This window comes from Natrix helvetica, assembly GCF_964273705.1.
Source record: "Natrix helvetica genome assembly, chromosome: Z".
Taxonomy (NCBI): Eukaryota; Metazoa; Chordata; class Lepidosauria; order Squamata; family Natricidae; genus Natrix; species Natrix helvetica.
Window position 1 is genome coordinate 58,019,541 of NC_138554.1, and position 273,649 is coordinate 58,293,189.

General features: G+C 39.6%; 7 protein-coding genes and 2 long non-coding RNA genes across 14 annotated transcripts; 6 read left to right on the forward strand and 3 right to left on the reverse strand.

The window, feature by feature from the left end:
* The first annotated feature begins 16,362 nt into the window (after positions 1-16,362).
* On the forward strand, positions 16,363-30,365 carry VPS25 (vacuolar protein sorting 25 homolog). Its single transcript, XM_081970083.1, has 6 exons — positions 16,363-16,507; positions 20,772-20,917; positions 21,964-22,017; positions 22,267-22,355; positions 23,171-23,246; positions 27,081-30,365. The coding sequence occupies exons 1-6, from the start codon at positions 16,458-16,460 to the stop codon at positions 27,191-27,193; spliced, it is 528 nt and encodes a 175-aa protein (XP_081826209.1). The 5' UTR covers positions 16,363-16,457; the 3' UTR covers positions 27,194-30,365.
* A 42,255-nt stretch (positions 30,366-72,620) lies between these two features.
* Positions 72,621-109,596, forward strand: WNK4 (WNK lysine deficient protein kinase 4). The gene is made up of 20 exons (XM_081931985.1): positions 72,621-73,208; positions 87,262-87,434; positions 88,822-89,042; positions 90,070-90,227; positions 90,574-90,662; positions 92,994-93,213; positions 93,830-94,163; positions 94,626-94,735; positions 94,850-94,908; positions 96,297-96,438; positions 99,310-99,426; positions 99,533-99,709; positions 100,122-100,179; positions 101,367-101,519; positions 102,391-102,908; positions 103,431-103,527; positions 104,595-104,913; positions 105,002-105,204; positions 105,967-106,064; positions 108,738-109,596. The coding sequence occupies exons 1-20, from the start codon at positions 72,648-72,650 to the stop codon at positions 108,738-108,740; spliced, it is 3,810 nt and encodes a 1,269-aa protein (XP_081788111.1). The 5' UTR covers positions 72,621-72,647; the 3' UTR covers positions 108,741-109,596.
* A 7,185-nt stretch (positions 109,597-116,781) lies between these two features.
* LOC309400962 lies at positions 116,782-118,578 on the reverse strand. Its single transcript, XR_014176736.1, has 2 exons — positions 118,365-118,578; positions 116,782-117,086 (listed from the first exon to the last, which is right to left on the reverse strand). It is a non-coding gene; the product is annotated as an uncharacterized lncRNA (long non-coding RNA).
* Positions 118,579-118,709: 131 nt separating this feature from the next.
* Positions 118,710-124,968, forward strand: CNTD1 (cyclin N-terminal domain containing 1). Of its 2 annotated transcripts, none has more exons than XM_081969775.1 (8): positions 118,710-118,771; positions 119,469-119,661; positions 119,764-119,839; positions 120,568-120,724; positions 121,229-121,391; positions 122,366-122,510; positions 124,593-124,689; positions 124,834-124,968. In XM_081969775.1, exons 2-8 carry the CDS (start codon positions 119,490-119,492, stop codon positions 124,939-124,941), a joined length of 918 nt encoding a protein of 305 aa, XP_081825901.1. In that variant the 5' UTR covers positions 118,710-118,771; positions 119,469-119,489; the 3' UTR covers positions 124,942-124,968. The 2 variants fall into 2 exon arrangements, with proteins under 2 accessions (XP_081825901.1, XP_081825900.1); XM_081969774.1 differs by having other exon boundaries at positions 118,764-118,874.
* An 89-nt stretch (positions 124,969-125,057) lies between these two features.
* On the reverse strand, positions 125,058-137,375 carry BECN1 (beclin 1). Of its 5 annotated transcripts, none has more exons than XM_081969770.1 (12): positions 137,227-137,375; positions 135,693-135,823; positions 135,295-135,362; positions 135,014-135,072; positions 131,245-131,335; positions 130,900-131,036; positions 129,585-129,779; positions 128,849-128,995; positions 127,996-128,145; positions 127,804-127,864; positions 126,315-126,457; positions 125,058-125,848 (listed from the first exon to the last, which is right to left on the reverse strand). In XM_081969770.1, the coding sequence occupies exons 2-12, from the start codon at positions 135,817-135,819 to the stop codon at positions 125,680-125,682; spliced, it is 1,347 nt and encodes a 448-aa protein (XP_081825896.1). In that variant the 5' UTR covers positions 135,820-135,823; positions 137,227-137,375; the 3' UTR covers positions 125,058-125,679. The 5 variants fall into 5 exon arrangements, with proteins under 5 accessions (XP_081825896.1, XP_081825895.1, XP_081825899.1 ...); XM_081969769.1 differs by having other exon boundaries at positions 137,255-137,338; XM_081969773.1 differs by lacking the exon at positions 137,227-137,375 and adding an exon at positions 136,684-137,080.
* Positions 137,376-137,406: 31 nt separating this feature from the next.
* On the forward strand, positions 137,407-153,776 carry PSME3 (proteasome activator subunit 3). Its single transcript, XM_081969778.1, has 11 exons — positions 137,407-137,652; positions 142,462-142,494; positions 142,856-142,918; positions 143,073-143,177; positions 143,379-143,427; positions 144,386-144,498; positions 146,156-146,224; positions 147,819-147,886; positions 148,001-148,055; positions 150,534-150,620; positions 153,558-153,776. The coding sequence occupies exons 1-11, from the start codon at positions 137,503-137,505 to the stop codon at positions 153,636-153,638; spliced, it is 873 nt and encodes a 290-aa protein (XP_081825904.1). The 5' UTR covers positions 137,407-137,502; the 3' UTR covers positions 153,639-153,776.
* A 2,326-nt stretch (positions 153,777-156,102) lies between these two features.
* Positions 156,103-188,627, reverse strand: LOC309400963. Its single transcript, XR_014176737.1, has 3 exons — positions 188,197-188,627; positions 157,191-161,184; positions 156,103-156,813 (listed from the first exon to the last, which is right to left on the reverse strand). It is a non-coding gene; the product is annotated as an uncharacterized lncRNA (long non-coding RNA).
* Positions 188,628-197,976: 9,349 nt separating this feature from the next.
* Positions 197,977-235,381, forward strand: LOC309401574 (uncharacterized protein). Its single transcript, XM_081970644.1, has 8 exons — positions 197,977-199,586; positions 207,451-207,736; positions 210,604-210,733; positions 216,974-217,274; positions 223,887-225,515; positions 228,421-228,706; positions 229,116-229,245; positions 231,216-235,381. The coding sequence occupies exons 1-8, from the start codon at positions 198,023-198,025 to the stop codon at positions 231,498-231,500; spliced, it is 4,611 nt and encodes a 1,536-aa protein (XP_081826770.1). The 5' UTR covers positions 197,977-198,022; the 3' UTR covers positions 231,501-235,381.
* A 21,459-nt stretch (positions 235,382-256,840) lies between these two features.
* Positions 256,841-263,970, forward strand: LOC309402084 (glucose-6-phosphatase catalytic subunit 1-like). Its single transcript, XM_081971600.1, has 5 exons — positions 256,841-257,268; positions 258,040-258,149; positions 261,322-261,427; positions 262,531-262,646; positions 262,922-263,970. Exons 1-5 carry the CDS (start codon positions 257,039-257,041, stop codon positions 263,431-263,433), a joined length of 1,074 nt encoding a protein of 357 aa, XP_081827726.1. The 5' UTR covers positions 256,841-257,038; the 3' UTR covers positions 263,434-263,970.
* The last annotated feature ends 9,679 nt before the right edge of the window (positions 263,971-273,649 follow it).

Consider the following 273,649-nt stretch of genomic DNA (forward strand, 5'->3'; position numbering starts at 1 on the left):
CACCGCCTCTTTCAAGGCGGCCGGTAGGGACCCCTCACTCAACTAAGCATTCACTAGGCCCAGGAGCCAGCCTCGTGTAACCTCCCAGGATGCCAGTACAAGCCAGGAGGGACACGGGTCCAATAAACATGTAGTGGCTCGCAGTCGCCCATGTAACCTGTCCAAATCCTCGGGGGCAACAGAGTCAAACTCCTCCCAGCGTGGTCCCTCAAGACTCGCATCTGACGTCCCCCCCGGTCCACTGAGGGGGGCCCATTCACTCCGGATCTGAGCGATTTTGTCCTGCAGATATTCCCCAAACTCCTCTGCTCTACCCTGCAAGGGGGCTTCCCGTGGCCTCTGTAATAGGAGGGAGCGGGTCACCCGAAACAGGGCGGCAGGGCGGTTGTCTGCGGATGCAATAAGAGCGGCACAATCTCGACGTTTGGCCGCTCTTAATGCCACAAGGTAGGTCCGTAAATAGGCTCTTACCTGTGTTTGGTCAGATTCGGAGCGTGAGGACATCCACCTGCTCTCTAGGCATCTCTTGTGGCGTTTCATCACCCTTAGCTCCTCGGTAAACCAAGGGGCCAGGGTGGTTCGTTGCCGCAGGAGAGGCCGCAAAGGCGCAACCTGGTCCAAGGCCCTGGCAGCCGCACTATTCCATGCGGCCACCAGGTCCTCTATCCGGGAGCGGGTCAGGGCTACAGGAAGTGGCCCAAGCTCTGTCTGGAACCTATCCGGTTCCATCAGGTGCGTGGGGCGGAACCATCTTGGACAATCTGGTTCCGCCTCCCCGCGGTGGGGGGTAGCGCCAGGGAAGTCGAGCCGGAGAGATGAGTGATCTGACCATGACAGGGGTGTAACAACCAAATCCCCTATTCCCAGATCACTCGTCCACTGTCCAGAGACAAAAACAAGGTCCAGCGTGCGGCCACCCTCCTGTGTGGGGCCCTGAATTAATTGGGTCAGGTCCATGGCTGTCATGGAAGCCATGAACTCCCGAGCCACCTCGGATGTTTCACCCGTCGATGGCAGGTTGAAATCCCCCATAACCAGAAGCTTGGGGGTCTCAACCGCCGTCTCTGCGATCAGCTCGAGGAGCTCGGGCATGGCTGCTGATGCATAGCGAGGAGCCAAGTATACAATCAGCAAGCCCAACTGCCTCCCTGGGCCCCATTTCACGCCAAGCGACTCACACCCAGATATCTGTGGTACAGTGAACTCCCTCGGTTCCAGACTCTCCCGTATAATTACCGCCACCCCACCACCCTTACCCAGGGCCCGCGGCTGATGAAATGCACGGTAGCCTGGTGGGCACATTTCCACGAGGGATAAACCACCCTCGTGGCCCAACCAGGTCTCCGTTATCCCTGCAAGGTCCAGCTCCCCCTCCGAGATCAACTCATTAATGAGGGGGGCCTTGTTGACAACGGACCTTGCATTGCATAACATCAGCCTCAGGCCCTGGCTCTGTAGGTCCTGGCCACCTAGGCTGCGGGGGTTGGTACAAGTGACCGGGCGTGTCCCACAGCCACGGTCTCCCAACTGACTACGAGATTTCCTTCCATCCTCGCACCCACCCACCCCCACGACCGTTGGTATAGGACAACCCTCTACTGGAATATCATTCTCCCTCCCCCCCCACTCCGCTCACTCCCCTCCTGACCACACCTGTTCGCCTGGCACTAATCCCCCTCCTGGCTGATTAGCCCTCCCCCACACCCTGGAACCCTCTAAAAGAGATAAAAAATATTTTGTTAAAAAACCCCTGAGTCTTCGCTTCCTCCACCTCTCTGGGTTAACAAACCCGTCATCAAGGTGGGCCCTTAAGAGGGCAGAGAGCCATACCTGCGAGAGGGGGGACTCTCGCAGCTGTAGGAGGTCTGACCTCAAATAAATAGCGATCTTATGGCTGCAACAGGGCTAAGCTCGTTAACAGGGTGCTGTTATGCTGGCATAAGTTAGCAAGTTTGCAAGTCAGGTGAAAGAGGATAAGCAGATGTCTAAAATCCACATCCTGGATGGAAAGGATGGTAAACCAGTCTGCTGGTCCATAGATGGGGGCTAGGAAGCAGGTCGTAATGGGCAATAAGGGCGGAAAGCCCAGAGTTAGAATTAATGGGTGAGCGGGGAGGCAGATTAGCAGCAAAAGGGCAGGGTAAGGATGCCAAAAAAAACCAGGCGTCGACCTTTGCCACACAAAGCCCAATGGTGCAATTACAGCACCCCCTGGTTCAACAACCAGCTTTTCAACCTGCACAGCAAGTTGTTCAAATGCATATCCCTCAGCAGGTGGTTTCTGTCACTCCTTTGACTGGTGAGTCAAAATTAAAGGAGTCAGGAGAGAATTATAAAGCCTGGGTCAGTGAAATTGAACTCTTGCTTCGCAGAGAAGGCACACACTGTATGGTTTTTAATCCTCCTGCCCAGCCATGGACTCCTGCAATGAGAGACCTAGAGACCAGAGCATGCACTACTTTGCTCATGTCCATGGAAACTGAACTGCAGGGTACCTTTCCACCTGATGCAACAGCCCAACAAATTTGGGCTATTTTGGAAGATTGCTACAGGCCCATTTCAATTGAATCTTCATGTTTGCTCATGTCTGAGTTCCATGGTTCGAAGTTGAAACCTGGTGAACGAATTGGTGGACATTTGACCAAACTGAAAAGAATGAGAAGTGAATTGAGAGAAAGTGGCCATGTAATCGATGATATCCAAATGATTAGCATCATCATTAACTCATTGAATTATGAATGGAAAGATGCCGTTGCAAAGATTAACCACGTGCCTATTGCCCAACGCACGGTTAACCACGTTTGTAGACTTTTAGTGGAGGAGGAAGCTATCAAATTAGCTATGCCACATCTGCAATGACCCCCAGCATCAAAGGCTCCAGCTAGACGTCCCTTCCGAGGAAGAGGCTACGCTCCAAGGATGCCAAAATGCTACACCTATAACCGTGTGGGACATGACACCCGGGATTGTCCCCAACGAGTTCCAGCTCCCGTCACGTACCAGCCCAGAGGAACAGACTCCAGAGGCAGAGGTAGAGGCGGAAGACAAGGTTGTCGTGGTCCAAGGAATGATCCACAAGCTCCACTTGCAACATTGGCCATAACCAACGTTCCACAACCTGATCCAAAGTACAACAGACGTCTTTTGTGGACTTTAGATAGTGGAGCAGCTGTGCACGTTACCCACAGAAAGGAACTTTTCACAGAGATGGGCGAGCCAGAGCCCGAGTATCGAGAACTGTACTCCTTCACCAACCACACTTGCACGGTCATGGGAAAAGGAACTGTTTACATTGAAGAGCTCAATACATTCATCCCTGATGTTTATTACATACCTTCAACAACCAGTAATTTGCTTAGTCAAAGTCACTTGTCTAGAGATTTAAAGTTCCAGGTTCACCACCTCGAAAAAGCAAGTTACATAGTTAAAGATGGAGATATTGTTGCTGAAACCATGCTGATTGGTGGTGTTTATTACTTAAAGCCAAAGCCTAAAAAGCAAGCACAGGCAAGTATGCAAACTCCAAAAAGGGACAGCACGGGCCCAGAGAGAGTTGGTTCAGAGAGAGAACCTGTTGCTATGCCAAAGGCTCCTAAAGCCAACAAACAGAGAAAACAGAAGCAGGTTGCTCAGAGCAAACCTGAGGTTCCTCATGAAACTGTTAATGTTGAGAATTCACTAACTGGTAAACCTTTGCATTCCAGGTGTATCCACAAGTGGCACAGAAGATTGGGGCATGCCAGTTTCCGTGTTCTTAGAAAGATGCCGGAGTTCGCAAAAGGTTTGGATCTAAAGGGGTGTAAGGTGTTTTTGGATTGTGCAGTTTGCAGGAAAGCTAAATCCAAAGCAGCTGCAATTCCCAAACACGCTACACGCCTGTCAACACGCATTTTTGATTTGGTACACACTGACATATTAGGTCCTTTCCCACCATCATTTGGTGGTAGAAAGTATTTTCTAACAATTGTAGATAACCATTCTAGATATGGATTTGTATATCCTATGAGAGAGAAATCTGAGACCTTTCAGATCTTTAAAGACTTTGCAGCTTTTGTTTCTACACAATACCAAGTTCGCATTGCCAGAATCCAGAGTGACCGTGGTGCAGAATTCATGTCTCAGCGTTTCCAGGAGTGGATGCGTAAGAATGGAATTCTTCATCAGACATCCGCTCCATATACACCGGCTCATAACGGAGTCGTAGAAAGAAGACAAGGAGTTCTACAAACCATGATGCGTTGTCTCCTAGAAGATGCCAATCTCGGTAGTATATACTGGGGTGAAGCAATCAAATATGCAAATTACATTGTCAACCGTACTTGGAGCAGTGTAATCAATCAAACTCCTTTCTACATGCTGTATGGCTACAAGCCTGATCTCAAGAACCTCCACATTTTTGGTTCATACGCTATGGTGAACACTCCCTTAAGTCAAAGAAGAAAGGGAGGTCCAGTAGCAAAGAGACTGAGATTTATGGGTATTGATAATAACTCAAAATGGTGCAAATTCATTGATCCTAAACATGTGATTGTCATTTCACAATCTGCTAATTTTGAGGAAGATATTGACTGGTCCAGGATTCATTCCAATGATCCTGGAGTTTATTTTCCTAGAGATGATATTCCAGATGCCACGCAGCCTGATGACAATTCACAGGCAGATATTCCTTCTACCAGTTCTTCACAACCTGATGTTCCGTCTTCGCAAGCCGCGGATGCTGATGCTAGCGACGAACGTGAGGACGAGGACGAAGAAGAAGAAGAAGACTGGACTGTTGTTCCGAGACGTTCCAAGAGGATCACAAAAGGAATCCCTCCACAATGATATTCGTGGCAACTGACAAAAACACCATTACCTTTGATTTTCAATGTTACTCTTCCTCCTGAGACATTCACAGAAATCAAACAGCTTCCTGATTCGGAGCAAGACAAATGGTATGATGCAATGCAGGATGAAATGGACAGTTTAAAGAAACTTAATGTATTCACACCAGCAAAACCTCCAGCAAACAAGAAAGTAATTGGCACTCGATGGGTCTACAGAATCAAGAAGAAACCAAATGGTGAGTCTTTGTACAAAGCCAGACTTGTAGCTCAGGGTTTCGCTCAACGTTATCCTGAGGACTACACAAACACTTACTCACCAACAGTCAGAACTGAAAGTGTAAAAATTGCCTTAACCACTGCAACTATTCTTGGTTTAGAAGTTTTCCAATTTGATGTGGACACAGCTTATCTACATGCAGACTTAGATGAAGAGATCTACGTGAGAAGCCCTCCAGGATTCCGAAAGCAAGAAGGGGATAACTGGTTCCTGAACAAAAGTCTTTATGGTCTGAAACAGTCAGGTTTAATGTGGTATTTATGTCTTACTGACAAACTAAATTCAATGGGCTTTATTAAGTCCGAAACTGATGAATGCGTGTTCACAAAAAGATCTAACAATGCATATGAGATAATTCTTGTTTATGTTGATGACATTGTTTACATTGGTCCAAATAAGAAAATGAGTGAGATTTTTGCCAAAAGTTTGCAGAGATACTTCACACTGAAATCTTTAGGACACATTAGCACTTATTTAGGTGTTCAGATTGAAAAGACACAGAAGGGGTTTAGTCTTTCACAAGAGGAGAAAATTGACCACATTTTGCATCATTGCAACATGAAAGATGCTAACACAACAAAGACACCCATGCAAACAGATTTTCACAACTTGACACATGAACCAAGTCCTGAGTTCGAGGACCAAACACTTTATCGTTCAGTCATTGGTTCACTATTATACATTAGTAGTTGGACCAGACCTGACATTGCACTTAGTGTTAATCTTTTATCACGACACGTAGGTAAGGCAACACAATTTCATTGGGCATGCATTAAGAAGTTGTTGAAATACCTGAAACACACTAAACACATGAAGTTATTGCTAGAACCAACACACACTGATCAACCAAAGTTAATTTGCTACGCCGATTCTGACTGGGCAAGTGATAAGAAATCACGCAAAAGCACTTCTGGTTGCATGATGTTCCTGAATGGATGTCCTGTTTACTGGCAAGTGAGAAAGCAGAGTTTTGTTTCATGTTCATCTACTGAAGCTGAATATGCTTGTGTTTCGGATGCTTGTAATTCTCTAACATGGTTTGATGCTTTGATCACAGATATCTGGACACGTCCGATTCGACCAATCACCGTGATGGAAGATAATGTATCTGTAGTTTATATTTCTGAGTCACATTTCACAGGTTCTAGGTCCAGACACATTGACATTCGTTATCAAAACACAAAGCAATTAGTTACTCAAAGTTTTGTTAAATTGCAATATGTTTCTACACATGATCAGATTGCTGATATGCTTAACAAACCACTTGCCGCAGGTCAACACGAGTATCTGCGAAAGAAGATGTGCCTTATTTGATGATTTGATGATGTCAGCCCAACTAGCAAAAGAAGGGGTGTCACTGTGTTAAATTGTTTGCTAGTCTGAACTGAATAGCTGAAATGAAAGAGTTACTGCGCAGGTCATAAGGTCTTATCTGACAATGATGTACTGCGCCTGCTCTTCACACATTCCAGAGACTTCTCTTTCCTTTTGATCTTTGTCCGTCTACCAGGAAACTGGGAGACAGAATTGCTTCTGCCAAAATGTAACAATTAGATAGATTTGTTTTATTTTCTATTTCTTATTTTTTGTATTAAAGCTTGCTTTTCATTAGAATATGTTTTCCGGGATTTTATTTCTTTTTCCGCACCTTAAAGATAATGCTGTTTGGAAAAGCCGCGGTCTAAGACCTCATCTAGTTCAGGGTGAAATATTTTCCTCTGACAGTCTGGGCCACTGTACTGTGCCATTTGGCCATTTGCCCCCCCCCCTCCTGTGATATTATGGACTGGGTCAACGGAGTGCAGCCCTGGCGATGGATGTGAGTGCAGCTGGTGTGGGCGGAGCTTAGCTGTTGGAGTCAGAGTTGGAGCAGCCGCCGATGCCGCCGCTGTCCTCGTTGCTGCCATCACTGGCCACTTCACCACCTCGCAAGCTAGCACCTGCTGCAATTTTGGACAGCTGTCCATTACCCTTACATATTGTCCCCAACACCAACTATTTTTATGATGGACATAGCTTTCTGCTAACCCCTTGAACACTGCTGGCTGCCCCCCCCCCCCATGAACATGTCATCTCCTCGTTCCATCTCCCCATGATGTCATCCCGTTTGGTTGATGCCACACTCTCCTCTGCGTTATACTGCGACAGAACTTTATTCCCTCCGGGAACTCCCCCTTTCCTGGAGATGGCCTTCTAACCTATCAAGACGCTTCCTTAATGATGGATCTTGGGATCCCGAGAGGTGGCACGCGAAAAAGAGACTTCTTAAGGGTTTTTTACAGGGGCTTTTAAACCAAATTTTAAGGGGGGAGGGGGTTGATTCGGATGGCTTAGACAGGTTTGGGGGGGGGGGAGTCTGCCAGGGCACAGGCCAGAGCTAACTAATGGGTGTGGGTCAGGAGGGCTAGGAAGGGTTGGGATTCCGGGGGAGACATTAAGCCATTCCATTGGGGGGTTCACCATCTCTACTGTTTGTGGGAGAGGCAGATATGGTGGGGGCTGAGGGCCAAATGATGTTTGGAGGATGCGGGTTTGCTGTTTAAGAGCGATCGCGCATTCTGACCCTCATCGCCCTTCTCGCACCCCCGGGTGCTCGGGATTATAGGACCCTGGTCTCCGGCTGGTGTCGCTTAACGCCAGGTCCATGGCCCATAAGGCTCCCCTCATTTACGACCTCATACAAGAGGGTAGAGTGGACCTGGCGTGCATTACGGAGACCTGGTTGGGCCATGAGGGGGGGTGCCCCTTAGCGAAATATGCCCACCAGGCTTCCGGGCGTTTCACCAGCCGAGAGCCCAGGGCAGGGGCGGGGGGGTAGCGGTGGTTATTAGGGAAAGTCTCAGACCTCAGTAGGTCACTGTGCCTCATATAGGCAGGTGTGAGTCCCTCTTTGTGAAGTGGGGCCTTGGAGCTCAGGTGGGCCTTTTTGTTACGTACCTGTCTCCCTGCTACGTTTCATCAGCCCTGCCGGAGCTGCTGGATGTGTTAGCTGGATTGGCGGTTGATTTCCCCAGGCTCATGGTCCTGGGGGATTTCAATCTGCCTTCCATTGGCGAGACATCCGAGTCAGCTCGGGAGTTCATGGCTTCCATGACAGCTATGGACCTAACTCAGTTAATTCAAGACCTCACCATAATGGGAGACACACGCTCGACCTGATTTTTGTCTCTGGGCAGTGGATGAATGATCTAGATTTAGGGGATATTTCTATTAACCCTTGTCATGGTCTGATCATTTCCTCATCAGGCTTGACTTCCATACCACTATCCCTCGCCGCAGGGAGGTGGAACCAACTAGATGGTTCTGCCCCAGGCGCCTGATGGACCCTGAAAGGTTCCTGATGGAGCTTGGGACTTTTTCTGAATCCCTTGCTCACAACTCGACTGAAGCCCTAGTGGAAGCCTGGGATAGGGCTGCTGCTGGGGCCTTGGATCGCATTGTGCCTTTGCGCCTCTGACCCGGTGTCGATCCCGGGTGTCTCCCTGGTTTACCAAGGAGCTCCGGGAGATGAAACGCCGGAAAAGATGCCTAGAGAGTGGCTGGACGGCCAGCCGGTCCAAATCTCATCGAACACTAGTAAGAATTCATATTAAATCCTACATAGTGGCGATTGAAGCAGCAAAACGGCAATATTTTTCCGCTCTTATCACGTCCGCAGATAACTGCCCAGCCAGCCTGTTTAGAGTGACCCGATCCTTACTTAACCAAGGAACTGGGGAAGACCCAATGCAGGGTAGGGCTGAAGAATTTGTTCAGTATCTGCAGGATAAAATCGCTCAGATCCGGACAGGCTTGGACTCTGACTGGGTAGATTCGGGTGAGCCGACGGGGATGAATCTTGAGGAGACAATCTGGGATGGGTTTGACCCTGTGACCCCCGAAGGCATGGACAGGATTATGGGGGGACTTAGTGCTGCCACTTGTGTGCTGGACCCATGTCCCTCTTGGTTAGTTTTGGCTTCCTGGGAGGTGACATGAGGCTGGCTCCAGGCGATTACCAACGCTTCATTGAGAGAGGGGTTCTTTCCCAATGCCTTGAAGGAGGCGGTGGTGAGGCCCCTCCTTAAGAAGCCTTCCCTGGACCCAGCTTCTTTAGCCAACTATCGTCCGGTCTCCAACCTTCGCTTTGTAGCAAAGGTTATCGAGAGTGTGGTAGCACGTCAGCTTCCCCAGTACCTGGATGAAGCTGTCTACCTGGATCCGTTTCAGTTGGGTTTCAGGCCCGGGTACAGCACAGAGACGACATTGGTCATGTTGGTCGATGATCTCTGACGGGGCCGGGACAGGGGCTGCTCCTCTGTCCTGGTCCTATTAAACCTCTCGGCGGCTTTTGATACCATCGACCATGGTATCCTACTGTGACGACTTGGGGGGTTGGGAGTGGGGGGCACCGTTTTACGGTGGTTCTCCTCCTAACTCATTTTTAAATGTATTGTCTTATAAATTAAGGGGGGTTGGATATGCATTTAATTTCTTTTTAACTTTTGGGATGTGTGTTTTTTAATGTTGTACGCTGCCCTGAGTCCTTTTGGAGAAGGGCGGCATATAAATCCAATAAAAACAAACAAACAAACAAAAACAAGATATAGAAGATAAAGATAAGATAACAGATGAACCTAATAATGGAGCACCTATGAGTGAAAGTGGAAAGGAGGGAACATGGAAAAGTGAATCTGATTATTATTATATACTTGATGATCTGGAGCTCTACCTCTCCTGTCAAGATATGGATTTGATGATGGAATTAAGAAGAGAACCAGCTTTAGAAAGACATCTGATAATCAAAGACATGTTAATTTTAATACCAGTTCAAGGGCAACAAGACTATATGAGAGATCTTTCAAGCAAAAAAGTGCGAAGAGAAGTTTTTAAAAACTTTATAAAGAAATTTATAAGAGAATTGATGCAACAACTGGCTAAAGAGATAAGACTGTTTTGTTACTGAAAAGACACAGGCTGATAATGAAGGTTGATAACTCAAAACTTAGTTAACCTTTGGTGATTAATAAGTAGGATTTCTTAGACACTTTTAGAATGTTTTCTGTAAAATGTTTATTCATTAATTAATAATTCATTATGATAATAATAATGAAATAATAATCTCAATTAGTAAAAATAATTTGGATATAAACTCTAAATTGTGACCTGGGGAAAATATTTATTAACTTCACTAATATATTTTTGTTTAGATTTTACTATAAAGGTGTAATTTCTCTTGGGCACTTATAAACTTTACTAACAAATTTTTGTTTAGATTTTATTATAAAGATGTAATTTTTCTTGGGTCGGAGGGGAGGAGATATGATATAAATGACAAAAAAAATTCTTTTTTTCTTTAGATAACTATAATAACAATAAGGAATTGTTAATGGACAATGTTTAATGATTTTTATATGTCTTGGCATTGGTAAAAGCCATTAGATATAAGCCTTAAATAGTGAGTTGGGGAAAAAAAGGGAATATGCTATTAAAGGATAATTATTGGAGGTTTATAGGAATAGCTAATGAATGCCAGTAGGTGGTTGTGTCTTTAAATACAAATGATTCTAGATAAAAGCATGTTTAAATAATTATAGCTAAACGAGAATGATGGTATATTGATGGTAAAATACATAAAGATTTTCGATTTTAAAATGTAAATTAAAAATATGAAGGATGTATAGTAACGCACGAAATTTATTTGTAACCAATCGACATGCTTTCTACAAGAAGTAATGAAGAATGTTTTTGTGTGTTTTTGTTTAATTAAAACAATAAAAAATTCTAAACAAAAGAAAAAGAAAGGAAGACTTTAATTGCTTGCACTTACTATATTAAGGATGAACCCAGCACACCCAGCAATAGAGACAGCTACTTACAGAGGAAGGATGACTGGCCATGCTGGTCTTCTACATCACTAAACCACACTTGCTCCAATGAATGGCCTGCACAAAGGAGAGACACAGAAAGGAAGACTTTAATAGCATGCACTTACACCTTACATAAGAATAACACAATGAAAGAGATACACTCAAGTACTTACTCGTGTTATTGGTTTTCTGGTTGTTGATATTTCCATATTGTTCTTAGGCTTCCAGATTCCTCAATTGCAGCTTTCTTGGTCTTTACACATGGATTATCAGCCGTGTGGTAGTGCGCTCTGAGCCACTTTTTCACTGCAGGAATTGGGTCCCATATCTCAACAGGCATGCCAAGAACACTTATCACCATTAGATTACTTACGTTTGGAACAATTAGGCGGGTTCTTTGCTCTGAACATATGAGGTTCATTTTTGAGAACCCCCTTTCCACTTCTGCTGAACTAACAGCAATTGTCCTGACAATATCTCTAGCTTTTCTGATACAGTCAGGAATTTTGTACTTGTTTGGATTTTTGAGCGCATTTTCCAAAAAATCTCTGTAGTCGTTCAAATTAATTTCATAATTAAAAATTTCAGCTACATCTTCAATGGTCCAGTAATCTGGCTCCAAATATTTGATAAAGTATAACTTGTTTGCGGCAGGCAATTGGCTACCTGTTTTTAGATGGTTGCAATCCATCAGCCTTTTCTTTAAATTGATGATGATGCTTGACATAATCTTGTCACGAGGAAGGGCAACAAATCATTGATTTGGAGCTAAATTGATGTTTATGAAGGCTTGTGTTTGTAGCATTGCTTCAAGGTTTCTTTTATAAGTGCACTTTCTCTGTCTAAGCACTTCAAAAGCTTTCATTGTTCGCAATACTAACTTTTTGGTCTTGATGATATCTGTCTCTCTCCCCTGCAGGACATTTGACAGAAGAGAAATCTCATTTAGGATATCGATCATAAGAACCAAATCCTTCAAAAAAATTAGGTTTTCCAAACGGGAAGCCACGCCTGGGAATCTTTCATTCCCCAAAAAACTGATGTAGTGCTGGATAAGCATGCCACACAGCCATGGTTGCCCTTAAACTACAGGCTGCCCATCTTGGTCCCAAAACTCTGCCAATCTTCACAATTGCAATGCCCAATTGTTCAGAGATTTGGAAAAGGTCATTCTGGCTCTTGCAGGATTTGTGGAAGGTGGTGTGTATTTTATCAAGGAAGATCTTGTTAAGAATTGTTAATATTTTCAGGATCCAAATTGTCCTCTTAGCAACCATATTTAAACTGGCTTCACTTAAGATACTAGGTCAAAATGTGATTGGCTAGTTTATGGCTCCATGTGTTGTGCCCACCCAGGAAACTGGGCTACTTCAGTAAATGAGTTCACTTCCCATGAGGCAGGGTGTTGTACCCACAAAGCTCTTAGCAAGATAGGCACCAGTAGGAAAAGCTGGTAAGAAAAGCAAACAGTGACAATATTGCTGATTCTCTGCTTGTTAGCAGCAACATTTCCGTTCTACTTTCTAGAATATGTAGTTTTATAAACACATCGTGATATCATCTTTTTATTCCTTTTATATTTACAGGAGTTCAGGAGAGGAAGTAGAAGAGGAAGACTTTTCACTATTTATTATTAAATATATTAAATATGTTATTTAACTTGTACCTTTTTAATTGTTATCCTTATCCTGAGGCTGAAAAACATTTCAGAATAGCTATTCTCCCATATGGAGCAACTGCAACTGGGTTGGGCTAAGGGTCTTATTTCTCATGGCCCTAGTGGCTAAATGATAAAATCTATAGGTTTCTTGGTGCCAGAATGATGTTTAACAAATGTGTGGCCTCAGCACCCTCTCTGTGGGCACACCAGCTGTTGTCCCAGCTCCACCGTGCATGCACAGTACCTCCAGCCAGCCAGTCATCAGGTCTCTGCCGTGCATGTGCAGGGGAGGCACTCTGGGGTGGGGGGGACATGCATATATGAGGGAGCAGGGCATGCGCAGGGGATGCACGCGCTTTTGGCACTTGGTCAGAAATGGTTAGCCATTACTGGTGTAAATAGTTCACATGACATTTGTGTAGGGGCACGATTACCCTCGTATGTACTGTATGTATTCATTTATTTATTTACTGCATCTCTACAATAATATTTTCAGGTTCCCAAATACAGAATACAGTATCAGGTCTTTTTATATTTGTAACTAAAATTATGACTATAAGCTGTAACATAAAAAAATAGCAGGAAGTAAAATAAGATACACTGTGACTGAGATTTCACATTTGCAATTATAAATAAAAATAACAAAAAAAAAGACTGGATAATAAAACAATATTCATTTGATAGCAAAATAACAAAATTAGCTGTATAAGACTGCTCTTTTTCAGTGAAAATATTCTATTTTCCTCACGTCATGTGTCAGGATCATCTGAAACTTTTAATAAAACTTTTGTAGTAAGATCATCTTCCCCCATACACATCTCATCTTCATTCCCCTCCCCAATCACAGAAAATTATCTGAAGTCGGGAAAAAAAAAAACACAGACGCCACTGATCATCGACTATTGCAGTTATTTGCTGCTTTATTATTTCCAGTGCTTCTTTGATCTTCCTTGTTTTTAAGTGATGTTTCTTGATTAAGTACTCTTTGGTCTTCTTGTTCCTCAGCTTCTTTTCTTTCATCTGTTCTAGCTTGCTTGCATCTGATCTCAACTAGCTAGTCTTATTTTCCAATGTAATCTTCCATTTTTGGGGTGCACTGTTGTTGTTTTTCTTCTTTGTTGATTTTGCATCCCAGGTATTCAGTTATAACTGCAGCTGTGTATCAGAGAGGGGGCCTGGTTTCTAAATGAAAATAATTCTATATCTCTGCTGCATTCTTCTATTGCCAAACTCCCTCCCTCCACCCCACCCCACCCCCGTTTGCCTCTACATTTTGAGTTACTTTTGGCAAGGCTCTGATTTCTTTGCCCTGGATAAACATTTGCAGTTCTTTCAGTTTTGCTTCCAATTTTGCTTCTATGAATGTTCTGTCCTCACTACACGATACTTTGTGCGTACCTTGGCCTGCAGATAAACTCACCTATCCTCCAATAAAACAAACCATGTGCATAGATCTGGATGCTTTAAAGCAGCAGTTGCCAACCAGTGTTCTGCGGCCCACTGGTGATCCGTGAGAAAATGTTGGTGGTTCACAGAAAAATCTGGACATTATTTGCATTTTTTATGTTTTATTACAGTGTTTCCCCATACTTATTTTCTTTTAGGCTTGAAAATAAGCACTAAGACTTATTTTCGAGGAGGGCTGATGTTTTTTGAGGTGTAGGAGGTGAGCACAGTCACCTCATGGCTGCTTGACTCCTTAACCATGGTGTGCGGATGTTTCTGGTGCACTCTTGCTAGCCCCAGCCCAGCTCAGGGTGCCAAGCAACCTTGCAACCAAGCTAATCTTGTGGCTCTGGAGCAGGTGGCGACCACAGTTTGTGCTTCGCCAGGCCTCGAACTCCGGTGTTGCTCAGGCTGCTGCTACAATCAGGCAGAAAACCATGCAGCAGGTTGGAATCGACTCACCCCCCGCTCTACTTGACTGCTAGTGCTTGAGAAAAAGATGGTTGTGGGAAGCATGTGCTTACAGTAGAAGTAAAGTACAGCCTGTCCTGTAAAATGTGGGTTGAGTGAAGAGGCAGGAAGCTCTGTTGAACAACAGCTCTTTATTTGGCAGACCTGTACAAGAAAGTGCAATTGCTGTCCGGCAGCTCCCTCTTTTAAAGGGAGCTGTCTGACAGCTCAGCCATTATCTCTTGAATTTCCCAATCAATTTAAACCACCCATCTTTTCTATCTGATAGGTGGACCAGAGGGAAACCTTCTCCCAGGGTTTCCTCCCTATTATCATATTCAACACTCCTCTTGGAAGCGTAGGGCATGGCTGACTCTGCTGGAACCGGAGTCTTCTCTGTTGATTTTGCATCCCAGGCAGTGGTGGGATTCATCTGGTTTGCACTGGTTTAACCGAATTGATTGTTAAATTTTTTGCACAGTTTGGCGAACCAGTTGAGCCCACGACTGGCTAGCCATTTCACACCCCTTGCTTGCTGGATCTGAATGTCACAAAGCAAAGCCCACATTTTGTAATTAACCCCCACACTTTGGCTGGCAGAGTGCTGCAGGAGGCTGAGTGCCACCCAGCCACGCCCACCCAGCTGGTCATTAGGGCAGAAAACCAATTGTTAAATTATTTGAATCCCACCACTGGATATTAATGTAGGGAAATAAAAGCTATCCAATTTCTAGAGTTACACGAAATGATAGTAGGTAAAAACGACAGTATGCTTATCGTGCTTATCATGAAAATATGTCCTAAATTCTAAATTTTCTGTTTTTCTATTTGATATGTATACTCTTGTAGCAGAGGCTAATATCTAGCAGAACAGCCAGTTAGAGAAAGCCAAATAAACAAATATAATTTACAATCCACTCTGTAAATCCAATACATCACTCTGTGGCAACCCTAGTCACTATGTATCAGAAATACTAAAATAACATACTTGAAATCTCTACATTCTATTTTGCCTGAGTATTGTACAGTACAACAAAGTGGACTTTGGCCATACCAGTAATAAAGACATCTTCGAGTAATAGGCTATACATTAATTTTAAAATGTATTATTTTTATATTTCTGGAAAGTTTGCTTATATACTGTATATATGATCTATTCCTTTCAGCATCCAGTCGCGATTTACCTGTAGGTCATGTGTAGTTTAAGCATTTAAATGTACCCCAGATATTTCTATTGCTCTTCCCAGCTTCTATTATTTCTTATTGATGTGTAGACAGTGTTTTTCTTTTCTTTTTTTAATTTTAGACTCCCGGGAAGTGGAGTCTAAAAGAGAGAGGACCAGACTGTACTTGAGGATTCTGATTGCAATAGACAGGATTAATACAGAACGCGTTCACAGACATCTCACGACAGCTTCGCCATTGGAAAAGAAGGTTCCGCATGCAAACCAACAAACAAAACAGTCTGGGACTAACGTTGCTATAGAGGTTTTTTGCAAATAAGTTTTAATGAAATCTTAATACACACTCTGCATTCAAGTCGGAGTTTGTTTGTTCGTTTGTATGTTTGTTTGTTTGAATGCAGGCAGGGCACCTCTCGCCAAATTTCAGAACAGAAAGAACACAGTATATCGAAAAAAATCATACTGCTTAGAAAACGTTCCAGCGCTCCCAGCCATTTAAATTCAACGGCCGCTTGACTGCAAGCTGACAGGCCGTGTGCGACTTGCAACTTCTCTTACAAAACAAATCGCAAACAAAAATTTCAGCCTTACACAACCCCAACCGGAAGATTCTACATTTATAGATCTATTGCCTTGTCCTGGGGTTGCAGTTTCTTGGAGCCCTTTAAAGGGGCCGCCTCCAAGCAGGAAGGGAAGCGGAATTATTTGTAGGACGGACCAGAAGTTAGTCCTCCAAGGCGGAGGTTCCGTTCGGCCTCAGCGGCGATGATGAGTTTCGAGTGGCCCTGGCAGTACAGTTTCCCGCCATTCTTTACGTGAGTCCCGGGTCTTCCCCATCCTACATGTCCCTGAGATTAGGGGGCTCGTTTTTTTCCTCTAGGCACGGTGTGGGGTGCACGCGTTAGAGGTGCCCGCTTTCCGTAGAAAGCCCCCCCTCTTTTGCCTGTTTCGAGCGGAGCGAGACGATCCACGACTGTTGCTTCTGGTCTTCTCTCGGGAAAAAGATACCAGGTTTTGCTCCGGATGGTGGTGGTGTGTGTGTGTGATCCCCGCGCCCCTCTAAAAAAAACTACTAGGAGCGTTTGAATTACAAGATTTCTGGAAGAAACTTTGTATCCCTGCATTAATTGTAATAATAATTCAGCTCACCGAGGGAACTTCCCCCACTCCCAGGGCTGATCTATAACTCAAAGTAGCATAACCAGCATGACTAGTGATGAGAGCTATAGAGAGTTGTTCAACAGCTGCAAAGTATCAGGTTTCCCATCCATGTATTTATAAATGCATAAAGACAAATACTAATTTGATTAACACGATCCACTTTTCTGTAATCTAGTTTGAAATAAAATTAGGATTATTGCATTCAAAATGGAATATATGATCTGATTTGTCTATAGTTGTTAATAGTGTCTTCAGGGTAGTGCATTTCATACAAAACCCTACCCCGCCCCCACAAAAACACTCCTTTTCCCAAGGATCTGAACTTGAAATAGTCAAGAAGAAAAACAGTGGAATGAAAAGACTAAGCATTATATAGGATATATTGGGGAAATGCAACTGTGGGTACTTAAAACATGGCTAGTGTTGGGAGTAGAAATAGATTATATCAAAGATTTTGAAGGAAACATTTAAAGAAATAGAAAGGTGTTACTAAGATTTTAAAGAGGATTTTAGGCATAGGAAATTACAAAAAATGGATGGAACTATGATAGAAGATAAGAGATTTGGAAGAGTATAGTTTGTGTAGCAAAAAAACCTGCATAAAATAAGATAGGAGGAATGCTATGGAATTTTGAATATGAAAGCAAATAATGGATTTGAATAAGAAGTCCGTTTGGGATTTTGAGGGACTGCCTCTTATCTCAATTGATGAAAGTTTGATAGCAAAACTTTTAATACAGCAGTGAAGATCGAGGTGCGCTCAGAGAGGAGAGTTTCAGAATCAGTGTGGGAGATGGAGGTGAAAACAGCAAGAAGCAAAGTTTTAGTGACAGGAAGGAGTATATATTTTCTAAGAAATACCAGTAAAACAGATTTGTCTCCTGCTAGTACTTTCTTACTGTCTTGTCTATTCCACATGGTAGATAGAATTTGAATGAAACAATGATGCAGAAATACTACCTGGAAAGAGGGCAATAAACTAAGGAGGATATTAAATAATTGTTATAGGCTATAGATTATAGGATAGTGTGATGCTGTAATTATCTGCCAAGTAGTAGAAGGGAAGAACATGAAATTGTGAGAAAGAATCAGCTACTTGGGAACATCATGGCATTACAAAGATTAAGCTACCTGAGCACTGATTAAATTAACTAGACATTTCATTGACCAGAGATAGACTGTCATAAAAGAAGAAAAATCAGAAAAAGGGAGTGATGAAGTAACAAAAAAAAAAAAAGATTTGGAAAGAAAGTTGGGGTCTTGGAGCTAAAAACAAAACTGAAAAATAAAGGAAAGGGAACTAGAGACAACAGGAAATCCAGAGAACAAGAATATTCTCAGAGCAGAAGAGATAAGAAAAACGGATGAAAATTATAAGTTTTTGGATTCAGCACCTGCCTCAAATATATGCTAAATTGGAGAAGCCTTTTGCCACCATTCTTTGGTAGCCATAAACAATCAATTAGGGAAACAGTAAAAAGCTGCCAAAAGGAAGTACATAAAATACTATTTGATCACCAAGTCCCTTATCTGAACTGATAACACCAATGGTTGCTGACACTATTTTACTTTTTTATTTTATTTGAAGGACATTTTCTAGGTGGCTTTGGTGTGCTATTTCCAGTCAGACTGTTGGATCCATGATAATATTTGGGTGATAACGGCTGCAAAAATGTCAGTATTTTAAGCAGATTAAACTGGCTAAACCACATTACCAAATTGGGATTTATACGCATCGGCAGTATCAATAACATGAGTGAAGGATTGGATAGAGCTAAAGAATAAAAGAATTTTGACTCTGGAAGGCCATGATTTGCAAGCAGGCTGGCACACATTCCTATGGGATGATAAAAATAAAACGCACAAATACTTTCAAAAACATTTAATTAGAAGAGCGTTATTGCAAAAATGGCTCAAAATTTTTAAAAAAACCCACTATGTGAAAATTCCGAATTGGCTATCACCGACAGAAAGGATGACTCATCCAAATTTTATAGATTGGAATTAAAATGCTAAGATATAGAGACTTAATTGATAGACAGGGAAACTTAAAAACAATTGAAGAATTGGCAGAACAGAACAAGAAAGTTGACTGGTTAACTTACTTTCAAATCAAAACTAAATACAATAAAGATACCAAATTATATGACATTGAAACAGAACCACACGAATTGGATAAAATCATTCAAAGCCCAGATAGAAAAATAATAGGGAGAATATATAAATTTCTCCTGAAGTATAAAATGGAAGAGGAAATTGTGAAAGAACAAATGATAAAATGGGCACAGAACTTTGGGTATAATATTGAATTAGACAAAGTGGAAAAATTTGGGGGAATAAACTTAAAAATGACACTCTCGGTTGCATACAAGGAAAACCAGTATAAAATGTTTTATAGATGGCACCTGGCACCAACAAGGTTAGCTAAAATATCATCAAATACCTCCCCAAAATGTTGGAAATGTGAATCGATACACGGAACGTATTACCATTTATGGTGGACCTGTGAGGAGGCTAAAAAGTTTTGGAAAAAGATCAAAAATTGGCTGGAGGCAATAACGGGAGTTAAAATAGAATGGAAACCGGAAATCTTCTTATTAGGAATAATGTCTGCGAAATACAAAAAAGAAATCCAGTATTTAATACTACATATAATAACGGCGGCAAGGATTGCCTATGCCCAGAAATGGAAAAACAAACTAACTCCAAGTGAAGATGAAATAATAAGAAAGGTTATGGACTGTGCTGAAATGGACAAACTAACTAAAGAAATTCAGGGAAAAGAAGAATCAGAATTCTACCAGATATGGGATAAATGGTATAGGTGGATGGAGGAAAGAAACAAGAATCAATGAAGGAATGTAACAAAACTTAAAAATAATAGTTATGGGTAAAATAAGAAAGTTAAGAATGGTGAAACCCAAATAAAACATAATTGAATGGGAAAAAAATAATAAAAATAAAAATAAAAAATTAGTTAATTCTAGGTGATAAATAAGTAGAACGTTGTAGCTGCTTATAGAATGTTTTCATTTTTAAAATGTTTATTCGTTAACAGATAACCCATCATGACAATAATAATGAAATAATAACTCTAACTGGTAAAAACAATTTGGATATAAACTATAATATGGGACCTGGGGAAAAGATTTACTAATTGTATTAATATTTTTGTTGTTGTTTAGATTTTGTTATAAAGATGTAATCTCTCCGGGGTACTTATAAATTCTAGCAATAAATTTTTGTCTAGATTTATTATAATATAAATATAAATGATTCTAGACAAAAGCACGTTTAAACAAATATAGTTAAATGAGAATGATGGTATATTGATGGTATAAAGATTTTTGATTTAAAATGTACAATTCAATATGAATGAAATATAAAGAATGATTGTAGTAGCGCACGAAATTTAATTGTAACCAATCGACATGCTTTCTAGAAGATGTAATGAAGAATGTTTTTGTGTGTGTTTTTTGTTTAATTAAAACAATAATAAAAATAAATAAAAATAAAAATAAACTGGCTAAACCAGGCATATAAAACTGAATTGGTTAAATTATTTGGCTCTGGACAAATTATTTGGCTCTGGACAATCCCACTAAAATTGCAAAGCAAATTGATAAATTATTTTATGGAAGTTTGGAAAAATCATAAAGAATGTATAGTTTTGCTGGCAATTATGGAAATGTCAACTTTGGGGGTATTTAAAATAACAGGACTAATTTGGATGATTTCTTGTTGGATGATTTCTTGTATTGTATTCAGATCTTTAGTCAATTTTAGCTGTCTTCACTGAAGTGTGAAGACTTGGGGTATGATTCTGGAAGTTCTACTCCTTGATTCTGCTTTGGCAGTTAAAATTATTGAGCTTCTGAGATTCTTTTATAGTACATCTGTTTCCTTTTTATGTTTTAGGTTGCAGCCCAATGTGGATACAAGACAAAAGCAGTTGACAGCATGGTGTTCCTTAGTGCTCTCATATTGCCGCCTCAACAAGCTCTATACTATGACTGTTCCAGAGGCTCAAGAGAGTCCACTGTTCAACAATTGGAAACTGCAGCGTATCCTTCCTCTACTATCATGAGTCTGTCTGACCAGCCTTGGTGATGTGACAAGGAATTCCTCCAACTCCTGGTGATAAAAGAGTTGACTTTTTTGTCAGTGAAAAATTCAAGTTTGAAGCAATATGAGATTGTAGCATTAACCGAGTATGCTATTGGTATGGTCCTAGATGTAGGATTACATGATTTGTGAACAGTACATAGAATAGATTTGCCTTCTAAAATAATTCTGTTTTTAGGTAAACCACTTTACCTTAAGTTAGGATAATACAAGTTTTTTTAGTTCTGCTGAGGAAAATAAGTTCTTGATTTCTAAAGATGTTTTGATTTTAAGCTGTATTTAAAAATGCCATTTTCTGCTTGAAATCACATAGAATGCCTTGATATTGATTTCCCGGAAGCTGTGTTAAAAACAAAATGCTCAGGTGATGCTTATTGTTGGCAAAATATTGGTGGCTTGGAAAAGAAAACATTACACAGAATATCTCCAATTGATGAAGAGTTTTGTAAACCATTTTTTCTATAATTTAGTTTTGGTTTAACTGACATTGTAAAACGTATCACAGCTTTACAATATTCACTAGAAAATAATTTTCCACTACAATTCTTTTAGATTTGGTTTGTAAGATACTGATTACCAAGTATTCTGATGTTCCTGTAATTTAAAAAAAACTTTTTTTCTCAATAGAAATTTTCCATAGAATTTTAGATAGTAATTTTATTCCAATCAAAATCTTATGTCATGAAGTTTAATTACAACTGCTGCCAGATTCTTACTGTGCTTATACAGTCAAAATTCTGGGCTGCATAAATACTATTTTCATTCCTTCTCATTCTATGGCCAAATACTACTCATGGTTATTAGCTGCATGGTACAATTGATGGGAGGATTAAAGTGTGTGCTTCATCAGAAGCAAGATGATTTGATTGTTTGAGGTTACATAATGCTGCATTAACATTTGCAATCCCAAATCTTGAATTCCTTTTGAGTTAAGTAGTTTATCACATTTTATCCTGTGCCTAGTGTTTTCTTAACTATGGAACAGGAAAACTCTCACTGGAATCCATCCTTGTTGTGTTAGAGGAGCTCAGGAAAAAAGGTAAGTTTGAGGGAAACATGCCTCTCTAATCGTAAATATAATTAACTGGAGGTATACTTATCTCCTTCATTTCATTAAGTTTAACATCAAAGTAGGTGTGACAAGACTGCAGCCTTAAGGGACTAGATAAGATTTATCTAGAAATAAGTCAGGCTGTGGGATAGCTAGGGCTGAATCCATTATTTCTGTAAAAATAAGTAATGTTTTTAACAGACATTAATAATAGAGATATTTTATGTTTCAATCCAGGGAACCTTGAATGGCTTGACAAGAACAAGTCTAGCTTTCTTATCCTGTGGCGATGTCCAGAGGAATGGGGCAAGTTAATTTACCAATGGGTAAGAGCACTATTTTGGGGGGTAACAATTCAAAATTAATTAAACTTGGGTATAAAATAGTTTTGTAAAGATACTTTGAAACAGTTCCTTTTTCTCTGCCCAGAATCTGAATTTCAGCAGGAGCCCACAGTTCTTTTCTATCTTCACCATCACAACACAAACACAAAGTCTTCTGCCTTTTGTCATATTTTTAAATGAAAATTTAGGTACCAGAGTGTGGAATTCCTGGAACAATTTTGTGCAGCTGTAATTATAACAACCAAATTTTATATTATTTTTCATGAATAGCTTTGAAAATCTTGAATATTATCTCATTTTTAATGTTTAAACCTAGTTGTCAAGTTGTTAATCATTTCACAGGAAACTTGTCTCTATTTCATAATGCTAAAGTTTATCTTTTAAAACAGTACATGGATAGAATACAAAAGGTAGATCAATAACTTTTGTCCTCCCAAGTCTGTCTAGATGAGGTTGATGTCTGAAATTCTTCTCCCAAAGCCATGTCTTCAGAAGTTAGACTGATGACTGATGACAAAAAGGCTTTTTATTGGTATTCCCAACTCTACAATGGTTTTCTCAGGAGGCTTCCTTGCACTTGACCATTGCTTTAATTGTTTTTCAGCTTTTTGGGGTACATTTTATTAGCAAGATATAATAATCTATTTCTTACAAATGTTTGTTATATATTTTCATGTTTTATTTATATTTAATTGTTGTGAATATCCTTAGCAGGAAAAAAAAGTTTGGAATATAAAACTCAATGATATCAAAAATCAAGTGTTGCATTTCTCCACCTGTCCCCTCCCCATTTCCAGGTTTTGAAGAATGGATCGACAAACTCGGTTTTCACACTCTATGAGTTATCCAATGGCGAGGATACAGAGGAAGAAGGTAACTTTCATTTGATACATTTCCCATTATAGTGATATATGACAGTGTCAAAAGAGAGATGCATTTTTTGTGTTTCTTTGTCTCATTTTTAATTCAGAGAACATTTCTTGCTGTTCACATTCTTCCCCTGCTGAATTTTTAAAAGTTATTTCAAGTTTCTTATATTAAACAGAAAAGAGATAAACAGTTTTCACAACAGCAGAGTATATACTTCATATTTTCTAAATGTAATTGGATTTTAATTCTTACAAACTGGATTCATGCCCTGAATATTTCTCTGATTAATTTGTTTCCATTTATCAATGAAATGTCAGGGCATAGAGGTCATTATTTTGACTGTTCCAGATCAACGAACATGCCTTTAATTTGGTTCCATTTGTGCTATGCTAAGCAATGAAAAAAGAAAGACAATGTGAGAACTATCTGAAATTTCTAAGCTTGTTTTGCAACAATCTATATATGTAATCCTAAAAAGTAGGATTACTTATGAAGCTGTGTAAAGGCTTTCCTGGCAACATGGCCTTAGAGCAGAAAATGAGAGTCCAGGAGGGCTCACCTCTTGTCTCAATTGACTTATATGGCTATCTATATCAAGTACAACACTCTGGGTAGCTCACAACTTATATTTGTATTAAATAAATAGAAAATATAGGCATATATAAAATAAAATAAAGAATAAAACTCATAGCAGCTGGAGAATCATTTAAAAAGCCCTCAACATAACCAGGAGATGGGTTCCGTCACACACAAGTCTCAGGCTTGAGCACAGAATCAGATCTTCAAAGTCTTATAATAGGATAGCAGGATTAGGGTCAGCCTAATCTCCAAGGTGGGTGATATTCTAATCTCCAGGTGGGTGATATTCCAGTGGACAAGGGTCACAACAGAAAAGGCTCTCCTCTTGGCTCAACCAGCCAACATTCTTCGCCAATGGTACAGCATACTACTGCGAGATAGATAGGATAGATAGAAACTACTGGATAGAGATAGTTCTGTAAATAGGCCAGCCCTAAGCTATGCAGGGCTTTAAAGTAAGAACCAACACCTTGAATTGCACACAGTGTAGCCAGTGCAACTTGCGGAACAGTGTCAGATGTGCTCAAAAAATCAGTATCAATTTCCTATGCCCAGTGTGCAAAAGTTCTAGCAGTAACTGTCACTTCTTGTTTGAGCAGGACCTGTGAGTTCAGGATAAAGCTGTGCCATCCCATCCAGAACTAAAAATGGAGGGGCTTGGGACTAGAAAGTCCAAAACCCCAAATCCATTAGTCTTGCTTGAGCTGAGCTTTTCCATCCAGCCCCCGTGGCCTCTAGACATTTAGACAAGAACTTCCATACCTTCACTGAGATGACCTGGAGTAGAAATAAGCACTGATATCTCAGCTAAAACTGTTTGCTTCATTCTGTGGCTTCATGCAAATGTTAAACAGGAGGAGTGAGTGCCAAACCCTGTAGCGCCTCACAGGGGGCTAGATTTTCTTTTTTCTTCAAGTTTTTTTTTATTTTCTATTTTTAAAAATATATATCAAATCAATGTGTGAACAGTGTGGCACCTGGGTGTCATACATTCTAATATAAATCAAACTAATAAAATTAATCATAATTATTACATTGAGTCAACTTACGTATTTCTAATAATACACATATTAGGCTATGGTCCATCATTATTCAATTATTCCATGTTATATCTTGTTTTTACTTTTCTTATTATAAAGTATACACTGATATTCCCTTCTCTTATTTCTATCTATTCTATTCTAGTTTTTAATCATGTCACACTTTATAAAAAAAATTCTGTCTATCCTATCTAACTTCTAATCATGTCACTACCTAGAAAATAAAGAGACAGATAGAGAAAAGGAAAAGGAAATCAACACAATAACAAAAAGAAGCACTTCTCCCACCTCTACCCACTCTGCCCAGTTTCTAAGGTTTCTATGCAGACCCATCTCCCTTTCAAACATATCTTCCAACTCTCTTAATATATTCCCCCCCTCCCAGTTTATTTCAGTAATCACTGTTATTTTCATTGTTATCTCCTCTTTGTCTTCTTCTTCCTTCGTTTCTTCTGTTGACTCCTCCCTTTCCTGGGCAGGTTGAGCTTTACTCATCATTCTTCATTTGGTATTTTCCGTTTTGTCCATAATCATCTTAAATCTTTTGTCCATGATGTCTTTTGTATTTTGAAAAAGTAACTCCATCTCCTTCGGAATTCTACTCATTTCTTTCTTATAAAGTATCTTATTTTATTTTAAAAGATTCAATTTTTGTCCAACAATCCAGAAACTATTAGTTCAATCCTTAAATTACCCTTCAGGGAGTCTACTAGTCCCAATTCTTTATATCCCGTATATAAACACTCAGTTCCATTTAAATAGTCCCGGAGGTTGTCAAAAGCCTCTTTGCATCCCTTTTTCAAGTTCAGTCTTCTAGCATAACATTCAAGTGTCCCTTTAGTTTAATAATTTCCTTGTTTTTATATTTGGGTCTCCAATAATCATGGGGTATCTAAAAATAGTCCAATAGATATTTTTAGTCTTTCATATCGGTATAGTTTCCCCTTTCGACAGCATATGGCACTCTCCACTTAAATTTCAGTATTGCTATTCAAACATTGTTTTGGTAAACAATTGTAAAACAATTATAAAAGCAGAATAAGTTTCATGGGTAAGTAATTCCAGCATTTTAAAAATGCCTTCCCAATACCATTTCCCCCCAATTTCCTATATATTTCAATATTTGTTATTTTTCATTTCCGGTTTGGTATTTACTCAAAGTGCTAGACGCCGCTTTAAAATATAGATCTGAGCCGATAGTTCTAAATTGTTCCTTGGAGTTAAATTTAAAGCAAAAGGAAAATCCTCTCCCCCGGTTCCAGAACAGTCCACCTACTTTGTTTCAACACCAGTCTTAGTTGTTCTTTGGTTGTCCCAGCTTTGCGGGAGCCATCTTTAGGCTGTCGTCTCTTCTTGCCATGGTTGAGAGGGAAAAAGACCCCTAGTCAGGCAGGGGGTCTGCAATTCCCCTTGACCTCACAGGATGCCCCTCTTTGCTTCACCAAAGCCTAATGCCACCTACCCCCAATTCCAAGGGCTGATCTAGAAGAATACATGATCAATGATATGGAATTCACTAAGAACAATGTGGATGAATGAATACATGATGGAATCTCCTATGTCTGTTTTTTTTTTTTTTAGAATACAAGTATGTTTTCATACTTTTTTTTTACTGTACATCATCCAGAATAATGTCTTATGAGATGGGTGGCCATATATATTCAAACAAATAAATGGAAATAGTACCCCTGTGCTGTTTCTGCCACAGGTCACCCAAAGCTATTCTTTTTCTGTACTTTGTGTAAAACATTCTTATGCCAAAGTAATAAGATAGCCTCAGACTGTGGTTGGAAAGTAAATTTTCAAGTGGTAAATATCTCATAATATGTGGTTGGAAAGTACATTCTTTGGCCTAAATATTAAATAACTGAATTGGCTATGCTGTCCTAAGTTCGGGTGATGAGCCTTAGGCAATAATATCTCAGCATGACTGAAGAAAACTTTTGTAAACTTTGTCTGGCATTGCTTATAGAATATCTAGCCTTTCTTGATAATGATAGATATTTAAAAAATTATTGCATTCCTTGCAAATGCAGGGAACATGATGCTCTGTATATATCATGCAAATTCAGAGCTCTAGCAAGATACCTTTTCCACATTCTCTGTATTGCTAGGTAAGTTGCCACCAATTCTGTCCCCAACCAAATTTTTGTATTATCTTGTATATAAATCATGGGTGACTTTCTCTCAACCAAGGATATTTTTTATTCTCTTCTAGAATTCCATGGTTTGGAAGAATTAGTACTTCTCCGAGCTCTGCAGGCTTTACAACAGGACCATAAGGCTGAAATATTCACTCTGAATGATGGGCGGGGCGTCAAATTCTTCTAATGCAGATTCTGCTTTGGCTGCCTAGTATGACTGTACAAAGGTGTTCTGGGTTAGAAGAGTTTCTCTCTGCTCTGGTTTCCTTGCATTGAAGGCTGAAACAGCAAATTGTATCTTGATGGCTCAGCGTTTGACTCCATTTTCTTCTCTCTGCAGCTTCTGCCTTTTTATTGTGCTATGATGATTTGAATAGATTTATGGAGGAATCAGAATGTTCTTTGTGCTCATATGACACAAAATAACTATTGGCTCTTGAGTTTGGCCTTCCAAATTGAAGCAGACAATAAGCCCTGCTGCTTGCAGCAATGATTTGGGGATAATTTGGGGGATCAAAAATGCAGTACTCTCTCCAGTTGGGCAGAAAGACACGTAGACTGTGCTATCCACAGCAGAATGGGGCGTTAAAGACTTTGGACAAATTAAAATATACTGTGTTTACAGAAAAGTCCTCTGTGTTGGCTTATCTCTGTGTGTGCTTTTCTCACACCAAGGGGGCCTTCAGTTCTTCTCTCCCTCCCCTATGTTATTGTTAGTTTCATGTCAGGGCTAAGTGGAGGTTGGCTGCCTCCTGGTGGATTTTAGCAATGTTGCTTTCCCAGAAACAAAAAGTTGTGAACTATATTTCTTCATTTTTGATATTTTTGAAGAAGAGAGGGCAATATTATCCAGAAGTAACTCTGTATTTAGTCTGATTTCATCTTTCAACACTCAGCATTTTGTCTAGAAGATGGGCATTTCCCCTAGATTTTTTTTAGCACCAATGTCCTGCAAGTTCATTATGAAATGAAATCTTTCATTTGAATCACATTTATAAAATTAAAAAAGCCAAGAAAACTATTGAAAAAGCTATCTCTTCTGCTAAGTCAAATGGGGGGAAATTATGTTCTTCAGAAATTTTTGTGCAGCTCTTAGGATCACTTACTTTGTAGTGGCTGCAACTTTTAGCAATGTATTTGATGTGTTGCTTAGATCAGGGTATGATGCAAAGGATCGATAGGATTGCAAAATTAACTTATTTTCATGAGCTTGTTTTAGATATGGCTCAAAACTGAATCAGTTGTATTTTCCCTGGGCTGCCTATTGATAACAGCATTAAGTAGCTATTATGAAAATAATTAACTGATAGACTATAGTGAAGGTAGTATTTGATAAACCTTTGGATTTGTCAAAAGATTATTATTTGAATTTCATGGACCTTTCCTTGGCTTAAAAGGTTTTCCAGTTGACAGATAGGACGTCTCACCAAATGATGAAGAATATTGATAATTAGTTAGAGAATTAATTAATCAAGCATGACTTTCCAGTAAGTAAATCAGAGCTCATGCCGATGGAAAGAGATGAATTCACAAAGCAAAGTCTTGGTCATTACCTTTAAACTCTACACGGCATGGGTCCAGGATATCTGAGGAGTCGTCGTCTTTCCCTGATGAGACAAGCCTGTTCCACTTGTGGCAGCAGAGGAGGCCTGCTACAGATCACATCTGCTGACATTGAAGCAGGTAGGATCAAGGAGAAGAGCTTTTCCTGCTGTGGTCCCATCCCTGTGGAACATCCTTCCATCAGAGAGGAGAACTGCCCTCTTTCTTGGCCTTCCAGAAGGATATGAAAACCTGGCTTTTGCCAGCTGGCCTGGGTGGGGAGGGGGGGAGGCACTCACTGTTGGAGGTGGCTGAGGAGTAAGAAGATCTCATTCTTGTCCCATTTGGCTCTTATAGATACAGTTCTTAATATTTTTATGTTGATTCATTTTAACCTTTTAATTATTTTTCACCTGTTGGATAATTCGTAAGCTGTCCAGAGTCACCATGTAGGGGGAGATGAATGGCATAGAAATTTGATGAATAAATAAATAATAAATGATAATTTACAGTGTATATTGTCACATAGATTGTGTTCAAATTACAAGTAGCAGGTGATAGAAAACTGCTCCAAGGCAAAAGGTTTCTTCCGTAGGCAACGGCCTTTTGAACCTTGGCCCTTAGCTGCCATGTTGTCCTTAGATAACATCAATGAATGTTGAGAAAGAGAATTATAAATATAGGTCTCTTATCTACCTTAGACCCTTGCCTCCTATTCACATCATAAAGGATTCATCTTTCTGGCAAATATTTAATTAGGTCTGTAACTATGGAGCTGTAGTCTGTCTCTACAAAAGCTTTGAAAGAGGGCAAAAAGAGAAAAAAAGAGTTGCCAAAACATTGCTACTTAGAGAAGAGTAATTGGCTTTCATAGCTCAAAAGAGCTATCCTGCCTATTGGGTATATTGTTGTCCCAGCTCTGCCACATTACTTTAGACCTCTCCCTTTAAACATACATTTCAGCCAATACTGTATGGTAGAGTTCCGACTCATCACATACAGATATTTTCTCTTATTTGTTGAAAACATAAATGAGAATAGGCTTTTAGGTTAAATTACCAGAGCTTTCCTAAATCTTTGTATGGTTATTGAAAATAAAAAGAGGTATGCAACAACAGGCTGTTCTCTGGACCCATTGAATGTTGAGAACATACCCATAGATTATTAGAACTAGAATAATAACTTCTTACTTACAAAACAAGTTTCTATGGTATTTTTTTACTTTAAACTAGAAGATGTTTTCATGAAAAACTATAGTACTATCCTATGACAATAGTAATTTAAATACTGACATCCTTAGATCTTTAAAAAAAAGCTTTCCTAATTTCTGCCATTTTTATGTTTTTGAAAGAAGTTTTTTAAAAAAGGAAATTAATCTTGCATCATTTATTTATAATTACCTTGTGAATTGCAACAACACACAACCGAAAGGAGCAGGAGAAACTACAAAAATACCTCAGGGAATATATAAGATGATGATAGTGGTTCTAATAAAATTAACAAATGAAGTGTTATGGTATTATATTAATCCTTTGGATGATTACTTTGGCCTGTAGGAGGACTGTGACTTTCTGTAAAAATGTCTTAAAATCAGTTGTGCATTCTTTCAAGAAATGTTTTTGCATGAAACACACAGACAAATCCTCATGCCATTCTTTCTAGCATTGTGATGTTTTAATCTTTTGAATGAATTTATGCATCTGACCCATTTATCCATTCGCTTATTTACTGAACACACAAAGTATAATTTAACCAGGACAGGCATACTTGGGTTGCAAAATTGTATTATTGTACCATTAAATGGAAATAAAAACTCAGTAGTTTTTAGATCTCTGCTTCCATCTAGTGGCTGACTGGATTTTGCAGTTCAGATATGGTAGTCCTACGTTTAATATTTATTACTGTCATATTACAGCATTATTTACTGAACATGCTTGAAAGGACTAGTAAACAGATGACTGTTTATCGACTTCCTTTCTTTTAGTCAATATTCCATTAATTTTACTGCTGGGTGAATCTATTCCTTCTCCCTGCTCTCAAAAACAATGTGAAAAACCGTTGTGGACTGATATGAAGACCATAAAAACTGACATAAGGGGAGATAATCTGTCTTCCACTCTTGAATTTCAAAGAAGAATTTCATAGGAGGAGAAAATGGAGCCAGCGAAACTGCTATCACAGCATTACAAATTAGTGGATGCTCTTTTACCTCTTTCATTTTGGAAGGAGGACTAGAAGTATTTAACCATGGCTTTTAAGTCATGCTCAATGTTAGCTATAGAACAGTTTTTTGTTAAGAAATTTAATTCCAGAGTTCTGTTTGGACATTATAAGTAGTCATAGTTTAGCCATTATAATTGGGACTAGAAACGTAATCATTAAGCAAAGCAGTCACTAAGTGAAACAAATTGTGCTTTTGATCTTAAGCTTTCCTTTACAGACCAGTGAAGATTGTAAATGTGAGGGTTGCTCAAAAGGTTACTTTTTCATATTAATGCAACTGAATGTAGTTAAACAAGAACTATTAAATTGTGATGTGACTTAGTGCATAGGTTCTCAAATTATATGTTGGAATCTTCTGGGAGAATCATGTTCAACTCAGAAAAAAGTTCCAACTTTTTAAAAATGTTGGCTCGGATGTGGTTATGAAGTCCAGAAGTTCAAAGTATTACTAACTACAATGAAATAATTAGTAATCATGGGATGTTGCCCAAATTAATTTTTTATCATAAGGAACCATAGTATTGCAAAATTGGAGAATACTGAGACTGTGTTTTATAGACAAGGTCATTAATAGCTTTTACTACTATTAACCTCAGTTATAATTTACCAAATTATCTGGCAATTTTAGTAAATTCCTGTGAAATCGTCAGCACTCCACTGGCATGTAGATTTCAAATATTATAAAGCCAGATAAAATAGATTTATTTAAACTTAAGCAATCTGAATGCTTTCATCTGGCATCAAATAGATATGATGATTTTTCAGGTTTGAAGAAGACATGCTGTTATATAATTCATTTTGGACATGGAGGAACCTCTAGTTCTAGTTTGGAAGTACAGAATAGTTTGAGGGGGGCACTAGAAGTCCATTGTTGCAGTAAGAGGATGTTTTTCTGTGATGCTATTCATGTTTTGTATCAATTGTACCTGTCTTCAAAGTCAGTGGAGGCCTCGGAGGGTATCAATACAGGTTCTGTCAGCAGTTGCAGTTTCTAGTTCTCTTAGCTAAATGTTACAGTAAAATACAATTTATTTCATAACATGTTTTTAGCACTGGCATGGTCTGTCTAAGCGCTCTTTCCAGACTTCAATACACTATATCGCAACTGGCAAGATATACAATGGTCATCCATTCTAATGTTTCCCAACCACCTCATCTGGGCTTTGATAATTGGGGACACAATGTTGATGGACCAGGTACAATCCAAGACCTTCAGATTGGATACATGCCAACAAATGCCAAGGATGGAGCAGAAAGCACATTACTCTCTGTTTCAGAGAAAAAATTCTACAGTTGTTTGATGTGCCTTGTTTAGAGTTCAAGATTCATATCCATATAGGAGAGAAGGGATAATCACAGTTCTGTAGATTTCTTTGTCCAAAGACCCATCACTCAAGATGATGCTTCCCAAATATTTGAAACTCTTTATATTTGTCAGCTGAATGTCTCCAACAGTGATTTTTGGCCCTATAGGTTTGGAATTTGGAACGGACCAATAAAGTCTGGTTCAAACTGATAGGCCAAAAAGCATAGCAACATCTGAAAAAATATTCAATATGACAGGGATCGCTGTCTTTGCATCTGAAGTGCAAAGTCATCAGCAAAGAGGATTTCCTGAATAACTATACCAGAGACTTTGTTCAAGGATCAAAGATCAGTCCAGTTGGGACCTAAAGTAGCTACTGTATCTCCTTCAGATCCTGGATAGCACATGATAACATCCAAGCAAAGAACACATTGAAGAGGACGGGCTAGTGCACAACCCTGTTTTATTCCATGAAATAGCAAATGCAACATTGTAAAAAAAAAAAAAAAACCTGTCAATTCTGTCATGAATCAATTTCATGAATTTCTTCACTCATCCATAACAGCTCAGAATGACCCAGAGAGCCTCTCTGTTTGCAGGGGCAAATGCCTTTAAAAGGTAAATGAAAACAAAGTAAAGAGATTTGTTCTACTTAATACACTTCTCCTGAATTTACCTTATGGGAAATAACATTGTGAATATCCATTCTGGCCAAAAGCCACCTACACCTCTGGGAGGTTCCGTTCTGAAAAAGTGAGTCTGTATATGCCTATGATGGACTTCAGTGAGATACGTCTGTTGTTTCTGTAGTCTGATTTGCTTCCTATTTTTGATAGCCATAGTGAGGGGCTTAGAATGCTATCCTACCCTCTTGCTTATTTAAATTCATCTATGCTTTCTTGATTTCAGTAGAGGAAGGCATGTCTAGAGCATCCAAAACTGGCAGCTGAAGAATCTGCCATAAGACAGCTTGATCAACTGGATGGCCTATTGAGTAGGTCTAAAAATATTTAACCCATTGGTTTTTCAGTTATTCCTGGTCTTAAATGCTTTCATCTGGCTTCAAATGTAATCAATAAAATAGTTGCACAACATTATAACAGTTCAGCCAATAGCTTAAGATTCACAACTGAGAAACAGTAGACAATGGTGTATCTGCTGCCTAAATAATCAAAAATATCAGTTCTTCAACTAATTATATTGCCAGTACCACCATTTGCAGCTTTCGTTGTGGTTGGGGGGGGAATGATGAAACAGGACAACCCATCTATTGGTCCTGAGGAGATGGCAACAACTGGTGACAGAAACTAATTTTGTAGAATACAGTATGTGGATAGGAGGGGCCAAAGTTTGCTAAAATGATTTAGGGGGGGGGGAAACACCTGCAGAAACAACTTGCAATGCTGCAGTCATAGGATCTTTATCCCATATCCCAATTAGTTCAGCTTTCAATAGCAATGTGGGATAGATTTGGATAATAAATGAGAAGTCTAATAATCGACAATTCATGGAGCAGGAGAAAAACCTTCCAAAGTAGGCTTTTGGTGTCAATACTGGAAAGCCAATTATAGAATAAATGTATAAGATTCCAATCAAATTCTGGTCTCTGCACTTTACATCAATGGAATATTTCAAATATCTTTGAAATACATGCCAACAGAGAAGGAACTAGATATTATTTAAATGTGTCTGGTACTGAGCAGAATGATAGATTAATGGTATGCCAAAAGGAGCTGTACACATGCTCCTGACCATTGCTTTTATTCATCACATCTGTCATCTGGTGGTGATTCCAAAACATGCGACTTCAGGCCCAAGGAAATAAAAAAAAATCAAAATACGGAGCAAGCAGGAAATCAACTTGTCTGATCATTACACTTACTGGCATTTTCAAGGTGGCATCCATATGGAAGGGGTGTTTATTTGCAAGTGTCTCCTGAATTATTTTAAATTTCCCAAAGAGCTGAGATAGGATAAGGGTGGAGCTTGTGATGCCAGCTACATTAAAGGAGATAGGTTGTGGTGCCAGATTTTTGGTTTTATTGGAAATTATTTTTGTTATTTATTGCTTGTATGATGTTTGGTTTTATACAACTGTTATGAGCCACTCCAATTGTATTTCTTAAAAATTGGCAGCCACATAAGGCTTTTATGCAGATAAATAACATTTCTCTGAATTTGACCTGAGATAGTTTCCCAATCTTGTTCCTGACAGCATTCCAGAACTGAGATGAAAGGTTTTACTGTTGCCAACTGAATTCTTTTCAATTACCATGACATGGGAATCTGTGGATGGACGGATAAATTAGCATACAAAAAATATTAAATAGGAGTTTCCTGGAGGCAAAGAAGACTTGCCAGAAAATACTGGGACTAAGCTGTTATGGATACAGCATCAAATATGTTGGTGCGCCACCAACATCAGAATTAATACATCAGAACTGAAGAAGGCATTTCATTGCAAACGATATAAGCCTAAGAAAAATTAGAATGGAACGAATAGGTATTATATTGAGACAAACAGTTACTGAAAAGAACATAAGCCAATAATATTAACATTCACTGGATCTCATTAGTTGCAGAGTGGTTATGCTGCATTCTGGTTTATTGAAGAATCAAACTATATGAAATGCAGCAAATTAAATATCCTTAATACACAATTGAGAAAGTTTTTCAAAAACCTTTTGAAAGCATCGATTTTTCATAAACTATTTAAAAATGCCAAATTCAAGCACAATGGCTGAGACTTAGGATGGAATACCTTAGGTCTCAAATCTCCTCTCCCAAAATCTCTTTGTGTTCTTCATGTTGTTTGTCAGGGCAATCTGGTTTACCCAATTATGGGGAAGAGCATACTGCTTCTGTTTTCACCTTTCAGCCCCAATCCAGGAGCCTTCACAGGCAGTTGCTTTTGCAACAAACTATTTTTGTGTTGAATTTATGTTTTACCGAAAAACAAATAAAGGGAGATTAGTAAAGATCTATTTCAGATACTTAGCTCTTATCAGCTAGTCATAGACTTCTGGGATTTGAACCCTGTGGCTTAGAGGTTAATACATCTACCTAATATACAAGTAGCCTGGGTTTGAATCCCAGAAGGGTATGGCTAACTGATGAGAAGTGACAAAAAACACTTTAAAATTTCAGTAGTGTAACTTCCCAACTACATAGTATCCTGTATTGGTATGCCTAGATGTTTAGCTTTTTCTTTCCTTGACAAGTAGATTAATTTTAGCAATGATAAACAGTTAAGTATTTAAGGAGAAAATTAGTATAAAAGCCCATATCATCTAACAGTTATATTATATAAAAATATGAAGGGTAAATTCCAAAGCTGCCCTGATGATAAAACACATAAAAGAAAGTGCCATCATTTAAACAGACCACAAGATGGTGCTGATGTGCTGCAATTTATTTATTTAAAAATTGATATGACCTACAACTCACTCTCAGTGACTCCAGGTGGTTTTCAAGGATAAACATCTAATCTGAAAGCAATAAAAAAAAGAAATAATAAGTAAAATTGTTCCCTCTTTACCCATAGGCTATTAAAAAGCAGATTGGTTAAATGTTTCAAATTAATACTACCAATTACTGAATTTGGTATCTTTATACACAGCATAATAAATGGTTAAGAGGCTGAGGTTAAACATTCCATAATGTGGAGGTGAGTAGGTTCTTTCAAATTAACAGGGCTGATCTTTAACAATCTGAGCCTAAGTACTGGATAAGTAACATAATATTGTGCAATTTATTTATGAATTATAAAAATGTATAGAAAAAATATACACAATATTAATTTCATATATTAAATATTCTGTATTGTGTCTTAAATCCATCTAAAATTATACTGATTATGAAATCAGGAGCATTTTATTTGTGTTAAATGTTAATATTAAAATTGTGGAGCCAAATTTATGAAAAAGTTATTTCTTGCAGAGTAATTCTTCTGGTATATATCAGTGGTGGGTTGCTGCCGGTTCGGCCCGATTCGGCCGAACTGATAGTAACGGTGGTGGGAGGCCAGACACATGCGCAGAAGCATTGCGCGCGCGGGGGGGAGTGAGCCCAAACCGGCAGTAAAAATATTTGCAACCCACCACTGGTATATATGATAAACATAAAGAATAAAATCATGTGTGAAAGCCAGCTGGGTGTAAAGAAGGAAGTAAACACATGTCTTTTAAAAAAAAAAAAAAACTCTGTCCCATGGTTTCTAATAAATAATTTGGAAATGACAAAGATTTTTGATGTGCATTCTTGGTAACAGAATGCTGATCTCCAGTGCTGAGATTTCACACACAGTTAAAACTTCAAAGGAAAATAAGAAAACATCAGAAACAGGCAACTGACTGTCTTGCATTCCAAATCTGATTCACAAATTACTAAGAGCCAAAGTTATTAAAAAAAATCTATAACTGTCCAAGAAATGACCAACTGGAACAAAGAATTCCGTAATTTCTTCTTACTGAGAAATTCCAGTTGCCAGTTAAGTGGTTGCATATCTGAATATTCTGTAGGTAATTAGTCCCTTCATCGAGCCCCAATAACACCTGATATAGGTGCCCCCAGTCCTATAACACCCACCTGTCTCTGCAAATATGATAATTCCTTTGCAACTAATGCAAAGAACAATGTCTCACTAATTGTCCATCAGGAAACCATAAAGACAAGATTCCCCTTGTACGCAGCACTCAGGACCCAAGATTGAGAACTTTGACACTGACGAAAGTTATTTATTCATAGAAAAAGCGTAATAGTTTCAAAAGACACTTTTGAACAACTTGGGAATTATTCATATTAGGCCTAGCCTTTAACCCAAACTTTCTCAATTCACAGAAATTGAACAGAGTGCAGAGTTTGGGAACTGCACGGTTAACAGAAACATGGAAACAGCAATACCAGGTTCAGTGTCTAAATATTACTCTGTTTCTTTTGAAAACTTAAAATATTCCTATGTGTTCGCACTGAGTATCAGAGAGCCCAGTTTGGGAATCATAGCTTTAACAAAAACCACAATCCAGCCATATAAACTGACAGCTTTAAAAGGGCATTCACATTTTACATCATATAATGACTGGATATGAGTCTACCAGAATATATCAGTGGAATTGAGGAGTTTTTCTCCATATAATTATGGATACATCTGCTATTCTATAGCAGAATACAGTATGTAAGAACATACATACATACATACATACATACATACATACATACATACATACATACAAATATGTTTGTGCATATTTGAGACGTGAAGGGATACGTTCCCGTCCTTGCACCAGCTCCTCCCGACTGAGCAGTTCAAAAGCATGCAAATTGCAAGTAGATAAATAAGTACCACCTGAGTGAAAAGGTAACTGTTCAGTGATGCTATATTGGCCACATGACAAGACGTTTCTTCAGACAGTGCTGGCTCAATGGTCTTGAAACAGAGATGAATACTGTCCCCATAGTTATCAACAACTAGCAGAGTAAAATTTGCAGAGACTCCTTTACCTTACCTTTTATAGTCATATTTATATTTAACTTTCTCTTTATTTTTATAAATAATTCAAGGCAGTGGCTATACCAGAGGTGGTATTCAGCTGGTTCTCTCCAGTTCGGGAGAACTAGTAGCGGTGGCTGCAAGAGGCTCCACCCACCTGCCCCGACGTAATGCACAAGCACTGCGCATGCGCAGAAGGTGGTGTACATGCGCAGACATGGCACATATGATCATATTTGCAAACCGGTAGGGAAGGTAAGTGACTCCTACCTCTGGACTATACCCAATATTTCTTCCTCCTATTTTCCCCACAACAACAATCCCATGAAGTATGGTGGTCTGAAAGAGTGATGACCCAAAGTCAATCAGATGGTTTTAATGCCTAAGGCAGGACTATAACTCACAGTTTCCTAGTTTCTAGACTAGTGACTTAACCACTTGGAGGTAGAAGAGTTCAATTATAGCATCAAAGACATGGCCAGGTGCTAACTATGGAACAGATCATGAATTACTCATGTGCAAGCTCCCATGGAAGCTAAAGAAGAAGGCCAATTTCCACAAAACCATCTTGAACATATGCATATCTTTTTTTCAAGGAAAACATCAGGAATCACTTTGAAGTCCTGAGCCTCACTATAAGAGAATCAGGGGAATCATGGCATGATATTATTAAGAATGAATGGGAAAAGAGACTGCCAAAAATGAAGAAAGAGAAGAAAGCAAACTGGATGTCAGAACAATCATGGAAATTTCCAAGAAGAGAAGAGGAGAGAAGCTAAAACTAAGAAGGACAAAAATCTCAAGAAAGAAATTTCAGACTAACTGTTAGAAGAGGTAAGAAACAATATTTCAACAGCATCTGTAAATGCATTAGAAACAGTCATAGAAAAATAAGGAAAGCCTTTCAAAAGAACTCCGAATTCAGAATGAGGGTCCAACTTCAAATTGATTTGCCAAAGTATGCCATTAGACAGACAATAAACGATTCAAAGGGGGTAAAAGAGTATAATTTATAAATTCTGTATTGTAGAGATATTAAAACCAAAGATAAAGGATATCCCTTATTACAAGAAACTGTAGTACTAAAAGATAAAGTTAGGCCAGCACTCTAATAATTACAAAGTCACAATCCTACAAGAAATGGTGGAATACCCACCAAAATATGGCAAGCCACAGAAAAAGAATCAATCATGCTTCTAAGTAAACTATTGTCTGTCTGCCTGCCTGAGGTCACTATGTGCTTCACTGATTATAGAAAGGTCCTTGATTGTGTTAATCACATCAAGATGTGGAATATGCTCAAAAATAAGAAATCCAGAGCATCCTTTGTCCTCATGGGAAACCTATATGCAGAACAAGAAATCAGAACATAGATAGAACATAGTAAAACAGACTGATTCCAGGGTTGACAAAGCAGTGTGGCAAATCTGCATACTATCATTATCATATCATATACTATCATGTTCAAACAACTGACTGCATATATATTAAGGGAAGCTGGATTAAAAGAAAATAAGCATGATTTTAAATATGGAAGAAATATCAATTAATATATGCTATGCTGATGACACTACTCCATAAACTGTATTAATAAAAGTCAAGGAGCACAGAAAAAAAATAGGATTAAAATGTTAAAATTAAATATAAAGATCAACTAATTACAACAGGTAGAATAACCATCCTTAGAATTAACAAAAGGAAGATATAAAAAAGATAGATACCTTTCACCTTTTAGAATCAATCAACAAGAAAGAAACGAGTAGTCAAGATGTATGCCACATTCTAACACTTGGTAGAACATCCAAGAAGGTCTTGGAAAAGATATTAAAATGTTGGAATGTGTCTATAAACTACAAAGATCAGAATAACACAAGCCATGGAAGCAAAAATTGGACTTTGAAGAAGCAAGGTAGGAAGAGTATTGATGCCTTTGAAAGTTGGTGTTGGAGAAGACTTCTGAAATACAATAGATAGCCATGAAAACAAAACAAGCCAGAGTTCTCATTTAAGGCACAAATGAATAAACAATTTAACACATTAAAAAACAAAAAATGCTACTCTGTTAAGTCTGAAAACACTTTCTCCCTGTCTGCCTTTTCATTTCAGACAACTAGGGAGGGCTAATTCTGGGGTACTTATTTAAATTATATTCCTGCTTTGGACTCAGAATGGTTTATCTAACCATTGTCTAGGCTGCAATTATTATCTCTCAAGGTTTTGCTCATAGTCCATTACACAAAATGAATAGACTATAGTAGCAATGTGTTATTGGAATACAGGTAGTCCTCGACTTACGACCACATTTGGGCCCAAAATTTCTGTTGCTAAGTGAGACTTTCGTTAAGTGAATTTTGCCCCATTTTATGACCTCTCTTGCCAAATTTATTATGTGAATAACTGCAATTGTTAAATTAATAACATGGTTAAGTGAACCTGGCTTCCACATTGACTTTGCTTGTCAGAAGGCTGCAAAAGGTAATCTCATGACCCTATCAACCATTATAAATGTGAATCAATTGTCAAGCATCTGAATTTTGATCATGAGACCATGGGGATGCCACAATGGTTGTATGAAAAACAGTCATAAGTCACTTTTTGGGTGCTGTTGCAACATTGAACTGTCACTAAATGAACTGTTTTTGGAAGTCTAGGACTACCTGTAAATAAATAATCTTTGCAGCCTCTAAATGTCTACAACAACTTGATGGCCCAAAGTAATTAATTACATTAAACATAAACATAGATACAGACACATTCAAGATAAAAATCATTATTTCAAGCCCAAAGAGGAAAGGACCATGACCCATTCTGATGTACTGTAAAAGTAGCAATAGACATTACTGACTACATGCTGTCCTCTTTCAATTATTGCATTCAGCCCATTGAAATTCTACATTGTCTTTTTAAGTACAACCTAGCTTCTAAAGCCCCAACGGCTCATCCTCAGGGGAAAGGCACCCAATTAATTACATGATGATTGTTAAAATTTCTTACAAAATTTATGTTCAGATAGCTTGGTATGTTACCAGCCAACAGTAAGGAAACAAAAAGAATAGGAGATCAGAAAGTGATGCAGTGATTTAATTATCTATATGGATAAATAATTTGAGGAAAATGGCTCTTTTCTAGCAGTTTCCAGTTTTGTTTTTAAGGCATCACCGCATGATTGAGGGACAAAGCATTGTGATTAGTACCAATTCCGTGTTTTTTATCTGAATGATTCCACTTACAAACTAGCTACTCCTTTGCATACATTGTCATAGTTTTGTGGTGAAACCATGAGAATTATATTTTATGATAAGCCATGAATCATTGCTTACAAATAACATGGCTAAGTTTAAACAACAAAGTTAAAATAAAAAAGATACTGTATATAGTATGATACTTGCCACTGGCTTTTTTTTTCTCTATGTGTAGTATGTACGTATGTATGTAGTACGATGGATGTCATACTACAATACAACTTGGAAGTTTGATGATGTTTCCTAGAGCTAAAGTATGGGGTGTAAGAGAGAGAGGCAGTTAACCCAACTATACAGATGTTCAGAAGTAGATTCTTTAAATGTTTGACTTTCTATAGCTGAAGCTTCTATAGAAATCAAATTCCTAGCCAAGTTCTTGTGACCCATAGGTTCTATTTCTTCCTCAAGTTTAGTTCCTCCCCTTATACTGTGGGAGCAGCATTGCCTTGGACAGCATTTGAAGTGGGTCTTCTTATTCTTTTTACCAAGCAAGAGCTCCCTCCTTCCATATCTTATTGACCTTGAGCAGTAAATCTTTAACATGCACTCAAGGTCCTTGCGTGTCTTTCCAACACACCCTGGTTTAGCCCTGCCTTTGGGCTTTGCATTCCTGCCAAAATCATCTTCTCCATCTGCCCTTGCTCTCTTTGACTGAAATTCTAATTCTTAATTAAACAACCTGCCTCATGAGGAAACAGCTGATAGCGGATAAGATAAAGGGGCTCACAACCATCTATTATTTAAATACTGTTTACTCCTCCTATTTTGAGAGTTCTACCAGTTTATTTTTTTCTCAGTCTTCCAATTTACTATAAATGATAGTATTCCTCTATTTTTAATCTTCCAGGTACATTTAATAAATATTTGCTAAACCTGCAGCCACTTCATATGAAATTCAACTCTACAATTGCACTGCTCCTGCCTCTTCGCTATTGAGTTCTTCCCTCACTTGCAGGCAGACTCCAAAAACTTCCCTTCTTAATCACAAGCACAATCAGGAGGTGTACAGACAGACAGATGCAGGGAGGGGGAGAGAGAACTTCTCTGCAAAAGCAGCAGTTTGCTTCCTCCTGAACACTAATACTCATGAAAATAAGAATGGTGTCATACTGGATAGCAGGCTGGAGAGATAAGTAGGCTTCTAACCTTATTTTTCATATATGACTGATAGGCTTATGTTTAGTTATTGTGCTTATTCTGTTTTTAATATATTTCAAAGTAGAGAGATGGTGAACCTTTTGTATAGAGAAAGAGATGTGAATCCAGTTACAAACCACATTTCTCCCCTAGTTGGGTGATGAAAGCTGATTTCGTTGGGGTGGGGTTTTGGCAGAGAACTTTCCTGCCCTTTGGGGTAAGGCTGTTAAAAACTCCTCTGCCAATCCACTTTCCTGAAACATCTAAAGAATTGGCCAGCAACAGGACTGCAAAACAATGAAAAAGGCCCTATTTAGCTTTAGGGGAGTCTATTTTGTGCAATGAAGTCACATCCACAGCTGTGGCTGTTGATTACACTACAAGATGAGTAAAAAGGGGGGGCTGTGGTAGAAGAGATACCATTGACAGTCTTATCAGAAAGCTGCACACCCATAAGAAAGACAGGCAACTTTATGAACCTCTTCAGCTCCTTTCAACCTCTTGATAAGTTACGGGATGATTCCAAATTAAGCCTAAAGTATTTTTCCACAAAATAATCTCTAACAAGGTAATTAATTTTTATTAAGATACACAGAGAACAAACACAAACTGGAGGAAGTAATAATGGATTTGGTTGGTAGTGAATCTGCGAAGATCTAAAACCAAATGGTCCAGTCATTTGGAGGTTTGTTCTTTCCATTTGTAAGACGCAAGGGATCCTTGTGCCAGTGCATTCAGAAAGTATTCAGACCCACTTTGTCAATTTTGTTATGCTGCAGCCTGATTCTACAGTTGTTGTAGTTCGTTTTTTTCCCCTCATTAATCTACACTCAGTACCCCATAATGACAAAATGAAAGCAGAATTTTTGAAATGTCTGTAAATTTATGTAAAAGAAAAAAACTGAAATACCACATTGGGGAAAGTATTCAGCCTCTTCACTCAGTACTTTGGCACCTTTGGCAGCAATTACAGTCTCCAGTCTTTTGGAGTATGACCCGATAAGCTTTGCACATCTGGATTGGTGGGGGGTCTGCCATTCTTCCTTAAAATCCTCTTAAGCTCGGCGGATGGTGACCGTCACTAGACAGCCTTTTTCAGGTCCCTCCAGAGATTTCAATAGGGTTCAAGTCGGGGCTCTGGCTGGGCCACTCTAGTACATTCACAGAGTTGTCCCTAAGCTACTCCTGTGTTGTCTTGACTGTGTGTTTAGGATTGTTGTCATGTTGGAAAGTGAACCTTCAGCTCAGTCTGAAGTCCTGAATGCCATAGAATATGTTTCCATTGAGAATATGCTTCATTCGGCTTTCCCTCAATCCTGACCAATCTTCCAGTCCCTACTTCTGAAAAACACCCCCACTGCATGATGCTGCCACAACCACCATGCTTCACTATTGGGATGGTGTTGGGCAGGTGATGAGCAGTGCCTGGTTTTCTTCAGACATAACATTTAGAATTGAGGCCAAACTGTTCAATCTTGATTTCATCAGACCAGAAAATCTTGTTCCTCACAGTCCCATCCTTCAGGTGGTGTTTTTTTTTTTTGCAAACTCCAAGCGGGCTTATGTGTGCTTTGCACTGAGGAGAGACTTCTGTCTAACCACTCAGATCGGTGGAGAGCTGCAGTGATGATTATCCTTCTGGAAATCTGCCCCATCTCCACACAGGATCTCTGGAGCTCAGAGTAACCATCAGGTTCTTGATCATCTAATCTTATTAAGGCCCTTCTCCCTCTCTTGCTCAGTTTGACCAGGTGACCTGTTCTTGGAAGAGTCCTGATTGTGCCAAACTTCTTCCAGTTCAGAATTATGGAGGCCACTGTGCTCTTAGGAACCTTCAGTTCAGCAGAAATAATTCTGTCTCTAAGCTCTGCAGGAAGTTCCTTTGACCTTGTAGGAAGTTACACCCACCCCTCTCCTAGAAGAATGAAATATCTATTAAAAAGACAGAATATTATATTTTGCTGGATGAGAAATGGAGAAACATGTTTTTAGGGAGGAAACTGACTCACTCTTAACAGCCCCCCCCCCACCTTTGTCAATGGGCCATTAAGGCCTGAGCCAGCCTATTCTACATAACAAAGATCTATTTTATTGCCTTTCATTGCACCACCCACCAAGTTTCAACCAAACTTAGCACACCGACAATCTAAAAACTAGCTATGAACTCTGACAGCAACTAATCAGGATCCACTTCCTGTGCCCCAGGAAGTTCAAAGCCCAGAGAGGCATAAAACCCAGGGATTCTCAACATCTCTGCCCTTTTCTGCTCAGGCACTCAAGCCATGTGATCCTGTCCACCATTAAACCATCTTTCCATGTGATCCTGTCCACCATTAAATGGAACTTCCGGTTCCGGCTGCTGATCGTGACGGGCAGGCTCTGCTCGCCCCGCGCTCTTCTGGTGGGCCCCCCACCGCTTGGGGGGCACAGGACGCCCTGTAGAGGCTCCTGCCAAAGGGGCGGCTTAGTGGGGGATCCCCTGAGTCGGCGGCAGCCGGGGGGCCCCGCATCGCCCTAGGCACCGGGAGGCATGATGGGGAGGCGCTGCGGCGTCTTCGTGAGGAGGCAGCTGGAAGAATGCGCGATTTGAAGGATGCGGTTGCTGTGTGGTGAGGTGGAAACTTCCCCCCCCCCCCGTTCCCTTGCTTGTTCGAAAGAAAAGGAAAGAAAAAACTGCCAGCTGTCTTTAAAGTCGTTTTCAACTTGGCTGGAGAGGCGTGACTGGAGGGAGGGGGATTTCCCCCCCCCCTCGGACAGGCGGCTTTAAAACCTTTTGCTCTCGGCCCTAGGGGAGGAGGAAGGGAGAGAGCCAACTAATGATTTCACGCTCATAACAAAGGCGGATTTTGGATTTTAACTTTATAAATGAGGTGATGATCTGAAAACTTTGGAAACTTTGGAAACTTTCTGTTATGCCTCTAAACCCCGAAGCTGGCAGGGCAAGATGGCACACTTCCGTTGTCTTTATAAACATTGAAAATTGACTCCACCTATAGAAGTTCAGGCTTCCTGTCTTTGTCCTCTGTGACACTCAGACAAATCTCCTGTTGAATCGCATCTCCCTGGAACAAAGGACTTTCTTACTCTACTGCCAGAAGTAATTAGAATAATTTCCCCTCTGCTTGGACTCCTAGCCTCCTGACCTCTCTCGGCGGTTTCCCTCCTTAATTTCCTCTCTGTATTGACTTTGAACTTTTACTGCTCAATATAATGCCATCTAAAAGACCACCTCCGGGGAAGCCGGGCTTTGCTGTCTCCGCCCCTACATCTACAGTATCAAGTCCGAGTGGACAACAAACGTTAACATCACTGATGCAGCCCAAACCTGCTGAGACGGATTTTCAACAGATGTTTCAACAAATTTTAAAGGGGCAGGAGGACATAAAAAGTGAACTAAAGGAGATGAGAGAGCAGCTTAAAGCGAACCAAGACCAGACGAGTAAAAACACAGAGAGACTGGATCTTTTGGAGGGAGGGACGGCTGAGATGAGGGGGGAGGTGCAAGGGGTGCAGAAGGGGAATCAGGAGATTGAAATCCACCAAATGAAAACAGAATTTGAAAGAATGTCCTTTTTCCTCAGGTTCCAAAATGTAGTGGAGGCAGATGATGAAGATTTAAGGGACATCATGACAAACATCCTTGCTGAATACATTCAGAAAGAAAAACAACAGATGGGGTGGGAACTGGATCTGGTTTATAGAGTAAACTCCGCATATGCTAGAACACATAATGTTCCCAGGGAGGTACATGTTAAATTTCTCAGAAAGACCACAAGAGATGAGATTCTGAGTGCACAAAGAGGGCAAGTGTTGAAATATCAAGATAGAGAAATAACCATTCTGAAACAGATTCCTAAGAAAGTGAGAGAGAAAAGAAAAAATTATTTGCAATTAGCGAAGAAGCTTTACCAGAAAGGGGTGTGGTTCAGATGGTTGATGCCTGAAGGTATGTTAATTTTCTGGGAGGATACTAGAGTTAGAATTAACACAACCATAGAGGCACAGGCCTTTATGGAAAAAAATAAAACACTCCTAGATAAACCTGATGATCTTACACCTGACATACAAGACACGGGAGGGGCCGGAGCCCTGCTGCCGGGGGGAGAAGGGGCAATACCAAGAAAACTCAGATCACAAAAATGAATAAGGAAATCGGCTTGATACAAATTGATTGAAACTATTATATGAATTTATATGCTGACAAATTAATATTATGTAATATTGAATTATTTGTTTAAATGAATACTATGAGTACGGGGGGCGGGGACACCTTTCACACATTGTAACTGCCAAAATTTGTAATCCATTCCAATACCCTTTTCCTTTTTATTTTTTAAAAAAACCAATAAAACTTTGTTTATAAAAAAAAAACATCTTTCCAAACAGTCTTCATGTTTCCAGTGTCTTTTCCCGCACTTGGAACAGAACCCAGAAGAATATTTCTTCCAACAACCTCATGGCTTTTGTTCTGCTACCCTCATTGTATGCATTGTCAGCTGTGAGGCCTTCTATAGAGAAGTGTGTGCCTTTCAAAATCATGTCCAATCAATGTAATTTATCACAGGTGGACTCCAACCAAGGTTTAGAAACATGTTAGCAATGGTCAAGGCACCAGAGCTAAATTTTACATATTTTTACAATGGTCTGAATACTTATGCCAATGTGATATTTCAGGTTTCTCCTTTTAATAAATTTACAAACATTTCTAAAATTCTGTTTTCTGTCATTATGTTGTACCGAGTGTAGATTAATGAGAAAAAAATATTTTCAAAACTGTAGAATCAGGCTGCAGCATAACGAAATTGACAAAAGTGAAGGGGATCTGAATACTTTCCGAATGCATTGTACGTATGTACAGGTAATCCTCACTTGTTGGAAAGAAAACAATTGCTTCATTTAGCAACCATTCAGAGTTACAATGGTGATGAAAGAGTAACTTTACAATCAATCTCACATTTATCGCCTATGCAAATTTATAAAGCAAAGGAAAGCTGAAATAAAATCATAACTACAATTGCTGTTTTACTTTGCAATTATTTGCTTAATGACCAAGTTGCCTGCCCTAATCGTGATTGCTAAATGAGGATTTCCTGTATAAGAATTCTTTCTTTTGTTTTGTAACAGAATCTCAGAATCTTCTAGCCAGAAGTAACATTAGTCCTGTTCAATGCACTGAAAAAAAATTCTTCTAGACTCCATCCTTTTATTCTGCATCTGTAAAGATGGGAAATTTCCATTTCCCATGAAGGAAATCTGTTCTTCATGTGCACAAGGATAATTCGCATGATCTAAGGCTGTTTTGTTGGAAACCAGTTCTAGAATTGAACTCAAATTAAGCCCTGAAGGTATTTATTAGCATATGTTACCACCATATTTCCTATATAATACAGTGCCAGTCCTATTTTAAAGGCAAATGGGATGGGCTCATTACCTTGAGGCTGTCTCTGCACTTCAAACAGATCGACTCCTGTTCACTTCAGAAGTCTAAGGAAAGGGATTTGGTTCTGGGGTTTTTTTGCCTGTGGTTTCTGGCATCCTCTTCAGAGGGAGTGAAAACTATGACGACATATAGCATTACAAAGTAATTTAGGCAACAGTTCTTAAAGAAATTTTCTCTACTTTTACCAGTAAATACACATGAACTAGACAAGATATTGAAACATTATAAGTAGCTTGTATCTATCATTAAACATTAACAAATCCAGATCAATCGGCCTGACATCAATATCTGGAGAAATCCTGAAAAAGGTAATCAAGCAATGCACAGAAACAATCAAGATGATTACTAGAAGTCAGCATGGGTTTGTCAAAAACAGATCATTTCAGACAAAACCTACTGCTTTCATTGAGAAAGTAACTAAATTAGTGGACATAGTTTATTTAGGTTTCAGTAAGGCATTTGACAAAGTAGAGCACAGCCTACTTCTTTGTAAGATAGAAAAATGCAGGATACACAGCATTCACCACCAGATGGGTTCAGAACTGGCTGACCAACAACATGTAGTTCTCAATGGAACTACATCTACATGGAAGAAAGAATGCCTTCTTTATGTCTTCTGACTTCTGTCTTAAGCCTAGTGCTCTTCAACATCTTCATAAATGTTCTAGATGAGAAGACAGAAGTGGAACATCAAATTTGCAGATAATATCAAGCTGGAGTAATAGCCAAAACTTTAGAAAATAGATTTAAGATTCAGAAGGATCCTGATAAACATGAACACCAGGCACTAGTCAACAAAATTCAGTGCTGAGCAAATTAAAGTGTTACACATAGGCAAGGAAAACCAAATGCATAGATATAGAATAGGTGGTGCCTAGCTCAGTAGCAGTTAACTGTGAGATGAAACTACGTATCCTAGTGGACTATCACATAAGTATGAACCAGCAGTGTGATGCAGCTGTCAAAAAAGCCAGTGCAGTCCTGGGCTGCATCCACAGAGCCATGCTTTCAAGATCACGTGAAATTATAGTACTTTATGCTGTACTGGTGAGATAGTTAGAATATTGCATCGAGTTCAGGTTGGAAGTAACAGATGGAAGATCATTCTAATCCCAAAGCTTAGAATGTCTGTGAATATGGTGGAGCTTTTTCTACCGAGTCTATCCCTTGGCTCTACCTATACACAAAGAACTCCAGGGTGGAGTTCTTAGAAGGAATATTATTTAGAGAATAAGCATATTTCTACAGATGTTGTGTACACTGTTTTCTTTTTTAAAAGTATATATGGGGAAATGAACTACAAATAAGTTGGACAAATTCTGTGATTGATACAGAGAGAAATTTAAACTTCACCTATGTACACATAAGATATTGCAGCACTTTAAAACCACAAAAACTTTTATTAAGGCATCTGCTTTTGTGGCATGGAATCTATTCAATCAAGTGCATTAAGCTTTATGCTGATTTGTGCCAAACTAAGAGTTTAGAATAAATATAAACAAGGCTCTCTATGAAGCTGCCTCTTTGGGTGTCAAACCATAGGAAGCCTTTTTTAAGAAAAGAAATGGTGACGAAACCAGACTGGTTGATGTATGGTAAAATTTTATCTCTCAACTCTGATGATCCAATACTAAAGCCGAGAGAAGAATTTGAATCAGAAGGTTATGTTCACCATTGGTTTACTTGTCAACCACTGAAAGATTTAAACTGGATAAAAAGTGCTATGGATATGACTTTGTTAAAAATGTATTGGAAATTTTATTATGTGGAAACAAACATATTATCGCTAAGACCTATAAAATGTTATTGAAATTGGATTTGCAAATGAACATGTAAAATATTGTAAGATTCAGTGAGCAAGGGATTTTGGTTATAAGATGATGCTTAAACAATGGGAAAATATATGGATGAAGAGTTTAAAATTTGCATTAAATTATAATCTAAAAGAAAATTTCTATAAAATTATGTATCATTGGTATTTAACACCAGATAAGTTATCTAAGATGTATAAAGGTATGTCAAATGAATGTTGGAAGTATAAAAATAAAGAAGGGACTTTTTATCATCTGTGATAAAGCAAAAGATTCATTTTTTAATACAGAAAATTTTGAAAATGATAAAGATGAAACTAGAACTTTTCCTTTTGGGCCTAATGGAAAAAGACCTGGGGCAAAATCTGGAACTTTGTTACTATATATTTTGACAGAAGTGAGATCACTGAATGCACAAAAGTGAAACTGCAAGAAAGTCGGAAGTCAATATTTCTTTTTTCTTCTTTTTTCTTATTCTTCCTCCCCTTCTTCCTCTCCACTGTTTTCCTATTTATTTCTGTATTTTGTATCTTACTTTATTTTATTACTCAATAAAAATGTTAAATGATTTTTAAAAAAAAGCCTTATGCTGATTTAAGAGCTGTGGTGGTGCAGTGATTAGAATGCAGTACTGCAAGCTACTTCTGCTGATTGCCAGCTGCCAGCAGATTGACAGTGTGATTCTGATTGGCTCAAGGTTGACTCAGTCTTCCATCCTTCCGGAATTGGTAAAAGGTCAGTAAAATGAGGAGCCAGATTGTTGGGGGCAGTATGCTGACTCTGTATGTCGCTTAGAGAGGGCTATAAAGCACTATGAAGGAGTATATAAGTCTAAGTGCTATTGCTATTTACAATCTTATATTTGTAACTTTTATGGAGTGTGGAATTATTAGTAATTAACTCAGATAGAAACTCAGATAGAAACTGATAAAAATTACTCAGTGAGTTGTATATAATGAACAAGTCACAGAACTGTTACCAATGATAACTGTGGCATGATTTACAACCAACACTTTATTTTTATTTTCTTCATCTTTGTATTTTTCCTTAACTGCAGAAGGCAGACTACATATAGCATTTTCATTTCTGGTATTATTCCTCCCAACAATAATCTTTGAGGTAAATTTGGCTGAAGAAAAGTTATCAATTGAAAGTCACCTGTGAGCTTTCTTAGCTGAATATGGCCTTGAATCTGGGCCTTCCCAGTAATAACAATCAAGTTCCCAAAAGATAATCTAGATAAATGATTCACATTGCCATCTGGTTCTGAAGTTCCTTTATTTTAAAAAAAAGTTTATGTTACATACTGAGAATCAGTATAGTAGTTTCCACCAAGATTCTCTGCTCCGGCGGGAGCAGTATTCAAATCTAATTGGTTGAAGGGTCTGACAGCTCCCTATAAAAGGGCTGCTGCCAGACAGAGCCTTTGTTGGATTGTACATAGTTGCTACTTAATGAAGAGTTGTTGTTGCTGAAGCCTGAGTCGGCCACATTCGTTCACCCGATTTAACACTGGTGACAAAGGTGGGATTGGAAGGCAACTAGGCACCAAAAAGAGCAAAAACAATCCAACAAATCAATCCAGCCCGGAGCGAAGCATGGCAGAGAACAGCCATCTTTTTTTTTTTTAAACAAAGTTTTATTGGTTTTGGGGTGTTTTGCAAAAGGAAAAGGTATGGGGAAGGTTACAAATTGTGGCAGCCGCAAACTGCGGTAGGTATACGCCCCCTCCAGACTCATGGTGTACATTTGCATAGCATTCAAATATTACATAATATAACATATAGTCAGTGTGATAAATTCAAAAATAATTTCAATCAATTTGTATCCTGTGGATTTTCTTACTTATTTGTGTGATCTGAGCTTTCTTGATGTCGCCCCATCTCCCCCTGTTGGCAGTGCTCCGGTCCCTCCTGTGTCTTGTATATCTACTGGGATATCTTCTGGTTTTTCTAGGAGTAGTTTATTTTTTTCCATAAAGGCCTGCGCCTCTATGGGTGTGTTAATTCTAACCCTTGTCTCCTCCCAGAATATTAACATACCTTCAGGCAGCAACCAACGAAACCACACCCCCTTCTGGTATAATTTATTCACCAATTGTGAATAATATTTTCTTTTCTCCCTCACTTTCTTGGGGATCTGTTTCAGTATGGTTATCTCCTTATCTTTGTATATCAGGGCTTGTCCCCTTTGTGTATTCAGAATTTCATCTCTTGTGCTTTTCCTAAGAAATTTAATGTGCACCTCCCTGGGGACATTGTGTGTTCTAGCATATGTGGAGTTCACTCTATAGACCAGGTCTATTTCCCACCCCATCTGTTGCTTTTCTTTCTGGGTATACTCAGCCAAGATGGTTATCATGATGTCCCTAATGTTTTCATTATCTGTCTCCATCACATTCTGAAATCTAAGATAAAAGGACATTCTCTCAAACTCTATTTTCATTTGTTGGGTATCAAGCTCTTTGTTTCCCCTTTGCATGCCCTCCACCCCCCCCCCCTCATCTCAGCTGCCCCCTGCTCCAAATGATCCAATCTCTGTGAGTTCTTATCAATTTTTTCCTGGTTTCCTCTAATTTCTTCTTTCATCTCCTTCAGCTGTTTCTTAATTTCCTCTTGTCCCTGTAGAATTTGTTGGAACATTTGGTGAAACTCCAAGTCCGTAGTTTTAACTTGTTTAAAAGCTGTCAGTGTTGATTGCGTGCTCGGACTTGAGGTTGCAGATGTCGGGGCAGAGGCAGCAAAGCCGGACTTTCCAGGAGGTGGTCTTTTAGATGTCATTGTTAGTAATAAAGAGTCCAGTCAGTATAGAGAAGAATCAGTCAGAGTGGTAGAGCAGCCAAGGGAGTTCGGGGGGGGGGGGTAGAGAGACCAGGCAAAAGGGAACTCTCTATCACCCTGGCAGGGAACAGATGTTTTTCGCTCCAGAAAGTTCAAAAGCAAACAATCCACAAGAGGAGTATCCAAATAACACAGAGACAAAGACCGGAAGCCTGAAGTTGAAAGGTGGAGTCAAGTTCAGCTTTCATGAAGACAACAGAAGTGTGCCATCTTGCCCTGCCAACTTCGAGAACTGAGGCAACAAATAAAGTTTTCAGGATTCAAAGTTCCCAAAGATCACATTTTCTTGAAAGGGTTAAGTCTGAAGATCCATTTAGTTGGAGTGTGACCTCATTGGTTTGGCTCTCCCCCTCCTTCTTCCCTGGGGCTACAAGCACTTTTGTTTCTAGCCGCTTGTCCAAGGGGGGGGGGAAATCCCCCTCCCCTCCAGCCGCACTTCTCCAAGTTAAACAAAAGTTCCAATTAACACCACTGACAAGTTTTAGAATTGGTAATAGGTATGAAGGGAGTCTACGCCTCACCGCACCGCCGCTGCATCCTTCAAGTAGCTTTTTTTTCTTCCGGACAGCCTCACAGCGAAGACGCTTCAGCGCGCCTCCCCTTCATGCTCCTCGGTGCCTGGAGCGAAGCGGGAGCCCCCCGACGGCCGCTGCCGATGCAGGGGTCCTCCCGCCGTGCCGCTCCTCCGGCAGAACGCTTCTCCGGGGCGTCCTGTGCCCCCCAAGGGGTGGGGAGCCCACCAGGGATGCGCGGGGCGAGCAGTCTCTGCCCGTCGCCGTCAGCCGCCGGAACCGGAAGTCCGAGAACAGCCATCTTAAATCGGCTAATTCAAATCTGCTTGCCAAGACAAGATGACTCCTCACGCCCCACCAGCTCCATACGACCCAGCCACCGAGCACTGGGAATCCTACATGATGAGATTCGAATGCTTCCTCGAAGCAAATGACCTCCTGGGCCTGTCCAAAGGCCAGAAAAAAATCAATGTTCCTGAGCTTCTGTGGACCAGAGGTATTCGAGATGGCTAAAGATTTGTCCGAACCAATGCGACTTCCATTCGGTCGCTTGGATGGTTCTACAACAGCCGCTGTGGACACACTACGCTCCCAGATCATCTAAATATGTGTGGTGACATGAATTCAACCTCCGTAACCAGAAGGAAGGCGAAACAATCAACCAATATGCTGCCGCACTTCGAAAGGCTGCAGCCTATTGCGAGTTCAGAGATTTAGACGAAGTCCTGCTAGATTGCATTATTTGTGGTGTTTGGGACATTAGTTTACAGAGAAGGTTGCTTGCCAAAACCAACCTCACTCTACAGATCACCCTGGACGAAGCCAGGGCTACCATCTTCGACCAAGTTGACGGAAACCCTATAGAGACAAAGCAGTCCAAAGAGCGTGCGCAAAACTACAGGAGTGCATCGCGAGACTACAAAGGCAGAAGCTTCAGACAGCAATGACTACATCTATCACATGCGTGCTGACCGCAAAGAATCGGCACGGAAATTTGAATCGCGTTTCCTGCCTTGCACCGGAGGAGGAAACCACCAGAGATCATTTTGACGTTTCCTGGATGCCATCTGCCAGCGCTGCAAAGGAAAGGAGCACACCGCCAGAGTCTGCAGAAGCGAATTCCCCGCAGCACCCAGACAACCAAGGAGCCAACCTGTACACCCGAAACTGCAGAGAAAAGGGGGATAGCAACCGCAACCAAAGCAGCAAGGGGCAACATTCCAGACCACCATTGGTCAAGCCTGCACGACATGGGCTAAAAAGCTCAAAGTCACAATCCTCCTAGAGGGGTCTCCATGCTCCATGGAGATTGACACAGGGTCATCACTGACCATTATGTCTTGAGCTACGCTAAAAAGAGCTGTCCCCAATTTAAGAAGGCACAAGCTGAGGGTTCCAGACATACGCCTGAGCGACTACCAGGGGAACCGAATCCTGGTTCTTGGACGAGGCACTTTCCAAGTGGAATTCAAGTCTTTCAATGGACTGCTTCCTGTGACAGTAGTCGGCGGAGCCCTGCATAGCCTCCTAGGCTTGGACTGGTTTGAATCCCTGGATTTGGAGTGACAGGAATCAACGCCATTCACGACAAAAGCACTGAGGAACTCCTTAAGGAGTTCGAGGGCGTCTTCGGCACCAGTCTACGTAAGTATGTGGGGACCCCAATTTCTTTTAATTTGGACCCCAACATAGCCCCTATTAGGCTAAAGCCCAGGAGAGTCCCTTTCGCTCTCCGCTCCGAAATCGATCTTGAATTGGGCAAATTGATTGGCCAGGGAATCCTAGAGCCCGTAGATCATGCATGCTGGGAGACCCCTATAGTGACCCCGGTCAAGCCGGACAGGTCAGTCCACCTCTGCATGGACTATAAGTGCACAATAAATGAAGCTTTACAACAAAGCACTTTCCTGTGCCCATTGTATAGCATTTACTACATTCGTTAGGCCATGGAAAAGTTTTCGCAAAATTAGACATGGCGCAGGCATACCAACAGTTGCCTGTAGATGGCGCCACAGCGGAGGCCCAAACCCTTTAAATGCACCCGGCTACAATTCGGCATTAATATTGCTGTTCCAAAGTGTCATGAAATGGCTTTTGAAGGGGATACCAGGAGTCGTCCTCTATTTTGACGACATTTTGGTATCGGCTGCAAATAAGGAGCAATTATTCAAAAGACTTAGGACTGCTTTGATCAGAATTAGTGAAAAAGGCCTTCACCTCAAAAAAGGAAAAGGCCAAATTAATGTGCCAAGGGTTGAATTCCTAGGGTACCTCATCGACGGCTCACCCCACAAACAAAAACTTAAGGCAATCCAGGACGCCCCTCTACCTCACAATCAGACCGAGCTCCAGGCATTCCTCGGACTCCTTAACTTCTAACTATATGGACCCTGAGGCTCTTAAACAGAAAGCCATGGTTGCTGAGCCTTTGCATTGGCTCCTCAGCAAAAAGGCCAAGTGGACCTGGGGTAGAACTGAAGCGGCCGCATTTGCCATGGTGAAAAGACTGCTGTCAGCAGACACGTTCCTAGTCCAGTACAACCAGACTCTGCCACTTGTGCTGACTTGTGACACTTCCCCATTTGGTGTCGGGCTGTCCTCAGCCACCACATGCCCAAAGGAACCGAGGCGCCCATTGCCTACTTCTCAAGGACCCTGTCAGCTGCCAAGTGGAGCTACAGCCAACTGGACCGTGAGGCTCTGGCTGCAGTAGGTGGAGTAAAACGGTTCCATGAGTATTTGTATGGCCATGACTTCGAGATCATCACAGACCATAAGCCACTTTTGGGCTTCCTGGCTGGGGACTGGTCTACCCCTGCTTCGCTGTTGCTGCGGATGACTCGTTGGACTATTTTCCTCGCAGCCTACAGCTACCGCCTCATTCACGATCTGGCACTACTTTGGGGCACGCTGATGCCATCAGCCGATGCCCTCTACCAGAACTGCTTGCCAATCCGACCCCGAGACACCAGTCCTGCTCATAGACTGCCTTGAGGCTGGTTCTGTCTCCTCCAGTTTGTTTGTTTGTTTGTTTATTGGATTTATATGCCGCCCTTCTCCCAAAGGACTCAGGGCGGCGTACAACATTAAAAAAAAACATGTTACAAAAGTTAAAATGGAAATTAGATAGAGTATCCAAAAACAAACCCAATTAATATTAACAATAACATTTTAAAAATTAGATTAAATTAACAATTAAATCAATCATTTATTTTATTTTATTCAGGCCAGGCCGGCTTGCTGGAAAAGCCAATTTTTTAGGGCACATCGGAAGGCATGCCCTGGTAGTTCCATTCCATCTGGCCAGTAATGGACAGGTGGAGAGAATGGTGTGATCCACTAAGGAAGCCGTATCTAGGATGGGGCCAGGAGATTGGCAAACACGGGTTGATCAATTCCTCATCATTCAGCACATCATTCCAAGTGCTACCACCGGGAGAGGCCCCTCTGAACTTCTAATGGGTCGCCAGCTAAGATTGGATTTAGACCGGCTACACCCAAACTACTCTGCACAACACCCCAATTCGACTAGCAAACTTAGACACTTTAGCATAGGGGATCAAGTTTACGCCCACAATGATCACTTCTGGTTTCCGAAGGCAACAGACGTTGGTCCGCTGTTCGCTTCTCCGGTGGGCTCCTTTTAGGAGCACAGGCGGTCTTGGAGGGACCGCCGTAGGGTGGCTTGCTGGAACCCCCCAGATAGGCGGCAGCCATGGGGGGGTCTCCAGTTTCGCCTTAGGAGCCGGGGAGCATAGGGGGTGCATAACAGCACCTTCACTGAATGGATTCCGGAAGGAAAGAGTTTACATGCAGTGGCTGAAGTGCTGGAGGTGAGAAATTCGCTCCAATCTCCTTAATTGCTTTTAACTGACGAGTAGCTGCTTTTTTACAAGTTGTGGATTCAATCTGTTTGAAGTAGGAAGATTGGAGGGGGGTTTCTTTTTTTTCTTCTACCCCTCTCAGGCAAAGTGACATTTGGACTGTCTCTCAATCTCGGAATGGAGATAGAGAGCAAAAAATTGAACTAGCCACTTGAACTAACTATATGAAAAGATTTATATCATAACTGCAAGAGCTGATTGCTGAGTTGTTTTGAAAGCTTTATGGAAGTTTTTAATGTTCTGCTCCTGATCCCGAGGAGGAGCCGAGATGGCCTGCTTCCTTCTTCTTCGCACTTATAAATGAAGTCTGCCTTTTGAAATTACCTTTGAAGAAAGTCTGGCTTTATATTATCCCCCCTGAAGGACTCTTGGAGCCTCTCCTGTTACGTGGTCTTTCTGGATTTGGACTATTTAATTATTATTTTTTGAGTGACTTCTTGGCTTGGAACTGTGACAGAGGGTTAATTTTCACTTTTGGATTTGCCTGTCTTCTCGGACTCGCTCGGCTGCGCACTTCACAGTCGCCATTTCTTTTGCAAAAGATTTGTACTCTTTCTGAACTTAGACAATGGGGCCCAAAAAACCACCTACAGGCAAAGCAGCCTCAGCACCAACTTCTACTGCATCCAGTCTAACGATTCAACAGATAAAATTTTCATCATTTTACAAGAAAAGACTGGAGAGAGTTCAAAAGATTTATCTGTTACTCAAATGTTTCAAGCTATTATGCAGGGACAAAATGAGTTGAAAAAGGAGGTAGCAGATTTTAGAGATGAGCTTAAAAGTGTGCAGCAACAAATAACAGAAAATAAACAGAGAATTGGTGTCTGGAGGAGGGCGCGGCTGGGCTGGGGGAGGAGGTTAAGGCAGTCCAGAAAGGGAATATAGAATTGGAAAATTTTATGGCAAAGATAGAACTTGAAATAATGTCCTTCTTTCTCAGATTCCAGAACCTACCGGAGACAGAAGATGAAGATGTTAAGGATATTATGAGTACAATTTTAGCAGAATATATTAAAAGAGATAAAGAACAGTTGTGATGAGATATGGATCTGGTTTATAGGATTAATTCAGCATATGCCAGAACACATAATGTTCCAAGGGAAGTACATGTTAAATTTCTTAGGAAGACCACGAGGGATGAGATTCTAGGGGCTCGGAGGGGAGGACCACTAAAATATAAAGATAAAGAAATTGCCATTCTTCAGCAAATTCCAAAAAAATAAGAGATAAGAGGAGGAAGTATTCCTCCTTATCAAAGAAATTATATAATAAGGGAATTTGGTTTAGATGGTTATTGCCAGAAGGAATGCTGATCTTCTGGGAGGGAAACAGAATTAGAATTAACACAGTTGTGGAGGCAGAGGCCTTCATTAAAAAGGACGGAAATATAAGAAGTAGTGAAAAAGGTGACAACACACAAGACATGAAGGGGGGAGGGGTTGCGGCTCCGCCTGGGGACGGGGGAGGGAACAATAATGGAAAGACTCAGGTCACAAAAATAAATACATTCTAATTGTTGATATATTAGAAAGTGGCAAAAGAGATGATTGAACATATGGTTGATACAATGTATAATAAGATGCTGTTTCTGCTTATCTTTTATCTTTTGTTTTTTTTTCTGTAAAAAGTTGTGAGAATTGGAGAGATTCCTACCTCTAGCACGATGGAGCTTCCCCCCAAAAAAAATTTGTATACCCTTTCCCCCAAAAAAGTTTAAAAACCAATAAAATTCTTTTTTAAAAAAGTTTACGACCACAACTATGCTGGGGGGGGGGCTCTGGATTCCTGCCACGGTTACAGGCATTCTCACTCGTATCAATTGGAGCTCGAGGATGGTCAAACCTGGAGATGGCACATTGACCAACTCCATGGCCATCTCCCAATCCAATCTTAGGAAGCCAGAGGTAACTCCTGCATGAATTAGCCAAAGCCCTACCCAAAAGGAGCACGAATTCACTCCTTCCACAGAAGTCTCAAGCCTGAAGATACAGGGTTCTGGGCCGCAGCAAGTTCTGAGCGAACCGATTCCAGAAACTCCAGTCACACCCTGTGGAAAGTTCCAGGAGCTTCCACCAGGTGAAGCCAGGGAGATAATAGGTCCATCCGACCTGACCGAAGATCCAGCGCCGACTGAACTGTGCAGGTCTGGATGAGTCACCAGAAAGTCCGCCTACCTGTGTGACTACGTCACAAGCTGGACAAACCCAACTAAGAGGGGAGGGGTGTTACATACTGAGAATCAGTATAGTAGTTTATGTTAGAGATGTAACCCTAGTCTTGGGTTGGCAATATATATAAAAGCCATGATTGAAATAATGTATCTGCCACTTTAAATGCTCAAGTGAGATGTGATTGGATGCTGTTGCTTTAATCAGCCATAAGAGGGAGTAGGAACTACTACTAGTTGTTCCTGACTGCCCCTGTATGTTCTCCGTGCTTGTTATTGGGGTTGAATGCTGTGTATTGGATGGTGGCTACTCTGTATGTTAGTTACTTGTCTACATGGTGAATCGTGAGTTGAGCATCTGTAAACTAACGTGTTGTATCATAGACTGTGTAAATAATTCAAGACTACTTATTGCTTGTTTTGGAGAATGTTTATCCTACTTTATTTCTGTTAATGCAAGTAAAGTTATCCTTGTTTTAACTTCGGCGGATGTGATCGATAGCATGTCTATTCAGCAGCACATTCCTTGCTACCTTCTGCAATTCAACTCTAGTCTCCAAAAGGAGATATACTTAACAGTTTCCACCAAGGTCCTCTGTCCTGGCAGGAACAGTATTCAAATCTGATTGGTTGAAGGGTCTGACAGCTCCCTATCAAAGGGCTGCTGCCAGACAGAGTCTTTGCTGGATTGTACATAGTTGCTACTTAATAAAGAGCTGCTGTTGCTGAAGTCTGAGTCTGCCTCATCCATTCACCTGATCTAACAGTTTATATACTAATTAATGGATAAACTATATTTTTCAGGAAGCCTTTCTAAATTAATGATTTATGAACAAATGCTATGTCTATATACTAGAGCAGTGATGGCGAATCTATGGCACACGTAGCACGTGGAGCCATTTGTCAGGGCACGTGAATGACTTCCGGTTTGCTCAGAAGGTTGTTTTAAGCGCTCCAAAGGCTTCAGGGAAGCCTCCGGACAGTCCCTGAAGCCTCCGGAGGGCCTCCGGGGGGTGGGGGAGGCTCTTTTCGCCCCCCCCCCAGGCTCCTATAAAGCCTCTGGAGCCTAGGGAGGGCAAAGAAAGCATATAAAAATGGGGGAAGCGCCTTTTGTGCGTGCATGCGCACTGGGGGGGTTGTGCATTGCATTATGGGTGCAGCACTCATGCACACGACCCTCCTGCGCTCCCCCCACTTGTGGCACGTGAGCCAAAAAAGGTTCGCCATCGCTGTACTAGAGATATATTCAACAAATTACAAATACCTTGCCTAGACTATTTTCATTAACTGGTTTCAGACATCCTTTTTGATTTTATTTTATTTGCATTCTGTTAGATACCCATTATATCTGGATTAACATGCCCAATAAATAATTCTTGGTAAATGTTATTAAATCTTCACTAAGAATTAGCTACTAATATTTTTTTCTGGAAAGTCTCTTGTGGATTATTTCTATTGAAAGTATTAATTCCATCAAAGAGGTACCCAAATTGGATTATTTGAATGAATTACCTAATTAATTCACTTTATTGATTATGTGAGTCATTATCAATATAATTTTCTAAGTGACAATCTATCCATAACATGTTTTTCCAGGTCTCCTAATGGTGCCCCCATCACCACAATAACTAAATCTAATCACCGTGCTGTCAATCTTTACCAGGGAGCTGGGGTTTTGCATAATGTACCCAAAATAGGATAATTTAACTTTGGTCATTTGTACCTTGAATGAGAATTCTGAGTTGATTTGTTCAATGATCCATTGGTCATTGGTTTGGAGTTTTTTTTCTCCACTGTCCACAGTATTCTCAGGAGTTTTCTCCAACACCAACTAAATAAATAAATATATTCAATATAGGTTAATAAAATTGTAGCTCAACCTAGTTGAAATAAAATGGAGAAGCTTTGTCAACTGTCAGGTCAAATAGCTTTGAATAAGTTTTGTAAAGTAGTTTATAGTCATCATAATGAGTATGCAGCAGAATAATTTAGGAGGGATTTCTGTTCTGTAACTCAGTAATTACATTGACAAGAGAGTTCTTCTAGAAGACCTTAGTAAGTAAACAATTAGGATGATACATATTTTCTTCTGAAAACATTAAGCCCCTGGAGCAACATTTTATAGTGGCTTTGGAAATTCACTGGATTCCAGTACAGCTGTTTTACTAAAGTCAGGTTATCTTTCTAAAACTACCTTTCGCTAATAGTTTATTTACAATATTCCGGATAGCTAAAAATTCTAAAAGTTGTTCAAAGGCAATGCTCTGCTGTGCAATATCCAACTGACAAGTAATGGAGCAGTGGATTTTCTAGGAACACCCAGGCTTGAGGCCTATACATTATTCTTGTCTGTTATGGTATCCTACCTACATTCTTCTCTATTGTTTAATTTATTAAACATCAGCCAGGAGTGGAGAATAGAACTATTGTTTCTTAGTGATTAGCCATAGGAAAACAATCACCTTGATCCTCATTACCTTGTCCCATCTTGCTTTTTCCTTGCCCCAACTATTACAAGTTCTGCCCTTCCATATAACCTCCAGGGTTTTACTACCATGAATATAATCTTTTATTCACCAATGATATAGACGTTAATATAGATGTGATATAGAATGAAGAATATTGACCTTGACATGCTTCCCAACGTGCTCTCTATTAATGAGAGTACATTTGGCAATACCTCCTTTAGCACCTTTCAGGCCTCCTGCCCAACTAGATCTTTTGGGTTTTTAGAGTCTCCAATAGAAGAGAATATCTGTAGCTCTAGGTGGAACTGTGGGATTATTGGTATGCTCTGGGTGTTGTTTGCTTTTAGAGTCTTTTGATTTTTTTTTAATGAATAGCTAGCATCTGCAAATGAAAGAAACAACCTCAGGAGCAATCTGTATTTCCACAAATGCCTGTAGGCTCAACATACATTGTGAAAGCATTCTTAGAAAATAAATGTGAGTGGTTGCAGCCCAGTTTTATTTGGAAGTACACCAATGTGCAAAAAAAAAAAAAAGAAGGTAAGTAGTAGAGAGAATCTAAGAAATATTTTAAAAATGGGTAGAGGTAACTCTTGCCAGTTGGTTTTCTCATAAATGGATTGATAGACAAACATTTTGTGTGCATGCTGTTAACAAAGAACAAATATTCTAGGTGCATCTACTGGACCAAAAGAATAATGATCGAAGTTGTATAAAGGAATCCCTTCAAATTACTGTCTAGAGTTAACTTACTAAAGAGTAGTAGGAATCATGGGGGGGGTGGGGAGAATCTCCCTGAATCTTATACTAAAGCAGGTTGTCAAGATGTTATAACTATTGATAGCATCAAAGCTGCTGAAAAATCTAGAATAACCAATAGGGGCATAATTCTATCATTATTTATTATTTGTGCTAGATTGACTGGTAAGATCAGTAGTTGTTAATTAAATCTAATATGGGTGCGTTAATCATGGCATCCAAGCTGAAACAATTGTGAACAAGATTTTTTTCATTTTCATGCTCTTGAAGCTACTTAACACTGAAAAATGTAATAGTAAAAACTTATTCCATTGAATTTTCTCCTGATATATGATCAAAGATGGGGGTAGCTTGACATAATGTATGTACAGTTTTAATTTTTATGTCCTGAAAAGCCACAACTCAGTCTCATTAATCTAAAACTCATAGAATTTATAAAGGATATACACTTAAGCAAATCCGAACCCCAAAAGAATAGATGTCTCAAAAGTACTTTTTCCTTCAAAAGCAACTGGACTCCATCCCACTTTGAGGTAGAAGAAAACATTTCACTTCTCATCCAAGAGGCATTAGAGATGAATGAGAATGAGATGGATGAGAAGCAAAACATTTTCTTCTTTTTCACGGAAAAAACAGTCCAATTGCCTTTGGGGAGGGGGAAGCACCTTTGAGGCAACTATTATCTAATGACTAAGACTTTCCACAGACAAAAGAATAGAAATTATCCTCTTAAATCAATTGGTAGTTTCTCATCAATCTATGTTCTGCTCTATCAAGATGACTCCGTAGTTTTGAAGATCATTTATTATGCCAAATGGAAGATCCAACAGGTTCCTAACAAACCTAGCAGACAACTTTGTTTCCCAAAAAGTAGAGAAGGGAGCAATGGGATCAGCCATATTGGACCTAATTCTCACTAACAGAGATGAAATGATAGAAGGTGGTGAAGCTACAGGAACCTTGGGGGGTGAGTGATCATGCAATATTGGAATTCAACATTATGAAAGCACAAGCAGTAGAACAAAGTCAAGTTAGAATCTTCGACTTTAAGAGAGCTAATTTCAATAAACTTAGTGCTTGGGAAGGATTCCATGGATGAGAATCCTCAAGGGGAAAACAACTCAAGAATCTTAGGAAATTTTGAAAAGTGAGATTATAAAAGCCCAGTCTAGCATAATACCAATGAAGAAGAAAAATAACAGCTCTCAAAAGAAACCAGCATGGCTGCATAAAGAACTTTCTGACAAATTGAAAAACAAAAAAGACAAGTATAAAAAGTGGAAAGAGAGGCACATTACTAAGGCAGAATATCAGCAAATAGCCTGAGCTATTTGCTGCAAAGATGAGGAAAGGTAAGGCTCACAACAAACAAAGGCTTGTGACAAAAGTAAAAAATAACAAAAAAGTTTCTTTCAACATGTTAAAAACAAGAAAAAAGTCAAGAAAACAATTGGTCCTCTGCTGGGAGAAAGTGGCAAGAAGGTGACAAGCAACAGGGAGAAAGCAGAACTACTTAACTCATTTTTTTGCATCTGTCTTTACACAAAGAGATAAAACAGTCCAACCTATCAAAAACAGCATCACAAAAAACAGATTAGGAACACAAATTAAAATAGGGAAGAAAATGATAAGTGAGCACCTGTCTACCTTAGACGAGTTCAAATCACCAGGACCAGATGGATTACACCCCAGGGTTCTGAAGGAACTGGCAGATGAGATCTCAGAATCACTGAACTGTATCTTTCAAAGATCCTGGAGAATTGGAGAACTGCCAGAGGATTGGAAAAGAGCTGATGTAGTTCCTATCTTCAAAAAAGGAAATAAAATAGATCCAGGAAACTACAGACCTATTAGCCTGACCTCAATACCAAGGAAGATTCTGGAAAAGATAATAAATCAACAAATCAGTGAACACCTAGAAGCAAACAAAGCAATAACCAAAACCCAACATAGGCTTGTCAAAAGCAGATCATGCCAGACTAATCTTATTGCGTTCTTTGACAAAGTGACAAAATTAGTGGACCTGAGGAATGCTGTTGATATAGTTTACTTGGACTTCAGTAAGGCTTTTGATAAGGTAGACCATAACCTACTACTAGATAAAGTAGAAAAATGTGGATTAGACAGCATCACCACCAGATGGATTCATAACTGGCTGACCAACTGCACTCAAAGTGTAGTCCTCAATGGAACTGCATCTGAGTGGAGGAAAGTATGCAGTGGGGTATCCCAAGGTTCTGTTTTAGGCCCAGGACTCTTCAACATCTTCATCAATGATTTGGAGGTGGGGATAGATGGGGAACTCATCAAATTTACAGATGACACAAAGCTGGCAGGAATAGCCAACACTCAGGAAGACAGGCTTAAGACAAAGAAGGATTTTGACAGACTTGAACATTGGGTGCTATCTAATAAAATGAAATTCAATGGTGAAAAGAGTAAGGTTCTACATTTAGGCAAGAAAAGCAAAATGCACAGGTACAGTATAGGTGATACCTCACTCAATAGTAGTAACTGTGAGAGGAATCTTGGAGTCCTAGTGGACAACCATTTAAATATGAGCCAGCAGTGTGCAGCAGCTGCCAAAAAAACCAATACGGTTCTAGGCTACATAAACAGAGGGACAGAATCAAGATCATGCGACGTGTTAATACCACTTTATAACACCTTGGTAAGGCCACACTTGGAATACTGCATCCAGTTTTGGCCGCCACAATGTAGAAAAGATGTGGAGACTCTAGAAAGAGTGCAGAGAAGAGCAACAAAAATGATTAGGGGACTGGAAGCTAAAACATATGAAAAAGGGTTACAGGAATTGGGTATGTCTAGTTTAATTAAAAGAAGGACCAGGGGTGACATGATAGTAGTGTTCCAATATCTCAGGGGCTGCCACAAAGAAAAGGGAGTCAAGCTCCAAAGCACCCGAGGGCAGGACAAGAAGCAATGGGTGGAAACTAATCAAGGAGAGAAACAATCTAGAAGTAAGGAGAAATTTCCTTAACAGTTAGAACAATTAATCATTAAACTTGCCTCCAGAAACTGTGAATATTCGCTCCAACAATGGAAATTTTAAAGAAGATATTGGATAACCATTTGTCTGAAGTGGTGTAAGGTTTCCTGCCTAGGCAGGGGGGTAGACTAGAATACCTCCAAGGTCCCTTCCAACTCTATATTTCAATGAACCTGGAAAAAATTCCTTTATCTGTCATAGCTGTGATCAAATAAACACCAACATTCTTATGATAGAAAAATGCTTGTCAGATTACCTCTAACACAGGACACCTTGAGAAAAATGAGCCAAACTCTCCCTGCATCTCTGCAATTTTAACTTGTAGCATTGTTTTCAGGCTGGCAGGTTTGGTCTTGGAAAGATTTGTTCTTTTGCCTCACACACTCATTTTTCTTTTAAATATAAAATTTCATACTCCTGCTTTTTAAAGGTAGGATTAATAAACCACATATATCTGATTTGTTTCTGTCACAAAGCTTCAAAGAGAGGAATGAAGTTTTTTAAAGGAAGTATTATTTGATTGAGGAAAAGATTCAGAATCAATAAGTAAGCATCTTATAAAAAGGTTCTTTGTTCAGGTTAAACATTTCTTCTATAAGCTGTTCAGAGACACCTAACATGCATTTTAAAAGCTTGACTTTTGCAAGGGAGTTAAATAAATGTCCACGTGTTACAAGGGAACTGCTGATTTTCCATTACCCACTTTAAAATTTGGCCACTCTGACTGGCAAGGAACACAGGGTACAAAGTTCTTCCTTCACAGGACCCTTGCCTGTTTGAGTTGCAGATTTACCATCTAAGATATCCAGATAACTAGCTTTGTTGGAAAACTAATTGCAGCAGAAAAGGAAGAAGCAACAAATCATGTTTGAACTCTGGTCTCATTGACAAGGTGTAGAAGGGGAATATCTTTTGCCTGTGAAACATGCTAGAACAGATCAAACTTTGGATCTGTAAGTACAAAGAGCTGTGCAGAGATGGAGAATTATGATCTTGGTCAGGGGGAAAGCGGAGGTGCTGATACAATACTTACAGAACCATAGGCTCTGTTCCTTTATACACAGGATATTCACAAATAATGTCGAGAATGGCTGCTTATCTAGACTGATATTTCTCAATCTTGACAATTTTAAGGTATATGGACTTCAGTTCCCAGTATTCCCAAATACACTGGCTGGGGAATTCTGGGAACTGAAGTCTACACATCTTAAAGTTGCCAAAGTTGGCACACATTAATCTAGACTTGAAATGTGGAAGCATAGTTAACATGGGACAGAGCTTTAAAATCAGGCAAAAAAGATTTTAGTGTGCACAAGGAACTGTGAATCTGAATATTAGATTGCACAAAAACTAATATAGACATCACTTATGAAAATGATTGCAATATGTGATGAGAAGCATGTCACCAAGGGTGGAAGCTGAGTCAAATGGAGGAAGCTATGATGAAAAATGAATCAGCTGACCTACAGCTGATACTACTGGCAGTAGGTGGAAGTGAGCAATGAGCAGTATATATATTTTTAATAGTATATAGTAATTTTTGGAAAAATAGTAATTATTTTGACTCAACAATCTTTAACATTTTTTTCAAAGTCATCTAGGAAATTGATTGAACTGAGTGAAAATGGAGACATGCTTCCCAAAACATAATAAAATTAAGTGTTGCCTTAATACATTGATAAGACCCAAGTCCTTATAATATTTAAAGTATTTTTTTTTATATTTCAGGTTGGAATTTTGCAACATTTCCAACTTTGCACTTTTGTAGGAAATTTACTAAAGAATTTGGAATAAAAAAGCTACAAATAATAGGCTGCAAGTCCTCCCACTGCAAAAAGAACAGGTAGGGGTTGTATGATATGTCATAAGAGTCCACCATATGCTGGATCGTGGATTTATATTCAATGGCTTGCTTTCCCAAGGCCAATCTTTGCATAGCTTAGTGTTTTCTTTTCTTGATCAAAAAGATTGTTACACATTTTTAGTAAGAGAAAGTGAAAGGGAGTGTTAACGGTGTTAAATGGCAATTCATTCCATTTCACTGTCCATTATGCTGTAACAATAAGCATTATAATGTAATAAAACTACCAGTAATTAAATTTATTTCTGTTAGCAGATAAAGGTATATTTATTTTGGGCAATCTACTGAAGCAAGTCCAGAATGTTTTGGAAAGCCCAACACTAACACAAAAGTTTTGAATCACATCAGATTTGTTTTTAGAGGGTGAAAACAGCCATTTTTAATACTGCCTGTTCAAGAAAAGTCCCATTTGTTCTGTAAAATTCACACAGTTGTTATTACTTCAGATAAAATTTTCTATGGCTGAAGTTAGAACTGAGAGCAAATAAAAACAGACAAGGGTTTGATTTATTATCAGATAACTTGCTGTCACCCTTTTAAAAGTCATTGTGATTTCTTCTGAATTTAATCAGGCAAAGCTTTTCTTCAATACAAAGATTTAGTCCACAAACGTGATCATAAAGATTAATTCCCCTGAGCATATGCAGAACAATTTTTTTTATGCTAAACAAGAGTCGGCCTCATAAGATTAGGAAACAGGTTTCCACAGTTGTAACTTTCCTGCAGATTTGGGTGCTGGGCAAATGCTTTTTTTGTTGTTGTTGTCATCAGTTTTGTTCTGTATGTTTCAGGGCCCATTACCAAAGTGCCATGAACTATGTCTCTTCTCTTTAGCAGGGAATATTTGGTGAATTAGAACAGAGCAGGCCATTCAGCTCCATTCCTCCCTACTTCTTCCTTCCTCTTATCGTGGAAGGGTAACAATTTGACCTTAGGGAATTGAAAATTAATCCCAGGCACAGTTGCTATTTTGAGTAAATACAGTTTGGTGAATTAAACAAACCAACAAGGGTTTTCATGATAAAGTCTCCTGTTGTCGTCCCTCATGCCAAGATTTATTCTTCAGATCAGCCACTCTTAGGGATTAGCTCAGGCTACTTGTCTGCTAGCTGAAAGCCAGTAATAACCATAGATCATAAGTGAAACTGGCCAACACCTGGAACTGGATGCTTTGGGACATAAACAGCACCTGTCCTCACAGCCATTCGAGGCTCTTAAGCCTCCAATTATGAGTGAACTGGGCACCTTTGTATACCTTTGAATATATACGTGCATCATTCCTTTCCATAGAGTTTGATTCAAGTAAGTTAATATAACATTGGATAACAGAGGTTGATATAATTTGGTATGTTTGCCTCAGTCTCAGGAAGCCCAATGACTGGCTGCTGCAGCTAAGGATTAACTGCAAACCAGGATGTGAAGCCATAATTGGAAATGGATTTGGAAATCATGGCTTGGATTAATCTTGGTAAGTCCAGGACTAAGTGAAATTTGCTCTAAGAAAGTAACGACTAAATAAATCAATGAAAATAAAATTATTTTGCTTGTTTTCACTGTCACTCCTCTTCATTGTGGGAAGTAGTTTGGATAATTTACCCATCCCTTTAAGGAATGGAAGTTTGGGGAAGCTAAACTACTTCAGCTTCAACCACAATAATACATGAGCAAACAATAGATACAAACTCAAAGTAAATTGCTCCAAACTCGATTGCAGAAAATACAACTTCAGCAACAGAGTGGTCAATGCCTGAAATGCACTACCTAACTCTGTTGTTACATCCCCAAACCACCATAACTTTAACCTAAGACTGTCTACTGTTGACCTCACTCCATTCCTAAGAGCTCTGTAAGGCATGCTTGTGCATAAGTGCACAAGCATGCCTAATGTCCCTGTCCTATTGTCTCCAAGTTTGGAGAATCCAAAGAAACTTCATCATTGTACACTTACTTTCTCCCTCTAGCTAGAAAAAGGAGAACATTCTCCAGACAGGAGGTGGTTAAGAATAATTGTTCCTGCTTTCTCCTGCAAGAAAAGGGGGACTTCATTCAGGGAGAAGGAGCAACAGGGAGGACAGGTGAAGGGGCCTCCATAATTTTGTTATATTTCAGCTTTATGAATTAAATTACTTAGATGAAGTAAATCCAAAGGGACACAAATTAAATTCCTGCTCAGTCATAAATATTATTTGGTGACCCAGGCCAGCTTCTTGACTTTATCTAGCCTTATGCTTGTAAAAAAAACAGAGAAAGAAGAATATACAGTATCTGAAGAAAGTAGCTAAATGAAATGAATGAATTGGGCATTTCTCAATGGTGTTGCAAAGGGTTTGCCTCATAAGTTTCAAATATTGATATTAAGTATACCTGGAAGCTGCATTCCAAGTTCTTGTTCTTCTACCAGATATTGGTAGCTAAGCCTTGCTTTCCTTCAGACTTTTTCCCTCCTCTTTATTTTTTCATACTTTCTGTGAAGTTTGACTCTGAAAAGAACTCTAATGTTATCCGAACTGGAGTCAGTTTATTCCAGTAAAACATAATTCAAAACAGGATTTGAATAAGACACAATAGCTGGCTTTACATATTATGCTAACCTATAAATGTTGGTTTATAGGCCACAATAGTTACATTCACACACTGTCCTGTACAAACTACATTATGGTTTAGAGGAACATGTGAAATCATGACTAATACAACAAGCAAGTATCTCCATAGTCTGCAACTAAGGAAAGCCTAATAAGATCAGGCAGATAACAGAGCAGAAAAGCTCTCATTTGTAATCCATAAGCAAAGATGATCACATTCTCCAAGAATATCATTAAGATAAACTTGCTTGTTCGCCATTTCCTCACCTTTGAAATCTAAAATAAAAGATAATCCATTATATCTCATGAAAAACAACAGCATAATTAATTTGCATTACCAGTCCAACAACCCAGTATTTATATTAGCAGTTCACTCCATGAACAATTAGTAGTGGTGACAGTAAGAAAAAATTTTTAATTAAAAGGACAAAGAGTTTACCATCCAAGCAGAAAAAGACTCCCCCACTGGTTAGCTTTAGCATTTTTGTTCTTATTTTGCTTCATAAAGATTCTCCTGGTCTGCTGCTTCACTGAATGTTTTTGGTTTGCTTTTTCTCACATTTTTTTTCCTTTGCTATGCAGTCATACTTATATCTCTGTTCTCACTTGTTAACCTATTTCACTTTTTTTCTGTGTGTTCTACTCTCCTGACAAATCTCCAAAGCATCTCTCTGCCTTCGCAAAGCCTGGCCTGTTCCCAGAACAAAGTAGGCCGTTACATGATCATGTCTTCTTATGCTTATAATTTCATCAAGGTCAGGTGCGGTCACATAGTTAAGCACGAAATGAAGGCTGAGCATACAGCTATGTTAAAAGTGACCCTTCACACAGTTGAGGGTTCTCTGAATGACTGTACTTACTTTTAAAGTAAATCATCGCTTCAGGCCAGGGGGTGGTGGAGGGGGGGTGGAATTTGTTCCCAATCCAGGCTGATGACAATTCTCATTTGCATCAATGGTATGGTTCCTGTTATTACAAATAGCAGGTGTTGTTTAATATCTCTTTGCCTCTATGCTAGTCTGAAAGCATTTTTTTAAGTTGCTAATATTTTTTTTAAATATTCAGTTTTCAGCCTTCTTAAGTTAATCAAGGAAGTAAATGTCAGAATGCAGTGTGCCCCAAAGAGAAAGAAGTGTTCTGCAGATAAGCAGATAAGGCTACGGGTGGAGGAGGAAAATACACCTGCAAGGACAAGGTGATCCTCCTACAAAAAAATAATAATTGTGAGTTGCAGCCAGTATACTACAAAAGCAACTTGAATGTAAAAATAAGGATTACTAAAACAGTCAGATATAACTAAGCGAATACTAATTATAAATTATAATATACCCATCGTAAATCATTTACTGAACAGTATCCATTGAGCATCACACTACTAAAAATCCCCACATTTTCAAATGCTTTGAAGGATTAACGAGGCAAAGCATTTCTTTGAAAAATATATGATCAGTTACAGCAATCTCAGGAAGAAGGAACGACTTATGCGTTCTTTGGTCTTCTGCCTTCAGTTCTCTCTCATTTTTGCATTAAGCTACAGCACAAATGCATATAGTCAAGGCTATGGTTTTCCCAGCTGCAATGTATGGCTGTGAAAGTTGGACCATAAGGAAGGCTGAGCGCCAAAGAATTTAAGGCCTTTGAACTATGGTGCTGGAGAAGACTCCTGCGAGTTCCTTGGACTGCAAGGCAATCAAACAGGTCAGTCCTAGAGGACACCTGACTGCTCTTGGGCCAGATCCTGAAGATGAAACTCAAATACTTTGGCCACCTAATGAGAAGGACTCATTGGAGAACAGCCTAATGCTGGGAATACACAAATACACTTTTGCAAAAGAAGAAGGGGACAGCAGAGAATGAGGTAGCTGGATGGAGTCACTGAAGCAGTAGGCATGGGCTTAAATGGACTCCGGGGGATGGTAGAGGACAGGAAGGCCTGGAGGAACGTTGTCCATGGGGTCGTGATGGGTTGGACATGACTTTGCAACTAACAACAGCACAAATACTTTGAGCAAGCTGAACCAGGTACCACTAAAATTGGTTAAAAAGAAATCACTGTGGAAATTGAGAAAAAAGTCCTTTATAATCCAATTGGTCTGATGCCACATAGGCAATTAATGGAATTAGTTCAGCTAAGTGTAATGTAGGATATATTGCTACAGTAGACTCTTCATCATTAAGAGATTCAGTGGGGACTACCTTAACTGGGGATTTCCATGACATTGTAGACCAGAAAGAAATACAACAATCTCTCTTTATACACTTTTTGCATCCTGCATCCCCATTCATATATGACAGGATAAAGCTTCTGGGATGGCTTTTGAAGCAGGAAAAGTAAGCCACAAAAGAATTACATACAAAAAATGCATTAACAGTCAAGTTTCAATTTGGAGTTAAGGAATCTATTATCTCAGTTCTACTATAGAAAAGATTTCTATCTGAAGACATTATGCCAGCATTTCATTAAAACAGAAAACTTTTGGTACAATCTTGAACAAACTGTTACAATTCAGCTTCATCTTTCATTTGTTGAGGAATAGTATCTAACTCACATTCATGGATGAAAAATAACAGTGCATATCACTAAACTGCAAAAAGGTGAAGCTTGTTGGTAGTCGTTCCTAAGAAGCAGCTTTGGCTTGGGGGGGGGGGGGACGACAACAGGGATTGCAGGTGCATTTGCATATATTTTTAGGTTTGAAATCAGCTGCAATGAAAATAGATTGGTAAACTCCAATCCTGTTTTTAAAAAGCAAACATTTTGAGTCATTCAAGTTTATGTCGTCTCATCAAAAAGTCAAGGCATAGCAAAGAATACAGAAATTTGCTCTGCCCACAAACTTTTACCTTCTGAACTGCCATAAAACTAGGAAAATATGAAGGCAATGACGATCACAATGCAGTTGGCCCCATTGACGCACTTGGGATTTTAAGAGCCTTTTTCATTGAAAGGCGTTTTCCCAAAGCAAAAGTAGCACATTTTGCATTTCTATTACCCATTAAAAAAACAGCAGGAATGGCGGCGGTGGCGGCGGCGGCAGCAGCAGTAGCACGATATCCCGTTGCTAACCTCTTGCTACCCTCGAACACACGAGTTACTGAGCTTAAAGAAGGTTCTTGGAAGGGTACGCGCTTCCAGCCCTCTGGGGTGGGCGTGTCGTGTCGGTATAGTGCACTGTGGCTCCCTTGGGGAAAAAAGAGGTAGGCGGCGAGCAGAACATAACAGGTTAGTTAAAAAAGGGGGAGGAGAAAGCAGCGCCTGGAGGGGGGTGGTGCCGCCGCCGAGCGCACTTCGCGGCTGTTTGGCCACTGGCTTAGTAGGCAAGCAATTGCGCTCCGATATAGCGCGTTTTCTTGACTGGCCGTCCGATGTTAATGCTGCGGGCTTCGCACTCGGGCCCGGGTGCCGGAGCGCTGACACCCCAGACTGATAGGATGGACCAGACTAGCTGCGGCATGGATGAAGATGCTGGCCAGGCTGAGGGTCCCCGGACCCTCGGAGTCTCTGGTCGCCGTGCATCAGCCTACAAAATCAGCCGTCGAAGTTCGACCGAGCTTGGATTAAGAAGCTTCGACGGCGAAGATGATGCCCCCGCTGTAGCCGCAGGTCCCGACCCCATGGATTTGGAGGTGATGGAGCCGCTAGCTACAGCTTTAGAGAGTTCTAGGTCTCGAGGTCTCCTCGAGGGATCCGCAAGCAGCGAGAGTTCTCCTGAAGTTGCTTCGTTACTCCCTCTGCTCTGTCTCGCGGAGAGCCGCCAAGATCGCGAACAAGAGGAGAACGAAGAGGCTGAGACCCGGGCCGTGGCCACGTCCCCGGACGGTCGCTTTCTCAAGTTTGACATCGAGATTGGCCGCGGCTCCTTCAAGACTGTTTACAAAGGGCTAGACACGGAGACCACTGTGGAAGTGGCTTGGTGCGAGCTGCAGGTTGGTAAAGTGGGCGTCCCACGTTTCCTAGCAAGCAGGGCTCTGGAGGACCTGGAAGAGATGAAAGACAAAGCTCAAAGTGCGGCTGGCTGAGTCCCCTAGAAATATATTTGGTTGGGGATATGATAGTTTGGACACCTCGAAAATATTTCTGGTTAGGAGGATAGTGAAGAGAGAGGAAGGGAGTGCCTTTTGAATTTGGGGAGTGTTTGAAATGGGAGAAGGGTTATGCCAAATCCTTTTTTCTTGGTAAAGATAGATATATCATAGCTCCATTGTGCAAACAACAATTCAAATAGCAATCATTTTACTGGATTGTGGTTTAGTCAAAGTTTGAAGCATTTACATCCTTGTTTTCTCCATAAAGTATTTGCACATGGTGTATTTGAGTATTACACCTAACACATACATTTTCCTGCCACTTCTAAAATCTTGTGTTTCTGGTTCTTCAATTTATATTGTTACTAGGCTTTTCACCAGTTTGGAGGCAGATTCATTCAATATTTCTCCCATTTTCAAGGGAAAAGAATATTGAAAATATAGTTGTGCTTAGAAGTAGTGTAAAATGAATCTTTAGGCCAGTCTAGAAAACTTTAAACCAAGCTTGAGTCAAAATGAAATACTTTTATTAGAAAGTTACCAATGCTGCCTCTGACAAATTATCTTCTAGAGGAATGTTTGGAGAATTAGAGAAGATGAGTAGATGATTCATGTAGGAAGCAAAGGAAATGTTCTGAAACCAAAATGGGATAATAAATGAGAGCTAGTTACAACCAAGCCAAGTCTAGTTACGAGCCAAGAAGAGGCAGGGACGAGTGCCTGTGGCATTATCTTGAAGACAATTAATAGATGGGCCTCCTTTTGCTTAGTAAGGAAAGAAGACCCTACTTCACATCTCAAAGTTATTGGTTGAACTTCCTTATGTATCTTTGAAAAACATCAGAGAGCATCCTCCTGCATTACTATGGTCTAGTTGTCTCAGCCACTATTGCTAGTTTGTATATGTTTCAAAATAATCTAAGACTATTCTGGAAGTCTTATTGTATATCATTATTACTTTTATTTGTTCAATTATTCATTTTTATAAAAGTGTTTCTCCCAAAGCAATCCAGTAGTGCAATTAAAAAAACAGTACAATTGCCAATCTTAAATGTTAGCTAGGATATACAAACTAAAATTTCTTCCCCCCCCCCTTCTTTTTACAAAAACTTACTGGAAAAATTGTTATCCTGAAAGTGTTCATGCATAAAAATAAAGAGATATAGTAATTGTAGGTGATGTTTTAATTATACTGCTTTTAATTAGCCGACCTTCGGACATAATTACTTCAAACAACTCCCAGAATTCCTACATACTTGTGATGCTGGATTTGATGGGAGTTGTAATCCAAACAACCTGGAAAGTATTATAGTTGGGTTTTTTTTAGAGAAATGTGTACTTGAAGCTTAACTTGAAGTCTTCTGTCTTCAATTTCAAGTTTAAGATCTATTTTTCAATAATGAGGGAATGATCTTCTGTCTGGACTCATGCAGTCACATTTTTTTAGAACTTAGCCCTTTTATCCACCCAGGTTCCAAGACTGATGTCTGATACAAACTGACCTTCCTTTGAGTATTACTTCCAGTAACTCCTGCAGAATGAATTAAAGTAAAAGTATATATTTGCAAAATTGCCTGTTCCCATGGAGTGAAAGGTGCAATTGCCCCTGCTTTTTCATCCCATCAAGATTAGTTTTTAGTTTCCAGGACATAGCACGACAAGGTCAGGGAAAGTGCTAGGCTGGCAGCTATTTTCTTTCCTTTGTTGCCAGAGGAATTAATTCATCAGAGTTCAATGTGACTTGCTTGGCAAGTCATGTGCCATAAAGGTATGGAAGTATATTCCCATAAGTATCTAGAAGTAAATGTTTATTTGTTCATTTATGACTGGGATATATATGATAATAGAAGTACCAGTAGTTTGTGTGTTCTAAGAATAGTAAAAGGAATCCTTCAGGTTGTAGAAAAATAGTTAAGAGAAACATGATAATTTTTTTTCTGAGAGTAGATAATAGTAGAAAGTCTTAGAAATAGAGAAGGCCAAAGTTCTTACTTTTCAACAACATTTTGCTTAATTTTTTGTGGAAAGCTTCTGTAATTCAGTACTGTAAGTAATATAAACAGATTTTTTAAAAATACAATTTCTATGTCCTGTTTATGACGTCCATTTATAGGAGTTCAGCTAAACAGTGTTTTCTAAAGTCAGATAATTGTTTAAAACAGATATAGCCACCTAATTTGAGTAGTAAACTCCAGTAGCAAATCCCAATTAAGTTACTACAACTTCCATCATCTACAGCTGGTGGTAGTTATGCTAAATGGCAGCAGCTGTAGTCAATCAAGTCTAGACAGCAACCAGGATAAGAAAGATTGATGTAGCTAATTGGATAACTGCAACTAAAAAAAAAAAAGTACAAATGTGAAGCTCAGCCTTGACTTCTCTCTTTTTCTTTTCTGCCACTTTATGACTTCTTACAAAAGTGTTTGGTTCTTCCAGCCCCAAAATTCTTGCTTGCCCAATTCTTGGCAAGCAAAGGTAACTTTCACTGAGAAGTTTTACAGTATCTTCTCAGTTTTATCCCGTCATCTTCTTGTTTTTTCCTTCTGCTATATGTTATGATTTCTTAAGTTCCTGCTCCTTAGCTCAAGCACTTTGGACATCTTTTCCATTTTCTTTTTCTCTAAAATTCATTCTTGCTGCACTGCTCAGTATTCATTTTTTCTATCAGCTTAAGAACATTTCCCTATTCTTGCTTTCCAAGAGAACGCAGCCTTTCCTCTTTCTTCTTTCTATGACTTTTTTCTTCTCTTAAAAAAAAAGCTACAATATTTATTTGTATGCTTCTTTTCTCTCATTGCGTTCTGAAGTGGGTTAAATATTTTTATTCCCCAAAAATTCAGCCAATGGGCAATAAACGGCATTAATGTTTTGATGATGTGAACTAGAATCCCTATAAATAGCTCTTGGCATAAGGACCCTTTATCAGCATTCTCCACTTTGAAGTTTCTGGAAAATTATATTGTATCCAGTAATTTTATTTCAGCATTCAATCCTGGACTCCACTATTGTGGAATCAGATATGGAATATCAGAGAAAGAGATCTCTGCTGTACGCTCAGGTAGAGAAAGTAGGAAATTACAATCAATGGGCCAAAGTTTAATGAGCGAATCTGTCCTAATGCATAGTGATGAGATAATTTTTTGGGGGGGGGGGATGAAAACCTCAATGTTCCTAAATTATTTGACTGTGGACAAGAGGAAATTGGGTAAGATATATCCGAATGAAACATGTAATTATGCAAAACATTAATATGACTAGTCACATGGTAGCTTGCGTCACTTGGCTATGGCTAAACCTATCATTCTAAAAAGGCATGTGTTGCTTAGCTTAGATCACTGGGTTTAACTGAGAAGACTGATTTATGTATGGAGGACTTGCCTTTGAACATTAATTTGCATTTCTTTGATCACAATCGGGATCCATATTTGATCCTAACCCATGTTGAAGCAATATTTTCTCACTTTGCTCAGGACTAGGCAAGGGTCATCATGGACAACTGAGTTTTAATGATTGCAGATATATCAAATATAGACCCTGGCTATCTCCCCTTGAAAGGCATTTTCCAGTTATCCCCACTGTACCTGCTCTGAAGAAAGAAATGTTTATTTTGCAGAAGGAGGAGATACATCGTATCTCAGTTGAGGTCCAGTCTTAGTCATTTCTTCTTTTTGGTGCTTTACTGTTGTTGCTGCTGAATGAAGATTGCTGTAATTCACAATCTCAACAATTTCATTTTGCTTATGTAGCAATTTCCACAATCTCCTAAATCTACAAAGAAGCCTAGTTTGAGTACATGAACAAATGATGCTTATTTCCACAACTTCATAACGCAGTTTCATGCAAACACACACATGTATTCTTTTATTTACCAAGTACAGGGCAATAATTGCTTCTCTTTTTGGAATTATGTTTTCTTTTATGCATGATTGGTTGATCACAGCTCCTTCTAAAACCAAAGCTTTGCATTATTTCAGTACAACTCTTTTAGATAATTCATACTTTGTGCAAATTTTATCAAATCTCATAACAAATCGATCAGATATGTCCAATGTATTAGAGCAATGATGGATTTTAGACATGTTATATTCTAGCAAATGTGCTTGTGGCTATTGTTGAAGCAATCTCTTTGTTGTCATTTCTATGGAAATATTGGAAGTTTCTTGAATCTGAAGGCAGCCACTACAACATGCTTATTAAAACATAATTATTTGAGGATTCACTACAGTAATTGTCTTCATGTAACATGACAGCTCAACCATGCATACACACCTCCTATTATTATTATTTCTTTCTATAAAGACAAGATTTAACCCAATGTTACCTTTCTCTATAATCTTGTTTTTTAATTTCTTTTTAGTATCTTTTTTAAAATCAAGTTTTTCTGGTTCAGCATGACTAAGGTTATTATTTATTACATTCAGGATTGTCATCTTTTGGGAAAATGTGCAGTTCTTTTGGCATAGATATTGATTTATTTTTCTTCTGTAGTTAGCAAAAAGCTAGGTGGTGATCAAAGGTGGGTTACTCCTGATTCGGTCCAGATCGGGAGCAGCGGTGGGAGGCTCCGCCCATCCACCTGGATGCTTCTGCGCATGTCCAGAAGCATCACATGTACATACGAGCGTATGCATGTGCACGAGCAATTCCGTAGTAAAAAAAATGGTAACCCCACTACTGGTGGTGATGTTAATTCATTAGACAGTAAGCAAATAAAAGAGCTTGTGATGATGTGACTAGGGACGTGCGGTCAGGGGAGGCAAGGGAGGCAGAGCCTCACCTCTCTTCATGAATATTATATATATATATATATATATATATATATATATATATATATACATACATACATACATACATACATACATATATATAAAATATTATAATATTATAATATTATATACATCTGCCAGGCCGCACCCAGGAGCAGAAATGTTGTCGGCGCTCCTGGATGACGAAGCCATGAAAGTGACTGGGGAACAACGAGAACCTTCCTGCCTCTGCTGGACTGCAAAGTCCAGCAGAGGCAGGAAAGTTCTCGTCGTTCCCGTCGCTTTCGAGGACTGGGGAGCGCGAGCCGGCGGAGTACACTCAGGAAGCCGGGGAATGGGATCACGTGTGCTGGAGGATGAGGCAGCCTCAGCCTCCAGCACACGTGGTCCCATTCCCCGCCTTCCTGATGACGTCACCAGCCTCACCAGCCGTAAACCTCACCACACGTCACTGGATGTGACTAATGTCCAAAGAGTAAAAATGACTTAAATATTTGAAATTCTGGAATCCACTTATTGTTGCTCCTTAATAATTCTCTGCTTTTGGCTGTTCCTTCTTTCTGTCAAGTAAAAAATGTATTCAGACCATGAATTCCCAATTCTTGTTACATCCAGAAAAGCAAATAATATTGTTCTTTGCCCTCTATATGTCCAATTTGGATTTTTAAAAACTCAGGCAGGTTTAGCATATTATGAGTTTTGTTTCATACACAATGAGACACCTCATTGCTGCCTAGGTCTATCTCACTTTCCTGCCACACAGAGTCATAGTCACAGCTGGATTAAATTCTTATCTGCAAATAAGGTAAATATCCTTGAAGTCATTAGAGTAAGCAGAGAGTGCCCTAGCTGGGTACAGGACAAGAATGCCTTAAACTGTTAGCCTTTCTTTATGCTTATGCCTTGAAAGTAGGTAGATCTTGATTATTTCTCCCACATTCTGTTCTTACTGATCTAGCCCTATTAGATATCCATGGCAAGGGCTTTGATGATTGTACTGGGGGGGGGCACAAAAATCTTTATTAACTACAGTATGAAGAAGTGGTATTATAGGTATTAAAATTATTTTTGGGAATCTGCATCCTGTTGTATTCCTTGCCATCCTATTTAGTACATTTACAGTTTGACCTCAAAATAAAGAGGATGCTTTTCAGTGGTAAGAAAGTGGTTTTCTTGAGTGGGAATTAGGATGTTGGCTGGGTCTTGCTTCAAAATAACATAGTGTAACCTTGAACTTTTTCTTTTCACATTAAGGTTGCGAAGTTGATGATAATTTACTAGAAACTAGATGCTAAGAAAAAACATTCTACATATACTCATAAGTAACAATGGTCATTTTCTCATAACTGAATTTAAATGCTAAATTAGAAAACTGGGGTGGGGGTGTAAAATTGGCTGCCCCTACTGGATAGATTTTGACAGAGGATTAAACTTGTTGGTCTGTTGTGGTGCAAGATTTTAGTACAAATGTGATCTCTGGGCTTCTTTCGAATACAGAATTAGCTCTTTAATGCTACTCTGGAATAGATTTAAACTCCTTGCACTCAAGCAAAGCCGCTCAGAGATCTTTTGGGGGAAAAGTGGTAAATGATTGACTGAATGGATATATTGATAGATTTCTTTACTTTAGCCTAAATCTGGTCCCAATGTCACAGAGTTGAATAGGAATCATAGGCCATGAATAATCTCCATTGATGTTCTTCAGTTTGCAGATGCTAACTAAAAATAAAAAAAACCTGACCAAAATTTACAATATCTTCTTACTATCACTCATTCTCCCTCCCTCCCTCTTTCTCTTTTTTACTTAAAAGCAGTTCTTGTTCTGTGGAGACTTTTGTAGAAACACAGGATTTTCTGTCACTTGTTCTTTAAATAAACTTCTGTCCTATTTTTTCCTGCAGTTGTTCATTATGTTACCTATTAAAATATCTGTGGTCAGCAAACCACAAACCTAAGCGGTTGGTACCCAGACTCTTCATCCAAAATGGGCTGTCTGAGTCTATTTCTGGTTTCCAGAAGTAGGTTCAAGCAACAATTTTATGCCTACCCTCTTTTGTGGGGTGAGGGAAGTATAGGGAAGAAAAGTAGTGAAGATGTCAGGAGAGGATAAATATTTATTGAAGTGATCTTCTTGCAAGTATTAAAGGAAAGAGTTGGATGTGTTTGGGGTCCCAAGAGGAAGGGGAAAAAATTGAAACTGATATTGTGGGATCAGAATCAGGATTCAATAAATACATTCATAAATGCAAACATTGCTATTTTGGGTACCATGACTTTAACGCAAAGTAGTAATTATGTCTATATGCTTATGTACCAGACTTTTTCAGATATTGAATACTTTGGTAGGATGGGCAATTTGCACACTAGTCCCTATGTTGTTTTACTTTATATGCTCATACCTTAAAAAATTAAGACCAATAATACTAAACCAATAAATAAATAATATAGACATATGTATTTCTTCCTCACAATTTGTTTAATTCCAATTAAGCAGGTGCCTGGGAAACAGGACTTAGCACTATTTCTAAGAAATAAGGAAAAATGCCAGGAATGACTCTGTGCTTCTTTAATAACATGGGAAAAGAAGGTACAATCACGAGTGCATTATGTACCATGTCAGTGTGTCAATTCATTTATTACAATATAATTTGTATGCCACATATTCCCTATCTCCATTATTCCGAATGTTCTGGCCACATGTTCTTTCTTTAACTGCAGCTACTCTGCTTAGGGTTCTTCTACAATTTTAGGAATGACATTCTCGCAGCTCTGAGATTCCTATGTAGTGTGAGTGGATAGTATGAATGGGCAGTGACTGATTTTAAAATGAGAGAAAGAGGATCCCATAACTGGAAAAACTGCTCTCATTAAACTAGGGTTTTGCAGAATGGGGGGAAAGGTCAGTGTATATACATGGACAATTTTCTTTAGTTATTTCAAATGTGGATTCTACAACTAGAGCAAAACCTAGCATTTAGGTTCAGTACTGAGACCGTGTGTGTGCGTGTAGACTAGAAGGTACCGTAACCAATGAGTAATCAATTTGCCCCCTTTGAATCTTCACTGGTCTTTATTGCAAAAACTGTATCTTGCTCTAAGAGAATCTAGTTGGAGAGAAATGCTGCAATAGGCAGAGTATGCAAGTGTAAATGTTGAAGGTATCATTACAAGGAGGTACCCTTTCTGAGCCTGGCATTCTTGATCATGTCCAAGATTAAGAGATAGCCATCTTCAAACTTGGTCCATCCATATCAATTACCTGAGGCTGCAGCAAAGGCCTGGAATAGTATTGGCTGGGTGTCAGCTCTTCAGACAGCTGTTATTTGAACCCAATGCCCTACCTCTTGTCTTAAGATCTGATCTGTGGTCCTGCCTATGAGAAGAAATTCCTGGGCTAGCTATTTTCCTGTGCTGAGAAATAGATGGCAAATTTGCAAGGAAGGGAAAAGCAAGAAATAAGCTTCTAAAGATGCACTTGCTGCTGTGGATAGAGATCTATCGTAGACCACTTTCTCGTGGTAGTGCTGATAATGATAATGGTGATAATCATTGGCATTGACAAAATCACCTTCAGTCAATTGCAAAATGTATCCTTTATTTGGAACAGCTAACATCCTATGACGATCTTTAATACCATCAAAAAGCAACATCTTCCTATTCCAAAACTTGATAGATAAAAATGCCAAATCCAATCTAAACATCTGGCTAACTGCATAACCAATATATTAAACTTGTATACACCTAACTCATTGCCTCTGGGCTGCTCACAACAGTGAAACAAAGAAATTACATAAGTCCCATTTTGTCAAATCATTTGTATCAGCCTTCATTCCACCAATTTGTAATTTGGGGGGGGGGGGGTCAGTTTAGACAACCAGTATTTCTGCAAAAATTAATAAGTTTATCAAGCAACAAGAAAGGAGACTAATCCCCCCAGATGGGGATGCACTGTGGGACTGACAGATGATTTCATCTCATTGAATCTTGCCTTGTTAATGAAAACAAATTGATGGAAGTTCATATATTACATTGTCTAAGCAATTGATCAAGCCGCAAATTGTATCTGCCATTAATCAGATTTTGGAAAGACATCTCAGCATTCTGTTGGTTTCTAAAGGGGCTTTGAAACATGCTTTCAATTAATTGATTAAATGTATATGCCACCCATCTCACTATCAAAAAAAACTTTGTTTTGGATGAAACCTTTAACCATGGATTTTAATTGTTATTAAATTAAATTAACCATGGGGATTAATTTTAACTGATGTTGGTAACTGTTTTTAGCTCATTTGGTTTGAATTTTGAATTTATGACTTATTATAAACTAAGACATCTTGGTAGCTGGCAATCTAGTAAGTTTTAATTTTGCTCAGTAGCAACCCAATCTCTTTGTATGGCTGGTGTCAAGCACCAATAAAATCAGGAGATCAGACACTTCAAATGGGTATAAAAAGATTTATTGTAAGCTTGAACTCTCTACAAGAATCTGAACTACTAATGGCCAAGGGAAAGTAGTAGGAGATAAGAGTCGAAGGAATTCAAGGTGGGCTTAGATCTTTTGTGGGTGTGCAGGGATTCATGACTGATGACATGTTTGACCTCTCCATCAGGCTCAGCCTCAGCCTGGTCATCTCCTACAACTGATGCCATAAGATTAGAGAGTCACTAGGCATTTTAAGAGAATCCAGATGATGTCCATGGCCAGACATTTTTGTGTTGACCCACCCCTTCTTCCTTCAGAATAGGAAGGAATTAAAGGGAAGGTATTTCTAGGGAGGTAGAATTGCTTATGCACCTCCCTTTTAAATGACTAGCTAACCTGAAATGGGTCTGCCGAGGCTTAGGGAGTAGAATTTCAAGAATTTGAACTTTTCAGAAAACTGGTTTCCTTTTTTTAAAGACAAATCAAAATCTCATATAATAGGTGCCAAATTCATACAGGGATTCAAAATTGTTTTCTTTTAAATAATTCACTCCTTATGCTTCTAATTTCAAGAGGCAAATCTTCCAAATTAGACTTGCTTCTAGTAAAAGATAAATGTAAAAAGCTACATTGGCTTTGTTTTTGCCTTATATGTGTACCAGCAACTTTGTAAGCAATACAGACATGCCTATATTTCTGTACTACTTAAGAAATACGTTTTTATATTGACTTTTTCAAATATATGCATTTTTTCTAAGACTTTTTCTTAAGTGCTGTTTTAATGTTTTCACAGCATTTCACATGTTTTGCAATGATACTGTAGTCCAGTGGTGGGTTTCAATTTTTTTTAGAACCTCTTCTGTAGGTGTGGCCTGCTCTGTGGGAGTGGCTTGCTGGCCATGTGACTGTGTGGGAGTGGCTTGCCAGCCATGTGACTGAGTGGGAGTGGCTTGCCAGTCGTGTGACTGGGTGGACGTGGCCAACTTTTAAAATGTGGTGAAATTCACTTAACAATGCTCTTGCTTAGCAACCAAAATGTTGCCTCAGAAACTCTGGCATTTGAAGCACGCAAGTCTTAAAGCTGTTAATTTACTAAACCCTTGCACCCCTAACCCTTTAGGGGGGAAAAAACCCCCAGGGGTGTACAAACTTGACAGCTTTAAGACTTTTAGATAGGACTCTTAGAGGCGGACGGGGTGATTGGTGAGCCAGCCAATCAGTGAGTGGTGGGCGAGGCAAGCGTGGTGCAGACGGGTGGGGGAAGGAGCTCTAACTGTTCTAAATGGCACTGTAGATTTGTGGAAGCTCTTCTATAGAAGAAGTTAGAACTGGCAGGAACCCACCCCTGCTGTAGTCCTAATACACTCACTTTTGTAAGTATTTTAGTTTTGTACCTATTTGTTCAGGAGATTTAATAGAATATCATGCAAATTAATTTTTCCCATTTCTAATTGTTTCTAAGCTGACTTTTTAGAGCTTATTTAGAAACATAGTCCTGTGATGTAGATGAGGGCTCCCATGTTGCATTAGGCCATAATGTGATTTGGGTTTGTTATAAGAACCCAGCCACTGTGTTTCGCAAACCCAGATGTAGTGTAAACCTAGCTAGTTGTGGCTTATTTAACAAACCATAGTTAAATATATCCTGGTTTTGTGTGATATATGAATACAATTAATATGTAGACTCTGCAGAATCACATTTATCATAGTACTGTAAAAGTGTTATCATAGAAACTAATTCAGAACACTTCTCATGAGGGAATGAACCTCCTGTGCAACAGTTCCACCTCCATAAAAATTACAAGTACGCTCCTTGCTATAGATTTTCCTTATTTATAAAGTTGTTCCAGCTCTGGATTTCTTCTTCTGGCCCCTCCTGAACTGCATACAATGAAGCTTTCACAGTGGCTGAGGGCACACAGCTGCATTTGTAGCAAAACTCCATAAACATCCCAAAGTATAAAAATATGATCCACCTCCAGCTCCACCAGAGGTTCTGGCCAATAGGGAGGTGAGGCGGTTCCTGCCGGCACAGGGAGGAAGTGTGATCTAACAGGTGGGAACAGGGCCATCACAGACACTATCCCTCTGGCAAAACTGCCTCTTTTTAACACATTTCATCTGTTTCCCCGTTGTTTCTTTTCCAAATATGCTTACTGGAATATGGAAGAAGGCAGGCATGGACAGTTGTGTGATATATTTTTCCTGGGCCTTTGGTTTTTCTCTTTTTCTTCTTCTTGCAAATACACACATGCACACAGAGCAATTTCTTAACACAGTCAGTTTCTGCAACCCAAAAAGTGCCTCTGTTCTAGCACTGAGTGGATGGAGCAGAGAATTTGGTGGTGGCAGCAGTTTTGGCACTTAGCCAATTGGATCCAATTCTGGTTTGCAAGAAAAATTGTTGGATTACTGACATTACCTACCTCTCTAGTTTCTCCTCTCCTGCAGCTTTTTCAAAGGCAATCAAACCATTGCAGATAGGGAATTACAGTGGCTATTAGAAGAACAGGTTGCTTGAGTGAATATGACTGTGATCTTCTAGATATCTAATCCGTATCTTCATATGAGAGTGCCCCTTTTCTATAGCTGTAAAATGAACCTGGGAAAGCAGGGTTGATAAATTTTGCTCTAGACTTCTTTCTCTTCCCAAGAATGGCAAAATGAGTCCAGGATTCTTGTCTTTTTATGTTATCTTCCCTATCTCTCAGAACCTTCTTCTGACTTGGTCCTTTGCTGTGTGTCAGAGAAATGAACATTAATTTGGGGAGCTTGGTATTCTGCTATGTGTTTTGGTAATGGCAGTGAAAGAGTTTCCACAGGACTTTCTGATGATTCCATTTTGCTTCCTAGTTGAAGAAACAAATATGTTCCACAGGTTGGCCATTGACATTTGTGTAGACAAACTTTGAGCAAGGAAATTTGTAAAGTCTTCCTCCAGTGCTCTCTTTTACAAGAGAGAGACTAAATTAATTACTATAAAGTGCTATGAAGACTGAAAAGGCAATAAAATATCAAGTGATTATTGGCTCTGCTGGACTTTGTACTTGTTTCTGGATTTATGTTTGAAATAAGTATTCCCTCAGGGACCTCCAGTTTGTAATTTGATGCTGGTACGGACTGGATAATACCAGATTTCAGCTGTCTGGATTTCTCTCCTACCTAACATGGTTATTTGAAATGAATATCAAATATTGTACATAGGCAAACTATCTGGACTTTTACAGGTAAAACGCTACTAAAGAAGCACCCTGCTGATTGCACAAAGCTTATGACATATGTTCCACTCTTTAAACCCTTCTTCAAAGGACCTAAATCTCCCAAATCTATCCCATTTTAGATTCTGGCCTCACTTTTTTCATTTTATATTTGTCAACAGGCCAGAGAATGCCTCGTCTGACTCTTGAGTTGCACAACCTTGATATAAAGGAACATTTATAAATTCAACTTTAATTTATCATCAGTTCTAATTCACATTTTGCATAGATAAATCACGCCTAATTATTCACTTTGACCTCCCATTTTCTACTTAATTTATGCTCGGTATGGCCTGTGAATTGAGTAAGGTTCTGGCTGGCTTTTCTTTTCAAGGAGGTGATGAGGTATGATGGGATTAAAACTAAGGTAAATTCAGACAGATTTGGGTCCTTGCTCTAACTACTTGATTCAAATACACTACATATTCTCTTTATTTTCCCAATACCTGTATTATTCACAGTTGAATTCAGTGTTTTGTTAAAAACTTTTAAGTTTAGGAAAGAATACTAATGCAGCTATATAATCATGTCAGAATGTGCTTTCCCAAAGAAGTATACATTGTTTACATATTCTCCTTAACCACCGTTTACTGACCACTCTTCTAATTTTAAAAAAATGAATAAAAATATCTTCACAATTCTATTTTCCTAAGGGGATTACTTGACCCTGTTTTATTTTCCATACCAATATCTAGTGGATCTCAGTCCCTTGTTTGTGTAATCTCCAGTTGACTGGAACATACCATAGAAGAAGTTAACTAAGCCATGAATAAAACAATATGGCCATCTTGCAGGTTAGGTCTGTGAGGAGTGAGAGGAGTAAGCACCTCAGTTTTAGATACAAAAATGTTAGGATAAATAGTAAAGAAGATATGAGTTAAATGTCTCAGGCAGAAAAAGCAGAAAATGGAATAAAGCCAATTAAAAGTATGTAAAATAAGCTGGTGAGGAATATGAACATAATTGGAGAGCTCACCAATGTCAATGTGATCCTGGAAGACACCAAGTGACAGGGAGAAAATCAGGATGGACAAATGAAAACTAATTGTGAAGTCTGGAAGGTTAGGTAGATATGTGAAGATCGAAGAGGATATCACACAGATAATCATGTATAGGTGTCTGCTCGCAACAGTTTTGGTTGTATTTCATGTAATAAGTTTCTGATCCTCAGAGATCAATATTATTCCACTGAGATAAAGGTAATTGATCTGGGAGAGCTAAGAGGGATAGATAGCATTGATGGATGCCTAATAATCCACTCATGAGACTATCTGACAAAGTAAGGCAGAGGAAAATCATTCCTTTGAAAGGATTCATTCCTTGGAGTGAATATTATGAATAAAAATGTCTCTCACAATTCGAGTTTGAAATAAAATGTGAGCATTTTAAAATGTGAAATTTTGATTTCAAAGTCTAGAATCTTAATTTGACTACAGTACATTGGTGTGAATTCATCTGCCTCAAAAATGAGCTTTTGAGCTTCTTTCTCTTTTCTTCATGTTTATTAGACACGGAAATTATCCAAAATGGAAAGGCAACGCTTCAGTGAGGAGGTAGAGATGCTGAAGGGACTCCAACACCCTAACATTGTCCGTTTCTATGACTCATGGAAATCTTCCATCAAAGGACAAGTCTGCATTGTGCTGGTGACTGAACTCATGACGTCAGGCACACTTAAAACGTGAGCACAAACAGATTGGACGGGAATGGGTGGCTGGAATGAAAAGCAGCCTTGGAGGGGCTATGTTGAGGTTTTCTTCAGGGAGGGGCATTTTTTAGCCTATCTCCTGTCTTAAAGGACAGGTCTACAAGCCACACAGAGGGTCATTGTGCAGCAAAATATTAATAACATTGCTATTTCTCTAGAAAACATTTCAAAGATTGCCTGATACGTTCCTCTTTCCTCTGGAGAAAAAGAAGTATCTGAACAGATCTTCAGGCGTCCTGCATGTTTTCCATTAATTGCTAACCAACAAACTTTTTATCCAAATGCTGATTACTTGCAAAGACAGATTATTTGCAATTAATCAGTGTGGGAATGGGATTCAAATGAGGACCACTCTGCTACATTGTAGGACAATGAAAGGAAGTTTTTCTTTCAAATATAATTGGTCGCGTTAAGGTGAATTCCTTCAGATTACAAATGAGTTTGAATCTGTAATTCATATGTTTCCAATATTCAGTTCTGGAGATATATTTGAACCAAAGATTGGTGCATTGTATTTCAGATGATGGTCATCTTTCATTAAGAGTGCAATTTTGGGAGGGATGCACACAGTGGTGAAATTCATTTTTTTTACTACCAGTTCTTTGGGCGTGGCTTGGTGGGCATGGCAGGGGAAGGATACTGCAAATCTCCATTCCCTCCCCACTCCTGGGGGAAGGGAATTTCAAAATCTCCACTCCCACCTCATTCTGGGGCCAGTCAGAGGTGACATTTGCCAGTTCTCTGAACCACCTAAAATTTCCACTACTGGTTCTCCAGAACCTGTCAGAACCTGCTGAATTTCACCCCTGGATGCCCATGGAGCAGTAAGGGAGGAAGGAGACAGCCATGTAGCCAATTAGTTCAGTTGAATCAACTCTGGTCATCAGTGGGATGATAGATGTTGTGGTCAGAGTCGCCTCACATTCTTTCTCATTGGGTTGTGGGTTTTTTAAAAGGTATTTTCATGAATTATGTGGTATTTATTTATTTAAATTTATTTGCTTACAGCATTAAAATCAAAAACAAAAAATATATCTAAAACAATGAAATTGGAAATTATATCTTGCTTTGTTTTTATTCTTTCAGAGAACTTCAGAAAATTCAAAGATAAGGAAACTTCACTTTATTCCTTTCTTTTCATTTTCTGTTAAACATCTAATCATCAGTTTATGATTACATCACTGAATAGGCTAGTCATCATGGGATTATTTGGGAACACTGCTTTTGGGACTCTTGACTCATCAATACCTTTGGCATTTTGAAAGCATTTAGGTTTTGCCTATCATGGCCCACATTCAGTGATGATGAGATGGCTCTGAACCATATCTCTCTCTCTCTCAATCTTTCTTTCTTTTTGTAGATATTTGAAACGATTCAAGGAGATGAAGATGAAAGTTCTTCAGAGATGGAGCAGACAGATTCTTCGAGGACTCCATTTTCTACACACACGATCCCCTCCAATCATCCATCGGGACCTGAAATGTGATAATGTCTTTATCACAGGCCCTACTGGTTCAGTCAAAATTGGAGACCTTGGTTTGGCCACACTCAAGTGTGCTTCATTTGCCAAGAGTGTCATAGGTACTTTATGTGTACTTGAGAGTAAAGAATGTGTAGCAGAATATATTGATTTGACATTACGTATCCATTCATCCTTAAAACTATATTCAGCAACAGTAATTATTAGGATTACCTTGCTAAGATATTTGGATCTATTTGCTTCCAAAATTTGGAAATAAACATGAGTTGCACAGATGGTAGTATTAAATGGCATAACTTTGCTGGGATTGGGAACATATGCACACTCTTATACACTTATGCATTCTATTCTATTCTATTCTATTCTATTCTATTCTATTCCACTCTACTCTACTCTTCCTATGGAAGAGGCAATCTTTTAAGCAAAACCTTAGGAGACAGAATTGTTACTTTAAGTATTTCTTGATTCTCACAAGGTTGCTTCAATAATGCATTACTGTTCCCATTGAACTAAATGGATCTTTTATAGCCTTTATATAGATAGTCCTTGACTTACAATGATTCATTTAGTGACCATTTAAAGTTACAGCACTAAAAAAAGAGACATGACCATTTCCATATTTATTGCCATTGCAGCATCCTCATGGTCAAAATTCAGACTCTTGGCAACTGACTCATATTTACGACAATTGCAATGTCCCGGGGTAATGTGATCATCTTTTGTGACCTTCTGATTAGCAAAATCAATGGGGAACCACATGGAAAATCAATGGGGAACCACAACTTAACAACTGCAGTGATTCATTTAACAAATGTCACAAGAAAGCTTGTAAAATGGCACAAAATTCACTTAACAAATGTCTCACTTAGCAATAGAAATGTTGGGTTCAATTGTGGTCATATGTCAAGAACTACCTGTATATCTCATGGTTAAATGTGAATGAGTTTTGCCCAGAGCCTGTTTAAAAACTTTGTAGATACCAGGCACTTTTGTCTGAAATGTTAAGTAGAGATGGGAAAACAAGGTTTAAAGATTTATAAAGTTTCAGAAGTTCTGGGCACTGCCATGGTGTCACTTAATATTAAGTTAATATTAAGTCTCAAGTAAATCCTTTCCTTCCTTTTCCAGGAACCCCTGAATTCATGGCTCCAGAGATGTATGAAGAAAAGTATGATGAAGCAGTGGATGTTTATGCCTTTGGCATGTGCATGCTTGAAATGGCAACCTCAGAATACCCCTATTCAGAATGCCAGAATGCGGCTCAGATCTATCGTAAGGTTACCTCGGTAAGACCTCCACCTTCTCTCACTTCTCCGCATTCCTGGCTCTCTCTGTTGCAGTGTCCTTGTGTGTTAGAAAGGGAGAAAGGAACTTCCCCATGATTACTTTCTAATTTTTTAATTAGATTGCTAGTGCAATTTTGGATTTAGAATGGAACCATGCTCCAGGCATCCAGATTAGTTTAGTGTGTTAGCCCAGGTAATTAGGTTTTACAGAAAAGGACTAAGCAGCTGCCTTTTTTCTCCATAGCAGGAAAGGCAAGCTGATTCGTGTCATAAGAGAAAAAGAGATTGAATTGCTCTCCCTTCTACCCTGACCCCTTTTGATCCTCTCTCTTGTTTCTCAAAACAGGGTATGAAACCAAACAGTTTTTACAAGGTGAAGGTGCCTGAACTAAAGGAGATAATTGAGGGTTGTATCCGAATGAACAAAAATGAAAGGTAGAGAACAGCATAGCTGCTTACGTGATTATGCTATATCAATGAATATCAGTGATGTTTTGTGGTTTCTGCATGCATATCTGCCTGTGGGTGTAAAAGTGCACGTTGAACCCCTTTTTAAAATCCCATAATATCTGGTAAACATAAAAAATTATCTAAGTAGGAATGGGTAGGAATTATGGGTAGACCTAGGTAAGGAATGGGTAGAAAGAATTCAGTACCTATTTGCACCCCTTTAAAATACAGTAGTCCTCAACTTACGACCCTTCATTTAGTGGCCATTCAAAGTTACAACAGCACTGAAAAAAGTGACATGACCAATTTTCACACTTAGAATTGTTGAGGCATCCCCATGGCCACTTGATTAAAATTTGAACACCTGGTAACTGGCAGGTTTTATTATGATGTTGCATTGTCACAGGGTCACATGATCCCCTTTTGCAACCTTCTGACAAACAAAGTCAATGGGGAAGCCAGGTTCACTTAACAATCATGATATTAATTTAACAATGGCAGTGATTCACTTAACATCAGTGGCAAGAAAGATCATAAAATGGGGCAAAATTCATTTAACAATTGTCTTGCTCTGGGCTCAGTTGTGGTTGTAGATCAACAGCTACTTGTATTCTTGTATTAGAAATCACTTAGAATCTTACATAGAACCTGACAGCCAAATTGGGAAATATATATGTGTGTGTGTGTATGTGTGTTGTATTTGTGCTGATAAATAAATAAAGGGAGAGAACACAAACATAGCAAAGGCAACATTAAAAATAAAAATATGGTTTTCTGCCTGGATGGTCTTCTGTAATGAGGTAGACAACTCAGTGCAAAGATTCAAATTAGCATGTAGTTCAAGTGCATTGTATTTTGAGATATGCCTTTTGTCAGGATGGAATAAAATACTGAATCACCAATTAAGATACTGTCAGTCTAAATTTCAAATTCCCTTGGAATTCAAGACCCTCAGACTCGTAATGCTACTTCGGAGACTGTCATTATTAACTGAAGGAGACAGCTGTGTCATGGAAACTATTAGATGATAGGATGGGTTGGTTTGACAGCAAAACCCAAATACTGCTTTCTTGAGCCCCAAACAACAGTTTCAGACACTCACAACTGGCTGAATATTGAGGAGGCTATCTAACAAAAAAAAGGGGGGGGAGGGCGTATGGGTCACAGCTGTCACTTTTCCATCCTTCAAGTTAAATCTGATATTGAACTTTATCCTCTGCACTTTATATTTTGCTGTTTTTCTACGCTGCTTATATCTGAAGGATTTTAAGAAGTCAGTTTATATACCGTATTTTTCGGAGTATAAGATGCACCAGAGTATAAGACGTACCAAGGTTTTGAAGAGGCAATTTTTAAAAAAAAGAAAGTAGGTAGCTAGAGGGATAGAGAGGGAGAGATAGAGAGAGAAATACAGTACGTAGGGAGGGAGGGAGAGAGAGAGAGTAGGTAGGTAGGTAGGTAGGTAGATAAAGGGATAGGGAGAGAGAGAGAAATAGAGAGATAAAGAAATACAGTAGGTAGTAGGGAGAGAGAGAGTATAGGTAGGTACATAGGTAGATAGAGGGAGAGAGAGAGAAATGCAGTAGATAGGTAGGGAGAGAGAGGGAGAGAGTAGGTAGATAGGTAGATGTTTCCAGGTGTATTTATCCATGTGCTGGAGAAGGAAATTGCTGACAATCTGCAGCACCTAAGACTTGTTTCTGCTGGCACAGCACTTGATCAATCTAATTCTCATCAATCAGTTAAAGAGCTTTCCAAAAGGGAAAAGAGAAGTTTTTGCAATCTGCAAACCTCCCAAAAACATTTTTTAAAGGCATGAATAGCCGGGGGGGGGGGGGGGGGGCTTGCAGAGTGCTCCTGGGTGAGGGGGGGGAAATGGGCCTGTTTTTTCTCAAAAATAATACATGCATAGCCTTATGGAGGTTTATAGAGTGCTGCTAGGGTTTGGGGGGGGGGCAAAAAGCACCCTGTTTTTTGGTCATTTCTGCCCTCTTCAGCCCTCAGGAGCGCTCTGAACGCCTCCATAAGGGTATGCACGGCCATTTTGGCTTTGGGAGGCAAAAAATGCTGTATTCGATGCATAAGACGCACCCAGCTTTTCAGCCTCTCTTTTGAGGAAACAAGGTGCATCTTATACTCCGAAAAATACGGTAATTAAGGGCATGAAATAGATTGGTGTTCATGTACTTATGAAGATCCTGGCCTGGGTACCTCTTAGTCATATTGAAATAACAATCTGTGAATTAAACTTACTTTCTGTTACCTTCATTTTGCAGAATAGTTTAAATTCAACTTGCTTCCCTATCTTCCCTGCAGATATACCATCCAAGATCTTCTGGATCACTCCTTCTTCCATGAGGATACAGGGGTCCATGTTGAATTAGCCGAAGAGGATGATGGTATTAAGACCACTTTGAAGCTTTGGCTACGGATGGATGACACTAAAAAACTGCATGGGAAGTACAAGGACAACAATGCCTTGGAATTTTACTTTGAGCTATATAAGGATGTGGCTGAGGAAGTTGCCCAAGAAATGGTATACCTTACTGTCATTTATTTCTCTACTATTTCTCCAAATCTTTCCAGGTTAGAATGTTTTATAAATAAGGGCTTTAGAGTCGAGCCACCTCTGTCTTTTATTTTTCTAATTGCATTTTGTACTAGCAGGTCCTAAGAATGGCACATCTTCTGAGGGAAGTTGCTATCCATTAACTCTTATGATGGCAGTATCATATCCTAACATAGGAATAATCATTATTTATTCAAATCTGTATTTAAGAAATCAGAGTAGTTTATCTTTTCTCTCACATTGCATTCTGTGTCATGAGATTTATCACAGTTGAGATTTACTCTTTATCTGTTCCCTTACAATGTCACATTGGATGCGTATTTTTCTGCAAATTCTGTCTGCTGGTGGCTCAGGAATTGCTCACACCACCAAAGATTTGTGTCTGTAAATATATCTAATCACAAACCTACCTCACACTCACATCCAAAACTTACAATTTAATTACACATCTACAATTGAGTCTGCTCTGAGGACAGTAATGCAGATAGCAGATAAGTTGTATGGCCTTGTCTGACTGTCCTTCTGTTTTCTGTCTCCTTGCTCTGCTATCCTTCCTACTCCATCTCACTGACCCATCATGCAGGTGGTTCTAGGCTTTGTATGTGAGGCAGACTACAAGCCAGTGGCAAAAGCAGTGCGAGAGCGAGTTCTTGCTATCAAGCGCCAGCGTGAGAAGACCAAGCAAGCTCAGGAACAGCAGAAGCGCCAGGAGCAATCTCTAGCAATGACTCCTGATATCCTGCATTTGCTGGACCTGGACTCCCCCTCGCCTCTCAGTCCTGTCCAGACCTCAAACCCCACCACACCAGGGTCTGCCGATTCTGCCCTTGGATCAACTTTTCCCACAGAGCCAGAAGAGCCAGAGGTGGACCAGCACCAGCCATTCCAGTTTCATCCCAATTACTCCTCTACCACATGTAAGCACACCCATTCGTTTTGTTATCTCTATCTACAACCAATGACTGATTATATGACTACATATGACAGGGGTGTCCAAACTTGGCAACTTTAAGACTTGTGGACTTCAACTCCCAGAATTCCCCAGCCAGCTCGCTGGGGAATTCTGGGAGTTGAAGTCCACAAGTCTTAAAGTTGCCAAGTTTGGACACCCCTAACATATGACCTCCAGCATAATGGACCACAGTCTCTATAATTCCCAGACGGAGATGCATTTGAAGTTTGACTGAAAATCTCCAGCTTGCATCTTTTAAATATTTCTGTCAGGTTTTGCTGAGATTTTTTTGCTCTCTTTTTGTCTTGGAGGGATCTGACATTTAAACTGAAGCTGGGCAAAATTAGCAGTGCTCTGGGAAGCTTAAGAGGCCACCAGATTAGATGCAGTCAAATCTTACTTTATATCTCCCCTTTTCCCTCAACAGCTGATTGTGAAACTGATGGATATTTAAGTTCCTCTGGATTTGTGGACTCGCCCGAAAAACTGAAGAGTCATTCTAGCCCAGTAACTGTTTCGGGGCATTATTTTGCTTCGGTGAGTGGAAATTCTGTCCCTGGCATGCACAGCTACAGTGTCTGAGGCTTAGACATGGGGAGAAGATGAATTGGCTAGGCATTGCAACTTTCCTTTCCTTCTTTATACCCACAGACCATTGCTGTGAGCCTGGATCCTGTCTCCATCAGTGACATCTCTTCCCCCGTCGACAGGTAGGAGAATTTCAGAGGTTAGCTGTTATGGGCTATGACTCAGGATGCAGAGTGAACAATATCTTGCTGCTTGCTCTCTCTTCTGAACCCTAAAATATACTGTACAGAGATAAATAAAGCTGAATTCCCTAGAATAAAGATAACTTCTATAGGGATTACCCAGGAAGATGTGCTTTTAAAGTGTGTTATATATTGGACTTTCCTCCTCTAGTGCTTGCCTTCACAAGAGCCCTACTTCATGTCAGCATCTGTTAATTTATAAATAACTCAGAACATCATCCTCACAGAGATAACATTGGCCCCACTTTGACAGCCTTTCGCAAGGCATTGAAGAACTGGTGAATGTGGGGCAAGGGAACCCAGAGTGGGATGGAGCCCAACAAGTGGCTTATTTGATTGGCTGGTGGTGGTTGTTGCCAGGAGGGAGAGATTATTGCTTTTTTATTGTTTTTTTGCTGTTGTTTTTTTATCTTTGTAAACTGCCCAGAGTAACTGAGAGGGAATTGGGCAGACATATACATTTTCTTCAATAAATAATTTAAATAATTTCCAAGGCACCATGATTCAACAACTTTGTCTTTGGAATAAAAAATAAAAATTTGATTGAAAAAAAACTTTGTCTTTGGTATCTGGGGATGCCAAAGATGTATTGGGCTGTATGGACCACCTTCCAATAACCATTACTGTGCCCAACTAACCGACAATAGAACTCTGATGTAGCCTATCTGAGCTTGCTTTCTCTATTTGAAGTTTATCAGATATTGATTTTATTTCCCCAATCCAAACAATCAGTGCTGTATGAAACAAAAAGAAAAGCAAAAAGGCATTCAATTCACCATGCTGCTTTTTTGGAAAGGACATCGATCTAAATCCACATTACACAACAAATAGGAAAGCTATTCTCAAGGACTTTCCCAAACTCTTACTTGAGTGAAAGAAAGAGACGACCAAGGAACATAACAGATGATTCTCCTAAGAGGAAGACAATGCTCACATTCACAGAAGAACCTCATTGGAATTTCATTTTGGCCAAAAAAAAAAAAAGTTTAGTAAGGGCAATTTGTTAAGGGTAGCAAAGAATTGCAAGTGTAGGTTGAATATGTATAGCAGAAGAGATGTGGTGAAATTACCATTGGTAGGATTGCATTGGGATCTTGTGGTAATATCCCATGCTTCTTTTTCCCCTCTCTACATACAGTCAGCTTGGAAAGGATGGAATGGACAAGAAGGTACATATTCCCTCTGAGCAAGAATTAAGGCTGTTTCTTGAAAGGCTCAACTTTGCCTGAAACAATAAATTTAAAAAGGACAGGAAGTGAGATGACTTTTATGATACATCCAAACTGATCACATTTCTAATTTGTTTCCTCCTCATCATATGTGAATAGTTACACATCCGATGTGGCATCTGGCTTGAGTGATGGCTATGAGGGTCTCTCCGCAAGTGAGGACAGGTCAAAGCCTCTGACCAAGCGAGGCTGTGGAAGGCTGGCTCGTCGTCGTGCCCGATCTCGTCTGCGCATTACTAATGTGAGTGCTATCACTTGCAACACTTACGTTTTATTGTTGTTGTTATTGTTGTAATTAACAGACAATAATAGAAAAAAGAATTTATGTAGATACAACTGTACTAAGATTGTGAGATAATATTAAAAGTGGAAAAAGGAGAAAATAGGCCTGGAAAATTATAATCATAAGCAAAGCAACTCCAGAACGGTTGATCAGAAGTTACAACTCACCATCTCCTTAAGTGCCTAAACCATTACTCCAAGCTGGCTCTTTATGAAAAATTGGAACCATGCAATTTGGCATAAAATTTAATTATGTTTATCAGATCTAGAACCATTTTCTTAAATAAATCACGATGAGGACACAGTATTAAGTTGCATAAATTGTTTGGGTCCTTTCCCCGCTACTATGTTGACTTGCCCCCCAGCAATTCTAGTCAGATAATTAACCACTGTGACATTTGTGTCTGCGTTAGCCCTATGGACTGATTTCTTTTTTAAAAAAGACAATAATTTGCAGAAATGAGTTGAATAGAAGTGTAGTGCCTACTATATTGATAGAGAAAATACTTTGTATAGGTTTTTTTTTTAATTTTCCAGAAATAAACATACCTAATTTGTGGACATTACATTGTCTGGGCCAAATCTTTTTTGGACAACATTTACAACAATAATACAAATAGTATGTAAAATTCTTATCTTCCAACTTTGACAATATTTTTCTCATTTCATATTTGTTTTATATTTCCCCATTCATTCATTTAAACATAAATAACATTTCTTTGTGTCCTATATTTGTTATCCCTTCCTAGGTATTGTCCTTCAATATTATGAAAATCACTCATTATACCACCATAGCTTCAATGTTCCAAATATATGGGAATACTAACAACACCAATTATAAACAATATTCAATCCATCATGGGAGTACAATGTATTTTAACACACTATTAATATTAATATTAATATTAATAATACAGTTACATTACCTAATCTTAGATTACCATTTACTAATCTGCACTTATTGGGATTATGATATTTTCCCTTTTATTAATATATTTTCTCATTATCCATCATCTCTTAATCTTTCTAGAATTCCATCATTTTAAAAAAAAAAATTGTTCAATCTTCTCTCTCTCTCTCTCTTGTATCTCTTATTAATTATTGTATCTACTAATCTTTCCCTCCTGAGTGTCCTTTATATCTTTTTGTTGCGTTATTTGAACACCGATCTCCAAGATTTCCTTTTATTGTTTTTTTAGCGAGGTTTTTCTCTTTTCTCTCTGTACTGTTATACATTGGGGAGCTTCTTGCTTTTCATTTCTATTTTCCCCTGTTTTTCTAATTTCTCATCTATTTCTTGTTCCCTAATAAAAGAAACACTTAATCCATTATGTACTTATATTCCCTGCTGTCCTGTTAAGAATCTCCCTCTCTCTTCCTGCAAAATAGTTCATATATATATATATATATATATATATATATATATATATATATATATATATATGTGTGTGTGTGTGTGTGTGTGTGTGTGTGTGTGTGTGTGTGTGTGTGTATATATATATAAGAACTATTTTGCAGTACAAGGAACAGACATTAGTAAATAACAGAAAAAACAATTTTTATTTGAAATAAATATCTAAATATCTCCTTTCAGAATTGCTATTATAAGATTTGATCACCTAGTATTTTTTTATTAGATTGTTATCCTGCTTTTATTACTTTATTAGTAACTCAAGGTGGCAAACATACTTAATATTCCTTCCTCCAGTTTCCCTATAACAATAACCTTATGAGGTGGGTTGAACTGGGAGAGAATGACTGGCCGAACGTCACCTAGCCACCTGACTTTCCTAAAATGGGACTGGTGTAGAGTCCTGGCAGTGACGTCAGGAGTTTTCCCTGAGTCTGCCGGCAACAGTCAAGCCGCGTCTGATTGGTTAAGACGCGGCTTGGCTGAACGCGGGCAATCCTTGCTTCTTGATTGGCCTCCCTGCTTGACAGCTCCATATGAATAGCTGTCAGGCAGGGACAGCTCCCGCTTCTCTCCTGTATGCTGTTCTTAACCAGTTGTGAATAAAGTTTTTTTGAAATCGCCTCACGGCGTCCGTCTGAGTTCCTGCCTATTTAACAACTACAACTCAGGCTCCTGATTTCTAGGCCATGACATAATGACTAACAATTACACCCTCCTAACTCCTACTTTCTTATTTGAATGCCCTCCAAATATTCTCATTATAACTTCAGTTAGGTAAATAGCTCTGGATTTTCCCATTTATTAATTCAGCAAATTAGCCTGAGGAATCAGTACAGACTACTTTTAAACTCATTTTTGTCTGACCTTCAGATTTTGAGAGAATACTTTATATTAATCTTGGGGGAAGGTTATTTTTTGTAAGTAGCATACAGAAACAATCTCTATTCAGAGGAATTTAGCATTTTTATATGCAATGGCATTTCCATAATTTCAAAATCTTTTATTATATGTATGTTTAAAATCTTTGCCAATCATACAAATATCATAACTAATTATTCAGAATATTACTGTAGTGTCTTCATAGTCTATTTTTGTTTATAAGAAACAAAATTATATAAATTGGATGGTATGCATTAGGCTTCTGTCAATCTATTTTGCTGTAATATTCTAAAATATCTCAGCAGAAATACATATAAATGTATGCAGAAAAAAAACCCTTTTGTATGGTTAACATGCTGTCAGGAATAATTTCTCTCCAAATCATCCATGTTCTAACAAACTGCCTTGCAAAGTTTTAAGCCCATCAAGAAGGCTGGATTCCCGTGTGTGTGTGTGTCTGTGTGTCTGTGTGTGTCTGTGTGTGTTGCTTGCACATGTTCGCAGAAACCCTAACATTAATCCCCCCAATTTCTGTAGATGCCAAATCAGAATGATCAAGTAGTTGAATGTCAACTACAAACATATAATAACAAGATGGTCACCTTCAAATTTGACCTGGATGGAGACAATCCTGAGGAAATTGCAGCTGCCATGGTATGGATGTTGATTTTTTTAAATTCACATTATCTATAACAGTAGGGACGGGGGGCAGGATGGAACCTCCTTAATTCTGCTTGTGACTGTGCCTTTGGCTTTCCAGGTTGCCAAGGAATTTATCCTGAAATCTGAACAGGAGCAATTCATCCAGGGAATTCATGATATTATCCTGCGTGTAGAAGCACTACTGCAGAAGGATAAGTTGAACAAAGAACAGGGGGCTCTGGGAAAGCCTGATGCGCAGTGTAAATCTCCTACTTCAGCTACTAACGCTCCCTCAGTGAGTTTCAGATCTTTACTGGTTGAGAATTAAGATAGAAAATATCTATTTAGCATCCGGAAATGCTCATTTTTGTTATTTTCCAAATGAGTAGCCGGTGCATCTCCTCATCTTTTTGGTCAGCTGAGCACACTAACAGATCTTCAGAGATAAACCATCTTTCCTTTGGCTTTTCCTTCACTCATCCTACAATAACTTAAAATGTTGAGGCCACTTTCATTAAGGTACTTTATTACAAGAAGAATTCAGATTTGTCTGGAAACTGAACCCCGAAGAAGATTCTTCTTCCATTAATCCCAAATACACAATAGCTAAGAAGGATAGAGCATTCTTCACGTGGTCAGAGAGATCTCTCTTCATTATCCATTGAATGATTATTCACATCTTTTACCTTTTTCCTGTTTTTTTTTAGGCCGAGCTGCCACTGCAAGACCTCTCATGTTCCATCTCCTCCTCCTCATCTCTCAGTGGTATGTAATCAAACATTTGCTTAACCTATATTTTTCACTTACTACTTGAAAAGCTATTTCATTTACTGGGTTTGATCTCCTCTCAGATACTGAAACCTAACAGGCAATGAGAGAAGAAATAGGATTGAAGTCCTCTGAGAATTTAACCCAAAATAATACTACTCTTACTGGTTTTCGTTATTTATAAGAATGGAAGGATAAATCTTTCCAAAATTTAATAGCCAGTTATTGATACATTCAAAGAATTGTGGTTTCCTCTAGGATTCTATTATTTTCACCAAAAAAAGTGCAGGAGACAGATTCCTAGGGAATTAATAAAAAGAATGATTTTTTTTCATATGCTCTCAATTTTTCTCGATTATACTGCTGAAACAAAGAATGCTTGGAGTAATAATAATAATAATAATAATAGTATTTTTTTATGAAGAGGCACTATAAATGCCATTCATTTTGGGTACCCAAAATATATTAGTGAATTCAGAATTATTTAGTTCTAAGTGTACACTTTTACATTAGGCTGAAATTGCCAGTTCTCAAGGTTTTAATAAAAAATGAAAAGGTTTATCTGCTTTATGCTGTTTTGGAATACAAATGTGTGTCATAAGACAAGAAAAGAAGATATCATGATTGAATACTATACCTTCGTGATGGCGAACCTATGGCACGTGTGCCACAGGTGGCATGTGGAGTCATATTTGCTAGCACAGCAGTCCTCAGCTCCGGCGCACATGCATGGACCAGCCAGCTGATTTTCAGCCTTCCGGAGGGCCAGGGAGGCCATTTTCGCCCTTCCCAGGCTTCAGAAAAGCCTCCAGAGTCTGGGGAAGGTGAAAACTCCCCCCCCCCTGCATGGGGAGGGCGCTCGCGCATGCACAGGGAGCACATACAGATGTGCAGGTGTAGGGGTCATGCACGCAGGTGGGTGGGCATGCATGCATGCATGCATGCACAATAGTACGTGCACACACAATTTTGTCACCCCTTTAGAAAAAGGTTAGCCATCACTGCTATACCTTATCAAAAATAATATGAGTATGTTAGCAAACATGAAAATGAGAAATGATGGAAGACATTATAGGATATTCATTCTTCATATTCATATTCCCCCTTATAGGAATATTCATTAAGGGATGTTAATCTGTAGTAAAAGATCTAAATATGTATTCTAAAAATTCAACTTTTTACAGATTCTGGTTGCTTTAGCTCAGGACAGCCTATGTCATCACCTATCCATACTTCAGTGGTGGATGCAATTTCTGAGAATGATCCTTTCAGCCCCACCATTTCCCCAACAACAACCCAAAACCTTGGGCAGCCACTGTTCTCAACTACATCTGCAGGTAAAACAGATTGTGGTTACTTCTATCGGTAATTGTAAAATACTATTTAAGTAAACAGCATTCGGGGAAGCTAACCAGGCTTGCTATCTTGAAGGATCTTTATCCAGCAATGTAAAATGCTGGACATTGGCTAGATATCTAAGATGATAACAACTATTATTTCCTGCCTTTATGTTGTACCACACAAGGTGGTGTATATAATATCACCTCTTCCTACTTTCCCAACGACAACCCTGTGAGTGGATTGAGCTGAGAAAAAGTTACTGGATCAAAATAGTGTTGGTGATAATGATATAAGATAATTCAACAATAAAGGGATAATCTGGAGGAGTCTAATATCCTGCATGAACCATGCTTTAAAAAAAACAAAGAGAGAAATTGAATTTGGAAAAACTTGTAAATTGTTTACTTACAGTATTTATGATCTGGGCAGGGGCAAGATTTTTTGTAATCCCAATAATGTGGGGAAAATCTAAGTGAATTATATAACACAATACATTATGTCCCTCACTCTATCTTATACTAGTCTCCCATTCCCCTACTTCTTTTTAAAATATCTTAAACCTTTTGAAATAGAAGGTGTTATCCAGAATCAATCAATACATAAGCAGCCCTGCCAAATTCATCACATATTTTAGTTTCCCAAGGTGCAAATATGGACATTGATGGAAAAAGCAGGGAAGTGATCCACAATATTAATTAGAAAATAAAGCTGATTGGTGACTGGAAAGAACAAAATTAACTGGGTCCAGCTGCTCTGCAAACATGGGGAAGGCTTTCTGCAATGCTACATAATAAGTGAAATACAGCTGATTTCCCTTCCTTTGCTTCTAGGAGCAACTGACCTGGCAATTTGCTTTTTTCCTTACAGGCGTCACCAGTACACATGGACAAACTTGGCCAACCTACCATATGTATCCAGGAACTCCTACAACGCCCTCTTACCTTGTCCCCATTCCTCAACCAATTTCTCCACCAAATTCTGTTCTCCCCACATTACCCCTTACCAATTCCACTGCCCCATCCATTGGAACAGCTATGCATGGACCACCTATCCCCATGTGGTCTACCTCTACTTCCCCTTTTTTCTCCCTAGCCAATGTCTCCCTAGCCAATGTCTTCTCTCTGGCTATGATGAGTATGGCCCAGTCATTTCTCCCACCAGTATCTGTAGGGACTGCCCAGACAGGGCCTCACTATACCTCACCACTGCCACAGCCACCAGTTCTGTGTCCACCAAGCCCAACTACCGCACGATTTATCTATCCTGAGCTGGGGTCTTCCCCGAAACCAGCCCACTTTGTCAATGGGATGTTAGGGCCAGTGGTGTCTCCAGGCTGTAAGCCAACTCCCGTCCCCGCGGTTGCTGGGAATTCTGAGAACCAACCAGTAAGTCTTTTGAATCAAGTATCTTATGTGCCTATAGATGGGGGGGGGGCACACAAGAGGCTCTCTTGTATCCTTATGCCTCAATTCTAAGGTACTGTTGAAATGTATTACTTAACTATGATGAGTGAATACAAATGAGGACATTGTTACATGGAAGTTTGTTCATTTTAGGGAATAGGGAATGCTTGTATTATATTTAGTAATCAAAAGGTAGCAATTCTAACAATGGGCATGGGGATTTTTTTTATTTATTATACCAGAGGAACATTCCTGGGAAGCTTTAACTCAGCTCCATAGGAACCTCAGTTAAATATTGACTGAGAACTCCTGATTGTAGCAATTTCTCCATATCAGGTTGAGATATACATTATTTTAGCATACCTGAATCCCAGATTAATCCTCTGATTTAATGAATTATCAATGGATAACACAGACATCTCTTGAAGAAATAAACTAGAGTTCCACTGCATGGTGAATGGACCAAAAATAGAAAATTCTCTATTGATTTATTTCCCTTCACAGGTAGCTCCTGTTTCTTCCTGGTCTGGAACACAATTAACTGTATCAGATCAGTCTACCTCCAATGGTTCCTCTGCTGAACACACAACCGTCAGTGAAGGTAAGAAATATTTCAGAAGAAATGGAGCAGGAAATTTGAAGCCCTCTGCAAGTAGCTATGGTGCAAAGTCATGACTGAGAGCAGCATATATAGTGGATAGCTCAAAATCAGGACAGTGTCAGATGTGGTGATGCATATATTGTTTAAAAGGGACAAATTTTGCATCACAATGCTACATTGCAAATTTTGACACCCCACTCCCTTCTACAAATACTATGTGTTAGGCTTAAATTGTTCTTAGCTATACTGATATAAAACTGTGTTCTTTTCCTAAAAGAGTACCAACAGTTGCAAAGCGTGCAAAATCTCTTCACATGCTTGACTGCATCCATTTTGTTGATGTGGTTAAGTGACCTTAATGGATAGTCTGACTGGTAAATATTGGCTATGGTAGGCTGCAAGATTGTCCCTTCCAATCCCTGAGAAGTCTTCTCTGGTGCCTTTCTTTTTAAGCACCAATTGACTCAATGGCTAGTTTTTGTGTTGCTGCAGGTGGCACAAGGCTGCTGCTGTAGTTAGCAGACTTGTGGAATGGTGGGAAAGTTCTAAAACTATACTTTCCTGCTTTATTACTCTCCCATGCATGGTAAAGAGAAAGAGGGAGAAAGGGATCTGAGCTAGCCCTTTTGCTTTTATTTTGATTTTCTTTGACACCCAAACTGAGCTCCAAATGCATCCCTCTCCTTGAAACTTTGGCTGTCTTGTTTTACAGGGAAGATTTACTGCTCTTATGGAAGCATGTATATAAACACCGTATAAGCCGCGACCATTCACCAGTTTTCAAAATGAGTCACAGCCAGGGTATCAACCAAATGAAATGGGAGACAAAAGTACCAGCTGTATTTCCTTTGCTTGGCTCTCTGTTACTTGTTTGGGGCCATAGATTTCATGGAACTTTAAGTAGCATTGCTTGGGCTTCACAATATCCTGTGAGCAGTGGCTGGTAACCGTAACATCTAGAGGGGAATTCTACGAGTATATGTCCACACATCATAAAGTTGCCAACTTTGAAAAATATTACTCTATAGGAAGATTTGCCCTCCTCATACTTCATTTTTCTTTACCAGGAGAGCCCAAGCCACAAATCCTGGGCCGTTTCCAGGTGACACCCACACAGCATATCCCATCAGAATCCCCCCCCAAAGACAATGGACCCGACATCTCGAGTACTTCCGAATCTGATAGTGGATCTCCTGGTGAAACACCTGTGCAGGAAGGCGAGGAGGGCACTACTCCTGTGGCAGAAGGAGAGGGCGAAGGAGAGTCGCCACATGGCAGTATTGTTTGGATGAATTTTATGCACATCCCTTCCTGCCCCAGCAGCGATGATTCAGATAACACAGAAGATGATGACGTCTGGGTTGAACTACAAGCCTTGCGTCAGAAGTGAGTAGTCTTGGTACTACTTGGCAGTAAGTAAGTTTTCCATCTACTCCATTCAGTAATAATCCCTTTATTTCTGTTCTTCTCTCAGACATCTTTCTGAAGTAGAAAAGCTCCAAGCCCAACAAAAACAAGAAATAGAGGAGCTTTATGCCCGCCTTGGCAAGGTGCCACCTGCTGGAATTGTATCACCTGCCACCATGCTCTCCAGTCGCCAACGCCGCCTCTCTAAGGGCAGCTCCAATACCCTGAGGCGCAGCAGCCTACAGCGTCCAGACACAACACAGCCACAAGGTAAGTCCTTTCTTACCTCCTTGCTAAGTGCATGCAAGCATGCTACAGACTTCATTGACTAATCTACGGTAGTTGTAAGGTAAATTTCAGTAAGCCTACTTAAATGAGAAAGTGTCTTGTGGCACTTTGGAAAATGTCCTTGGCAGATAAAGGAATATAGAACTTATGCAGTGTGCCCCACCCTGATTCTGTGTACACCAGCTCAATGTTTTGTGGAAAACAATTCAGCACTGCTGTTTTGTTAACAAACTCTAGGCCTTCCCTGGATGTCTGTAAGCCTGGAACCTTTCATATTTTAAATAAATGCCTACCTATCTATGAAAAATTGTTTCAATGAAATAAGACTGTAGGCCTGATCTCAATGAAAACACTTTAATAGTGAACAAATACAACTTTTTAGAAATAAATCCTTTTAGCCTCATTCACATACAGATTGTACAGCCATTCATTCACTTACCTGTTTCCAGACACATAAAATCCCTGAGAAGGGAGGAGACTTTAACCACCCCCACTCATCCCATAGCAGTAGTTAAAATAATTGTTTCCTTGTTTCTAATATTAGAAGAAACTAATGATCTTGATTAAGATTTTGGTAGGGTGGGTGGGAGAGATTTTTTAAAACACCCGTCATCCCAATGCAAGTAACACACATATTGTAATTGTGTGTGATATTATATAATGATGTTGGCTTCCCATATTATCCTTATATATTGATTTCTGTTAACAGCTGTCTTTGCATTAATGTGATTATTGCCTCTACAGGGATCATGAGGAGGAATTCTGTGGGTGGCAGCAACCTTGCCTCCCAGGAACAGCGACAAAGTAAAGGCGTGAAGTTTGCTAGTGATATTGGATGTCTGGTAAGGAATGGACTAGGCGAGCAGCTGGCTGGGAATTCTGGGAGTTAAAATCCACATATCTTAAAATTGCTAAGTTTGAGAAACACTAGAATGTTTCTAGAATGTTTGCTCTGGGCCAGAGGTTAAGTAGCCTCTGTTGGGCAGTGCAACCCATCTAGCCTTTTTCTTATTTGAAGAAATTAGGTCAATATTTCCCATGCATGGGTATCCAGATATTTTCATCTACATGGCAAAAGTAGCACCACAGCCTTGGACCACAAGCCCCGATCCTTTGGGACATGCAGATATTGTCGTATATGCAGATAATGCAGGCTTGTACTACAATACAGCAGAACCTTGTTTTCTTCAGGCTGACCCCTCTCCCCCACTGCAAAATCCACTTTGTCATTCTTCCCAAATGTGATTATTCCAGGCATGGATTAGCCAAACCTTAATGTTAGAAAACATTTTCTAAGTTCACTAATTTGCTACAAAAATGAAAGAGAGAGAATGTTAAATATGGTATCAAAAAGGACAAGGTAGAATATTTGATTAGCATTTGGCAAATAATGCCTGGACAAGCACTGTTCATTAGAAAGGGAGTAACCTGTTGTACCTCTCTAGTAAGTCTAAACCACACCTAAGAATAAATTTACTGGTTTGTAAAACTATCCCATCAGTAATATATTATGGCTCATACTGTATAGACTTGTCAACAGCCACTGTAGGACACTTTATAACTCAATTATATACATTGTCAGGAGAGCAGGAGGAATAGTACATGAGAGTGCATAAGAAGCTAATAAAAATACTTGGAAAAATTGCAGTTAGGAAAATAAGTTTTTCAAAATCTTCAGATTGTTTAAAGAGAGCAGTAAACAGTAAACATCTGGACAGCAATGTTTATATCAAAAGCCTGCCATGGCAAAACCTGATCTCACTCATGAACATGTATGTTTGCTGCCTTAAGTTATATATAAAAGATGAGATAAAAATATAATACTAAGCTGCCTTTTGCTATTGACTGGTGATAATTTTGTCAGCTGCGTTCAAGTGATGTCTAGAAGTTTTGCACCCAAGGTGCCTATTCATATTGGTACATCTTTGCTTTCTTTTGCCATAGTCATTCTATTTTGCAGGTCTTTGTGGTTTCTGTTTTTCTCCAGTTCTTTCTCTTCTCTTCTGCTGTCTCCAAGTGCCATATCCACTGTCCAGAATTCCTTGTTTTTCTTATCAATAATTGTTAAACAAGTATTGTCTGTTTGAATTCTATAATTCTAGAGTACTGTTTTATTTTTTATTACTTTTTCTATTTTGTGGTCAGTCAATTGCAAAAGGTAGCTTTACTTGGAACAGATTATATCTTACAATGATTCTTTTCACATCATCAAACATCATCTGCCTATTGTAGGTTCTTGGGAAGGACTTGATAGATGGACAAAAATGCCAAATCTAGTCTAAACAACTGACTTACTGTGCAGAAGCATAATATGTAATATAGATCAGGACCCTATAAGAGTCAAACAACAGAACTTGAATACAGCACACTAGTTTTCAAAAGTTTCAGAAATAAAAACGCAAGTGTAACTATACGTCTTTATTATTTTGCTATAGTTGTCAAAATATGACAACCAAGTCCATGTTTAATATTTCAAAAGAGAGATTAGAATAATTATTTCCATTAATAACACTTGAAATATTTTCTCCAAATTTCTAATTATGCATAACATAGGATAAGAGCTGAATAGAAGCTGAAATTCTCACGGATCAAATTCTAGCTAGAGAAATCATGCTATTATAGTAATAGATTGTCTGAGTTGAATATATTAATCATGGTTTGTTAGATACATGTTAATAAATAATATGTAACACCTCTTCTGGATTACATCAAGCATCCATCTAGATCTGACAGGAAAAGCATGTTACGGGTCCCATCCAGAGGTGTATTGCTCCCAGTTCTGCCAAACCAGTAGTGGCAGAGGGCCTCTCTGCCCACTCACCCACCCAGGCACTTCTGCGAATGCGCAGAAGCGTTGTGCGCATGACAAGCATAAGCAACCCGGAAGTAAACTGGTTAGCAACCCATCACTAGTCCCATCTGCTACATACCACCCACTCTTTGGAATATCATTCTCTCAAGGCAAGATTAGCCTCAACCCTATTGGATTCCAGAAATCTCTTTAAGAGTGGGTTTTTCCAGCAGGCATGGGAATCCTACAATAACAGGGAGTCCATGAAGTAATGTATGTGAGATTTGATGCATTTTAAGTTTATTGTTTTAATGGTTATTTAAAAAATGTTTTTTAAACAATCACAGTCACATCAGTGAGATGGACAGGTGTATAAATCTGATAAATAAATGAAATAAAACAAACATATGGTAAGCTAACCATGAATTAAATGTATTAAACCATAATAATAAGATTCAAAATATCACATACCAGGAGTGCACCACTTGTGACACTCCAGAATTAAAACTTCCATTAGCTCAGCCCTAGCCAGCAATATCAATAGCAAGGGACTTTATGCGTTGAAGTATAGTAACATCTGAGTAATAAAAATGATCAGCCCCTACAAAATGATGTGTTTTTATGGCTTAGCACGTTAAGAAAGTCCACTTCATCAATCAGGGTAGACATCAAGTGTCAGCTATTTAAAATTCATTGTTCTCACAAATTATTTTTGTTTCTTCAGTAACCAGACCATTGGAGGATGCTTTTGTGAATTCTACCTCAACCTGGTGCCCACCCTCAAAAGGATGGAATGAAAGGGCCTTTTGCAACATATGCCTTTTGCCCTGTTTATAAGGGCTGTCACTATTATTTAGTATGGCAAATATATTTTGAGAAAAAAAGGAGCAGAATTGATGCTCCTGAGAATTGTATCTCTACAAAACAAATAAGGATGACCATACTTCAGTGCTACTGAATTTTTCTTTATAAGCTTTGGATATGCAAAGGGATGCTAAGCCCCTGCAATTTGGGAGGATTTCTCATGAAAATGTTAGGATGTGCGTGCTTTTTCTGCTGCTTCTCTCTTATAAAAGAATGCAACTAAAATAGAAGCAAAGTGTGCTCTATGAGATCTTTCATGCTCTGGGGTGGAATCCTTATGCTTCAAGCTTTATTGATCTATGTGCCTTGATAAGGAGATCAGGATCTAGAGAAGGATCTTACTTGCTCTCCTTAATTACCAAAGCCACATGAGGCTTCTCTTTAAGCAGCTGTCTTATGGGAGATGAATATGCCTTAGAGGTCCTCTGCTCATTAATTCAGCTGCAAGTTTAGCCCTAAAAGCAGTGGCAGTCTCCTCTGCACTTTTGGAAATTTTTGCCTTGATTAAGGTTCAAGTTTTTTGTTTTTGTTTTACAAAGGTATCTGCACTTTGAAGTGAAAGCCTGGTACATGAGGTTTTGTACATCTACCATAATATATAAAGATGAGCTTTGAAAGGAAATATGATATTGCATAAGGCAGCACCAACCTGGCTGAAATTATAAAAAAATGTGAACAATGAAAATAAATAAACGTAATTCAGACAAAAACAGTCTAGGTTCTTTGACCCTTTTTTCCCTGTCTTCCCTATACAATACTTACTACTATAATCTGAGCTCCCTATTGAGGTTGTGTTCAGACTAAGAGAAAGCTATTCTCCTTTCTTCCATAATCTTTTTAAATTCAAAAATTGAGAAGCGGGTAGTGAAAAAACAAGTGTTGCAAGTAGGAAATAATGGCATTGACTCCTACCTCTCCCCAAGTATCGATGTTAATAAGGCAAGCACTAGCACAACAAAGGCTTTATTAGGAAGCTAGCGCACTGGAGGGCAGGATCCAGAAAGTGTTTTGAATCCCCCGCTCACAAAGCAAGGAATGCTGCATTCCTGCATTGAGAGGTGATCCCACCTACTAAGTCCTCTCTTGACTTCCAATGTTCTGCACACCAGCATTAGTGCTACAGTGCTTTTGGCAGCGGCCAACACCCCCTCCCCCTTGCTATTTGAAGACTTCTAGCCACAGAATCTAGTCTTCCATTTCCTTGGTGCTATAAGTAGATAAATGTGCACGAAAGCAGCAAATTTATGGTAATAGTTGAGTAAGTATAGATGAATTCACCTCCATTGTCATCAGTAGAACTTCCAGGGGAATAAAATGGGTCAGTAAAAGAGAAAGAACAATGCATACAGTGCCTCTCTTCACAAGCTGAGAAAGCATGGTATTCTACTTTTTCTTACATCTCCAGTAAAATTGTTTTAACATCTTTGCTGGAAAAGGCACATTCCACAGTAAAAGAAATGTATTTATAAAAACTACCATAGCTGGGATATACCAAAGAGGAACAATATTATGATGAAAACTCTTTAGAAGGAAAGGAGAGAATCTAACAGAAACAACAGACAAATGGATGACATTGCCAATGGATGAAAGCATCAAGCAGGAACTGTCACATATTTCAATTATCTGAGTCATTTATCTCCAATAATTCTGGTGTACCTGAATTGGGGGGACAACTACTCATGCCAGGTATGTAATTCTTCTGAAAATGGTTTATTCTTGTATTCCACTTTTGAAGAACAAAAATGATGGAGTACTATTGAGCTCAATCCTGCTTCTTTGGTTCATACAAAATACACTCTAAGAAGTAGTATTAGAAGGTTAAGTTATAATTGCCCTAATTAGCTCTTGATCACTAGACCTGAGAATATTCTAGAATCTCTTCCAATAAGGGGGAAATCCTGCTGCTAAAATCTGAATTACAAACAAACAGCATAGGACACATTTTCTATTAAAGAAAAATTTCCTTTCTTTGAGCTTTCAAGAAATATGCATTTGATAAATACCTTGGCTGGCTTCTAGTCAATTGCTGGTTTAATGATTCACTTACTCCAAATATATAAGAAACAATAAAAGCAACAATACAATTGACGAAGTAGCATATCAAAAAGTTTATGGCCTGGAAATGAACTTCCAAAGCCTGCAAGAATTCTGCTTAATAGAACACCTCAACAATTCAGAATACTAAATGCCAAGTTTATTTTTCTACTTTCTGAAGTCACCCCTATATAATTTTTATTTAGAATATTGATTATAATAGGAAAATCTAACTAAATTTAAACAGAATAGAGAAAATGAGTGAAAAGTGCAAAAACAAAGAAAAATGAAGAAAGAGAACAAAATATAAAGAACCACCACAAGTATAAATTTTAGTAACTCTTCAGCCTCTCTAAAGTTACAAACATTTATCACTTTATGCGATATCCCATCTGCTATCTATTAGCATCATAAAGCATTTTTCCAGTCCCAGTTTCAGCAGAAAGTCCATAAAGAGTAGCTAGAAGTAACATATTTTAATTATTTCAAATAAACCCATGTTTATATTCCTTCCTTTTACTTCTATCAGTGTCAATCTTCAGTTTGTTCAAATATTCTTGTAGGATTTGATTTCTCTTCATTTCTTCTGTGTCCTATCACACAAAACTTTCAAGCTTCATCAGGCCTTGCCCCAACACAAAGCAAAACAAAACAACCAAAGTTCAATTCTTGTATTTGGTTACGCTGTATAGGAAGATTTTTTGCCAGACTAAACCTATACTATCCCAAACTGATGGATATATCTTGGGAGATTCTAGAGACTGGCTATCCCAAATCATTTCCGCTTCCCAAAATCCAGCTCTGTGGTGGATGTTTCTTGTCTTGCCCTTTTTCTTCAAACATGTTTCTTCCTTTGAAAGAATCTGCTGCTTTTCTGTAATCCATCACTTCACCTCACCTTCATATATATGTTCCATCATACCTCTTTTGAAAATCTAGTACAGAAAAATTATCTAGGTCACTCTCTTGGTTTATCGTTTGTATTTCCCTTTTCAATTTCAAACTTTAACCAATTTCTTTTGTAGAATCAGTGAAACCTTTCTCTAAATCAGGGGTCCTCAAAACTTGGGCTGTGGTGGACCAGCACCTGTCTGTGGTGCGCCAGAAACTGAGCCATACAAATGAGTGAATTCCCATCTGCACATGCGTGGGATGCAGGCAGTGCGTGAAATAATGCCCTTTCCAGTCCTTGGAAAAACCTCTTTCCACGGAACCAGTCCCTGGCACCCAAAAAGTTGAGGGCCGCTGTTCTAAATCATTCTCTTGGCCTGTCAGTTATATATCCAGTTTTGATACCATCTCTTATTTTGTCAAATAACATTTGTTCTATATCTGATATTTTTTTAATAATATCTTTTGAACATACAGGCAATCCTGACTCAGAATCCTTTGTTTAATGACTATTTGATGTTAAAATGGCACTGAAAAAAGTGGTACGACCATTTTCCACATTTTTTTCACACTGCATTCCCATGGTCACATGACCAAAATTCAGACATTTTGCAACTGACTCAGATTTATGATAGTTGTAGTATCCCAAGGTCATGTGATCACCTTATGTAACTTTGATAAAGTCATTGAGAAGGCAGATTCACTTAACAACCATGATACTAATTAAATAAGTGCAGTAATTCACTTAATAACTGTGGCAAAAAGTCTCAAAATGGTACAAAACTGACTTAAAATTGTCTTGCTCAGTAACAAAAAATTGGGGCTCAACTGTGGTTATAAGTCTCCATATAAGCAGACATCATTAATATTGTTAACATTGTGGCTACTGTTTTCTAATTCCATTCTTCAAAATTCTCCGTTAGTGTCATTATTGTTATAACATAAACCAACTTTCAAGCCTCTAAATCTTTCTGTAAAAATTTTAGTCCCCTCTTAAGGACAATTTTGGAAATCATAAAAATCTTTATCCACGCCATGTAAAAACCATATCAGAAGCTATTTGTGCTTTATAAGTAATTCCAAAATCTTTTTATATCTGGACCCTTAATCCATTTAGGACTTTCTAGGATCAAAATCCTATTTTATGTTTTGCTGTTTATTTCAGATTCTTTGAATTTTTAAGATTACAATTAGGTTTTTTCATGATTAAAGGTAAACTCACAATCATTTTCAAATTTGTAATTATGAAGGTCTCTAATAGCTTAGAAATAGTTAATGAGCAATTTCTAAAAGTGTGCCTTGCAAACGTAGTTTCTTTTAAAAAGTCCCACTAGAGATGTGAGATAGATGGCTAATCTCATCATATCCCAGCACTCAAATCCACAGAAAACGACTGTCCTGCAGTCTAATGGGAAACAGTCATCTGGAGCCTACATGGACAATCTCCTTATCCAGAGAAATTCCAAGGAATCAACTTACTCACCAATTCCTTTGGCAAAGATCTTTGCCATGATCTTTCGCCATACCTGCCCTGAGATCCCACTTTCTGAAATCACTTTTGCTTTGAAAAGGGGTGCTCAGATATTCTGAGCCTCATTAAATATTGTTACTTTTGATGCTTCTGAAGTATTTTCATATGTGCATAAACAGATTTGCAAAGCTGTTAAAAATTACATGTGAGTAATGTATTTCTAATATCTGAAAAAAATATTAGTATGCTGGTACTAATTCTGTGTGAAAATAGAATTATCTTATTTAAACACTATAGTCATTCCCTGGACATTTTCAATTGAAATTATGTATTAGTTCATGCCCTGGTCGACCTTATTACCCTAAGCTACCTTGAGGATCAATCTTCAAATCTGAACTGAAAAGGCTTACGTTTTAAGAGATGTTTGTTCCACATTAATAGAATTGTGACTCGTATACGCTCTTGCTAAATCATAAATAGTCTGAGGGTAAGCAAAGTACCTTTAAGTCCAAGTAGCCAAGAACCCCTTAATGTACAATATCATGGCAGCTATTACAGAAACGGCTACTTATGAACAGATTGTGTTCCAAGAGGCTATTACTAAGTGCCTTTTTCTTAAGTCCAAGTATTAAAAAAAAAGTTATGTTACATTTCTTCACCTGATCAATTGCAAATTAACCCTAATCCCTTAATGCTCTTTAAACAGCAGTGAACATCTCAGCTTTCTCTCATTGCTCACTTACTTGCTCAGACTTCAGCCACTGGGGCAAAGACAGGCCAGTCATTCCACAGGCCATTGGGACCCTCACTGGGAAAGAGCAAGATAACCAGTACAACCCACAAGCGAAAGGGTGAGGTGTACACTGTTTGGTCTTGATCATATAAATGATAGGCAGCCTACACCGTTTAATTCTTCACAGGTATAAGCAGGAGCAAATTTGGTGGGAACTTCCCAGCAATGAGAGACTCCCAGCTCCATTGCCCATTCTCATGCCACCCATTTTCCTGCCATTAAACCTCTCCAAGCATGTAGATGGGTCAATTGTTCTTCTCTGATAGAGCCTCCTCCTGTGTCAGCATTCAGGTGGAGACAATTTTTAGTGCCTCAGCAATTCTTTTCTCCTGAGGTGTTTGGACCCTGTTCAGGCATGTTCATGTCCATTTCTGCTCCACTCAGTGGAGCCTACCAGACATGCTCCTGGCCAAGGATGTGGTACTGCCACCTTCTTGATAGGAGGCTCGCAGCATGCATAAACTAACCTATTTTCTACTTGTAGAACCTTCTAGACTGGAGTCAGGGACAGGTTTGTTTGTATGGGTAAACGTTTGTCATTCTAAAGTTCATAAGTAAGGGAGTGTCTATATTTCTTTTGGTAATTAAATAACAAAGAATGTAAAGCAATAATAATAGACGCAAACATATATATTTTTAGAACCCTTAAAGAAATTTCATTCTTTTAATGTTAAACCCATTAAAAGCAGAAATCAAGTTAATAGTTGGGCAATTGGATAATTATAGAACCTGATTTTAGTCTGTTTTCAAACCTACTGTAATCCCAAGTGTAACCTCTGTGCTAAAAGACACTAAGCAAACATTTATCTTTAAAAAAAAGATGTCTTATCTTTTTGTGGATGGAAAGAGGACAAGAAAATATAGACGAGTTCATCTAACTTTACGACTTTCTGGAAAGTTAAATTGGCTTATTTATCTAAAGTAACAACAAATACATGTATAATGTGGGATTCGGTAGGCACTGCTTATAACTTTCAAAAATCATTCGGAGCAAACTCTGTATAGGATGAGGTATTTTAATAGAATTATCAAAGGACGAAATGTTTCAATGAAAAGACAAGCTTTACAATGACTAGTAGTAAATAGAGTGTTTCCAAAGGGTAGCATTTTTAACTTAAATTATATGGAGTTAGAACTTATAATTATTAGATGATTAAATAAAAGAGTTGCAGATTGCTGTAAACATTATGGGCAGGAATTAAAGTAGCACATGATTTGGTATAAATCATGTAATAAATTCAGATTTCGGTTAAATTCAGATATTGGACTGGGTCCAATATGGGCATTGATTAGGAAAGGGGTTGTGAAATTGTGAATAGCCTCGATCTGGATATTATAACCAAAAACTTTGAAAATACCGTTCTCCCTCAGAGTCACTCTGGGCAGTGTACAAATAAAATATTAAAATATAAAAACAGTGTATAAAATGCAAAAGAGCCAAATATGAATAAAATTCAATGTTAAAAATTAATTAAAAGATAGGGAATGCTTTCAGGGTACTAGCCAGCCCTATGGTTGCATGCTGCGCAGGCCAGGGTTATCTTTCTGAAAGGTTAGGAATGGGGCCTACCTCACCTCTGGTCCACCGTTATCATTCATTCTCTTACTTATTCTTCTGTTTCAAATTTCAATAAATGTTTATGCATTTTAGTAATTACATGTTTATATTTGTACATGATTATATTTCAAATTAAATATTAGTATTCAAAATTATATTTTTGTCTACTTTTCTAATAATTGTAAATAAAAGAATCACTGACAATTATATCCTTCTGTCATCAGTTCTTCTCTTGGTTCTATTTTAAAATGGACAACATTTTAATATCTTGCATTAAATTAACCTTGTTTTTGTCTATTATTTCTCATCAATAAAATGTTTTTTGCGCTCCTATCCCTATAAGTTTTTCTGGGCGCAACCTCGCTTTTTATTTATTCCATACTATCTCTCATACTTCCGAACAGATTACTCAAGATGGATGGTGAGAGTTTTAGGACAGCTAATAAAATATTTCTTTTCTAATAATAATTACCAATTTGGAAAGATTTAAAGATTAAAATACATTGATTAAATTGTTAGCTGCCGAAAAAGAGATGAACAATTCAAATATAATGGTTACACATGTTTTAGATCAATAGTCTTCAAAGGTATTATATTCAGAATCTACAATTCCAAGTAAGAATATTTAAAAGATTTAAAAAACAATCCTTTGAGCAAGATTCTTATTACAATTTTGCTTCTTGTGTTTATAAATATGTTCTTTGCAAGGAATTTAGAATTTGCATGATTAGCAGAGCTTTCCATTGTGGAGGCAACATTGGTAACCTTATTGAGGCATTGTGTGTGTGCTCTAGCTGAGTGGGGGTGGAGGGACCTACAGAATACAAAGCAAAGGTAGGATAGTAGGGGTCATGTTACTTCATAAAACAACTTTGAAGGTCTATTTTCCCCTCAAAGCACCATGAAAATGAAATAACCCTTTGAAGTTTACACAGCTCTAATAAATATAAATATGCTGATAAAACCTGACACCTTGGTAAGTTACATGTATATGAGGAACACAAAGAGTTCACCTATACTACTGGTAAATAAATCAGTACTTTCTTACAGATGTAAAATGTATTTTAAAACATAACTCAGTACATAAAAGTTCTGAGCCTTCTTCCTCGGGCAGTCTGGAGTTCTACCCCAAAATAACCTCTCACACACAATTATCCTCCATTGAGTTTGTTTATTGGAGTTTCACAAAGCAGATAAAAGGTTTAAATGGCTTTTATAGCTTAGACATGGCGATATATGTTATCAGTGAACACTTTGAAATGCAGGGTGTTATCCTTGGAGTTGTGCAACTTATCCTTGAGTAGTCTGAGTGCACAAAGAGGAATGTTGACTTTCAACATCTAAAATAGGTAATTCTTTCAATCTGATGGGGTTTTTGCTGCCTGTGCTCGCATGATTTCAGCCTCTGATTCTACTTCCTTCAGCAAGCCATCTTGGGAGAAAGCATACATGGTGTAGGTATCTGCACATGAAAGGTCAGGAAAATTCCAGTATGCATGCTACTAGCCTCTGCTAAATAAATCTTAGTCATTTCCACCACCACGTCAAGAGTTATTGCACCATGACACTATCTCTGCCCTAAACTGGATGCAAAGGAAAAGTGTAGAGAAAGTTTCAAAACTGAAGAGCCAGTGCTGTCCGAAGACATCTCCGTGGTCATATGGCTGACATGACTAAATGCCGAAGGCAAACGGAACATTGTTACTTTCCCACCAAAGTGATACCTATTTTTCTACTTGCATTTTTACGTGCTTTCGAACTGCTAGGTTGGCAGAAGCTGGGACAAGTAATGGAAGCTCACTTCGTTGCGCAGCACTAGATTCAAACCGCTGAACTGCAGACCTTTCTGATCGACAAGCTCAGTGTCTTAGCCACTGATATGCTTTAACAAAATGCTTTATGTCAGATGTGCTTTAACAAAAAAAACAATGTCAACCTGGAAGGGGCGGGGAGAGAGAGAGAGATAGATCCAATCAGTTTGGATGAGGTATTCTGTATGAACAAATGATGGATTCCCATATTCTGGAGAAAGGACGACTAAAATGTAGTTAAATACATGTTTACATTTCAAAACCTTTCTTATATCCCTGAACAGTAAAAAAAAAAAAAATCTCAATACCTGCAAATTCTAACTCAAAGTTCTTAGCCATCTGGATCCAGGAAATAGGCTGGGATGTAGCTAGGAGCAATGCCTTTTGCTTTCTTGGAGCCAAAGCATACAAGGAAACTCCCTGCTTCATGCAACTCACTGTGAAAATTTATAGTATAATCTGGTGTTTCCCAGTTGTTAGATTTCAGTTTCCAAGATGGTGTAGTGGATAAGCTTTGGCTTATGAGAACAGAAACTCAGGATTCACTGGACCAGGGCATTTGAAGAGTAATTGTCAGCCAGTCATTTCTTGCGTAGTTGTAACTACAATAATAAAACTAGGGCAAAACAGGAGAAAACCACGCGGAGATCTTGATCTCCCCTCCTAAAATCAGGGAGGAAAGGGAGAGAACAATCCATTTCTAGGAGGTCTGCAGGCCCAAGGTACTGCTTGTTATGCAAGAGGTCTGAATTTCCGCCCTCGCCCCCGATTTTAAACAGAAAATTTTCTATTTTCTGTGGATTTACGTAGACGAGCAAGAACCCAGACAACTTAAGGTTATTGAAGCCCAAGGACGCAAATAACGAAACTGGCTCACGGCACGCTTTCCCCTTTCGGACAGCCATGGCGCTCAGATTACCAAAGGATACAGATTCCTGCGACGGCAACTCCTAGCCCGAGCGCTACGGCGTTGTTGCGAGTGTTCATCCCTCGCCGAACCATCCCCATGCCCGGCCCTCCAACGGGAGCCATCCTTTGCGGGTTGGCATTCATCGGCGGCACGCGCGAAAACTCCCCTCCTCGTTGTGGCGCGGACATCTCTCCCAGGACCTTGGCAAGAAAGTAGATATCAACTCCAGGAAGGCAAATCCAGTGAGGACCGCGCGGCCATTTTTGGTGAGGGCTGTGACGTACATTTGTCGCGACGTAAGGCTTTAAAAAAAACTGACAGTTATTACTGTGAAGGTCATGCCTCTTTTTGCCATCTTTGGTAGGGGCAAACGCTAATTAAAAGGGGAGGTGTGACATATATTTTGAGCTGACAGTTTATGGCACGGTATGATAGATGAGGATTTCCTCAAATTAATTGTGTCTTTTTTCTGCCCTTCAAAGTGAAGGCTAAAAACTTGGAGAAGCACAGTTTTTCTTTCCTTGACTTGGTATTTAATTTACTTGATAAATTCACACATATTCTAATTGAATTTAATATGTGCTATTACAATTTAATGACACAAATCTGAATGTATTTCGTATTGTCCCCTTAAACAAAGCCGGATTTTTAAAATAAGGTTGCTGTTCATTTTCTAAAGATAGGTTTATATGAAATATATTACTAGCCATATCATGAATGTATCTACCGCTTCAGTACTTTTCTTCTCTCTCACCTACAATTAATCTTCAGTCAGAGAAGCATTTAGGAGTGTTCCCTGCAGGAGCTTGAAGAAAATACAATTTTATATTAGAGTAATTTAATCTTTAAATTTCTAAATTACTTTATTGGGACTTCCCCTTTCATAAAGTTTATATTGAATTATATTTATTTTTGATGCTTTAATGGCATTTCAATACTGTTAAATCTAAGCAGCTTACATGAACAGCATTAACATGTAAAACATCAATAGATAATATCTTAATATGATAGATGTCACTGTACCCTGTTTTAACCATCATTATATTCCTTATTAATAGAAACAGTTGGAATGAACTGTTGGAAGAAATCAATTACTGTAGTTTAATGATATTTTTTCCCCCAGAGTATTAACAATACTTTTAGAATGGGCTTACCTGCACAGGTGTCTGCCCGATACCAGTATTCAGAACCTATCTTTGGAGTAATGACCCCTGGAATTATCCAAGACACTTTGCTTCACATGGCTATAGAGAATGAGCGGTATTTGAGTGAGCTGTGTGATGAGGCAGGCAGTTTCAAAGTCACACAGATAGTAGGTAAGAATTGGCCTTAACAAGGTCTCTAAACTGAGATGAAATTCTGAAAGACATTTTAGAAGAGCCTCTAACTATGATACTTTTTCTTTGTTTCTGTGCCAGAATTTGTTTTTCTTTTAGCTGGGAAGTGGAACCTAACTGAATCAGCCACATATCAAGCAATAGAAATATTTGAAAGGTATTTATTTTCTCTTTGACGGTTGATATTAGGATAGAACCTTTAATTTATGTTTACCACAGATTAAATAATATTAATTTTGTAGTATTTACCTCTAAGTAGATGTGCTTAAAGTTGCAGTTTTATTTCCTGTAACCTTTATCGTTTTATAGATGTAGTTATAGCAGCTAAATCACAGCTTTAACCTATAAATATAGAAACTAAAATGTATACTCTTCCTTTTTAAAGTCTCAAAAGATTGTTTGGAGGGAATACTTTAGCCACAGTTACAAATCAAAAGGTATTAAATGATAAGCCTGCTTTGAATAGCAAAAGCCCAAAGTCTATCAGAGGGGGAATTTGTGGACACCACTACAAATGCATTTAGTCTACAAATATACAATTGAGATTGCAATGCTTCTTTTTCTTTTCTTGCATGCTTCTTTCCCAACTCTTGTTTTTATAAAACTTTGTCTGAGACCAAGTCTGGAGTATTTAAATTGCATTCTTGTGCCACTTTAATTATCCCAGTTAATATCCAATTGTGAATATACTGCACCCAAAATACTGAATCAAATGGACAATTCGATTCTTGGGGGTGGTGGTGGTGAAGGTCCTAAAGTTTCATACATTGATTCATGATTCTTTGGGATAGCTGTCACTCTGTAAAATCAGTGTAGTTACATGGTTACTTGTTTATATATCTGCTCTTTTCTCTAGATACATTATCAATGCTTTTGTATTTGTAGGTATATGCTCAAACTTTTAGAAGAGGTCTCTAATTTGACTCTAGGAAAGGAAGAAGACAGCAATTGGGCCTCATTGAAAGTACAAATGGAAAACACGTATATGCTGCGTTTAGTCTCTTGCATTCAGCTTGCCAGCAAGCTTTCTTTCCATTACAAAGTAAGGAGTTTCAAGATCTGCCTTGAGCAATACAGTATTATATAACTTCCATACAAGTTTTGTTTCTGAGATACCTTGTGGACTTTCTCAATGACAGAAAAAAGACTGTTAAACGCATGCGTGCATTTGGGAAAAATATAATTATTTCTCACTAGACGATCTGATCAGAGGACGAAAATAGATGTTACAAACCTAAGCAATGGTATCTTTATAAATAGCTTGGGTTAATGGTTAGTGCTGAAGGAGATGTATGACTGTATATGGAGTTGGCTTTCACAATGATGAACTATCAACTATGAGGGAGATGGGATGGTTAAGAAGTTTGATAAAGAAATAAATATAAACTATTAGCAGTTGAAAGAATTAATTTGGCAGCTTTTTAATATGATTCATGTTGTGTTAAAAACAGCAACATACAACACAACCCATTCCAATAAAACATAGTACACTATGGCAAAGTAAAATTGGCATTTTGGATGTAATGTTCTTACTTCTTTTACACAGATTGTTAATAACAAAATGGTTCTGAAGTTTCTGAAGTCTTTGGGTTTCTCGTACACTACAGAAGAATTATTAGAATCAGAACTAGCTATTTTGAAGGCTCTGCATTTTCAAGTCAATGTTCCAGTTCCACTTGCCTATGTTGAAGTTCTCCTAGAAGTTTTAGGTATACCTAGGAAACATATACTGTAGTCTATGAAACAGCTTTGCCCTGCTAGTATCTTGTTTCCTCAAAAATAAGACAGGATCTTATTTTCTTTTGATCTTCAAAATAAGAGCTTGGCCTTATTTTCAGGGAGGTTTTATTGAGGTGCAGGAGGCGGCAAGCGTGGTCACCTCATAGCTGCTACTGTGCTGCAATATATTCAGGGAGGGCTTATTTTCGGAGGAGGGCTTATTTTAGCACATGCGCTCAAAAGCCTAATTGGGCTTATTATTCGGGGAGGCCTTATTTTTAAGCAAATGGTAAAAAATTGGTATTGATTCTGATTTGTCTATGTCTCTTACCGGTAGCTGAGCAGCCACTCTTAAATTCGTAGATCTCTTTATTTCCTAGGTTCTACAGCAGGTGGCAGCACTTAGCCAACTTTTGCTGCTCTTAAAAAAATTTCCAAATTACATCCTAGAGCAGTAGGATAAAGTGACAAATTACAGAACATCTCAGGGGAAGGCAGTGACTACACATTTTCTTCTTTTAACCAATGAACTACAGGGACATGTTCCTGTTGTTCTTAGGAATCCTTTTTTGTTTGTTTGTTTGTGGGTTTTTTTTTGCTTCTGGTGATTAAAAAACTATATGTTTCAATAAAATGGATTGTGGATCAGTGATTATTCTCAATCTTTATCACAGGCATCACAGATATAGTAAAGTTTTATGGGTTCTTATAAATGAGCACCAATTTGGTTTAGTGGTTAAGGCACAAGGCTAGAAACCAGGAAATGGTGAGTTCTTGTCCTGTCTTTGACATGGAGCTAGCTAAATGAAAAGTATTGAAACAGGCAGAAACAAGAGAGTAGGGGAAGCAAATTTATCCATGGCTCACAGATCGTAAGATCAAGGAGATAGATTCTCACACCTTATAGAAACCCACTCTCTTTCTTATAGCATCTAATTCTTGGACTTTCCCCTCCCAAAACTAGGATACAATGGCTATTTACGTCCCACAAAAGAGCTGCATGAAATGTGCAAACATTTATTGAGTTTGTCATATCTGTTGCGGAACAATATTTATGATACCTTGCTGAAGTCTTCAATAGAAAACTCCTCACCAAGTGAACTTCAAATGTAAGTTCTGAAAGAAGCAAGCTAGCAATAAATGTGCACCATAAAGGGAAGTCAAAATTTGAGAGTTGTGCATATTGAAGCAGCACAAATGGAAAATTAACTTTATAGACCAAGAATATCTGGGTTAGTTTTCCACTAGCAGATTTTTAACAGAGATATGTTTGTAAAGAATGCTCTCCTGATAGAATCTATCTTCAGTATGCAAACATCGTCCTGATTTTTCTTTGGGTCATATAAACCTTTCTTCTGCAGAATGTTTAAATATAGAGAATGCTCAGCTTAAGGCAATTTTTACTTGGTTGGGATAGTTTTGAACCTTAAATGTACCTAAATATTCCCTATGTAAGTTACTGTGATATGAATTGGAGGAGTTACTGGGAAGACATAATTACAATTACTTTGTTTTACACCACTGGAATGAGCTATTGTTGCCAAAAATTAAAAGCTGCAGAATTGAAAACTGGGCTGTGCAAACAAGCGAAGCCCCATGCACAGGATGCAGGCAGTATGCGAAACCACACCTCTTCTGGTCTGCAGAAAAACCGCTCTCCATAGAACCGGTCTCTGGTGCCCAAAAGGTTGGCGGCCCCTGCATTAGTGAACTTTTAAATAGAAACTGATTCATTTTGGATCCTTTTACTTGCCTTTTAACATTTCAAATAACCTTTTTGAATCTGGGTATTTTTAATTACAGAAAAGTGTCACTGATTTCACAAATTTGCATGTTTTCTTAAGAAAACCTTCGGTTCCCAATGTTACATTTTTAACACTTTGGCACAAAATACAGAAATTGGAAAAAAATTATTTTTCCTACGCTAATAGGGTTGTTGGCTATACAATTATACATAGCATTAAACTTTGTTAATGTTTCGTTTTTGGGAGATGAAAACATTAAATTCACCTCTTCATTGTTAGCTGCCAGCAAAATACAGCTTACTAAGTACTGTTGCCTAATATATTCAATGTAACAGTAGAAATGCAGATGTACACTGTTTTATTATATGGATACTCACAGCAGTACCTGGGCTCCACTGAACACAATGAATTTGTGAGCAATGTGCTATTTAAATACTTTAATGATGTTATAGGCATTCTAGCCATTGTAAGTCTTCCAAACATATATTTTGATTCAAAAGATGAGTGAATGTAACAGAGAAATGCTTTAAAAATAATCAACTATTTTATCATATTGGTTTGATATGGCTAAATACCTGTGTTTCCCCAAAAATAAGACTGGCTCTTATTTTCTTTTGGGCCCCACAATAAACTAGGGTTTGAGGGGGTGTCTTATTTTTTTCCCATCTATGGGAGTTCCATTTCTGCTTGCTCATGGTGGGGCAGGAGGCCAGGTGGTGCACCAGTGCAGCCACTGTGAGGCGGGGGTGGGGGTTGGAGCTGCCTCTCATGCCTCACCAGCTTCCCTCAGGGTCCCCGCAGTTAGACCTCCCACACCCCAATATTTGCCTTGTGGCGGAGGCTCCAGCAGCATGTGGCTGTTGGCCCACTTCTGCTTACTTGTGGCCAAAACAGAGGCGGCCAAGTGACGTGCTAGTGCCACAGCTACGAGGTGACGTGGGGGGGTGGAACTACCCAATGCACTCCACGCTGGCTTACCTCAAGGCCCCTACAGCCAGGCCATCCACGGCGACACCCGACTGTCCTCGTGGCACGAGCAGACCACTTGGTTTCCTGCTCCATTGCAGTTGCAAGCAAAAGTGGGCTGGTGGCCACGTGGGCTCCTGCTCCACATGGCTGTTCGTGCTGCCACTGCGAGGCAGGTGTCAGAGCATGGATGGTCTGGCTGTGGGAGCTCTGAGGTAAGCTCCACCACCACCCCACTTCACCTCATGGCCATGGCAAAGCGAGCAACCAGATGAAATGGTCAGCTAGCCAGCCATGTAGGCTCTTAAGTAGGGCTGATTTTGGTGGTAGGGCTTATATTAGGCACAAAAACATGCTAGAGCTTATTTTGGGATAGGTTTTATTTTGGGGAAAACAGGGGAGGTTTGTACTTCCAAATGTACATCATTATTATATTGCTGAAATACAGTCCTTGTTCTTTTTGTCATTTCAATTTCATAGAGCCAAATTTGTGTCTGTAAAGGAAGACCTCATGCTACTAGCTGTAGGAGTAATTGGTGCAAGTTCTTTCCTGCTAAATCATGAAGACTGGAATCAGGTACATATATCTTATCATTTAGTTCACTCATGTATTAAATGAAGAGATTTTTGTTGTCCTACATGTGACTTGCTACCCATAAGATCCCTAGTTTTATAGGATATAGCATACCCATTTAAAGCTTTTTTTTCTTTCTTTTGAAAGGTTGTGGATTACCTCAATAGCACCACAGGCATCAGTCTGCAGAGCATTACTGAGGCAGTCTATGCAATTCTGAAGCACAGTCTAGGTAATATAGTGAATGGTTGTTAGAAACCCTTCGTTTTTCTGAAGTTGAAGAGCCTGATTATCAAGAGATGTACTATAGTATTTGACATAGGCATGGGATTTGTAAGCAGATAACTACTAAAAAGGCATTACACATCCTCATAATTTCAATAGTTTAATGGATATCACACAGTTTTTGTTATCTTAATCTTTTAAGAGGGAAGATTTAAAGAAAGGTATCTTGGCCGTGATTAGGGCATCAAAACCATTTACAGCAGTCTTGCATAACCGTTACAACACAAAGAATTATAGCAGTTTAAGACAAATTGTAGATGTATGGATTATGACAATAAATATTACATGTAAAAGCAGAAGCTTTAGTATAAACAAGTAAATGTATCTGACAAAAAATACATTAATGTGTTCCTCTCTCTAGAACTGATAAACTGTTCTGAAAAAAAAATCAGTGTATTTATTTTGTACTTCTAGTTTAGTGCAATAATGAAGCTACAATAATCTAACTAAGCAGAGCCTCTACCACAAATATTCTCTCCTTTTCCTGTCCTATCGGAGAAAATACATGATTCTTTTCCTAAGCTCAGTTGTATACTTTATCTACATGTTATGTAAACTATGCTATGAAGCTTTTTGCTTCATTCCATTTTATAATGTAATATCAAGCTTGAGGATTTTTCTTCTTCTAAATTAATGTATGGCTGTCACAGTCCCAAGTCCTACTTTTGGTATATTACGTCATGCTGAATTCTTTTTCCTTCATAATTGTCATTTATTATAGAATTGTGAAGAAACCCAAGCTAGACCCCATTTCAGATTTGTCAGCATGAATTTGAGCGCTTTTGTCCACTGTTCCTCTGAGTTAAACTGGGTTTTAATGGAATAGGAACCACCATTTCCACCTGTATCTTCAATCTTGCCCTTTTCCACGTCCATTCTGTATTGGAAAAACAGATTCTATTAGGCACTGAAAATGCTGGCATTTGGTTTTAAATTAGCACTACATTTTTTTTAACAAAGCCCACTCCTCTTTTGTAATGCCCTGATTTATCAATCTTTAGACATAAGCTTTATGTTAAAGCTCTTGCTGAGAGAGAATTTCAGTTTTCTTTATTTGACATATTTTCAACAACCAAATGACAAAGCAGAGTCAACTAAAAAATATCAAGACCACTAAATGTGATAGCTTATTATTAGTACTTTGAAGAACCACAATAATCTAGCTGTTGTTATATTGCATTAAAATAGAAAAGCAAAACTTCTGGTACACATGATACCTAGAAATTAATAGAATTTAATTCAATTATATAATAGTTTAGCAAGAGATACTTAATTTAGATTAACCAGACAGAATTAAAGTTTGTAAGAAAAGAAAATCTACTTTCTGCACCATTGACATTTACCTGTAAGGTAAACAGAAACGGGTCTCGCCCTTTTCTACTTCCTCTTTGAATTGTTGTACACAATCCAGAAATGCCACCATTGCATGGTCAAATTTATTGTCCCAGAAAAACCGTAAGCCTCCTGAACAGTAAAGAGGCAGCTCCTTGAAGACATAAATGTAAATATTAGAAATACAGGGACTTGTCCTACGGTTCTACATTATTATTAATGAAGCTGCTTAGCCTGTTTACTCAATAAAGAGCATTCATTGCAAGTTAGGTAGCATGAATCATCTTTGTTGTTTATTACTGCTCCTCTAAACTACCGTAAGTCAAGGCTACAGGAAACAAGAAAATAAAATCTGTTTTACTCCAATGGAGAATTATTCCTGTTTCTCTTAAACCCCAGCTTCTTTTTCAATTAGTATCTAGGGCATTTTAAAATACAAATACCATATTTTTGGACTATAAGATGCATTGGACTATATAAGACGCATGTAGCTTTTGGGGAAGAAAACAAGGAAAAAAATCTGCCTTGTAGCAATTTGCCTCCTTGCAGCAAACAGCAAACATGGTCAGCTTAGCACAGCCTGATTTAGCATGAACAGGTGATTGGATCTGCCTCCTGGAATACTGCCTATCAGCTGTTCCAGGCTACAGTGATCACCACTGCCCATTGCCACCATCACCACCCATTGCCGCTGCCACCTATCGCTGCATCTATTTTTGGCCTCCGTGTGTCCCATTTTCTGCCTGTTCTAGGCAGCGGGGATAGGTGCAGCAAATTGCTGGGAGGCAGAGGTTGAGGGGTGGCGGCCGGTGGGTGGGGGGCTTTGGCAACATTCGTTGTATAAGATGCACAGACATTTCCACAAACTTTTTTTGGGGGGAGGGGGAATGCATCTTATACACTGAAAAATATGGTAAATAGCAGATCCTATGGGATCCATGGTAAAACAAGTGTAGAGAGATACTACCAAAAAGCACTTATTCATCCTGATGTTCCACACATTCAATACCATATTTAAGAAGACTATATAAAATATCAAATTAAACAGTACAATTGTAAGAAGATAATATTCAAACACGTCCCTAAATACTTATGAAGTACAGTGTTCACATATTTAAGTTGTATGTTTATTATATTTGTTTACATACACTGTATAATCACAATGCTGTAATGATATTTCCAAAATATAAATTCAATTATCTTCATCCAAATATTTTATCATGCATGAAAAGTTCATTAAACTAAAAATGCTATCAGCTAAATCAATTCTGTATTTTATTAAGCCCATTTCCCATCAATAAATACTCAGAAACCAAAATATTTCAACATGTTTAAAGTGGAATAGCCAAACTATGTTTAAAAACTTTGGACAACCTGGATATATATTGTTCTGAACTGACTAATCTCTTCTAAGTACAAACAGATACAGTACTCTAGAAATCCAAAATGCAGGTGTATGAAAGGGATTTTTGGAAACTAAAATGTGAGGAAGTCTCTTACCTTAGATTTGTCAGTAAGAGACTCTAAATAAGAGTGATTTCCATATGGAATAAGACGGTATCTGCAAGAAACAGCCACAAGAATAATTTGATTGAAAAGTGTTGAATAGGTTTCTATACCAATAAACGTCAATTAATTTTGCCATTCTTATAGCTGACAAAGGGAGGGATGGCTTGTTGTCTCCGTATCTACCTTTGGAAGATCAGGCCCATCTTGTTGGCAAGGGCATGGAGAAGCAGAACAGTCTGCCCCCAGGCTGCATTGATCTCATTCCATTCCACAGGGACACTTGGGAGGCGGCCTAGACGAAAGTTGTTTATTGTGCCAAACTGCCCGCTATGCCTATGCAGGAAGAAATCTAATCAGCTAAGCTTTTGTGGAAAACAGAAAAATCTTACCCACAGTACAAACAAGACTTTTTTAAGCATGTTATGGACCTTATCCAAAATTAAAATGATTTTCCAAACATAAACATCAAGATCCACAGCTTTTATGAAAATCTGTAGTTAGCACAGGAAGTCGGTCTGGTATTGCCCAGATTATTTAAAATCCATCTCTATTAGCATCAGTCAGTTTGGCAATGCAATATGAAACTTTAAAACAAGGGTAGAAGGATCTTGGACAGGACCCTGTGTGAAATATTACTAATTAGTTATCATTAAAAAATACTACAGATAGTACCCTCCAAAAGGGGAATAAATATTGATTAAAGAGCTTATTTATTCATGGTGAAAGACCCAAGACTCTCAAAGAAGGGTTGCTTCTTAAAAAGTGGAAAGTAAGAATCCAACCATGAGTGGACACTGTAAAGTATAAACTGAAAACAGAATTCAGTTAGACTTCTGCAGCAAACTTAAACTGAAACTATTATACTTGCTCTAATGCTGTCCAGTGTTCTGAAATTTTCAACTTTGCAGAGCCCAAATGATCAAATATGCTATTGTATATATGTTGCAACTTAAATGCATTTTCCTCCATCCAGATTCAACTACTGGTACTCCATTACATTTCTCCCATCCCAGTCTATCCAAATCTCTTTTCTTACCAGATATGGAAAGTAGCATTGAATACATTGGTTTTCTTTAACTTGTCCAGCTGCATTTGGGCATAACGCATTTGATTATCAACACTTTTCAGTTCATCATCCAGTTCTAGTTGCTGCCGCTTGAATTCACTGTATTCTTTTTGATACCTCCAGGAAACATCAAGAGAATAAGGTTAATTCTTTGGAGGACCTCCCTGAAACCTTTTAAGGATTCAGCATGTAGAATAATGGCCGATCCAAAAGAACAAATTTTAAGAGGGAGAATTTTAAGAGGCTTCAAAAATGTTCAGATGAATTAGAAATTAATTTCATGAGAATTAATTTGAGTAAAAAAAGATAGTTCCTATCTAGTGCAAGACAGATGGCATAAAGATAGCACAGTGAACTTTTACTTTTCTCTGGACTTTCCTATCAAGTATTCAGGATAGCTAGAGTAAGTGAGCCACAGATAGGATATTAAAGCAAATGTGAAAAATACAAGAACCAATAAAAAGTCTGTCAGGGATTAGGAGAAATGAAGTGTAGCAGAGATGTGGTAAGTAATAGCTGGGAAAGCAGTATAAAAAAGAGGGAAGATGTTTAGTATAGGCATAAAAATGGAATTTTTAGTATAGGCAGGAAAAAAATGGAAAAATAGTCACCAATAAACATGAAAACTTGGATATGAACTCCAACAACATATTTAGCCAAAAAATTACAAAGTTGGGAATACCGTTAGTAGCAAGATTTCACTCACTCAGCTTCCTCCTGATCCAGCCTCTCAGCCTCAGTTTTGACCTTGTCAAAATCTTCAGTCAGGGCCTTGCGCTTTTGCTCTACTTCCTCCAATTCTTCAATTAACCTCTCTTCCTCAAGAGCAAATTCTTTCAGTTCCAACTGTAATTTCTCCTTGTCATCTTCAGTCATTTGCTCCAAGATTTCAAGGCATTTCCTAAAAAAAAACAAAAAACCAGTGATTTTATGGGGTGGCAATGAACCATACAGAACCCTTTAACTTTGCTTTCTTTCACAATTATGCACCTGGAAACCCAGCCAGTAATATCTGAGTATCAAATCTGTGTAGATATACAGGTAGTCCTTGACTTACAATAGTTCAATTAGTTACCGTAAGAAGTTACAATAGCATTGAAAAAAGTGACTTATGATCATTTTTCACACTTATGACTGTTGCAGCATCCCAAGGTCATGTAATTTACATTCAGGTGCTTGACAGCTGATTCATATTTATGATGGTTGCAGTGTCCCGAAGTCATGTAATCATCTTTTGTAACTTTCTAAGAAGCAAAGTGTCGGGCCTGCAGTTATATTCCTTTTTAGGATCTTTGTTTGGCCTGCCACTCTCTCTATTATTTCATTATGCTGTTTCATTAGTGTAGTTATTGGGAGGGGGAATAGAAAGGAGTAGAATTGTGGAATGTGTTGTTGTCATTCCTTTCTAGAAGCCAAGGTCATCTTTTGTCTCCGCACCTCTACACCTGACCGGAACCAGTTGGGTGGAGATGCCATCATAGCCGAAGAAGATTGGACCATGTGATGGATTTATGGGTGTGGGGAGAAGATCATGAACTTTCAACTGGGTGGAATCCCAGGAAGTTTTTAGATTTGGGATTCCACAGATGTGCCAACATGTCTGTATTATTAAATTGGAATTTTAAAGATAGCTCTGCCTTGGACACTGATTTAATTCTGTGTGATATTTGGAACGCTGACACAAAGTGAATGGGAAAGCCAGATTCATTTAACAACCACGTTACCAATTTATCAATTGCAGTGATTCACTTAACAAATGTGGCAAGAAAAGTCGTAAGATGGGGCAAAATTCATTTAACAAATTTCTCATTTAGCAACATAAATTATGGTCACAAGTTGAGGATTACCTATAATTTGTTCTATTTTAAAATAGAAGCTGAATTGCCACAGCTTGAGTATATACTTGTCTGAGAACATATGCTACCTTTTTCAGTAAAAAATATTTTAGTGAACAAAGGTAAAACTCTCTGTCTTTATTCTGTCAAGAAGATATTGTAGCCCTTCTGAAATTTATTACTCACTTGTAGTTCTGGCATTCATTCTCTGTAATATTAAGCTGTGTGTCTAACTGGTCCAGAAGTGTATCAGTGCATTCTTCACATAGAGGATGATCCACATCCGTTTGGCCAGACATGATGTCAAACAGATCTCCAGTGACCTGTAAGGAAGGAAAAGCTCATTTTAGAAAAGGAAATAGAAAATAGTTCTACAATTTGTTAAATGAGACAGAAAGCTTTTGTCAAGCAAAACTACTATTCATTAGAGCTTTGTTTTGTTAACAAAAGGTTAAAAATTATTGTATTTTATTCTTCCAAGCACTCTTTTCTAAACATTGATAGTACATTCAAGACTAGGGATAAACTTGCCTTGAGTCTTCTGCTGAGATTTTCCATGGTTCCTCCATCAGAGGCCTCTCCAATCAGAGTGAAACTGTTGGCACTTTCTGTTGACATCATCCTGAAAAATGCAGCATGATATTGCTATAAGCTGTGTTCTCATAGATCAGTGATGGTTAACCTTTTTGGCACTGAGTGCTGAAATTGGAGTGCACATGCACAAGCTGGAACTCAGAAGAGAGCAGCTGTCTGGTGCGCATGCACGTGACGGAGCCTGGAGGAGCAGCTGGTGACGGTGGGCATGCCCAGAGAGGGCTGATGTTAATTTTTTTTTTAACATGAAAAATTCTGATGTTAAACCATAGTAGTTTACATTTTGTTCCACAAACAATTTCCAGTTCCTAAATAGTAAATAGATTCTGCTCTTTATACCCATGATGGCAAACCTATGGGACGTGTGCTGTAGGTGGCACAAGGAGCCATTTGCTAAGGCACACGAGGTGCTGTCCTATCAGCTGGCTAGCGCGCATGTGTGTGCTTCCAACTGACTTCGGCCTTCTTTTGAGGCCGTTTTTCTCCTTCAGGCAGCTTCCCTTCCCTCCGGAGGGCGAAAAACAGCCCTATGGCCAAACTGGAAGTCTTCCGGTTTGGCCATAGGTCTGTTTTTCATCCTCCGGAGCCTTCAGAAGGCTTCCCTGGAGGCTCCGGAGGGCAAAAACTGGCCCTACGAGCAAACCGGAAGTCACTATTCCCGAACTTCTGTGTTCCTCCTAGGTCAATTTTTTGCCCTCCGGAGCCTTAAGGGAAGCTCCTTAGGCCCCCTGAGGGCATGGGAGGGGGGAGGGACGCTGTTTTCACCCTCCCCAGGCTCCTAGAAAGTCTCTATCCTGGGGTTGGTCCTCTATCCTGGTCCTATTAGACCTCTCGGCGGCTTTTGATACCATCGACCATGGTATCCTATTGCGCCGGTTGGAGGGGATGGGAGTCGGAGGCACCGTTCTGCGGTGGTTCGGCTCCTACCTCTCCGACCAGAAGCAATGTGTGTTGACAGGGGGGCAGAGGTCGTCCCTGAGGCCACTCACTTGTGGGGTGCCACAGGGGTCGGTCCTCTCGCCTCTCCTGTTCAACGCATATGTGAAGCCGCTGGGCGAGATCATCCGTGGTTTTGGGGTTGAGTACCATCTTTACGCTGATGATACTCAGCTGTATATTTCAACCCCAAACCACCCCAACGAGGCTGTCGAAGTGATGTCCCGGTGTTTGGAAGCCGTCGGGGTCTGGATGGGGGACAACAGACTCAAACTCAACCCCTCCAAGACTGAGTGGCTGTGGGTACCGGCGCCTCGGTTCAGCCAGCTGACCCCATCGCTGGCCATAGGTGGCGAACAGCTGTCCCCTGTGGAGCGGGCGCGCAATTTGGGCGTCCTCCTCGATGCCCGGCTGTCAATGGAGGACCATGTGGCAGCCGTGGCAAGGGGGGCGTTCCACCAGGTTCGCCTGGTGCGCCAATTGCGCCCCCTACTGGACCGGAGTGCCCTGCGCACGGTCACTCATGCGCTGGTGACGTCTCGCCTGGACTACTGCAATGCTCTCTACATGGGGCTTCCCTTGGGATGCATCCGGAGACTGCAGCTAGTTCAGAACGCAGCCGCGCGGGTTATTATGGGAAGTACTCGTTACTCCCACGTAACACCTCTCCTGCGCGAGCTGCACTGGCTACCTGTGGCCTTCCGGGTGCGTTTCAAGGTACTGATTACCATCTTTAAAGCGCTCCATGGCATAGGACCTAGGTATCTGCAGGATCGCATCCTACCACACACGTCCCTGCGACCTATCCGCTCACACAGAGAGGGGCTCCTCCTGGTGCCGTCTGCTAGGCAATGCCAGCGGGCGACACCTAGGAGTAGATCCTTCTCTGTGATGGGCCCAACCCTCTGGAATGACCTCCCCCCAGACATTCGAACTACCACCGACCTCCGTTCCTTCCGGCAAAAGTTAAAGACTCACCTATTTCAATCAGCTGGCCTGGCACTTTCTTAGTTTTACCTCCCGGGGATTTATTCATTTTAATTGGGTTTGGGGTTTTAATAAGCTTTTAATGTACTATATTTATTATTCTATATACAGTCTTACAACCTCCTTCACCTACGTATTTAATTATTTAACTGTTTTATGTATGTATTTTATAACACATTTTAATGACTGTACACCGCCCCGAGTCCCTTTCGGGAGAGGGGGCGGTCTATAAATATGAATAATAAATAAATAAATAAATGGGGAGGGCGAAAAAACTGTGCCAAAAGCAAGCAGGGGAGTCGCGCGCATAGCATTATGGGTGGCACACCAATGCATGACCCCCCTGCCCTCCCCCCACTTTTGGCACAGGAGCCAAAAAAGATTTGCCATTACTGCTATATACTATAGTTGAAAACAGAATCTATAATTTGCAGGCTTAAGCTACAAAGAAAAAGATGTCTGAATTGTTAGAGATAAACAATAGAATTAAAAAATAACAAAGTTTTGTTTTGGGTCCATTGTATCCAAGAATCACTGGGATTCAATTTAAATGCCTCTCAGAAAACTATTCCTTTTCATTAGAATATATATTAGCTAGTTTATACAAGTTATCAAGAACCATGGCCACATAAAAAATCTTTTGTAGAATGGTTGCTCTGATCTGGAAAAAAATGTCAGGGATGAATGTATTAGTCCTACGGCAGAAATAATAGAGGGTTATTTCGGTCTCATTACTGTGGAGGGCAAACATAACCAGCTTTTTAAATTTTTGCAACCAAACAAACTAGCCTCCCTGACACTACTGTCCTAATGTTGGACCAACTCCCCTAATTCCTAGACTCCTTCTGAAAATTGTTGTTCTATAATAGAGAATCCAGTTCAAAATGGATATGTAGTCCTTGACATGACAACAATTGGAACCAGAATTATCTATCGCTAAGCAATAGTCAGGCATAGGAAATCAAGTACTAAATGTGTAAATGTTCAAATGATTTTTTAAATTGCTGTTCACAAAAGGGCATAATCTTGCCAGAGTAAAGCACACCACTCTCCATATCTATCTGATAAATACTGTGAAGAAATTAGGGAGGGTCTCTTCTGCATCACTTCCTGCATAACGACAACTCAAGGCTGATATTTCACTTTACTCCTCCCTCCCATAGTTCAGCACCAGATTCCATTACATCAATTGATATTAAGTGACTTAGTGATTTTACAATTTTTCAACCTTTTTTGTCATAGTCATTAAGCAAATCCAGTTTTCCCCATTGACTGCTAGCTGGAAGCCCTCAAGGAAAGTCGCAAATAGTAATCACATGATCCTGAGATGCTGCACCCATGATAAATACATGATGGTTGCCAGGCAATCACATTTTGATCACATGACCATAGGGATGCTGCATTGGTCATGAGTGCAAGAACCACTTGTATGTGGTGCTGTCATAACCTTGAATTGAACCTTAACAAGTGGTCATAGGACTATTTGTGTTTCCTTTCAAAGGAAGGATGAAAGAACTAAAATATATTTTGTTTTCACTTCCTATAGGTAGGGAGAATTCTTGCTTCTTTTATTATCTTTTGCTCTAGCTCTATCTTTTCCTCTATTTTTTGCTTTTATTAGCAGCTGAGTGTATCAGTGTGTGCATGTGCACATCCTCCACCCGAATTAAAATGCAACAACCTCAGAAAGACCTCAGTATCAGAATTTGATCAAAATTTCCAGCCTGTGAAAGAATGGCATTTACTACAAATGTATTACAGCAGTGAACATAATAATTAGTACCTGGCTGGGGGAATGAATCTTCTGGACACTCCATCTTGGCGATTTTCAATAAATACTTCCTAAAAAGAAATTTAGCATTAGCATCTCGTGATTCCTTACCAAAGAGAGATAAATGTTTGAGTCCATAAGCAGCTTTTAACAACCTGCCACTTTACAATGTACACATATTATAAGGAAAATTTGCAGACTAAATGCCAAAAAAATAGCAATTCCTAATAATGACTAGTGTTTAACTTCTGATGATGCATTGCTTTTAATTTAGAATCATATGCTAACTTTACCTCAGTCAAAGGGGTCTCTTCCTCCTGTGCATCACTCAGTTTTGTTGGAACAGTGGTAAGCAGAGGAGCTACACAAAAGATAAACAATTACCACAGAAAAAAATAAAAAAATATTTGCATATAATGCTAAACTCAGCAGAAAGATTACTATATCTTGTTAATAATATTTTCCCTTTGAGGTTTTGCTTCCCAATTCCAAGGAGACATTCTGAAACAGTTCAGATTTGAGAACTGCCTCAGATTAAGCTCTGCTGAATCCTTCATAACAACACTGTGTTATTGACTGTTTCCAACAATCTTACATTCTACTTTCATTGAATTTTCTCAGCAATTGACAAGTATATGCATTCACAATATGGAATTTATGATTGCATTGGTTTTAGGCACATTTTTTTTACCTGTCAATTCCTGGATGGTAACTTTGTCAAGAACGTTGAAAGATGTGTCCAATTTAAGGGGCTGGCTACAACGCTGGCAAACAAAGCTGACCTGCATGGTACAAGCAGGTGACTTATATGCATCCATATCTCTGAAAGTAGAAAGATAGTCAATACAATGTTTCTAACATTTTGTAGGTAGGTATACATTTATATTTTATATTTGCTATCCAGTTTGTGTTTTCTATCTATGTAGTTCTATTGTAAAAATTCATGAGTGGTTACTACTATACTAGGTATCTTTTCTCAGCAGCATGAATGGTATGTTTCTGCCATTATCATTACAGTGATCATCAACCTCCTCCTCCGGCATTATCATGGAGAACATTTATCTATATATCTATGCATAGACCTTAACTCTATGCCTGTGGGACAACACCAATTTGATGACACATATTGAATCAATCCAATTAATGACATATGGTTTAATCATCACTATTTCCAGTGTAACTCCCAAGAAAATCAGCTAGGTTCTGATACTAAGTATCTTTGGGTAAACAGGAACTTCCAAACTGGGGTCTACTCACAAAAATTAGTCAGGTACTAGTATCGGTTCAATCCTTAACATGATTTTGGTAGTACAACTCCATCTTATGGAACAATACACATACTTATCTTTGAGGTATTTTGAATGCATAATCTGTTCTACTGCAGTTTACTGATATTTACTACCTATAAAGAACACAGCTTTCGTTTCCTTCTTCTGGTCCAGTTTAGACTGAAGCTTGTAGACAAATTATGGATGGGAATACAAAAGGGTAAATTCGTTGGAATCCACCTTGATTCCATCCAAGTCTCTCTGTCCTTCTTACCTACCTCACGCCCAATAACGAACTAATGTGCTTGTTAAGTGGCCATAACCAGGTTCCCTGACGATGGGAGGGATACCCAATCGATACGTATTTAAAGTTTCCCCAGGAGCGAACGAAATCGATCGGTTAAAAATAATCACCGCTAGGCCACCTTTCCCTCCCAACAACAACACGGTGGACTTTAAAAGTGCTTTCCCTCCCAAGCAACCCCGCCGCCTCTCAAAACGGCTTCGCAGAAAGTTTTCTCTTCCGGAGAAATCGCACTCTGTGCCCACGCCCGTAGGAGGCGCAGAAACGGGGCCGCCTTCTAGCTCTCCGTGGCATCAGAGAGGGAGCCTGTGTGCTGGACTGGAAAAGCTATTTGCAGAGATGCAAAGTCGGTGATGTCCTTCTTGCACGAATGGAAACCGCACATGATACGCGTTACTGTCACGACCACCCCCATATTCACAGCAGCAGAGAGGAAGCCCCACGAAGTGGCTTCACCACAATGTTGGGGCTGCGGGTATCTGGTTGGCTCTTTGCTGCCATCTACTGACCATAGTAACGCAGCTAGATTCAAAACGCAAAAATGCTTCAGTTTAAAGGCAATACAATAATCAAAAAGAGAACCATGGAAGGTAAGCCATCTCTTAGGGGCAAAAGATACTAAAGAACAAAAGGGCTACAGAAGGAAATAATACCTAGGATTTTTACACAGCGGAAGATAACCTGTAAGTTGCCGGGAAAAAGTCACTTCGAACGCGAGCCATCCTCAACTTCCTACTTCTACGCTGATTGGCTCCACGTCAATCACTTCACTTATTACTGCCGAGCTCCACCCGTATCAACCGGAAGTTGTTTCTTCAGCGCATGTGCACAGCACCGGATAAGGCCTGTCCGACAAAGGCTCAAGGAACAATCACGTTGGCTAAAATCGCGTCCTGTGATTGGCCAAGAAAGGGCGGTGGCGGGGCGTTATGTTCTCACTTCCGGCGGTAACGAAGCCGGTGGTTTTCTCAGGTGGTCGCGCGCGCGGAATAAAAGGAAACAGATCTGGCTCGGAAAATTGGCTTCCCCGCCCCGCTATGGCCTCTCTGCTCAAAGTGGACCCAGAAGTTAAGCTCAAGGTATGGGAGGAGGAGGGGGAAGTCCTAATAAGCCCGCCGCGAGCGTGCCTTTAGGCATGTGCAAAGTGCTACAGAAGGTCAACCCAGACAAGTTGCCGCCACGGCGACTATTTTTGCCAGTCGAACGTGATCCAAGCATGGTAGTTTTTTTGTATTACAGCGACAAGCCACAGATCCGTTGAATGGCACGTGTTTGGATCAAGTGATCTGCCGTTGGGCGCTTCACTGGTAGGGCGTCACTGGATTCGTCACCCAGTCTGCTTAGAGGAACCGCAAATTCCTCTACAGTTAACGCAGGTTGTAGCCCAACAAACACGACAAACTCATGGGAGTTAAAAGCCGCCAAGCAGTGCAACCATTCCAGCTTCCCATGGCAATGAAAACCAGATGTTTGCGTTAGAATATAATATTTTTTTTATCTAGCGAGATTATTGAATTCTACGAAAATTGTATGTTTCATACATTTCCTGGATGGGATATTTATTTGCCTTGAAAAGCACCCCAGTTTATATAATCTAGGAACATAATTCAAGACTATTAATTATTCAGCCATCATGCTTCCTGCAAAGCCTAGATGTATAGCTTTATAGCAATAATTTGATTTTAACAAATGTTCTGTAGGGTTTTATTCTATAAAGGCTGTATGGGGTAATTTACTATTTGAATACAGCACATAAACAGTTTTTTTTTTTAAAGTTACTGGGTAAAATGGTAGTTCCATTTGATTTTGACATTATTATAGGTCTTCCACTATGTCAATAATGTAATTTTGCTTACTTACTAATCTGCAAACTAGACATACTGAATATTACTTTTAAAATTCAATTTAAATGAATCCTATTTAATACTTTATAGTATTAAATAGGATTCATTTAAATTGAATTTTAAAAAGTAATATTCAGTATGTCTAGTTTGCAGATTAGTAAGTAAGCAAAATTACATTATTGACAAAATGTAATTACAGAATACTTATGAATAATTGTGAAAGAAAATAAAAATGTGAATCTGCAATAGTTATGGTTGTATATATTTCAAAGGTAAATCCTGATATGTGGAAAAGATTTGCACACAATATTAATTGTATTCTGATAAATATATATAACTTTATGCTTCAAAATCCTATTTAATTTATACACCAGCTTTCTCACCTTTAAGTGATTGAATGGGTGAAAAAATTGTGTAAAGTAAAATGGATTCCTTTTAGTGGCTGTAATAAAACAGCAGACTTTAAGCCAAATCATTTTGACCAGTGGTGTTGGATTTATATTTTAAGAAAGATATGTAAATGTAATGTTAATTATGAATGCAGTTTTTAAATTTTTCTTTATAATTCAATCCTAAAAATTGCTCAAAAATAGCTAACAGCCCCTTCATGGATTACTGCCTTGTCGTGGCAAAGGGGCTTGTATAGCTCAATGAAGTTATGAGCTATGCCATGCAGGGCCACCCAAGACTGACAGGTCATAGCAGAGAGCTCTGACAAAATGTGATCCAATGGAGAAGGAAATGGCAAACCCACTCCAGTATCTTTGCCATGAAAACCCCATGGACAGTACCAAAAGGCAGAGAAGGCCTGGAGGAACATTGTCCATGTGGTTACGATGGGTCAGACACGAATTCGCAACTAACAACAACAAAGACTAATAGAATGTAATGAGCCTTTTGCCAGAAGTGTATAAAAGATGAACTTAAACCAGATTTGTTTTTTTAAAAAGTGCTTCAAGTAAAAAAATACATTAAGAACACTCCAATTTCTTTATTTTTTCTTTTGTTCTACCATAATGTTTGTTTTATTAATGATACCTCATCACATTAATAAAATGAAATTTAATACATTTTGAAGAATGTTAACATTGTTTATTTCTATTCACCAATAAAATTAAAATTAATTTTGACTGTAAAATGCAATTCCAATTTTTAAAATATAAATAGCACAGCAAGTTCTACTGCATCATCTATATCTATATCTATGTATTTCAATTTTTTATGGGACCCTACCATTTAAAGAATTCTGACTACAAGACAAGAAAATCTTGTTCTTCACAGTCCTTCAGGTGCTTTTTTGCAAACTCCAAGCTGGCTTTTATGTGTTTGGCACCAAGGTGAGGCTTCCGTCCAGCCACTCTGCCATAAAGTCCAGATTGGTGGAGGGCTGCAATGGTAGTTGTCCTTCTGGATCTCTGTCCCATCTCCCATAGAATCTCTGGAGCTCAGAGTGACCATTGAACTCTTGGTCACATCTCTTACTAAAGCTTTCTTCCCTGATTGCTCAGTTTGATCATGTGACCAGCTCCTGGAAGAGTCCTGGTTGTGCCAAACTTATTTCAGTTGAGAACTATGGAGGTCATTGTGCTCTTAGGAACCTTCAATGCAGCAGAAATAATCCTGTCTCAGCTCTGCAGGTAGTTCATTTGACCTCATGGCTTTTGCTCTGCTGCAGTATGCATTGTCAGCTGTAAGGTCTTCAATAAAGAGGTGTGTGCCTTTCCAAATCACATCCAGTCAAAGTAATTTACCACAGGTGGACTCCAATCAAGGTGTAGAAAACATGTCAACAATGATCAAAAGAAATGGGAGGCACCTGAACTAAATTTCACATGTTGCAAAGAGTCTGAATACTTATGTTAATGTGATAGTTCAGGTTTTTATTTTTAATAAATTTACAAATACTTCTAAAGCTGTTTTCACTTTGTCATGATGGGCTACTGAGTGTAGATTAATGAGAAAAAGAAAATTTCAACTATAGAATCAGGCTGCAGCATAGCAAAATTAACAAAAGTGAAGGTGGTCTGAATACTTTCTAAATGCACTATAGAACAATAGGATAATGGTAAATAAAATTTATTGACACCATTTTCATTTGAGATTCTACTTGTTCTTGCTGCTGTTCTTAAAAGGGGAAAGATGAGAACTTACTTTTAGTTAGCAGAAACTAAAAGAAGTTAACATTAACAAAATATAATTAATCTAGGAAGAGATTAAGAAAAATCAAATATAGTATTAATAAGGAAAGTTCTAATAATTGTAAAAGTAGGAGACCTTGGTGACATCTGTTGACAGAAATTTTGAAGGATAAGACACAATATGTGATAAAAGAATATATTGCAACTTTAATGAAATGATAGACTTTTGAATTGGGAAAAGTTAAAAAGAACTCAGATCAAATGAAGATAAACCAAGGCATGATAGGAGAGTATGTTTCAGTTTTGTACATGTCAGTAAAAAATAAAGCCACTCAGTTCAATATGATATTACTTAGGTTAGTCTTTCTAGGATTTTGGCTGAAAAGTCATTAAAATTTAATGCAAAACAAAAGCAGATCATGTTGGGAAAAAAGGGAATAAGTGATCAACCTAATTGAAAATTAAGCAGAAAAGTTGAGAATAATAAGCATGTCAAGGCGCAAGAAGATAAAAATTAGTAAAAATATTTTCAATATGGAAGAATGATAATTTGAACAGTGGTTTAGGTAGAAACTAATGAATTTTTGAAATATTGGAGAAAATTCATATTAGCTCAAGCAGTAATGTGAACAAATAAAAAGAAGTAAAAAAAATGGTTCTCTTCCTGAAAGAATAATTTTGGTAAGAAATATCTCACAAACTATAGATTTGTGAATATACGTGCTATTTTATACAGACTGATTTTAAAATCCATCTTGGAGGGAAGATGGGCAGCATAAAAAAAATGATTTTTTTTTTCCTTTTTACAATTTTGCAATCCCTTAATTCAGAGTTGTTGGGGTGACTGAATGGAGCTGGGTATTTACTGGTTAGGTGGTCTTCCTGATGCCTACATGGAGTTCACAGCAGATATTTTCTCTTTGTGCCCTGATAGAACCGTCTGTCGTTGTCTAGGATTAAACTCTCAACCTTCCAAATGAGAGGCAAATGTCTTAACCTCTAGGCCACCTCACCGCTTGTCATAAAAATGTATATGTGTGTGTGTATATAATTGCAGTATATGCACTGCAATTATTTTTTTAATAAAAATAGATGAAAGCAAACGTAACAGCAATGGTACAAAATCAAACTAGGTAGGAAGCAAAAGTGATACATGTAATCCTCAATTTACACTCATTAAATGACTGAAAAAAGTCATTTAGGACCAGTGCTCACATGATTGTTGCAATAGTCTCATAGTCACATGATCAAAATACAAGTGCTTGGCAAACTGGCTCATATTTACCACGGTTACAGCATTTTAGAATCACTTTTTGTCATTTATGATTGTCCTAGTCAGCTTCTGATAAGCAAAATCAACTAGGGAAGCTGGATTTGCTTAATGACTATATGATTCATTTAATGACTGCAGTGATTCGCTTAATAAGTAGTTAAATTGGAAAGCCAGCGTCATCTAACAACCGTGTTACTATCTTAACAATTGCAATAATTCACTTAGCAATGGTGGCAAAAAGTAAAATCATCATCTAACAACTGCCTTGCTTAGCAACAGAAATTCAGTTCTTAGTTGTTGTTGTAAGTTGAGGACTTACATGTGTATGGTTCCAAAAACAGTGAAATTTTGAGAAGCGGGTTATACTGGGCCCTAATACATAGAAAATCATTTAAAATTATTTTAATCTAATACTCTTCTAAAGTATCTGTTGGTTTTGTAGTATCTAGTTGTTTTATTATATATGCCTTATATTCTGCAACAATGATTCAAAAATATCACTGGCAAGTAGAAGTTTGTATTTGTGAGGAGAATTGTAATTTATTCAGGTAAGCAAAGATAAAGTGCTTGGGGTGATGATGTTGCTCTTAATTCAGATATGCTGTACTAAGCTAAACCTTTTCTCTTTTGCAGGTAGACTCTTTTAGGGAGAGAATCACAAGTGAAGTAAGTGCCTGATTTCTGCAATTTCAAAGAACAGACTTGACTAGGGCAGAGCTTTGGAGAATAATTTGACCTTTTCTTTGCGGCAGCCCCTCAAATACTGGAAAACTAATATGGCTTCAGATTGTTACATTTGCTTTTGATTGTCATAAAAAAGGCTTTCCCTATAGTTTAGGGCTTACTGACCTCAGAAAATTGTAGGACTTTTGTTATGTATCTTTAGAAGTAGCTCAGCTTTCCTAGCATTTATCTATTGGGTGTTTTCTCCTGATCCGTACCAAGGCTTGGTCTTAGCCTTCCTTTTGTGGAATCAGCAATTGTATTAATAATTCATGCATTGTAGTTAGTGGTCTTTCTCTTTCAGGCTGAGGATCTAGTGGCAAATTTTTTCCCAAAGAAGCTTTTAGAACTTGATGGGTTCCTTAAGGTAAGAGCTTTATTTCCTTTATTTTGAGAATGATACCTTTATTTCAAGAATGATACATTATCAAATAACAGTCTGTTAGTTATTAGCTTTTAATACCGCATTGGATACTGTTCCTGAGCATAAATACCTCACTCTTTTGGATATTCTGCCCTAGGATCCCATTCTGAACATTCATGATCTCACACAAATCCACTCAGACATGAACCTTCCTGTTCCGGACCCAATTCTGCTGACAAACAGTCACGATGGACTGGATGGGGTAAGATTGGTCATCTGTTCGTAACATTTAATGATTGATTATGTTGTTTTAACATAACTATATTAATTATACTTGCTGATAAACTGGAGAGAGAACAAAGCTTTTTGGCATTTGAAGCAATTATGTGCTTTGTAGCATCTGTATCCTGAGGCTACTCTTAAGGAAGAGTATGTATATAATATTTCCTCTCTTCTTTTTTAGTCCAATATGAAAAAGCGAAAATTAGAAGACTGTGAAGAGACCTTCCAAGGTAGATTTTGTGTTATTTAATTATTGGCTACCAATTTGGTTTTTGGAAGTTTGTCCTAATTGATGAAATCACTGAGAACACAAAGTAGGTAAAACTGTCCAGAATCCTAAAACATTGATATGGTAACAAAAAAATCCACAAATGTTATGTATATTTATTTTGCATCCAGACATACTATGAACAAAATGCATGTTAAAACTGGCTGCTTAATATTTGATTAGCTTTTTGGAATTTGAAATTATCCTCTGAAATGCCATTTTTCTATCTCTGTATAAAGCAGTGTCTCTGTATAATTTGAACAGTAGGATCCCAGAATTGGATGTAATCCAAAGAATGGAAGTTGATTACTTATTACCATAACCTCAACCGGAGATCAACACTTGCACTATAGTGTTTAAAAATTGGATTAAAAGTGGAATGGGGAAAAAAGACTTGAATTTCCATAAGAAATTGGGGTGGCTTGCTTCCCTGGAATAAGTAACTAGTGTTAGACCTGCCCCAATTCGGTCCCTTATGAAAGAAAGACCCTTGACTCCATTAAGTTGAAGCAAAAGTTTTTTTTTTTATTAAGGAAATTGGTTGCAGTAAATTCAGGCTAGTTCTAAGGTTTTCAACATGAAAAAGATACAGAAAAGGTTTCCTGCAACCAGTCCATGCTTCACCAATCAGAACTCGCCAAGTTATGAGAACATTGAGGTGTGGGCAATTCACATTTCTTTCCCAGGGTGATGTCTCTGGTACAAACATTTCTTTCCCATTGGTGATGTCTCTGGTACAAACATTTCTTTCCCATTGGTGATGTCTCTGGTACAAACCTGATTCTGGTCTTCATCACCTGTCCCTATTTCCCATCACGTACACACACTCACACTGCCCATTTGTCCACCACCACCCCTGCTTCAACCTTTGATGGCAGGAACTGGCGGGACCTACAACTAGTCTCTTTCTATGGCACTAGGTACCAAAGTGTTTGTCATGCCTAATGGTATGCTGAAGAGCAACCAGCAACTGGTGGACATCATTGAGAAAGTGAAACCAGAGATTCGGCTGCTGATTGAGAAGTGCAATACAGTAAGCATTGGTTTGCCTTTTTTGCCTTATGAGATTCTGTTTTACAAAACAATTACTAGACATGCTGCTTTTAAGAGGGGAGAGATAAAATCAAATGCTTTTCTGAAATTGCAGTTTACAAATTCAATAAATATTCTCTGCACCTCTGGGATATCTTTTGCAGAGGTATTATATTAAGGCAACATTAGTTACAAGTAATTCTAGACTTACAACCAATCATTTAGTGACATTACAATGCCATGCAAAAAAGTAACGGATGACCATTTTCCACACAATTTGTTGCAGCATTTCCCATGATCATGTGAACAAATTCAAATACTTGACAATTGGCATGTATTTATGATGAATGCAGTGCACAAGATCACCTTTTGAAACCACCTGACAAGCAATGTTCTGACCTAGGTTTCCCCAAATGACGAAGCAGACTCCTTGTCCTGACAAAACCTCTTTTTATTAAGTTACTTTGAATTCCTCTCATTCACATCCAGCAAAGCCTTTCAAGGGTAAATTTACAGTCACAGATTTTATTTGGCTTGGAGAGCTGCCAGGACGATATCTTCAAAACTTGGCAAGGAGGCTTGGAGAGTCACGAACCAATTAAGCAAAGTAATTGTCTCCTGCAATCTCCACTCCCCTTTCCCTCCCCTTTTATTTTCTCTGGGGGAGGGCATTCACCGTCCACCTGTGGCCTTACTCCCAAGTCAACTCTTATTCCTTATCTGTTCTCTTTGTCTGGCAACTCTGCACATGCACACACTAGAAACAGGCTCCAAAGGCAGCTGATAACTGTCAGACGACCCTGGCCCCATCACTGCCTCCGATGCAGAGCCCTCGTCAGACTCCAGGACTGGCCCATGTTCCTCCCCAACTTCCTCACTGTCCGAATCTGCTGCCAACTCTGCTGGCCACTAGGAGACCATAAGACTTAACAACTCTGTTACTATCTTAACAACTGCAATGATTCATTTAACAACTGTCATAAGAAAGCTGTAAGAAAATTCACTTAACCAATTGTCTTGCCTAGCAACAAAAAAATTAGGCTCAGTTGTGGTTGTAAGTCAAGGACTGCTAGTACTCTGTTTTATTTTTTAAAATGACCATATTTTTCGGAGTATAAGACTCACCTTTTTCCCTCAAAAAAGAGGCTGAAAATCTGGGTGCGTCTTATACACTGAATACAGCATTCTTTGCCTCCCAAAGCCCCGCCCCTTTCACCAAAATGGCCGTGCATGCCCTTATGGAGGCTTTCGGAGAGCTCCTGGGGGCTGGGGAAAGCAGATATTAGCAAAAAATGCCCCATTTTTTGTCCCCAACCCCCAGCAGCACCTAATAAACCTCCATAAGGGTATGGATGCAATTTTTTTTGACGAAAAATGGGCCGTTTTCTGCTCGTTTTTGCCCCCCTCAGGAGCACTCTGCAAGCCCCCCCAAGGCTATTCATGCCTTTTTTTAAAAAATGGGCCTGTTTTTGGGAGGTTTGCAGAGTGCAAAAACTTAATATTTTCCTTTTGGAAAGCTCTTTAACTGATTGATGAGAATTACAGTGATCAGGTGGCCTCTCAGTTAAGCAAATGTTTCATGCAGAGCTCAGCTAGCAAAACATTTGCAGACTATCCAGAAGGATAGCAATTCTTTAACATGCTGTTTTGTTCTTCAGGTCAAAATGTGGGTACAACTGCTGATTCCCAGGATAGAAGATGGAAACAACTTTGGTGTTTCTATTCAGGTAAATTGAGTATTGAAGAGATAATTCTGGGAAATTTTGCCTATGGATAAAATACTGTGGATGGAACTTTCTCTCCTTTTTTTTATATAAAGTTTTTTATTTTGTCATTTACATAACATATAACTACATATATACTGTTACATAGCAAACATCGTATTATATTATTAAATATTTACATCAATTTGTCTTATCATCAACTCCCAAGAACAATTAAACAATTATTGGCTCTTCTGCTCTCCATACACCATATTTGTACCTTATCCATCACTTTATTCTCCCTCTCTCCTCCTCCTCCCTACCTCCTTTCTTCCTTCTATTGTCCTTCTCTTCTCTACTTCCCCTTCCTCTCTCCTTTTCCTCTCTCCCCTTTCCACTCCTTCTTTCTCTCCTCCTCTTCCCCCCTCTCTCCTATCCCTCTTTTCTTTCCTTACCTCACTCCTTTACTTCATACTCTTCATCTCATTTACTTGTGTATCTCAGCTTCGGAGCGAGCTCCATTTTATGTTGTTGGTATTTATATTTACTTTTCAATATACATATTTAATTTTAACTTACATCTTCCTCCTTTTTTTAAAAGGGGGGGGAGAAGTATGCATGTATAGTAATTGTGTTTTTAAGCCCACCCATGCCTAGCCTATTTTTGGCTGAGATGTAGACCTGGTTATAATTCCCAGCTATTCTCATCCGACTGCTCGGAGATTCGTTTTGACTGCTCCGGAGGCTTTAGGGAAGTGTCCTGAAGGTTCCTGAAGCCTCCGGAGGGCTTCCGGGGGGGTGTTTTCGCCCTCCCCAGGCTCCTATAAAGCCTCTGGAGCCTGGGGAGGGCAAAAAAAGCATGCAAATAATGGGCGGGGTCACGCCTGTAGCGCGCGCATACGCACTGGGCGGTCGAGCATTGCATTATGGGTGCGGCATGCCAGCACACTACCCCCCTGTGCTCCCCCCACTTATGGCACGCGAGCCAAAAATGGTTTGCCATCGCTGGCTTAGGGTATGAAACTGATAGGTCTTTTCAGCTTTCAGCCAGCAGGGATTGGGAAAAAGAAAAGAAAGCAATACCAATTACAGGTAGTCCTTGATTGCGAAACAATTAAGTGAATTTTGTCCCATTTTATGACGTTTTTTGCCACAATTGTTAAGTGAATCACTGCAGTTGATCAGTTAGTAACATGGTTGTTAAGTCAATCTGACTTCCTCATTGACTTTGTCAATGTTGACAGAATGTTGTCAAGATGATCATGTGATCCCAGGACACCACAACTGTCATAAGTACAGGCCAATTGCCAAGCCCCTGAATTTTGATCACATGACTGTGGATGCTGCAACAGTTGTACGTGTGAAAAATGGTCATAAGTCACTTTTTTCACTGCTGTTGTAACTTTGAATCATCATTATGTGAATGGTTGTAAGTCAGGGACTACCTGCACTTCATTTCCTGTTTAGCAACCATTTCAATTAACAAAGCTGTAAGCCCCAATTACTGTTGCTAAACAAAGTCTTGTATTCTACCTCTAAATGCTGTCTGGGTGTAGCCAATTATAATTATCCTCAGTTTGAAGTCTTCTCTTAATATTGCTGGCTTCTTTATTTGCAGGAAGAGACTGTGGCGGAGCTCCGAACTGTGGAGAGTGAGGCAGCTTCATATTTAGACCAGATCTCTAGGTGAGTATCTTCTTGCAGAGCATTTCAAGTTTTTTCTAGATGGGTAACTCTCCAGAGTATATATTGTGTGTCACTTACACCACCCATTGTAGCACTTTCCCCCTTTTATTTCAGATACTACATCACACGAGCAAAGTTGGTTTCTAAAATAGCAAAATATCCTCATGTGGTAAGTGTTAAGTGGAGATATTAAATTGACTACTGAATTAGATTTAGGACCATTGGGTGGATTAGAAATAATTGAAAAGATTCTAGAGTGTGTTCTCCTTGGAAATAATATTATGAATAAAGTGCCTAGATCTATATTAGATAAAAAGTGGGAAACCCCTAGAAACAATTGTATTGCTGGATAACTATTTTCTCGAGATTTAGGGTAAAAGTATAAAATATTTTAAAAAATGGTGATTAACTTTCTTAACTTGCAGCCCTTGTCACTGGACGAAAAAAAAAAGCCCTCCTTTCGTTTCCACAATTGGAAAAAGTTACACAATCCTACCCTAAGTGCACATCCTTGCTTCAGATTTCCATTCTGAAGGTTTCACATAAGACTAGTTATTAGAATTTAATTAATAATATTATTATTAATTCTAGTTATTAGAATTTAATTACCGTATTTTTTGCCCTATAAGACGCACTTTTTTACTCCAAAAAAGAGGGTGAAAATCTGGGTGCGTCTTATAGGCCAAATGTAGCCACCTGGGCAGTGCTGGGTTTCTGCCGGTTGGTCAATGAACCCGGAAGCTCCGCCCCTGTCACTCACTCGCAAGTCCTTGGTGTTTTTTTGCATCGGGGCTTGCTGCAAGAGAGAGGGAGCAAAGACCTTTTCTCTCTCTCCAACGTTCTTTCTTTCTCTTTCTATCTTTGTCTCTCTCTCTCTCCCTTCCTTCCTTTCTCTCTTACTCTTTCTTTCTCACTCTCCCCCCCCCCCCCTCTCACACACACATACATACCTTCCAGTTGGCAAAAATTTCTGTTTTGCCAGCTGGGAGGCTGGCAAAGAAGCCTCATTTTCCCTGCCACCCGTGGCACTTCACTTGCTGCAACTCGGACAATGGGGAGGTGGGAGTAGCGCTGTCCGGGTTGCAGCAAGAAGAAGGATCGGCTGCGGGAGTCCGGCAGAGCAGCGTGCGGAGCCGCGCGGAGCCCCGGGGAGACAGGCTCTGCGCGCTGCTCTGCCGGGCTGCCGATCATCCGCTGACCCCTAAAGAAGAAGGATCGGCTGCGGGAGTCTGGCAGAGCAGCGCGCGGAGCCCGTCTCCCCGGGGCTCCGCGCGGCTCCGCCGGACTCCCGCAGCCGATCCTTCTTCTTGCTGCAACCCGGACAGCGCTACTCCCACCTCCCCATTGTCCGAGTTGCAGCAAGTGAAATGCCACGGGCGGCAGGGAAAACGAGGCTTCTTTGCCAGCCTCCCAGCTGGCAAAACAGAAGTTTTTGCCAACTGGAAGGTACGTATGTGTGTGTGAGAGGGGGGGGGGAGAGTGAGAAAGAAAGAGTAAGAGAGAAAGGAAGGAAGGGAGAGAGAGAGACAAAGATAGAAAGAGAAAGAAAGAACGTTGGAGAGAGAGAGACACAAGAAAGGAAGGAAGGAAAGAAAGAAAGGAAGGAAGGAAGGAAAGAAAGAGGGAGAGAGAGACACAAGAAAGAAAGGAAGAAGGAAGAAAAAGAAAGAAAGAAAGAAAGAAAGAAAGAAAGAAAGAAAGAAAGAAAGAAAGAAAGAAAGAAAGAAAGAAAGAGGAAGAGAACTTATGATCACAATTGAGCCCAAAGTTTTGGTTGCTAAGCAAGAGCATTGTTAAATGAGTTTCATTCATGAGTTTTTACAATCTCCTTTCCAGCAGCATTCACTCAAACCAGATGCATATGAGGGGGTTAGAGACCACCAGATGAAATATGGGGGTTAGAGAGCACCAGATGAGATATGAGGGGTTATGAGACCACTAGATGAAATATGGCTGGATAAGAGAGCACCAGATGAAATCTAAGTGGGGAGGGGAAATGAAGAACATATTGGTAATATTGACAGTTCTTTCATTTCTGGATTTCTTGCTGTTTCTTGCTCTGACTGTTAATGAGAGTAAAGATAGTTCTTAATATGTTACATGGTTGACATAAAATTGTTCTTAAACTGCTGTTAACTTTATACAGTTGATATAAAATATTTTACTATAGTATTTGGTTCATAATCTTTTTTGTCTAGATTTTCCTCCTTTAAAATTGGGTGCGTCTTATATTCCGGAGCGTCCTATAGGGCGAAAAATACGGTAATAATATTCCAGAAATGGTTGGTTTTCTGTTTATGAAAACCCTGAGAACATGACAGAATTTTGTACTGTTAAATCTGAGAGATGGAATGAAACTCCTTAGCTACAAGCTGTCTTAGTGCAGAGATGGGAAATCTGTACTAGAGCTTCCAGTAATATAGTAATAATGAAAGATCCTAAAAATTCTTCACTCCTACTTATTGCTTGGTAGGGACTACATCAGGGGTGTCAAGCTTGTATTGTCACAGCGTTGTCACGTGATGTATTGCAACTTTCCCCTCCTTTGGTAAAGTGGGCGTGGCCAGCATGTGATACATCCAGCCCACAGGCAGCAAGTTTGACAGCCCTGGACTGAATGGTTCTGATTAAATAACTGTCTCTTTAGGAAGATTATCGCCGCACAGTGACTGAAATGGATGAAAAAGAATACATCAGTCTCCGCCTCATCATTTCAGAGCTCAGAAATCAATACGTAAGTTACTGTTGTTTCTTCCCAAGTTGGAAGATAATATCCCTTTTCCTAACGAATTAAGAGTTTCCTGTCACAAAAGTAGGTAAGAGTCTTTTGACCTCTGTATGTTGCTGAATTCAACTCCTATAACTCCTAGCTACCATAGTCAAGTGAGAAGTATTGGAAGTTGCAAATAAATAATATGTTGAGTACTGTATTTTTGTGCTGTTGTTTTAGATTATTTATTTAGATGTATCACTTGTCCAGCAGAAGCAATTAGCAATTAACTTCTTGTTGAAAGAAATATGGTGATATGGCCTTTCTAAGAAATAATACTAATATAGGCAAGCTAGTGAGTAACAAATTGCATAGATACTGGAAGCCTTAAGAAAGAAATTGAAATTATTCGTGGGGAAAAAAGAAATACTTTTTAGTCTATAATTCAACTGTATATGCAATTGTGATTGCTGCCCATCTTAGAATAATAGTCAGTATTGTCCAGTAAAATACAGTAAAATATATGCTGGTTAACAGATAAAACAAATCTTTGGATATCTTTTAACAAAACAAGAAATAGACAAAGAAATAAGAAGTAAAACTTATTTCTGTGTAATGTATTGTATTAGAGAAACATAAACAGATATTTAAGCACAGTCCACATGTAATTGGCTTTGTGGCTCCATATAATTGTGCAGGCTTCTTGATTGTAGAACAGTCCCACTGCTTATTTAAGGAATCACCCTCAGATAACATGAATCTGTTTGGATTTGCAAATACCAGACAAGTGCTTAAGTGATTTAATTTCTATTCATATCTAGCATTGATCAGTCTGAGTAGTTTCTTTGAAGAATGTAATGAAAAATAAGAATAGAATAATTGATATTTTGCTTACTTAGTTAATAATTAGATCACCTATTTTAAGCAGATCCCATGCTTTTTTTTTTTTTGCAAGGGTGGGGGGGACATAAAAATGGGAAATATTACTCTATTCACATAATATGTAGAATTTACAGCCTGGGCACACATAACATTCTAAACCTAATTCAAACCAGAGTGTGTTATGTAACCCAAGGCTATTATGGCTTCTTCCACAAACCATATTTAAATGAACTGGCATAACATAGTTTCTGAACCAGGGCATAATGATAAAAACATGATCAATTAGCTATGCTACTTGTACAGATTTTTTAAAAAGAAATTCCCTGGTTTATTTGGGCATTTTACATGTTTTTATGTTATATTGAGAAAACTACAATGAATTAAAATTGCTTCAGATCAAAAATTAATCAAATGTGAAAAGTCTTCTAACAGAACCCTTTCTTTTTCTTTCTCAGTGAAAGAAATATCGAAATTGTTTTCAAAAAACTAAAGAGTGTACATATATAGAACCCAAGTAAACCTAAATACTAACACTAGTTTATTATTGAAATCATCAATAATGTGAAATTTAAGTACATTTCTCTCAAATAAGGCCTTTGAAATGCTTATCTGCTTATTGCTATTAATGCTTTCATTTGTATATTTAAATTTATTGGCCACCCAATCCCAGTGGAGTCCGGATTGCATATAAAATTTAAAAAAAACATGTAAAAAACAGTTAAAGATATTAAATGTTCTAATAAAATCCATAAAACAAATGGGCCTTTAGACAAACAACAAGAGAAACCCATCAGCCCCTTGGGTCAAAGCCAGTTTTTCAAACCTTTCCAGAACCCTAGAAGAAAGGGTGCCATGCTTATGTCTGAGGGATGCGATTCCAGCATGGTGGGGGTACAACAGAGAAGGTACACTTCCTAGATCCCATAAGATGGCAAGATTTAATAGAGGGGACCTAGAACACACCCATTCTGCCAGATCTTAACTGATGAGCAGGAATTAGTATCTTAGGTAATCAGGCCCTAAGTAATGTAGGACTTTTTAGATAATAATCAGCACCTTGAATTGCACTCTTAAGCCAACTAATAGCCATTGCTACTCATATAGCATTTAACAATTGAAAGAAAAAACATATTTAATCATGGGCCATGCAGCTAATTTATACCGTTGTGTTGTGTTCACTTCAGTATTTCTTTCATATACTGTACTATAGGAGTAGCTAATGGAAATGCAATTCCAAATTTCTCATTTGTAAACCTGACAGGTCTTTTGACAACTTGTTCTCATCATAGTTATTGTGATGTGTTAAAATGATGAAAATAAAGGGGACAAACACTATGAAGATTACTCATTATGATAGACAGGAGAGGCACTATGTACTTCCATGTTGTTGGAACCAGATCTACTGGAATAAAATTTCAAAATTGTAACTGATGGCAGGACTGTTCTTTGATATTCTTGTCTGGAACATTAGTGTTTGCCAAAGAAATGCTTTTCATTTATCAAAAATATTGGGAAATGGAGAAGAAAATGGCAAATGACAATACTGACTGAAAATTTTGGGAGTTGAAATCTGATGACTTTTGTTAAGTATGGGACCAGGAAAGGCTATGTTACTGTAACATATTGATTAATTTGAAGGTAGGGTAGGTAGGGTATTCTTTTTCTATTTCAGCTTCAATCTTGTGGTATTGCACTCTTGGTAGATATCATAGATATGGCAATTTATGTTTTCAACTACAACAGCATTCATGATTCAGGTCAACACTTCAAATGCAAGCCTATTTGAATCACTGTTATGGTTCTCCACCACTGTATTTTTTATAATTTCGTGAAAAGAATCCTCTATTCAATTGATAGTATCTTAGAAACATTTGTGGGAAGCCCATGAGTCCATGAAATTGGTTTAATTTTAACTCAATAGTTCCCAAACAAACTTGCATTTATTGAAGTATAGAATGTTAAGTTGTTGGGCAACAACTGTTCTGAGTTTCTCTGGAGAGAAATATGATACTCATGGCTAAACAAATATACTTGCCAAAGTCAGGTGGAAAAACTAACAACCAGATTCTCTCCTTCCAGGTGACTCTGCATGACATGATTCTAAAGAATATTGAGAAGATCAAGCGACCCCGGAGCAGCAATGCAGAGACCCTCTACTGAACTGGCTGCATTCTGAACTTAATGAACTCTTCAGTAGGCTCAAGAAAGTCTTTGCCTCAATTTATGTGACTATCAAGATGGGGAAGCTGGCTGGAAACAGTCCTCACCATACTTTTAGTTAAACATCTAAAGAAACTCTCTCCTAGTCCTTTTCTGGTTGGTTTTTTATTGGATCTTTAAATTTCCCCCTTTTCCTACTATGTCTTTGAGATATAGAAGGCTAGAACAGAGCATCTCCTCCTATATTGGTAGGAATGGGAGATTTGCCAAGCTGCTGCAGGCAAGGATCCCGAGATCAGAAGCCCTAAATGATCCAGGTCTAGCATCCCTGACAAACTGCTTCCTAGGTAGGTTGTCCCTGCCAAAAGCATGGTCAACTTCTACCCAGAGCTGATGTTTCTAGTCATAAGCTTCACTTCAGTCTTCCCACTGAAACTCAGTTTTTCATCTCAACATGGTTTGCCCTTATCTAACTTGTCCAATCATGCAAGTTCTAATGCCACTGTAAATTTCTCCTTTCTACACGTACTTCTTCCATTACTTTTATTTTATCATTCTGAATCTACACACACACACACACACACACACACACACACACACAATCTTCCAGATGTTTATGAGAAAGTAAATCTACTCTTGCCTAACAAGGAACTCTAGCACAGCATCTGAGTGCAGTGGGCATTCTCACACTTTTTTTTCTTGGGGTAAGGCAAACCTGTTAGATAGTTTAGCAAAATTGGTCTGCCTAATTTCAGCATGAATGATCAAACACGGTCAAGTATATTCATCTTAATCCTTTTTTCTTTAGTACTCTAATTAAATGAGCCTAGCACTTGTTTCTTGCCTCACTTTCAGGAATGCCCAAAGTGTTCTAGGTGTCTTGCTAGGTCTGAGTAAGTCCTGTTGGCTTCTTCCATTTTTCTCGTTCTGGTTTTCATGAAAACAGAAGGGGGATGCTATCTATCTGGGATGCTGCAGTTTCTTTTCAGATTTACTATTTATCTTTATATCCATCTAGTGCCGTAGTCTTGTTAGTGGTGTTAGATTTGTTAAAAAATAGACAACAGCAACAGTGGCAGGATGAATGAAGCTTGTTGGCTGCTTTCCCTGCTTGTTTTAAAGAGGTCTTTTCTCTGCCATCTCCCAAGGGCACAGGAGGTTCATTGCCCTGAACTCATTGCAGATGCTTCTGCATCACTGTCATTTGTAGCTGGACAAGCCATACCTTACCCAGATAAAAATTCACATAACAACTGCCCTCACTACCTGCTCCTGAGAGCAGCCTTCCCTGCTTTTGTTTCCTTGTATCAGCTGCTTTGTTGGATTGTTTATATTTCCTTGCTACATTGAACCTATGTACAACTTCTATTATGCCAACAAATTAAAAGTAACAGGAACTTTGAATCTATCTTTAATCACCCTCATAGATGCCAGTGCACTGGTAACCAAGATTTCTGTTTGTAGTCATTTGATTTTTGCCCTTTATTATTCTTATCTCAGCCCTGTTAGTGGGAAGCAGGTATAATTCTGAGTCCGAAGTTTATTCCCAAATTTGTTTTCTGATATTTTAGAAAGTTATGGGGTAAAATGAAAAATCTCTGTAATAGTAGCTCTGAGCTTTACCATTGATGATGATGGGGCATGAAATAAGCCCCTTTTCAGATCTTGTTCCTGAGATTAATATTTTGCCCCATATCTTTATGGTGGTATTTAGTTTTTCTGACTCCTGGATGAAGTTTGAAGGCATCCTCATTTTATTTGTAGTATACATTGAAATCTAGTTGGCTTCCAAGCTGAATGAATATTGTTCATTCAGAATGTGCTTAAGCAGGAGTAAACTGCTTGCAATATCTGGTCTCATTTCATGCAGCTTGACATTGAAAGTCTTTTACAATCAATCAGTTTATTTCTCTAGCAAAAGCAATGCATCCTTGATCTGTGTCTTCTTTGTAAGGGGGAAAAGGGAGAATGCATTGGAATAAGGAAAGGGGTGAAAAAGGGGGATTCCGGAAAGAATAACCGCAATGTAATTTGCTCTTGCTCTGGCTAAATGGGTCAGTTGCTTTAGCTCTGTCCATCTCGGCATGTCATGCAGCCTAGACTGATTACTTCTAGAGAAACATTGCCTTCCACAGAAACAAAGAAAAAATGATTGCCTCCCTCTATGCTATGATAGTCAATAAACCATAAGAAACAGAATTTCATCATAAGAGGAGAGGAGCAAAGCCTCAGATATATATATTGCAATCTTTATGTGTGAATTGATAGTGTTGGTTAGTAATGAATAGTGCCAGAGTGTGATTTCTTAAATAAAACATGTATCTCTCTACTATTGGCCCATTCAGTCATGCTGTTCCATACTCTTTGCTAACTAAAGTTGAGGAGCACTAGCTTTGCAGATCCAGTGTGTTTCATTCAGTTCTCAACTAACATTTTGTATTATGAATTTGAATACTTAAAGCTTATAGAGCTATATAGCCTTCCAACATTTCACCACCACAGACCAGGGAAGAACATGCTAGAGAGATGAATAAATTTTTTCTTGGTGTGGAAAATCTCATTTATCCAATGCAGGTAAGTAATTACAGATTCTAGAGACATCAAAGGGAGTGTATGTTTAAATGAAGATACAGATGAGTTCATATTAGGTGTGGGAGAAATCCCTCTCATAATCTAATTAGGCACTAAAGGACCAGAAAAACCTTGATAAGGTAACTCAAAGCTCTGAGGTTCCAGTTTAGTGAATTCTGCAGCTCTTCATAAGGATCACTCTATGATATCACTCAATGCCTTCTTTCTATCCCCAATTAATTCTTATGATACTGCTGAATGAAATGGGCGCAACCATAAATTCAATTTCACACTCTTAAGGTGCAAGAAGAATCCAGTAATATGATAGACAAGCAAAGTTTAGCATAGTAAAGATGAGTCAGCAAGTGTATGGCTGAAATAGTAAGACCTAGCTACAAAAAGATCTCTTTCCCATAGGAACACCTGTGTTGCCTGGAAGGTACATAGAATATTTGGCTCCACATAAGAATAGCAACTTCTCTTCAAGCCTCTTCCATGAGATTCAATTTTTCTGCTGAACTATCCACTTTTGGGAAATACTCAAATATTCTGTATATTGTCAGAGCAATGATCTGATCAAATACATTGTTTTAAAGCAGTGCTTCTCAATTATTTTCTGTCATGCCCCCCCTAGGAAGAAGAAAACATTTCGCGCCCCCCGCGCGACTGTAAATAGTATCATTTGTCTATAAAATTGTTATAAGTACACCTCTGCATAACACTGTATCCTTATTAACGTATAAGAGAATAAAGAAAGAAAGAAATGTGGATCAATTTACAACAAAGAATAGCTTTATTAACTGTAGCAGAAAAGATTTAAAGGAGCATAGGATTTAAAGGAACACAATATTAAAAAAAACTTTAACCTGCAAAACAAAAATATATAAAATAATTTGAGCTGAGCCCCCCTTTACGGAGCCTCGCGCCCCCCCTGGGGGGCCCGCCCCACTATTTGAGAAGCACTGTTTTAAAGCAAGGTACAGTTGTATGCAAAAATTTAGGCACTTCTGGTCAAATTCTTAATTGCATAAAAGATGGTGCAAGTTCTACGTAGTATAGAATGAAACAGGACATCTTTCTATACCTTTGGAAGCTTTTTAACGTGCAGCTTGCAAATTCAGAATGAAAGAACAGTGAATATGATAGATGCAAAATATGATAGCAAAAGTTTGCTCACCCTCGATATTCAAAGCACTTGGCAGAAATGCAATTTCCAAATACTTCCAATAGCTAATATTGTTTTAGGATTCATGCACACACACATTTTTTCTTGTAGAGCTTTTCTCAGAAATGTTAGGCAGCCTATAAATAATACAGTCAGATTTGTAGGAAGGTGTCGTATTTGCCTTTTTATCATACAAAGGTTTTATGAGCTTCTGTTCATTTTGCAATTCATTAAAATGCACAAAATGACCAGGGTTGTCTAAGCATTTACATATAATGGTATATTCCTAATGATAGCAAAGTGATCCTTACATCAGAATTGACACCAACCTGAATCTCTAGTACTGCGACCTTGAATGTGTTCTTTTAATGGTATTGGTTAGACTTTGCTTTTTTCTTTTTATGAAGTTTTTTTCTCAGGGATTGTCACACTGTACTGAATAGGCTGATATTTTAAATTCTTAGAATATAAATTCCTGTGGGGGTTATAGTTTATTGGTTTGGTTTTATAGGATGCAGTTGAAGGGAAGAAAAATACGGGTAACAGGAGGAAGGAAAGTGCAGAATCTGGACTGTTTTTCTGTGTAAGTATGTTTAGTGAATAGCTTTTCTTAGGCCAGACAATCCTTAGAACTCATCCCATGATAGTAGTTTTGTACTTATCCCTTTTTCACAACAAGGGTTGCAGAGCTTGCTCTAAAACAGTTTGCCCTCGTAAATCAGATGGATGCCGTACCTCTAACATGCAATCAGAAATACCAAGCTTGTTTTTCCTTCACTTCCACTGTATCCACTTGCAGGTGCTATATAAGTCATGGTAATAGTTGGCACAGGATAAAAAGGCAGAGTTCATTTTTAATGAACTTCTTAGGGCAAAACATTCATGCCTGTATCCAAACTCCAAGTTGAATTGCCAGTTTACACAAGTTTATTGTGAGGCTTCTAATTTGATCTAGTTGTGAGTTATATATATACTAACCAATTAAAGTATAGTGAGAAAGAACAGAATATGCTCATTTTATAAATACCTCCTAACACTCCCACAACTATCAAAAGAGCAGCATTTTGCTTCTTAAATTTCTTTTCACATTATCTTATTTTACTTCTTATTCCAGTCGTGGGTGGCTGTAAAGTGATCGTGTTTAGAGTGATTCTTGCCTTTTGGGGAAGAATCAACATCAAGAGCTCCCAGCTGACTAAGGGGAACAGTTAGTATAGTTAGTGTAAAATCTGCTCTAGTCTTGACTCTACACAGGTGGTAGTGAGTCTGAGATTCTCAAATTCCATTCATGCTTTGAGCTGAGATTTATCTGACTTGCCTTGGCTGAAGTTCTTCTTACTCTTCCTCAAGGCTAATTTCACAGCTCATTATAGCTTGTTCTAATGGTATCTGTTGAGGGGAAGCACTATTCTATGATTTGTGTTTTATCCTGGACTTAACAGCTCTGTAGGAACAGCTGATGACAATAGCCAAGAGGCCTTTACCCAGTTCCATCTGGTTCATTAATTGCACCCCTACCTAGGAGAAGAAAATAATACAGTGACTCCTGCCATCATCATCTCCACTTGAACTACTGCAGTACCTGTTTCAGGCTGCCTTTAAAGCAGATGTTACATCTAGCTTAAAGTACTGTTGCTTGTATGTTTGCTCTACTGCTCACTAGAGCGAAAGAACATGCTTGTGTTGTGAATCTGGACTGGTTACCAGTAGGCTTTCAGGTACATTTAAAGTGCTGGTTTTTAACTTTTTTTTTATGGCATACTTTCAGGATTCTTACAGTAGAGCTGGTTCAACCAATTTAATTTTGCTGAGAACTGCTAGTGGTTCTCCGTTTTTTAAGAGGCCAAAACTTAAAGATAAATGCTTTTCAGTAGTAGTACTGCTCCCCTGGAACACCCACAAACACGCACACAGACTTCAAATTTGACTGCCTTCTGGAAGAAGCTAAAAATGAACTAGAGGGCAGCCAGGGATATGATTCTATCTGTAGTGGTATGTTAATGGCTGCTGGACTATCATACCATGTTGCAGGTTTTATGTTTTTATGTAAATTAGCAATTGTTGATGGCCTAAGAATCCTCCCAGACCACAGCAAGAGATTGTGTGCATCTAGCTGTTTTGTCTTTACTCCTCATCCTAGCACAAATTCCTGCTCAGTTGTAAACTTTTGATCTGAGGATAAATTAGTCTTTTGTCAACACTGGAAATTTTCAATAAAATTACAAGCATATTCTTTTGTAGAGGAAATTGTTACTTGTTTCAGTGGTTTCAAATATGAGTTTCTCAAATAATCTGATTCCACGAGCAAATGAATTGGATATCCAGGACTGAGGCATTGAAGAGCCTCCACATTTTGAAGTCCTTGTCCTTTCAAGAGAGCTTTTTTACATTACTGTGGCAGATCTTTCCAACAGGTTTCTCTGAGGTGTTAACTGTTCCCTTTGAGTCTAGGATAACTCACCACAGCCAACTTGCTATGGGACAACTCTCCACAGGACAGACGTTACACTTAATATTGAAAAAAATAGTGGAATAGAATTATTAAAGGATGCAAAAAAGGGACAAATTGAAATGTGAATGACAAAAATTAATGCTTTAATTATTTTAAACAATTAAATTTTTTTTATTTTTTTTTTATTTTTAAGACAAACAAAAACAAAACAACACATACAAAAAAACTCAATTTCGTCAACCATGTCGTTTGGTTACAGGTTTTTGTGCATCAGTTTTTACAATTAGAAATAAAATCACTGGTTATCCATCGAACATGACTAAATACATCACTATCATTGAGCATCCTGTGTTCAGGTTACCATTACTAATCCTTCATTTCAAACAAACCTTATTTCCTTAAATCCTTAATTATCTATTAAGCAACAATAAATCTTTATAAAATTATAAAATCACCTATTTCTATCTATTGGCCTTACAAAAAATAAATATAGTAATACTAATTTTAAAATTTTTCCCATCGACTCATATTGTACATCATTACTTTCAATTAACCACAATATCACCAATCAACCATAGAATATAGAATACTTATAGTGTAACATATTCAACTCCAGTAAAAATTCTCCATTGTTAATCCAAATAGTTATTGAATATTTCAATTCATGTATGTATCAATTATTCATTACATCATCATTAGTCCATTTAATATACAAAAATCTTTCCAGTATAACATGATCACTACTTACAATTATACATAGCGTTCAAGTCATCCCACTCTTATACATTAGATTCATTATTGTCCTTTGTATATCATATAATCAAGCACTCTATTTCATAGCAAAAATAAAAACTTTCATAGCAATGACTATGACTCTAGTAATACATAGGTAAACAATTTCATTTCCAAGTTTTTTTGTCTAACCATTGGTAAAACAAATCTCATACCTTATAAAATTGCTCATCTTCTTGTTCTCTAATTACAAATGTAAGTGTACTCATTTTAGCACATTCCATTATTTTCTGAATAGTTTCCTCCTCTGTTGGTATTTTCTCATTTTTCCAGTTTTTTGCAAGTACAATTCTAGCAGCTGTTAAGACATTTACAATCAAATATTTCAAGTCCTTGTTGTAAGTTTCTGGTATGATTCCCAATAAAAAGAGTTCTGGTTTTAAGTCTATGTGTTTATGTATCATTTTATCCAACCAGATGCTAGAATTGTACTTGCAAAAAATCTTTTAGCTTCTATACAAGTTCACCACATGTGGTAGTATGAGCCCGGCGTCTGATGACATTTCCAGCATTTTTCTGATTTGTTCTTAGATATTCTTGCTATTCTTGTTGGGGATAAGTGCCACCTGTAAAACATCTTATACAAATTCTCTTTACATGCAGTTGACATTATCATTTTATAGTTTTGAGACCGCAGTTTTTGCCATTTCTCTAGGTCAAGCTCATGCCCTAGTTTTTCCCCCAGACTAACATAGTTTCTTTAACTTGTTCTTCCTGTAGTTTCACCTCTAAGAGGTAGCCATAAAGTTTTTAAATTACTTTTTCATCAGTACTGTTAAGATTTTATCTAATTCAGTCATTTTATCATAAAAACCCTCCATTTTTCTATCCTCATTGTATCTAGAATGTGTTTGCACACATGAATACCAATTAATTTCAATTTCTTCCTGTTTCAAGTCTTGAATGGATTTAAGTTCACCCTCTATTTAATAGTTCAGCATATCTAACTGTTTGTTCCATTTTGTATATTACTGAATATGAAAAAGCTTCAATAGTTGATATCCAGACAGGAATTTTTAAATAATATAACCTCTTAACTTTCTCCCAGTTTAATAACAAAGCCTCTCTTATATAATGTCTTCTAAAGTAACCATGTGCTTTGGTTTCCTTATACCATAAAAATGCATGCCATCCCAACAGCAAGTCGTGACCCTCTAAATTCAAAAGCCTAACATTTTTTAATATTATACATTCCTTAATCCACATCAGACTTGTTGCCTGATAATATAGCTCCCAGTCGGGTAAGCCCGGCCCTCCTCTTGTTTTAGCATGTTGTAACACTTTAAGTTTTATTTTTGTTTTTTTCCCCTGTCATATAAATTTCAACACCATTTTATTTAAATCTTCAAAATAGTCTTTCCCCAACCTAATTGGGGTTGTCTGGAACAAGTATAAGATTCTAGATAAAATGTTCGTTTTAATTGTTGAGATTCTCCCAATCATTGATAATAGTAGATTTTCCCATTTCATCAAGTCCGTTGCAATTTGTTGCTTCAATCTAAGATAGTTATCCTCTTTGAGAGTACTACATCTAGCTGTTAAAAAAATCCCCAAGTATTTGACCTTGATTGTAACTTGCATCTTCAAGATTTCCACCAATTCTTTTTTTTTTTTATGGTATGTTCTTTGTCAATATCTTTGTTTTATCTTTATTTATTTTCAAGCCTGCTACTTTTCCATACTCCTCAATTCTTCCTATCAGTTTAGGTGCAGATTCAAATGGCTCCTCGAGAATGAAAACTAAATCATCTTCAAATGCAACTTCTTCTTTTTTAATTGTCATTCCCTTTATTTCTTTCTCTTCTCTGATCCTTCTATTTAAAACTTCTAATGTTAAGACAAAAAGTAACGATGATAATGGACAGCCTTGTCTCGTACCTCTCTTTATTTCAATAGGATCTGTCATTTCTCCATTTATCATTATCTTAGCTGTTTGCTTGTGATATACTGTTTGTATAGCTTGAATAAAATTCTTACCAAAGTTCATTTGTTCCATTTATTGTATCATGAATCGCCAGTTCACGTTCTCGAAAGCCTTCTGCGCATCAAGAAACATCAAGGCCATTTGCTTTTCAGGGTGAGCTTCATAGTATTCCAAGGTATCCAAAATTATTCTTATGTTATCCTTAATTTTTCTCTTTGGTAAAAAACCATTTTGATCTGGATGGATAAACCCATTTAAATATTTTTTAAGTCTCTCTGCCAGTATAGATGCAAATAACTTATAGTCTGAGTTTAGCAAGGAGATTGGTCTATAATTCTTAATTTGCATAAGGTCTGCCTCCTCTTTAGGTAGCAATGTGATATATGCTTCTAACCATGAGTTCAGTATTTTACTTTCAACCATTACTTCATTCATAACTTCTAAAAAGGGAAGAGACAAGGATTCCTCTAGTGCTTTGTAAAATTCCATTGGTAGACCATCCGGTCCTGGGGCCCTCCCATTATTTTGTCTTTTAAGAGCTTCAGTTAGCTCCATCATTGTGATTTTACCTTCTAGTATAGTTCTAATGTCGTTTGGTATCCGGGGGAGATTGGCATCCTATAAGTATTGCTTAACTCCTCCCTCTTCTATATGCTCTTGTTCATTCAACTTGGCATAATAGTCTTGTATGATTTTCTTCTTTTCAGCACTTCCATAGTGCATTTATCCTTGTTCATCTTTTAGTTGTTGTATTTTCTTTATCTTTCTCCTCTCTCATAATAATAATAATAATAAACTTTAATTTATAGACTGCACCCTTTCCTAAACAGGACTCGGGGCGGTGTACAGACATATTAAAACAATGTAAATACAAAAATATAGGTAGATATACATAAATAGACAGAGGAGGTAGGTTATACACTGTACAATAGATTAAAATTCAAATATAAATTAAAATTACCCTTAAAAATTACCCCAAAATAAGGTGTTTGCCAGGAGGTTGAAAGTGGGACTATAAATCAGCCAGGCCAGCTAATTGGAACAGGTGGGTCTTAAGTTTCTGTCGGAAGGAGCGGCGGTCGGTAGTAATTCTTATATCGGGGGGGAGGTCATTCCAGAGGGTTGGACCCATCACAGAGAAGGCTCTACTCCTGGGCGCCGCCCGTTGACCCTGCTTAGTGGACGGCACCCGGAGGAGTCCCTCCCTGTGGGAGCGGATTGGTCGCAGGGATGTATGAGGTGAGATGCGATCCCGCAGGTAACTAGGTCCCGTGCCATGAAGCGCTTTGAAGATGGTAACCAATACCTTGAAACGCACCCGAAAAACCACAGGCAGCCAGTGCAGCTCGCGCAGGAGTGGTGTTATATGGGAGTACCTGGTCCTCCCCATGACAGCCCGCGCGGCCGCATTCTGAACTAGCTGTAGTCTTCGAGTGCATCTCAAGGGGAGCCCCATGTAGAGTTTATATGCCAACCACCTGCCTGGCTTATTTACATTTTCAAAGTAATTCTGTTTACGCCTAATTTTTTGTGCCAATTCCTCCTTTACCAGTAAATCCATTTTGTGTTTAATTGTATCCATTTTTATTTTAATCTCTTCCTTTTGTGGAGATTTTTGTAGCTCTTTTTCCAGTGTCATATAGTCTTTTTCTAAATCTTTACATGTTTGTCTTTTCTTTAAGTTTCTCATTCTTGTATAATCTATTATCAGACCTCTAGAAAAGGCCTTCATTGTGTCCCAAAGATTCTGCATGGATGTATCTTCTTTTTTATTTTCTTTAAAAAAGAAAGCCAATTCTTTTTCCATTTTCTGTACAAAGTCTTTCTCTTTCAATATCGTATTGTTTAATGTCCATCTAGATCTTGTTCTTTGACCTCTCCATTTAATTATAATTGGGTTATGGTCCGCCCAAGTACTTGTTTCAATTTCCACTTCTTGTACATTACCAAATAAATCCATTGAGGCCCAAATCATATCGATTCTAGAGAATGAGAAGTGTCTATTAGAATAGAAAGTATATTGTGTTTTTTTTGTAGGATTTCTTTCTTTCCAGACATCTTTTAAATTTATTTCATCCATCATCCTGAAGAAGGACTTGGGGAGTGTTTTTCTATTTGGTTTTATTGTTTTATGTGATTTATAATCCATGTTCTGATTTGTAATGCCATTAAAATCTCCCATCATACAAATGTCAACATAGTCTAAGTCACAGATTTTCTTGTGGAGTTTTTTATAAAATTCATCTTGTTTTTCATTAGTTGCGTAAATTGCAATTGAAAGTATTTTCCTAGTATTATCCATAATTTCCACCATCAAGATTCTTCCATCTTCATATATAAATTTGTTTTGCTGGAATTTTGTCTTTAATATAAAAGATCACTCCTCTTTTCATGCAGTCCGCCAAAGATGTAATTTTTTTTTGCCAGGTTTTGGTTGTACTAAGTGACCATATCTTTGTTGAATATGTACTTCTTGTAAGCAAATTATGTCTAATTTTAACTTTTCTAATTTGTGAAATGTTTTCTTTCTTTTAATTGCCAAGTTAAGTCCATTTATATTAATTGTAAACATTTTTTTTCTTCCATCGTTATGTTTTATATATAGGATTTATGGCTCTAGTTGATCTTGGTTCCCGTTGTTCTCTGATATCTACACCCCCTATGGCACCTATTTCAATATCAATCCCACCTACGGCGCCTTCCAACTTCTCAGTGTCAGTTATGGGTGTATCTAAGAGTTGCGCCAATAGTTCTTCTTTTCCAGTCTTCTCGGCCTTTCCTCTCAGATGTTCTGTATAGAAGGCTTCTGCTTTTTCAATTGTATCAATGCTGTACCTTTGTCCTCTCCATAGAAATATTAGACCTTCCGGTATCAGCCATCTATGGTTAACTCCTATTGTAGTGGAAGACCCACTTTACCAATTCAGGAGACAAGACCACGAAGGTTGGAGAACACAGGTTTATTGTGCACACATGTTCAGAGCATTCGCATGACAAATTCTGAACTCCGGGGATATACCCAAGGGTTAACTTATATAGGTCCAACACGTCCTAGCTTTGCTGAGGCGTTGCCCTCTAACACACCTTTATCTAACTACAGCAGGTTAAAACAGTTGAAAACAGGATACAAAAAAGAATAAGTTATCTCTACAGCATATTCCCTATAGGTGGGTGGGTTACATGGGTGGGTCTTTATCTTACATCGTTACTTTTGGTCCACATCCCTTTGCACAAGTCTTATGGGCAGTTACAGGAATTATTTTAGTACATAGGACTAAAGGACATAGGACTAGTACATTCAACTATAGGTTACATTAAACAAGTTCTTCTTCCTGTAAGCAGAATTTAAGCAAGTTCCCTGTACTTTCCAGAAGCTTGCTTCACACACAAGCAGTTTGGGGTCACAGCACTAAAGCATTTTATATTGTTTTTATATCATTAATGCCATTCTACCTCACTATCTTAAGTAGAATTATAGTCAGGAATTGATATTTTCTTCTCTTCTCTCTCACTCTTCTTGGAATTTGTTTAAGACTACAAATCTCCTTGCCTTTGTATTCCAATTTTCTGTCTCTTGTTTTCTGCAATATTTGTAATTTCAATGCTTTTTTGGTAAATCTTACATGGACTTCCTTTGGAAGAGCATTTCTCATTGCATATCTTGTATTTACCCGAAATATCTCATCTATGCCATCCATCATCTTCTCTTGGGGTATCTCTAACACATCTGTCAGGATTTCAATTATTATTTATGGGAGATTCTCTCCCTTCTATTATATTTTGAAATATTCATAGCGCTCCATCTCCCATCCTTTTATCACACTACTTTCTTTTTTCATTTCACTCAATCTACTGTTGAGTTCTTCATCCCTCTTCTCTCTTTGTTCCTCTCTTTCAGTGATTTTTTGCATTCTGTTTTCTTGTTTCATAATCCATTGTTGAATATTTTCTATCTTTCCCTCTGTCTTGCCTGTTTTTGTTCAGTATTCCCAATTCGCTGATCCATTGTCTCCATCCTCTTTTCCATATTTTCAGACCTGTTTACAAGCGTATCTAGTTTATCGTCAGTGCTTGTTTGTAGTTTTTGTATTGCTTGCATAATTGCCTCTAATGATGTAGCCTTTTTCCTGTTGAATCATTGTCTGTATTGATTTTTGTCCTCCTGCTGGAGAGGAGACAGGGGTCGTTGTTGCAGAACCCCACTGGTGTCTTTCTACTCTTCCTGATTTTATTTTTTCTTTTTGTAACTCGATCCAATTAAGATTGACTATCAGGAGAAAAAAAAAGAAAGGGAAAGGAAAAAAAGTGAGAAAACAGAGAAAAAGATATCATAGATGACCACTGGGATATCTCAAGAATATAGAATATATTCAAGAATATAAAACAAGAAAGAGTAACTAAGTAGAAAAAATGGGCAAGAAGGTCAAAGTTAAAGTAGAAAAGAATATAAGAAATAGGGTAAAACAAGAACAAAACAAAAAGACAATAAAAATCTTAACCACCTTGTCCAATTAGTTCCAAATCATAAGGTCCAACTTAAAAAAAGAGAAAAAAGAAGAATAGGGGAATTGGAACATTATAAAAATGGGAGGGAAATAAAAAAAAAGGAGCAAGAAAAATTTTACTTGCAGATTCCTTTGGTTCAGTCCATTTAGATTTAAAAACAAACCATCCAGATGTCTCATATATCTCAAATATCTTAAAAAGGTAAGAAGAAAAGAAAAAAAAGAATATTCAACACTTCAAAGCTTCAACAAAAAAGGAGAAAAAGGGCAAACAAAAAGAAATCATCACATCCCAGGCAAAATAATATAAACACTGTCAGTAAAAAAAAGAGAAGAGAGAGTTCAAAGTTTTTTCCCTTTTAATGTAGAGGCTTTTCCAAGGTCACTCCAATTTTCTCTTATATGTTTTCATTCATCTTCCAAAATAGATTTCCAGACACTAAAGATCCACAAGAAACACCTGCATAAACAACTGTTCTTGCCTCTTATCAGGTCTTAATCTTGAATGAAAGAGTTTCTAAACAATTCCAGTGGTAAGAATTGGCAACTTTGTTTCAAGATCTGCTAGGTGGCAGTGTTAAATTGTATCCAATCTCAAGCCTCTTACAACTCTGCCTTTAGAATGAAATATTCAAAGGAAAAAGCCCAAGGAGTAAAAAGATAATAAGGAAAGGAAAAATTTGTAGGGCAGTTTAAAAATAAAAGGATAAGTCTATTCAATTCACTTCCAAAAATCAAGAAATTAGAAATAAAGAGAAAGCTCCAACAACAAATCCACTAAGCTGTAGCGAAAGTCCAGCCTGGCTTCCGGTAATAAAAAAAGTGGGGGGGGGGAAACCGAACGGTTTCAATTAACCATGCTTAAAACCGCCGCTGAGTCTCTGGTTATTCTCTATTTTGTTTTAAGTCTCCAAATTTAGGGTGATCTTTTTGCATTAAAAAAAATTAGAAAAAATCTCACCAAAACGGCATGCTTCTCTCTCTTGCTCTTACTTTACGGAGCTGTCAGCAGCTTCAGCAGCCCAGGGGCTGGCTCTTGATCGCCGGCAGAAGGGGCTTTTTCCCAGGTCTCCAGAGACTTTGCGGGTGTCTCTGGATCCCCCAGGTGTTCCCCTTCCTCTCACCGTCTCTTGGGGACGGCTTGAGTCCAGATTGGACCGTCCAGATGATCCGGATTCAATGGCTATTCCGGAATAACCGGAAAGCCATTGAATTGTCCTGCAATGAGTTGACCTATGGTGAGTTATCCCATTCCAAACCTAAATGTTTACATACAACAAGTCTATTTGCCTGCTGAATTTTAACTTGTTTCTGTAATGTGTGAACAAGTATTCCCCTTTGCTATCTACCTTTTCCAATCAGCTATTTCAATCTGAGGGATTTAATTTGTTTCTGCTGGAAGGGAGATTAAAAAAAATAGTGCTTATATAGTTTTGTGCAACATAGAAGTTGCTTGCCTGGGTGACAGTGAAGGCAGTTGAAGAATCAATATATACAAAAGGGTTTCCTTATTTTATAAGCAACTAGCTTTAAATAGGGGCTCTTAATTCACTTAATATTAATAAATATTGACATTAAACCTATGTTTATCAATTTATTAGCTGCCTAAAGTTGCCCAAAGAGTGTGATGGTATTTAATAAGTAATTTTTTGGGGGGCGGGGGGGAGGAAACATCTCCAGGATGACTTCACTGGAGCTGGCAACTCTATGTTGATAGCATAGGGAAGTTGGGCATTATACAGCATTTTTTATTTTTTAATTTATTCCTTTTTGTTGAGCTCATTTAATAGTCACAGGTCTTTTCTTCAGGGAAATAAGGTTATGCTTTCTGCAGAATGCAGTCTGTCTATAATGGCTCTTTCATATAGTCAGCAAATAAATGTCAACACTCAAGTATTTTTCTAGATAGCGTCTGACTTTCAGGTTGTTTTTAAATTGTCTGGGTGATATGATCTTTCCATTATTGTTTAACCTGTTTAATGGATAGTTATGTTTTCTCTCTCAAGAAGTATTCTTTGATTAATTTGAAATGTACACACCTAGGGGTGCTTGGCCTCTTTCCTGCGCTGTAATTGAAATATTTTATACCTTCTAATTGACAGAATTTCATTAAGTTGACTAGTGATTTTTCTTGCCTCCTGACTTAATCAAAGAGGAGCTGACACTGCTACTTATTTGTAAAGAGCATTGCTTTTAATTTCATCATCACTTGAAAGATACAGTATTATAAGATCCGGGTGGGGTCAGTTGTGTTCCTTCTAAAGCACAACAAATTGTATGTGGTAAAAGCTCCATAATTAGATAAACCCATTCCACTTTCCTGTTTCTAATTTCCCTTCAATTGCAGAGGCACAATATGCATTCAGGGTTTTAAAATACAGGTAGTCCTTACAACCATAATTGAGCCCCAAATTTTTGTTCCTAAGTGAGACATTTGTTAATTGAATTTTGCCACATTTTATGACCTGGCTTTCCCATTGACTTTGCTTGTCAGAAGGTCGCAGAAGTTGATCACATGATCCCAGGAAACTGCAATGATCATAAATGTGAATCAGTTTCCAAGTGTCTTAATTTTGATCATGTGATCATGGGGATGGTGCAGTGGTCGTAAGTGTGAAAAACTCATAAGTCATTTTTTTAGTGTCATTGTAACTTCAAACAACTGTTGTAAGTTGAGGACTAACTGTAATCAGAATAATGTGGGAAAAACATAAAAATCTCCAGTTGAATACCAGTTCTATTTAAACATGCTTGCATCTATCTGCTGACATTGCTTATTTTGTGGCCTGCTAATTCTAGAGAAAAAGAATTATAACACATTGTGCAAATTCTCAACAGTTTCTCTCCTTATCTTTGTCTTCTAGTTTTACTTGTCAATACCAGCCATTTCCAAGCCACTCTAACATTCATGAGGACTGCTTTATTAATTTTAATGGATATATAAAAAGATGAGTTGCAAACTATTTGTAAGCAAAATATGATTGCCTCAAATACTTTCTACCTTTATAGAATCAGTGCAGATTTGCATGGACTTGCTTATTTTACTTTACCTATCCTTATTTCACAAATTAAGTTTGCTAAGAACTGGGGAGTATTTTAGCAAGGGATGTGGAAAAGGAACAAAAAGTTATGTAAAACAGAAAAAAAAATCATCTAGAAAAAACGAACAGGATATTCATTTCTTCAACTTCTTTTCTTTTTCAAAGTTTCATATTTAGCCCATTAAGAACAGGATCTTAAGTTTCTTTTTACTGGCCTGCAGAAGTTTAAAATGTATAATTACCATTGTCAGTAACATTTGCAATATGGTTCTATTAATGTTTAGATGCAGTGAAAGCATCCCAGTTCAAAGTCTGTGTGCATTACAGAGTTATTGTAATGCAAAATGTACAAAGGTCTTCTGCAGCTGAGCTCAGAAAGCAAATAATTGACTTGCAACTACACAGCTGCAAATTAGGCAGGATATAGCAATTCAAAAGGGTCCAAATCCCTAGGGAATATGGTATTTTCTAAGACAGTTACCATAGCATTTTCTAAGATACTTACTCAATAGTTTGAACCCTACATAACATGAGCCAAAGATAGCCATCTTTGGCCAAAAGTTGCATCTTGCTCTGCTTAAAATTTCAAATCCCCCCCTCAAAAAAACAGGAACAGAAGAAATGGGTGGGACTGTAAGTAAAGACGTGTAGATAATTCTGCCTCTAGCCATTGCTAGTCAAATACTTGTCAGAGGTCTAAAGAAGTTATAGAAACACTTTAGCAGACAAGCAGCACATTTTGTTAGATATGTTAGTAACCTTTATCTCTTTCCTACCCCCATTTTTTTCTTAAAATTGAAAGTAGCCTATTCTGAAATTACTTTACATATTTTTTAAAGTCTCAATATATTTGATCAAGTAATACAGGTAAGCCTTCTTCGCTTCCCTTCCCAGGCCTTCAATAACCTATATGTGTTCCATAATGCCATATGTGGCACCCATATTCTCCCACGGCACCCTTGCACTGTCTTTGACTCCTGTGTTTCCTGTTTAATCTGAGGTTATAACAGCAACTGGGCTTGCCATTGCTAAGCAATGTAGTTATGTGATGTCATGCTGTACTATCATATCACCCTAATTGCTATCATAATCTGAGGATTATTTCTAAGGCATATTTTAAGGCCATGTTTGTTCTTTCTCAAGAATATCAAGGCATCCTATGTAGTAGACCTTGCCGTAGAATTTTCCCATAACAACTCGGTGGTATAAGCTGGGCTGAGACAGTATACTTAGCCCAAAGATATCCAGTGATTTTTCATTATTATTCATCAAATTTATTGTGGTCATCCATCCCAAATGACTGGACAGCTCATAACATCCAAATATTGACTTAAAAATTGTTAAAAACATGACAGTTAAAAAACAACTAGCTGAGATCCAGTTTTTTGGTAGTTGACTCAAATCGAAAGAAATTATGTCCAATCAAGAATTTGTTTTCTTTAATAAAATGCATTGAGAGATGAAAGAATTAGGGTTACAAAAAATTTAGCATTTGTTTCAACTATTTTCAAATATTTGTACTAATTTCAATTTAGCACTAATACTAAAGCAACCATTTTTAGCTTTTTCCCGCCTTGATGTAGCACAGATAGATATTTTCCTTGGTAACAGAGAGGACTGCAGCTAGCTGCTCACAAAATGGTCTTCTAGACTAACCACTGTGGAGGATGGATTTAAACCAGGTTTGCTCCCCAACCTCATCAAGAATGACTGTATTTTGAATGGTTACATTTTATTTAACAATACTTTTAAAAATTTCTTAAATGTTGCTTCTCTAATCTCTTTCAAGGAAGGAGGGAAGCTAATGTCAGTTATAGAGCAGATCCAAAAGGCATTTGCTTTTTGTCCACCCTATCCTACATCACATTTGGTACCGTGCATGCAGACAATTGGAGAACAAATCGAACAGTAGAAAATGAGAAAGGTGCAGGCAACAGATACAGCCTGCAGATACAAATGAAGACTAGAGGTTGTTTAGACAAGCAGATCTTCAAAGATACCAAATTTTAGGAAAATGTTGCAACTGTAGTCTAAGGGACAACGATGTACCTGAGGCCAGCAGTTTGCTCTGGAAAGAGACAGAAAGAGCTCATTCATTCTGTAAGTTTCAGGAAACCAAATAGCAAACTAGAAGTTGGAATGGAAATTCCCGCAAAGACCTTCTGCCTGCAAGAGTGTGTTTTTCTTTCCTCAGCAAGCCAGGCACAAAAAAGAATAAAACTGTCTGAAGTCTTCTGGCTGAGCTGAGTGGAAATTCAGTGTGAATTCAAAGAAGAAATAGAAAATGCTGTATGAAAGAGGGAACCTTTCAAACTTCATAGCCTTTGGATTTCCTGAAGCACGACACAAGATCCTGTCTCAATCCAGAGAAAGGTAAAGCCAGAGACATTCACTTATGCCTGTTGTTCGTACCCTGCTATTTGGCAGACTCATGGAGGCAGACAATGCAATTCCTAAGTCATAACTTCACTCGCTGCCTTGCCTGGTTGCGGGACAAATTTGCTCAGCATTCATTCTCAAAGAACCGTAAGGTATGGCAAAGCATATACCCTTCTAACATGTGAATATATCTCGATATATTTCTATGAGTTAATGTCATACTCTGCATCAATTCTGATGAACCAATCAAAGCAATATTCAGAGAGTTGTTTGGCTATTAAGGTATTTTGTTAACTGTTGCATCAATCCTATGTATTTAGATTGCTGTAGCCATCATGAATCCTTCAAGGAGCAGTTGCATTTAACCATTGTAATGAATGTTCTTTGCTATCCAAACAACTAACTTTGGAGAAGGAGACAGCTTTTTTATTTCCATAGCATGCTGAAGCTATCAGACATTCTAGTATCTATATTTGCCATTCCTTGGGAAATGAGTGGAGGAGCAAACTGAAATAAGTGGTTTATTATTTATCCTGTGACTCATCACTATTTTCTCTAGCCCCAGGATGTATGTACAACAGCACAAACGTATCTCCACAAGCATAAAGAGGAGGGTCATATTCCTTTGCTGACCTTTGACAAAGCTCTCCTTTCAAGTTTCTCCCTCCTCCTTGCTAGTTATAATTCCAGAGAGCGGTTTGGAATCGGAACATCATTGCTAGGCTCCTCTATTTCAGCTGCTGCAAAGATGAATCAGAAACTTCTTTTCCTCATGCTTTTTCTAGCCTTTCTAGCAATTTTTGCTTTAGTGTGTATCTTGTTGACCAGAGGCGGGAAATATGACAGCTGTGCTTCCCAATCTCGAGCTTTAACTGAGCAGCTAAATAACAAATGGAGCTTGCTCTTTGCTGATGTATCACAGGAGGAATTAGTCCATGTAGTACAGTATATGAAATCCAACCTTGGAGCCACGTTGGAAGATGCTTCTCATGCAAAGCCTTCTGATAACTGCATTCATTCTGTTGATTTGGAGTTGCCCTCTAAAGCAGACACTTTGTCATGTCTGGATCAAGGAGGGAGATGCCCACCAAGGCAGGCTTTGGTTGTAGTGTATTTTGGAAATCAGCCAGATCCAAATGTTACTGAATATGTGGTGGGCCCCCTCCCACAGCCATTGTATCACCGGGATGTGACAGTGCAAAAGTACGGAGGACAACTGCCATATTATCGCAGACCTTCACTGATTGCTGAATACAAGCAGATGGCCCACTTTCTGCAGGATACAGTGTTCCCCACAGCCCCAAGCTTCATGCATGAAGTATTGAACTACGATGGAGCCAACCTAGCAGCAATGACTACATCACCAAAGGGAATGAAATCTGGGGATCGTGCAACTTGGTTGATCCTGTACCAGAATGTAATTGGTTACTTTTTACATCCTGTTGGGCTTGAATTGCTTGTAGACCACAGAAACCTGGATATTACCCATTGGATTGTCAAGAAAGTGTTTTATGGTGGCCAATACTATAGGGACATGGCACAATTGGAAAGAGAATTCACAGAGGGGCACGTGCATGTGGAAAAGGTGAACAGAGTTCCAGCTGATGGGGGATTCTCCTCAATGAAACCAAGAGTGCATCATGCCAAACTCAGTTCCCTGAATTATGAACCTTTTGGGCCGCGTTACATTGTGAAAAACAACCAAGTCCACTCTGAATCCTGGAGTTTTGCCTACCGAATGGATTTGCATAGAGGACCACAACTTTTTGACATTAGGTTCAAAAATGAAAGGGTTGTGTATGAGCTCAGTGTGCAAGACACTATGTCCGTCTATGGCTCCAACAACCCTGGTGGGATGTCTATTAGATACATGGATGGGAGTTTTGGAATTGGAAAGTTCTCATCTCCTCTTATGCGAGGGCTTGACTGCCCTTATTCTGCTACTTATCTTAACGTTACCTTCCTAGCAGAAGTAGAAAGACCTCTCATTACTCGTGATGCTATTTGTGTTTTTGAACAGGATGTGGGAGTTCCATTTCGGCGTCACTTTTCCAAACTTCACTCTCTGTATTATGGAGGGCTACGAAGCACAGCATTGGTCTTCCGCTCTGTGTCCACTATTGGCAATTATGACTATATCTGGGACTTTGTATTTAATCCAAATGGAGCAATTGAAAGCAAAGTCCGTGCCACTGGTTATATAAGTTCATCTTACCTCCATAATGATGGTCTAGAATATGGAAACAGAGTTGGAGACTACACTCTGGGAACAATTCATACACACTTTGTTGGTTTCAAGGTGGATCTGGATGTCGCTGGTAAGTATGCAGATGTTTTGTTTCCATCAAGTCAATCCTGAATCCTATCTACTTCTATTGTGTGCATTTAGATAGGTCTTTATCTTTGACAGAAATTTGAATGGATTACAGTATATCCTTTGCTATTTAAGCACACTGGATGAAGATACAGATTGATTTCAGCCTCTCTTTTATGTTTATACTCTCCCTGTAATGGCAAAGGCAAAGGTTCCCCTCGCACATATGTACTAGTCGTTCCCAACTCTAGGGGGTGGTGCTCATCTCTGTTTCAAAGCCTAAGAACCAGCACTGTCCGAAGACATCTCCATGATCATGTGGCTGGCATGACTAAATGCCGAAGGCACACGGAACACTGTTACCTTCCTATTTTTCTACTTGCATTTTTACATGCTTTCAAACTGCTAGGTTGGCAAAAGCTGGGACAAGTAACGGGAACTCACTTTGTAATGCGGCGCTATGGATTCGAACCCCCAACCTTTCTGATCAACAAGTTCAGCGTCTTAGTCACCTCTTCCCTTGACTCTCCCTATAGCCTATTAATGATTCAATGTCCTTTTCAGATTCCTATATTAGCAAATCCTCAGGCTTTGTACTGTTTGTAATTGCAGAGGAAGATGCAAGTTTCTGCTGAGTATTGGTGCTAACCTATTCCAGAATACTCATCTTAGCATACCTTAACCCTCTGTTTTCAGAAATGATCTCTTACTAATATATAATCCTTTTATGAGATCCCAATGCAATTTGTAATTTGATTTCCAAGTGATAATGCCTTTGTCCTCTGAAGATGGCTTTCTTTTGAGGGTTTTTTTTTAATAAGCAGAAGATGCAAACATGTTAGTTTTATCCCAGCTGGCAAACCTCAAGTAAATTTTTTTCTTGATCCTTCTGAGCAAAAAGGCATTATGTCCTTTTAGTCAGATGATCCAAATTCCAAATTATCATTCTCCATTAGACCATTTTAACTTCCTTTTTGGCAAGATGTTGTGAGAGAAAGGCAGGATGGTTTCCCATCTGTATTCTTCTCTCCCCCTCCTCCTATTATAGCAGTTCAGTGAAAAGCAACCTTGTTTTTTCAGAAAGTTGCCTTGTATTTTTATTTACTTGCATGTTTATATTGTAATATTGTAAATCATTTTGAAGGTTTTTTTTTTAATCCCAAGAGGCAGTTTATAAATAATTGTAATATATAAATAAATAGAATGGAAAAAGAGCTAAATTAATGTTGTCACTTAAGTTGTTTTTCTCTCTAGGAGCTTCCAGCCAGAAATCTTACAAGCACAAGAAACTGTTATTTACTTACTTGGTTTTGGGAACAGTCATCATCACAGCAGTTTTAGAAATATTAAAGTTACAAAATATTATTTTATCAGCTTGTATTGCATAGAGCAGGCTGGATATTGAAATGGCAGTGTTGTTCTCCTTCCCCACTATAGTGAGAGTAAAAGTCAGTAAGGAATTAAAAAAAACCTACTGTTTTTTCCTTCCTTCCTTCCCTCCTTCCTTTCCTGCCTCCCTCCTAGAGGTCTGTCCAAATTCATTAGCACACTACATTAAATATAAGAGAAATGTATAGAATTTAAAAGAACCTTGCCATCCATCCTAACCCTGGAGGAAAAGCCAGGTTTTCAAAAACTTTTAAAAAGCTTTTGAGGATTGAAACATACAATCATACAATGTGAGAAAAGGATGTTCTACAAGGCAGGAGCTCTTCCAGAAAAGGCCTATTTTTTGGATCCATGAGATGATATTTATTTTATTTTATTTATTTATTTCTTAGATTTTTAGACCGCCCCTCTCCCAGAAAGGGACTCGGGGCGGTGTACAGTCAATACAAATAAAATCAGTCATAATAATAAAATACATTTAAGATACATTTGGAGGGGGAGATAGGCTGTACTAAGAAATAAATATATTCTAATCCTAAAAACATCCCAATTAAAACCCCAAACCCAATTAAAATAAAATAAATCCCCGGGAGGTAAAACTAAGAAAGTGCCAGGCCAGCTGATTGAAATAGGTGAGTCTTTAACTTTTGCCGGAAGGAACGGAGGTCGGTGGTAGTTCGAATGTCTGGGGGGAGGTCATTCCAGAGGGTTGGGCCCATCACAGAGAAGGATCTACTCCTAGGTGTCGCCCGCTGGCATTGCCTAGCAGACGGCACCAGGAGGAGCCCCTCCCTGTGTGGGCGGATAGGTCGCAGGGACGTGTGTGGTAGGATGCGATCCTGCAGATAACTAGGTCCTATGCCATGGAGCGCTTTAAAGATGGTGATCAGTACCTTGAAACGCACCCGAAAGGCCACAGGTAGCCAGTGCAGCTCGCGCAGGAGAGGTGTTACGTGGGAGTAACGTGTACTTCCCATAATAACCCACGCGGCTGCGTTCTGAACTAGCTGCAGTCTCCGGATGCGTCCCAAGGGAAGCCCCATGTAGAGGGCATTGCAGTAGTCCAGGCGAGACGTCACCAGCGCATGAGTGACCGTGCGCAGGGCACTCCGGTCCAGTAGGGGGCGCAATTGGCGCACCAGGCGGACCTGGTGGAACGCCCCCCTTGCCATGGCTGCCACATGGTCCTCCATTGACAGCCGGGCATCGAGGAGGACGCCCAAATTGCGCGCCCGCTCCACGGGGGACAGTTGTTCGCCCCCTATGGCCAGCGATGGAGTCAGCTGGCTGAACCGAGGTGCCGGTACCCACAGCCACTCGGTCTTGGAGGGGTTGAGTTTGAGTCTGTTGTCCCCCATCCAGACCCCGACGGCTTCCAAACACCGGGACATCACTTCGACAGCCTCGTTGGGGTGGTTTGGGGTTGAAATGTACAGCTGAGTATCATCAGCGTAAAGATGGTACTCAACCCCAAAACCACGGATGATCTCACCCAGCGGCTTCACATATGCGTTGAACAGGAGAGGCGAGAGGACCGACCCCTGTGGCACCCCACAAGTGAGTGACCTCAGGGACGACCTCTGCCCCCCTGTCAACACACATTGCTTCCGGTCGGAGAGGTAGGAGCCGAACCACCGCAAAACGGTGCCTCCGACTCCCATTCCCTCCAACCGGCGCAATAGGATACCATGGTCGATGGTATCAAAAGCCGCCGAGAGGTCTAATAGGACCAAGATAGAGGAACAACCCCTATCTCTGGCCCTCCAGAGATCATCAACCAACGCGACCAAGGCTGTCTCAGTGCTGTGCCCGGGTCGGAAGCCGGACTGGCGTGGGTCTAGATAGTCGGATTCATCTAGGTGTCATGGAAATTGCTGCGCCACCACATTCTCAACAACCTTCGCCAAGAAGGGGAGGTTGGAGACTGGACGATAATTAGCTAGCTCCATTGGGTCGAGCGAAGGTCTCTTGAGCAAGGGTCTCACCACCGCCTCTTTCAAGGCGGTTGGTAAGTATCCCTCACCCAATGAGGCGTTCACCAGGCCCAGGAGCCAGCCTCGTGTCACCTCCCAGGCTGCCAGTACCAGCCAGGAGGGGCATGGGTCCGTTAAACATGTGGTGGGTCGCAGCCGTCCACGCAACCTGTCCAAATCCTCGGGGGCAACAGAGTCAAACTCCTCCCAGAATGGTCTCTCAAGACTCGCTGTTGGCGGCTCGTCTGGTCCACTGACGGAGGTCCACCCGCTCCGGATCTGATCGATTTTGTCCTGAAGATATTCCCCAAACTCCTCTGCTCTACCCTGTAAGGGTGTCTCCCGCGCCCCCTGTGATAAAAGGGAGCGGGTCACCCTAAACAGGGCGGCAGGGCGGTTATCCGCGGACGCAATAAGAGCAGCACAATGTCTACGTTTGGCCGCTCTTATTGCCACAAGGTAAGTCCGCAAATAGGCTCTTACCTGTGTTTGGTCAGATTCGGAGCGTGAGGACCTCCACCTGCTCTCTAGACGTCTCCTGTGGCGCTTCATCATCCTAAGCTCCTCAGTAAACCAAGGAGCCCGGGTGGGTCGATGCCGCAGAAGAGGTCGCAAAGGCGCAACCCGGTCCAAGGCCCCAGTCGTCGCCCTATTCCAGGCAGTCACTAGGTCCTCGGAGCGGGAGCAGGACAAGGCTACAGGTATTGGCCCAAGCTCCGTCTGGAATCTATCAGATTCCATCAGGTGCCTGGGGCGGTACCAGTTTATAGAGTCTGGTTCCGCCTCCTCGCGGTGGGGGATAGCGCCAGGGAAGTCCAGCCGGAGGGATGAGTGGTCTGACCATGACAGGGGCGTGATGACTAAATCCCCTATTCCCAGATCACTCGTCCACTGTTCAGATACAAAAATGAGGTCCAGTGTGTGGCCCCCTTCGTGAGTGGGGCCCTGCACTAATTGGGTCAGGTCCATGGCCGTCATGGAAGCCATGAACTCCCAAGCCACCTCGGAAGCCGCTCCCGTTGACGGCAAGTTGAAGTCCCCCATGACCAAAAGTCTGGGAGTCTCAACTGCCGTCGCTGAGATTAGCTCGAGGAGCTCGGGCAGGGCTGCTGATGCAAAGCGAGGAGCCAAGTATACAATCAGCAAGCCCCACTGCCTCCCTGGGCCCCAGTTCACACCAAGGGACTCACACCCGGGTATCTGAGGAACAGTGAACTCCCTCGGCTCTAAACATTCCCGCATAACCACCGCCACCCCACCACCCTTACCCAGGGCCCGAGGCTGATGGAATGCACGGAAACCCAGTGGGCACATTTCCACGAGGGGTAAACCACCCTCGTGGCCCAGCCAGGTCTCCGTTATCCCTGCAAGGTCTAGCTCCCCCTCTGAGATCAACTCATTAATGAGGGGGGCCTTGTTGGTGACAGACCTTGCATTGCAAAGCATCAGCCGCAGGCCCTGGCTCTGTAGCACCTGTCCACCTAGACTGCAGGGGTTGGTACAAGCGACCGGGCGTAACCAGCAGCCGCGGTCTCCCAACCGACCTTGGGATCTTATCCTGTCCTCGCATCCCCTCCTCCCCGTGACCGTTGTAATAGGACAACCCTCTGCTTTAGTGACCTTTATATTCCCCCCCTCCACCGCATCCCCGTCCTTCCTGGACTCACCTGTCTGTCCGGCGCTGGCTCTCCTCCCGGTCTGATTAGCCCTCCCCCCCACCCTGGAACCCCCTAAAAAAGATAAAAAACATTTTACTAAAAATCCCCTTAGCTTCCGGTTCCTGCACCTCTCGGGGTCCACGAACCCGTCCTCGAGGCGGGCCCTTGAAAGAGCCAAGGGCCAAGCCTGCGAGAGAGGGGCCTCCCGCAGGCGGAGCAAGTCTAACCTCGAATAAGTTATTATCGACAAAATTCCAGTAGGGGCTAAGGTGCTGTAGGTGGTAAAAAAGTCAGTATGGGGGGGAGGTAGAAGGCATTAGTCCCATAAGTCAATGTCAATGTGGGGGGTAAGAGGCATTGTCCTGGATAATTCTTCAGTAATGAGTGGGGGGGGAGTAGATGTCTAGATGATAAGATTGGACGGATGTGGCGATGATGGTAGAAATGGTAGAAAAGATGGTAGAAAAAATGGGTGATAGCCCCAGCTGTAAAGTTGGTGATAACCCTCCATGGTCTTAGGTGGTCCTAGGTGGGGATAAGCTCAGGAACAGAGATTCAGGGTCCTTGGTGGGTGGGGGGGGCAGTCTTGGCTCCAAATAACCATACTCCTAGGCAGCCTTCCAGCCTCTCCATGGTCATAGGCCCGGTCCATGGCCCTAGGCCAGATCTTCCAGAGGCCTCAGATGATCCAGGCCCCCTCAACCACCATAACCACCATCCTCTCCCACTCTGTCCTGGCTCCCACCTAAAGGGTCCAGTAGTCCAGGCTCTCACCCAGTGCTCACCCAGCGTTCCAATGTTCCAAGCGTTGGTCTTCCGGTGTCTTCCCAACAGCGCCGGCCTCCAGGAGTCACCGGGAGCCGCCAGAGGATGATAAAAGCCTCAGCGAAAAGCCCTGGCAAGGCAAGGCCCTTGGCAGAGGCAAGGCAAGGCATTTTGCGAGCAGATCTTCTTTCAGCCTTTCCCAATCGGCTGCCTCGCCTCTCTGCCGGCCGCTCTGTCACTCCGCTTGTCTCCTCCGCCAGCGCGCACGCCAAACGCTGAACGCTGTAACGTCGCCGCCATTCCTCTCCTGCTCGCACTCCCCAGCCTCTTCCTGCCTTGCGTCGATCTTCTGTGACCTCCCCTCGGTCACCGTGACCACCCTGGCGGACCAAAATGCGTCCGAAACCAGCCTGGGTGGTCGATGAATCCGACTCTCGGCCCTCCGGTGGCATGAATCCGACTCTCGGCCCTCCGGTGGCATGAGGGCCGGGAACAGCACCCATTGCCCCGTTGGAGCTCTATGGCGTCTCCCGGAGCTCAAGAGGCGACCGCCATTGCCGGAAGCTCCTCCTCCTCCTCCAACTCCTCCAACTTTAATTAATAGAACCAGGGGTATGCCCGCTCTATTTGATAATATAGAAAGACAGAAACCATTGGAGAAAGGCAGCCCCTTCAAACAAGCAAAACCTATGCCATGAAGGGATGTACAGCAGAGGTGGTATTCAGCAGGATGGAGATTTTACAGTATCCTTCCCCTGCCACGCCCACCAAGTCATGCCACACCCACAGAACCGGTAGTAAAAAAAATTTAACCCCACCACTGATGTACAGGTAAAGACAATGATCTTGAATTACATCCAGAATCTGTCTTGTAGCCAATGCCATTCATGTAGTAGCAATTATATATAGCCGTACTGAGGAATGCCCATCTCTGCTTCCATTGTCATATTCTGAACTAGTTGCCACTTTTGAGTGGTCTTCAAGTGCTGTCCCATCTAGATGACACTGCAATAGTCCACATGCAAGGTGACTATGGTGGGATTAATTGTTTGCAGGGGACCCTGGTTCAGTAACAGGTGCATATCACATTAATATCAGTAAATGTCTTCCTGATTACAGTTTCTGAATATTCTTCAGGCAGGAACTGTGAATCCAGAAAATACTCTCAAATTGCATGCCATTTCTGAATGTGGAAGAGCTGTCCGATCTAGGATTTAATATGGAAAACTTCCAGGGCTGGGCAGTCTAGCCTTGTTGGGGTTGAGTCTGAATCTGTCCTTTCCTATTCAGAGCCCTATGCTGTTACCTTCTCATTGAAGTAATACCTATTGCTGCTCACAGTTGTATGCTTTTGAATTGCTAGGTTGTCAGGGGTTGGGGCAAGGACGGGAGCTCAGCTCACCCTAGTGTTTGGTACTGTGGTCTTGTACTCGGGCTGCTGGCTTTCCAGATGACAAGCCCAGCATATTAACCATCAAGCCACCACGCCACCCATCTTTTTTTATAGCCCTCAAATGCTGGAATACTGCTATCATGTTTCCCCTAGTCCTTCTTTTCATTAGAATAGGCATACCCAATTCATATGTTTTAGCCTCCAGCCCCCTAACCAACCTTGTTGTCCTTCTCTGCACTCTGTACCTTTTTTATATTGTCGTGACCAGAACTGGACACAGTGTTCCAATTCTGGTCTTACTGAACCTTTGTAAAGCAGTCCTAATACTTCATGTGATCTTGATTCTATCCCTCTGTTTATGCAGCTTAGAACTGTGTTGGCTTTCTTGGCTGGCACCGTACACTGCTGGCTCATATTTAAGTGATTGTCCACTAGGACTCCAGGGTCCCTTTCACAATTACTGGTACTGAGCCACATTTAGCCTGGTCTATACCTGTACAATTCATTTGTCTTGCCTAAATGTATAACCTTACTTTTATCCACAATGACTTTCATTTTACAATACAATACAATAGTAGAGTTGGAAGGGACCTTGGAGGTCTTCTAGTCCAACCCCCTGCCTAGGCAGGAAACCCTATACCGTTTCAGACAAATAGCTATCCAACATCTTCTTAAAGACTTCCAGTGTTGGGGCATTCACAACTTCTGGAGGCAAGCTGTTCCACTGATTAATTGTTCTCACTGTCAGGAAATTTCTCCTCAGTTCTAAGTTGCTTCTCTCCTTGATTAGTTTTCACCCATTGCTTCTTGTTCTACCCTCAGGTGCTTTGGAGAATAGTTTGACTCCCTCTTCTTTGTGGCAACCTCTGAGATATTGGAATAATGCTATCATGTCTCCCCTAGTCCTTCTTTCTCTTAAGCTAAACATACCCAGTTCCTGCAACCGTTCTTCATATGTTTTAGTCTCCAGTCCCCTAATCATCTTTGTTGCTCTTCTCTGCACTCTTTCTAGAGTCTCCACATCTTTTTTACATCGTGGCGACCAGAACTGAATGCAGTATTCCAAGTGTGGCCTTACCAAGGCATTATAAAGTGGTATTAACACTTCACGTGATCTTGATTCTATCCCTCTGTTGATGCAGCCTAGAACTGTGTTGGCTTTTTTGGCAGCTGCTGCACACTGCTGGCTCATATTTAAATGGTTGTCCACTAGGACTCCAAGATCCCTTTCACAGTTACTACTACTGAGTAAGGTATCACCTATACTGTACCTGTGCATTCCGTTTTTGTTGCCTAAATGTAGAACCTTACTCTTTTCACCATTGAATTTCATTTTATTAGATAGTGCCCAATGTTCAAGTTTGTCAAGATCCTTCTGTATCTTAAGCCTATCTTCTGGAGTGTTGGCTATTCCTGCCAGCTTGGTATCATCTGCAAATTTGATGAGTTCCCCATTTATTCCCTCATCCAAATCATTGATGAAGATGTTGAAGAGTACTGGGCCTAAAACAGAGCCTTGGGGTACTCCACTGCATACTTCCCTCCATGTAGATGCAGTTCCATTGAGAACTACACGTTGAGTGCGGTTGGTCAGCCAGTTACCAATCCATCTGGTGGTGATGCTGTCTAACCCACATTCTTCTACTTTATCTAGTAGTAGGTTATGGTCTACCTTATCAAAAGCCTTACTGAAGTCCAAGTAAACTATATCAACGGCATTCCTCTGGTCCACTAATTTTGTCACATTATCAAAGAATGCAATAAGATTAGTCTGGCATGATCTGTTTTTGACAAATCCATGTTGGCTTTTGGCTATTACTTTGTTTGCTTCTAGGTGTTCGCAAATTCGTTGCTTGATTATTTTTTCCAGAATCTTTCCTGGTATTGAGGTTAGGCTGATAGGTCTGTAGTTTCCTGGATCTAATTTTTTCCCTTTTTTGAAGATGGGAACCACATCAGCTCTTTTCCAGTCCTCTGGTAGTTCCCCGGTGTTCCAGGATCTCTGAAAGATATAATTCAGTGGTTCTGAGATCTCGTCTGCTAGTTCCTTCAGAACTCTGGGGTGTAATCCATCCGGTCCTGGTGATTTGAACTCATCTAGGGTAGACAGGTGCTCACTTACCATTTTCTTCCCTATTTCAATTTGTGTTCCTAATTTTGTGGTGCTGCTTTTGATAGGTTGGACTGTTTTATCCCTTTGTGTAAAGACAGATGCAAAACATGAGTTAAATAGTTCTGCTTTCTCCCTGTTGCTTGTCACCTTCTTGCCACTTTCTCCTAGCAATGGACCAATTGTTTCCTTAACTTTTTTCTTGTTTTTAACATGTTGGAAGAAGCTTTTTTTGTTAATTTTTACTTTTGTGGCAAGCCTTTCTTCATTGTGAGCCTTAGCTTTCCTCACTTCATCTTTACAGGCTCGGGCTATTTGCTGATATTCTGCCTTAGTTATGTCCCCCTCCTTCCACTTTTTATACTTACTTTTTTTGTCTTTCAGTTTGTCAGATAGTTGTTTATGCAGCCATGCTGGTTTCTTTTGGGAGCTGTTGTTTTTCTTCTTCATTGGTATTGTGTTAGACTGGGCTTTTCTAATCTCATTTTTCAAAATTTCCCAAGCTTCTTGAGTTGTTTTCCCCTCGAGGATTCTCATCCATGGAATTTTTCCCAAGCTCTCTCTAAGTTTATTGAAATTAGCTTTCTTAAAGTCCAAGACTCTAGTTTGACTTTGTTCTACTACTTGTGTTTGGATAATGTTGAATTCCAATATTGCATGGTCACTTGCCCCCAGGGTTCCTATGACTTCAACACCTTCTATCATTTCCTCTCTGTTAGTGAGAATTAAGTCCAGTATGGCTGATCCCCTTGTTTCCTTCTCTACTTTTTGGAAAACAAAGTTGTCTGCTAGGTTTGTTAGGAACCTGTTGGATCTTCCACTTGGTGCAGAGTTTGTTTCCCAGTTGATGTCAGGGTAGTTAAAATCTCCCATTACTATTGTGGTGTGCTTCCTACATACCTTAGTTAGCTGACTAGCAAAAAGTTCATCTTCTTCCTCTGCTTGGTTGGGTGGCCTGTAGTATAGACCTATGGCAATGTCATTTCCCCCACAACCTTTAATATTGACCCAAATGCATTCAAGATAGTTCTCATTATTGTTGTGCTCTATTTCTGTAGAGACATAGTTATTTCTTATATATAGTGCAACTCCACCTCCTCTTTTATTTGGTCTATTTCTTTTAAATAATTTAAATCCTTCTAGCTGTATGTTCCATTTGTCAGTTTCATCCCACCAAGTTTCTGTAATGGCAATAATATCATATCTGCCCTCTTTTACTTGAATTTCTAATTCTCCCTGTTTATTCCTCATGCTCTGTGCATTGGTATATAGACATTTGAGTCCATTTTGATTGACCTTGTGTTTACTGTCTACATAACCTGTATTATGCCTGACTGCCCCTATTTTCTTGCCACTTGTGTGATTCATGCACATGGTATGACAATCACTATTACATGCTTGGTTTTGCTTGACAGCAGGAGTGATAATCTTACCCACACACACATCTATGTTACATGCATTTATAACCCTATGAATTTTAGTTTGCTGGGGACAGAGATGTTCTGTATCTATTAATTCTCTGTCCCCGCTCTTCAGTTTAAATTTTTATCAAGAAAATCTGTGAATTTAATGCCAAGTATCTCAGTTCCTTTCTTGGATGGGTGCAACCCATCTCTTTTGTACAGTTTTTCATTGGACCAGCTACAGGCTTCATGACTAATAAAACCAAAGCCTTCCCTTTTACACCACTCCTTTAGCCAAACATTAAACTCTGCTACACGCTGGCCCTTCCCTTTTTGTTCCTTATATACAGGTAAAACCTCTGAAAAGATAAGCCTACAACCTATACTATTAAGTTCATACCCCAAGTTCTGGAAATCATTCTGCACAGAAAGTACATCTTTCTGGGATAGATCATTAGTGCCAAGATGTATAATAGCATCAACGTCACAGTCCTTACTTGCATTCTTGACTATCTTAAGAATACGCCTCTTGTCTCTGCTGGCAGTAGCACCTGGCAGACACCTGACCTCTTTTAAAACCTCCGTATCCTCTCCTAAATTAACATCTCTTACGATTGAATCACCAACCAGAAGGTGACTTCTCTTTTTACATACCTTGATCTTCTTCTGCGACTGATGTGTGATACCTGGTTCCCCTTTTCGCCTTTCCGAAGAAAGTTCTTCGTTTTGGACCAACCCTATTTTGTTAGATAGGGCCTAGTGTTTGTGTCTGTTAAGATCCATCGGGATCTTGAACCTACCTTCTGGGGTGTTGATTCTCGTCCCTTGCAAATTCGATGACTTCCCCTTCTATTCCCTTGGCTAAATTGTTTATGAAAATGTAGAAGAGTACTGGACCTAAAACAAAACTTTGGGGTACCCCACTGTTACTTCCCTCCATATAGATGTAGTTCCATTAAGGACTACACATTAAATACAGTTTTCAGCCAGTTACAAATACATCTGGTGGTGCTACTGTCTATCTTACATTTTTCTATTTATTTATTTATTTATTTATTTATTTATTTATTTATTTATTTATTTATTTATTTTATTAAATTTGTTAGCCGCTCCCTCTCCACAAAGGGACTCGGGGCGGCATACAATAAATAAAACACATATTATAAAAATTACACATTGTACACATTGTACAGAGGAGGTATAAAACACAATACAATATATAAATATTAAAATAAGTTAAATTAAAACCCCAATGGAAATTACAAGTTTAAAAATTGCCAGGAGGAATAAAATGGAGCTATGGTTGAGCCAGGCCTGCTAGTCGAAAAAGGTGGGTCTTGAGTTTTGAACGGAAGGAGCGGAGGTCGGTGGTAATCCTAATATCCGGGGGGAGGTCATTCCAGAGGGCTGGGCCCATCACAGAGAAGGCCCTACTCCTGGGCGCCGCCCTTTGGCACTGCTTAGTGGACGGCACCCGGAGAAGTCCCTCTCTGTGAGAGCGAATTGGTCATAGGGATGTATGGGGCAGGATGCGATCCCGCATGTAGCTAGGTCCTGTGCCATGGAGCGCTTTGAAGATGGTAATCAATACCTTGAAATGCACCCAATAGACCACAGGAAGCCAGTGCAGCTGGCGCAGGAGAGGTGTTATATGGGAGTATCTCGTACTCCCCATAATCACCCGCGCAGCCGCGTTCTGATTATAGCTTAGCAAGTACTGGTAAGTTGTGGTCTACTTTGACAAATGTCTTCTTGAAATCTAAGTATACTATGTCCGCAGCATTTTGCTGATTTATTGAATTTCAGTCCCCGCAATCAAGACTGGAGGCTAGCTGAGTGGATTAAAAAGGCCAGCACATTTTTCTTTCACAACCAGCATTTTTATCTAAAACATAAATAAATAGCATTCTAAATGTCTGTGGATATTCTCAGTCATCCAGGTCATGGTTGTCACAAAGATGCTTTTTTTTTCCTCAAGAGGCGACTGGACTTTCTGGTTTTTCTTTGAAGACATTTTGCTTCTCATCCAAGAAGACTTCTTTAGCTCCAAGAAGCTTCTTGGATGAGAAATGAAATGTCTTCAAAGTAAAACCAGAAAGTCCAGTTGCCTCTTGAAAAAAAGCACCTTTGGGACAAATGGCATTATACCTTAAAGAGATTGCAAATAAGAATTCTTATGTCCTTAAATGCTTACTCTAAATGCATCTTCCAAAGATTTAGAACCATTTTACTTTTTATCTTGTGTGCTATTGATAAGGAAGTCAATAGTTCACCATTTTCAGATTATTTTACTGTTGAATTAAATCTCTAATTTATATAATTTATTTGACATCTGGCTCTTTTATATCCTTTGCTTCCTTTCTCTCAGGAAAAAGATCAGAACTGATCAAATAGAACAATAATGGCTTCTGATGGTTTTAGTTCAACTGGTTGCATTGTGTCTCTTCTTCCTGTCCCATATCTTGAATCCAATAGATCAGTAAACATAATAAAAAATAGACCTTTAAAAGAATTCTGACCCTTAATTAACTATTTATGGGAAGTTAAAATGATACTAAGAAATACTACTGGCATGTTAAGAATTCAGCCTAATAGTTTATGTCCTCTTCAAGTGGAGCCCAGTTCCTGCTGACCAGTGGTCCCATCCTTGGCAAAAGTATAGAGATAACTTTTCATTGCCTTCTTCAAGATATTTCAGCTGTCCAATCTATGTTACAACCTTACCTTGATGGTCTTCTAAGTATGTACTACATTTGGGGAGATCAGCCAAGGGCAGTTCAATGTTGCCACCTATCTCGGTGAAATGATCAGTGATCAAAAAGCAAAAGAAAGAAAAGGGTTAAGCAACTCAATGAAAACATAGCATAGAACACAATAATCAAAATTTTCTTTCTATAGTTGGAAGCACATGAACAAAGTTGCCAAAGATAAATTTGGCTTACTGAGGGGTTGGGGCGGTCTTCAGTTTGGCACACTAGTTTGGGAACTTTAATTCTCACAGTTCCCAGCAAGATGAGAAGTAGGGACATTTGGAAGGGGATTCAAAATTCTCAAAAATGTTCAAGGACTGATATTTTGGCAGTAGGGCTAATAGAATGCCAATAACTGAAAATCAGTTAATGATATCTATTCATTTTACACTGCAAGGCTTAGCACATTTTTGAGTAGCCAAGTCTTCATTCTGATCTTTGATGGAGAAAGTCTCTCTGCAGAATTACTCACTTGGGTTGTGTTTATTCTGGACAGGGAAGAAAATTCCAATAACACAAACATAGATGTTCCTTACAAGAGGAAGTGGTTTTAAGAGAAAGTTGGGGAAAAATAGCCTTTACTGTGATTAGTTTTGGAAAATAACAATGAAAAAGAGGTTTCCCTATTCTGTATAGAGTTTTCCATTTCTGGTGACTGCTTTTCCCATTAACAAAAGGTCAGTTTTAGAGCACATTCAGCTGAAATGAATGCTGGATAGATTAACTAATTGTTGCCCATCTTTGCCATTCTCCATTAGCTAGCCTGAACATAGTGAAATGCATGGTAAAAATGCAGATCCACGTATACAGTAGGTTTCCTATATTAATATTTGTGTTTCACACATGATTTTTTTGGGAGGGATTGAACAGAAGATAATAACATCTTAATAGAAGAATAAGCAGGGTCTAAACAAGGTAGATGTACATAAGCCCTAGTGAAGGGGTGGGTTTAGCCAGAACAGGGGGCAGGCCTTCCCTTCCCGGGTCACCTGAGGGCTTCTTGTCCCTTAATCGGATCAGCTGGGCCGCTCCGTTCATAAAATAGCTGATTCACGGGTGCCGCTCAGGCCATATTTTGTGGGTCAAAAAAATATAAGACCCTGTCTTATTTTCGGGGAAACATGGTATGGAAGAAATTATTGCCTAATATTATAAATTAAAGACTTATTTTATTAATAATATCTACAGTTATATTGTCCTGAGAGCTATGCACAGTGCTCCAGGTCAATGCACTGATTCAATTCCCCTAATCTTGGATGTCTTTGCTCCATTATTAAATTTTGCCAACAATTTTATTGTCTCCTGTTTTAATCACCAGTGATTTCATCTGCCTAACTTAACTGAGAGGAATATCCCAATCCACTTTTATGTGGATAAGGTTATCCTTTCACCGTTGTTGTGGAGAGCATTTTTACATTATTGTGAAGACTGGGAAATATGAACTATCAGAAAACAAACATCATAATCATCCTAGCATTTTTCTTGCAGGTGCAAAGTCTGTTTTTCGGGTCAACAATCACCATCTTACACAATCAAATGCAGCATCTGGGTTTAACTGGACATTTTTTATGCCCACATTTATTGTATTTTGCCATTTTCTCTGTTGTCTTCCATGAGGCGCTTGCCATCTATATTAAAGTGGAAGGTGATGTAACAGGCAACCATGTGAGGTGCTGTTCATTGAACATGGCCATATCACTGAAGGTGTTTCTCCTGCATTTTCTCTGATATTGACACAGTGCCCATTTGCTTCTGAACTGTGTGGTGGCTTACAAGGTCAAGAAGAGAAACACGTAACAACCAAGAAAGTGTGCTCATCTTCATGGCATGTAAAGTGCACTCGATTAACATTTGGTGACTGTCCAGCACTCAGCAACTTATAGAACTGCTGGGTGCACCATGTTTCATATATCTTTGATTTTAAATGGATTGGCATGAGTCAATCATATAGCACACCAGTGATCTCCTTCCACCGTAGCCATATTTGTTTACTCTTGCAACTTTGTTTTTGATGCTGCCATCACTTTGTAGATGGGATCCTAGGTGACAAAAGGAGTTGGTCTTCACTAGATCTTCACTGCTGACTTGTATGATGGTGTTGCTTGGACTGCTCTCTAAATATTCAGTCTTTCTGATATTTAGGCACAGACTAAATTGGTTAAGATGGTTGTTCCACATCTGCACTTCTTCTCTAGTGGTAACTGCAATTATGACATCATGGGCATAGAACAAGGCCTAGGGAATGTCATGTTGCAAGTTTTTTTCATAATAATCTCTACGGCAAAAATGACTGAGCACCATGGTGGTCTAGAGGTGAAGTTGCCGCCTTCCCACTGGAAGATTGAGAGTTCAATCCTAGGTAGTGTCAGATGTTTTTCTCTCAGAGTGCAAAAATAAAATATCTGCTGTGAAGTCCACATAGGTGTCAGAAAGGACAACACACAGCTAAATTCAATTGCCTCAATTCGACCCTAAATTAAGGGATTACGGGGCTATAAAAAGAAAAGAAAATACCGGTAGATGATAAAAATGAACAGCAATGGTGATAATGCTGAACTTTGATGAACACCAACTTTCACAAGAAAGATGTGAGAAAGGCCAACAGTGTATTTCATGCAATTGTTGGTATTTGTGTACAGCATCTGGACCCATGTTAGCAGTTGTTCAGGCACACAGTGGTCACATAACACATACTAAATTAACGTGAAACACACTCAAAGGTTTTTTTCAAGGTCAAGGAAAAATAAATGTAGTGGCTCTCCTTGGTGTTTCTATATAAGCATGCAAACTAATTGCAAAGATGGATTGTTTTTATTCTTAGAGAAAGGGATTATGATGTTCGTGGCCCAGTCAGCAAGCACTGGCCAGGGTCCACGATGGCATTGAAAAACTAGGAGTACCAGACTATCTTCAGGCTGGGTTTTGGGCTTAAAGCGTGGTCGGAGCTGCCATCTTTCTATAAACCCTGGTGGGTGGGTGTGGAGTGCTGGCGTTGCTTCAGTAAGTGGAATGATTGGTTGTGGTTGTATCATGATTGGTAGATTGGTGCTGATTGGTGCTGGCTGTTTGTCCATTGTTGTTTCATGTTGTAATGGCCTGGAACCAGGTTAATCTCAAAAATTGAACACTTCAACAAGAGAATAATTATGGAAGCTATCGAAATAGAGAAACACCCCCACAACATGAATAAATGTGATGATACCTCCCACCTACCAGACATCTGGAAACCAGCCCTAGTCAACAAACGAGCCCCACCCACTACCCAGACCTTTACAACACGAAACAACAACGGACACACAGCCAGCACCAACCAGCACCAATCAGCATCAATCTACCAATCATGATACAACCACATAGCCAATCAATCCATTTACTGAAACAAAGCCAGTACTCCACACACACCCCACCAGGATTTATAGAAAGATGGCAGCTCTGACCACGCTTTAAACTGAAAATACCAGCCTGAAGATGGGGAGTGAGAGCTCGCCAAAACGTTGCCAAGACAATCTCAATCTTACACAGGATAAGACCTGAATACAACAAGACCAGCATACCTACACCCGTGAAAATCTACGAAAACATACATACATACATACATACATACATACATACATACATACATACGTACATCTTTGGTTGTTCGGGTTTTCTCCCGTGTAGAATTGGAAGTATCTTCACGACGTTTCGATGAAGTCTCATTCATCATCTTCAGGCTGGTGCTTCCGGCTTGGTGCTTCCAGGAGCAATGTGAGATCTCAGCCGGTTCCTCTTTTTAACTGCCAGTGGGGGTTTGAGCTGATTGGGTGGGAGCTTGGCTGCATTCTGATTGGGTGGGGGTGTATTCTGATTGGTAGGGGGCTTGGCTGTGGTCATCGAAGAGATCCAGCAAAGAATCATTCCCAGAGAAAAATCATCCAGATGCCCTAAGCTCTATGGTCTCCCCAAGATACACAAAGAAGGAACCCCACTCAGACCCATAGTCAGCTCCATAGGCTCACCTCTACAAAACCTAGCCAAATTTCTCACCAAACAACTACAGCCCTATGCAGAATCCATCACCTCACACGTAAAAAACTCATTCCAGTTCATAGAGATCATAAAGAAACAAAACTTACAGCCCAGCGACCTACTCGTGAGCTTCGATGTCATTTCCCTCTTCACCCAAGTACCAATCAAAGAAGCCTTGATAGCTATCCAAAACAAATACAACCACCCCCCCCCAAACATATCCTAGATCTGACCAACCACTGCCTATCCAACACATACTTCATCTATAACGGACAAAAATACAAACAAATAGAAGGAGCACCCATGGGATCACCCCTCTCACCTGTCATTGCTAACCTCTTATTTATTTATTTATTTATTTATTTATTTATTTCTTAGTGCTTATAGACCGCCCCCTCTCCCGAAAGGGACTCGGGGCGGTGTACAGTCCGTATCAAAATACAACAAATTAAAATTATAATAAATAGATACATATATACGTATATGAGAGGAGGATAAAAAGATATGCAAAACTGTACAGCTAAGTAAATAAATCAGAATATACAAAATTTAAAATCCCAATATCATGTAAGATTAAATTTAAAAGAGACAGTCCCTCTAAAACCAGTAAAAAATGTGTATGCCAGGAGGTAGACGTTATAAATTATGCCAGACCAGCCAGTCGGAACAGGTGTGTCTTCAATTTCTGTCGGAAGGAGCGGAGGTCAGTAGTGGTTCTAATGTCGGGGGGGAGGTCATTCCAGAGGGTTGGGCCCATCACAGAGAAGGCCCTACTCCTCGGTGTCGCCCGTTGGCATTGCCTAGTGGACGGCACCAGGAGAAGCCCCTCCCTGTGAGAGCGAATTGGCCGCAGGGATGTGTGTGGGAGGATGCGATCCCGCAGGTAGCTAGGCCCTATGCCATGGAGCGCTTTAAAGATGGTAATCAGAACCTTGAAACGCACCCGAAAGACTACAGGCAGCCAGTGCAGCTCGCGCAGGAGAGGTGTTACGTGGGAGTACCTAGTTCTTCATGGAACACTTTGAAACCCAAGCTCTAGAAAAATCCGATCACAAACCCAAACTCTGGCTCAGATACGTAGACGACACCTTCATAATCTGGCCACATGGGAAAGATAAACTGGACAACTTCCTCACACACCTCAACAGCCTACACCCCAAAATACAGTTCACCATGGAAACAGAAGCCAATAACCAACTCCCCTTCCTGGATGTCTTAGTCTATAAGAAATCCAATGGATCCCTAGGACACACCATCTACCAGAAGAAAACACACACAAAACGCTATTTGCACGCACTCTCACTCCACCACCCAGCACAGATCAACACTGTAGCCAAGACACTCATCTCCAGAACAAAACGCTTAGCTGACGAACAACACCTCAAAACCGAACTACACACTCTCACCAATGTACTAACATCCAACGGATTCCAAAGAAACAATATCACTAACCTAATCCAAAAAGAAAAGCCCACTAAAATCCAAGACAGTGAACAAGAAAACGGCAAAGCCCTCCTCCCATACATAAAAGGCACCACAGACAGAATCAGCAAGATCCTCCATAAACACAACATCAAGACAGCATTCTACACAAACCGAAAAATATCCACCATCCTAAGAAACCCCAAAGACAAAATAGAGTTAGAAAATCAAGGAGTTTATGAAATCCCATGCACCACCTGCACCACCACATACATCGGACAAACTAACAGAAGAATAAAGGCACGCATTGAAGAACACAAAAACTCAGTCAGAAAGGAGGAACCAACTTCTTCCCTGGTCCAACACCTCAAAGCCACAGGACATGATATAGACTTTAAAAAGACCAGAACTATTGCCAAAATTGAACACTTTAACAACAGAATAATCAGAGAAGCTATTGAGATAGAAAAACGACCACACAGCATGAATAAACGAGATGATACCTCCCACCTACCAGCCATTTGGAAACCCGCCCTCACTGACAAACGAGTCCCTAACACAAAGAATGATACCAGACCCACACTCACGAAAACCACACAGGATCTCACTATCACACATCCACGCAAAAAGCAAGCCCAAACCCACACCGATGATGACCACAAACCAGAAGCCCGACCACAAACCAGAAGCCAGACCATAGCTGCATTATTAGCCACTTTAAACCCCTCCAATCCATACATGAAGCAAACTGATGCCCACCACGGAGATGTGGCAAGACCACAAACGCGAAGCCAAACAACAGTAACGCAGCTCACCAGCTCAAATTCCTCTGCAACTCAAACTAGCACAACCAGGCCCCCACCCAAACAGAACACGCCCCCATCCAATCAGAGCACAGCCAAATTCCCATCCAATCAGAGCACAGCCAAGCCCCCTACCAATCAGAATACACCCCCACCCAATCAGAATGCAGCCAAGCTCCCACCCAATCAGCTCAAACCCCCACTGGCAGTTAAAAAGAGGAACCGGCTGAGATCTCACATTGCTCCTGGAAGCACCAAGCCGGAAGCACCAGCCTGAAGATGATGAATGAGACTTCATCGAAACGTCATGAAGATACTTCCAATTCTACGCGGGAGAAAACTCGAACAACCAAAGATGTACATACAAACACCCGCGAAAACCTCAGAAAACACACACACACACACACACACACACATATATATATGTGTGTGTTGTAATTGTACTGATAAATAAATAAAGGGAGACTAGGATAGATCTATTTCAAGCTAATTAGCTCTCATCAGCTAGCCATACCCTTACTGGGATTAGAACCCGGGCTGTATATATCTTAGGCAGGAGTCTTAACCACTAAGCCACGGGTTCTCTTCCTTATCAGTTGAGCCAGGGAAATAGGTATGTTGCCTATAAAAAGGCAACAGTAAAAATAAAAATATGGTTTTCTGCCTGCATGGTCTTTGTGATAAGCCGAAGGACAGAAAGAGGGAGTAGTGACCTTCCTCCCACATTTAGTCATACCAGGGGTTGTAACACAAATACATACATATATGCGCTTCAGCACCACTCTTGCATTGCTGCAGTCATGTGACCCTCATTCTCAATGTCTCCTAACAGTTTCCTGGCCACCCTGTCAATTCCCCTCCCCTCTGAGCCTCTCCCACCTAGCAGCAGCCACTTAGCTGCCTTCAGAAAGGGGAGGAGAAGGGAGGGAGGTTTCCAATTCTTAATCTTAATCTGACATTGCTCAGATATAGCCTTGAGGTGTATAATATTTCTGGGAACTTTCATTTAGGCAGGATGTCAGACTGGAGGCAGTATAACTAAGATAGCAACCAGCGATGAAGATAACTTAAATCTTACTGGTATGTTTTATGCCACTCATAGACATCTAGTTGGAACTGTATCATAAGAAAACATGATGAAGCATACTTTGAAAAAATCAAGATGGCAGCAAAGACTACCTGATTGAAATCCCCTTTTAAACACGTGTGTCACATATAAAAAAGGGGAAGCACCTCAATCACATGATTATGGCCATTATCTTGACTTATTTGACACACACACACACACACAAACACACCATGAGAGCATATCTTAGTCTCTCTTCTGGCTAATTAGTTTCCCTCTTCTGCATTGTCAAGTCTCCCAATAATATTTCTGCCCCACATACGTGTTATGAACAATTACCACTTGTGCTGCCTTCGCCATAAATTCTTTTGTGAACTAGTCATCTGGATCTGGTATAGTTTTCTTTATTTTTCCCATTAATTCCTAGTTAATTCCTTCCTTTTTTCCCCCAGGGGATTATTTTCCTCTATTTCAGCCACAGAACTATGAGGTATGCATGGGAGTATGATTCCCGGCCCCCAAATACAGGTAGTCCTCGACTTACAACCACAATTGAGCCCCCAAATTTCTCTTGTTAAGCAAGACAGTTGTTAAGAGAAGTTTACCCCATTTTACAACTTGTTTGTCACAGTTGTTAAGAGAACCACTGCAGTTGTTCAGTTAGTAACATGGCTGTTAAGTGAATCTGACTTCCACATTGACTTTGCTTGTCAAAAGATCCTGGAGCACTGCAAACCGTCATATATTTGATCAGTTGCCAAGTGTCTGAATTTTGATCACAAGGATATTACAAAGATTGTAAGTGTGGAAAACGATCATGTCACTTTTTTAGTGCTGTTGTAACTTCGAACGGCCACTAAACAAACTGTTATAACTCCAGGACTACTGTAATGACAGACTTCCTGGAACGTGAATGATCTTTAACAATTACAATTCTAGTACTCAGCAGAAATGCAGTGTTTACAGTAGTTAAGAGCTACTATATGGAAGCCCTCTTCCTTTTTTAAAAAGCCCTTTCACAGACAGATGCTTCCTGAGAGCCTTGTTCACATAAAGATAATAGGCTTTTATCTTCATAGAAAATATTTTGCATTGCAGCAAAAACCAGAATTTCCTGAACTTCATATGTCATTCAAATCACAAAAATTCCAAGAACATAGTTATTCTAACTACCTATTATTATTATTATTATTATTATTCTAGGTACATAGTTATTTATCCCATTGCTCACTGATACACTCAGTATGTCACAACTATTCTTGCTGCCTGGACAAAGAACTGATGAAAGTTACACTTTCTTTGGCAAATAATGATATACACTTGTTTGTTCATTTGTTTGTTCTCTACACCTCGAAAACTGGTTCCTGTAACTGATTAATACAATATTCAATCTGAATATCCTAAATCCTTACATTATTATAATATGGTTTTTATCTTCATTTCCTCTGTGCAGTATGCTGAGACAGTCTCAAATTCCTATCTCAAAAAAACTTCCAGTTGCTCCTGTAGAAGAAACTTGATTTAGGGTCACAGCAGTCTTAGTGACCTGCCTCCACTATGCATGGTGTAATGGGTAGTTTTTCTCCACATATTCTGAACTTCATTACCTTCTATTGCTTGCCTACAATGATTCTAAGGCTGTTTCTTCACTAATGACTTACAGCATCTTCAGTGCACTACTCTAAGGTGATGTAAAGCACATCCTCATTAATATAATTTTGACCTTGCCATTGCTGAAAGACTACAAAATGCAATAGGTTGCTTGTGCAAAAGTGACCTAAATAATTTATTTTTAACACTGGCTACAATTTCTCAAGCTGCACCACTTGCAGTTCTCCCATATATTTCATTTGTGCAGCTTTCCTCTAACTTTCTGTGATCAGATAAACTTAATCTCTGAAGATAACCCCAAACTCTACTATTGCAGTCCATCAGCTGTTCTTAGTTATTCTAACTTATGCTATGTCCTAAGCATTCTAGTCCAACTTCAGTTCTTTGCAGCAGTAGATCAACTGATCCTCCAATTTACTTCTATGCACTTTTGAGATTTATCTCAGGTTTTATACCAATAACAGTTGTGCTATGTACTTAATAGAGCAACATTACTCTATTAAGAGTAATACACAGCCTATTAATTTGTTTGGGGAATAGTAAAAATGCATCAATGAGCAATGTAGCAATAGGTTCAGGAATCTTTTCAAAATGAGGCAATCTGTTATTTTCAATTTAGTAGTTAGCTCCTTTCCTGTGATCCATAGTCTTTTAGTACATACATTATCCACTTTTGGCATCGTGAAGAGATTAAAGCTCTCATGAAAGGGCGTTTACTTTTTAACCGAAGCCATGAATTCTAAGCCTCCACTTTTTGGACCCAATCCAGTGAAGTCCCATTTCCTGCAGAAAATAGATAAAGTCTCTTACCATCTAGCAGCTATTGTATTGTCTTTGGGACTGCCTTCATTTAAACATCTGGTGAGTCTTCAAGGCATATCTTTGCAGCAATGAACCCCAAAGCTCTCCTTGTTCTTCTTATACTTGCTTTGGTTACGATTTTTGCCTTGGTATGTGTGTTGGTGAACAGGAGGGAGAAGTCTAGTCATTGTGGTGTTAAGTCACCTATTTCCTTGGATAGAAGTCAGAAGAACAAGAATATGATATTTGCTGCCCTGTCAGCAGAAGAGATGGTGCAGGTGGTGAAATACCTGCAACTAAAGTTGCCCTTGGTAGATGCTTCTCAGGCTGTATCTTCCAATAATTTTATTCATTATGTTGATGTCAATATCCCCCGCAAGGAAGAGGTGCTGAAATTCCTTGATCATGATGGACCACGCCCTCCTCGACAAGCATTGGCCGTGGTGTATTTTGGAAATCAACTAGAACCAAATGTCACTGAGTATGTTGTAGGGCCACTTCCAGTGCCCGCGTATCATTGGGATGTGACGGTGCAAAAATATGGAAAGAAAATATCCTATCATGGCAGGACTCTAATACTCAGTGAATTTGGCGATATTCAAACATTCCTAGTGGAGAAGAAATTTCTAGAGGCACCCACTTTTATGGCTCAAGTATTTGGACATAATGGAAGCAATTTTGAAGGTATCCTTGCATTACCTGGGGGGTTTCAGTCTGGGGATCGGTATTCCTGGATTACCTTGTTTCAGAATGTAAGAGGCTTTTTCTTGCATCCATTGGGACTAGAAGTGCTTGTTGACCACAGCAGTCTGAATGTCTCTGACTGGAAAGTTCCAAAAGTATTTTATAATGGCCAATATTTTAACAGTTTTGCAGAACTGGAAAAAGAATTCAAAGCCAAGAAGGTGATTGTAACAAAAGTTAAGCCGGTTTCTTCTGATGGGGGCTTTTCCTCACTTCATCCAAGGACACCCCCTCTAAGATCTGGATCCTTCTATCATGAGCCCTTTGGGTCTCACTACAATGTGAGAAACAACCAAGTAACTACCCCAACCTGGAGTTTTGCCTTTCGGATGGGTGTACACAGAGGACTCCATCTCTATGATATCCGATTCAAGGATCAAAGAATTGTATATGAACTCGGCGTGCAGGATGCCATTTCTATTTATGGCTCCAATAGTCCTGGTGGAATGTTAACCCGATACATGGATGCAAGCTTTGGAATGGGAAGATTTGCACATTCATTAGTTCGTGGAGTTGATTGCCCTTACTCTGCCACTTACCTTGATGCTGCTTATTTAATTGAAAACCTCAAGCCAATGGTACACAAGAACTCAATTTGTGTGTTTGAGCAGAATACAGGGACCCCTTTCCGACGTCATTTTTCCAATTTTGAGTCTGTCTATTATGGGGGACTCGCTAGCTCTGCGCTAGTAATGCGCTTTATAGTTACCATCGGTAACTATGACTATGTCTGGAATTTTATTTTTCATCCAAATGGTGCCATTGAAAGCAAAGTCCAAGCAACTGGATACATAATCTCATCTTTCCTCTATAGTGACGGGCTGGATTATGGTAATAGAGTTGCGGATCACACACTTGGTACAATCCATACTCATGTCATCAACTACAGAGTTGATTTAGATGTTGGAGGTAAGTCCTTGGGAGTCTTAAATAATTTTGATTGTTGCAGTTTTGCACTATTTTCTGCTGCTGTTGGCAACTCTATGCCCCACTGCTTATTCTTACTGTATCTATCTCAATTTGGGTTTCTTATGGAAAAGCCAAAGAGTGATTTGATGGTTAGTAGAATCAGAGACCAGAATAGAAACTGATGGTTGCCCACCTTGGTCAGTTAGTCAATATTGATGAGCTGCAGAATTATTTAATATTTCAATGTTTCCTACTGAACCTCCAAACTAAAAGTTTGCAACTCAACTTCCAGAGCAAAGTAATTCTGCACCTGAAGAGGGCACCATTTGAACAATGAAAACATTTTCTTTCCTCCCTCTCTCCCTCTCCCTCCCTCTCTCTCTCTCTCTCTCTCTTTCTCCCTCCTTCCCCCCCTCTTCAATTTACAACCCAATTGAGCTCAAAATTTGCATTGCTAAGCAAGGCAATTGTTAATAAGTTGTGCCCCATTTTACAACCTTTCTTGCCACCATCGTTAATTGAATCACTACAGTTGTGAAGTTAGCAATATAGTTGTTAAATGAATCTGGCTTCCACATTGACTTTGCTTGAAAGAAGATTGCAAAAGGTGATCATGTGACCCTGAAACACTGCAACCGTCCCAAATATGAGTCAGTTGTCAAGCATCTGACCTTTGATTATGTGATCATGGGGATACGACACACAGTCATATGTGTGAAAAAAGGTCATAAGTCATTTGTTTCAGTGCCATTGTAATTTCAAACGGTCCCTAAACGAGAAATGGGATATACAAATAGCCTGTTGCAAGTCCAGGACTACCTGTATTTCATTCTTTCAGATTCAGTCTCTTATAATTTTGTTTGTTCAAGAGCTGAAGGCACTATGCATAGAGCCTCTTCCTCCATTTCCCTCCTCCCTACCCAAAAAACCCAGTCCTGTGAGGTAGGCTTTAATAATTTGAGGTGAACTTAGCTTAAGCTTATTCATCTCCAGTTCAACTTTTTAATCACTAAACCATACTAGTTGCATCATTCATCAATGATATCAAAATAAACTATTTAGGCTGAATGAAAATAATTTGAATTTCTAAATCCTATATGATTAGTTGTTTCTAGCCTCTTGTCTACTCACACTAATATACAATTGTGTATTGTATAAGCGCACATAGTCTATATTTGTTCTTTAACCCTAAAGTTTAAATATATGTAATATTTGCATGCATGCATGTATCCCTCCCTCCCTCTCTCCCACTCTCTCTCTCCCTCTCTCTCTCTCTTCCCCAAATTCTTATCTTGCACTGGCCAGTTACTACAAGAATAGGAATGTCAATGATAAGCAATCATTTACAATTTATTAGGTTCAGCTTTCTAAAATCCTTAGGGAAAAAGCAGTTAGGATTAGGTAACAAGTTAAAGGAGTTTCTCAATTTAAGTATGTATAAACTTTGTTGTGTCAGTCCTGGATTTAGTGTATTTGGGTGTTTACACATATTCCAACATTTTATAATCATATACACATATCTACCATTTTTGTGGCTGTAAAGGCCTAGAGAGGCAATTCAGTTTGTGCCTTCAGCTATGCTTAAAAACCCACAATTTTTATAAAACACAGATATTTTCTATGATGTACGCCAGTAATTTAGATCATTGTTAGTCATGCCATAGTTGTTCTCCAGGGAGTGATTTGGAAATATAAGAACTCTGATGGTCCAGATCAAGGTTCATCTAGTCTAACATCTGGTAAAACTTTGAAGCAGGATATTTATGCAATAAGAGTTCCTTCCTCCCCCTGTTCCACAACTTGCATATAGAAACATTAATTTTCTTTAAAATTATTTAGTACCAAAGCAATAGATTATAGCACCACTATAACTATTTTTACAAGTTAATTGCTTTACTGTATTGTGAAATACTAACATAATTTGGGTACATTAAACCGAAATACTAAAATACATTATAAAAAATAACTGAGTTCTATGATATTTATACAGTAAACTGAAAAACGTTAATACAGTAATAATCAAGATAAACGGAACCTTTAAAGATGAGAAAACAAATTTATATCAAGATTAAAAATTATTTGTAGGATGTCAATGAACAAAAATTGACACAGGAAGTTGCAAAATGCATTGAAAAATATTTTGATTTTTTTAGTTTAATGCGTAGTACAACTATTATAATATAGCATAATAATTCTATATTCTACTAGTATTGTAACTTTATCTGATCTTATAGATAATAAGGCTATAAATAGTTATAGCCTAGTGATGATAGTAATATATAGCCATTAGCCATTATCTCTGGTAACCATTTACAGCCTTCTTTTATATAAGCCTGTAAGCTCCCTTTTAAAACCACCCAGGTTTGTTATTATCACTATATCTCTGCAGAGAAAAGAAATATAAATGTGGACATATTTTACGTTTTCATGATTTTAGAGGCATCAGAAATAGTGTAATGAGAATTAGTAATGTAAATATATAGCAATAGCACTTAGACTTATACCCCACTTTACTGTGCTTTACAGCCCTGTCTAAGTGGTTTAAAGAGTCAGCATATTGCCCCCAACAATTTGGGTCCTCATTTTACGCACCTTGGAAGGATGGAAGGCTGAGTCAACCTAGTGAGATTTGAACTGCCAAATTGCAGCCAGCTGGCAGTCAGCAGAAGTAGCCTGCAGTACTGCACTCTAACCACTGCGCCACTGCAGCATATAGTACAATTATGAAATGAATAACCATATGTATTGTTTTCATTCTGATTTGTTTTTTAGTGCCCTTTGATTAAACTGTTGAAATATATACTCAGCTGCAGTTTTTGTACTTAAATATAGGTAGTCCTTGACTTACAAACATTTGTTTAATGACTTTTCAAAGTTACAATAGCACTGACAAAAGTGACATATGTTTGTTTTTCACATGGCGGTTGCATTATCCCTTTGACCATATGATCAAAATACGAATGCTTGGCAACTGGCATGTATGTAGGTCATGTGATCATCTTTTGCAACCTGATAGGCAAAGTAAATAGGCAAGGTAGATTCATTTAACAACTTCAGTAATTCACTTAACAAAAGTACTAAGAAAAGTCATAACATTGGGTAAAATTCACTTAACAACTGTCTTGCATAGCAACAGAAATTTTGGGCTCGGTTGTGGTTATAAATTGAGAACTATCTGTATATATACATATTAAATATATGTCTTATGGCTATATTCCCTAATCCGGCATCCAAACTGTGATGGATTTCTGAGTTTAGTATGTATAAATAAATAAATAAATAAATAAATAAATAATAAATAAATAAATAAATAAATAAATAAATAAATAAAAAATAAATAAATAAATAAATAAATAAATAAATAAATAATAAATAAACAAACAAATAAATAAATAAATAAATAAATAATAAATAAATAAATAAATAAATAAATAAATAAATAAATAAATAAATAAATAAATAAATAAATAAATAAATAAATAAAATAAAATATAGACTTATACAGACTGCATAAGTTTCAAACTTGCCCAAGTCGAGGGGCATATACATTTAATAAATAGGTAGATAATACCTGGCCTGTAAAAATTCAGTAATGCTAATTTGACCTTTGTTGCCTATAATGGTACAGATAGTTCAAGAAAATTAACAACTGTTCAAAGTTACGATGCTGAATAATGGGATTTATGACTGGTTCTTATAATTGTGACTATCACAGCATCCCAACAGTTATGTGATTACAATTTGGGTCTTTGGTAATAGCTTGCAAGTGTGATATAGCATTCCGTATTCACGGCATCATCATTGGTGACCTTCACTATAGGCTTCCAACAAGGAAAGTCAGTACAGAAGCTGGCAAGAGATCAGAAATGGCAATTGTGTGGTATCACACTTAATGACCGCACAGAATTTGCTTAATGATGGCAACCGGAAGTGCCAGAATTTCCACTGTAAGTTGGCAAAATCACATGATGTCACCCTTTACAACTATGTTATTTGCTGATAGAATAACCAGTCCAAATTACCATTATTAATCTATGACTACCTGTACTTACCCTGCGTTTTTACTTTTTTTGTAACTGAATCCATATATACCTCTTCTTGTTTAGCGATTGAAATCTGTTGCAGTGATTTGATTGTTAAGGAAAATGAAGTAGAAGATTATTGGTTGCTGCAGTCTCATTTCTATCCAACAGTGTTCGGTGACCCAGTGCTTCCCCCTTTTTTGCCCCCTCACAGGAATGAGAGATTGCTTAAACAAGCTATCTCTTCCTGAGCCACTTTTTTTTCACAGAGCAGCATAACTCTAAAAAATGTTAACAACTGCAAGTTGAACAAGCTCAGCTGTATGACCTTAAATTAGTTGATTAAATTCCTCCAGGCAGCTGCCTGAAACTGACTAGAACTTCATCAGTCTCACACTGAAGTCTTTTGTTGTCAAGTATCCAAAATTTAGTCCGAAATGCATACATTGGCTGAAAAATGAATTATTTTAATTATCATTTATTACAGTTTTATTTTCAAACGGGCACTAACCAAGGTAGTTGATTAACTGAGGATTAGCTGTATTGATTTTGATAAACTCTATATGAGAAGATTTCTTCGTGACTGAAATATCTTCACAAGTAACAGCTCAAGACTCAGGGCTCTTCCACACAACCACATTAAAGTTCTGTTTGCTATACTAGTCCTTGAACTAGGAACAAAGTGTGTTGACATTAATTGTGCTCCTATTGCTGATTTCTATTCTACCAACAGAGACTGGCCAATGGTACCGTTTTTATTTACATCATGTAAGTCAATTCCAGGAAAATAATTAAGGTACTCCCTGGGCATCATTTCTCTTTCTACTAAACTCACCCATTGCAGGGGCAACCGCTACCAAACGCTTTCCTTTTTGTCCAGAGTGGAGTGGTGCTAATCTCACTGAAGGCGGTATAATCACTTGAAGTTGCTTAGGCAAAATATGCTTGATGCACTTCCTCCTCTATGTCTGTACCATATCAATGTATTTAGTTTTCTGAAACAGCACTGAAAATATATTCAAAAATAGCCTGGCTGAAGTTGGTGAGTGAAGCACAAAAGAAGCAACAGATAATTATGAAGATTTTCCCTTTACTGAACTGAAAAGGTTATAAATGCAAGGATTAGTGATACCTGCAAATAGTTATTCTATGAAGCAGTTGCTAAATGAGAAGTACTTGTATTTCAAGGAATGGAAGGAAGTGTTAGCAGCAAATGAGAAAAGAATCCAATTCTGGCAGTATTCAAATATAGTTAATGGCCATACAGAACGCACTACTGTGATCATATATAACAGCATTTGTCACCACAGTGCATAATGCTATCAAAGTTAGACTACGGTAAATACATGGCATCACTCCCCCACCAAGACAGTATATCACATAAGCAGTCATAGGAACTGCAGCTCCATGAAACAGGATGAGCATTAGGAGTGGTAGGTTCTAAGGCTGATGTCTATGGAGATTCTCAGCCATCCAGGTTGTTCCAAAGGTCGAACATCAGAGTTGAAGAAGCATCTTGGATGAGAAGCTAAAAGTCTTCAAAAGAAAAAGCAATTGCCTCTTCTTGAAAAAGCACCTTTGGGATTCTAAGATTTATGTTCAAGTTTCCTAAAATAATAAAAATGTACTGAAACACTAAATGCTAAATAAATTGTCACATAAAACCCTATTGTCAATATCTATATCTATATCTCTCTATATATGTATATATCTATATCTATCTATATACATATCTCTATCTATCTATCTATCTATCTATCTATCTATCTATCTATCATCTATCTAATGTTTTCATAGATTTTCACGGGTGTAGGTATGGTGGTCTTGTTGTATTCGGGTCTTTTCACGTGCAAGATTGAGATTGTCTTGGCAACGTTTCAGCGAGGTCTCACTCGCCATCTTCAGGTGGGTTTTGGGCTTAAAGTGTCCTGTTGCTTTAAGGTGCTGTAAAAGGGTGGACGGTTTTTCTTTTTTTCTGACTGTTCTGCGATGCATGCATTTATTCTCCTATTAGTTTGTTCAATGTATGTGGCAGGGCAGATTTTGCATGGTATTTCGTAGACTCCTTGGTTTTCTAGCTGGATGTTGTCTTTGGGGTTTCTTAAGATGTTGGCTATTTTTTTGGTCACTGCTAAAGGCTGTCTTTATATTGTGCTTGTGGAGAATTTTGCTGATTTTATCTGTGGTCCCTTTGATGTAAGGGAGGAGGGCGATGCTGTTGTCCTGTTCTGTGTCTCGGTTTTTGGGGGGAGTCTCCCTTTGGATTAGGTTGGTAATTGTTTTTCTTTGGAATCCGTTGGAGATTAATATGTTTGTGAGAGTGCGTAATTCAGTTTTCAGGTGTCGTTGTCGGCTAGGCGTTTGGTTCTGGAGATGAGGGTCTTGGCTACAGAGTTGATCTGTTAAGGGTGGTGATGGGATTGTGCGTTTAAGTAGCAGTTGGTGTGTGGTTTTTTCCGGAAAAAAACACACACCAATCACTACTTAAACGCACAATCCCATCACCACCCTTAACAGATCAACCACAGATAAAATCAGCAAAATTCTACACAAGCACAATATCAAGACAGCCTTCGACACTGACCAAAAAATAACCAACATTTTAAGAAACCCCAAAGACAACATCCAGCTAGAAAACCAAGGAGGCTACGAAATACCATGCAAAATCTGCCCTGACACTTACATTGGACAAACTAATAGGAGAATAAATGCACGTATCGCAGAACACAAGAACGCAGTCAGAAAAAAAGAAAAAGCTTCCTCCCTTTTCCAGCACCTTAAAGCAACAGGACATGAAATTGATTTTGAAGAAACCAAATTAATCTCCAAAACAGAACACTTCAACAAGAGAGTAATTATGGAAGCCATTGAAACAGAGAAACACCCCCACAATATGAATAAACGTGACGATACCTCCCGCCTACCAGACATCCGGAAACTAGCCCTAGTCAACAAACAAACCCCACCCACCACCCAGGTCGTTACAACAGAAAAGAACAACAGACACACAGCCAGCACCTCAGCCACACAGGATGATACGAAACAGTCGACCAATCTACAAACATCAACTCCATCTACCAATCAGGATGCAACTACACAGCCAATCAACCCACTTACAGCAACAAAGCCAGCACTCCACACACACACCACCAAGATTTATAGAAAGACAACAGCTCCGACCATGCCTTACTCGCACAAGCACCAAGCCAAAAACACCAGCCTGAAGATGGCAAGTGGGACATCGCCGAAACGTTGCCAAGACAATCTCAATCTTACACGGAAAAAGACCCAAATACAACAATACTAGATAGATAGATAGATAGATAGATAGATAGATAGATAGATAGATAGATAGATGATAGATAGATAGATAGATAGATAGAGAACTAAACCTATGTTGATAAGGAGACCACAAAAGATCTGGTAAGTGATATAGAAAGCTTTGGATGACCTTTATGTGGGCTGATGCCTCTGTGGAATTCAGGTGTCCCTTCATTATGCATCCCAAGCCAAAATTGGAAAGCATCCAGCAACTAAAGGAAAGGAGCAATGTCTGCAGCAGCCTAAAGTACTGTGGTGAATAGAAACTGGACACAACACAATTCCTGAGCACATCATTTCCTAAATTGTCAATGAAGTATATACTAGGAGGGAAATGTGTTAGGATAAGGAGGAAACTGTCTCAGCTATGGACTGGAGATGGACTGAAGGAAACATCATGAGAACAAGGCAAACATAATTGGCTATTGAAGCATGATTGTATTGTGATTTGGGTAAATGAGAAAAATCCCACATCTCTGTCTCTTGTTTTCTTTTCCTTTCCCTTTTCTTTCTATCGATAGGTACAAAAAATTCCTTGGTTGCCAATGATATGACTTTTGAGACAGTGAATGCTCCCTGGAATCCAGAGCATAAGATTCGGAGAATGAAGCTGGTAAAAAAGGTCTTGGATACCGAAGATAAGGCTGCCTTCCGCCATAATGATAAGATGCCAAGATACATATATTTTGCAGCAAACAGCACAAACAAGTGGGGCCATAAGCGTGGCTACCTAATCCAGACAACCAGCATGGCTGGGGATCATCTCCCAGAGGCAGATCCAATGGAGAGAGCTATCAGTTGGGGCAGGTAAGCAGTCCTTTTCTAAGCACCAAAATCCAATGCTTTCGTTTATTTATTAATTTGCTTGCTTGATTTGAAATGGGGTTTTTCTGTTCAAAATTAGCACTCTGGATAACTTACAGTTTAAAGTGATGGACACATATGCAGAGAAAAAACATTGAAACAGATAACTAAAACATAAATTATGAAAGCATTAACTGCTAACTCTTTTTACCACTTCTCTCAAGGCAGAGAGATCTGGAGCCCAATGCAACTCCAAGGTATATTCTAGAGTCTAAGAAAAAAGAAGAAGGTCCTCTCCATATGCCTGGTAGATAAGCCTTTGAGAGGAGGGGCATCTTCAAATGGCTCCCACAGATTTAAGCTCTGAGGAGGTGTCTGACAGGAGGAGCAGTTCCTCAGGCAGGCTCTAAATGTCAAAGGATAAAGTTATAACCACTTGGGCCCAATAAACAAGCCTTTCAGGGGAAAATATATTATTTTAAAATTTTATTTGTATCCTGTCTTCATTACTTTAATAAATAAAGGTGGTGAAGATTCCTAATACTTCTTCCTCCTATTTGGCCCACAACAACAACTCTGTGAAGTGACTTGGGCTGGAAGAGTGTGGCTGGCTCTTAGTTACTCAGCCAGCCATCATGGCTAAGGAGGGACTTGACCACTAGATTTATTCAGTCTAGCTATGCTGAATGCTTTCAACAAGCTGATGCAGTATTTTCAGAAGAGGCTTTCCTTAAATTTGGTTACATTAAACAATAACCACAACATTGCCAATGTTCCCTTTTTAGGGAAAGTTATTGAGAAGATGTGCTACAGAGCAGCCACAGAGTGTTCTAGATGATGATTATTTAATCCCTTTCTATGCAGAGTTGAAGCCTAGGATAGCTATAAATTGCTCTAGGGCAGTGTTTTTCCAACTTGGCAACTGTAAGGTGTGCGGAATTCCAGAATCCCCCAGCATCCTTTTATAAAGCTGCCAAGACAGGGCAGTCCCATAGGTTCTTTGGGAGTTTATTGTCACAGGATTGTTGGGTTAGTGCCAACAAAAATAAAGTTACTTATTGTTTTATTACTATGGTGCTATAATTGTTCAAATATAATCTATATTTATCTATATTTATTGCTTTAATGGCTATATTATAAACAATCAGTTGAGAATTGACAGTTTACAAGTGTAATTAATATGTAACTAATGAACTGAGGGTCCTTGCAAAGTCTTAATGGAAAAAGAATTGTTGGGCATGTAGATTGATTAAATAATAGTATCTAGAGTTTTTTTTTTAATTTGGCAACATGAAGATGGATGGATTTCAATTGTGGGAACTGAAGTCCACTCATCAAGCTTGAGATACACCGTCCTTTGTAAAATGGAAAACCATTTGCCAGTGTGTGACGTGTTTTTTCTTTCAAATCTTTATTCTGCTTTAAAAATTAAAATTAAACAATTTAATTTTAAATTGTTGGATTGAATCTATTTATTTGTATTATTTTATTCAGTGTTTTATGGACTGACACATTTCTTTTATCTTGGCACTAGGGTAATTTTGTTACAGTTTTACAAAACGGTAAATGGAACCAGAATTTCAGTTGCTAAATTATGTGGTCAGTAAGTGAATCATATGTGAGCAGACTCAATTTTACCATCAGTTTTATCACAATTATTAAGTGAATCATTCAATTGCTAAGTGAATCACACGATTCATTTATCATTAAGCGTCTTTAAGCAAACCTAGTTTCCCCCATTGACTTTGATTGTTGGAAATTGGATAGGAAGGTTGCATATTGCAATCATGTGACTGAAGTAGTAGTGCAACTGTTATAACTTTGAGGACGGGTCGTAAGTCATTGTAACTTTGAACTGTCATTAAACAAAAGGTCGTAAGTCAAATACTATTTGTACAATAGTTTTAGTAATATGTTTATTGCTATAAAGGGAGCTTGACTTATGACCACAATTAGGACTAGATTTCTGTCGCTAAGCGATGTAGTCATTAAGTGAACCATGTCCCATTTTACAACCTTTTTGTCACACATTAAATTAATCCTACAGTCATTCAACAAACCCAGCTTCTCAGAAGAGCCCTGGAAAGATTGTAAATGGCAATCAAGTGACCCTGAGGCATTGCAATCGTTAAAATGATTGCCAGCTGCTGAGTGTCTGAATTTTGATCATCTGACTTTTGGGGTGGGTAGGTGCTGCAACAGTAGTAAATGCAAAGACTGGCTATAAATCATATTTTTCAGCACCCATATAATTTTGAATGGTCATTAAATGAATGGTCATAAGTCAAGGATTATTTGTACATGTGTTACATTGTGAGCAACTGTGGAAAGGCACAGATTCAGCCCATTCATTTAATGACCATTTGGCAATTTTTGTAGAGTATCCATAGTCTTTGGAACTACTGTTGCCTATAAGCATTAAAGGTAAAAGTTCCCCTCGCACATATGTGCTACTCATTCCCAACTCTAGGAGGCAGTGCTCATCTCTGTTTCAAAGCCAAAGAGCCAGCGCTGTCCGAAGACATCTCCGTGGTCATGTGGCCAGCATGACTAAATGCCAAAGGAGCACGGAATGCTGTTACCTTCCCACCAAAGGTGGTTCCTATTTTTCTACTTGCATTTTTACATGCTTTCGAACTGCTAGATTGGCAGAAGCTGGGACAAGTAACGGGACCTCACTCCGTCACGCGGCATTAGGGATTCGAACTGCCAAACTGCCGACCTTTCTGATCAACAGGTTCAGTGTCTTAGCCACTGAGCCATTGCATCCCTTTCTATAAGCATTAGGGAAATTAATTCATGCCTACAAAAGTGATGAAATATCCAGCTCAACAATACTTTGTTTCTGTTATTGCAATTCTGCTTCTTAGGTACAAACTGGCTGTCACCAAGAGAAAGGAGAAAGAACCTTTCAGTACCAGCATCTATAATCAGAATGACCCATGGACACCTACTGTTGCCTTTGCAGACTTTATAGACAATGAGACCATTGTTGATGAGGTGAGTTTTTAGATCTTGAGGGAGACAAGAGGGGATATTTCCTTTTTTTTACAAGAAAACCCACAGAGAGGTTGGACAGGTGTAAATCCTAACTCTTGGCTGGATACTAGACAAACATATTGTCTCCTGCAGGGGTGGGTTTCAAAGTTTTTACTACCCGTTCGGTGGGTGTGGCTAGGTGAGTGTGGCCAACTTGACGTCACTCACGTCAGTTGCAGTGGCGCCTCCTCCAGCCGGGGGCATGCCTTTGAGCCAAGGCTTTGGGGCTCCCGGAGCGGCCCATGTGGCTCAGGCTGTGCCTGGGCTGGAGGACCATCCACAACTACCTGCCTGTCACCAGGGAGACCGCTGGCGCCACCACATGCCTCCCAGCACAGGTGAGCTGTGCTTGGCTGGGCAGGGGCGTTGCGAGGCTTTGGGCCCAGAGCAGGCGAGCATGGTCGCCCCACCAAGAGGAGTGCTTGCCTCCATTGCCTCCAAAGGCAGTGGGGAGTGGTGGGCCTGCAGGTGCAAGTGGAAGGTCCTGGGCATTGGGGGGCACTCACCTGCCTAGCAGTCGCCCAGCCCCATCGAGTAGCTAAAGCGCACCATGTCACATAGTTGGAGCCGAGGAGGATCTGGTGGGGATCTGGTGGTGGCATTCGAGATCGGGATGGGCTGGCTGGGTTGGCCGAATTATCCTGGGCCAGTTATTTATACCTGCCAGCTGATGGGTGTCCCGTAGCATCTGCCGTCTCCCCGGTCTGACGGTTCTTCCCCGTCCCACCTCCGGCACAGTTTTCGGGCCAACTGCCTAGACAGGCTTTGGGAAGAGGCCGTCCCTACCTGGTTTGCAGCGGCACCAAGAAAGCTGCAAGCCTAAAGGCACCTTCACTCCCGTGTGCAAGCTGGGATCTCCTCACCCCCTTGGCTAGGACCCACTGGTCACCAACTGCCCCAACAGAGCCCGCTCTTAAGAAAGCCAGGCGAGGCATGAGGTACTCTGGCACTCCACCACACAACAATGGGAAAACGCCCCCCCCCTCCTGGCAACTTCTGGATGGGACGCCTCAACCAGCCCTCACGATCATTCTCTGGCAGACGTCCTTGAAGCTTCTTCCCCTCCGTTTGGCCTCCTGTAGGCGTCTTGTGGCATGCAAATGGCACACTGCCTGGTTCACTTCTCAGCCTCTGTGGACCCCTAATTAAGCAGGCAACCCCCGGGAGCATGGCAGCAGAAAGCTGCCACCATCTTCGTCCATGTGCATGCACATGCCTTGCACTTGCAAGTCCAAGGCATGCATATGTGCGAAAATGGCGGCGATGGCAGCTCTTTCTTTTTGCTGGCCAACCAGAGCCAAAAAGTGCTTTGTCCTCATGTTGTTGCCCAGCTCCTGGACGGCAATCTAGGGAAGGAGAAAGGCCAGAGAAAGAAAGGAGGCATGCAATAGCAGAGTCAAGAGGATGCTTGTCCTTGGTGGGGGAGGCTGCTTTATCGCTTAGGTGAAGGCTGGCCCATCTCTGCAACACGTGGAGGCTCCTTTCTTTCTCCGGCCCCTCTCCTTCCCTAGCTTGCCCTGGTGGCACAAACCGCTTGCCCGCATTCAAACCTGCCTCCTCTCTCACCGTATCAGCTCTCTGGTCTCTCCCAAGATCGGCTTCTTTCCTGCCCTCCTGCAGCATCAGTCCACATCCAGAGGTAGCCAGGGGTTGCTCTTGTTCTCAGGCAACAGCTCCGTCTCCCCCCTCCTCAAGCCCAGCAAGGAACGCTCCTCCAACACTCCTGTCAGATCAGTGGTGGGTTCCGGATTCCAGTGCAACTGGTACGGTGCAACGTGGCCGTGCATCCACCACATGCATGTGCGCAGCATGCACAAGCGTCCTTACTGCCTGTGATGCTCCGTGACATCTCCGCGATACTCCAGCTGCTCAGCGGAGCATCACAAGGGCGTCGTACGCTCCTTGCGCGAAAGCCACAATCGGCTCAAATACAGGTAAGTAGTGTGGACGGGTGGATGGGCCCTTCGGAGCACCATACTGGAATGGTACCTGGTGCTCCCAGCAGGCACCGGTACACCTGTTCCAAGGCATACCAGTCATATCCCCCCACTGTGTCAGATACACCCAAGGAAGAAAGAGAGGGGGGGGGGGAGCAAGCTGGGCTTGGCCGAGCTGCTTGTCCCTGAGCCAGAAGAAGCAGTTAAGGGCAGAGACCGTGATGCTCCCCGATGCGAGCAAGAAAATAAAGCTCCTTTTTTCAGGTGGTGGTGGTGGGGAGTTTAAGGCTAACCTGGTAGGGGTGGTGGACTGGTGCTCGCTACTTCTTCTAGCTACTTCTTGGCAGAGCTGCTGGGTTCTCTCTCTCTCCTTCCTTGGGTGGATCTGGTGGGATTCAGGGGTCTTTCCCAGGGGAAGGGACAGAGCATTTCTCCTCCTTGCCAGATTCTCCCGCCCGCACTTTCGGCATGCTCCACTCCACCATGCGAGGGTGCGCACTCTCTTGGAGTTGCCAAGGCAGGTGGGAGGGAGGGAGCCCCCCCAGGTTTGAGGGGGGCTCCATCCGTCAGTGGTTCATTTTCTTTCCTCTAGGCAGCTATGCCGGCTTTGTCCTTAAAGGCTGCTCAGTGCCTTTTGATTTTTCTTGGGTGCAGAGAAAAGTGACCCTGTGAAGGGACTGAGCTTGCTACTGAACTTGGAAGTCTAGAGGCTTCTTTTCTAACCAGCCGTTGGCGCAGGGCGCTAAAAAGACCTCCGGTTGCTGTCGCCATCATCGTGCATGTGCAGCTTTCTTCTCACCAGTTGGAGGACTTTTCAATGCCCTGCAGCAGCGGCTGGGTGCAAAAGAAGCCTCCGATCCTCCGGCACTCAAAGAGGCTTAGCCAGCCAGTAGCTTCCTAGCTTGGGCAGCTTGCCATCAATGGATGTCGGTGGGCAAGTGAGCGGTGACTGGGGGACTGGTTTGGGAGCGTGGCCAGCCTGCCGGTACTACTGGTTGGAGAGCTAGCCCCGATTTTTACTACCAGTTTGGCCGAAACATGCCAAACCAGTACAATTTCAAGAAATCGTGTTCATTTTACTGTATGCTGTAGCATATTTTGAAAATTAAGAATGAATTTGATAACCACATGAGGATTATATTTAACTTGATTTGATATGTACAGTGAAGCATTTGTAAACTTTTCGCATGTGGTTTTCCTCCATATTCCACTTTTAGAAAGTCTATTGTTTATGATTAGAGCTGCTGAAAAAGATGTGTTCTTAATTTTTGCTTTTCTAGTCTCTATAGTATTCCTATCTTCTGCTATGCTATGTGCACTTGAAGGAACAAATCTAGAGAACCTCTAATAGTTAAAAATATTTTGTTAGCAAATCAGATTTTTTACATTTTAAAAATGCTGATACAGCAAGAGATCTCTAGTTATTAAATACATTAAACAGAAATAAGTAAACTCCACAGAATCCCTCTGTGGGTTGTGGGTAAGTATTTTAAATGATAGTGGGTGGGAATTAAGAACAGTCAATTTTTCATGTAGCTAATGTTTGTTCTGGCTAGATTTCCTTTCTGACAAAAATCCTACATCTGATCACACAGGAAATCTTTCACAGTGTACAAAGGACCATATATATATATATAACATCCATATCTTTTCAGAGAGAAAATGCACATTATGAAGCAAAGCTGGATGTTTTCAGACAATGCACAATGACATGTATTTTCAAGGCAGAATAAATTTCCTATTATGAACGCCATTCCTTTCCACAATTTTTATATCTTATATCTTAATTTGTTATATATTATATCTAGTTTTCCCTGCAATGAGATCCCAGGACTGGAAATACCTGCAAAAAAATAAAAATCACAAAAACTTGACCAAAATTTTAAGCACACAAATAAAGCTCAGAAGGTTTCTCTTTCTGTACTATTTAACATTCTTTGCAGACAGCAACAGGCCTACAAAACACGGCACAGCTACAGGAACTATCTGTTTATGCACATGAACAGTATGTACTTTTGAATTGGCAAGCTTCCTGAAAAAGAAATATTATGCACATACACTTCACAAGAACAGCTATGTCACATTTCAACTCATAAAGTACTATCTACACTGCTTAACTAATCAGGATTACAACACTACTGAATTAGATACAGGAAATGGGATAGAAGGAGAGGTGGCCAAATTAATTTGGCAGCTGAACTTCATTAATGTAATCAATTATTTACATTAATGAAAGTAGTGTAAACTGATTGATTATACTAATGAAGTTCAGCTTCCAACTTAATCTGTGATTTCTCATGTGTCTTCATGAAGCAGCAGCAATCCAAAGTATGAATTTAATTGATTGTCCTTTATCCAGTTGTCTTCTTTTCCTCTAAATTCTTCCCATCACAATCTTCAAATCTCCATAGCTTGGAAAGAGGATTTTTAAAAAAAAGGACAGTGGAATTTTGAAAATAATAGAGAAAAAGCAGTTTTATTCCAAATTAGGACAAATTTTAGGTGGCGGGGAGCCAGTTCAAACTTGGAACATTTTGAACTCAGAATGATTTGTAGCCAAAATTCAGTGTTTTCCTAGAAAGTTCTATTTCATTAGAACTTTAAAATAATTAAAATTAAATAATTTGACCATAGCTTCTGATGTGTGTTGTATTATTAGGGAGCTGGGAAGACTTCTATTTTATCTCAGGCAACCTAACTTGTGCTGGCTGCCCTATTTCAGATGAGGAAAGGCATATCAGCTTAATTTATAAGCAGCTTACTAAGAGAAGTCCAAGACAAGAGTTGATTGCACAACTGCACCTATGGCTGAAAAAGCTTCAGGAGACCGAGGTCTTGCTGAGAGTTCACTTGAGAGTCTGAATTTGGGTTCAAAGAAACAAATCTACTTCCCCAAACAAAACAAAACAAAAGCCCTTTTCTTTAACAGGGAACAGCAGGCATGCAAAAAGTGAGGGTAGATAGTTTGTTTTGAGTAACAGGCTTATGGAGTAGGTGGGTGGGTGCCCAAAAAAAATGTGTTTCTTTTGTTTTTATGAATAGCTCACAGATCTTTGTCTTTCAGAAAAGTCTTATCTTCCTCACTCCCATCCCTTATTTTATTCTTATAAGCAGTGACGTGCGGTGAGGTTTATGGCTGGTGAGGCTGGTGACGTCATCAGGAAGGCGGGGAATGGGACCACGTGTGCAGGAGGCTGAGGCAACCTCAGCCTCCTGCACACGTGGTCCCATTCCCCAACTTCCTGAGTTAACATGAAGGGGACTGCGGAGCGCGAGCCGTGGGATCGCGGAGTGCGAGCCGCGGTCCCCTTCATGTTGACTCAGGAAGGCGGGGAATGGGACCATGTGTGCCTTTCCCCCCCTTTTTTTTTCTTTTCATGATGAGAGCGGTGAGGCTCTGCCTCCCCTGCCTCCCCTGACCGCACGTCCCTGCTTATAAGAGTAGATCCACTTGATTGGGTTTCCTCACAGGACAGTTCCTCCTTCCTGGTCATGTGACCCAAAGTGAAGCATATAGGCTCACTCTATCTTCCCAGCATACTCTTTCATGCAATACACACACACACACACACACACACACACACACACACAGAGTGTTATTTCAGTAACAGGAAAAAAATGCAATATACGGTGTCCACAGTTTTTAAGGAGTTGGAAACAATTCCAGAAGCCATGCTTGGCATACTTTTCCTACTGAAACATCTGTGCAGTAGTCAGGCATGGGGCAAATGGGGAAAAAAAAGGGCTTTGGGACACAAACAGGAAAGGGTGGGTTTTCTCAGCACGATGTCTCAATAGTTGTTTTAAATTTGTTTTATGCATTTAGTTGCAGAAATGAATATTCAGTGGGATGTTAAAAAGAAATTGGGGCTGAAAATTCTTTCAGCACAAGCACTCTCCAAAAGTTAAGTCAAACAACACAGGGAGAAGAGGGACGAAATGTGATACAATGGGAGAAACTTTTTTGTTTAAAAAAAGTGGACTTCAAAATGGGCCAGATCAATCTGGGACTTCTGCAGGAAACAAATAAAAAAAACAGGAATAATTTCCCCAAAGCTTCCCTTTGTAAAAGTTTAAGTTTAAGTCTTATTAGATTTATAGACCGCCCCCTCTCCCCGAAGGGAGAGGCACAGCCTTGGAGTATTGCTAAGTGCTCCATTCTTAAGCTCCTTCCCTCCTAATCACATGACTTGATTGACTATCCCAAAATTTCCCTTCCATGTTTTTTTTAATCAGATTACCCTGTTTTATGGTCTTTCAATAGGATCTGGTTGCTTGGATCACCACTGGATTTCTACATATTCCCCATGCTGAGGATATTCCTAACACTGTGACTCTTGCGAATGCTGTTGGTTTCATTTTAAGACCTTATAATTATTTTGACAATGACCCCTCCATTGACTCGCCTGATAGTGTGTTCTTCACGGACAAGGACGACTTCAACTCCTGTGAGATCAACCATATTGCTTGCCTCCCTAAAACAGCTGCATGCGTACCCAATCTTCCTCCTTTCAGTTATGAAGGTTTCCAAAATCTGACATGCTCTGATACTGTCCAGGCTTTGAGTCAATGCTGATGTTTATATTTGAGTGAATACAGTAGTGGAAATCAGCCAATCAGAAAATCTGTGTGTAAGATATCAGCCTTAGACCTTTATTGTTGACTGTGTTTCACATACATTTTAGCTCTGTTGGCATTGTACTCACTTATGTTTGCAATTTATCTGTATCAGCCAGATTGCTTTAGCTTTTTTACCCAACTGCTTCTCCTGTTAATTTTTAATTTGTGTATGTGAGTAAATGAAATAAAATATAAATTTTGAAAAAGAAAATTAAGGAAAAAAAAGTAAGTGAAAAAGTACCAAAAAAAGAAAAAGCTTTGATTTTCTTAATAGTATTTACAAGTACATTTATATTTTATTCTCTAAACTTGCTCTATGATCTGATTTTTAAAAAAAATTAAAATGCCATGAAACTAAATTTTCCAGGATTCTTTGTCAGAACTCATAATTAAGTTCCTCTAACTGTTAATCAGCAACACAAGCATTTTCTCTTGTACCACAGGTGAAGATAAATATACTGCATCTAGGCAGATCACAATGACATTGTGGATACATTGCGTTAAGAAATCTATAAGAAATGTTTGTTTTAATAAACACATGTTATGCTAAGATGTGATTTGTTAAACTATAGCCTTCCAAATGATCATATTAGTTGTTTTGCCAATTTCTAACATTTTTTCCTACCTGTTTAGTTGCTATTGTTTTGTATTCCTGGATTCCTTGGAAGTATCTATGTGGCAATAAAAATAAATAAGCAAGCTCTACAAATAAATTATGCGTGGGGTCATCTTTTGCATATAAAATAAAGCTAATTCATGATCACAGTAAAGTCACAGCAAAACTATGAGCTTTTGCCTTAGAACAAGCCACTAGGATATTTAAACTGGTTTTCCAAAACTGGTAACTAGCTAACTTCAGGTTAGGATTATGCCCCAATTGTAAACATACCTAGGACTAATCCTAAAATTAAGTATCTCTTACTTAGTGACTGTTGTCCAAACCTAGGAGAGAGATTAACTTTGTTTTCCAGATGGATGTGATAAATGGGAACTTAATGACCCTTCCAGAATAGTCTCTTTTTAAGCACTCCATATTTTTTACTTTGAATTAGATAATTGGACGACTCTAAATCTTCCCCAAAGATTTTAGTGGCCATTGTAAGGTCTTCATACATTTAAGTTGTCATTCTTCGCTATATTTTTGTTTTAAAAGCTGGAAGTTATCTCCGTATGGAGATATGTGGGAAATAAATATATGACATTGCTATACAGTTTCCAACTTTTCAAACAGGAAATGAAGTTGTATTAAATCTTTTGATAGATTTCAGATTTTTCGTCCATTTTAGTCAATGTAATAATTTGGTGTTCTGTCCAAACCATGTTAGCAATTGATGGATTCCACCCATCTGTATTTGGGAAACAAGCCTCTATTGCTGTTTTTTTCCATAAGTCTTCAAGAACATGTGCTTTCCACTTTTGTACTAGCCCTTCTCTATGTATTCCTCCTTGTACTCAATATCTTTCCATTTGGTTATGTGGGAACTACTAAAAACATAGAAATCATCTCATTTTTACCATTATCCCTGTCACATGGGCTACACAATATAGAATCACACTTATCAGCTTTTTGTGTGCTATTGAGTACTTGAGTTGCTGGAAACATAGTTTTGGTCAATGGTCATGAACTGATTTCGGGTAAAATATCAGCCTCTCCCAAGATTGGGAACAGTCAAATAGTTCTGACTAATTGATGAGAAAAGCATACAAACAATGTTCTGTTAACTCGCTAAAAATTTTTTTCTATTTCTATCATAATGTAGAAATATTGTGCTTTAACCACATACACACGTCCATTCTTTGCTCTCATATACTGACTTGAGAGAGATGGCTCATGACCCAGTATTATATGATTTTCAACTAGGCTCCTATCTAGACCCTTGCTTTATTTTTCACCTTGGCCATGCTCTTAACTGGTTGTTGGTGGGTTAGGTAGATTTCACTACTTAATATGCAACTTTCACCTTGTGACTGGTTTCTGGTCTGGTCTGATCTCAAACTAGCTCACTCCCTGGTTTTCAACATCTAGACCATATCCTTCGAATTGTTTTCTTGCTTTGGTTTGCTGTTTTTCTCAGGCCATTTGCCTATTTGCCAGGTCACTGAATTCAGGTAGAGTCCTATCAAAACTTTTGTTAGATGCACTTGATTTGTGAAGAAAACAAGCTCTACCTTCAGGGAATTTCTTCAAAAGACCAGCTTTTCATGTGTATGCTATTGTAATTTTTAAAGAAAGGTCCACAGTTTTTCCTCCAATCCAGCAGATCAGATAAAATAGCCATGAAGGAAATAATCAGTGGCCAGAGGGGAGAGAGCACTTCATAGTCTTTTGAAGAGGGGTGGCTTGCCTACCATGAAACATTTAATAGGTGAACTGAAAAAGGAAAGGCAAGAGACTAACATAGAGCCTCGGGACCTTGATTTCCTTTCAGGCAGAGGGATGTGAATCATTGGTGTGTAGAACTTTGCTTTTTTTCTGGTAAAATATAAATACTTGGAGCTAAACCTGCAAAACCATCACTTCTAAGGTTTATTTATGTTGAATTTCAAGATCGAAATTATGTACTTTTCAAATTAAAATTCCAGAAATTGAGAACTCAAAATTAGGACTTGAACACAGTTACTTTTTGCATTGATACAGGCCAAGAAAATCAGTCTAAAAGAGAGGGTTGCCTTACAAATAACCATTTTGCCATGACAAAACCTTGTGTGTGTAGTTAGACGTGAGGAAATATAACCACCCAACACATTAGCTTTCAAATCTGTAATTATTGACATGTCCCTCCAAAATGCTTGCCAGGCCTGGTGATGGGTGCCACCACCACCAAACCTGTCTAGGTTTTAAACACAAATTTTAAAGGGCCGGAGACAATTAGTTGGTGTAAGATCTGCCTAAGCCACTCTGATTACTGAGATTTACTATGCTTTTAATGGTGCTTATAAGCAATATCAATTTCTCATTCTTCTTCTAACATTTTTATAGCCATGCAGAATATTGAAAATTCAACAACAGCAACAATAACAACAACAACAACAACAAACCCCCAATGAGGCACTATCTTGTGGGCCATGCGTGCTCTGAGAAAGATGAAAGCTATGCCAGAGATTCAACTATACTGGATAGAGCTCATGAGAGGAGTCAGACAAATAATGTCTCATAAAAAATATGGTGAGAATTAAATTTCAGAAAGTCATACTGGCTCGGATGTCGCCCGGGTTAACAAGGTCTGTGCTAGGTGTTGGAGTTCCTGAATATCTGGTGAAAATGGGCTATAGGAAGATGTGGGCGGCACATACTTTAACAACCAGTTTGCCCAGCACTGGAAATGTGAGCGCACACATGCATGTGGCATCAAAAAACATGGCAATTCACGTGCATGTGCCATCCACACATGCGTGCAGCATTAAATACACAGCAATATAGGATGGGATTGTGCCCAGGCGGGTAAGTGGGACCACCTGCAGATCACAACCCCCGGTTCACCCGAACCATTCTGAACTGGCAGCAGCCCACCACTGGCTACAGGACTCAGGATTGTTGGCTGAGTAACCATGGCCAGCAGCTACAGAACTACTGGAAGAAAAGGGGTTTACTTGTCTACAGTGATTGAAAACAAAGAAATAATGATCTTTTACTACAGAGCAAGCCCAACAAAAAGAAAATATTTGAAAATAATGCATCAGTTCTGGAAAGAACAACATCCAGAACCATAAATAACAGAACAGAGGCTAGCAGATCAACATCGATTTATAAGCAGAATTGAAAGAACTGCAAAGGTTCATCCAGGGCAAAGAAACTAAAACCCTGCCAGAAATAATTCAGAATGTAGAGGCAAACCAGGGAGAGTTGGTAGTAGAAGAATCCAACAGAGATATATAATTGTTTTCATTTAGAAACCAGGCACCCTCTCCTCTGCCTCAGAAAGAACAAAGCCCTGTAATGAAGCATGGATTGACTACAAAAAGGCATTCGATGCTCTGCCCCATATTTCAAGGAGATTTACTATCACCACTACTATTTGTCATTGCACTGTTTCTTCTGTCAACAATACTGAAAAACTCAAGCCATGGCTATCAAACATCAAAAACATCTGCCAGACTATCCCACCTCCTTTACATGGATGATATGCAATAGAATCGCTGCCCAGTACTGTTCATATATATATAACCAAGATATTGCAATAGGATTTGGATTGGACAAATGTGCCACACTCACTATCAAACAAGGAAAAATAGTGAAAGAAGGACTAGGGGAGATATTATAGCAGTGTTCCAATATCTCAGGGGTTGCCACAAAGAAGTGGGAGTCAAACTATTCTCCAAGGCACTTGAGGGTAGAACAAGAAGTAATGGGTGGAAACTAATCAAGGAGAGAAGCAACTTAGAACTGAAGAGAAACTTCCTGACAGTTAGAACAATTAATCAGTGGAACAGCTTGCCTCCAGAAGTTGTGAATGCCCCAACACTGGAAGTCTTTAAGAAGATGTTGGATAGCCATCTGTCTGAAACGGTATAGGGTTTCCTGCCTAGGCAAGGGGTTGGACTAGAAGACCTCCAAGGTCCCTTCCAACTCTACTATTGTATTGAAAACTAAAGGAATTAAGATATCCCATTAAAATAACATTAAGAATCTGGATGAAGATGATTACTACAAATACTTGTGTATCCTTCAAGCTGATTACTTCAAGCACACTGAAGTCAAGAAAAAGATTAGAGGTGAATACATCAAGAGAGTGATGATCAAGATCTTACAATCCAAACTCAATGGAGAAAATACCATCAAGGCAATCAACACCTGGGCAATACCAGTCATTAGATACACAGCTGTAATAGTGAACTGAACTCAAGCAGAATTAAAAGCAATGGATAGGAAGACCAGAAAAATAATGACAATGAATCATACTCTTTATCCTCGCAGCAACTTTGACAGACTCTATCTACCAAGGCAAATAGGTGGATGTGGAATGTTGCAAGTACATTAGATGGTTGAAGATGCACTGAAGTTAGTATGCCAAGAAGGCTTGTTGACTACTGGCAAGACCAATCTGAGGCATGGGAAGACAAAGCACTATACAGCCAGTATATTCTTTTTTAAAAAGCAGGAAAAGTAGATAATAACAAGACCTGGCAATGGCTAAGAGCAGGAAAGGGATTAATTCTGGCTGTACACCAAACCTTAAGGACAAAAGCCAGAATTGAGAACACAGTAACAGACAGTAAGTGCCACCTATTCAAACAAGCTGAAGAAACAGTGGACCACCTGGTAAGCTGCTACAAGAAAATCACACAGACTGACTACAAGTAGCGGCATGACAAAGTAGCAATAATGGTGTATTGGAACATCTGCAAGAAATACCATTTGTAAGCAAGAACTGGTGTGATCATAAAATAGAAAAAGTCATAGAAAATGAAGAAGTTAAATTGCTCTGAGACTTCGGAATCCAGACAGACAGGCATCTGCCACATAACACCCCAGACTTAACAGTTGTCGACAAAAAAGACAAAAAAGTCTGGATAGTGGATGTGGCAGTGCCTGGAGACAGCAGAAGAGAAGAGAAAGAACTGGAGAAGATAACAAAATTCAAAAGCCTACAAATAGAAATAAAATGACTATGGCAAAGGCAAGCAAGGGTAGTACCAATAGTAATAGGCACCTTGGGTGCAATCCCAAAATAACTGGAGCACCACTGGAACACCATAGGTATTGACAAATTTGCCATCAGTCAATTGCAGAAGACGGCTTTACTTGGAACAGCCTCCATTCTTCAATGATATCTGTAACTCTGTTAAATATGCAGATTTGCCTATCCCAGTTCCTTGGTAAGGACTGGATAGGTAGGCAAAAATGTCAAACCCAGTCTGAATATCTGGCTGACTGTGTGATGATCAATAATAATAATAATATGCTTTCTTATAGACATAAGAATTTTAGTAGATTACAAATCAAAGCATTCCTAGGCTAGATGTCTTAGCTCCCCCGGCCAAAATATCTTATTTTATATTCAAATTCACCATGTCTTTTTCAATCAAACTTTTAAGTTTCACCATCAAAGTCTAAGTTTAAGTCTAAGATACTAGCACAGCTAGATTATTAAGTAGAGAGCAACTGAATCATCAGTATAAGAATTAAATCTGTATTCCTGGGAATAAGCAAGGAAATAATGAGAACACAATATCCTTAGAATAGCCTGACTGGATATTTATGTGTGAGTTGGCTCTGTCAAGCTTCTTCCCAGTTAGTGGGGCATTCGAAGTGCTCTTGGGAGGCTTCTGTGCACTAATTGATCTTTGCTTTGACCTTCCTGGACCCAAGCCCAGTACGTTCCCAAAGCACCCTTGGTCCAGAACAGCTTATAAGGCTAGTATCAAAGCAGATACAGAAAAAAACGGTGGGAGGAAGGGAAGGAGTGGGGGAGAAAAAGAAACCAAATGAAAATCCGCCTTTTTATGGTCTTTTGTGAAGCCCACAGGGCACCCTTAGCTCAAGTCCCTCCTCTTTCTCTGAATGGAGCAATAATTTTTCTTCCTCTCATTCACCCACCCAGATACTTTCCTGTAAGGAAAACACAGACAGGCTGTGTGCTATCACTGCTGCTTTTACTCTGCTAACATGAACATGAAAGTGTTAGTTGCCGTTTTGGTGCTAGCTCTGGCTACAATTTTTGCTCTAGTCTGTGTCTTGCTGACAAAGAAGGAAAAAAAAGTCACCAGTTGTGTCTACTCTGAACTACCAATTTCCTCTGAGGGGCCCAACAGAGAACAAAGTGAGGTCTTTGCTGATCTGACAGCTGATGAAATGACTCACGTGGTGAATTATCTCAAGAAGAATCTCGGGGTGCCCCTGGAAGATGCATTTCATGCAAAACCATCAGATAATTGCATTTACTATGTGGATGTGTACTTCCCATCTAAAGCGAAAGTTCTGGGCTTCCTTGATCGTGGAAGGGAAGAGCTACCTCGGCAGGCATTGGCTGTGGTATACTTTGGAAGTCAGTCAGATCCAAACATTACAGAATTTGTAGTAGGTCCACTTCCAAATCCAATGTACCATCGAGATATTACAATGCGGAAATTTGGCAAGAAGGTCCCATATTACAGCAGACCGGTGACTGAGAGAGAATATAAAGATATTGACTTGTTCATTTTCCATAAACTCTTCAACACCTCCAACTTCCTCAAAATGTGCTGCAATTATGAGAGGTCTGATTTAGCTACTCTAACCACAGCTCCAAGAGGATTTGAATCTGGTGAAAGATCCACTTGGTTTGTCCTCTTCCAGAATGTGATTGGCAGTGGATATTATATACATCCTATTGGCTTGGAGATGCTGGTGGATCACAGCAGTCTGAACATCTCTGAATGGAAGTTGAGGAAAGTATTCTATAATGGGCAATATTACCAGGATATGGCCCATCTGGAAAAAGAGTTCAAGAATGGACAGGTGAAGGAGGCAAGAATAAAGAGTAGTCAGCTGCAGATGGAATATGCTTCCAGAAAGCGATTTGAACCAGTAGCTTCTCCAGGCCCATTTCAATTTGAGACCCGAGGAAAGCGCTATACTGTAACTGGCAGCCATGTTACCTATCAGTTATGGAAGTTTACCTTTGGGATGAATGTGAACACAGGGCCACGTCTTTTCAATATCAGATTTAATGATAAGAGGATTGTCTATGAGTTGAGTCTGCAAGAAGCTCTTGCCACTTACGGTTCCAATTGTCCTGGAGGAATGGTGACCAGATACATGGATGGTAGCCTTGGCATTGGAAAGTTTTCTTATGAACTAATCCGGGGTGTAGACTGCCCCTACATGGCCACCTATGTGAATCGGCATTATCTAATAGACTCCAACACTCCCAAACTAAACAAGAACTCCTTCTGCATCTTTGAACATGACATGGGTGTCCCTCTGCGTCGCCATTTTTCCAATTTTGGCTCTTTTTACTATGAGGGGTTACCCAAATACGCTTTGGTGTTAAGGACTGTTTCTACCCTCATTAACTATGACTATGTCTGGGATTTTGTATTCTATCAAAATGGTGCCATAGAAGTCAAGGTCCATGCTACAGGATACATCAGCTCTTCGTTTTTTATGGAAGGTGGTACTAAGTACGGAAACAAGGTTGGGGAGTACACACTTGGAACCATGCACAACCATCTGATAAATTACAAAGTTGACTTGGATGTAGAAGGTAGGTTCTTATATTTCCCTAACTTCCACAAATTGCCATTCTATTAAAACATAACAGAGTTATATTAGGGCTGGTAGTCTGGTCAGCCTTCTCCTGCTACAGGTCTAGGAACTCCAAATAAATCCTGAACTTTCTGTGACTTTGCATGCAGAAGACACAGTAGATAAACGAGAATGGGGGATTTAAAAATTCAAATTATTTTCATTCAGTCTAAATCATTTATTTATTTATTTTGGTATAAGTGATGAATGATCCAACTAGTGTGGTTTAGTGGTTAAAAAGTTGAACTAGAAGTGGATAAGCTTAAGCTAGGATCACCTTATACTATGAAAGCCTACCTCACAGGGCTGGTTTTTTGGAAGGAGCGGAGGGAAATGGAGGAAGAGGCTCTATTTATATTGTCTTCAGCTCCTGAACAAACAAAGTTATGAGAGACTGAAGCTGAAAGAGTGAAATATAAGTAGTCCTCGACTTATACTACCTGTATATCCCATTTCTCATTTAGCGACCGTTTGAAATTACAATGGCATTGAAGCAAATGACTTATGACCATTTTTCACACATATGACTATTGCAGCATCCCATGATCACATGATCAAAGGTCAGACGCTTGGCAACTGACTCATATTTATGACAGTTGTAGTGTCCCAGGGTCACATGATCACCTTTTGCAACCTTCTTTCAAGCAAAGTCAACGGGGAAGCCGGATTCATTTAACAACCGTATTGCTAACTTAACAAGTTCAACAATTAACAACTATGGCAAGAAAGGTTGTAAAATGGGGCAAAACTCACTTTATTCTTGCTTAGCAACAGAGATTTTAGGCTCAGGTGGGTTGTAAGTTGAGGACTATCTGTAAAAAAGTTGTTTCTCCTTTACTTTGAAAATTGACATGTGGAAGGAATGGTGCTATGCTAAGAATTAAGTAAGAGAGAGTAACCTTCTGGGCCCTGCCTTTATCATAAAAGCAGGTAAGACTCCAAAAGATTATCAAATATGTGGATTCCTTTCTCCAGCAGTTGCTTCTATGCCTCAGCTGCAGGACCAAATGCCTTTCTCTGAAAGACTTAGCTGTGGCCTCAGAGGTTGTCACAGCATTGTAAATGCTTATTGTGAATAAATAATGCATTATTCAGTGTTTGGGATGTAATAATATTAATCTTCTGTAAATCATGATTATATTTAAATGGAAATACAATGAAGTCAAATTTAATTTGTGTGAAGCTTATATTGCTTTGGTTCTGCGTATTTCTCTGGAACGAAGGCTCCAGAAGATAAAGCCCAGCTGAAAGTCCTCATGAAAATAATTGTGCACCCTTGCTTCGATACCCTTCTGCATGCATGTGGCAAAAAGCTGCAATGGATTTGGTATTCAATGGCTTATGTCATTCAGTACTAAGGAGTTGCTCTGGGCCAGCAAAATATGTGAAATAAGCAACATAACAAAATAAGCAACAGTGACTACTCTTAACAACTGGATACCATGAGGAGGAGACAATGCATGTGTCATTATGATGTATGTTTATATGCAGACAGCATAATTCTCGATTAGTTTCATCCTGTAAATGGGAAAATCTTTTGCCTCCAAAAGCTGTATTTCACTATATTCCCTTCTTGTGAGAAGAGATACTGTTAGTGTGACAATTCCCACAGTTTATTCTTTAAATCTGAGAAAGTTTTACCTTTGTCCTTGACCTGGAAAGAGTAGAATCCAGAGAAAGTAGATCTCATCTCTTCTGTTCTCATTCTGTGTGCAGAAAATAACACTGGTCAATTCCAGAACTTTCTAAATATAGATCTCTATGTGTGATTAACTGTAGATTGGCAAGAGTTTCGGGGCAAAGCCCAACTAGTGTCCGCTTTTAAACTAAAGACACAGAAATTGGCCAATTTCATTTTGCCCAATTTTGTATTTTTCCATCCGGGAACTCATTACAATCCATTTGTGTAAGTATGTAATTTTTAAAATAAAATCTTCAGAATCGTAACCACTCCTCCTAATACACCATGTGAATCCACAGTTTTACCATGCAGATTTTTGCAAACCATTTTCTCCTGGTAAGTGCACTTTTATATCTTACTTTTTATTAATAAGCAAAACACTATATGCACTTTTCCTGGTAACACCCTTTTTGTATGTTTTTTTCATTATTACTACTGTGTAAAGCCAAAGTATATATTTACTTAAAATATGAACCAAACTGGTTTCTCTCCTGTTTATTATTATACTTCAAGCTGTTAGAACCTATGGCAATTTAAACACATTTGTACATATGTAACCAGCCCATGGAATAAAAAATATATAATACTACACCCTGCCATGTTACCCAAGAAGAATTTTGTACCACTGATGGAATTTATATCCCTCATCTGGGTCCCATCAGCTGAAGACTATCCACATCACAATAACTATAGGAGCTATTATAAAAGGAACAAAAAGATTGTACAATATAAATAATTACAGTATTTCACATGTTAGCTCACAGAAAACAGATAGATCTCAGTTCTATCATCACTGGGGGAAGGAAATTTCAAAGCGGCCTCTGAAAAGATCTCTTGTGTTATCTTCCAAACAGAACAGGTACCTATGACAAAGATTTTATTGGTTGACGTTTGTTTGCAAGGAAGAAGGAGATCTACAATGTAGTGCAAGATGTTATAACAATTGTCTGAGTAGGCTTCCATTGTTCCCAATTATAGTTGAGCCTCAGATGCTGGCGAAACAATAATTGAACAAGGCTGTATGGTGAATTTGCAAAAAACTTTCCCAAACATAAGATAAGCCATTCTGACCACAGTATCAAACTGACTTTGGTGTTTGACCCATTGTTTCTAAGTAGGTGTATTCTTAGGTAGGAGTCCAAAGCAGGAAGGGTTTGTCTCATTCTTTTTTATTGTTGGTTAGGAGTCAAGAACTCTTTGGTGGATCTTGACATGGCATATGAATCTGTGCAAGCCCCTTGGAGCACAGAGCACACAATCCAGAGACCAATCCTCACCCGGCAAGTCCTGGACACGGAAGAAAAAGCTGCCTTTCCACTTGATGGCAAAATCCCACGGTACCTGCTTTTCAGTTCTAACAATGAAAACCAGTGGGGTCACAAACAGAGCTATCGCATCCAGATTATCAGCTTTGCAGGCAAGCACTTACCACAAAGAAGCCCCATGGAGAAGGCCATCAGCTGGGGCAGGTAGGTCCCTATCATAGTTTTATGTTTGCTTTTTAGATAAATAGCATCTTGTTTAAATTAAAGAATGATATCAGGGGGAAAGGTGTTGCAATTTATTCATTTGTCTGATGTACATTGATCAGCTGCATGACTCAGATGGCTTACAACAATTTAAACAGAAAAACCATCAAAACATATTTTAAAAACCTTTAAAAAGCAATGCAATCGAATTAATAAAATCCATAACCAGGATCAAATGATCACCATGATCATCTGGCATAGATTCATTGTTGTATTATATTTTTTAAAGAATTAAGAAAATTAGAGAATTAGTTTGCACATCTGAGGAACACGATAAAACCCTGGTGGGTTTTTTTCCTCCCTTCCTCGCATTTTCTTTCTCATTTTTCCTATTTTGTGTCCACTTTAGGTACAAGCTGTCTATCACTAAGCAGAAAGAAGAAGAATTAACAAGCACCTGCATCTATAACCAGAATGATCCATGGGATCCCCTGGTGTCCTTTGCAAACTTCATAGACAATGAGACCATAGTCAATGAGGTAAGTGGCGAGTTGACCCAACTATGCTTTACATGGAGGAGTTGAAACATGAACAAGAAGAAATCTGCTATGGCATCAGCACTGCCAAATTTTCAAGAGAAGTGAATCTTGAGATGTGGCCTGTAGTTCAAAAGAATATTGTAAGCAATAAAAAACAGTGTCCATGAAACTATTACATTCAATTGTTAGAAGAGCTGTCTCTTTACTCACCAGGTCTCCAGTCTCACAGATCAGCCAGTCAAAGTCATGAAGAGATACTTCTACCCCACTTCCTTCATTTACCCCCTTTCCCAGCTCTACCCTCTAAACCGGATTTTGACGGCCCAGCCCTGTTGGTCTGCTGTAAGGCCTTCAATACCCATTTGTCCCCTGGGCAAGGGAATTGAATGAACATGTGAAATAGTTCGGGAATGTTATGTAATTTGGGCTTGACCTTGGTTGTATTGCGTTTTGTTGTGATTTTGTAGCTTTATAATTTATTAGTTATTTCATTTGTGTTTTTAATCCTCAGTGATTCAAAATTATTATTTGCAATTTGGGTAGCCATATAAATAGTTAAAATAAGTAAATAATATCGCCAGGCAAGTTAAGGTGAATAGCCATTTCTTCAAGATACTGTATCAAGAGTGTATGGGATTAGAGACGATTGTCTCTACACCTACCAGTTATTTTGTTAAATTATAAACAAAACAATATATCCATGTTTAAAATTAAGAAATTAGCCTGGTGGGAAGGAGTTATATAGCAAACCAAGAGGAAGATCTGTTGCATCAGCACCAGCTGATCCTACACCATTTATCTCTTAGTTGAACTGATTTGTCTCTCAAAGCCAGACTTGGAAACCTTTTTTGTTTTTTTTTCAATTTTATTAACAAACATGTAAGATACACACACACAAAACTTAGACGTACAACACATTTACACAATGCAATACAAATAGGAGCTTCCTGTTCTTTCTAATAGCACTTATCAATCAATACCGCTCACCTTATATTATTTCCCCTTCTATTGTATTTCATTTGGATTTCACCATTCTTAATTCTCTTATTTTACTCATAACTATTATTTTTGAGTTTTGTTATATTCCTTCATTGATTCTTGTTTCTTTCCTCCATCCACTTATACCATTTATCCCATATCTGGTAGAATTCTGATTCTTCTTTTCCCTTAATTTCTTTAGTTAATTTGTCCATTTCAGCACAAACCATAACCTTTCTTATTATTTCATCTTCGCTTGAAGTTAGTTTGTTTTTCCATTTTTGGGCAAAGGCAATCCTTGCCGCCGTAATTATATGTAGTATTATGTGGGATCAGTCCAGTCACATGGTCAAAACACATTGGTCAGATTAAGAAACAAACCCTATCTTAGCATTGGAAAAGGGAGAGTTATCTTAAAGCTGACAGCTAAAAGTTATCCAGCTAATAAATATATCTCAGACTAGGACATCAGCACTATAATACTCCATTGAAGAACACATACACACACATACACAGAGAGAGAGAGAGAGAGAGAGAGAGAGAGAGAGAGAGTTCTATCTGATCAGAAAAACTGTTCAAGGCAAAAAGACTTTTAAAATTTGCACAAATGTACAAATGAGAACCAAAAGCTCATTTAAATAAATGGAAAAGTAATGCAATTAGTCAAGAAAGGAATCAGATAATGTTAAGAAGTATACAGTAGAGGAAGTTAAGAAAAATAACAAAATGTTGTTCTGTTGACAATGCACTTGTATGTCTGATGCATGAATGAATTACAATCTAGTTGCAGATCATCTAAACAATCAATATGAACTGAACTTCATTTGCAGGCAGCCAGTTTTCAAGAAGACCATCATTTACAAGCTATGTAACTACATAAAATGCAACTGTGTTCTATATTATCAGAAAAGTCTCATGGCTAAATGGGTTTTTTGCTAATCGTTAATCTTGCTAATTCTTGCTAATTTTCCTTTTTCCTTTTCTCTTCCCAGGATCTTGTGGCCTGGATCTCAGTTGGATTTCTACATGTGCCACATGCTGAGGACATCCCCACTACTGTAACAGTTGGCAACGGAGTAGGCTTTTTACTTCGGCCTTATAACTATTTTGATGTTGATCCTTCTAGCAGATCCCTTGACAGCATCTACTTCAGAGAGGATGAAGATTCAGGCAAATGTGATATCAACCAAATTGCTTGCTTGCAACAAACAGTTACATGTTTTCCCAGCCTGCCTCATTTCACTTACAATGGCTTTGAAAACTTGACAAATCCATAACAAGAAGAATCCACTTTTATACTCTAGCTTAACTTTTTTTTAAATGCAAAGGCTAAAGAATGACTGGCTTGAGCATGCCTACTTCCACATTTCTATTCTGTCTATTCTATTCCTTCTCCTCTCACTGTTTTCAATTTGAAGTTGGGATATTTTTTTTTATAGACTAACTCAGACTAACTCAATTGAGAATTTCTGCTTTCAACTGACAATCAGATGTTTCACCCAGGCTTTTTACACATTATGGCTTTGAATCTGATATTCTAAATGTTCTAGCATGTATAGGTTTTCACTTTATGGAAATTAGTGGGGATCTAAATTAAGGTAGGATATCATTTGTTTTGCATATTAGAGAAATAATCCAGCAAGGACTTGCTCAGATAAATGATAATTAGAATGCACTAAATGCTTTCAAATGGTCATAGCAATATACTGATTTTTAAAATCTCCAAATATAGAAAGATGATTAGTTTATTATACTGTAATTCTAGGCCAAGGGTCTTTATACCTATCATGCATGTGGACACTATTTTCATCCACTTGGAGAAGAAATTCTTTAAATTGAGCAAAGGCTTACTATACCAAAAGTTTTCTCATTCTCCTTACAGCTCCAACCCCAGCAATCTTTTTCAGTATAACATGAAATGCTTGCTTCCTATGATAATGTTAATCCCCGTGAGAAGCCCAGTCATGATTTGTGTTCTTTTTAACATTGAAATGCTGGAAACAAATGAACAGATTGGAGGGTCCATTCTCAAGTAGGAATGCACTGCGCATTCAAAAGCAGTCTGGTTTTTGCACAGGAATTCCTGACAGATCATGGGATAGTGGCCAGGACATCAGCTACAAAATCAGCTGACTCCGGTTGCTTTCAGATGGGCCCACGAAACTTATCACTACTGAAGACTGCTCTTCCGCTGTGGAATTGTAGTTGGCTTCCCATGCTATTGGAGACATGGCATTTTTCCTAGGTATCCTGTTCTGTTCAGAACAATGAAAGGAAATTAGCAATTAGGAGAGGGGGGAAAATCCAGTAAAAAAAAAATGTTTAATTAAAAATTAAATAGGAAAATTAGTATGTATCTCCCTCTCCTCCACACACACACAGCACTGATGGAGTTTAGAGTGGAGAACACTGAGTGGAGCTCACTTTCTTGTATTATTAATGATAGAAAAGATGTTGAAATAGGAACTACCTGTTTGAGACACTTGCTGGTGAATTTAACCTTTTATGTAAAGTATAACTACAGGTTTTCTTTCTTCTTTTTTCCTTCTTTTGACTCTTCCATTTTCCATCCCAGGCCATATTTGTTTCCCCTTTCTAACCTTCCTTTTTTGCTGTTTCCCTGGAGGAAAGAAGGAAAATAATGCATGAGCCATCTGTAAAAGATAGAGAGAGAAAGAGAGAAGGAAAAGGTTTTGTGTGCAGATAGTGGTTCAATTAATTTTATCAACAAGGTGCCTTATTTTAGGCAATTGTTTTTAATTTGTAGGCATTCATTCTTGCATAAAAACTGTTGGGGGAGAATTTCCAGCATGTTGTAAGTTTGCCAAGGTAGGGATGCTGAGTGGGTATTGCTCAAGACTTTTGACTATTCTGTACATTTATTTCATAACTTCTTTTCCCTTTTTGAGGGAGGAGGAGAGAGGAAGAAAACCATTTCAAATTTAAGACCATTTTCTTAAATGATGCAGTCAAGTAAATGTAGTGATTGGCATTAAAATGTTCATTTATGCTCCATTGTTTAATATTTGTTTTGTATCTGTATTTGAAATTTTTTTATTATTATTTTAAAAATAGCTGAAACAGTTGTATTAATATGCATTGTGAAGAATGTTGCATTTTAGTTTCTATTGAAAAAACCTGTTGAGTAATTGGGCCTTTGCTAATTGTGGTGATATACTTCTGATTCTTCCAGTACAAAAAGATGTATCAGTGTTTTTGTTTGCATTAGGAATGTACAAGAATTTCATCAAAATAATCCTCTGAGAGATAACTTGGATATTTCATCCTTGCTTTAACTGCTTTAACTTATGTTTATTTGTATTAGAAAAACTACATCAACTACCTTCACATGTGATGGAAACTTCTGGATAACATGTGATGAGTGAAATTTTGAGAGATGTTGTGAATGTAAAAAGGGAGGGAGGATAGGAAGGGAAGGATTTTTTTTAACCCATCTAGGGAAAACTTCAGATTAAAATATTGTTGAATTGAAAGAAATTATAAGAGCAACAATCTTATTTTACCCTAGACATTTTTGAGAAGGAAAGGAGGAGAAAAAAGAAAGAAAGATTTTCTTTGAATCAGGTCTTCAGTAGGAATGAGCCTCACCACCTATTTTTGATGGTGCATATAATGAATAAAAAGACTGATGTTAATTTACATCTATGGAGAGAATTGTGCTTCTTGTTCATTCTTTCAAAATACATATTGGAGATGGCTTTAGTGGATCATCTATTAAGGGTACCACAATCTCACAATGTCTTGCTATGACTGTGTGCCCGACCCATGCTGTCCTCCTATATATTTGAGAATATCTCTGATGCAGGCACATGATTTAAGCATTATAAATTGAAATATATAGGTTTGTGTGTATTAATACAATGGGAGTATCTAAATAGGCTGTATTGAGATGTATGGGAGAAATATATCAATGTAAATGGTACTGATTGCATATTTGCATATTCAAGATTATTCAAATATATATCAAGTATTCAAAAGCTTCCATTGATGAAAATGCAATGACCCTCAGAATTTTTCACAAGCCTAGATTTGCACATGTGTCAATTCTTTTGCAAGAATTGCATTGTTTACCAGTCTGTTTCCAGGTGCAATTCAAAGTGCTATTTATTAACACTACATGGCTTGGGCCCAGGTTATTTGAAGGACCCCCTTTTCCCAGTTACATCTACTTAACCCAACAGGGCATGTTGTGTGTCCTAGGTTAACCCAAAAGGGCTAGTACACTAGTAATATATCATTCAGGTATTCAACACAAATGAAACTTCAGTATATTGCATGATACCACTTGCCCTATCCTACCCAACCTAGATTTTGGTGGACAAACCTGGAGGCCAGACAATGTCAGTACCAGCAGTGAATTGACCAATGTTATCCAAGTACACCATTTTCTTCAAAAAGTAAAAAGCACAATTGCATCTACCAACAATTTCTGGACTACCTATCAGCCTCTCTTCTTTCCCAGCATTAGAGACTTCTGCAGAGAACTAGGTCTGTGCATAATGTGTCTGAACTTGGATAATTTCAGCATGGTAATTTGTGCTAGAGTCTCTGAATTGATGTCATTGATGTTCTTTTAACTGTCCACCGTTTTCAGGAATCTTCTCCAACACCAAAGTTCAAAAGTGTTAACCCTCTTCTTATCCTGCTTCTTTAAAGTGCAACTTCGTTTCTATAGAGCATTAAAGGGAAGAACCATAGCTTGCATGATTCTGGTCTTGTAGGTATACATATCTCAACATTTCATCATCTCTCCCTAGGCCTTCATGGCTATTCTAACAAGTGCTAGACTATGGTATGTTCCTTGACCGCTTCTTCCTTTACTATTGATGATTGATTGTAAAAGGCAGAAATTATTCACCATTTCAATATCTTCATTGTCAAGGCTTAAGCCACATGAACAACAGCTCACTACATTAGATGTAAAATTTAGATACATTGGGATGACTCAGAGGTGGAAAAAGGAGGAGGAGATAAGGTGTTTATGCAGATGAATGTTTTAGAGGGAAGAGGTTATCAATTAACAATTGTAATGTGTAAAAAATCCCTTTTGTTTGTGTAGACATTTTGAGATAATGAAAATATATGTATGTAAGCTCAGATGTCACATTCTCAATTAAAATGGTCTGCTTTTATTTTGTTCGGTGTTTTTGCACAATGCCTTTTTTTACACAGGAATTTTACACAGTTAATCCCATATTGTCAGACCTACACCAATCTGATCCCTTAGTAAAGAAAGATCCTTGACTCCATTTAGTTAAAGCAAAGGGTTCTTTTACTAAAGATGTTGGTTGCAGTAAAGTCAAGCCAACTCTGAATATTCCCATGCTCAAAAGATACAAAAAGATTTGTCTGCAGCCCATCCCTCCCCCTGGTGACCAATCCATTTCCAACCAACTGGAACTTGCCGAAATGTTTTGAGAACTCTGAGGTGTTTGGGGATAGTCTGAATATTCTTCAGGGTCCCTATCCTTGGGATGCTGGTGCAAACTGGATCCAGGCTGCTCTCATCTTTATCACCTGTCATTCCCCCCTCTCAATTTCCCATCATGTACACACACAGCTTTATTGCCCTTCCATCCTCACCATCCCCTTTCCAGCTTTTGATGGAAGGATGCCTGTGAGCTGCCAAGCCAAACCAGGCAGAGCTGACACATTTACTACATCCAACATAACTACATCAGGAACTTTTTTAAAAAGAGAGAGAGAGATACTGCTACTTGAATATTAAAGTTTTTTTCAGCACCCTATCAATGTTGGGATACATATCTACTAACAAGAGCTTTTTACTAAACTTATATTTCGAACAGTTGTGCCTCATCAGTTTCGTTTTCCTTATTCAGCACAAGTAGCTACAAGAAGAGAAAACAGAAAGATTGCTTCCTGGAGAATATCTCTTAACTCTTCCATCTTTTCCTCTTGAAGACATTTTTGCTGAAAGCAAAAATATGGAGGAACATAAGAAATAAAACATAGCATCCAAACCCCCCTGCAATATTCAATAACTGAGGGAGGAATCATAAAACAGTATTTTCTGGAAACAACCAAATAATAAGGGGAGTTTTGTCATTGCTGTCAGCCATTCAGATGTGTCCAACCTCGACCACTCTATGAATCAGCTCTCTCCATGCCTCTTTGTCTTGCACCACCTGCTTCAGCTCTGCCATAGTTATTCTGACGTCATCCTTTATAGTGTCCAGCCCAGTGGGTGCTAAGGCAGCCCCTTCTTTTTCTGCTTTTCACTCCCAGCATAATTGACTTTTTGAGCGAGTCAGCTTTCACGTCATAACTAAAGTATGACAGTCTCTGTTTGGTGATCTTTGCTTCAAGTGATGTTTTTGGTGAGGTCCAGTCTAGGATTTTTTTTATTGTGATTTTTGCATTCCATGGGATATATATATAATAGTCACTCCAGCACTAGTTCAAATGAGTCCACTCTTCTCTTATTGGCCTTTTTCAGAGTCCAGGTTTTGCAGCCGTAAGTTGCAATTAGAAAAATTATTACATTGACTAATCTGCATTTGGTTGGTAGTTGGTATTTTTATTCTTCCAGTAGTTATTCATGTTGACATTGCAGTTTTTCCAAGTGCTATAAGCCTTCTGATGATCCCAGGACTGCTATCTCCACATTGGTTGATTTTAGAGCCCAGAAAGATGAATTCTTTTATTGGGGAATTTTTAGGTTGATGGGCAGGGTGTACACAATGATTTATTTTTTTAGCATGTATTTTATAAATAAGATAGACAGATATCAATACACAGATGATAGACAGACAGATAGATAGATAGATAGATAGATAGATAGATAGATAGATAGATAGATGATAGATAGATAGATAGATAGATAGATAGATAGATAGATAGATAGATAGATAGATAGATGATAGGCAACTGTGTTGTTTTATTAAACATTAAATAAAAAACTGGGTCATTTTTTTCCAAAAATACAAAACATATTGAGCAAAGCTATAAAAAAAAGGGAACCTGGAGACTATTCTTTCAAGCAGACTATACTCACAGCAAAGAGAATATGTTGCCAGTCATACAAAGACGAGTTAGAGAATGTGTGAGATTTGGTTGCAACAAAAAAAATCTAAGGATTTATGGCTGACTACGGTAATCTTTAGGAAATATATCCACTATAAAAGAGTGAGGAATGGTAATGAAAATACATATTCCTCTTGTAAAACTTTGTTTTTGTATAATATGGAAAATTGTAGGATAAACATTGGACTGACTAAGTGAGGATGACAGAATCATGAAGGTTAGGTCAATAAGGTAACTGGCCAGCATCCCCATGTAGCATGCAACATATTTCTTCAGAAATAATAATCGATTGAGAATGGAAAATGTCAAGGGCACAGTGATACCCTGGGAGGTCAAAGGAAAGACATTGCCAAGTAAAAACAGCAGGGTTAATATATAACAATTACATTGAATGAAGGGTGGAAATAAGAGGGAGGGAGGGACCAATTGCCTTTGACTTCAGGAACTCTCCTAGCTAACCCTAACCCTCAATTCTGCTCTATGTGCTGGGCAGATTCTGATTCATATTGGTCAACAATATGACTTATCTGAATGTGTACAGTACAGTATCAGAGTACCCTAACCAGATAATCCAGGAGCCAATTGTAATAGAGATAGCAGGAAGGTTAAGTCTCCTCCCAAATGAAATAAAGTTTCTGTTTATTTTATGGATATGTCTATGTAATTTTCCTGGCAACAAAAAAGAACTTTTTAACCTAGGATTGTGCTTATTTCGCTTTATTGCATATGCTTTCTGGGAACAGCACAAATATTAGCTTTCTGTCTTTATGGATACAGATGCTCAAACATGGTCACTTTGACCTGATCCTCTGCTTGGCAATTTCACTGACACAGTCTTTATTTTGCTGCAACCATCCAACCCAAATATCTTTATTCTGTTTTATACTCATGAAAATGCCTTCATTTCAATTGGCTAAAAGGGGTTCCATTAAATTGGAATGTTTATTATTTTTGATGCCATTTTTATTATTTGGGTAACTATGGTTTAAAGTTATCTATAGCAATTTATGCAAATGAAATAAATTAATGCAGAAAATTGTCTGGAGTACTTCAGAAAAAACAGGCTTAAGTTGTGCAAGGGTGAAATCCACAAGAAAATGTTTCCGTAATATCCAAAGTCAGTGGAATCCAAATCCAATAGAGATTTTACTGGAATTCTATATAAATTCTTCTCCCCCATCAGTTATTAATCATTTTCTTTCATGATCTTAATTCAAATCAATTTTTCATGCATATGCACACACATAGACACACACACTCATATAAATGATTTTAGACCAAACTGTTCTTAGAACTAACTTTCAGCCAAGTTACTATATCCTTATTATATAATAGGAAATGGCAGTCATGTAAAAGAGTTGACACCTTCTGAGTGAGTGGGAATGGTGGTTCAGAATACAAGTCTTACATTTTGTCTTGTACTACTTCTCTCTCAACAGAAAAAGCTTACGATGGTCAGCTGTCCTATGTCCCAGCTCTCCTATTTAGAGAAACTCTGAAAATTAGTCTGGAATCATCCAGCCACTAACTGAAAACTGACACTTTCTTACTATTGCATGCTGGATGCCTCTTTTGCAGGGTGGTATTTATTTGATTTTTCTCTTATGTAATATATAATTTGGCCTCTAATACTTTCTTTTTGTTGACAAATTAATTTTGTTTTCTTGAAAACTGGATCAACTACTATATGTTTTTATTTATTTGTATCTCACCTATATTATTTTTATAAATAAGGGGCAGACATATTCAGCACATCTTCTTCCTCCTATTTTCCCCACAACAACTGTGAGGTTAGTTGGACTAGCCCAAAGTGATGTGATATATATACTTCCGGTTTGCTCGGAGGGTCGTTTTGACTGCTCCGAAGGCTTCAGGGAAGCCTCCTGAAGGTCCCTGAAGCCTCCGGAGGGTTTCTGGGGGGGCGGGGGAGGCTGTTTTCACCCTCCCCAGGTCCTATAAAGCCTCTGGAGCCTGGGGAGGGCGAAAAAAGCATGCAAAAAATGGGGGGGTCACACCTGTAGTGTGTGCATGCGCACTGGGGGTTGCATATTGCATTATGGGTGTGGCATGCCTGCATACGACTCCCCTGCGCTCCCCCCACTTATGGCACACGAGCCAAAAAAGGTTCGCCATCGCTGTTATAGGTGTTACCTTGCTCAACAGTAGTAACTGTGAGAGGGATCTTGGAGTCCTAGTGGACAACCATTTAAATATGAGCCAGCAGTCTGCAGCAGCTGCCAAAAAAGCCAACATAGTTCTAGGCTGCATCAACAGAGGGATAGAATCAAGATCACGTGAAGTGTTAATACCACTTTATAAGGCCTTGGTAAGGCCACATCTGAACTCCAACTGCTATAGATATATACACTTCTTCTCTGTTCTCTTTCTTCTCTCTGACTTTTCCATTTCCATTTCAGGAGGTGAGTCATATCTTATCCAAAGTCTTTCTGCATTTCTTCAGTGTTACACATGCAATTAGTTAAGTACAAAGTGGCAGGTTAAGGTGGTCTTCTATGTAAAAAAATGCTGGTGTTTATGGTGGTGGTAGAGGAGGAAGAGAAAGATTTCAAAAAACATCCATGTTTATTTCCAAGAAGAAGAAAGAGGAAAACATAGATATACATTTTAAATTGCATCACCAAGCTCTCTGGAGAAGTCCATAATGTTGGGAAAAGTAGAATGAAAGAAAAGAGGCCAACCACCAGCAAGGTAGATAGATTCAATAACTAGATCAGGGACAGATGCTCCTGGAGAACATCCATCTGTGTGGGTTTTTTCCTCAGCTTTGTGGGTGAAAATGCTGAATCTGTTCCTATATATTACCACACTGCCATACATTCCAATGAATCTTTGAATAAGCACAGCATCATTTGACCAACATGGAATGGTTCTAAAATCAATTCATGAAGCAACAAATCTCTCTGAGATTAATAGATGTCAGTGACTATTTTCAAATTCAGTGTATTATAACTGGTATTTCTAAGATACAAATACCTCTTGAGATACAAATCTCTGGAGGAGATACCTCTCCTCCAAGCACTGAAAATGGCATCAATAGCATTACCTCCTCCATTCTTTTCTCTCAACCACCTTATAAAATATGATGGATTAAGAGAAACTGACTAGTCCAGAGTCACCTAGTGAGCTTACATAGCTGAGGGGGATTTGAACCAGGAGTCAATCCCATGCTATTATTTGCATAACTTTGGGACTGGATTTAGATGTCAACTAGTTTAATAACTTCACATTACTTTTTGCTGCCTTCTGGGCTCAAGGTAAACACTGGGTGGTGCAGTGGTTAGAATGCTGTACAGCAGACTGATTCTGCCCACTGCCAGGAGTTTGATCCTGACTGGCTCAAGGTTGACTCAACCTTCAATCCTTCTGAGGGCAATAAAATGAGAATCCAGATTGTTGGGGGCAATATAATGACTCTGTAAACTGCTTAAAGAGTGTTGACTCCCTCGGGGTTATTTATTTGGATGGGTTGGTGTTGTTGCTGTTATGCAGGCGGTGAGACAAGTGCAGGCAAATACATGTACTGAAATACAGAATGGAAATGGACCTTCAACTCCTATCATTGAAATGATGAAAGTAGCTTCATAGTGCAAATTCCATTTTGGGGGAGGGGATATCTATCCAATATATGTGGAGAGTCAGTTTGGTCTCAGATTAGAAACTGGGAGATTGTAAATTCTAGCCCAGCTGTGTTTGGGCCAGGTACTTTCTCTCAACCCCCGAAAGGAGGCAATGGCAAAAAACACTTCTGAATTTTTTTGCCAAGAAAGCTGCAGGAACTTGTACAGGCAGTCTCCCAAAATCAGACACAATTGAATGGAAGAAGAAAACATATATGCATAAAAGTTACTTTCATCATTCTGCTGCTTCCCAGACACCAATATGGACAGGAGTGGTACCAACCCATTCTTTGATTTTTATGTGGAGTGGGTTGGGGGATTTTTATTTCTCCATGGCTGGTGGCAGTTCAGAAACAGATTGGAGGATGTTCTTTGTACTTTCTAATTGATCAGCTAGAGGAAAAGGAGATGAACAATGGTTGACTCATCATATTTCTTGCATATTTTAAAATCAGCAGTGAAGACAATTGATTCAAACTGATTCCAGAAGAACTAGAGGAGAAAAGTATATGTGATGTGGAGGAGCGATTGAACTACCAGTTCTCGTTCCAATACACTTTAATTTCTGTTTTCTGACACTTGTTTGACTATGTTCCTATTGTCCTAGCAAGCAAAGAGATTTATTTCCTCAAGGCAATGTCATGCAGTCTAATTTTTGCATTAGTTGGTGGGACCAGGTTGCCTATTTACCACTGCTGGGAGTTCCAGTAGCATTTACATCCTTTATCTTTCTAAAAGTTGGGCACCAAGATAAAGGTAGGTAGGTTCACACTATATATTGAGTGAAGATGAAAATAGCAATTTAGGACAAGCAGAATGACAAGCAAATTATTATTATTCTAGTTGATATTTTTCCATTCAAAGGGGTGTTCACTTTTATGTTTTCACTGAGGTTGATTGTTTCCATGGTAGAACTTTGCAGAAAATAGGATCAGATCACATTAAATTCATGATATTACTGATTTTTACACTTGATGGGAAATTTGTCTAAATAGAACTGGACAAATATATGTATTAGCATTAACCTATTCAAATGTTTTCATTAAGCTGTGTTTAATTTGGAGGAGGATTTCCTAATCTTTGCATAACTGGACATAATTATATTTACAAAGGTTTATAATAGTTTACCTGGAATAAATACTGTTTACCTAACCCTAACCAGCAATACTTCTATATGCAGATTAGGGGTGGGTTTCAACCGGTATGGACCGGTACGGCCGTACTGGATGGTGAAATTTAGCGTGCCTTCCCGTACCCATTGGTCAGGAGGCCCCATACCAGAACGCTCCCTCCCCTTGTTCGCTCTTTCACTCACCCTGCCCATCCGCACCATGCTGCTGAAAAGTTCTCAGAAGAACCAGAAAAAGAAAGAACTGGTGAGTGGCTGGGGTTGGGCAGGGAGGATGTTGGGGAAGAGGGAAGAGGCAGAGGAGTTGCTGGAAGAGTGTGTGCATGTCAGTGGTGGGTTTCAAAAATTTTAGAACCCATTCTGTAGGTGTGGCCTGTGTTGTGGGAGTGGCTTGGTGGTCATATGACTGGGTGGGAGTAGCTTGGCAGTCATATGACTGAGTGGGAGTGGCCAAGTCAATGTCACTGAATTCTTTGCCCCAAAGAACGACCTACAAAAAGAAGATATAAAAACAGGAAATTTATTATTTTGTGCACTTATTACTTAAATAAGAATAAAGAATGTACACAAAACAATAAAACAGGTACTTACAGGGGAAATATGGCTGTCCTGGCTGATCTTCAACATTACTGACCACCTTTAAAAACACTTCCAGCCCCTCTGCCTCTTCCCTCTTCCTGGATTCACACAAGACATTTTTAAAACCCACAGCCTGTGCACAGCACACACACTTCCAGCCCCTCTGCCTCTTCCCTCTTCCTGGATTCACTCAGATGTTTTTAAGATTCACAGCCTGTGCACAGCACATCCACTACCACTCCTTTGCCTCTTCCCTCTTCCTGGATTCACTCAGACATTTTTAAAACTCACAGCCTGTGAACAGCACATCCACTTTCATCCCCTCTGCCTCTTCCCTCTTCCTGGATTCAATCAGACATTTTTAAAACTCACAGCCTGTGAACAGCACATCCACTTTCATCCCCTCTGCCTCTTCCCTCTTCCTGGATTCAATCAGACATTTTTAAAACTCACAGCCTGTGCACAGCACACATTCTTCCAGCCCCTCTGCCTCTTCCTTGTTCCTGGATTCACTCAGATGTTTTTTAAAGAGTGGAAGTGTGTGTGCTGTGCATAGGCTGTGAGTTTTAAAAACGTCTTGTGTATGCACAGGCTGTGAGTTTTCAAAATGACTGAGTGAATCCAGGAAGATGGAAGAGGCAGAGGGGCCTGAAGAGTGTGTGCTGTGCACAGGCTGTAAGTTTTAAAAACATCTGAGTGAGTCCAGGAAGAGGGAAGAGGCAGAAGGGCTGGAAGTGTGTGTTCCTATAGTATCTTCCAGCCCCTCTGCCTCTTCCTGGATTCACTCAGATGTTTTTTAAAACCCAGATCCTGTGCACATGCACACACTCTTCCAGCAGCTCCTCTGCCTCTTCCCCTTTCTCCAATATCCTCCCCCCCCACCCCAGCCACTCACCAGTTCTTTCTTCTTCTGGTTCTTCTTCTGAGACCTTTTTGGCAGCATGGTGCGGATGGGTGGGGCGAGTGAAAGAGCGAAAGTGGGGAGGGAACATTCTTGTAAATGGCCTCCTGCCCAACGGGTATGTGAAGGCATGCTAAATTTCGCCATCTAGTATGGCTGTATCGGTCCGTACCAGTTGAAAACCATCCCTGGCTGGAATTGTGTGTGCTGTGCACAAGCTGTGAGTTTTAAAAACGTCTGGGTGAATCCAGGAAGAGGCAGAGGGGCTGGAAGAGTGTGCGTGTCCATAGGCGGTAAGTTTTAAAAATGTCTGAGTGAATCCAGGAAGAGGGAAGAGGCAGAGGGGATGAAAGTGGATGTGCTGTTCACAGGCTGTGAGTTTTAAAAATGTCTGAGTGAATCCAGGAAGAGGGAAGAGGCAAAGGAGTGGTAGTGGATGTGCTGTGCACAGGCTGTGAGTTTTAAAAATGTCTGAGTGAATCCAGGAAGAGGGAAGAGGCAGAGGGGCTGGAAGTGTGTGTGCTGTGCACAGGCTGTGAGTTTTGTTTTTTTAATTATTTTTTTTATTTTTTTGAATAGACACAAACAAACAAGACACAACAAACACCATAAAAACATATTCCATTACAAATTATAAAAAGTGTGTCAATTGGTTACAAAGAACTTTCATGCATCCCTTCCATAGTCATCACTTATAATCCATATCAAATTATATATTTTACATCAAATATATGTTTATATCTTACTATCATCATACCTCATCCTTCATATGACTATAGTTGTTTTAACATCCCTTTATAACAAATATTCCAAAATTCAAAGCAAAACCACATTATGGCATTCCATTGTCTGTTTTCAATATCATCCAACAACATCCTATCTTCGTTCTAAATAAAAATTAATTATGTTTGATAACAAAGTTTCTAAACCTCCTTTCTTAATCACTGTTTACAATTTATATCCAATTTCAATATTATAGGCTTTCATACATAACTAAGTTTCAAAACTTCCTTTCATGGTCACCATTTAAAATTTATACCAAATTTCCTCTTGTTGAACCAATATATGGTTTAGGTTTTAGGTTTAGGTTTATTTGGATTTATATGCCACCCTTTTTACTACCGGTTCTGTGGGCATGGCTTGGTGGCCTGACAGGGGAAGGATATTGCAAAATCTCCATTCCCACCCCACTCTGAGGCCAGCCAGAGGTGGTATTTGCCACTTCTCCAAACTACTCAAAATTTCTACTACCAGTTCTCCAGAACCTGTCAGAACCTGCTAAATTTCACCCCTCATTGTATGTGAATAACTTCCCTGAGTCATGATGTGCTTTCTAACTAGGAAGTTAATAACAAATTATCAGCAGCCAACCAGTACAAATCCAAAAATGGATTATACTGGTTATCCTTTTTGTTTGGTTAACAAACATAACACATTTCTTAATTTTCCTCTGTTGTACCTTGGTCAAAGTCTATAGCTTTACCTAGATAATTTACCAGGGGTTGGGAATTAGGAGCTATAAAATGGTTTCCAAACCACAGCTGTTTGAACAATTTGTCATCACTACTTTTATGAAGTACTGTATCTCTTGAATAAACATAAACTAAAGCCTTCTTTACAAATAGTGTTAACATCTCTATATTGTTTGGATATCTACATTTAGCTCATATAATTCCTTCTCAGGGTTTCATTATCTACTTGGTTTGAACAATAAGAAAAAGAGGTACATTGTATGAACCTGGACACTTTAACCCAGGCAAACACTTGTAGTTATTAAAGTAGATATTAAAAAGCATAGGGTACATAGGTAATTCCATGAACAGATCAGTAGTAGTCATATCAGCCTGGAGTCAAGCATTTTTCTTTCCTAGTGAGCTACCTGGAGCAGGGCTGGCAAGTATTAGTACCAGTAGCAGCAGCAGCAGCAGTAGTAATGGTAATGATATTCGCCATAATCTCCTGGGTCATCTCTCCAGTGGTGGGTTGCAGGTGGCACGCCCCTATACGGGTGTACCGGAGCCTGCCCAGAGCACCAGGCATCTTTCCAGTACGGTGCTCTGGAGGGCCCACCCGCCTGCCCGCCCACACTCCTTACCTGTCTTTAAAGCCTTCGCACATGCGCATGACGTGTAAAGTGCCTGTGCGATACTCCCCCGAGCAGCTGGAGCGTCACAGAGACTTGTGGAGGCGTCGCTGGAAGGTAAGACACACACACACGCTGCGTGCGTGTGCGTGCGTGCCACACTCGTTCATGTGGAGGACGCCGGGCCCGTACCGGTTGCAACGGGATCCGGAACTCACCACTGCATCTCTCATATAACAAAATGAATGCATAACTGAATATCAAAGCACATACATTTTGGTATCCCTTGCCCATTAATTACTTTAGATATGAAATGGACAGAACGTAGATTGGATTCAACTAAAATTGTATTTGAGTGAAATGCAATAAACTCTTCGAGAATTCTGACACTCTCTAATTGCAGTAACAAAAAGGCAGGATTATCTCTCTCTTTGCATTAATTTAGTGAAAAGGAGAAAGTCTAAGAGAAGCAAGAAGTGGGCTTGTATGTAGCAAGCAACTTGTTGCTTGGTACATTGTAGTAAAACACACAAAACAAACAAGAATACAGAAAATAATAAAGAAACAAGAACAGAATTAAAACAAAAAAAAATCCATACATTTTTGCCTTCTTCCATTATTTATATAGAATAGAAGAACCAAGTTGGAAGGGACCTTGGAGGTCTTCTAGTCCAACCCCCTGCTTAGGCAGGAAACCCTACACCACTTCAGACAAATTGTTATCCAATCTCTTCTTGAAAACTTCCAGTGTTGGAGCATTCACAGCTTCTGGAGGCAAGTTATTCTGCTGATTAATCGTTCTATCATGTAATTATCATCTTAAACATTTCTCTAATCTCATTGAATCATTTTTAATCCCCTAAATTCATTTCTAATACTAACAGGGTGAACAGCAATATCTGTATCTCTCATTTTAAGTATGCATTTTGCTTCTCTATCTCACATTGTTCTTCTTATGACAGAATTCGGGCTTCCAGTAAAACTGACTGGGTAAATCTAAAATATGTTCAAATTGAAAATCTGCATATACTCTTAAATGATTGGGATTCATGGGATTAAAAGGTATGTAAGATCTGTGATCAGATTCTCCCCATGGTTCTCTTTTGTAATTACCAAGTTCATGAAATTGTTCTGAAGAAGAATAATTCTTCAAGAGGATGTGGTACTTTGAATGCTGGTGTTCAATCTTCTCTTGTCCTGTTTCTGATTTAAAAACCTCACATCCCAAAACCTTTACAATGTAAAACAAAAAACAAAAAAACAAAACCACCCTCTGTAATGGAGGAAAGACAGTTCATGCTTCCTGATGGAGGCACTCTGCTCTTATGCAACTATTCCACAATCATTCCCTCCCTCCCTCCCCCTCCTTTTTTTAAATGCTGCTGGTAAGGAAGATAATATAAGTAGCTAGACCCTAACGTAAGATTTACAGTAGTTAAACTTTGTTTTAATTATCTTCCAGGCTTTTTTGAATACTACCCATAGATGGTTTCTGCTTCTGTGTACATGTGCAAAATGGAGAAGATCAGCAAAGTGACTGATTTTGGATCTTTCTGAATTCTAACTCCACATCTGCAATGGCCTGGCCTACAGGGACTTGCTGCTGCCTGCGCAGATTGCAGCAGGTCAAGGGCCTTAAGCCTGGACTTTCATTGGTAACAAGAGATAAGCCAGGCATTTTCACTGGTTGGCTGGTAAATATTAGCCCTGCTTTTTCCCAGTGGCACAATACGCAGGACATTGTTCTGCAGTAGAGAACTGTCTGCTTACGATACACATTTCCTATGTGAACCAGATTTCCAGGAAAAAGAGAACAAACTGCACAAGCTGTTGACAGTAGAAGAGTGATAAACAGGAAAATGTAGCTCTAAACAAGAGAGTTGGTATGAGATAGACATTGCATGTTCTCTGCTGATAAAAAGTGAGGATAGGGCCTGACAATGTTTAATTTTCCTTTTCTAATGTTGGTTTCCATCCTGAAAAACTAGGCTGAGAAATGGGAAACAAGAGAAGACATTTAAAATAATGTCTCTTCATCTGGGGAATAAATCAGGTATCTCACTCATTCTTACACCTTTCCAATGTTTTTCATAGCAATGGCAGTACTTTGTCAATTGAGGCCAATCTATAATCTATATCATTCAAGCTTTTAAAAGGAATTTTCTTCCCTTTAAAAAAAAATCCACATGAGGAAATATCTTCAATGACTAAAGCTCATAGTTGTAACTTCAGAATTATTATAATTAGAAGCACTAGATTGTATGATAAAATGATACATATTGAGAGAGAGAGAGAGATCTGTAACAGAATTACTCAAATTTCAATAGTAATGTCTCACACAATAAGGCAGATTCCAACATGGGATGTATGATTTTTTAAAGAATTATGAAGCCATTTAAAACAGCAGATAAACTACTTTGAATAAATACTATAGTGATAACCATCAATGCTCAATGAAAAGTACTGCTTTTGGGCTGTATTTAGTGATTGGGAATAGTGTTTGGGGAAACAAATGGAAGAAAAAATGAATCGCTAAAACGTTTTTCTATAATGGTTTTACTCATGCTTTATTAATATTTTTCTTCACTTTAGACTTTTTAGTTTGTTTTATTTTGTTTTTATTTTCTAGTGTAACATTCTTAAAATGGTTAAAAACTCAAGTTGAAACAAAACAAAGCACTGCAATATTATTTTGGTCTAAGCTTAGTAGGGTGACTTTTTGGGCAGATACAATAATAGATCTTCACTTACAACCATTCATTTAAAAACCATTTGAAGTTATAACACTCAAAAAAAGTGACTTACAACCAGTCCTCATGCTTACAACCATTGCAGTCACATAGTCAAAATTTGGGTGCTTGGTAACCTACATGTATTTAGGACAGTTGCAAAATCCTGGGATCATGTGATCTCTATTTGCAACCTTCCCAGCTGATGTCTGACTAGCAAAGTCAATAGGGAAGCTGGATTTGCTTAATGACCTCATGATTCACTTAACAACTGCACTGATTCACTTAAGCATGGCAAAAAGGCAATGAAATCAGGTGTGGCTCATTTAACAAATGCCTTGCTTAACAATGGAAATTCTGCTTTCAGTTGTGATCTTAAGTCGAGGCTATCTAAATACCACTTACGTTCTTGAAATACCCCTATGCTTGATAAAGGTTTTCTTCACCCACACCCAGCACAGCTAATACAAGCTGAGACCAGGATGTTTGGAATAATAGTTTAAATCATGATTTCAATTTTCTCCTGACACAATCTTGATCTCTGCCTGATCTGGGCCACTTCTGCAGCACCCATGCGATGGTGAATCCTGGGTTCACTCACACTGCACTCCCCTTTCCCTCTGATGGCTGCTCTTCATTTCCACTCTGTTGTTAGGCTGACAAAGTGCTAAGAAATCGTCATAGTTAAAACTTACTGCTATTGCTAACCGAAACTTCTGATAGCATTAGAGTCAGTGCTTTCACCTCTGTTCGCCAAAACAACTTTTAGGTGCTGGTGTGCATAAGAAGTGAAGGAGTATTGAATTATGACTACTTGTTGCCACCTCATATGCTTTCAGGATTCTGCCAAATACTTTCCCAGGCATATTTAACAAGCAATTTTCCAGTGCCTTTTGCATTCACTCATTACTTTTAAGAAGTGGGGGATAACCATGACATTCTTTCAGTCATCAGGGATAAGCTTGTGAAAGCCATAAAAATTCCAGCAAGCTAGCCATAGGGCCTCATTTTTAAACATGAAGTTCTGGAATCCATCATCTCTCTCCCTCCCTCTCTCCCTCCCTCTCATCTACAAAATGCCTCTCTCTCTCCCTCCGCCCCCTCTCATACACACTCAAATCTAGTTGCAAGAGTTCAAAAGATATTCCCTGCTGTTGGGATTGCTGTTGCCAAGTAACCAGCAAAATAATTTAAAGAAACAAAACATTTCTTTTTTGGCTTAGCTACCCCAAATCTCAAATAACTTGTATTTTGTGATTTGAGGAGCTTGAACACTTTAGAGCTTGGGAGGACTTCCCTATTGGTAGAAATTCACACCAGAATTTGCATTCCAGCTGATGGGCATTTCCCCTCTAAACAACTAAGATGTTTCTAACAGAACAGAGTAGCTGAGTTAGAAGGGTCTTCTAGTTCAACCCCTGTTCAAGCAGGAGAGAAAAATTCTGATTGAAATACCCTATACCATTTTAAACAATGGTTGTCCAATCTCTTCTTAAAAACCTCCAGTGATGAAGCACCCACAATTTCTGAAGGCAAGTCATTCCACTGATTGATTATTTTTACTGTCAGGAAACTTCTCCTTAGTTCTAGATTGATTCTCTCCTTGATTAGTTTCCATCCTTTGGTTCTCATGCATATCCATGCACAAGGTGCTTTGAAAATAGGTTGACTCCCTCTTCTTTTTGGCATACTCAATTCCTGCAACCGGTTTTCATGTTTTAGCCTCCAGTCCCCTAATCATGTTTGTTGCTCTTCTCTGCACTATTTTTACAGTCTCAACATCTGTTTTATATTGTGGCAATCAAAACTGGACGTAAGATTTCAAATGTGGTCTTACCAAGGCATTATAAAGTGATACTAATACTTCATGTGATCTAGATTTTATCCCTCCCTTAATGGGATTTGTTGAGTTTGGAGCAGCTGCAGCACACTACTGATTCATATTTAGAATAGAATAGAATATCAGAGTTGGAAGCGACCTTGGAGGTCTTCTAGTCCAACCCCCTGCCTAGGCAGGAAACCCTACACCCACTTCACACAAATGGTTATCCAATATCTTCTTGAAAATTTCCATTGTTGGAGCATTCACAACTTCTGGAGGCAAGTTGTTCCACTGAGTAATTATTCTAACTGTCAGGAAATTTCTCCTTAGTTTTAGGTCACTTCTCTCCTTGATTAGTTTCCATCCATTGTTTCTTGTCCTTCCCTCAGGTGCTTTGGAGAATAGCTTGAGTCCCTCTTCTTTGTGGTAGCCCCTGAGATATTGGAACACTGCTATCATGTCTCCCCTAGTCCTTCTTTCTATTAAACTAGACATACCCAGTTCCTGCAACCGTTCTTCATATGTTTTAGTCTCCAGTCCCCTAATCATTTTTGTTGCTCTTCTCTACACTCTTTCTAGAGTCTCCACATCTTTTTTACATTGTGGCAACCAAAACTGAATGCAGTATTCCAAGTGTGGCTTACCAAGGCATTATAAAGTCTCAATGTAAAAGCACTAGAGAAGAGATTGCTAATTCTATCATCCCCTTCAAACAACTTGCAGTGCCAGTGCGCATGAGGCAGCCACAGAAGAGCCACCCTCGGTGAGGAGGAAACTCACTGACCCAGCAACTGAAAGAAGCCATGGAGGGGATGAGTGGTTTCCAAAGCACAAGAGTGACTTGATGCTGAAACAAGAGTTAGCATGGAAGGGAGGTAAAGTGTATGCCCCAACTAGCCAGAAAACTATGGTCCTACAAAGGAGTCATGATGCAAGGCCAGCAGAGCACTTTCAGTTTGTAAAAACCCTGCATTTTGTTTTGATAGCCAAGGATGAAGAAGGACATAGAAGCCTATGTGGTGAGTTGCCCTGTATATGCATCTATGAAGTACTTGCCAGGGAGAACCTCTGAGCTGTTACAACTGGTAGACAACCCAACTATGCTATGGGAGGAAATAGCCATGGACTTCATAGTGGAGTCGCCTGAAAGTGGCAGGAAGACTACAATATGAACCATTGTAGACTTGTTTTCAAAACAGGCACATTTCACACCATGCTCAAAGCTCCCGTCAACCCGGGTCTTAGCAAAAATGTTCGTGCAACACATCTACAGGCTTCATGGGATCCCAAAGTGGGTTATCTCAGACCAGGGTGGTGGTATTGTACAATTTACCACAAACTTCCAGCAGGAGTTTTTGAACTAGATAGGTTCATCTCAAGGGCTTAGCTTCGCCTTCATCCTAATACTAAAGGGGTGGCAGAGCGAGCTAATTCAATGGTGGAGCAATGCCTAGGATGCTATGTAAACTATCAGCAGACTAACTGGGCTGACTAACTAACTTTGGCTGCCATTTGCCAAAGTGGCTTATAGTAACTCAGTTCATGGAAGCAATGTGTGTTGACAGGGGGACAGAGGTCGACCCCGAGGCCACTCACTTGTGGAGTGCCACAGGGGTCGGTCCTCTCGCCTCTCCTGTTCAACACATATGTGAAGCCGCTGGGTGAGATCATCCGTGGTTTTGGGGTTGAGTATCACCTCTACGCTGATGATACTCAGCTGTATATTTCAACCCCAAACCACCCCAGTGAGGCTGTCGAAGTGATGTCCCGGTGTTTGGAAGCCGTCGGGGTCTGGATGGGGGACAACAGACTTAAACTCAACCCCTCCAAGACTGAGTGGCTGTGGCTACCGGCACCTCGGTTCAGCCAGCTGATTCCATCGCTGGCCATAGGGGGCGAACAATTGCCCCCTGTGGAACGGGCGCGCAATTTGGGCGTCCTCCTTGATGCCCGGCTATCAATGGATGACCATGTGGCAGCCGTGGCAAGGGGGGCGTTCCACCAGGTTTGCCTGGTGCGCCAATTGCGCCCCCTACTGGACCGGGATGCCCTACGCACGGTCACTCATGCGCTGGTGACGTCCCGCCTGGATTACTGCAACGCTCTCTACATGGGGCTGCCCTTGGGACGCGCCCGGAGACTGCAGTTAGTTCAGAACGCAGCCGCGCGGGCTGTGATGGGGAGTACGAGGTACTCCCACGTAACACCTCTCCTGCGCGAGCTGCACTGGCTACCTGTGGTTTTTCGGGTGCGTTTCAAGGTGCTGATTACCATCTTTAAAGCGCTCCATGGCACGGGACCTAGTTACTTGCGGGATCGCATCCTCCCACATACATCCCTGCGGCCAATTCGCTCACACAGAGAGGGACTTCTCCTGGTGCCGTCCACTAGGCAATGCCAACGGGCGACACCAAGGAGTAGGGCCTTCTCTGTGATGGGCCCAACCCTCTGGAATGACCTCCCCCCCGACATTAGAACCACCACTGACCTCCGCTCCTTCCGGCAAAAATTGAAGACTCACCTGTTCCGATTAGCAGGCCTGGCATAATTACAACTGTCCCTCCTGGCAAATGGACTATTAACTGGTTATTTTAGGGGTATTGTTTTTAATTTATTGTGTGTGTTTTAGGGGTTTAAAAACTTATATTTATATCTGGCTTTGTACAGTTCTTTTAATTCCATTTTTAACCTCCTCCATTCCAACTGTACATATTCAACTTTTTATTGTATTTTGATATATTTTGCATGGACTGTACACCGCCCCGAGTCCTTTTTGGGAGAGGGGGCGGTCTAGAAGCACGACAAATAATAATAATAATAATAAATAATAGTAGCATGGGTTTTACCCCTTTTAAGATGACTACTGAATTGAATTCGTAGCCATGCCAGAACCTCCCCAGGAGACCCTATCCTCCGCGACACTGGCAGAGTGGATGAGAAGCATATGGGTTATGGCAGGGGTCCTCAAACTACAAGCCGCAGGCACTCAACAAGGGTTAACTCAGTCTGGGCTTCAACCCCCCCTCCCCTTTTTAACAGGTTCATGATGGGAGTGCTATCTGTAAAAGTGGGAATGAATTGCCTATAAAAGTTCATGAAGCCATTAATCCAACCCGCATGGAACCATGGGACTGCCGTACCTACGTCACCCCACCCACCCACCAGCCCCCACCCTTTGGCCGAGCGCAGGACTTACCTAAGTGAGCCCTATGGGCTGGAACTAGAAGGTAAGTCCAATGTTTAGGGTTGGCAGAGTGTTACTGGAGGCAGGGGAGGCCAAAAACGGGGCACACGGAGGCCCCAGGGGGCCATAAACTGGCCCATTTTTGGCTGGCAGAGTGCTTCTGGAGGCTGGGTGGTGGGAATCAGATGTCCAGAGGCCAATGAGCAGCACACTGAAGACCAGCTGGGTGGCAGGGCAGTGGGGGTACTTCCGCAACTTCCCCAAAAGTAACACATCTCTTGTTGCTTGAAACTTGAAGAGTCCCTCCCCCTCCAATTCAGTCTTCCCTGCCAGCAGAGTGCTACTGGCGGTTGGGGAGGTCAGCCGGCAGAATGCTTCTGGAGGCAGAGGAGGCCAAAAATGAGCCTGTTTTTGGTCAGCAGAGTACTTCTGGAAGCAGGGGAGACTGTATTGGAGGGAGAGGGCTGCCTGCTCACCCACCCACCTGCCGGACTAGTCTTCAAGTTTCAAGTGGCAAGAGATGTGTTACTTTTGGGGAGACCATGGGATTGCCCGACTACCCTGCCACCCAGCTGGTCTTCAGCATGCCGCTCATTGGCCTCCGGATGTCAGATTCCCATCACCCAGCACCAGTTCAAGGGTTTCTTCCCCCCAAGAGACAGAGAGATGGGGGGAGGGAAAGAGAGAGGGGGGAGAGAGAGAAGACAGAGAGAGAGACAGAGAGAGAGAGAGACAGAGAGATAGACAGAGAGAGGGGGGAAGGGAAAGAGAGAGAGAGATGAGACACAGAGAGAGACAGAGAGAAGGGGAAGGGAGGGAGGAAGGAGAGAGAAAAAGAAAGAGTTGATTGTAAGCTCCTTGGGGTTGAGAAGAATTGCTGCAAAACTAAGTTTCCTGAAGTGGACCACTAGACTCCTAAACAACTGAAAAAACAATCTAGTGAAAAGAAAAGTCAACCAAAAGAGCAACATACAAACAAAAGCAAATAAAACACCCCCAGGAGCAAAACAAATTAAAGTTTAATTTGTGTGTATTGTTTAATGGATTGCTAAATTTGCCACGCCCACCTAGTCACATGACCACCTAGCCACACCTATCCACCCAGTCCATCCCCCTATAGTCTGAGGGACTGTGAATTGGCCCCCTATTTAAAAAGTTTGAGGACCCCTGAATTACGGTGTGCAGGGCACTAGAAAAAGCAAGGGAGACCCAGAAAAAGCAAGCAGACCAGAAGAGAGCCCCTCAAAGAGAATTCAAGGTGGGTGATAAAGTGTACCCATCTACAAAATATTTAAAACTAGGACAGCCCTGTAAGAAATTGGGTCCCAAGTATATAAACCTATTGTGCGGATTATTAATCAGGTGACAGTGGAACTACAGATTCCGAGAAGTTTTAGGTGGGTCCATCCAGTGTTTCATTGCAACCTGTTAAAGCCCTTCTGAGACTCTAGAGACTGAGGCCAGTTGAAGGGCACCCACCACCTCCGGTCCTCTTTAAAGGGGCAGAGCACTATGAAATTAAGGAAATCCTGGACTCTAGACACCACCGGGGAAAGTTGCAGTACCTTGTGCGGTGGAAAGGCTACCCCATAGCAGATGAAGAGCAGGTGGTGAGGGACATTAAAGCGTGTAGGTTAGTAAAGAGGTTTCATTCCAGATACCCTACATGACCAAAGTGAGACTAATATTTTGTACAATGAATAATTACTCATGCTTATGTATGCTTATATTTATTACAGATGTATCTTTCTTTGGGGGGGGGTTGGCATGTCAAGAGTGATTCACCCTTTCACCTAGTTACGTCGTTGCTCTCAACTTGACAACAAGGGGGGAGTTGGAATGTTTGGGGTGGGAATGGAATGCCAACACTCTGTCTGCAGATCGTGATACCCTGTTGTCACCCCCAAGGTCACACTGAGTAGCTTTTTGGAATGAAGCAAGCCATTCTCAATAGGAATGGAGCATATTCAATTGGACAACACAATGAATTTTCCCAAAAGGGAAAATCAATAACTATGTGGGCTTTTGCATGGGAAACTCAGAGCTATTTTTGCTTTTTCTGTGCCAATGCAGTGTATTCAATAAAGTTTTACTTTTTGGGAAGATCAATGTCCCAGGAGTTCTTTTTTTAGATTTGCTAGCGGGACAGCAGACACGTAGTTGTACAGAATATATGAAAACTGTATTCCAACACTGCTTATTATTTCATATTATGATTATGGGCATTGAAATGATATGTTATCACATTACTAATTTGCAATACTTGAGCAGGAGCAAGTATTCTTTGGTAGAAGGAAAACTGACGCCAACTACAGCTTTTGATCTTCATAACCACCAGTAGATAAAATAGCAGCATTCTGTGCACCTTCGGTGTTTAGTCATGCTGGCCACATGATCACGGAGACGTCTTCGGACAGCGCAGGCTCTTCGGCTTTGAAATGGAGATGAGCACCATTCCCTAGAGTTGGGAACAATTAGCACTATGTATGAGGGGAACCTTTACCCTTTTATATAAAATAATAAAAAATATCTTATTAATTTCAGTTAATTTTAAAATGCAGCTTGTACTGTAATCCTTGATTTATAGTCACAACTGAACCCAAAATGCACATTGCTAAGCAAGATAGTTATTGAGTTTTGCCCCATTTTATGGTCTGAAACTCAAACACTTTGGTCACCAAATGAGAAGGACATTTGGAAAAAACACTAACATTGTGAAAGATTGAGTGCAAAAGGAGAAGGGTATGACAGAAGAGGAGATGACTAGATAGTGCCGTCCACATAATGAACATGAATTTGGGCAGTGGAAATAGTGGTGGACAGCATGCTATGATTGAAGGGATTGTGAAGAGTTGGACATGACTTAGCAACTGAACAATAACATGACCCTTTTTGCCACATTTGTCAAGTGAATCATTACAGTTGTCAAGTTAGTAACATGGTTGTGGAGTGAATCAGGCTACTGACAGAAGTGATCATTTGACTCGGAGACCCTGCAGCTGTCATAAATACACGTCAGTTACCGAACATCTGAATTTTGATCATGTGGCCATGGAGATTCTGCAACACTCAAATGTGTGAAAAGTGATTAAAAGTACCTTTTTTCAGTGCTGTTGTAATTTTGGTCACTTTTGGTTGTAATTTTGGTTGTAATTTTGGTCACACCGAATAGTTGTAAGATAAGGATTAAATCTGTAGTTGCCTTCAGGTTTTCAAACAATGAACTAATGACCAACTGAACGTCCATTTGAGCTATATTCAGTAAGATCCAGGATCAAATTTAGATACCACAAACCCAAACCCTAAATGGTTCATCTAATGTCAAAATAAGTGGTACACAGGCAAAACACAGCTATGTTCTCTTAAGTTTTTGTCAAGAGATGGAGGCAGAATGATAACTATGAAGCAATTCTGCAAAGAATTAATACTTTTGTCATGATGACTACTTGGATTGTTTTGGATAGCTTACTTGCCCCTCTTATATAAGTTGCTTTAAATGTGTTTGTCCCAAGCTGTTTGGGGAAGCACCTTTGACCAGGAGGTGTTTTTGTGACCAAAGTAATTTTGGGTTCAAAGCTCAAGCTGCTACACACGGGAGGGGATAAAAGACAGCAGGCCTCTTTAAAGGGTGCATTGCAGCTGCAATAATAGATCAAAGATAGCTTGTTGCTCAACTGGAGGTAGAATGGAAGCCAGTATGGATATTCTATATCACACAGGCATCCAAGCCATATACTTTCTGCAAACAAGATACCCAGGATCGCAGGATTGGTTTCTCTTTGTTTCTTTTGCTGCCGACCTCCGAAACACTTTCTTTGTCCTGTTTCCTATTTGGTTCCATCTCTGTGAAGCTGTGGGAATCAAGCTCATCTGGGTTGCTGTGATTGGTGACTGGCTAAACCTCGTATTTAAATGGTAAGTAGCTTGTCATCTTCAGTTTGTCACATGAACTTAAGAGATTCATTGTTAGGCTGAGCTATTGAACATAGAGGCTGGGCTCGCATATGCTAAGCCATGACTGTCTGCTTTTTCTTAGTGCATTGTGTGGTTACTGCCAATTGTAGTTTGTAAACTATGGTTTATACCTTAGGCAGTTGAACAAATTCAAGAAATTATGAATTAGTCAACCAACCATAGCTACACAATGACTAGGAGGTAATATCTTCCACCTTAAAAAGCTTGGATTCTGTAACTATCTTACTAAGAAATTAACCATTGAAGAAATGACAAGCTCATCCCATCCTTACCAGAGTCCATATTTTACTATGTGAACCTGCTTGTTTAGATTGTCTGGATAGAATTTAAGATTTCGGGGGGGGGGGGGGGAGGTTCTTCCACTTTCTCTCCTTTCCCTCTTCTTCTTGTAAACTAGCTAAAGACTGGGGAGCTATTTTTCATGGCATGGGAAAAGGTCCTCAGTTACTAAAGTTGTGTAGCCTTCAAAGCTAAGAGAAAGACATTTGTCCAATGGATAAGCAGAGCCATGTTTATTACTTTCTTGCACAGTATTCCCAAATCCCATGATTCCTAGATTAGTATCTCTTTGTAAATACTCTGGATCTGTCTTCAGAAAAATCGATGAGCATGTGACTTCACTATTGCTCGTGGCCTTAAATAGTGATGCAGAATGGAATCCCTTCTCTTTTTATCAACTCATAACACCTCAGGCAACCTCTTTCTCTGTAGGATTCTTTTTGGACAAAGACCCTACTGGTGGGTACATGAGACCAATTTCTATCAAAATATGCCTGCTCCTGAAATCCAGCAGTTTCCAGTTACCTGTGAAACCGGCCCAGGTGAGTTTCCCAAGAAAACCCCATTAAAATCAAGAAGTAGGACAGTATGAGAAAAGGAAAGGGAAAAATGACATCCCACTTGGCAAAATGTGATTAAAGAAGCAGAGTACAGCTTTCAACTGCTGGAGCTTACTTTCATCACAGGTGTCAGCTGTCAAGTAAACAAAATCCAGTCATTAGGAAGATGAATTTATCTAAACAGAGTCAGAGATGTAAAGCAATCCCTTCCAACTGGAAGCCTATGCACCTCCCCTTCACTGAAACATGGTTTATTTGACATTGTAATCATGCAAGATCTGCATGTCTTCCCTGTCTAAAGCTCACCTTTCAAGCTCCTAGTTCCAATACAACACCAACAAATGCATTAAAATATTTGTTTATTAGATTTGTATTGCATATTTCCTCTGATGACTCAAAGTTAATGGAGATCTAGGGCACAAAAACAACCCTGTGAGATAGGCTAGACTGAGATAGAAGGTCTGATCCAATTCATCCAATGAGTTTCCTTGGCTTGATCTGGATCTCTCTAATGCCAGGCTGATCCTAAACCACTCAAAGCTGCTGCAGACCAGAGGTGGGTTTCAGCCGGTATGCTCTGGTACACGCATACTGGTGGCAGAAATCCGGCATCCATTTGTGTACCCGGGCCTCCGGAGGCCCCGCCTGCCCCCTTGCTTGCTCTCCCGCCCTCCTGGTTGCCATTCTCTCCCTCTCTTTCGCCCAGCCTGTCCGCACCATGCTTGCCCTGCTCACCCGCTTCCTTTGTCGGAGTGGAGGACTCAGCTGTTGGAAGAAGCCCATGCTTCCTTCTCTTTGACAAGCATCTTGCAAAACTGGGACTTTGCAAACTGCTTCCCAAAGAGAAGGAAGCGGGCGCGGAGTTTCTTCAGGGGAGCTGAGGTTGAAGCAGACCCTGGATCAGTCAGTTGCCCATGCGCCATCGCCATGTGACTGCTCTGGGGGTGCAGCCGGAGTAGCGGGGCTGGCCAGGAAGTATCACCAGGAGAAAGCCAACTGCAACCGGCAATGGGACATAAAGGAACGGCCATCCAGCAGAGCTGGGAGTATCCCCAGGTCGGTGGGGTAGTGGGGAGATTCCATGGGGCTGGACTGGAGGTGGCAGGGAGGTGGGACATTGAGGCCACCCTGGACACCTGCAACAAGACGCAGCAGCTGCTGGGCAGCCACTCCTTCATGCCCCATTACCAGCAGCAGTTGGCTTTCTCCTGGCGATCCTTCCTCTCTGGGCATCCAGGCAGGCCCTGGGTCAGTCAGCAGCCCATGCACCCACGCCATGTGACCGCTCTGGGGGCGCAGCCAGAAAGGATTGCTAGGAGAAAGCCAACTGCAGCCAGGAGTGTCCGCAGGTCAGTAGGGTGGCAGGGAGATTGTGTGAGGCTGGACTGGAGGCGGCAGGAAGGCAGGAGTTGAGGCCATGCCCAGAGGAGGCAGACTGGTTTAAATGCGGGCGGGTGGGCAGTTTAGTGGCCAGTGCCTCCTTCACTTGTTTGGGCGGGCAGAGAAAGAAAGGAGGTGTGCAATAGCTGAGGGCGAAGGCACTCTCCTTTGCCCTTGGGGGCAGTGACAGGGGACTTCTTTATCAAATGCCTCTTTCTCTTGGTATCGCTGGGGTGCCACCAGGACAAGCGAGGTCTTGGGGGGGACCTCCCCCTTTAGAGACCGCATGCTGGGAGAGAGGAGGCGGGCTGGTTTGGATGCAGGCGATTTAGTGGCCAATGCCTTCTTTGCTCATTCGGGTGGGCAGAGAAAGAAAGGAGGAGCCTCAGCGATAGCAAAGGTGCTCCCCTTCACCCTTGGTGGTGGGCGTACTTTATTTCATGCCTCCTATCTTTCTCCACCCACCCCAACAAGTGAAGCAGGCACCGGCCCCAAACCACTCCCCTGCGTTCAAACCAATCTGCCTTCTCTTTCCCAGCATGGGCTCTCTGGAGAGGGAGGGAAGGTCCCTCCCAAGATCAGCTGTTTTCCTTCCCTCCTGTGGCGTCAATCTGTAGGGGGAGGAAATGGACCATTTGGTGGCCACGGGGAAATGGAGGCTTTTTTGCCAGCTTCTCAGCTGACAAAACAGAAATTTTCATGGCGGCAGCTGAAGCACAATCCTGGGCAATCAGTTCTGGCTCTTCCTTCCCCATGCACGTCCCGGATTCACCAAAAGTGGTGCCAGTAGCAATGGGACATGCTTGGGGAAGGGAGAGCTGGAACTGACTGCCCAGATTGTGTTTCACCTGCTACCGCCATTTCTGCTGCTGCTGCAGCCACCAGAGACTCCTTCCTTGCCGCTGCTTTTTTTTTCCAGCCAAGAAGCAACGCCTCTGAGGGGCTGTCCCCGGATGGCACCTGAAGCCGCCTCACCTCTTTCTGCCCCACAGAAAAAAGAGCAGCTCCCCTCTCCCCTCTCACTTTTCTCAGCCTACATGCTATTTGGAGGTGGGAGAAAGTGTCCCTCGATTACCCCTCCAGGAGGATCACCACGCATCCCCTCTGGGTGGGAGGTTGAAGGGGCGACCGCAGGTGAAGAGCGGCTAGGGGTTTGGCAGCGCGAGAGAAAGACTTCAAAGTCAGTGGAGGTGGTCTATGGCTGGTGCACCGTTCCGACTTTCCCCGCGTGCAAAATTCTTTAAAAAATAAAGTTTTAAGTTTTTTTTTGGGGGGGGGGTTGTGAAGTGTTAAGGGTACAAGGTTCTTGTAACTTGATAGCTTTAAGTCCTGCACACTTCAAATGCCAGAGTTCCTGAGCCAACATGACTGGAGGAGGAATTCTGGGAGTTGAAGTCTACAAGTCTTAAAGCTGTCACATTTGAACACCCCTGGGGTTTTTTTTCTAAAGGTTTAGGGGTGCAAGGGTCTTGTAACTTCACAGCTTTAAGACTTACGCACTTCAATGCCAGAGTTTCTGAGCCAACATTTTGGTTGCTAAGCAAGAGCATTGTTAAGTGAGCTTCACCACATTTTACAAGTTGGCCATGCCCACCCAGTCACATGACCACCAAGCCACACCCACAAAATAGGCCACACCCATAAAATAGGCCACACCCACAAAATAGGTAGTAAAAAATGTTGTAGCCCACCACTGCTGCAGACACTCATTTTTTAAAAGGCTATAAATGATGGGTAATTTTGGAAAATCAAAAGTTTTTTCTTCCAACTTTAGGGAGTCCTTCTGGCCATGCAATGGGTTCAGCTGGTGTGTATTATGTGATAGTTACAGCCATTCTCTCTCTCACCCAAGGAAGGAAACGTCCATCATGGAAACATTGGTAAGCAACAGCATTTGGTGAAATAATAAAAAGATGTGGTAGCCTAAACTAAATATTTTTCAAACCAAATTAATTGAATTTAATTAATTGGATCTATACTTTTGTAAATATGCAATCAAATATTCATCTACAGCTACCCACCACCCATACACCAACACACAGATAAACCAGAGGAAATTTATATCAGATGTACATATTCGTACCAAAATACACTGCTAGGAAAATCTGTTTATAAGAGGTATGCAAAATTGCAGATAAAATACTAGTTTGAGAATATGTGCACTCACACATTTTAGTACAAACTGACATTTGACAGACTAATATAACAGTATCGCTAAAATGAAAGAGAAAAATCCATCTGACAATTTTGCAAAACTGTAAAAAAGAAAACAAAACTGGGATGCCCTGAAATAAAGCAGATATATGAATGTAAGGGACAGTATAAGTAGTCCTTGACTTACAACCACTGTAAGGATTTCTGTTGTTAAGCAAGGGAGCCATTCAGTGAGTCACGCCTGATTTTACAACCATTTTTGCCACAATGGTTAAATCACTACAGCTATTAAGTGAATCATATGTCATTAAGCAAATCTAGCTTCCTCCACTGACTTCGCCTATTAGAAGCCTGCTGGGAAGATTATAAATGGCAGTCACATGACCCCAGGGCACAGCAACCATTATAAATAAATTTCAAGCATTCAAATGTAATCACATGATCATGGAGATGCTACAAGTATTAAGGGCTGGTTGTAAACCACTTTTTTCAGTGACGTTGCAACTTCAAATGGTCACTAAGTGAATAATTGTAAGTTGAAGACTTAACCTTAACCTGTGATATGAATTGTCTTGGGATTCAATAATACATGCTATGTTATAAAGCCAAGTTGGACTTTGTCAACTGTTAAAGAGAAAAGAAACCCAGCCATTTTCTCTTGCAAAAGCCTTGAGTCCAAAGTAGTTCAGCAGAGAAAATAGCTGTGCTTAGTTCAGGTAAAGGGGGACAGGTGGAAAGGGAGCATTTGGTCATCTTTCTAGTCTCTAAAATAACTTGCAGGTTGGAGATATATTTCTTTTTTTCTCCCTCTTATTTTCCCCAATGGCAGCTTTTTGCAAACGGTGCTTTGGGCTGTTTTTTGGACCATCCAAGTCTGTGTTTGTGTCTCTCGTGTCTTCCTGGCAGCTCATTTTCCACACCAAGTCATTGCTGGTGTCTTCTCAGGTCAGTGCAGTCCTTATACAATGTTTGTCATGGTATACCGAGATATAATATAGGACACAGAGATTTAGATTACACCAGTATATTTTACAAGTTGTCTATTTAGGCAATTCCCTATGTCCAAAATTGGATAATGTATATATAAACATATAAAGGATACTATTTGAGACAGGAGACTCCCTCTCCTCAGTTTGCAACAGATTTAAGCTGACTTGTTGACTCATATTTCTGAGAGTGCTGTAACATTCTAAACAGTGTTATTTCCTCTTTACTGTTAGGTATTTTGGTGGCCGAATCTTTCCAGTACATCACTTCCATCTATGATCTCAGCCTGCAGAAATATACAGCTACCACCTTTTTCCTCTTCTCTTTTGCTCTGGGGTTCTACCTCCTGCTCAAGGTACTCGGTGTGGACCTCCTGTGGACGTTGGAGAAGGCCAAGACATGGTGTGAGCATCCAGAATGGGTGCATCTGGACACTACCCCCTTTGCTGGCCTCTTGCGCAACCTGGGAATCCTCTTTGGACTGGGGCTGGCCCTTAATTCCTCAATGTACACGGAGAGCTGCAAAAGTGAACAAGGGCAGCAGCTAAACTTTCGACTGTGCAGCATCGGTATCTCACTTCTTATCCTGCACCTGTTTGATTCCTTCAAGCCTCCAGTCAAGGTGGAGCTTCTCTTCTACCTGTTTTCTTTTTGCAAAAGTGTTGCTGTGCCCTTGATAGTGGCTGCCTTAATCCCCTACTGTGTCACACTATTGCTCAGGCTACAGGACAAGAAAGCACTGTAGGATGAAGACCAGCAACGTATATAAGTGAATTGCTAGGATGTAGAGTAATAAGGGCCAAAACAAAGTATTTATGGGGGAGCCTATTACCTAGGTATTCCGGGCTGATTGTGCTCCATCAGCCCACATTTGGATGATGGTCCCTGCTGGCTTCAGAGTAAGGCTTACTTATTTGCCCCCAATATATCAACCAGGTTCCCTATTATTACTGTTCATCTAACACTGCCAGCACAGGCTGATTCTGTTTGTGCAAAACACTTCTCTATGGCAGCAAGAGCATTTATGGTTGTCACCAAGATGAGTCCTGCCAGCAAAGCTGATAACATTCTCTGAGGACATTCTGGGATATGTTTTGGGATAGAGATTGACAATGATAAAGGAGACTAGGAAAGACTATCAGTCCACCCAGTTGCCAGTATTGCTCGCATTTCAGGAGAACATCCTCTTGGGGTAATTGGCTATTGGAGTGTGATGTTAAATAATCAGCCTTATAACTGTTGTAGTGGTTTGCTATCATTAAAGAATGTATGGTATATTTTATGATGGCAAAGAAGCATGGTTGATGGATTCAGCCCTCGTATACTGCATCAATTTTCTCCAGCTTAGTGACTTTGCTATAAACTGTGTTGGATAGGGGCTGCCAGTACCCATCAACTTGTTTATTAGGGTGCCAGGTAGGGTTAAGGTTAAAGTTAGGGTTAAGGTTAGGGTTAGTATAAGTAGGTTTTGATTCTGGTAAATGTCTGCATTGAATGTTTCTAAAACTATTATCCAGAGCATTTTGTTATTAATAAAGTATGGCATTTGTTTTGTTAGAAAATATGTTGACTTATATTGGAGAAATGTGATAAATTAAAATATCAACAACATTTAATTAGTTTTACAGTTCAGTTTTACATTCCTCCATCCTTCTTTTTTAAGGGGCGATGAAATACAGGTTTCACAATTCCCACAGTACCAGAGCTCTAAGTTTGGCAAAGAACTTTATGAGTAGTTATTCTATAACTTTGCAGTCTTTTCTTTTTAATTTATCACTTCTTTTGACTGCTGAAGGATGGATTACTATTCAGTGTCAAAAGCTAACATCTGAAATTTTGATACAAATGGGATGAACCAACTCCATTAATGGGGTGAATGGAGTTTTGGAGCTTCGTTTATGAAGATTTAAAGTATTATACAGTATAGAAAACTGTATTTCTGGTTAGGAAACACCTTCTTTTAAAATGCTTTTTTTTTTTACCAAAGTTGACCACAGACCATTTATGTCATTTATTGATGAAAGTTCCAAATTTGACTTATGGTTATATTTATTATTTTACATATTTCTGAAATGAGGTCCATGAGTTTACAAATCATAGTGAAGATGGTGGTTTCCTTTGCTTTAGTTTTTGGGAAACTCTCATGATATCATTGGAGAAGACAGGGCGAACCTAACTTTGGGATGGGTTTTAAAAGAAAAAAAATGATCACACTTGGGTTTAAGGTATTTTATTTTGCTGCATTATATTTCTGCAAAAGAGAAAAATCTAACCAATTTGGAGAGGGATTGTGGGAATTTAGAGTGGCAAAAACCTTTGAAAACTGAAGTCTAGCTTATGGCTTTGTAATGCATTTGAATCAGACCCCACATAAGTTGATTAACAATTAACTGCTAAATTCCTGGATTTAGCAATAACAGCCAGAGAAAAAACCAAGCAAAAGGTCAGTTGCAGCATACTGAAAGATTAACTCACAATCGGCATAAGGCAAATAGAGAGAAGTAACTTAGAGTCCATCTCCATATATTTTTGTATATTACATAAACAGGAACTGCAAAGATAAGAATATCTTAGAGAAAAATGCATGATTTACATTTTTTTCAAAGTGTCAAGTTTAATTCCAGATTCTTTCCATTACGGCACTCAAATATCTAGCAGTGTAGGGATGGGGAAATCTGCTTTGGGAGGAGCCCTCAGCAGAGAATTTCAAGGGAGGATGATCACACTGTATGAATAAATACATTCATCTGATAAAATTCATAGCAGAGCAACTTGATTAGGTGAAAAATGATTTCCAATGCAATTACTTGCTGTGAGGGGCAAATCAGGAGACTGAAATAGGCAGTAACCATCCATATATACCTCACCAGGACCTAGAAATTTAAACCACACTGAGCAGAAATTTCTTTGGGAATCTGGCTCAAAATTTGTGACGATGGTCAGAAGTAAAATTCAGGTGGATATCCTTGTAGTAAGGTTGCTGGCAACAGCATAACAAAACAAAGTCTGGAACCTTTACCAATAATTAACAGAGGCCACTCTTTCTCTTATTAAATGTTCTTTTTTGTCAATACATTTGCCAATGGTGGTATCAAAGCTCCTTTTGGTGACAGTCCAAGCATAATTATAAGTGCCATATAGTAATCACCACCCAGAGTCATTTGATTGAGATTGGATGAATGGATGGACAGATGGTAAAATACATTCTTCTAATTTCCTTCTAAAAGAGGTATTAATATTTACAATTAAAATCAACATTTCTTCTGAAATCCATTATTAGCAAATTCTGAGATATATACAGTATATTTCCTTTTACCATCTGCTTTTTCCTTTTCTTTTTTCTCCCTATTACTCAACAAATCACAGTAGAGAAACAGGTCTTTTGCAGACGGGAATACAGGTAGTTGTACTGTCATGGATACGTAGAACGTCTACTCAGGACTACTGAAAGTTGTTTTGACTTAAGAGGAACATCCATTTTCACTGCAAAAACAGCAGCGGTGCCTTGGCTTCTATTGCAGGGGATGATCTGTGTGAAAACAGAAAGAAAACACCTGGCTCCTCCTAGCTTCTGTAATCCTAACACTTGATTCCTTCCAATCAGAAGTATTAGTCCCTTCCCCCTCATAGTTTTGCATCATCTGCAAACATTGAACTGTTCTTCAACATCCTCATCAGTGGTGGTATTCAAACATTTTTACTACTGGTTCTGTGGGCGTGGCTTGGTGGACATGGCAGGGGAAGGGTACTGTAAAATCTCCATTCCCTCCCGATCAGCTGGGACTTGTGAGGCAGAGAATAGATGGAGGCAGGGCCAGTCAGAGGTGGTATTTACTGGTTCATCAGAACAGACTTCCTTCCCAATTTTTATAAGATGCATCCAGTTTGTCCCCAAAGTTCTTCATTGAAGTGACACAGTATTTTTATAGAATCTAGACCTTTCTTGGAAACATCATTTGCATAATCAGATTTTGGCTTAAAGGATCTTATATTTTCCTTGTTATGCTATGACTTTCAGTTGGAAGGACCAATGAAAAAAGTAAGTTATGCTTAATTTCCTGCATCATAGCCTCCACAGGTTCTTTTAAGATCTCTTCTGGCAATGTCATTTGATCCTATATGGATCCAGAGGAAAGAATGATTATCAGTAGGTTTTGTTGGTCTTGATATCTTCTCCATTGCATCCAGAGGTGGGTTGCTGCCAGTTCGGCCCAGATCAGGCGAACTGGTAGTGGAGGTGGTAGGAAGCTCCGCCCACCTGCCTGGATGCTTCTGTGCATCCGCAGAAGCGTCGCACAAGCGTGCACAAGCAAAATAAATTGCAACCCACCACTGATTGCATCCTCTATACAAGCCCTGGAAGACATCTCCATTGATGTTGTATCAGATCTGCACACAGCCACTCAAAAGTCTAGAAAACATTTGAGCCTCTAGTTAATTGTCCTCTAGAGGGAGGGCCCAAAACCAACCCCTGGATTCCTATGGATTCCCTTGATATGTATGCTGATGTGTGCCATTTTTAAATACTTTACAAACCTTCACAGAAAATAAAACTACACTAGAGAGAGCCCAAAGTGTTTCTGGGTACATCACTGTGCCTGACTGCAGCTAAAATATTGCATCTCTCAATTCTTTTCACTTATCATTTCCATGAAAACGGAAACATGCCAAATGCGTAATAATTAGCCTTTGAGTTCCCAAGGAAAATGAGATCCAGTTAGGTGACACATGTCTCAATTTTCACAAAATAAACTTGGTTCAGGGAGAAGCATTCTATATTCTGTGTGCACCCTGCAAACTTGGAAAAAATCTCTGTTTCCAGGAGCCTGATTTAGATAGCCACCAGCAGCTGCACAAGCAACAAAAGGCTTTAGTCACAAAAACAAACAGGCATATATGTGAATCACAATATGAAAAGCAACTTCCACATTCCCTGCTCAAGGAGTCTATAGAGTGGGACTACAAAAAAATTCTAGCAGCCATAAGATGGAACAAAGCATTATAGTTTTCTACATGTCTTTTCTGCCATCTAGTGGGCATGTAGCTCAGGTATGATAGCCCTAATTATTAAGCATTATAGTTTTCTACATGTCTTTTCTGCTATCTAGTGGGCATGTAGCTCAGGTATGATAGCCCTAATTATTACCCCCTTTATTCGGGGTGATAATTAGGACTATCGTATCTAATACTCCCTTTCTCAAAAAGATTAAAGGATCATTAAAAATGTAAAGGTATGCAAATTAACACATCTCATTCTTGGAAGGTTGATCATCCTGGAGTCAATGTCTTGGACAAGATTGCTTGGCCTCAAGATGTATATGAGCCATGATAGTGACTTCCAGACTATATTCAGTTGAAATTAGTCTGTGAACTAATTGTAGTTAAAGGACCAAGCTTGAAAACAGAAGACCATGAGTTCTTTTTTTTTTTTAAACAATTTTTAAAATTGTTTTTACAAAAAATTCTAGGAAAGGGGATGATGGGTGAAATTACAAATTTTGACAGATACATTATGCAGGAAATGACACTCCCCACAATTCTCATAACTTTCACTTATTAATACATTATATAGTTACTACTTAGCAATGTTTTGACAGCATATTTTTACCTTATCTTCAAGTAATTTCAATCTATTTTACATCAAACAGAAAAAATTCCCTGTATTAGCAATTGCATTATTTTTCTAATTCACTTTTGTGATCTAAGTTTTCTCAGTGTTGCCTCTTCTCCCCCCACCGGCAAGGCTCCGGCACCTCCCGTGTCTTGTGTATCCCGTGTGATGTCATAGGTTTTATCTAGGAGCACTTTGTTTTTTTCCATGAAGGCCTCAGCCTCCATAGTTGTATTAATTCTAACTCTAGTGTCCTCCCAGAATATCAGCATACCTTCTGGCAGAAGCCATCTAAACCAAATCCCTTTCTGGTATAATTTCTTCGCTAAAAGCGAATATTTTTTTCTTTTATCTCTAACTTTCTTTGGGATTTGTTTCAGGATGACTATCTCTCTATCCTTGTATTTTAACACTTGCCCCCTTTGTGCACTCAGAATCTCATCTCTTGTAGTCTTTCTAAGAAATTTAATGTGAACCTCCCTTGGAACATTGTGTGTTCTAGCATATGCTGAATTGACTCTATAGGCCAGGTCAATATCCCATCCCATCTGTTGTCTGTCTTTTTTAATATATTCAGCCAATAGCTTTGTAATAATTTCCCTCAAATCTTCATCATCAGCCTCAATTACATTTTGAAATCTAAGAAAAAAAGACATCCTTTCAAACTCCATTTTTATCTGATGGTTCTCAAGTTCTTGGTTTCCTCTCTGGACCTCCCTCACCTCCCCCCCCCCCCATCCTGGCCGTCCCCTCCTCCAAAACTTCCAGTCTTTGCGTATTTTGAGCCGTTCGGTTTTGATTTTCTCTGAGCTGTTCGTTCATTTCTTTCAGTTGGTTCTTCAGTTCCTCCTGCCCCTTTAAGATCTTTTGGAGCATCTGTTGAGTTAAGTCCTCCTCCGGGGCCTTGGGCTGCAACAGAGATGTTAATGTCTGTTGCCCACTAGGGCTGGATGTTGAAGATGTAGAAGCAGAGCCAGCAAAGCCTGGTTTCCCAGGTGGTGGTCTTTTCGGTGCCATTTTAATAGAAAAAGCTCAGAGATGTCTGTGTCCATACAGTAAGAAGGCAGCTGACAAAGTGGATAGCCAAGAGAGATCACGAGGCAGGCAGTCCAGACAGATAAAGACCTTTTCTATAGATCAAATCCAAACAATAAAGTCCATTGATCCAAGTCCAGGATATAGTATATCAAGAGATATCTCTGGGTGTCACGGAGACAAAGACAAAATGCCAGCAGTTTCTGTGGGTGGAGTCAAATTTCAAAGTACATGAAGACAGCGGAAGTGTGCCATCTTGCCTTGCCAGCACCTGGATCAGAAGGCAACAAACCAAAAGTTTTTAAAGTTTTCAAAAAAGTCAGATCATCACCTCATTTCCACAATTGCAGCAAAGTATTTATCTGCTGTTTGCTATGAGTATGATTTCATTCCAAAGCTCTCCCCCCTCCTCCTCCTCCGGGGGAAGAGAGCAGTTTAAAGCCACTTTTCCAAGGGGGGGGGAAATCCCCCTCCCTCCAGTCACACTTCCCAGGAGCAGATTGAGCGCTTTAAAAAGCTGGCAATCCCTTTTTTTTTTTGCAGTCAGAAGAGGGAACGGGGGGGAATTTCCACCTCACCACATTGCAGCTGCAGCCTTCCAATCGTCGAATTCGCCCAGCTGCCTCGACGTGAAAGCGCGGAGGATCATAGGAGCTCCTCACGCCTCCCCTTTTGCCTCCTGGTGCCTAGGGCAATGCAGGGAGCCCCCCCCCCCCGCGGCCGCCGCCGACGCAGAGGACCCCCCACTAGCCGCCCCCTCAGCAGGGGCCCCTACAAGGCTCCCTGTGCCCCCCCCCCAATCAGGGGGGAGCCCACCAAGAGCGCGCAGGGCGAGCAAAGCACGCCCGTCGCGATCCTCAGCCGGAACCGGAAGACCATGAGTTCTAATCCCACTTTAGGTGCAAAACCAGCTGGGTGACCTTGGAACAGGGCCTTCTCTTAGTTTCAGGAAGAAGACAGTGACAAACCACTTCTGAAATTTGCCAAGAAAAGTTCAAGGACTAATCCGTCAACATTGCCTCAAAGGTACCTCCTACCCCAAATCTGTCATCTGTCTGTCTCAAGGTAGTGAACATATCTTTCTCCTATTTTCCTCACAACAATCATGTGAGGTGGGTTCACTGAGAGAGAGTGGCTAGCTCAGAGTCACCAAGCCACCTTCCATGCCTAAGGGAGAACTCACAGTCTCTTGGTTCCTAGGCCATTTTTTACCACTATACCAAACTGGCTTCCAATGAAATAATGAAGAATTATGCAAACCATCAGTTGATTAATTCTGCTCAGCACTGGCACTAACAAGTTCAGTGAACTCAGCTTTCAGCGCTGGGTAGTGTTAATAATTTCTAAAAAATTTCAAATGCATGTCTGGTAATTTACCTTGCAACAGAAATGATAGTTCTCGATTGCTGCTTGGCCTTAAGAGTGGGTTATTGGGTTATTGGGTTATTTATATAAATTAACTGATTTAAATTCATTCTCCCTGCAAACTGTCTGGGACAATATACAATTACAGAATAAGGAATTCTGGGAATTGAAGCACATACATCTTAAAGCTGCTAAGCTTGAGAAAACACTGATTTATCCTGATGCCTTTGGAACTGCAAAGTCATGAAGTCATTTTCCAGATGCTTTCCAAGAAAACTTCCCTTCTTTGAAATTATAATTTATCAACCTCTCCTGCTTGAAGGTAGTAAGAAGTTTATAAAGCCTCTTGAAAATATTTAAAGCATAATACAAGCCCAGGTCTCATACTGGATCCCATAGACTTTAGGAAACTGCTGTTCCGATACACCTGGGTGACATCAGGATAGGGATTCACTCCAAGGGAATTTTCTTTCAGAAGATGAAGGGCTAAATTTTCACAGGCCCCAAAATGGCTGTGACTATAATCGGTTGTGCAATTATACAGTATACGTAGCAAAAGGGAAACCTCAGCAGTTGCAGAATGAGAGATTGAGTGGACATTGAGCAACTCATTGTCCCACTTGACAAAATTTTCTCAAAAACTCATCTTCTAATGCCACAACTGGAAGCTTCTGAAAATATAAATGGCAATTGCTGAGGAGAGATTTTTATGCAAGCTACAACTATTTTGAAAGAAAGATGACAAACTAAGCATCCTCTTCCCCTGGCTATTCTTTGCAGGTTTCAAAAGTACGTACATATTACCTCCATTCAGGCCACTCATGTCTCTTTAAACTTTGCTTATAGATAACTCCTTCAGAGTCATAATGTGGCCTGAACATCTCCATAGGTCCAATATTTTGCTGTATAAGGAGAAAGGTTGAGACTAACACAATACCAAGGTGTTTTGGTTGGAACACAAGCAGTGGGACAGTGGCTCATTGTACTTGGGCAATAAATAAATTTGAACGGTGCAGAGATCATGTGGCAATTTGACCTTCCAACATTTGCTTTTGTTCCTTATACCCCAGTCCCATCTCTGTTTTCTGATGTTTCTACTAAATATAGGCTATCAGGACAAATAGATGAAGCAATTTGTCCTTTAATAGGTTTGTCTGCTCCTGTCTATCTTTTATGATTCTATAGCTAGTGGTGAAATTTCCATTACTTGGTATTTACTTTTTTTTTTGACCAAAAAACAATGAGAATAAAACTTAGGAGATTGAAAATAAATTTACAACTCCATTTTTAAGTGACTCTTAATAAACTTCATCCCCTCACATTAATAAATTATTTAGCCTAACATTTTCATACTGGCAACTCTTAAGATGTGTGGGCTTCAACTCCCAAAATTCCATAGCAAGTTGCCAAGTTTGAAAAACACTGACCTAACCTGTCCTGTCCAGTTGACCTTAGAATTGTCATTAAGAGGCTGGAACTGATCATGCAAGTACTGTAAACAAGGCCAAACTGGCTGCTTACAGAGATATTCTTGAAATCTTTTCCTCCTTGCAATTAATGGTGAAATTACATTAATGGTGAAAATACATTAGACTCTAGGAGATTTATGTCCTATGATAACATTTTCTTTCAGATCTATTTTCCAACCAAGTTCTCTCTAATACCAAACATAAACCCCACAAAAGTGGCTAGGGCATTTTTTAAGTCCAGAACATTCGAATAATATTTGGAAGTGTCTGAGATACTCCATAATTTATCTGAGATTGTCCAGATTTTGTACTCTAGTCTAAGTATCCCTACCATACTAGCATACAAAAATATCCCAAAAGTAAGAAAGTTTGTATAGATACATGAAGTGGGAACTCTCTGCACATACCAAAACCAGAATAAATTTAAATGGCTAAATCTGTATATTTAAGAGTGTTGTCAAAATTTGATGGCCATCGGTATGAAAAATAACATCTATTTTCCAGTATTTCTTCTCAAAATATTGCATGAGGAAGACTGAGATGGCCATAACAATTCGTTTTTTCAGCCTTACACAAATAGACTAGAAGACACATGCTATAATTTCTGGAAAAAGTCACCCACCACAGCAGGTTGTTTCTCTCCAAAGCCAAGCCTCCAACCAGATTGGGATGAATCTAAAGCCTGATTAATGTATTTTACTTCACATTGCTCAAGGTCTTGATTGAAATTGGGATCTTGGCTGATTTCTTTTTGTAATCCTATTCGATAGTTGTTATTTGGTTACGTAGTCCTCAAATCCAAAATGCTGGGTTCATTTTGGTTGTATATCGTTACCCCCTACCCTTTTCTTTCCTCTGAGAGGCTGGTCTGTTTATCTGCTTATAAATAAATTGCTTTAGCATAGAATTTAGAAAATAATGTCTTAGAGCTTGTTGATTGTGCTGCTGCATATATTTCTGGTGGATAGTTCTCTGACCTCAGGTATGCCAGATTAAGAATGCCTTTGAGTCTTGATTGATTGATTAAATAATTACCTGGAAAGTTTACTTATCAACCTTCAATTTCCCAGTTTTTAGTTTGTATCTAAAATGTCTGAGATTTAGACATTTAACTAGACCAAGTTCAAAGAACAAAGAAAATTGGAACTGCTTATGCTAATTTAATTCTTTAAAAATAGTTCTTGAAGATTGCTGATGCCTTATAACTTTACTTTACTTTACTTTTACTTTATTTCGTATTTCTAGACCGCCCCCTCTCCCAAAAGGGACTCGGGGCAGTGTACAGTCAGGCTAAAACACAAATAGGATGCATATAAATAAATACAGTGGGTTATGCACTCATTCCATAATGGTTGAATTAAGCAGAATATTTTTCCTCACTGTTACAATAGTTGCCTCATCTACTGATACATTATTACATTTAGATGTTCATAACTTTTTCCAAAGGTGCATTAGAATTGTAGTTTTGAAGTGCGTTCCGT

Coding starts and splice junctions, on each gene's coding strand:
- CNTD1 (XM_081969775.1), top strand. CDS start 119,490: ATGGGCTTACCTGCACAGGTGTCTGCCCGATACCAGTATTCAGAACCT. Junction 119,662..119,763: donor CAAAGTCACACAGATAGTAG/GTAAGAATTGGC, acceptor TTTCTGTGCCAG/AATTTGTTTTTCTTTTAGCT. Junction 122,511..124,592: donor TCACCAAGTGAACTTCAAAT/GTAAGTTCTGAA, acceptor TCAATTTCATAG/AGCCAAATTTGTGTCTGTAA.
- BECN1 (XM_081969769.1), bottom strand. CDS start 137,295: ATGGCTCGCGTTCGAAGTGACTTTTTCCCGGCAACTTACAG. Junction 135,073..135,294: donor AAGAGACCCCTTTGACTGAG/GTAAAGTTAGCA, acceptor ATTTCTTTTTAG/GAAGTATTTATTGAAAATCG. Junction 129,780..130,899: donor AATGAATGCCAGAACTACAA/GTGAGTAATAAA, acceptor GTTTTTTTTTAG/GAAATGCCTTGAAATCTTGG.
- VPS25 (XM_081970083.1), top strand. CDS start 16,458: ATGATGAGTTTCGAGTGGCCCTGGCAGTACAGTTTCCCGCCATTCTTT. Junction 22,356..23,170: donor GCAAGTTAATTTACCAATGG/GTAAGAGCACTA, acceptor CCCCATTTCCAG/GTTTTGAAGAATGGATCGAC. Junction 23,247..27,080: donor CGAGGATACAGAGGAAGAAG/GTAACTTTCATT, acceptor ATTCTCTTCTAG/AATTCCATGGTTTGGAAGAA.
- LOC309401574 (XM_081970644.1), top strand. CDS start 198,023: ATGAACCCCAAAGCTCTCCTTGTTCTTCTTATACTTGCTTTGGTTACG. Junction 210,734..216,973: donor ATGAGACCATTGTTGATGAG/GTGAGTTTTTAG, acceptor GTCTTTCAATAG/GATCTGGTTGCTTGGATCAC. Junction 229,246..231,215: donor ATGAGACCATAGTCAATGAG/GTAAGTGGCGAG, acceptor TTCTCTTCCCAG/GATCTTGTGGCCTGGATCTC.
- WNK4 (XM_081931985.1), top strand. CDS start 72,648: ATGTTAATGCTGCGGGCTTCGCACTCGGGCCCGGGTGCCGGAGCGCTG. Junction 73,209..87,261: donor TGGCTTGGTGCGAGCTGCAG/GTTGGTAAAGTG, acceptor CATGTTTATTAG/ACACGGAAATTATCCAAAAT. Junction 99,427..99,532: donor AGGAAATTGCAGCTGCCATG/GTATGGATGTTG, acceptor TTGGCTTTCCAG/GTTGCCAAGGAATTTATCCT.
- LOC309402084 (XM_081971600.1), top strand. CDS start 257,039: ATGGAAGCCAGTATGGATATTCTATATCACACAGGCATCCAAGCCATA. Junction 258,150..261,321: donor TACCTGTGAAACCGGCCCAG/GTGAGTTTCCCA, acceptor TTCCAACTTTAG/GGAGTCCTTCTGGCCATGCA. Junction 262,647..262,921: donor CATTGCTGGTGTCTTCTCAG/GTCAGTGCAGTC, acceptor CTTTACTGTTAG/GTATTTTGGTGGCCGAATCT.
- PSME3 (XM_081969778.1), top strand. CDS start 137,503: ATGTTCTCACTTCCGGCGGTAACGAAGCCGGTGGTTTTCTCAGGTGGT. Junction 143,428..144,385: donor CTGTGAAGAGACCTTCCAAG/GTAGATTTTGTG, acceptor CTATGGCACTAG/GTACCAAAGTGTTTGTCATG. Junction 150,621..153,557: donor CAGAGCTCAGAAATCAATAC/GTAAGTTACTGT, acceptor CTCTCCTTCCAG/GTGACTCTGCATGACATGAT.